The 288,358-nt window shown below is 35.5% G+C and overlaps 6 protein-coding genes across 12 annotated transcripts; 3 read left to right on the forward strand and 3 right to left on the reverse strand.

The window, feature by feature from the left end:
* The first annotated feature begins 6,484 nt into the window (after window positions 1–6,484).
* LOC128984593 (gustatory receptor for sugar taste 64e-like) lies at window positions 6,485–8,357 on the forward strand. The gene is made up of 3 exons (XM_054403933.1): window positions 6,485–6,643; window positions 7,493–7,582; window positions 8,141–8,357. The coding sequence occupies exons 1-3, from the start codon at window positions 6,509–6,511 to the stop codon at window positions 8,276–8,278; spliced, it is 363 nt and encodes a 120-aa protein (XP_054259908.1). The 5' UTR covers window positions 6,485–6,508; the 3' UTR covers window positions 8,279–8,357.
* A 4,435-nt stretch (window positions 8,358–12,792) lies between these two features.
* On the reverse strand, window positions 12,793–68,865 carry LOC128981972 (glycolipid transfer protein). 2 transcript variants are annotated; one of them, XM_054400997.1, is made up of 6 exons: window positions 68,393–68,865; window positions 62,232–62,287; window positions 31,631–31,749; window positions 21,294–21,432; window positions 16,953–17,131; window positions 12,793–14,321 (listed from the first exon to the last, which is right to left on the reverse strand). In XM_054400997.1, exons 1-6 carry the CDS (start codon window positions 68,535–68,537, stop codon window positions 14,282–14,284), a joined length of 678 nt encoding a protein of 225 aa, XP_054256972.1. In that variant the 5' UTR covers window positions 68,538–68,865; the 3' UTR covers window positions 12,793–14,281. The 2 variants fall into 2 exon arrangements, with proteins under 2 accessions (XP_054256972.1, XP_054256974.1); XM_054400999.1 differs by having other exon boundaries at window positions 68,397–68,512.
* Window positions 68,866–80,057: 11,192 nt separating this feature from the next.
* LOC128981980 (pentatricopeptide repeat-containing protein 1, mitochondrial) lies at window positions 80,058–204,601 on the reverse strand. 6 transcript variants are annotated; one of them, XM_054401023.1, is made up of 12 exons: window positions 204,447–204,601; window positions 123,770–124,216; window positions 122,760–122,900; window positions 121,850–122,021; window positions 115,739–115,887; window positions 111,366–111,506; window positions 110,607–110,767; window positions 92,801–92,924; window positions 88,061–88,165; window positions 85,720–85,850; window positions 83,688–83,862; window positions 80,058–80,431 (listed from the first exon to the last, which is right to left on the reverse strand). In XM_054401023.1, the coding sequence occupies exons 2-12, from the start codon at window positions 124,184–124,186 to the stop codon at window positions 80,234–80,236; spliced, it is 1,914 nt and encodes a 637-aa protein (XP_054256998.1). In that variant the 5' UTR covers window positions 124,187–124,216; window positions 204,447–204,601; the 3' UTR covers window positions 80,058–80,233. The 6 variants fall into 6 exon arrangements, with proteins under 6 accessions (XP_054256998.1, XP_054257003.1, XP_054256991.1 ...); XM_054401028.1 differs by lacking the exon at window positions 204,447–204,601 and adding an exon at window positions 204,398–204,412; XM_054401016.1 differs by lacking the exon at window positions 204,447–204,601 and adding an exon at window positions 156,667–156,926 and having other exon boundaries at window positions 123,770–124,212.
* Window positions 124,194–129,406, reverse strand: LOC128995678 (uncharacterized). Its single transcript, XM_054420698.1, has 3 exons — window positions 128,959–129,406; window positions 125,999–127,237; window positions 124,194–124,216 (listed from the first exon to the last, which is right to left on the reverse strand). Exons 1-3 carry the CDS (start codon window positions 129,404–129,406, stop codon window positions 124,194–124,196), a joined length of 1,710 nt encoding a protein of 569 aa, XP_054276673.1.
* Window positions 129,581–193,682, forward strand: LOC128995686 (uncharacterized). The gene is made up of 2 exons (XM_054420706.1): window positions 129,581–130,252; window positions 193,350–193,682. The coding sequence occupies exons 1-2, from the start codon at window positions 129,581–129,583 to the stop codon at window positions 193,680–193,682; spliced, it is 1,005 nt and encodes a 334-aa protein (XP_054276681.1).
* A 94-nt stretch (window positions 204,602–204,695) lies between the features above and the next one.
* Window positions 204,696–209,049, forward strand: LOC128982931 (protein fork head). The gene has a single exon (XM_054402009.1). It carries the CDS (start codon window positions 205,087–205,089, stop codon window positions 206,314–206,316), a length of 1,230 nt encoding a protein of 409 aa, XP_054257984.1. The 5' UTR covers window positions 204,696–205,086; the 3' UTR covers window positions 206,317–209,049.
* The last annotated feature ends 79,309 nt before the right edge of the window (window positions 209,050–288,358 follow it).

Consider the following 288,358-nt stretch of genomic DNA (forward strand, 5'->3'; position numbering starts at 1 on the left):
TAAGGTTTAGTGGTCCTCTAGGGAGTGAAGATTTTAGTTTTGCCATTTTCCCTCCACTTAATAAGTTAATGGTCATTAAATAATTTAATAAGAAAAGACGAAAACAAATATATGACATATCATTTACTTATTCCCTAGTACTCTATGTTATAACTATATAGATCTAATTATAAATTTTCAAAACTATATCTTTTAGGATGAAATTACTAAAATATGGTTGATTTTATGAAAAAAATTCAAATACACATTTAGCTATTTTGCAATTTTACTTTCCTATCAAACGATAGAAAATTAAAAAATATGGATTAAAAACTATTTTAGCTAAAATATCATGTTTTAGTTGTAAAATGAGGCAAACCCTAGCTTAGCCTTTCTACCCCTTTTGACAAATAAACTAAAAATCATGAAATTTCAGTTACTTTTAATTTGATCTTTTCAGCGAATTTCCCATATAGGGAATAAGCTGTTACCGTAGGTCTCATGGTAAGACCTAGACCCGGGACCGATTTCCTTTTTCGTTTTGAGGTCCCCATAGGCCAAAAATTTCTCCGTTCCAATTCATATATACATATTTATATTTATCATATCATACTCATATTATAGATGTGAAAGTTTGTGTGTTTGTTTGTTTAAAGTTCAATCACACATTAACTACTGGTCGGATTGGGTTGAAATTTCGTATGATAGCTTATATTATTCCCGATTAACATATTATAGACATATTCTTATCTCAAAAATCCTTCCAGGCTTCACCCCAGTGGCTCCAGAATTTCCCATGTTAACCTTATGAGTATTCATATTTAAAAGGAATTGAAGGAATTGAAGTTTACCAACAGGGTGCAGCATTAATTCTTTTTGCATTTATGACAACAGCTAATTTGAAGCAAGCAGCAACAAAAAGCTGCGAAAACTTTTACTTTTAGCGAATTTCCCATATGGGGAATAAGCTATTACCGTAGTACTCATGGTAAGACCTGGACCCGGGACCGATTTACTTTTTCGTTTTGAGGTCCCTAGAGACCAAAACACTTATAAATGCAATTAAAACACGTCTCCGAAGATCGCGCGATCGGAAACCGCTATTGCCGCGATCGGGCGTGACGACGATGACGTTTCCGTAATCGAGGGAAACGATGATAACGTGTACGGCCACGAAAGATGATCATGCTTATTCCACGATCGTTCATGACGACGATGACGTGTGACCGCGGGAGACGATGATAACGTCTACACGTCCGCGGGAGATGTTCGTGATTTTGACGCGATCGCGCATGACGACGATGACGTTTCCGTGACCGTGGGAGATGTTTATGATTTTGCCACGATCACACAAGACGACGATGGCGTTTCCGTGACCGTGGGAGTAGACAATGATGTTTACACGGCCGCGGGAGATGATACAATATTTTGCCACGACCGCGGAAGACGACGATGACGTTTCCGTAACCGCGGGAGGCGATGATAATGTCTATATGTCCGCGGGAGATGTTCATGATATTGCCGCGATCACGCAAGACGACGATGACGTTTTCATGAGCGCGGGAGAGAATGATATCTACACGACCGCGGGAGATAATCAGAATTTTGCCGCGACCGCGGAAGACCTCCCGCCAAAAGACGCCGGATTACTGGAGTGCCGGAGTGGTACAGTGCCGATTATATAGGGTCTTCTGTACAATGTTTTATAATAAAAAAAATTACGGCAGCTGGTACATATAGTGTCTACTTCAGTATCCAATAGTCATTGCGTGTACATTACATATTTTTGGTCGAGTTTTCGATCACTGGACGACCACTAGTATGCTTTATTCTATAAGTTGAGTGTAGTTTTATCAGCTTGATTTATTTTATTAAAATTACGTCACGCAGATTAATAGTAGTTTAGGCAACTTGTTTAGATTTCAGAACAGTAAAAAACTAATTTTTAGTAGTAATACACCAATATTATTCTCTACTTTAGAGCCTCCAGAGGTGTTGTAAACTGCAATTTAGCACCATAAAATACCAACATTTTTCTGTCCTGGGGGGTATTTCATGCCCCCCAGACCCCCCGGATCGGCCCCCCCCCCACCAAAGCAGAATCCTGGCTACGCCACTGCATCCGTTCAAATTCATATATATATATTTCGATATGTGTCCGTAAGCGCGATAACTCGAGCAAAAATCATCCGATTTTGATGACATTTGGTACAAACGTGTAAACCTACGTTTATTCGAACGAGTTCGCGAACCAGCATGTTCGGACTATGGGGACAGGGGTTTTGGGGGGATTTTATGGGGTAAAAATTTGGTTTTCCCATTTTTGACCCTAAAAATTTAAGATTTAGCAATTTCTTTCCAAACCATTTTGAAGAGCTTAAAAAAAAACAAATAATTTAGTATTTTAAAGCGTTATTAAGCGCATATAATGGTTACTGAGAAAATTCCAAAAATCTGTAAATTTAAAATTCCCATGTTATTCTTATGGAGAATAAGTAAACTCTTGTGTAGTTTGCTTGTTTATGAACATATTTTGATCAAATTTGGAAAATGCATTTATTTCATACTAAACTATTACATTTTACAAAAAAATACCTTTTTACCCTCCCTGTTGCAACAAACCTAAGTACTCGTTAAACTAATGTTATTCATTCAATAGGGAATAAATGTGATATTTTTAAGGAGACATTTTAGTGTAAATCTAGTCAGGAAAATGGAAATTCGCTTAGTCTGCAGGTTTGCTGCGGCGGGGGTATTTTTTCTATTGTTTAGGTAGAGTAGTAGAACATTATGATGGTTATTGTAGATGTCCTATATGACATCTACCCGTCAAAAATCCAACTCTATATATAATGTTAATGTAAAGTTAGGATATATTATTTGCTAGTATACAGTAAATTATAGTAAACCAAATTATTTTATAACAACGTACGTATCCTCTTCCATTGCAAACGCAAAGCACGAGAATGGCTGCAATTATCATTTTATACTAATACGCCAACCCCATACAAAGGACGGATACTCCTAGTATAGATATATATATCCGTTAGCGCGATAACTCGAGCAAAAATGATCCGATTTTGATTAAATTTGGTAGAAACGTTTAAACCTACTTTTTTTCAAAGAAGTTCGCGAACCAGTATGATCGGGCTATGGTAACGGGGGTTTATGGGGGGTTTCATGGGGTAAAAATTAGTTTTTCCCATTTTTGACATAAAATTCCACAATTTCTTTCCAGATTATTTCGTAGAGCCTAAAAAAGGAAATAATTTTGTATATTGAAGCGTTGTTGTATGCCTAGCGGTTAAGGAGATAATTAGAAAAACGTTAAATTTAAAATTCACATGTTATTCTTATGGAGAATAATTCAACTGTTGTAGTTTGCTTGTTTATGAATATATTTTGACTAAATTTGGCAATTTTGTTTATTTCATACTAAGCTATCAACATTTCAATAAAAATACACCTCAATACCTTCCCTGTAGCAGCATACCTAGGTACTCATTAAAATTAATGTTATTTAAATAGGAAATAAATCTGATAATTTTCGGGGTATATTTCAGTAGAAATCCAGCCAGGTAAATGGAAATTTGTTTAGTCTGCAGGTTTGCTGCGGCGGGGGTATTTAAACTTGTTATAGTTTGATACGGAATTGAAAATACTAAATAAAAGTGTTCTTCACCCATTTAATAATATCAGCCATAATTTTGTAATTTAAGTTTAAACATTTTAAATGGCCGCCATTTTGTAATTTTAAAAGAAAATTACATAATATATTTTTTTATTGCCTTTTGACACAATAAATGAATGTGAAAAGTTTTGTTTAGCCTGAATATTTCTTGAGATATAAATTGTTTTGTAAAAAATACAAAATGGTGGTTAGCGGCGCTAAACAACATTTTTTTGACCTAAGTTTATACAAATTTTTGGTTTAGATTGATTACTATACTATCATTCCCTGAAGTTTGTGACACCCCTTTATGAACACATTGTATTAATAAACGTGTTTTGTTACCTTACACGATCCTTGTTTTTCCTTGGTTGAAATATATGTTACGTGGCAACTGTAACATCAGGTTCAGGTTCATATTCTTCTACAATGAATCATAAACCTAAAATTTAAAATACAAAACACACACAAATTTAACAAAAGACATTACATAAATTTAATGGGTTGTTTTGGACAAGGCGATACATGCACACATTTGGTCAGGCTGGCGGCGACCTAAGAAATGTATACCTGCATTTTAAAAGCCTGCTAATGGTTGTTAAACTCTTTGAATCGAGGCGTCATACAGCAGACAGATCTGTGATGATTAGATTGAAAGAGGCCCTGCCAGCCGGACCAAATGCATATGACGATTGATCAAATTAATGTAGGCTACGTTAATGTCTTTTGTACAAATACGCATGTGTTTTGTATTTCCAAGTTTATGGACTAATTGTAGAAGAGGATGGACCTCATGTGGCAGTTGCCACGATACTTGTAGTTCAACCAAGGACAAACAAGGATCTTGTAAGGTAACAAAACACTTTTATTGATAGTTTAATGGTAACAGAACTATTCTTTCTAGCTGTTTAATTTAATCGCTTTTAATTTTTTCAGGATATATCTTTGTCACTATGGTAATATTTATTGTTATGATAATGTTTTGTCTACAATTACCATCCTTCTGGGACCAGCTGGGAAGATACTTCCTGGTTTATTACCAAAACATATTCAAGGTCATATCCCCAGCTCCATGGAAGTATTTTGCCTTGTTTGTGATGGAAATCATCACTGCTCTACAATGGGCCTCTTGCAATCTACTCATCACAGTTCTGTCTGTTGTTATGACGGCTCGATTCAAAGAGTTTAACAACCATTTGGAGGCTTTTAAAATGCAGGTATACATTTCTTTGATAAATTAAACAAATGCAATTGGATGAGTATTTGGCCACATCAACCGTTGCATAAATAAAAGTATTCGGCTTGTGTTTTCTGGGATAGTGGGGGGAATATATAGGTATCGGTTAAAATGAATATATGGTTCCACTTTATAAATTTTGTTAAAACACATTATTAAGTCCTTTTGATTAATAATAATGTAGCCTACAAAGCTTAGTAGGCCTACTGTTATGCAAGTGTTACATGTTTGTAATATGTTATTTAACACGATGGGATCCAAAAAAAGTTCTCACTTCACTTTTTATAGAAGATATTTAGTAACTATTTTATTTATAAGAATATTTTTTTAAATTAGAATAACTACTGGTATTACAAACCAGTGATTTGAAAATGTTGAAAACATGAGGAAACTTAATCCGTCAACAGTATAGTTTTCTTTAATCCTTAAAGCCACGTTTACACAAAGCCATTTGGCGGACGGTTTACCTCAGGTAACTTCACACAACACGGCTTTATGGTTAAGTACGTATGATTGCCCAAAGTTATGAAATATAAGGTACAAATGGCATATTTCTTTCAGCTGATGCCCTCAACTTATTGGCAAGATATGAGGGATTCATATGCAAAGCTATCCCAACTAACCATGCTGTTGGATGACCTATTGAGCCCTTTGGTCCTGGTGACTTTTATCATGGAAACATTAAACATCATTATCTACATTTACTGGGCAATCAGGTGTGAAATGCCAGTATCCTATTTACTGTGTTAAGTTGCGGTTTTTAAGGTCACAAGTTAATTAAAAGACTACCTGCATCAGGTGTTTTTTTAACATTGTACATAAATAACACTCTTTATGAACATGTAAATTTTTGTCATCTCAATAATGACACAGACAGATTTCTGTCCAGCTATTTTTGTCAATTGTTAGATAGGTATTTAAAATAGTTTTTAAAATAGTATTTTTGTCAATTGTCAGATAGGTATTTAAAATAGTCCAATGTAAGCTTATGGACCATAAGCTCCTATCTAACAATTGACAAAAATAGCTGGACAGAAATCTTTCTCAGAAGTAGGACAGGAATCAACTTAAACACATGACAACAAGTTGTTTTATATTTAGGCCTAGTTAGTATCACATTTAAATGCAGAGGATTATGGAATAAGTGTCTCAAAACGAAATAGGTAATGCACTAGCATATACAAAACTAGTTATGATTTAATATACGAAGTATTATATTTTTCAAAAGATGGTAGGCCTAGGTCTCTAAAAGATTGTGTCGGTTTGAATAAATACTACATTTTGCAAATTTTTAAAAGTTTATCACATATTTTTAAAGTTTAAAAGACTTAATTGGAAAAAAGAATGAAATTTGATCGTCTAAAATATAATACTATACTTAAACATTTAATCTTTATTGAAGGCAATCCAATGAAAAGTACATGAAAACCTTTGCTTTTGATCCAACAGGCATAGTTTAGCATAAGCTTAGGGTTACTATCTCAGTCCTTGGCAATAAATTAATTGTTATGTAGTGTATTTGACACATGCCTATGCTCAAAGGCTTACATTATGTTCGTGCATTAGTAGAACCTGTGAGATATTTATTTTCTAGCAATGTAAAGGATGTTATTACATACACTATGGCTTTTTTCCGCTGTCTCAAAGTAGTTTTGGTGAACTTCATCACACAATTCGCAGTATCTGCCATATATGAGGAAAGTAAACGTCCTTTGGAAGTTTTCAACTTGGTGCCTTCTGTAAGCTACAGTCGGGAAGTAAGTACGGTAATTTATTTAAAAAATATTGTAAAGCTCAAAAGATTTTTGAATTATTATTGTTACTAATTTTACAATGAATTTACTTGTTGTAATTGAACAATTGGGTCTCTAAAATATTTGCTAATTAAAGTATTTTTCGATGATAGATGATAAGTTAGGTTAACGTATGACACTAAGAATCTATTGTAATATTTAACAAAAGTGGTGGACGAGATTTAGAAAAACTTCAGTACGTTATAAAATGCTTGTATAATTCAAATGATAAATTAGACAAAATTATTTATTGGTGATAAACATTAAATTTGTTAATCCTATACTATAATACGAGGTAAGTCTGTTTGTAATATAATTGCTTTTAATATTTTAGTTGCAAGGAAACACATGCTACAAAGAATATTTAACATATTTCTAGATTTAATGATACCAAGATATATGTACATCATGAAAACAAAAGAAATTATTCTATAGCCACTTATTGTACATAGTATACGCCGGGTTTTGCTGATAGTTTAGTGAAAAATTAAAACACAATTTAGGCATTATTGGCAAATCAATAATATTTTGCACTATTTTTTATGATTTTGAGTAATTTAATTAAAATATAGGGCTAACTGAAATATGGCTTTTTAATTATAACCATTCAGAAAGACCGTGTGCATCTCCTCATGTTGTTAATTTAGTGCGACCTTGCCTGTGTAAGCAATACCAATGATAGGGCAAAGAACTGTCGGATAGTTGATTTATGAGAGTACAAACAAAAAACCATTAATATTGGTAGGTAGTGATATTTTATTTACAATTAATGGTTAAACATTTCTCTTTTTAAATTAGTCTGTGTATTTTCAGGTTAAGCGATTGTACGAGCAAGTTTCCACTGACACTTTAGCTCTTTCTGGTTGCCAGTTCTTTTTTGTTACTCGTTCTGTTATTTTAACAGTAAGTATTTAGGTGTGATTTAATTCTTTGTTTGATAAAGTTTAATATTTAGAGGAGCCTGTTTTACAGTAGGCCCTACCAGAAAACGTGTGTACCAGCATAAAGAATAGAATGAGGTTTGTTTCACACCAGCGGCTCATCCTGAACCAAATTGGCTTGCCAATCAACAAAATGGACAGGAATCTACCAGACACGTTTAAACCATAAGCGGAATGGCCCTCTCTCTGGGAAAGGGCTACACAAGCTCTCTTTAATTAATTAACAACAATAATTTAAAACCACAAATAAATCACTGGTCACATTATTTTTATAGAAACTATGTTTTAGCTGATGATTTAGAGCAACAATCAAACAATAATTATTGCTTGCCTGATTGTAAATTGTTACCACACAACACAGGTCCATCATCTTGTACTTTTTTGTTTTCAACACAGTGGCAGAGCTTAAAAATGCAACAAAATAGGGTAGTATTAAGTATCATAATGTTAGTTAAGCCTTAGCTAATTATTTTACTCATGTGTTTAACAGTTTTTGTAGGCTACTGATATTTTCCTGCAGATGGTGAGTACCATAGTTACCTACGAGGTGGTCCTGATACAGTTCGGAAGCTACGAGCCACACTCTAAACAACCCAACAGCAGCATTCCACTTTACTGCATGGAGTATATTTTGCCCAACCATACAAAACACCTTTAAATTCCTACATCAAACTACAATTTCAGAAGTACAAGCACCTCTAGTTATCTGGATAAATTAAATAAGTGATGTGCGTTCCGGCACTGGTTTTGGGCAGAAGTGGATATTTAATCAAAACTGTTGTATGATAAATTGTAAATACAGAAATAATTTTCCAAGCAGAAAAAACAATGTTTGAAAAAATAACTAAAAATAATTTTATTTAGACCTATCTAATAAAATGTTGTTACTGTAGGCCTAAGAATGAATATAGCATAAATGTTGCCAAAATAGTCTGGCAAACTACCAATTCCACATTGTCCCCATTAAAAACACATTTAAGAAAACACAGGACAGCTGATGACACAAGAACACATCAGGCAAATCCCAAACAATCTGACTGAAGAAGAAAAAATCCATTAGTTCATTTATTTAGGAAAGGTTTAAAGACAAGTATGGTTTAAGAATCATCAATGATTTTATGTAGAACGCTGTTTTATATACAAAAAGTATTTGAAAAGCGATGGTTTATTGTTTAACAGCATTATAAAGTGCTTATCATATTTATCTTTGGTTAATTTTTATCCTAACCTAAAATGCACTATAAAGCAAACAATATTTTTGTTGGTAGAGAATAATATTCTGGTGATTATGTCTGTATTATTTCAATTTGCTAAATATGTAAATTTTGACACAAGTTAACATTTAGCATACAAAATTACCTCAAAAAGCTTGTCAAAAAGTAAAAACGCTAACTTGGGGGGCATATATCTCAGTTCTGGGCCAGGTGCACCGGTCCGCCACTGCAAGAATTGCATTTTGATGTAAAGGTTCGGTGCAGAGAACCGTTGTTAAAATATCAGTACCGTTACTTTCATACCAAGAAAGCATGGGTCTTTTGGCGGTCTGGCGATACCCACGACTACAAGCCGCAATATCAAGAATAATTGCAGACACAGCAACAATAATTAATTCCTTCTATGGGTGCCAAACTACTTGTGATGTCCTTAAGCCAAAACTCAAAATCGCCAAAAATTGAAAAAGTGATCGCGGCAACATAATAATTATATCCCGTGATTGGGGCAACATCAATGATCATCCCCACAAACACGGCAACAAACAACGTCATTATTTACTACTAATTTTTTATATAAAAAAACAAGGGAACCTTGGTATTGAATGCCATATGATGTTGGTATTGTTTATTCAAAAATATTAAAATTTACCAGTTTTATTTAAAAAATTATTTAGGATTCACAGATTTTCCCCAGTTATCAAAATTCTTATACATTTTTCTTTCTTTAGTATTAAAACTGTACTACGTGTAAACAATTTTATTAATTTACTATTTTATCCATAAAGTTCTCAATTTAAATTGCTTATGGATTTGCTTATAAAACAGGAACAATTCTAATTTCCTGAGAGTTAAACTAGTTTCCGCTGAAAACTTTGTACAAACTGTTTAATTTTTATTTTGGCTGCCCCCAATTTTTGGTACTATGGTCCTGGTACCGAGCACTGATTTTTGTCAGGAACCGTTACCAGTACTGACTTTGAAAAGAGGTACAAACGTGTCACTAGTACTAACAAATACTTATAAAGGGTTCACAATTTTTACTTTATTTCATAATTGTCTGGTCTGTTAGTTTGCACCAAGGAAGACACAACATTTTTGTTGTAAAATGGTTATTAATGCCTAATGCCTTTTATAACGTAGAGAAACTTTTGATGGTAAAATGTTTATAATGTATAACCAGGCAAGTTGTGCCAATTGATTTTTAAGTATTGTATAACCAAGCAAATTGTGTCAGATGATTTGATCTTTAAATTAAATACCACAGAAAACATCTTAAGTGACTGGGATCTTAAGTGAACGAACACCCCTGTTGCAGTAAATATGAATAATGAGAAAATTTTCATCTTCTTTTTTAATTTTGATGCAAACAGGTGTAAAGATTGAAAACTGCCACTCAATATAAACACCCACCTCGTTGTTAAATACATTTTACAAATAGTTAGGTAAGATAGGATGAAATGAATCACACTTGATACCTAAATAAGGCCAAACTAGGTGAAATGTTTGCATGATTTAATAGTAAGAAAAGCAAAACAAAACACTTAGGGCCTTTGGCCTAGCTTAATAATACTATTGTAGTCACAGGTGCGGGAATGATTGCTAAAACATCAAATACTTGATCCCTTACTTGGAATATTAAGGAACAAACTTACTAATTTAACATAGAACACCTATCTCCTTTTAAACTTAATCAGTGATAAACAATTCTTTGCACACTTGATTTTTCCATAATCCAAACTAAAAAATAATCTTGGTAAGACCTTATCATATACCACTCTTTTTTATCACAATTCAAACGTTATTCTAAGAGATTAAAAAAACCACAAACACAAACATGTTATTTGAAAAGCAAGTGTTATGTGCTTAGTTATAATTATTTTTCATAACTTACAGAGAGAAGCTACTTTCGATAACAGCTGATATAAATGAAAGTCATTTAGCTCTATAGAGCAAGGGAAGACGATCAGCTGATTTTCCCTTGCTCTAAATTTACTTTCCTTTGTTCCCAATCAGTTTTTCATAATGTCCTGTCCCTGTCTCCACGCCCGGACTAGTGTTTATTTACAATTTATTTATATTATTGAAATCAGCTGTTTTATTGTTCAACCAATACAAAATATGTAAACAGAAATATGCATAAGATAGTTTTTTCTATGTTTTGGCTTGTAGTGTGTGTTAACTGCACAATAAACATAGGTACAGTAGACTCCCTCTTATCCGGACTCCTCGGAACCGAGGTTTTTTTCCAAATTGGTTAAAACGGACTGGGTAAATGCATACTGTATACAGTATTTGACTAAAATTTAGGAGAGCATTGTATTTAGACACGTGATCACTGGTCTCAAATCTTTCCCACGAGAACAGTCGTTTCAGTACCGCCCCCTTTCTGCTGATCTAGTCCAGGTAAACCGATGTGCTGATAAAAGTGTCTGGTTAATGAGATCTAATTTCCGCCGAGTGCAGTCCGGTTAAAAGGTGTATGGATAAGAGGGAGTCTACTGTATAATCATTTGACAACTACATTGCTAAACTGTTGACATGAAGAGATGTACCTAGTCTAAAGCTGGGTTTTCCTAGGCGCGAAAGCGAAGCGCGGAGAGCAGAAAAGTGATTAACATAGCGTTCCGCTCCGCTTCTAGGAAAACAGTAACATTAAATTGCCTAACACAAGAGGAGTCTGCTCTCCGCTTTCCCCTCTCCGCGTTCCCCTCTCCACGCTCCGCTTCCGCTTCTAGGAAAACCCAGCTTAATAAGCATAACATTGAACTTATAGTTTAAATTGTTAAGTAGGTTTGCTATAACCCTCTTATTTTTAAACACCAAATTTCATCAAAATCAAATCTGATCATTTTTTCTCGAGTTATAGTGCTAACGGACACATATGTATACGAATTGGAACGGATTTTTTTTTGCCTCTAGGGACCTCAAAACGAAAAAGTTAATTCGATCCAAGGTCCAGGTCTTACCATGAGTACTACGGTTTAATAGCTTATTCCCTATATGGAAAATTTGATAAAATAAATTATATGAAATAAGAAACAGACTGACAGATGTATCAGTGAAGATGGATAAATCACTATTAATAAAATACTGCCCTTATAAATCATATAGCTTTTGGATTCTTGCATGGTTATACACAAAAATGCCTTATTAATAAGTGCAAAAAATCAATGGTAAAAATAATAATTTCTCGTACAATATCAAACAGTATCACATTACAGTAATTACATGTTACATTCACAATTAATTGTATTTAGAGGCACAATAAAACTAGTCTAAAAATGATTAAATGTTTTTTTCTTGTTGATACAGTGGAGGCTCAATGTAATAAACTTCTGGTAAAACTCTGGTATGTCCAAGGTATTTTACTATGTAATCAGTGAAGATGGATGATCTACTACAAAAGCTTGTTAACTTAGGGAAATTGAATAAAATATGCAATATTACACTAAGCCTAAATTTGATCTATAAAAACATTATACACATTTTCCCAAACAATTTTGTTTGATATTACAAAAAAAGTCAATCACTTAGCAAAAACTATAAAAAGCGGTTTAAATATATATATTATAAAATATGACTAGATTGTAAAACTTCTTTTATATATACCACCAACTAGTCTAATATATAAAATTCTCATGTCACAGTGTTTGTCTGCAAACTCCTCCGGAACGACTTCACCGATCGTTATGAAATTTAGTGTGTAAATTCTGTAGGTATGCGAATCGGACGTAAACTATTTCCCGTTTCGAAATTCTTAAAAGGGCTCCGCCCCAGTGGCTCTGGAGTTTCCCATGTTAACCTTATGAGAAATGGAATTAATGAATCTTAACAGCTGTTTCAATTAAACAAGTTGGTTCTGTTCTATGATGTTCAATAGCATTAAAGTTACAAGGATTACCAACAGGGTGCAGCACTATTATTTCTTTTACATTTATGACAACAGCTAATTTGCAACCAAAAGGTGAGTGAGCATAGCAAACGAACTTCAACCTGGAGGCGAGTGAGCGTAGCGAACGAGCTAACCTGAAGGCAAGTGAGCGCAGCGAACGAGCTCCAACCCAAAGGTGAGTGAGCGTAGCGAACGAGCTCCAACCCAAAGGTGAGTGAGCGTAGCGAACGAACTTCAACCAGGACGTGATTGAGCGATGCGAACGAGATCATCTTGAAAATTAAACGTAACGGTACTTTCTTTCCATCGGTCTGTCTTAGGGGAAACCTATAACTTAGGCGATACGAAGTTCGCCGGGTCAGCTAGTATTTCAATAAAAAAAGTAAAAACTATACTACTCATAATCATATGATAATAACAGGTCCATATATCTCATAAATATCAACTCAATCTTAACCCCATCACTGCTAAATGTACATTAAATTATATGAATTCATATATAGATTGTAATGGAAACAAGTACCACTTCCATGTTAAGATTTAATCTATATATTAATACTCAAGCAGTTTTCTTTCCACAGTCATAAGTCGATAACGGCTAGACGGATTAACGCTTGTGGTGTCAAATTAAAGGTATTTTTACATAGATGTGCAAACGTCTCAGAATATTGAGAATGGGCATCACTTAAGTACAGTTAAGGGTTAAAGTTTGGGAACAGCGGCGCTATCTGTTGACATTAGATCAAACTCAATTCCCTTTGTTTCCAACTAAACATATAAACGTAGTTTGAAATAGTTTTTAAGGTTAACCACAGACAGCAGGACTTATTACTTCCATAGCAAAGTCGGGAATTTATTTTTTTATTTTAACATTTGTTAACCAAGTCTGGCTCATAAATAAAGAGTTTCCTAAGACTGGCCGAAACAGTTCAATTTTACTCTTTGTTGCTGTAAATGAAAGGATCGTTTACCTCATTTGCGGAATTCACCATACTTTCAGGAAATTATTTGGATAAAATTTGTCAATTTAATTCCGCCTTTGCCATGTTCAGCTCTAAAGCTTATTTAGATGAGAGGATCACACAGGGGATCTACAATTTCAAAATCCAAGACAAGTTTTATCACCCAGTAGGTCATCTAATTCCTCTAAGTCATGATGATCAACTGAATACGCACAGATGTATTGTATAAGTACGACGTTGGCACTGGAACCGAACAGTGCATGAAACACAATTCAAACAAGACATGCATTGAAAAAATAAGTGGGAAATAGGGTCACAATGCCAACCCATTTGCCCAATCTTTAAGACTGTGTCAGAAATTTGTAGGGACGAGAGCTCCTAAGAGTCAAGTGACTTGTGTACATAATAAAGAGACAAAAATTCCATTCGCTGCAATGATGATACCTGTATAGATGTCGCAGATATTTTTAAAGCTGAAAACAGAGCACCACCTGGCCAAAAAATATTATAGTTTTTTTTTTACTAATAATGTTAAACAAGCTTATCCGTTCTAGATCCCTCGTTCGTTAGATCCACTTGCTTACCCTCTTATGTTACCAACCGGAGACTTTGTTTGGGGCCACTAATTGGGGCCTAAAACAGAACATATCGTAGAAATAATATAACAATGCTAATGCTATAGTACGTGTCGTACTGGTTGGCGCCAAGAGAGGAATTTAGCTTGCTACATTAGGTCTGAAAAGCTCACTTTACTGTGTATGGTTGACATCTACGTGCTCATAGAGGGTACTCGCCTACAGTACGTAAGAGATAACCAAAGCAGTATGAGAGCGGATCTTCATTTTAATATTGTAGATTACTTTTAAAATTTTTTACAACATCATATTTTTCATATTACTAAATCAGTCATAGAAATCACTTTGTAGTGACTCTTGGATTGAGGTCTTGCTGTTTATGTTTTTGTTCTTTATTCTTTTATTACAAGTTGCAGTTTTGCTCGATTTCGAGCAACGGGTTATCTAGTTTGTTAAAATACATATAAATTATATCAATGAAAACTTCATATAGATAAATAACAAACTACGGTGTTATAATATTTGATGATGATATATGTTAAAGTTTTTAGTGCAACGAATTTGCAGTTTTAAGGGTGTGTTTTCATGTAAACAATGCCCAAAATGTACCTTAAAGTTTGAATAGCTAGTTTCTTTTTATGGATTTTAATAGTATGATAACAGCTGACATTTGAAAGGTAAAAAGTTAAAATTCACAGGAATGTCTTCACAGGCCCGTCACACGGGGCTTGTTTCATCAGCTAGTTCTGGCAGTAGATCCAGCAGCTTTAGTAGCTGGTTCTCCAGCGTGCTAGAACTCCTGTCAGATGGAGCTGGGGAACTAGCACTTCAAAACGTTTTGTAATGTATTATAACAATTTAATTCCTTTTTACTGGGTCTGGACTTAGAAAATTCACTGATACTGAAGTCGGTTAGCGAAAAGTCGTACTTAAAAAATTAAATAGGGACAGAGAGAATCTCGTTAAACCATTAACGCGGTTCACTAACTTAAAGAATATGCATTTGTGAACCATAAGAGACTCATAGTTACTCCCGCCATTTACCCGCGCTATGTGAAATATTGCTTTTTTATGTGAATGAACAAAAATTTATACGTAAATTTTAAGTCTGGTGTTGTGATTGGCACTGTTTGTGTAGTTAAAACAAAAATAATGTTGTCTGTTGGCATTAAACGTGATGTTTTGTCTATGATCAGTCATTATAGTGGTTAAAATAGTGCAAGGTAAAAAATGGAATGTAAAAATAGACACACTATACAATATTATTTTGTATCTACTATGAGTAAAAATTAACAAGTTAGGCCTATCGCACACGAGAGACTATTAGTCGGCCGACTATTTCGTCATACTCAGGAATCAAAGTCTGCTCCATAGTGGTAAATCTGAGCGTGCACACAGGATGACCGCAGCCAGACAGTCGGGGCATTTTGGGGCTGACCAATTTTCCCACCGACTGCTCCCCGACTCAACTGTCGTGTCGTATTGATAAAGGCATAGAGACAAGTTTTTACGCGCACACTGACGACTAAAAAGTAGAGTTTTGTTGTGTGCCTACGCAGACAGGCAAGTTTGTTATAGCTGCGACAAGTGCAAGTGTTTTGCAAGACGAAAAAGTTGATAAACTTGTTGATGAAGTGGAGGCACGGCCCCCTCTTTCTAAAAAGTTTTTGAAGGAGTATTCAGACATAATACTCATTACAATAATAATTCATTCTTGAGTACATGACAAATTTGTCCAGATATTTCCTCAAATCCGAAGAGGTAAAACTGGCCTTTCAATGTTCTTGGACAATAAATTGGATTCACCCAGTATTTTCTTGTACGTTTTCTTGCACAAAATCTTATCAGTAACACACAAAGGTTTCTGTCATATCCATCCTTTGACACTCGAAAGACGACTAAACAGACGAGGCGTGTGCTCACCCACAGTCAACGACAAAACAGTCTAGACGACATTTCGATTGTCCACCCGACTCCAGCCAGACAGTCGGCTGACAAAAAGTCTCTCGAGTGTGGTAGGCCTTAAAAAGTTTGTGGTAGACCTACTACAAAAGTTCTTTGTCCTTTACAAGTACATTCATTTAGTTTAATATAGGTGAGTTGTAGGAAATAATTAAAAGGATAAAATTATGAAAATACATAAAAATCAATTTTCTTCTGTAAATTTTAAATATGAAGTTTTATATTAATTTGTTTTTTTTTATTAATGCACAAACTATTCTTTTTTTTATGCGAGAACTAGCACGATACTGTTGGCTCCAGCCAGACGGAGCTGGAAAGGCGCAAGGGACCACAGCTGGGTCATCACGTGACCTGCTAATGACTCTTCAAGGGCTTGCAATGTTAAAGTGTTTAAACGCTTCAGCAGCTAGAGGCTCATGGGAGTGTTTCTACTCACTGGAAAATCAGTCACAATATGCTGGACCAAAAATCAAGCTGCTGGTTCTAGCTACTAGTTACTAGCGGTGAAAAACCAAAACCAGCTCCGTGTGACAGGGGCTTTTGGTAGGTTACATTACATAATTGAAATCCTACAATTTTGTGATTTGCTTTCACAATTTAAATGTTAAGCTATATGATTGGCATTGGTTTTTTACTACCCACTATATAAAAATATATAATCTAAATTTATATGTTATCAGGATACATATTTCAGTTATTTTATGTGAGCCAACATTGATTGACTTACACTTTGTTTTCACACTCTAGCTGATGTTCACTGTAGAACGCAGCCAATGAGTCAACGTTGAGACGTAGAGCCGCGGTGAATACTGCCAAATCTCTGTACACTGATGCTTCTGTGTGGCTGCGGTTCAATGACATCACTTGGATCAGGCGAGATCGGTTAGGGCACATTCGACAAAGCATCTGAGCGCCAACAGTAAAAATTAAAACATTAACTTTTTACCCCAAATTAAAACTATAATTTTTAAACCCACTGAGTCCATGAATTATTCATTAATTTAATTGTAACTAAATTTATCATGCTTCCTTTATCTTGTGAAAATGAATTTAAAGAGATTTTTCTGTGAACACACACACTGGGAATAAGTTCAGAGAAGCAAAAAGCTTGGTTTGAGGTACAACTAAAAGAAGATTCACCTATCCCAACACACAACTTTAAGCTTGTGGTTAGGTTTTTTTAACTAGTTTTTTTACTGAAATATATTAAGTTGTTGCTTCAAGTTTCATCGCGTGGTAACAAAAAGTTCTAGGAAAATTCAAACCCATTTATAAAGGTTTATAGATGTGAAAAATAGAAAACTTCGGACCTTAGCCATGTTTAATAAGAAGGAAGCAAAACAATTCTTGAGATACCTAAAAGAAACTATTGAGATAGGTATGTCTACCATAAATCAGGGACTCTTGAGATGTAAGCATTCTTTGATGAGAACTGGGCTAACGACAAAGAAGATTCTTATACGAGGTATATTTTTAAATTAGCAAAATGGACCTTTATCCTGGGTAAGCAGGCAACAACGCACGGTGATATTGTCGAATATAAAAGCAGATAATACGGCATGTAAGCTATGTTTACACGAAGCTAGTTGACCTGCCTCCAAGGTAACTTGTACACTAGAGGCAGGTAACTTGCCTGGTCTACTGGCCTTGTATGAACACAGCTTTAGTGATAGAGCAAAAGAAGCTAAATTTCTGCAAAGTGTGTTGAGAGAACTCTTAGGGAAGATGGTTGCAAGTGTAATTTACAATTAATTACAACCAATCCGCCTAAAAATCAGTAAACCAGGTGGTATGTTGAATTGCAGAACAAAATTCGAGAATTCGAGCAACAGGTACACTAGTTGTTCTGAAGTATAAACTAACAGCAGAAATGCCAGCGGATACTTTGACAAAAGGTATTCCTGACCCACAACATCAAGAGTTGATGCAGTTGATCGGACTGGATAAAGTTGATAAATATTAAGTGGTGGTTTAAGAGAAGTAACACTTCTCAACTGGACTTTATATCATCGCCTGATTAATTTGTATGTTTTGTTGTATGTAATTGTCAAAAGATGTATTAAATATTTTTCCTTGTTAAATATGATACACTCCTATATTTTCTGGGATATTACATTCACTATTTGTTGGCACGTACACATCAATCTTGTTTTATTGTGTTTTTAGTTCTGTAATTTGAAGCACTGCATTGTTTTTAGTTCTGTAATTTGTAGCACTGCATTTCCAGATTAAAGTTCATTATTATTGTTTTTTTTTATGTTTTAATTTGCTTATCCATACCGATTGTAATTCCAAGATATCCGAAGCCAAATAAACGTTCAAAACACTTTTTAGCTGCAAGTAGGTATTTATTTAGACAACACGAAAAGTGCCGCCGCTACAAGGAAAATATGTTAATTCATTGATTGTTTTGTTATTTACTAGCTTTTAACCCCAAGGAACTCATTGGACAGAAGACTGTACTATGTAGCAGTAGTGATTTAAAATGCTTTGGTATCTAGAACTGTGAAATATGACAGAGTCGCATATGAAATGAATACATTAATATAATCTGTTTCATATACATCACTATCAAGATTTACAGTACACAAGCATTGTTTATCATGTAGCCTACTGTTTATTTCAGAAGGTCCTCTTCCAAAAACTTCTACACAGACAGTGGGGTACAGGGGGGGGCGGGCTGAAGAGTGTAGAATGTTAACAAAAAGTATCTGTGGATATAGTAATTACCTTGCATTTCAGATAAAGGACACTAAGGAGTTTTACCTGTGACCACACCACAGCTTGACCAGGAAACGGAGCGAGTGCCGTTCTATTCTTTGCCATGGGGGTTATAAACTGTCAAAACTGTCAGAAAGGCCTGAGTGCCATTTGACTCCCCAGAGCGTAAGAGTGATCAAGTTTGGTTAGGTTATGTTAGAACAGTTTCATTTCATCCCTAAAATAAATTTTGCTCTTCTCCCCTGATCGATCTTTCCACCGCAATACCCGCCGCACCGTGGAACCGGTCACTGATACCTGGCCGGCACTCGCTCCGCCAAGCCTCAGGCTGTAAAATTACCCTCGTCTACTACTTCTACTACATACTTCCTGTTTTAAAACTTTAAGAAACCCCCAACCGCCACTACCCCTAAGGGCAAAATCTTCAAAATTACCCATAATTTTTGTAGCCCCTCATTTCTAAGAATGTTGCCGCAAACCGATTTCAAATATTTTAAAAGGTTCAAAGGCTAAGGGGGTACAAGTTACTTTTCAGCCACCCTGTATAGTAAAAGAATTATATAAGTAGGTAAGATTTTCTGGCAAATTACAGTCAAAAGACTTACCAGTTGTTACTTACAGTCAAAATAAGCAATTGGGTTGATGTGATATTTAGTTTAGCTTCTTTAAACTTTGGAGCATAAGAAAAAGGAGCTTTCTAAAATAGCTATTTACACTGTTAACATTTAAAAATCTCCTGGAGAAGGGCCTCGGATACCCCTCTTTTCAGGAACACCCACCAGACCCCCGGAATCTCCCACCCCTATCTTATCCTGGCTACACTACTGACATGTGAACTAAGAGGCCTGGCTTATTTTTATATTAAACTAGCAGAGCACCTGTCCTTCGTACGGGGTTGGCATATAAGTATATAATGCTTATTGCAGTTATACTCAAGTTTTGCATTTGCAGTTGGGGAGGACACAGTTGGATAAAATTTGTTTCTATAAATTTACGGTATGATATAGTATAAAACATCTACCATAGCCATAATGTTCTACCACTGCACCTAAACAATAGAAAAAAATAATTATCAAACAGTTACACAATATCACAAATTATTCATTAATTTAAAAACATAAGCATAACTGTAAACAATCCTACTTTGACAGTTCTCATTGTGTATCACAGCTTTTTGTTGCTGCTTATTTCAAATTAGCTGTTGTCATATATGCAAAAACAGAATAATAATAGTGCTTCAACCTGTCAGGAAACCTTATAACTTTTTAATGCTATTGCATATAAAGTTGAAACAGCTGACTAAATTCTTTAATTCTTTTGAAATATGAATACTCATATCGTTAACATGGAGAACTGCAGAGCCACTGGGGTGGAGTCCGGAAGGAATTTTGAGATAAAAATAGGACTTTATGTTAATCGGTTATGTTAGCTATCATCATGCCAAATTTTAGCCCAATCTGTCCTGTAGTTATTGCGTGATTGAGCAACACATAAACACACAAACTCACAAACTTTCAGATTTAAAATATAAGTAATCTTACTACTGTAATATTATAAATGTGAATGTTTGTTTGTTTGTTTGAAGTTCAATCACGCTTTAACTACTGGTCGGATTGGGCTGAAATTTTGTATGATGATAGCTCACATTCCCGATTAACATATAGGCGTATCCGTATCTCAAAAATCCTTTCGGGCTCCGCCCCAGTGGCTCTGGAGTTTTCCATGTTAACCTTATGAGTATTCATATTTAAAAGGGATTTTTGTCAGCTGTTTAAATTACTCAAGTTGTTTTATGATATTCAATGTTATTAAAAGTTATAAGGTTCACCAACAGGGTGTAGCACTTATACATTTTTTCATTTATGACAACATAGCTAATTTGAAACTGTGATGCTCAATGAGAACTATTAAAGTTGGACTATTAAAGTTGGAACTATTTAAGTTGGTGTTAAAGTTGGATTACAGTTAAGCTTATGTTTTTAATTTATAAATGATGTTTTGATATTGTGCAAATATTCGATGATTTACTTTTTCATTGTTTAGGTGTAGTGGTAGAACATTATGGCTATCGTAAATGTGCTATACTATAGCTTCCGTAAATTAAAAGAACAAAATTTTCTCAAACCGTGTCCTCTTCCATTGCAAACACAAAGCATTTTAACTGCAATAAGCATTTTATACTTTTAAGCCAACCCCGTACGAAGGACGGGTATTCAGCTAGTATAATATAAGATAAGATCGTTGTCTAATGGTGTACTGTAAATTATTCACTGTATTGACATATTAAAAAGGAAAAGTTACAAATGTACCGTAACTATAAAATAATTCAAATTCAGATATGACTCACAGAAAAAAGAAGCTGAAGAGGCCACTTGTGATACGTAATGAGTGTTTCTCTATAAGCTGTCTTAAGCAAACCTACGAGCTCTTCACTGGATCCATCTTCAAGAACTAACTCAAAAAACCTCAGAATCATATGAAGAGCTCTGCAGACACGATAAAAGGGCATATGAGTTAAAAGATATACTCTTTGATAAATATTTAATAAATTCACATAACTTTTCAGCAATTCATTCATTGTATTAAGGAATATCTAATAATAATCCATAGTTTCTAGTCCCTGAGCTGATCCATGACTAAATCAATGAATTACCTTCAACAACTAGCCCCTGCAGAGTAACAAATGTTACAACAGTTTCAGCATCACTGTGCCATCATCAAAATAACTCAGAATTTGCAATAGTATTGTAAATCAGATTAAGGAACCAAGACCAAGAGAGCAAAGTACAGTTGATATCGCCGCCGCCAACACGTCAAAGCAAGGCTGACTCCAGTCAGCTACTTGCTTGAGTGCGAGAATGTTTACGTTACTCAAAAGGCCTGTGTTTTTAAAACCCATTTTTACCATGCATGTGTTCTGAGTGACATTTTTATATTTTTGTGTGTTAAAGCCTTATGTCTTAACGTCTTAAGATGGCATAGTCATGCTGAAATGTCCGTAACATTTGTTACACTGCAGGGGCTGATTGACAAAGGTATTCATTGATTTAATCTAATAATACTCTTCAAATTACATTTATAAACCCATAAACAATAAGGTAAATACAATTAGAGATGTAGAATACTCGGGTATTTATAACCCGGGTATTTTTTTAAATGAATAAATTATTTAGCTACATGCCACACATAAGAGTTGATTTGGTATTTTTCCTTTAAATAGCATAGGAATTTTTAGATTTTGTAAATTTAATTTTAGTTGATCAAATAAAATTAGGAAATAAAAACGTATAATGCAAATCATGTAAATAGGTACAACTAGACGTAGGTTCAACTGGTCGCATCCGTACAAGCTAGGTGATACTACTTGTCAGTGGCATACACGTCTAGTTGTACAGTCAATGGTTGACCTACGTCTAGTTGTACCTATGTCTAGTTGTACCTCTTAAAAATCTGCAGGTACAACTTGTCGGGTGTGCCACCGTCTACTTGTACCTACGTCTAGTTGTACCTACGACTAGTTATCCCTAGGTCTATGAGGTACAACTAGACGTAGGTTCAACTAGACAGCGGTACAACGAGACACGGTCCCAGTTTAACCCTGGAGCGGTGTCTTTGGTCTGTGAGTCCGATGACGTAATATTTCCAAGTTCCTGCTCCCCTCGCTAGGGTGCAGGACTTGTGTCTCCTGCTACCTTCCTACCTCGACCCAGTCTACCACAAGATGCAAGGGCGTAATTTTGAGGTTACAGATTCGTCTGCAATTGTGTACTTTGGTCCCCTACACCGAAGACACCTAAGGTGTGATTGGTCCAACAGACCGAAGACATCTAAAATGAATAATAGTAGGCTACTATAATAATAATACTATGTATAATACTATAATGTTATACTTTTAATGTAAAATTATATAATACTAATAATTTAACATGGTTTATTAATTGTATTTCCATAGTTATATACATAGAATATTCATAAATACAAAGACAGTCTCACAGTCCGAAGACACCAAAGGTGTAGACTAATCAAAGTCGCCATTACTCTATGGGTAAAAAGGCATTATTTGAAGTCTCGGTCAAACATTAAAAATAGACGGATTATGATGGTTATGTTTTTTTACATTATATAAAATTACAGTCTATAAATATATTATATTTTATACAGTCTATAAGATTTCATAATATGTCAGTAAAGGCTTTAGTAATTTAAAAACAGTATTTAAAAATGTTTTACTTGATCAACTTTTGATAAATGTATTAATTTATTCAAAAATAGTTTACCAACACTCAGAGGGGTTTAATTTCACGATAAATTATACGATAAACCCCATAAAAATATAAACATTATTACAACAATTACAATAACGTTATTAAATAAAATTTTTACTATAGTAGGCTAATAATAATTTACAAAGTTTTATCTCTTAATGATTATAGCTATACAAAAATAAAAAATAAAATCTAAAACGGTCTCACAGACCGAAGACACTTAATGTGTGATAAAAATCAAGACACCAGTCTAGGGTTAACTAACAGCTGGTTGCAAACTGTCACTGAAATGTTTATGTTACAACTAATTTGTTTACAAAAATATCAATCGTCGGTGTTTGCGCCTACATATTATTTCACTTTGAAATTTAGTTTTTTTTTTCTTACTGTTAAGGATTTGCGTTATCAGAATATGCTAATTTTTAACTTTGCATCTCAAACACTTGTGTATACGCTAGTTAAGTTTTGTCATAAATGCAGTCTGTATAAGTATATGCCATGAAAATGTTAATTGATCCTTGGGAAATATTTGTTCAGCAAACTATCGTTCACCATCGTTACGAGTTAATACTTTTACTTGATGTTCAAATGTGTGTATGTCGGCAGACCAAAGTTTTGCTATGGTTAGAAATGAAAATGTCAACCCGTGTAGACAGTCTCTATAACATTGTCCAATAAGCTGCAGGGTGTCAGTAGGAACCAAAATGGATTCACGCCAAAACTATCCCAGCAGTACTGTATGGTTTAGAAACTTGGGCACAGACCAAAGAACGAAAAAAACATAATTTCTGGGTTCGAAAATAGAGTGCGAAGAAAATATACGGACCAGTTCAAGATAACGGAGGTTGAGATACGAAAGAACAGAGAGCTAAGAGAAATGTATAAACACCAGGTAAATGGGTGCTTTACGAAAGTAAACGGTTTAGATGGGCAGGCTATGCATGGTGGAGAAAAGATACATTTAACTTTCAAAAGAACATAAGAAGAGGCAGGGGATTGAAGAGAATGGGACGCCAGAATCCTCTTAAGGTTTCAGTGGCCACAGAGGTAAGATAAGGTTCGGTAAGTAAAATATTCAATGGAATGTGGTATGTAGCTACAGTACTCAATAACTATGAGTGTGAATCGGCCGCCAATCTCACTTCAAGGCTTTTCAAATCGACACAATTGGTGTTTGATTGTAGCATTTAAAAATGCATATCGTATAGGCCTATAATAGAACGAAAGAAATTGGTGGTTACGTGATATTTGTTTACAAGATGATTTTCCCCATTAAAACTGCCAGTATTTGTTTTTATGCCTGTAAACTAGCTGTTATGAATCATATTCAGTTTTAATTGACTACTTTATTTCCGTACCTAGAACGGGCCAACAAATCGTATATATTAAAACATGAGAGGGTTTTTCTTATTTCAAGATTCTGACTCATCCACTTGACAGATTTTCATGATTTTTGTGTTGAAAGAAAGATGATTTTAAAAGAGGGAATGTCAAAGCCATAACTTTAGTTTGTGTTTGATTTTTTTTAGAAATTTAGTTTTAACTTATTAAAAAGGTTTAGCAGCTGACACTACCGTTTTAAGTTTGTTTTAATGTAATTTAGTTTTATTAACAGCTGGTTTCAAACTGTCACTAAAATGTTTACGTTACTACAAGATGTTTACAAAAATATTGATTGGTATTACATTTTTACAATTTTACTAAATGTAGTTTTTTTTTTACCAAAAAAGATTTGCGTTTTCAGGAAATGTGTAATTGAACTAGATATATATCCTAAATAATTATAACAATTATAATTGTAACAATTATTATGGTAATTGTATTTATTTATACAATTTGTAATAATTGTGAAGTTTTCGTTATAAGTATAATCTTTGTTAATATTAGTTTATGCTGGGTAAATTTGAACTCATGTTCGGGAAGTATTTTTACCTACGGCCGTTTTTTAAACTAGCTGTTTTAGTTCAGTTCTTAGCATTGAAAAGATTCACTTAACAGCATTGTTTACTTACTTATCGGCATTGTTTTTTTACTTGACAACACGGGTAACGGACCAATGAGGTTCAAGGATTGAGAGAAAAGAAGTAAAAGTGTAATGCTTCAAACTTCAACTAATCATCTGGTCAGGCCAATTTAATTATTGAGTGGTGCCATTAGTTTTTGGTACAATGATGCGTTGCATCACTGTCAGTGGCAATGAGAGGTTATAAACGAAAACATAACCTGTCTTATAAGTTAAGATTAGGGAGGGATTGTTAGTAGTTAAAAAAACTGTCATAGTTAAAGTAGTGTACAACTCTCGTAAATAGTCTTAACAAAACTTGTTAAATTTCTACTCGTGTCGCTAACACTATCTTTACACGATCGTTGCACAAACTACTATTTCAGCAAACTATCTGTATACTACTGTATATTAAGCTTAAGTTAAAGTAGTTTGTGTGTTGATAGTTCTTTTTATGTTAATGGTGAGTACTGATTTGATTCCACTAATTTTACTATGATAAAAGTTCACATTTTGTATAAGAAAATAGAAAGTAGGCTTTTATTAAATCACAATCTGTAGGCCTAAGTAAAAATAAACAATTCAACAAGTAAACAAAAGAATAAAATTTGAGCACATGTTAGAAATAAAATTTAAATAAAACATATGTTATCACCTCCTCCTCTATCTACTGTGCTGCGGCACTTTACGAAGAATCAGTTGATCAACATGTCTTCTAATTACTCGCCCATCTTCCAGCTATAGCTTATAGGGAATAAGCTATTACTGTAGTACTCATGGTAAGACCTGGACCCGGGACCGATTTACTTTTTTGTTTTGAGGTCCCTAGAGGCCAAAAACACCATCCGGTCAAACTCATCTATATGGTATACAGGGTGCGGCAAAAGTCAGTATACCGAAAAAGCAGTTAAACTGTAGCTAGCATTAAACATAACTATAAAAGTATAATTTTAATATACCTGTTAGAGAAGCTGCTCAAAGTGACCACCATCATTGTCTATACACTTGTAGCACCTTTTCAACACTGACTTACAGATTTTGTTGCATAGTTGTGGTGTGGATAAAACATCAAAATGTTTTGTTATTAATTCTTTTAATTTTCTAAACATTGAGGTTTCTCCGAAAACACATGTTCTTTTAACAAACCCCACATACTGAAATCGCACGGAGTTAGGTCTGGGGACCTAGCAGGCCACTCAATAGTTCCTCTACGTCCTATTCATCATCAAAGTTATCATTTAAAAATGCTCGAACATTTATTCCATAGTGTGGAGGTGCTCCGTCTTGCTGGCAAATAATCTAACGACGACGCAACTGTTCAAAAGTGGGACTGTTTTCCAACTCTAAGAACACATCTAACATCCGTATAATCACGATCGAATTTCCACCAATTTTTAAAAGAAAAACTCGTTGCTCTAAAGTTAGTTTACGATTCATGATTAAAAACACCAATAATAGAAGTTAATAATACAAGCACTACACTCACCAACTTAACTTCACTGTCACTAGTGACATACTAACAAAACAAACATTCATCGATAAGATAAAGAATAAACAAAGACAAAATCAACCCCACGACTAGACGTCAGATTAGATAAGGAATAACACTGAGATAATAATAGCGCGAGAGATAAACAGTGACGCTCACCGGCCTGCAGCGGTATACTGACTTTTGCCGCACCCGGTATATATGTGACCGTCCATTAGTACGATAACTCGAGCAAAAATTATCCGATTTTGATTCAATTTTGTACAAACGTATAAACCTACATTTATTTGAACGAGTTTGTGAACCAGCATGATTGGACTATGGGAACGGGGGTTTATGGGGGGTTTTATGGGGGTAAAAATAAGTTGTTCCCATTTTTGACCCTAAAAACACAAATTTTTACAATTTCTTTCCAAACCATTTTGTAGAGCTTAAAAAAACAAATAATTTAGTATATTGAACCATTATTATGCGCCTAATGGTTACAAAGAAAATTCCTAAAAATTGTAAATTTAAAATTCCCATATTATTCTTATGGAGAATAAGTCATATGTTGTAGTTTGCGTATTTATGAACATATTTTGATCAAATTTAGAAAAATACATTCATTTCTTACTAAACTACAGTATTAACATTTTACAACAAAAAACACTTTTGTACCCTCCCTGTTGCAGCAAACCTAAGTACTCGTTAAACTAATTTTATTTAAATAGGGTATAATGTGATATTTTTAAGGAGACATTTTAGTGTAGATCCAATATGGGAATTTGCTAAGTCTGCAGGTTTGCTGCGGCGGGGGTATTTAGTTATATAGCCCAAGTACCACTTGGACGATCTAATGATATTCCCGCACTTGCACTTTATCTCCAACTTTGAAATTCCTTTTTATACCAACTTGGAGTCCCTTTTTCTGATATTTGTTCGGTTCTATTGGAACAATTATTCCGAGGTTTGTTTCTACACAACTTCCAAACATTAGGTGATATGCTGATGTATCAGTTGAATTCGGGGACTGCCTGAGTTGCATTAGAAGTCTTTGGATTTTATTTTGCAGTGAACCCTTTTCTCCCTCCATGGATTTTAACGCCTTCTTGACAGTCTGCGCGTATCTTTCAGCCAGGCCGTTTGAGTTTGGGTGGTATTGTGCAGTTGTTCTGTGAATAATCCCACATTCATTCATGAAGTTTTTGAACTCTGCTGAAACAAACTGTCTTCTATTATCTGAAACTAAGATGTGAGTTAACCCAAAAGTTTAAAAGATTTTCTGTAATTCTTGGACTGTCCATGTACTTGTAGTTGATCATGTCTGTATCACCTCCATCCACTTACTAAAAGCATCCACTAATATCAGGTACTGTTGGCCATCTGTTGGTCCTAAGAAATCAAGGTGCACCCTCTCCTATGGATTAGAAGGTTGTTCCCATGGATGGATAGTTTCTTCTCGGGTTGTTGCATTTTTTAATGCATTGTCGACATTCAGCTACCAACCCTTTAGTCAATCACAATCATCTTAAATGGACAGCTCGTTATTGTTAAATCCATATTGCTCGACAAATTGTCCTGATTTTAAGACCTGTAGGACTGGACCCAACACAGAATCGTTGAGAGTTTCCTTAGCCACCACGGTACTGTTGATATTGAGTGTTTCCAATTGGTTTATGTGGTATTTAGAGAGATCATCTATACAGAATGTTCTTGTACAACTTCGATAGGGAAACGTGTGAGATAATCTGCATTGCAAATGATGAGCGGTTTGCCTGTACTCTATGTCATAGTCGAACCCGGAGAGAAAGTGAGCATAGTTGAATATCCGTGTTGCCGAGATTGTTGGTAAGGCCTTTGCTGGATTAAAATTGATACTTGTGGTTTGTGATCCGTAATCAAAGTAAATTTGGGCCATAATAAAATGGGAAAAACTTTTTTAGGCTCCCGTATAATCCCAGGGCTTCCTTATCGAGTTGAGAGTATTTTTGTTCTGATTTTGTCAAAGATTGGGAGGCCAAGGCAATTGGTCTGTCTGTTCAATCCCTATAGCAGTGGGACAGAACGGCTACCACGCCTACCGGCGAAGCATCAGAAGCTAAGACCAGAGGCAAGCTAGGATCAAAGTAAACCAAAACGTCGTCACTTGTGATAATTTCCTTATAATCTTCTGAAAACTCTTTTCACAAGATGAATTTCAATTGAAAGTGTTTCCTTTTCGTAGCAGGAGGTTCAACGGATGTATTAGTGTTCCCAGATTCTTTATTAATTTGTCGTAATAATTTGCTAGGCCTAGGAAAGTTTGGAGTTCAGACACGTTTTCTGGCCTTTTACATTTCAGAATGCTCTGTATCTTAGTATCTGACTTGTGTAGGCCTTTGCTATCGATCACATGACCTAAATACTCAATTTTGGTTTGGAAAAACTTGCATTTGTCTCTATTTAGCCTCAAATCATTTATTTTCAGTCGTTCGAACACCTGTTCCAGTCGTTGAAGAAGCAGTTTCCGGTTAGATCCTTGGATAATTGCGTCGTCGAAGTAACATTGTACACCTTCTATGTTATGTAATGTTTTGTCCATGAATCTCTGCTATAAAAAACGTGCCACTTTTCTCCAAACATTAATCTGTTCACCTTAAACAGTCCTTTCTGAGTACTGATTGTTTGCATTATGGCACTGTCTTCGTCCATCTCCAGGTACAAGTATGCATTACTGATCATGTCATTAGATTAATTATTAAATAATTGTACTGAACTCAAGAAAGGTTGTTTATTTCTAATTTAACAAAAACTCAATCAAAATATAAAAACAATAACACAAAACATATGTAGAAAAATTACCATATGTTATAAACATATTAACTACTATCAAGAGTACAAAATATCTTTACGCCACACTACACTATTTTGACGAACTTCCCATGCAAGGATTTAGTTCAGAAAACAGCTGTTTGCAGCCGGCTTAATCAAATGGGGTTTCATTTGGTACTACTGTATTGTAATGAGTTTTACCGGACACCAACCAGCTGATTATACTGTATTTGAGTGGCAATGAGTGGTTATAACAAAAACATAACCACTCTTAAGAGGTTATGACTAGTGATTTTTAGTCCTTTAGTTGGTGGTAATATATAAGGATTTGAACGGATTTAGTAGTATGGCGTAAACTATCGTACGTCACTCGTCCAAAATGTGTTTACCGGACTCGTATGGTAATCCCGTACTCGACTTCGTCTCGCACGGGAACGACCACACTCGACCGGTAAACACTTATTTTCAGGACTATTAATGTAATATACTATTTCACAATGCATCTGTGACGTGATGTGATCGATCCGAGGTATAGGGTAGTGTTCGTCTTTGACTTTGTTCAAAGATTGTTTTACTTCTTTGTTCGGTTTCATTAAGCATCTTGCTAAGTGACCAAAACGTTTACAAAAGTTGTATTCTGCATTTTTGAGCTGACATTGATGTGCTCTATGTGAATCATCACCACATCTATAGCATTTGTTCCTCAGTTCCTCAAAACGAGATTGATACTCAGAGAGTTGTGTATTGTTAGATTTACTTGACTTATTTTCCTGCTGTTACTTGGTGTACTTCCTTTTTAATTTTCATTTATCTTTACTATTCTGCTCTCACTTTTCGCTAGTTCCAATGTAGCTGCCTTTTCGATTACTTCTTTAAATGGTTGCAATAGTTTATCTTCTTCAAGTTGAAGACGTACATCAGAGTCTTTTAGTCCCCTGAGAAACTGCATGCGAAGTAGAATTTCAGATACCGATTCATTACAATTTGTAGAAGTAAACTGGCATTCGACACTGAGCTTTTCAAGAGCATTTGCGTAAGCTTGTACAGATTCATTACATAGTTGAGTACGTGTTGTAAATTTATGATGACAAGCCCAAATACCGGGTTTTGGTTCTAGTTGAGCCATCAACAGATGAATCAATTCCTCATATGACTTGTTATATGGATCATCTGGTATGCAAAGATCGTAGAGCTGTTCATGTATTTGTGGGGTGATTGCTTGTAAAAATAAATCTACTTTGACCTTTGGACTTAAGTTTCCCTGTAGTTTTGTGTATTTTTCAAAGCGCCGAGTGAAATTTTGAAAACTGTCCTCTTGTGTATGTGGCTGGAGAGGAATATTAGATACATTTTGAGATATTGTAGAAGCAGCCATTGCAGTTTGTGTTTATTCTTTTCTGCTTCAAAGGAATGTTTGTATCTCTCCATATAGTTCTTCTAACTGCCATCGAATTTCTAATTCACTTTCTACTGAATTTGTGTGAAGTTCAATATTTTATTGTGTTGTTTCAATTTCGTTCCATATTGGTGAAAGTTTATCTGTGTAGTAAGTGCATTTATATTGAGAATATTCACATGTAGGTAAATGATCCTTGAGTTCGCTCAATTGTAGTTCTAGTAATTTACTTTTCTTTGAATACAAGTCAAATTCTTTTCTACTTACCATTTTACTCGTCGCCATTGTTGATTCCACTAATTTTTCTAATAAAAGTTCACATTTTGTATAAGAAAATAGAAAGTAGGTTTTTATTAAATCACAATCTGTAAGTAAACATAAACAATTCAACAGGTAAACAAAACAATAAAATTTGAACACATGTTAGGAATAAAATGTAAATAAAGCATATGTTAACAGTGAGTTTATGTCATTTATTTCATATTCAAAATTATTTCAAACATTTTCCATCACAATTAGTAAAAAACTAAGTTTTCACTTAAGGTACTTGTTTTTCACTAATCGTGATGGAAAACGCCTGCAGTAATTTCTTAATAACAAGTAAGTTTTATTGTTCCACCATGCTATTAAAATAATTTATCATGGTATTAAAATAGACAAATAAGAGCATTCTGAAGGCATTTGATCAAGCTATTTCTATATATTACCACTTAATCGATTGTCTGACTATACTAAGGACCTTCTTAACCACAGTAATGCATCAGTGGCTAGTATTCCTCCAGCAGACTTCTCAGTGAGAATTAAATCGTTGAGATTACTATGACGCTCTAGGTCTGTGTTGTACACCTGGTTGATCTTCTGAAAATAAAACATTGAATTCAGTAAGGCCTCGGCAATTACAACGTGGTGGCTATAAAAAGGAGGCCTAATGATGTGTCATGTGACTCTAATGTCATCTCTTTAGTTTTGAACATGGTGCTGAATAAAAATCTGTGAAAAATGTTTATCCATATATAAAACCCAAAGTACCCATGCACTTTTGAGAAAACTACAAGTCACACCCCCATAAACCATATAGCTACTTAAAATGTTCGTCATGACGAGAAACCTTGCGCAAAACTATCCATTATTTCATAAATTACCCATTAAGGTCGTAATTGCTTTCCAAAGGGAACTTTCCATATACTTAATGTTAAAAATACCTCAGCTGTACTTTATTTGTATGTTATTCTTTCAATTTACTACCTTATTAAAATCAGGTGTGATTATTTGTTTGTGTATTACTGTATTCTGTTTTGTTTATTTTTCAGCTTAACTTAACCAATCAATAGTTTTATTAATACTTATGAAGTCAAACATGATGAAGCCCGTGGGTAACAGCTAGTCTAGTATAATGATTACGTGCCGGGTGCGACCGTGCCAGATGCGATCCAGCAAATATCGTGCCAGTAGCAACCCTGCTAGTAGCTTGAATGCCCCTAGCGACCCATTGTTTCATAGAGGATTTTCACAATATTTTGCTCAAACCGATATTAATATATTACTAGCTTATAAACAACCCCTATACACATTTCGGTAATATGTACCACCTGCCAGCTACCCTATATCGGCCTAAGGAGTTATTCATTATATATCTAGTTTCCAGCTGCTACCACAAGAAGTTTGGGGGGTTGGACTAAAAGCAATTTATTTATTTATTTATTTATTTTCCAATAATCACATAACATCATATTCAGACAGGTGATTCGTCATTGTTACAATATTTTATAGTCTCTATTATACTAAAATTATTACTAAAATAAATTTCATTGCTGAGCCTTAACATCTACATAGCTTCCATATATTCCTCCAATGAGAAGAAGGCCTTCTCCAAAAGAAAGTTTTTTAACTTCTTTTTGAATTTAGGGAATGAATCAGTGTCCCTAATTGAAGAAGGTAATTTGTTATATATTTTTGGGCCCATGTACTGAGGAGATAAATGGAATACTTTAAGTCTGTGTTGAACTGGTTTTATTTTGTTTTTAAATCTAGTGTTGTGAGGATGGGCATGTTGATCTTCCATGAATGTGTCAAAATCTTTTTTAACCATTAAAGCTAGTTTAAAGATATAAGAACTATACAAAGTAAGAATTTTAAACTGAATGAAAAACTCTTTACTGTGAGTAATTCGAGACACTTTCGCTAAGACTCTAACTGCTCTTTTTTGGAGGATAAAAATTTGTTCGGCATGACTAGAAGAACCCCATACCGTTAAACCGTAATTCATAATGGAGGAAAAATAAGCGTGGTATACTGCTAATTGTGTGTCTAAATTTGTAGTATGTCGAATTACCCGAAGAACAAGTATAGCTGATCTGAGTCTCTTTGATAGATTCTTAATGTTTGTTTGCCAATTAAGTTGCCAATCTATATCAATTCCAAGGTAATTAACTGAGTTTTGAGAATATATTGATGTTTGGTTTGAATTTACAACAATGTCTCTATTCTCATTAGCAACTGAAAAGTGAATTAGTTGTGTCTTTGACACATTCATAGATAGACCATTTACTGTGAACCAGTCCCCGAGGAGTTGAAACTCATTAGTAATTAAGTCTTGCTTAAAATCCAATGTTTTTTGTTCGGTGCAGATTAAAGCAGTATCATCTGCATATTGAAAAGTATGCATTTTTGTAACATTACATAAATCATTTACATAAATTAAAAATAAACAAGGTCCAAGAATGGAACCTTGAGGAACTCCGTAGGGTGTGTAACCCCACTCTGACTTATATTTGGTTTGGCATTTCTGTAATATAATTCTTTGTTTACGGCTTTTTAAATATGAAATGAACCATTTTAATTCCACATTTTTTATTCCATGTCTACTTAATTTTTCTAGCAATATATCATGATCAACACAGTCAAAAGCCTTGGACAGGTCACACAGCACACCTATTGTGCGCTGCGACCCGTCCAAGGCCTCTGCAATGCAGTTAATCATCCTGGTAATAGCCTTTTCAGTACTGGATTTTGAGCGGAAACCAAACTGAGATGGATTTAGTAAATTATTTTGTTCCAAATAATCTGTAAGTTGAGTTTTCACAATTTTTTCAAAAACTTTGGAAAAACAGGGCAAAAGAGCAACTGGTCGGTAGTCAGAAGGATTGTTAACATCACCCTTTTTAAAAAGAGGTTTTATCTCTGCATATTTAAGTTTTTCAGGGAAAATTCCTTCCTCAAGGGACTGATTCACTAGTGTGCAGAGAGGTTGTTCAATAAGTTTAAAAACTCTACTAATAACAAAGAGGGGAATTTCGTCCCAACCTGAAGATTTAGTATTGCTAAGACTGGTAAAAACTTTTCTTAGATCCTGAACTGAAATTTTCCTAAATTTAAATTGTAAAGCAGAATTTTGAAGTCTAATTAAATGTTGACTATTGTTTAGTAGCTGAATGGATTTATCTTTATCTGTCATTTGGTTAGCAATTTGTGAAACATTTATAAAAAAATTGTTAAATTTATTTGCTATTGCCAATGCACTACCATATTGGTCGTTTCCATCATTCAATTGGATCTCAACCGGTGTGTCAGAGTTTTTTCTATTTAATCCAATTTCTTGTTTTACGACTGACCAAGATGCTTTACTTTTATTTTTGGACCTTTTAATAAAATCATCATTTGCCTTTAATTTAGCTAATGCAACGACTTTTTTGAAAGTTTTCCTGTAATTGTTGTAGTAAGTTAAAAATTGTGGGTTTCTATTCCATTTAGATTCCTGGTGCAATTTTCTTTTATTTTCTGCTGAAATTTTGATTCCTAAAGTAATCCAATTTTTCCTTTTTTGTGTTTTATTTGATCTTGTATTAACTGTTTTTGGAAAAACCTCATTAAATAAATTTAGAAATGTATTAAGAAAGTTGTTGTAGTTTGTATTTACATTTGGTGTGTTAATATCATAATGTGCATTCTTTAAAGCCATTTCGAAAGTTTTTAAATTTTGTTCTGTAAATTTACGAGTTAGTTCTTTGTTTTTACATCTAAGTATTGGAGAAGACCTTTTCTCAAATGACAATATCAATACTTTATGGTCTGATGCACCGATGTCTACAACTAAGCTACTAGTATTCTTAGCTCCGAGGTTAGAAAATATATTGTCAATGCAAGTACTAGAATTTTTAGTTACTCTTGTAGGTATAAATACATTTGGTACAAATCCAAAACAATCACAGATTTCAAAAACTTTACAGGTACTAGCTTTGTCAGATAACAGATTAATATTTAAGTCAGAAGATATAAAAACATTTTTAGATTTTGCCTCCAATGCCAATTTGTCGAGTAATAACTCAAATTTTTCTAAAAATATTTTATCAAAATTATCTCCAGGAATTCTATATATTGATACAAAGACCGAATTCCACTCCTTAACTTCTATAAATGACCCTTCAAAACAATATGGTTCATTCAGAAATTTCAAGTCATTTCTAATTTTGAAACTTAAATTTTTATCTATCATTAAACATGAGCCTCCTCTAGATTGATCAACTCTAGCATAAAAATCAGCAATTTTAAAATCATCTAAACTGTTTAATAAATTTATACATGTTGAATTTAGCCAATGTTCATTTAAAGAAATTACCTGAACCTTTCTTTGTTGACTTTCCAGGAAGAAAACTAAATCTAAATAATTATTTAAGAAGCCCTGGATATTAAAATGTAACAAAACAAAACTGTCATCAAGATTCTTTCCTAACTCATATTTTTTCTTGGACTCCTCAACCTGAACTACTTCTCTAAAAAACATTCTGTATTATTCCTAAGACTACTATTTACAATTTCACTCTCAAATACCATGGAATTAATATGTACAGGGGACTCATCTTCATCTTCACTCTCTATATCTACACTCACTTCACCAGACTGACTTTTTGCACTGCACAATACACTTTCTAGTGGTTTGTTGGGCTGCATCGATGCTTCAGGCTGCATCATCGTTTTCGCTGCTGCAACATTCAAGACGTTAGCTGCATTGTGTTCCTCCGTTGGTCTTTGACATTCTTCAAGTTGATTTGAGATTTCATTATGTAATGCTGTGACAAACGCTTCATGTGACCGCCCCCTCCAAAGAGTTCTTTGTGCTTTTTGGTCATAAGAAACTATGCAGACCTCAGCACCAGTAGCAAAATGAAATCTTACTAGGTTTTTAATGAAGTGACGAGGCTCAATCATATCCCTAACGCAACCCATTGCGGAGCAAAATAACTTTTTTAAACCTTTTCTTTTGAAATCTAGTTTCAGGTCACTGAAGGCAGCATCATAGTCCTGATTTCTTGGTTTTCCACAGTAGGAGTCTTTAGTTACCAAACTGTACACTAACGGGCCATTTTCCACCTTCTGGAGAGCTAGATTTTTTGTGACACAGTCAGAGATCTGAGGTCTGCCGAATCGTTCCCTGAAAGCCACTGCCACTCCCGCTGACATGTGTCGGGGGTTGTTAAAATCAGCAGAAATTGTATGAGCCAGTGCTACAGAGGTGTCATTTTGTATTTGATCAAACACAAGTCTCATATCTTTCTGAAGAACTGAGATTTTAGCATTTGGTGGTTTAGCATTTGGGTTGACTGTCTTTAATGAAGTTGAAGAAGAAGGCAGCAAAGGGAAGGCATTTGTGTCTTGTATATTGCCATTAAATTGCAATGTGGCTGGCTCAATACCAGGAGAGTCTGATGTACCTGGGCAGGTGAAGGACGGAACAAAGTTCACCTGTTTGGAGCATGAACTGCGCTCTCTATTGTGCCTAAGTATGGAACTGGTTAGGGCATTACTAAGTTTACGCTTCCCGTTGTAATTAAAGTGAAGTCCATGCTGAGTATGATCCCTTCTATAAAACCTAGTCTTCTCCATGATAACGATTCCAGGGCATCTATTGTGGGGTGCAAAAAAAGTGTTAATGAGATTGTTATTAAACTCAGAAATGCTTTTGTTTTGTGATGTTGTGTCATATCTCAGAGGAATTCCTGGGAACAGAACATTTGTTCTTTTGACGGTATCCAATAGTTTAGTTAGGTCAATTCTCTCTTTAGTACATGGTTCACTGAAATTGTTAGTGCCGCCCAACACTATTATGTAGTCTTTTACAGAAAAATGTTAACTGATCTTTTCCAAATCTTCAATTACTTCTTCAAATTTAGCATTTGGTTTTATGATTGACGATATTGAGAATCTCTTGCCAATTTTGTTGCTCATTAAGTCTGAAAGTTTTCTCCCATGACTATCTGAAAGAATTAATATTTTTGATTTTTTAGTTGTAGGTCCACAATTTATTTTGGTTTGACTATTCTTAATCTTCTTGCTATGTGAGGTGTATTCATTTTTTTCATTATAAGTACTGCATTGAGTTACATTTTGCAAGTCAATTAACTTTGTAAATCTATTTTTTAATGGTATGTCTGATGTACCTTTTTGTACAGTGAATGGAGTTGCTGGATTCCATGTAGAGATGTCTTTAAAAAAATCAAGTTCTTCGTGAGCCTTTTTTAGTTTTGATTCTACTGTCCTGAGCTCTTCTATCAAGCTTCGATTGTCGATTTCAAGGACTTGTAGACATGTGTTGAGGTCCTTATTTGATTCACCAATTCCATAGTCCGTTTTTTGTGCTTCAAGACATCTGATAGATTCTAGCATCTTAGCTGACTCTTCCTTTAATATCTTGCACTGTTCACATGGACTCTTGCGCAAATTTAATTCATTGATTAAACTGTCTTTTTCTGCTTCAGCTTGATCAATCAACGAAACCTTATGAGCCATCTCTGTTTTGATTTTATGTTCTAAGGCTTTGATTTTCAGACCAAGTTCGTACTTTTCCTTGTTGAAAAGGGAATTGCATTGTTCAAGTTGACTTTCTAATTGGGTAATCTTGTCATCAAGTTCCAATTTGGATTGAGAGTAATTTTGTCTTGCGTTATGCAACTCCTGTTTCAGCTTTTCATTTTCCTTTAGCAAAATATTACCTGCCTCAGCAGCCAGAATGAGTGAACTTTCTAAGTCTTCGTTTTCATCAGAATTCACACTTGTAACCTTTTTCTCTAAATCAACTATGCTGGAACTTTTTTCATGACTATTATGATTTGATGTTGAGTTACAATCAAGACACCTCCAGTCCAAATTTTCTCCTTTATAAATTTCATTATAATCACTATAAGGCATATTCAAACATTTTGTATGAAACCATTTGTGGCATATTCCTTTGCATTGTACAGCTGAAGACCTTACATTTCTTTTACACACACCACATTGGCTCATTTTAAAAACTTTATTATTATTTATATATATATATATATTTTTTTTAAATAATAATACTAAAGTCTTATTTTTATAATAAATTATCCAGTTAAATAAAGGATAACAGTGTCAATTTTATTTCATTAAAAAACCATGTAGCAAATAGTCATAACAAAATAGGTGCTGTAATTGTTTTAAGTCCATAAATAAAGATGATAACAAATCTTGATTAGGTCTCGGCTATGGGTACACTGGAACAAGTTAGTAGTGCCTTAAGCATGTATAGCATGTAATTATAAGCATGTATTAATAAGCATGTAAAGCAATGATAGCTTTACATGCTTATTTGACTAAAAAAATCTAAAATATTAGCTGTATAGATAGCTCCCTCATTAACTACAATATGAGCAGTATATACAATCAATTTGTACCCTTTCCATGCCTTGTTTGCTTATTTTTGCCTTGCCTTATATCCTTAGGCTATATTTTGTCGTGCCTTGTATGCTTATTCTAACTTACTGTATGCGTTCAAACTTCTTCTAAAATCCTACCCTGTAGCATCAAACCTAAGTAGTCGTTAAATATTAATCTTATTTCAACCGGAAATACATCTGATGTTTAAAGAAATATTTCAGCAAGGGTCCAATCAGACAATTGGGAATTTGTTTAGTCTGCAGGTTTGCAGAGGCGGGAGTGTTTATCGTACACTTAATTTTACGGCACATTGCTTTAAATGTTTTAGAGTGAAATTAAGTTGAGTTTTTGGAATAGAAGTTAATACTGTATAAAAAAATATATTTATTAATTGACTAACTGACTAATTACTGTGACTAGGGTGTCGCTAGAGGCACGTTAGAAAATTAACGGGTCGCATCCAGCACTGGTTGTATCTGTCACGGTCACACATCCGGCACGACACCAGTATAACAATCATTTGTTGATAATATTGGATCTTCTACAAACCAAATAAACACTGGCGTAATAGTAAATTTATTTTAAACCTATACACAATAAGACGAATAGAAAGAACCGCCAATTACTTTCTTGCCTAATTAAGAAAGAGGTTAAATTTTATATCAAATTTATAACAACATTGGTTGAGGCAACTGAACTAGGTTCTGGAAGCTGGAAGGTCTATAAGTAGGTATGACAACCTATACCAATTCTGGGAACCTATACCAACCTGGCACTTGTGGGAAGGTTATTACTATATTGCCGAGAGTACGTATCCCATCGCTTCTAAGAATTCTACTTCTTTGTACTGTGTAACTAGTATTGATGGGCTAGTTGCTGATTTCATCACTTGGTATCAGTTAGATCTTTTTTAATCGGTTGTCGGTTTTAGCGAATTTCCCTATAGGGAAGTAGCTATTACCGTAGGTGGCACGGTAAGACCTAGACCCGGGACCGATTTCCTTTTTCATTTTGATGTCCCCAGAGGCCAAAAACACCATCCGTTGAAGTGGCTTTGCCCCACAGGCCATCAAAGTTGGAGTTTCTCCCATAAGATTAACATGGGGGAATCAAAATTTTTTATAGGAAACTTTGTTCCCACTAATTTGAGAGAAAGGCTGGGCATAGAAACTTGGTAGAAGTGTCCAAAGAAAGGTCTTGGTCTGTAGATAAGTTATCAAAAGAAAAACTAAGCAAAATCCCTTAAGACTCTGCCCCAGAAGCCTTTAAAGATCCCTCCACAGATTTGTTTACATTTTTGCCATGTGAATAATACTTTTTAATGAAACAGCGGTTCATTTTTAAATTGTATTTCAAACAACACACATTTATTGGGAGTTACTAAATTCTACCAAATAAGTATTTGCAATAAGTATTTTCTGATTTTAAAATTGATTTTCTTCTTTATCATGTCATGTTTTGCAATATAACGTTCCATTACAAAATCAGTGGAAAATCCTTTCATCACAGCAATTCTTAAATTATTTCTTATTGAACTACTGTATCTTCTTGTATGTGTGTGTCTGCCTTTTTCACCACTTTTGCCTATATTATATTACTCTACACATATCAAAGTAGAAATGTCTGCTTTTATCGTGTCTAATAAAATCCAAACATAGAAACCTTGCCTAAAATGGTACCCATCTTGACAAATTATTTGCACCTGCCTATATAACGGACTTTGGCGCACTGGATTGGTAACGTTATTGAAAATAACACGACATTTCGGTTGTAAAATATGGTACAAAGAGAAAATACTATTTAAGCAGCCACTGTCATGACAGAAAGGTCATATTCCTTTTAAACTAGATCACATAATCCTTTATAAGATAGGGTTGATTAACAATACGTAAACGTCAATATATACGTAACAGCCAAGTATTTTTGCTTTTTAGAAATGTCCCATTGCTATGTCATTTGCATTATTTGTTGCCAATGAAGCCGCAAGGCCGTATAAACTAGGAGGCCCCTAACAGTTCAAAAATAAAAGCCAACTTCACTTCATGTATTCCACTACACCTAACATTTCGTAGAGAGATTATATTGACAACTTTATGTTATTGATAAGGCTGAGACAACTAACTGACATCCCCCATGTCAAGGAATTCCAGCTGTAACAGTAACCCACAATCAATTTCTCAAAAAACTATGATAGAGGGTTTATTCATTGGCACAGAAGTACGGTATGAACTTACGCGACGTGACGAAGGAAAAATCAAACTTACACTGTAACGGATATACCTCCCTTTGAAATTAGAATATGTCTTTCCAAAAAATATTTTCTTTTCAAATAAAATCATATTACACTGATGAAATCACGGAAGTTTTTAGTTACAAAAGATCCACCAATACGATTTTAATACTATTTAAAGGTTCTTCCAAAGGAAGATATATCATATAACGTACTAATAATAACTCCGATGACGTACGGTATGGGGAATATTTTATTCATTGAATGATCAACCAAATTTGGCAACTAACGCAATTAATATCATTATTGTTTTTACACTTATTACTCTTTAAACAATGCTAAATGCTCAAAATATGTATATTTCACCCAATTTATCGCAGTTAGATGAATTAACGTAAGCCTTAAAAGTAACCGTCGATTTCGACGGGTTTCACCTAGTTATAATACAATACAAGAAGGCGATTTCTATGAAACACCACTCCTCTGTTAATAATGGACGGATTATTTCAAACGACGTGTCAAAATAAAGTATTTTTTGGCTAGACTCCCCCTTTCACCAATTCCTGTAATAATATTCCTCGGGCTTTGCCCCACAGACCATCAAAATCCCAATGTATTTCTTATGAAGTAAATATTTTGTTTACTTAAACAGATGAAGAAATTTTATTAATTACAACTGTTCATAGTAAACACAGAACACAAACACAGAAAAGCGTTCAATTTCAGTTTCGATAACTGGAGTGGAGTGATTGATTACATTATCTTTTAGTTGATTCTTTCAAGTCATAGGAAATTATGACTGTTAGTCGTTTTGAAATAACGCCTGTAATACTATACAATTGCTCGAATTCAAGCAACAGGTGCACTAGTATTACGGAAAGTAGATAAAGATACGTCTTATAACACTTAAAACATATATTTACGCTTATACTGTTACTCACAAGATGGTAAATATACAGAAGATGGTAAGTAGTGGTGATCGATTTCGATTGGACACTCCAATCATCATCAGACCCAATAGGCGAATGGGGCGAACAGAATTATTTATAAAGTTAAACAAAAAGTAAATTGTCTTAAAAGCCGATGTAAGAACCATCAGAATGGCTTTGAGAAAAAGGTATTTCAATTGAGAAAAACATGTATACACCCATTAATAAATGTTTTATTTGTATTTTCTTAACAATTGAAGACAAAATCAGTCAGAGTGAAATAATTTTGAAAAAAGTCATGAATTGGCGGAAGGTTGTAGAATTTTAATCTGAAACATATGGTGACTGTATTAGATTTTCAGCAGCCGTGGGGCCGATGAGCAACAGCCACTCTCCAACCCTTCTCCCGAAAACGGCTGCACTGCTACTCTCTTAATACGCAAGCAGTTTTCTTTTCACAGTCATAACTCGATAAGTGCTCGGTGGATTTTAACGTTTGAGGTGTCACCCTAGTGGCTTGTAGGGACCTAAGTCCCTAAAAAGCTCAATAATATAAAACAAATTATTCTAATATTTAAACAAACTAAGAAATATATTTTTCCTACAGTTACCTAACAATGTACATGTTCTCTCACTGATTTGAGAAAGCAAAGTGGCCAATTCGCTCATCAGTGAGACAATGTTAACATTGTCTCACTCTAATTACTTTGTCTCACTCCAGATTTTCAACGTGAACGCACGAAATAGTAAGCGCGTAACATGCAGACAAGGTTGTATGCGCGCGAAATACGTTGGCAGCACTGGCTGTAAATCAGCTGGTCAGCTGTTGTACTGTTGTATTTGTCACTTCACATTAAATGTTATATTAAAAGTTCACTTCTGTGTAAAAATAGGTTATGTTTCTTCACAAATTTATTTGTTTTATGGTAACTGTAGGAAAAGTATAATGTGCAACTCGAGTTCAAAGTACAATTGCCTCACTCGAGAAACCATTTCTCTCTCGCCTACGGCTCATGAGTAAGGATTTCTCTCGAGTGAGTCAATTGCTCACTTTTCTCACTAGTTGCACAAATAACTAATCTATTTGTCAGAATATAGCATATTCTGTCAGAATATTAGCATCCCTACCCAGTTAATATTTCTAAGTGTATACTCCTTTTGTTAAGGTTTAACAACATAAGTGTAAAGTAAAGGCATCCTATTGATCAAATTTAACCCTAGATTTTTTCTGATCGACATAAAAAAACGACAATTAGTGTAAGTTTGTGCGGTGGTATTCCTCTTAAATGTGCGATTGACGTTACATATTCTATCAAATTAGTCCTAATCATCGGCTGATTCTTAACTCTTTTGCGAGCAACAGACAGTACCTGTTTAAAATCGACAAACAATATAGTTTCTTCTCCCACTGGAACTTGTCATAGTACTTACTTAACTAACAAATATATATTTCCTGTACGAACCTATTCCATCTTTATTCCCAGGTTATTTTCTAAGAGTTGTGGTTGAGGTTATCCCACTTCATACAAAATACTGATTAAACACTACAATAAATCTCAAATTTAAAATAAAGAAAGTGTAGAATAAATCTAGAACGTTTTGAAATAAAAACAAAGCAGTAGTTTTCCATTTAATCTTGAATCGTTAATTATTTAGTCAATGTGGCTATTTAATGAAAACCGTTAAAAATACAGTACACAAATTTGAAAAATCACATTCAAATAAAAAAAAACTTCCCCTGGTTTTATATAGCATACAGTACATTGCAGAACTGGCAAATAAATAATCCAAATGTTAACATTGCGTACATGTACTGACTTGATGATAAATCAAGATCAGCTGTATTGAAGTAAACAAAAATCAACAGTAAATGGCTTCTTATGCTATTCTTACGGAGAACATTTTACGTTATATCTCGTTTTCTGGTAAATTTATGGGAATTCTGCTATTTTTCCCCGAGTCCCTTGGATCAAGACCTTCAATTTAAGACCTCTCCCACTTTTCTGCGACTTACCAGACGTCCACAATTTTCTGGTAAAAATTTTGTCTTACAGAATATTATATATATAGATTTCACGTAGATGTGCAAATACGTCTCAGAATATTAAGAAAGGGTATCACTTAATTACAGTTAAGGGCTAAAGTTTTGGAACGGTGGCGCTATCTGTTGGCATTAGATCAAACTCAATTACCTTTGTTTACAACTAAACATATGGACGTAGTTTGAAATAGTTTTTAAGGTTAACCACAGACTGCAGGACTTAAAACAAATTGTTTGTAATAGTTGAATTTATTTACCTTACCGGTACATCATATTTTACTGAATTTTCGTGTTGTTTTGTTTACAGTTCGGTGTGATGAAATGAATGTTTGAAAGTGATTATTTACAGTCCAATTACCCGTTACATTACCATATCATGTAATTTAGAATGTGTATCAAAATTCTGTTGTAGTGTTTTCTGTTGTTTGGTTAACTTTCGTATTTTATCCGAATTTAAAATTAAATGCCACCAGTAAGAGAAATAACCGCGATCAACCTCCTAATGGAACATTTGAAGGTTACAGAGTGGCAATACCACCGTGGTGATACATCCAACCTCGGACAAATGAACGTTAAATGTTTGCATTGTGGTGGCTTACATTTTAAGCAACATAAGAAAAACTGGCCGTGAGAGTTCAAATGTTACTCTTTGTTGCCATAAATAAGATAACCGTTTACCTCATCTGCGGAATTCACCATACTCTCAGGAACTTATTGGAAACACCCAAACTGAAAACAGGGCTGTGAGGCTTCGATCTAGAAATTATTTGGAAAAAATTTGTCAATTCAATTCCGCCTTTGCCATGGTCAGCTCTGAAGCTCATTTAGATGAGAGGACCACACAGGGGATCTACAATTTCAAGATCCATGACACGTTTCACCTCCGAGTAGGTAATCTTTAGAAGGTCATCCTGAATACGCACAGATGTATAAGTACGATGTTGGCACTGGAACCTAACAGCGCATGAAACACAATTCAAAGAAAGAATGCAATGAAAAAATATGTGGGAAATAGGGTCACATTGCCAACCCATTTGCCCAATCTTTTTAAACTGTGGCAGAAATGGGTAGGGACGAGAGCTCTGAGAAATGAGATTCTTATGTACATAATAAGAGACAAAAGAAATGACTTTCCTCGCTACAATGATGCTACCTGTATTATAGATGTCAGTGTCACAGCTATTTTTAAAGCTAAAAACAGAGCACCACCTGGCCAAATAAATCTTAGTTTATTTTTTCAAAAACTAATGTTAAACGCATCCGTTAAAGATCCGTCGTTAGATCCGCTTGCTTACCCTTTAATGTTCCCAACCGGAGACTTTGGTTGGGGCCCCTACTTTATACACGCCTAAAACAGAACCTATCATAGAAATAATTTAACAATGCTATAGTATGTGTTGTACTGGTTGGCGTTAAGAGAGGGAATTAGCTTGCTACATTAGGTCTGAAAAACTCAGTCTACAGTGTGTAGTTGACATCTACGTTCTCATAAAGGGCACCCGCCTACTGTACATAAGAAATAACCAAAGCAGTATGAGGGCGGATCTATATTTAAATATTGTAGGTTACTTTTATAATTGTTTTCACATAATAATATTATAAATATTATAAAATCACATAATATTTTTCATATTTCTAAAATCAGTCATAGACTTTGAATGACTCTTTGATTGGGGACTTGCTGTTTATTTTTTGTTGTTTATTTTTTGTTTACATATATAGCGAATTTTCCATAGGGAATATTAGCGAATTTTCCATAGGGAATAAGCTATTACCGTAGTACTCATGGTAAGACCTGGACATGGGATCGATTTTTTTTTCGTTTTGAGGTCCCTAGAGGCCAAAAACACCATCCGTTCAAATTCATATATTTATATATATACATATGTGTCCGTTAGCACGATAACTTGAGCAAAAATGATCCGATTTTGATGAAATTTGGTATAAACATGTACCTAAACCTACATTTATTCGAACAAGTTCGCGAACCAACATGATCGGACTATGGGAACGGGGGTTTAAGGGGGGTTTTATGGGGTAAAAATAGGTTTTTCCCATTTTTGACCCAAAAAACATAAAATTTAGCAATTTCTTAACAAACCATTTTGTAGAGCTTAAAAAAAACAAATAATTTAGTATATAGGAGCGTTATTATGCGCCTAATGGTTAAGGAGAAAATTCCAAAAAAATATAAATTAAAAATTCCCATGTTATTCTTATGGAGGACAAGTAAACTCAGGGTGTCTAGTTTATTTCCATTATAAAATTCAAGACTAATTCCAGACTTTTCAAGACTAATTCCAGATTTTCCAAGACTAGTTTTTTCAACAATTAGTGGTTGTTGATACCAAAATGCATCGATTCTCGATTCTTGATACCGATACCAATTTTTATTGCTTAACAAAATTTTCTGAATAATACTACACCAACCACTGTCTTTGTCATAAAGTAGTATTATGATAATGTGGTGTTTTAAGGTAAAGAAATAATGCAGCAATAAAAAATTCTAACTAGCAAATATGTTTTTTTTTTATCATGAAATCTTCCGCGTACCGTACGTTTAGACATGCGGTTACAGAAACGTGATCGTCATCGTCCGCTATCGCGGCAAAATCATGAACATTTCCCGCGGCCTTGTAGCCATCAATGACATTATCGTCGTCTTCCGCGGTCTCAGAAACGTCATCGTCATCGTCCGCGATCGCGGCAAAATCATGAACATTTCCCGCGGCTGTTTGGACATCACCGTCATCTCCCGCGGTCACGGAAACGTTATCGTTGACGTCCGCAATCACGGCAAAATCATGAACATTTCCCGCGGCCGTGTAGACATCATCGTCGTCTCCAGCGGTCACGGAAACGTCATCGTCATCTCCCGCGATCGCGACAAAGTCATGAACATTTCCCGCGGCCGAGCAGATATCATCGTCGTCTCCCGCGGTCACGTAAACGTCATCGTCATCTCCCGCGGTCACGGAAACGTTATCGTTGATGTCCGCAATCACGGCAAAATCATGAACATTTCCCGCGGCCGTGTAGACATCATCGTCGTCTCCCGCGGTCACGGAAACGTCATCGTCATCTCCCGCGGTCACGGAAATGTCATCGTCGTCGTCCACGATCGCGACAAAATCATGAACATTTCCCGCGGCCGAGCAAATATCATCGTCGTCTCCCGCGGTCACGGAAACGTCATCGTCGTCTCCCGCGGTCACGGAAATGTCATCGTCGTCTTCCGCGGTCACGGAAAAGTCATCGTCGTCTCCCGCGGTCACGGAAACGTCATCGTCATTTTCCGCGGTCACGGAGACGTCATCGTACTCTCCCGCGATCGCGACAAAGTCATGAACATTTCCCGCGGCCGAGCAGATATCATCGTCGTCTCCCGCGGTCACGGAAACGTCATCGTCATCTCCCGCGGTCACGGAAACGTTATCGTTGATGTCCGCAATCACGGCAAAATCATGAACATTTCCCGCGGCCGTGTAGACATCATCGTCGTCTCCCGCGGTCACGGAAACGTCATCGTCATCTCCCGCGGTCACGGAAATGTCATCGTCGTCGTCCACGATCGCGACAAAATCATGAACATTTCCCGCGGCCGAGCAAATATCATCGTCGTCTCCCGCGGTCACGGAAACGTCATCGTCGTCTCCCGCGGTCACGGAAATGTCATCGTCGTCTTCCGCGGTCACGGAAAAGTCATCGTCGTCTCCCGCGGTCACGGAAACGTCATCGTCATTTTCCGCGGTCACGGAGACGTCATCGTACTCTCCCGCGATCGCGACAAAGTCATGAACATTTCCCGCGGCCGAGCAGATATCATCGTCGTCTCCCGCGGTCACGGAAACGTCATCGTCGTCGTCCGCGATCGCGGCAAAATCGTGAAAATTTCCCGCGGCTGTTTAGACATCACCGTCATCTCCCGCGGTCAAGGAAACGTTATCGTCGTCGTCCGCGATCGCGGCAAAATCGTGAACATTTCCCGCGGCTGTTTAGACATCACCGTCATCTCCCGCGGTCACGGAAACGTTATCGTCGTCGTCCGCGATCACGGCAAAATCATGAACATTTCCCGCGGCCGTGTAGACATCATCGTCGTATCCCGCGGTCACGGAAACGTCATCGTCATCTACCGCGGTCACGGAAACGTTATCGTCGTCGTCCGCGATCACGGCAAAATCATGAACATTTCCCGCGGCCGTGTAGACATCATCGTCGTCTCCCGCGGTCACGGAAACGTCATCGTCGTCGTCTACTATCGCGGCAAAATCGTGAACATTTCCCGATGCCGTGTAGACATCATCATCACTGGCTTTCGCGGTTACGTAAACGCAAGACGACGATCGCGGCAAAATTATGAAAATTCCCGACTTTGAAATCAAATTCAAGACTAAATCCCGACTTTTCAAGACCATTTTGAAATTCAATACTAATTCCCGACTTTCCCGATTTTCCCGACTACTAGACACCCTGTGAGTATTCTTGTGGGTGGCAGACGGATATATCCGTCAACCTTAGGCTATTCCTTCCCTTGTTTTTATTTTTTATCCATAAAAATGTATTTATCATTCTGAAGTAAATCTAAACCACTCAGTTTCGCTCCCATGTCCTCAATCCCATTCCCTGCCAAGACTTCTACCCCGTAAAGACTGTTCTTCAGCTTCATCATATCCATCACATACCCTACTATTATTTTCACTGCCAAGTATAAAACCCCTCTCAGACATACTTTTATTAAGCACCTCAATAACATCTTCAAATTTCAGATCGTTTGAATTAGTAACTTTAGCTCAATAACATAAAAATAAAGTACAAAACACAAAATGTAAACATCACTCACTAACAACCATGTGTGAAGTGGCAGAAATATTTACTTACGCACACTCTATGGTGCAAAAATAATAGCCGAAACAGCTGTGGCAATTATTATTGCCAACCACAAAAACAAAATAACCCATTTATAATACAGTGCAATGTTTATTACCGTATTATAAACATTGTATATCAATTCGTTTTTGGACGGATATATCCGTCTTTATCCCAGAAAAGAAATTTCTCGGGACGGATATATCCGTTTTCAGCCCAGAAAGTAAACAAAGATTGACGGATATATCCGTCCATAGCCCTGGAAGGGTTAAGTTATTATAACACAACTTTTTTAAATGTGTATTTACAGATAGTAATACACATAATATTATTTAGATAGTAGACTGTAATTATATTTCCGTTTTAGGTGAGTAGAAAATATTTTTCTGTATCAATTTTTATTGTTCAAATTGGTTTACATGTAAGTGTGCCTTATGTAAACATGTAAAAGGCCAATTATTACAGTAATGTGGTAGGCTAAAGAGATATTCAAATGGAGTATAAAATATAATTTGTATTTTTTCATTTACAATACAATCAACATAATGTAATTTTCACTCTGTGAGGAGGTCGTTTATAACACTAATTTACAATATTCAAGTGACGCTTGTATAATGCAGTTTACAGCGGCAGGAAGCAGTTGTCACTATAAGCAAAACATACTACCACCCTGTGACTGTCCCTCGGCGTCCGACGTTGGGAAAATCAATTTAAGTTGCAATAACTTTTAAATCAAAATCGTTTGAGCTGTTTTTGTGAAAAATCCATACAGTTTTTGCTGTTTGTTCTGTTATTTTATGGGTTTTCATAGGAAAGTCACACTTTAAAAATCAAAATTCCCCAAAAAATTTAAAAACCCTGGTGTTGCCATGTATTGGTGCTCCACATAATGACAAGGTGACCCAACTCATGACCATTGACGGCCTTGACATGAAGGTAGAACTGATATACAGGTCAATGCTAAACGCCTACGAGGAAAACTGTCCTCTCAAAACCAAAAGGACAACAAGAAACGAGCCCTGGTGGAATGAGAAGCTAAGCAAGATGAGATGTAAACTCCGTAAACTCTTTAACACCGCCAAAAGAACTAAAGATTGGGCTAACTACTCAAGAGCCCTAACGGAGTACAACTCAGAGATAAGGAAAAGTAAAAGGAAGACCTGGAGGCAGTTCTGTGAGGGGATTCAAAACCTACCAGAATCAGCTAGACTGCAAAAAGCCCTTCAGAGAGATGTGCCTAACCCGCTTGGCACATTAAAACGGGAGGATGAGAGTCACACAATAGGAATGGAGGAGACTCTTGAAGTCCTTATGAACACCCACTTCCCAGGGAACACCCCACTAGGCAACTCAACAGGAAAACACACGATACCCTGGAATAGGAAATCACCTAGGGACATTGCTTTGGCTAGAAGATTTTCGAGCAAGCTGTTCAAGCCGGAGGTCGTGAAGTGGGCTGTCGAATCATTCAGCCCTTTCAAGTCCCCAGGCGGGGACGGAATATTCCCAGCTCTCATCCAAGAAGGACTAGAGGTCCTTTTAAATCACATGATTGCTTTGTTCAGGGGCAGCTTTGCCCTAGGTTACATCCCAATATGTTGGAGGAAATCAAGGGTGGTGTTTCTACTGAAAAAAGGTAGAGACCAGGCCCAGCCTAAATCCTACAGGCCAATCAGCCTGTCGTCTTTTATGTTAAAGACCATGGAAAAAGTGATTAACCGCCACATTAGGGACGAATATTTAGATATCAACCCCCTTAGTGCGAGCCAACATGCGTTCATGAAGGGCAAATCAACAACGACGGCAAGATCGAGAAAACCCTAGAACACCAGGAACTTCTGGCAGGGGTCTTCATGGACATACAGGGTGCTTTTGACAACGTGAGTTACAACTCTATAGAGGCTGCAGTCAGAAGCAGGGGCATCTCCCCCGACGTAGCAGCTTGGATTAACGCCCTGCTGAAGAGCAGGGTGGTGACGGCAGAAATGGGAGGCTACTCGGCAGCTATCATAGCTCGACAGGGATGCCCTCAAGGAGGAGTTATCTCACCCTTGCTGTGGGCTCTTGTGGTGGACGATCTACTGAGAGAGGCTGATAGGAGAGACATGGACCTCCAAGCCTTTGCAGACGACCTAGTGCTGACTGTCAGAGGAAAACACGCAGCCACAGTGAACAACCTCACCCAGACAGCCGTTAGCTTCATTGAGGGGTGGTGCTCCAAAGCGGGGCTCACAATTAACCCTGACAAAACAGAGATAATCTCCTTTACGAGAAGGAGAACAAACCTAACAGCCCCGAAAATTCAGGGGAAAAGTGTAAAACTTGTGAAGGAAACAAAATGCCTTGGAGTTTACCTGGACCAGAAACTGACCTGGAGCAGGCACTTTAACTATGTACTTGCAAAAGGAACAGGAGCTTTTGGTGCCTGCAGAAGAACCTTTGGCAAGAAATGGGGACTTAGTCCCAAACTTACACATTGGACTTATGAAGCCATAGTCAAACCAATGGTTACATATGCAGCCTTAGTATGGTGGCCTAAGGCAGAGCAGACAGTAGCTGGCAGGAAACTGCAGCAGCTGCAAAAGCTAGCGTGTTTGGGGATCTGTGGGACCATGAAATCCTGTCCCACAGCTGCAATGGAAGCAATACTCCACATGCACATTTAAAAGTATTTTCTCTCAAAGTCCTGATATGAGGCAGAATAAAATCAATAATTGCGACCACTTTCAATTTCCATAGCTTTACTAGGGCTGGAAGTCAAGAAATGTGCAGCTATATCTGCCCTAAAAATGGGAAGCAGAGGCGAGCTGAATCTACAGAGGCAGTCTGGTCACCTGTCCATCCTAAGGGGATTCCCAGGCATGGACATGGAACTAGGCACACCAGACCTCATGACAAAGGAATACGAAGCTGCTGGCATCCACCCGCTATTCAAATTACAGTGATTTCTATATTTGAGTAAGTTATACGTCATTTCCAACTGCCAATTTTGTCTTCAACACCAACATTGACATTGATAAACGAGCGGACCTACAGAGAATTTGAGAAAGCCGGAAAATTCCACGCTGGGAGGGTTTCGAATATTTTTTCAAGCACCTTTTATAAGATAATCCTTTTTGGAAATAGGACAAGGCCATAAAACAAAACTAGCGTCAGTGCTGTAACCCTTGAGGCATTTGGGAGTCGTTTGTTATTAATGACAGTTCAGTTAACTACACCACACCATCTGTTTCTCATTCATAATATTTGTAAAGTACTGTTAGGACAAAGCCTAGCTTATAGTATTATTTTAATTTCGATTAGTTTTTGTTATTCCTGTTGATCAGGATTCCTTAAATAAAACTGTTGTAGTTTGCTTGTTTATGAACATATTTTGATCAAATTTGGAAAATGTTTTTATTTCTTACTAACTATTACCATTTTACAAAAAAAAAAAAACAGTTTTACCCTCCCTAATACAGCAAACCTAAGTACTTGTTAAACGAATTCTGTTTAAATAGGAAATAAATGTCATATTTTTAAGTAGACATTTTAGTGTAAATCCAATCAGGCAAATGGAAATTCGCTTAGTCTGCAGGTTTGTTGCGGCGGGGGTATTTATTACAAGTTAAAGTTTTGCTCGATTTCGAGCAACAGGTTATCTAGTTTTTCTTAATTTTTGTTTTAAGTATTGTTTATGTGGCACCCATGATAATTTTTTATATGTGACTACACCTAAATATTTGTAATTTAAAACATTTTCAATTGCTTCACATAAACAGTTATAACAGATTCCTGATCGCCACAGGAGTGCATTTTTAAGACCCTCTGTCCTGATCATAGATATCTCTAAGGATTATTGGCAAAAATTTAATTTCTGTACATTGACGGAAAGTAGATTGTTGTCGAACCAGTTTTTTATTTTGATGAGGTCAGACGATGCCTTGTAGTAGGCCTCATCCCAAGTGCTCCCCGCTCCCGTATGAGACCAAAGCCGTGTCATCAGCAAATAAAAATAAGCTTCCATTTATATTTAATTTGGAAATGTCATTGATGTACACAATAAAAAGCAGAGGTCCAAGTGTACTTCCTTGAATCACCCCATAGTCAACATTCGTTGGGTCACTATCTATGCCATTGTTGCAAACAAATTGTTTTCGATTGTTAAAATATGAAGAAAACCAATTTAGAGTGTTATTTTCAACCCCAACTAATTCTAGTTTTTGTATTAATTTGGATCTATTTACAGAATCAAATGCTTTTGCTAAATCAAGAAAAGTAAAAATGATTTTGTTTTTCCCATTCCTTTTCTTGGTTACTAATTTGGTTAAGTCAAATTAAACATCGGAAGTGTTTTTCCCTTTTCTAAATCCATATTGTGTGTCTGAAAGACTGTCATTTGTGTCGAGATATTCAGTTAATTGGATCTTCACACATTTTTCCATATTTTTATTTATGGTCGTTAATACATTGGTCTAAAATTACACATTTCAGCTTTTGCACCAGATTTGTAGATAGGGATGACTTAAACAATTTTGGATGGTTCAGGAAACTCTCCTGTACGAATACTTAGGTTTATTAGATGTAAGTACCTGGGGACCGAACTTTGCTCGGGGAAAATCATTAGTTTACTCTGAAAACAGTTTCAGTATTGCAGATACATAAATCCATTCCCAAAACTCCACACTGCTCGCCTTTACTTACTCCTTCAGCACTCCCTACGTCGTGGACCTGTTTCTCTCTCTACCCATTGATTGTTAGGATTGCAGATACTAATGTTACCACACAGACAGTTCCCACACTCTGCACTGCTAGCCTTACTACTTCCTTCACCACTTCCTACAAAGCGGAGCTGTTTTCCTCCCTTCCCATAGCATTTAAAGATTGCAGATACCTTAATCTAATCATCATAAACAGTTCCCCACTCCGGACAGCTCGGCTTGACTACTTCCTTTAACACTTCCTACGTCACAGACCTGTTTCCCTCCCTTCTCATAGCATTTTAGGATTTGAAATACCTAAATCTAATCGTCATAAACAGTTCCCACACTCCGGACAGCTTGCCTTTACTACTTCCATCATCACTTCCTACGTCACGGACCTGTTTCCCTCCCTTCCCATAGCATTTTATGATTGCAAAAACCTTAATCTAATCATCATAAACAGTTCCCACACTCCAGACAGCTTGCCTTGACTACTTCCTTCACCACTTCCTACGTCGCGGACCTGTTTCCCTCCCTTCTCATAGCATTTTAGGTTTGCAGATACCCTAATCTTATCGTCATAAACAGTTCCCACACTCTGGACTGCTCGCCTTTACCACTTCCTTCATCACTTCCTACGTCACGGACCTGTTTCCCTCCCTTCCCATAGCATTTTATGATTGCAAGTACCTTAATCTAATTGTCATAAACAGTTCCCACATTCCAGACAGCTCGCCTTGACTACTTCATTTACCACTTCCTACGTCACGGAACTGTTTCCCTCCCTTCCCATAGCATTTTAGGATTGCAAATACCCTTATCTAATCGTCACAAACGGTTCCCACACTCCGGACTACTCGCCTTGACTACTTCCTTCACCACTTCCTACGTCGCGGACCTGTTTCCCTCCCTCCCATAGAATATTAGGATTGCAGATACCCTAATGTTATCGTAAAAACAGTTCCCACACTCCGGACAGCTTGCCTTTACTACTTCCATCATCACTTCCTACGTCACGGACCTGTTTCCCTCCTTTCCCATAGCATTTTATGATTGCAAATACCTTAATCCAATCATCACAAACAGTTCCCACACTCCAGACAGCTCGCCTTGACTACTTCCTTCACCACTTCCTACGTCGCGGACCTGTTTCCCTCCCTTCCATAGCATTTTAGGTTTGCATATACCCTAATCTAATCGTCATAAACAAACAGTTTCCACACTCTGGACTGCTCGCCTTTACTACTTCCTTCATCACTTCCTACGTCACGGACCTGTTTCCCTCCCTTTCTTTAGCATTTTATGATTGCAAGTACATTAATCTAATTGTCATAAACAGATCCAACACTCCAGACAACTTTCCTTTACTACTTCCTTCACCACTTCCTACGTCGCAGACCTGTTTTCTTCCCTTCCTATAGCATTTTATGATTGCAGATAACCTTAATCTAATCGTCATAAACAGATCCCGCATTTCGTACTGCTTGCCTTTACTAGGCCTACATTGTATCGAGCTATCTTCAGTATAATCTTTGCTCAATAGTAACAAGTGATGATTTCCCTTTTGTACTTTGCTAGTATACTGTGGGTAGTTGGCTTATAATGAACACATGCTTTTACCATTTACCATTTACCATCGAAGTCTTCGCCGCAGTCCTTGGAGACCGGGGAATTGTCAATTCTTTTTCATCTTTCTTCTTGCTAGCTTCTTGATTGTGTGTAGTGTTGTAGTGTGGGTGAATGTGTGATTTGTATTATGAGTGTTATTTTGTAGGAAATTTATGTTCTTCTAGATATTCTGTAATTGTGTAATAAGGTCGATTTATGAGGTATTGTTTCAGCTTGTTTTTTGAAGTTAGAGAGCAAGTTTATGTCTTTAAGTTTGTTGGGTAAGATGTTGTATAGTTTTATTCCCATGTAATTTGGTGTTTTGCTGGTTTTCGTTAGTCTGTGTTGGTTTAGATTAAAGTTTGATTTTACTCTGAGGTTGTGTTCGTGACAGTTTATTCTGAGTTGAGGTGGGTTTGATTTGATAAAGAGGATGGTTTCGTAAAGATATAAGTGGATGTTAAGGTGAGGATCTGGTTTTTGACAAAGAGAGGTTTACAGTGTTCTTCCCGATCAACTTGTTCCAGGATTCTGATGGCTTTTTTCTGTTGTACTAGTATTTTTTTCAGGTCGGTTTCATTGGCAGAGCCCCATGCAATTATGCCATATCTAATGTGTGAGGAGAAGAGAGCGTGGTATGCCGTTTTGCAGATCTCTTTGTTTGTGATTTTCCTGATTCTCCTTAGAGCATATACAACTTGGGATAGTTTACTGTCCAGATTTTCAATATGGTCGTGCCATGTTAATCGGTTGTCCAGTGTGATTCCGAGAAATTTAGCGTTTCGTTTATCATTTCCGTATCTGGCTGTTAGAAGTGAAGTTTAAAACTGTTGTTTTTTGTTGATTTATTTTTAGGTCTAATGAGTTGCAGGTGGCTATTGAAGTTTGAAGTGTTTCTTCTATTTTTTCCTTTTGGGTGTTGGAATTTGTTGGTGTAATTATGGTAGTGTCGTCCGCAAACATTATGCAGGAGCTATCACTAGATAGGTCATTCGGAAAAGAATTTATATATATTAGGAAGAGGATCGGGCCAAGTATAGATCCTTGCGGGATTCCTTGATAGGTTTCTCGAAGTTTAGATCTGTATTTGATTTCATAATTTTTTTAGTGTATTCTAGTTCTACAAGTTGTTGTCGGTCTGTCATGTAATTTTGGAGCCAGATTAAAGCATTATGGGTGATATTTAGTTCTTGAAGTTTCTCAACTAGTATTTCTCTATTCAAGCTATCGAAGGCTTTTTCTATGTCTAGAAAAATGCTTGTTGCTTGGAGTTTTTTTTCCCAGATTGATGTTATGTCCTCGCATAGATTTGCAAGAGCTGTATTTGTTGATCTGCCATGTCTAAAGCCGTGCTGTGATTGGGTAAACTTTCCTTTGTCCTCCAGGTATGTGATGAGCTGATTATGTATTGCCTTTTCTATATATTTAGAGAGCGTGGGTAGGATGGATATTGGCCGGTAATTTGAGATGCAGGTTTTCTCACCCTTCTTAAATTTGGGATAAACTAAGGCAATTTTTGCTGATTTGGGGACTTTAGATTGTTCTATAGATGTATTGATGATATGCAAGAGTGGCGTGATTATTTCCCTTTTACAGTGTTTGATCATTTTGTTAGATATTTGATCTAGTCCAGAAGAGTTTTTAGGCGGTAGATTGTCAAATATTTGTTCAAGTTCCTTTTTGGTTATCTTGTTAAAGTTTGCTAGTGAGTCGGCTCTAGGTTGTTGTGGCAGATTGGGATTAGATTTCGGTTTTGGGGTGGTTGAGGTCCTATTGTGCAGAGTTTGGCGTGGCTTTCCGAGGGTTATAAAGTGGTTGTTTAAAAGGTTACAGATGTGGGTTGGGTCGGTAGTCAGTTTTTCATTGCTGATAAGATTTATTTCCTCTTTAATTTTCCTGTCCGCATTTCTTTCTTTATTTATGGTGCTCCAGAGTTCTTTGTTTTTGTTGGGCGCATTTTTTATTTTCTGTACAACAGCATTTGATTTTTGGATTTCGACTTCTAGGTCGTATGCTCTTTTCATTTTAACGTACGTGAGTTTGTCCTCAACCCTGTTTGAGAGTAAGTATTTATGTTCTGCTAGTTGGAGTAAGTTTTTCAGTCTAGTAAGTTTATCATTCCAGAATATCTTTTTTTTCTTGCTACGGTGAAAAGTTTTGTACTGTTTAGGCATGATTTCTTCGATTTTGTATTGTATAATTCTTATTAAGGCATCATACTTTTCATCCACATTTTGTTTAGAAAACACAGTAGACCAATCTTGATTTTTGAGGGATGCTCTGAGTTCGTCTAGATTTGCTGGAGATGTTATTCTAATTTGTCTTTTTATGGGTGCTATAGGTTTTTTGTGTCCTATCTTTAGTTGGCAGGTAATTGCTTGATGGTCAGATGTTGAGTTACTATGGGTTTTTACTTCAAGGTCCTCCTTGTTTGTTAGTAAAGCAAAGGTCTATACAAGTTTTTGTGGTTGTTATTCTGGTTGGGGGTAGTTCCGATGGTTTCAAGTTATGTTCCGCTAATATATTTAAAAGAGTTTTTGTTTCAGTTTCGTTATCTTTAAATAGGTCTATGTTTAAATCACCCATCACTATTATCTTTCTATTCTTGTGAGATATTGTGGAAAGTAAGTTTGAGAAATTTTCAAAAAAAGTGTTCAGGTTCAGGGATCTATATCCACCAATAATTACAGTCTTGAAGTCGGGTAGTTCAATCCCTACAAGTTCTGAAGATTGTTCTTCACAGAAGGTGAGCGTATTGATTTCTCGGATTTTTAGGATGTCGACATTGTTTTCTTTGCAAAAAATTGCTATTCCTCCCCATCTATGTGTTATTCTTGAGAATTCTGTTATTAAAATGTAATTTGGAATGTTTGTTATTTTTAGGTTTTCTTTTTTTTCACCATGTTCTGAAATTATTAGAATGTCTGGATCGAGGTTTTGAATTTCTAGTTGTAGCCTGTCTATTTTACTCTGTAGCCCTCTCTGGATGTTTAGGTGATAAATTTTTAAGGTAGGCCTATCAGTCATATCTGTCTTTTTATGCGGTTTTGAGTTGGAGTTATTGGTAGTTTTGTTCCTGATGAGTGTAGGTAGTGATTTTAAGTGGGCTATGCTTCTAGGGGTATTTGTAGAGTGGTCTCGTTTGGGTGTTGGGAGTCTTCCTTTGCAGTTTGGTAAGTATTTTTTGGTGTCTCGGTTTGTTGGTTATGTAGTGAGTGGTGTGCTGCTGTTTCAGTAAGAGTCCCATCTTCCTTAGGTGTCATAATTTGATGGATGTCATTAGGCTTAGGGGTTTCTGTTTGTCTGGTCAAGCCTCCCTCCGTAGTGTTGTCCCCTTCTGGAATTTTTTTGTCCTCTTTCCTGGTGCAGTTCTTTTGAGTAGGCCTATTTTCTTTCTGGTTATTCTCTGATAGAGTTGGTAGGCCTAGAATGTTGTTCAGGTGTGCGGTCAGCACTTTGTTTCCTTCGGTATTCGGGTGGATACCGTCGCTTGCATATAGGTTTTGGTTAAAAGTTGTAGTAATATCTATAAAATTAATATTTAGTTAGTCACACATGAATTTTAAAGCTTCATTCATCTCTTCGATGTAGGTTTTTGGTGCGTCCTGTCTATGTAGTAAGCTGTGTACATACCATTGGGTGTTTATTTGGTGTTTTTTTTTGCATAGCTTCGATAGTTAGCCAGTAGGGTCTCATTAGATGGTTCGGTGTAGGGGAGTGCTGTACATTGTTTGAGCCTACGTTGATGATGACCTTTAGTGGCAGCTTACTTCGAGCGCTAAGGTGTCTACTGATGTCAGCTATTTCAATAGCTACTTCAACTAGTACCTGTGACTGCTTCAACTTCAAGTCTTTTGTTTACTTTTTCCTTGTTATTTAATTGAACCAACATGGTTACTTAGCAACCCATAAGACTAATGTTAAAAAAATTTGACTTTCAGTTTTGTTTTTCTACGTAATTAGATTTTTGTTGGCAGTTCTAACTGCATGAAACTCGTTTTTAGGCCAAAAATAAACTATTTACAAGATTTGAAGAAAATCGTCAGAGCCGTTTTCGAGATCTTTCTGCAAGCAAGCAAGCATACGTACAAGCAAACATTGCTCGTATTAGAGTATAGGATATGGATTGAACAAGATAATTGGAGAAGGTCTTAATAAGTTTTGCAGGAATGTTATCCCATCGTCGAGAGGAGCATCCTTTTATACTATTTATGATATTTACTAGTTGATCTTGGTTGATCCGCTTCAGCTCAAACGAGTAGCGGGCATGGCGGGGATCCTCCACCTCGGGCGGACCCACTGGATTAATAGTCGGCCCTTTCTTTCTCATCAGTTTTAAAAATGTTTTTAAGATGGATACACCTCTTGCAAAGCTTTTTCTTAAGATGAAGAAAATTCAATTTGAGAAATATATTTGGTTAGCAGGGAATCCCAGTAAGATTGTCTTTTCAGTTGCTGAGTTCATCATCGCATATCAATCATTAGAGGTTTACCTTAGGCTGAATTAAATATTCTTAGTACAGTATATTTTACAGCTTTTCCAAAGAAACAAAAACCAAGGCCTACCTAATTAGAAAAGTAGGTATTGAAATATCGATGTTTCCCTTACCTAAATTGTATTTAGTTTTGATGAAAATGTAAATGTTGGTCTCAACAAGAAATTGCATTTTTTTATGTCTTTATTCTATTGAAAGGCTGATGAAATATCGCGAACTGAACTAGACTTAGAAAAGTGTAGACTGAGTGAGATAACTATCTACATTTGTGTGGTGCTTGTTCTAAATGCTACCTAAAAACCAATTTATATTTGTAATAAATTTCAGTGGCAGCACTCCTGTTCTCCAGCATAAATTACACATTCATTTAACCCTAGCAGTGGCCGATCGTCGTCTGGTGACGGTCTGACGTTGATGCTTAGAATGGCCAAAGTCGTCTGGTGACGATCTGGGCCGAAATTTTTTTAGCGGTAAAAAAAACACTTACAATCAACTTAAATGAGAATAATATATATACCATTCGAAAGATCACATTCTGAACTTTCATTTTATTACATAAACAAACCCTGTAGCAGGTATATAACAATGACACGACGATTAGAAATCAAATGAATTTTTGGTGCGGCACGACTTTTGCAGCCGACACTTGGGAACTGGCAAAACACGTCTTGTTTGGCATTACCCTGCTCGGAAAATTTTCGTCGTGGGATGTTGCGGGTGGTACCACTGGATAGCCATTGATTTTATCTTCATTGTGGTAGTAATATTTAGAACAAAATATTGATTGCACAACCAGTACGATTTTATGAAAACAGCTGTTTTCGAAATTTTTAACAAATGGCCAATGGTCGTCAGGTGACGATGTAGAAAATACGAATTACATACACTGTAAGTTATTATTACTAGTCATATAATATGTCATTTTGAAGAGGAAGAAATATAGATTGTGAGAGTGGCAGCCCTGCGCTCAGGGTTTTTTACGTCTGCTCACATATGAAGACGACGGAAGTGAGTCATTACTGCTACAGCTGTCTTGTGTATTCGCCATTGTTTGTTGTTGCCGTGAGTGTTCGCTCTGGTGTTATCTGCGATTTATTACTAAATACGTTATTAGTTCGTAGTGTTAGTGTTAGTGAAGTTTGTGTGTGTGTATAACAGTATTCTTCATGCATTTTATTATGCATAAATATTACTGAATTGTGTGAAATAGTGTTCATAAAAGGTTATATTTTGTTAGCATCATGTCCTAAAATGACGATTCTGACATTCAGAGATTGTTGTACGAGACGGACCTTAGTTCGCCATGCTATATATGCTATATAATGATATACCCAAGGTGTTATACATTTTTATAAAGGTAAATGAATACACTACAACATGTTTATAATGGTTTGGGGGTAAACAATTTTGTAAAAAAGTTATAGGCCTAGCCTACTGTATTTTGTTAGCATCATGTCCAAAAATGACGATTCTGACATTCAGAGATTGTTGTACGAGCTATATATGCTACATAATGATTTACCCAAGGTGTTATACATTTTTATAAAGGTAAATTAATACACTACAACATGTTTATATTGGTTTGGGTGTAAAAATTTGGTAAAAAAGCTATACTAAATACTGTACACTCCATTTTCTCGAAATGCGCAAAAAATTCAAAACGTTCTGAAATTGACACATAATCATAGGTGAAAATAACTTTTTACCATCATACTAATGACTTTTTTGGATTCCTTACTTCATTAGCTTTACAAATATGTACATATCATCAGCCTACATAATGTTTTACAACACAAACAAACACTGTATAGTTTACACTTACCTATTTGAGGTTTTGCGGTTATTGTATTATTATGTCCCTATTACGTGACACCTACAAAAAAATATTTCTAACATGTTATAAATTTTTATGTAGGTAATTGAATACACTACAAGATTATTATGTTGGTTTGAAGTAAAAAAATTTGGTACAAAAGTTGTATACTAAATACTGTGAATTTTTTTTCTCGCGAAATCGCTAAAATATAAAAACATTATTTTATATACGTATGTTTATAGGTAAAAAATTATTTTTACCATAAACTTTATGACTTTTTTTTATTCCTTACTTCATTAGCTTTACAAACATGTATATATCATTATTAGTATACACATATATTATATAACTTTTTACAACATAAACTAACACTGTACGGTTTTCAATTTTTTCAGTTCTCCGTTTGTCAATATATTTCGCCCCAAAAACTTATAATAAAAAATAAATATTTTCCTAACATGTTATATATTTCTGTGTAGGGAATTAGATTGTCTACATAATGTATATAATGAATTTCCCATAAAAAAATCCGTTGAAAAAAAATACCGAGGCCGCTTTTGAAATTTCAAAAAAAAAATCAAATACTTGCACGGTTGAATTTTTACGAATTTTCAAAAAAATGTCTGCAAAATCACCAAAATGGGTTGGCCATTCCCCACTTCTAACATTGGCCACTGCTAGGGTTAATACAGATATTTATTTGTTCTTGCCTATGTGAAAGAGAAACTGCTAATCTAGAACATCAAGCTAGCAGCATAGACTAACCAACGCAAGGGAGTGTTTAATCAGTGCTAGTAGAGTGTGCTAATAGGCCTAGGTTAATTAGCTGAGGCAGTACAGAGAGCACACAAAGAAAACTGAAAAAAAAATGTACATCGATGGTTGACCAACCGATGCTCATCCCTAGCTTTTGTGTACTTTCTCTATACCTCCTTGAAAATGCCACTTATGCGTAGACAATGACAAAAAGACTAAAAAGGTGTCGAGAGGATACTTACCTCAATATTTCCTGTCATATCATATTTGACTGGAGCAAAAACATTGCCCAATTGATCTGAAAATAAATGCTACAGTTAAAATGTTGTTCTTCTAATAAAGAATTAGATAGGCCTACTTGGTAGATAGGCCAGTCAAATTGGACAATAAAATCACAAAGCGTGACGTATTGCTGCATTGCTGAGCACAGGGATCTCTAAGCTGTAACTTGGTTTTGAGTTACCCTAACTGGTCCCAACCACATATTAAAAATGCAGTAATACATCACGCTTAGCGATTTTAGCCTCTTTTTATGTAGGCCTACAAGTTGACTGGCCTAAGAAAGCTCTAAAGTAATATAGTTTTTAGTTATTAGTCAAAAGGAATTAAGAATAGCCATAACTTCATTTGAATTTTTACAAATGTAGAACAATAATCAAATCAAATCAAATCAAAACATCTTTATTTTCCTTACATGTACATGGGTACAAAAATAGTGTCAAGTATAAAGTACTAAACTAGCTTAAAGATATAAATACATTTTAAGTATGAATAGGTATTTATTCAATGAGTTCCTCCATTGTATAAGGCGCCTTTTCTATTAAATGTTTTTTTAATTTAGATTTAAATAATTTATAATTTGATTCCTCCTTTATAGAGGCAGGCAATTTCCTTAGAATTAGTGATCCAGTAAAAGTTGGTTTTTTTTTGAGAATTCCAGCTTATAGGTTGAAGTTACAATATCCTTTTTATGTCTTGTATTGTAACTATGTGGCACAACTGGCTCATATTTTAGGCTGTCTCTTTTAGCTATACATGCTATTTCAAAAGTATAACGCTGCAAAAACTGTTAAAATATTTAGATTTTTAAAGTGAGATTTAACTGATTCATCTTTTTTAAGGTGTAACATAGTTCTAATGGCTTTTTCTTGCATGATTAGAATTTTATTTAAATTTTTAATCGTAGTTGCCCCATATAGTCCAATGCCATAGTTTATGTGAGAATGAATATGGGCAAAATATATTTTTTTAAGTGCATCTAAATTGTACAAATAAGACATTCTTTTCAATGCGTACCCTCCAGAATTAAGCTTTTTTAATAATTTTTCAACGTGTTTATTCCAACTTAGATGTTCATCTACATAGAGACCTAAAAGTTTGGCTTCAGAAAGTTGTTCTATTGATTCTGAATCAATGATCAAATTGGGTTCAAGTTTCTGTTTACTTTGTTTAGTCGAAAAGGACATAAAGTTTGTTTTTGTTGCATTAAGATTCAAATTATTATTTTTTAGAAATTGTTGTATATTATACAATTCTACAAAGGCCGAAATTTCCAACTCCTCTTTACTTTTCCCCGCCACTGTTAAATTTGAATCATCTGCATATAAACAAATCTTACTCTTTTGAGGATTAACAATACTTTTAGGCAATTCTTTTATATAACATAAAAACAAAATTGGTCCCAAAATTGAACCCTGTGGCACCCCCCACTTAATTCTACGTTTATGAGAGTTAAATGTAGTTAAATAATTGTTTTTGTTTGATTTTATTTCAACAAATTGCATCCGACCATCCAAATAAGATTGAAACCATTTTAAGGGGACTCCCATTATTCCAAGACTTTCCAGTTTCTCTAGCAAAATTGAATGACAAACACTATCAAATGCTTTAGAGAGATCCATGTATATCCCTAGAACATTTTCACCGTTTTCAATTGATTCTACGATGGACTCAATGAAGTCAGTAGCTGCTGTTATTACTGATCTTCCATTTCTGAAACCATGTTGAGAATTATCAAATAACTTATTTGATTCAAGATAATCTACCAATCTAATGTACATTGCTTTCTCGTATACCTTTGATACAGCAGGGAGCAATGAAACAGGTCTATAGTTAGATATTTCAGTAACTTCGTTTTTTTTATGTAAAGGAATTACCTTTGCAATTTTTAGTTGATGCGGAAATAAGCCAGACACAAAAGAGGAATTCACCAAATGTACAAGTGGCTTTACTAATAGGTTCCCTACATATTTTAATAATTTAGTTGGTATATCATCATAACCACTAGACATTTTATTCTTAAGTGAACCAACAATTCTTTCCATTTCCTTATCATCTACAGGAGTGCACTTAAATATCCTACTTTCAAAAAGCCCTTTTAGCGAATTTCCCTATAGGGAAGTAGCTATTACCGTAGGTGGCACGGTAAGACCTAGACCCGGGGACCGATTTACTTTTTCATTTTGATGTCCCCAGAGGCCAAAAACACCATTCGTTCAAATTTTTATATATGTATATATATATATATTTATAGACTTATATATATATATATATATACGTCCGTGAACGCGATAACTTGAGTAATTTTTGTCCGATTTTGATGAAATTTGGTTTAATGGTGTAAAGCGGGATAAACTTGAATGAGTTCGCGAACCAGCACGATCGGACCATGGGAACGGGGCTTTACGGGGGGTTTTATGGGGTAAAAATTGGTTTTTCTCACTTTTGACCCTCAAAACACAAAATTTCCCGATTTCTCTTTAGACCTTTTTAAAGAGCTTAAAAAAACTAATAATTTAGTATATAAAAGTATTTTTGTTCGATTATTAGTAACGGAGAAAATTAAAAAAATTGTAAATTTAAAATTCCCATGTTATTCTTATGGAGAATATTGTCAAATGTTGTGCTTGTTTATGGATATATTTTGATCAAACCTGGCAAATTTATTTATTTTGTACTAAGCTATCAATATTTTACTCAAAAACACACTTTATTAGTTTCCTTGTAGCAGCAAACCTAGGTACTCGTTAAACCTAATGTTATTAAAATATATTTAACTGAAAATCAATTCAGACAAATGGAAATTCGCTTAGTCGGCAGGTTTGCTGTGGCGGGGGTATTGTTTTAATTACATCGCTAACTTGATTAGTTGTTCCTCTATTTTTATCTAAAGGTTGCCTAACACTAAAGCTATCTACAACATCTATAAAGTAATTATTAAACATGTTTGCAACATAAGTAGGATTTTCAATTAGTTCATCATTCAGTCGAAGACTAATATTCTCTGAGTAAGTGTTTTTTTTGTTTGAAACTTCATTATTAATTATTCTCCATGTGGTTTTGTTAATGTTACTTGAATTATGAATTTGGAAATCAAAAAACTTCTTTTTACTCTCAGTAATTTTTTTTATTTAATATTTTTTTTTCTTTTATTTAGTTTAGAGAAAGTACATTTATTTTGTACTTTTCTAGCTATTCTACTCATTTTTATAATTTCCTGTTTTTCTTGTTTAATTTCTGGATTTATCCAGGATTTCTTTGTGTTGTAAATTTTGACAAGTTTATTTTCAAAACATAAATTGAAATAGTAAATTAACGTTTTGTGAAAAATATTGTACTTTTCTGTTACCGGTGCTAAATAAACATCATTCCAGTTTTCCTTTTCCAGCATTTGATAAAATTGGAGCTTATTTTCTTCTGAGAATTGTCGGGATTTTTTAAAAATGTAATTGTTTTTTATACATGTATCTAAAATATTTATTTCTAAGATTTGTCCATCGTGATCTGAAAGCTCAGTTATGACTCCTGTGGTCTTTAATTCATGGGTTGGAATGTTTGTTAGAATGTTATCAATAGCCGTTACTGAGTTAGCTGTGACCCTTGTTGGAAAATTTACTAAAAATTTCAAACCGTGAGATTTTAACAAATTATCAAAATCCTTGCTTTGTTTGCTGTTTACTAAAACATTTATATTAAAATCTCCTACTATTACCACCTTTTTGTTTTTTGATAACACATAGTCACATAGAATACCTAATCGACTTAAAAATTCATTAACACTACTTGCAGGTGATCTATATATACCAACCAAAAGAATTTCATCCCCTACAAAAAAATATTTTGAACAACAGAACTCAAACACTTTTTCTTCCCTTAACACTTCAATATTAGCATAGTTCACCTGCTTCCACTTTAAACCAAGCTTAGATAATATCAAAACACCTCCACTTTTAAATTTTTCCCGAGTGTAATCTGAATTTATCATAAAACCGTTTAAATTAAATCTGCTCAGCTCATCAGATTTCATGTTATGCTCTGATAAGACTAAAATGTCAGGTTTAATCTCATCTAGAACTATCTCTAACCCCTCTACTCTTGATACCAAATTCTGAATGTTTTGGTGAAAAATTGTAATTTTTTTATTTTTTACCATGACCGAATTATGTTAATTGGTCTCATTGCTGTAAATAAAGCCTACACTTAAGGAACAGAAATAGTGATACAAGTTGAATATTCATCCTACTTAAATAAAATGTGCTTTATTACTTCTTCAACTCAGTAGGCCTACTCGTGAAATCCGCAACCATGCAGATTACAATAGACAGACAAGCGGAAACGCGTAGTAGTCGAATGCCCAGGAGAGGGGATGAGATTAGTAGGATCAGTCATGGGCGAGTCGAGGAACATGGAAGACACACCGTCAAGGGATAGCACTAAAACGATATGTTCTGGTTGTAGAATACATTTGATATGTGTTATAATTCTTTTATAGGAGGGAGGGGCTAAGGGGTTAGGGATCTATTACCGTAAAATAATAATTATAAAATATTATATCTTAGGTTGTTTGGCTCTTCTACAAGACCGATTTTCAGGATTGAGGTCTCAAATTGAAGGTGTACAGGCACAGAAAAACATAAATTTGATTTATTTTCAAATTCTGACTTCAATTTAAGATGTATTTCACCAGTTATAGGCCATGTAATTATATAATCCTATATATTTTTGTCTAAGAACCTTCAGTTACATACTGGCTTTCATTTAAGCTAATTAGGCCTAGTTATTCAAATCGGACGAGTTTCTAGCAAATGCAAGGTGAACAAACATAAAAATTATTTTTTTAAATGTTTTTCTATAAAAAATCAAAAGCTAAGTTATGATTTTTTAGCCTATGTATTTTAGACTCAAAATAATCAGTAGGCCTAGCCTAAGTTTTAGGCTTTAATTTGAGCTACCGGTATTGATTGTTTGAATCAGTTAAGTTTAAGATACTATATTACTCAATCAAAAATCATAAATTTTATTATTTCTTGGATATGATATTATTTTAACGCTGCGTAGCAGCATGGGTCCTCTACTGTAAATTGAAATAAGTAACTTAGCACCACTTGTGCCCATCTGACATGAGTGGCGAGGTATCACTTCAATCTTATTTTTTTATATAATTCGTAGCATGTATTAAATTAATTAAATCATCGAAACGGCTCTGATATAGATGTGGCTTGGCTCATTGTGTTAAAAATATTAAATAGGCCTAATATAAATTAAATCTCAGAGATGTAGCCCGAGTTCTCTTTAGGAATTGATTGAGCCATAAAACGATCCTCATGAGCCCATTAACGCTACACAAACAAATATTTAGCGTCTGCTATGAAATCCTGAATATCACTAATGTAAGATAGGTCAGTTTCCCAGACTATGGTAAGCGTTTCTACTCCGAACAATTTACAACTTGAAGTTTACACCACTGCTGATAACTAAAATAACTTTGATGATATCTGTCTTGATAGGTAGGTATTCTACTGGAGTAAGTTAGTAACTTAAGTTAAATAAACAAAAGAAGAAGTTTAAATAATCGTTGCACTTGTAATGAAATATTAAGGAAGACCAAGGTATAGGGAAAAGAAAAAACTTAGTAAAAATACCAAAGCACCAGAAAAAGTGCTCGGTGAATTCCCCCAGGGAAAAGTAGGCTAGGCCTAACTTACTCAGGGAAAGTGCTGAGAGAAAAGTGCTAAGGGCTTTGCCTGAGGACCGGTACTAGGTACCTTCCCCCACCCTCAAAGCTCTTCCCGACCCTATTTAAGGAGTGAGTTTGGTGCAGTTGAGAGGCGTGTTGAGCCCCGGCACCCCATACTATGTGCGTGGTGAGCCCCGGCACGCCCTAACTTACTAGAGGCGTGCTGATCTCCATTTTTCATTCGGTTGTTTGTGCCAACTGACACGGAAGTCTACCCTTCCGTATCTGTTGTCAAAAACAACCGAATGAAAATAAGTTATCGATCGTTATAGGCCTATTGAATAATTTTTCATTCGGTTGTTTTTCACAACAGAACGGAAGTGTAAAACTTACACCAGATTGTTTATAGGAAAAAATAATACAATTCAATACAAGTACTAAACCTACCAACCAAACACACAACTCCTCTTGATGCTTCTAAAAATTGAAGAGTATCGATTTTTCCATCAATTGGCTCAGGAAATGGAGTCTGCACAGAATTGAAATAGTTCTTGAACTCCTCAGATGGTATCCCTCCATTTGAAGCTGTCATTTTAACTCACAATTTAAATAAAATACTAGCCGCTATCAGCATTCAACAAGAATGGTGACAGAATGAATACACAAAACAGTTTTGATTATGTAATCGGTAAGTAGTTATGTTTGGTTGGTGACACAAAATGTTTAGAGTAACGTTCTCTGTGTTAAATTAAAAACATAGTGTTAAATGAATGATCGATACTAGGCCTATTTCAATAAAAAATATATTTGTATAAATTAACTTAAACGAAATTGTAATTTTGATAAAGAACAACAATAACAATGGTTATGTTATCTTTAAAAAGAGGTTTTAGGTTAGATTTTGTGTGAACACACTGACCTGACACTACACTAAACAAAAACAAACCATTAAACCAACCTTATGATTTGACAATAAAGAAAAACAAAACATATGCTCACCTTTTTTTGAGCTAGGTAATCATGGCTTTGAAACTTTCCATGAGGCTAAAGAAAGGCAAAAGTTTAACATCATAATCCCACTCCATTTTCATAGATTTAACTAATAGTCAAAGATTAAACTGAACATTATCCACTTCATTAGGATACCCCCTTGTATTATCGAACACATAAGCTTCGACTAATATAAAGTATATACATACATAGTAACTAATATATTTGTGCCAAAAGGAAAAGTAAGATAACCTTATCTTGATCATGTACTTATCTTGATATATACTTATCTATCTCTATACTATTATAAAATTGAGGTGGTGCACGGCCCCCTAAAAGGTGGCCGTGGGTGGTGTCAGTCCGGCTGCCACGACTAAAATATACTAAACCGACACGACACAGCCCAAATTAAGCAAAAAGATTGTCCAGTCCACATACCAAGGAATGCCATAGGACTAATCACTTCACTCGTTCCCTGAGTTCCTCTACTAGGGCTACGCCTTTTGAGTGTAAAGGCGGCCGTGCTTAAATGTCCATAGTTTTGAGGTGAGGTTTTCAAAAATAAAAATATTAATTCGTCTCCATGGAAGCATTAGAAAATTCACAAACTTTGTTTACCTTTTGAGTTGACATTTCAATGCAAACAGTCAGAACTGCTAAATGCTCGGTGGGGCACACGGGAGGGACGATGGCTAACATATCTTGTAGTGTCAGCGTTCGCCTCTAGAACCGCTAAGTTGAAAAAATTGAAATTAATTTTATAATTTCTAGTTATGAAATTAACTTTTTAATTATAAAATTAATTTTACAATTTTTAATTGTAAAAATAAACCGTCATAACCTAACCTAACCAACCAAACTTGCTGATAATATAACAAATATATAAGATAAAAATCTAATGAATGTTCACTTATAATTTATAATAAAAAATTAATTTTAAAATTTAGTATTATAAAATTAATTTTAAAATTTAGTATTATAAAATTTAATTGTCATAACCTAACCTAACCAACAAACTTGCTGATAATAAAAAAAAACAGATAAAAATCGAATAAAGGTTTACTATTAAAAAAATCTGTTCAAAAATAAAATTATAAATGCATCAAATTCTAACAAAAGATGTACAGTTAAGAAGTAGTCGCATTCAAAGCAATATCTTTGGCAAAAAGATAGTGTCCCCAACTGGTTTCGAACCGGGGACCTCCTGAACAACAGTCCGAATCGCTATCAACAATGCCACGAACGCCGCTGGAAACACGTCGTCTCGTTTACGGTAATCGTGTTATTCGTGTTGCCTCAAGGGAAGACATTAGCCACTATAGATATGACGTCACCACACCTTTAGCCATCGTCCCTCCCGTATGCCCATTCGGCTAAATGCTTATTCCACATTTTCAGACAGCTGACCCAAACAAATTATAAAATAAAATACTAGTTGATCCATACTGCTCCACAGCGTTGAAATAAATATTACTAGTGTACATGTTGCTCGAAATCGAGCAATCGCAAAGAAGTAAAGGAGTTATTCAAAAACAAATAACTTATTTATAAACAAATATAAGTCATAAATTCCGATGAGTTTAAATAAAAGAGTCAACTCAGAGATTACGTAACTAATGATAATCCCACTCACAATGTACTTAACAGTTGAATATAATCAACATTTCTTGTAAATATTTTATCATTTTTCAAAAGCTGATCTGGCTTTTAGTGTATTGTACAAATGTTTCCCACTTATAGCCGCAATAGGTTTTACATGTTGGTCTTTGTCAATGATAATGTGTCTGCATGGTATCACCCATTGTCGCCAGTACGTTTAAAAATTTCATTCTTTATTTTAATAGCACCAAATAACCATTAACTAATACCTGATTTTCTGCATAACCTCTCTGTCACAATTTTACAATTAACATATGCTCTTCTTCTCACTTTTAATTTCTGACAACAGCTGGAGTTTCATAACAATGTTTGTTTCCCATGTTAATCTTATTGAGAAATACCATAGACAATAGACTATTTATTTTTGTCTATGGAAATACGAAACTTTAAAGGGCCCCAGGGCCTCACTCTCTAGTTATTTCCCAGTTTCCTGCACAGCACAACTTCACGTTACGCTCTTTCCAATGACACCAAAAACATGTCAATCGGTTCAGTAGTATCGGAGGAGTAATTGTCACAAAAAACCTGCTTGGTATTAAATAAGTACGAGAGGTCGTCCAGTGGTCGAAACTCGACCAAAAATATGTAATGTACTCACTTCTCTATTTTCACCCCACACTGTAAATAAAACATGTGATTGGAGTTTCTTCCATTTGTTTTGATTTTCTGTTTATATTTCGTTGTTATTTCGTCACCAGCATGGCAACGCATAAAATCCATGTTAATTTTTTCAAATTTTCAATCTCATTTTTTTTGCTTATCTTTGAGCCTATTTAAATTTATAAAGGGATTCTGCACACCTACAGGAAAATTGCTTTCTAACGGTATGCGCAGATTTACCCCACGATGCACACAAGCTGAGAAAAAAGGTTTTAAAGAAACATGCTTGCCTATTAATATATAGACGAGAGGTCGTCCAGTGGTCGAAACTCGACCAAAAATATGTAATGTACTCACTTCTCTATTTTCACCCCACACTGTAAATAAAACATGTGATTGGAGTTTCTTCCATTTGTTTTGATTTTCTGTTTATATTTCGTTGTTATTTCGTCACCAGCATGGCAACGCATAAAATCCATGTTAATTTTTTCAAATTTTCAATCTCATTTTTTGTGCTTATCTTTGAGCCTATTTAAATTTATAAAGGGATTCTGCACACCTACAGGAAAATTGCTTTCTAACGGTATGCGCAGATTTACCCCACGATGCACACAAGCTGAGAAAAAAGGTTTTAAAGAAACATGCTTGCCTATTAATATATAGATAGAATAGATATCAGAGAAACAATCAAATTTATGATTTCTGATAACTGTAGGCCTAATAAAGTATCTTGAACCTATAAATAATTCAAGCAATCAATAACTCAAATTACATCCTATAACTTTTACTGATTATTTTGAGTACAAGAATATATAAAAAACTAAACAATAATGGAACTGATTTTTAATCATAGAAAAACCTTATAAAAATGGCTTTTTACGTTGATTGTTCACCTTGCGACGTGTTTGCGTGAAACTCGTCCGATCTGAATAACTAATAAAAGGAGTATGTTTTATCTTTGAAATGAAAATAAATGAAATGAAATAATGTTTATTTCCCAACTGAAAAATACAGTTCATGGTATTTTACATAATAAATTACACAATCCTTGACTTAAAAATAACTTACAAAATAATATTAAAAACTGAATGGCACGAAAAAGAAATACCTTATCAACTTATATGGAAATTGTCTACATAGGCAGGGCCTGTGCGTAGACATGAGTTGCGGGTAATTTGTTTAGTGAGTGGGAAAATTATTTTTGGAAATAATTGTTATCACGTCTGGATATAAATTTTGTCTTGCTTAGAACTGGACTACGATATTTTTTGAATATGCTAATAACTTTGAGACAAAGCGAGAGCACAGAAAACGTACTACTATACCCAGAATGCCAACCGCATGGTAAAAAGCATTAAGCGGTTTGAGAGAGCTTTGCCTGTCAATCCGTAGGCAGCGCCACCAGCGTTGCCATGCAATAGCATAGCAACGCTGGTGGCGCTGCCTACGGATTGACAGGCAAAGCTCTCTCAAACCGCTTAATGCTTTTTACCATGCGGTTGGCATTCTGGGTTATAGTAGTACGTTTTCTGTGGCGAGAGTGAAGAACATGGTTACCTCACATGCGATCTATGCCGATCTCTCGCCCAAATTACTCTCTTAGCGAGAGTGTACTGGTACCATAAAACAATTGAGTGCGGCTCCGCTTGATTCGTAATCCAACGGGGTTTCAAAAACATAAGATGAAGCAGAAAGTGTTTTATTTGAAATATCACATTCATTGCCTGCGTTGAGTGACGAATCAAACGTTCTCTCACATATAATGTCACACCACAATACCAAGAACTGATTTTTTCTTTGTTAACATTTTAGGCGTACTGTCCGGAGTGTGGGAACTGTTTATGACGATTATACAGTATTAAGGAATCTGCAAACCTAAAATGCCGTGGGAAGGGAGGGAAACAGGTCCGCGTCGTAAGAAGTGGTGAGGGAAGTAGTCAAGGCGTACTGTCCGGAGTGTGGGAACTGTTTATGACGATTATATTAAGGAATCTGCAATCCTAAAATGCTATAGGAAGGGAGAAAAACAGGTCCACGACGTAGGAAGTGGTGAAGGAAGTAGTAAATGCGAGCTGTCCGGAGTGTGGGAACTGTTAATTAGGATTAGATTAAGGTATCTACAATCCTAAAATGCTATGGGAAGGGACGGAAACAGGTCCGCGTCGTAAGAAGTGGTGAGGGAAGTAGTCAAGGCGTACTGTCCGTAGTGTGGGAACTGTTTATGACGATTAGAAGGAAGGGAATCAGGTCCGCGACGTAGGAAGTGGTGAAGGAAGTAGTAAAGGCGAGCAGTCTGGAGTGTGGAAACTGTTTATGACGATTAGATTAAGGTATATGCAATCCTAAAATGCTATGGGAAGGGAGGGAAACCGGTCCGCGACGTAGGAAGTGGTGAAGGAAGTAGTAAAGGCAAGCAGTCCGGAGTGTGGGAACTGTTAATGACGATTAGATTAGGGTATCTGAAATCCTAAAATGCCGTTGGAAGAGAGAGAAACAGGTCCGTGACGTAGGAAGTGGTGAAGGAAGTAGTAAAGGTGAGCATACTAGAGTGTGGGAACTGTTAATGGGGATTAGATTAAGGTATCTACAATCCTAAAATGCTATGAGAAGGGAGGAAAACAGGTCCATGACGTAGGAAATGGTGAAGGAAGTAGTAAGGCTAGCAGTGCAGAGTGTGGGAACTGTCTGTGGCATTTATGTATCTGCAATTCTAAAATGGTATAGGGAAGGACGAAGGAGGGCAAACAGGTCCACGACGTATGGAGTGGTGCAGGAAGTAGTGTAGGTGAGCAGTGTGGAGTTTGGTAGTGGATTAATGTATCTGCAATACTTAACTGCTTTCAGAGTAAACTTATTATTTTCCCCGAGCAAAGCTCGGTCCCCAGGTACTCATTATTAATGGAAGTAGTCCATAATTCTTTTTAAGAACTCATTTGCTATAACCAATATAATGTGGAAAATTACTTGTGATTTTATTCGTGTTGACAATAAGTTGTATTATAATGTATGATATATTCACATATTACCATATGTTATATGTATCATATGATAGTTGAAGGTAAACAATATCAGTCATGTTTATGTTTCAGTCTTGAGTGGAATCTATATATTAATTTGAAACTGTTTTTCTTTGTGACAGCTATTTTGAGAGAACGGCTGGGTGTAGAAACTCGGTAGAGGTGTCTAAAGAAAGGTCCTGGTCTGTAGATGAGCCATCAAAAGAGAAACATGGAGAATTCCCTCGGGGCTCTGCCCCAGTGGCCTTTAAATTCCCATCCCATGTTATTCTTATGGAGGAAAACGAGGTTTTTGTCACAGCTAATTTGAGAGAACGGCTGGGCGTAGAAACTTGGTAGGGGTGTCTAAAGAAAGGTATTGGTCTGTAGGTGAGCCCTCAAAAGAGAAACGATGTAAATTTCCTTGGGGCTCTGTCCCAGAGGCCTTTAAAGTTCACTCTGCAATTTTGTTTACATTTCCACCATATGGATAATTTTACACTACTTTTAATGAACCAGCTGTTAATATTAAAATTGTATTCAAAGGTCTACTGAAACTGTCAAAATTAAATGTTTACATTATTATTTATGATTTTAAATGGATTCTCCACTGCATGGCAAGTTTTTTTATAGTTTCGACAAAATGATGAATTTATGATACATTTGAAATGTTTTGTTCAAAAATCTATGCTTTATTGCTCTTAGAAAATTTTAAATTATGAAATAAGTGTGACTTATCAATTTCAAAGGAACATATATAACTATTCCTTATCGGGTTAGCTTATACATATTGTAAGGTTGGCACTTGCCTTTTTTTTCTACTTTCAATCACCATTTATTTTTAAATTCAAGAAAGAACACCTGAGATTAATTTATTGGTATAACTTTTTTTGATAATCGGGTTGAAAATTGTGTCATAGATGAGTACGTTGAGGATGAGAGCTGTGTTCAAGTTTTGGAATAGACTAACTACGGAGTCTATGGTTTTGGTAAAGTAGGTGAACTAATGTAAATTCAGGTATTTAAAAAAAATGTGTACACAGTTTTTACTTTGATGTACACATGTAGCTAGGTTGAACAACGCATATAAAACCTCACTACATACAAAACATTCGGAAACACAACAGTGTCATCACATCTCATCGCATTTGCATAATGTGTTACCAATGCTGGACTAGGTTATGGATTTGGTTCCGCAAATGTTCAAGATTTGTGATAAAATTTCTTACAATTATGGTTCATTCGTATCCACGAAATACATGCACAGCTTTATGTGATCTATATGGCCAAGGCAAAACTACCCCATAAGTTAATGAATTATCAAGTACCTAAGAACAGGATGATTAAATAAATACATGGGTCGATGTGGCAAGAGAAGGATTTAAAATTGCTGAGATCGAAGTAAGAATGTTACTGCTTTCTGGAGAATCAGATATTTTTATAAAAAAAAAGATGAAGATTTACTTATAAATCCGGATACAATCTGAATGATTTTCGTAAAGCAGATGGAATTAGTGGTTAGTAATAAATATTGACTCTTTCCGTAACATGATAGACTAATTATATGAACTCATTCTCTCATATAGTGAAAGTGGCTTTGGTATGAAACAAACTCATGAACAAACAATTATAAGACTCCTAAAAAACCTTTTGGGCAACCTAAAGCCGATAAAAAGAAAGGTAGGAAATATTGTGTTAAACGAATTCATCAATCACGTTTTTTAGGGAACACAATCGTCATACTTATTATTGCTTCCTCCCTTCATATAACTAAGATTTTAATGACTTCACTCTATCCAACGCAGTTAGCTGAATTTACATAAAACCTCAAGATTAACCGTCGATTTCGACGGGGTTCCACTAGTCTATATATTAATTTGAAATTGTTTTTCTTTGTCAATTTGAGAGAATTAATTTGAGAGAGAATTGAGAGAATGTTCTAATTTGAACATGGTGAATTCCGTTGGGGCTCTGCCCCAGTGGCCTTTAAATTCCCATCCCATGTTATTCTTATGGAGGAAAACGGGGTTTTTGTCACAGCTAATTTGAGAGAACGGCTGGGCGTAGAAACTTGGTAGGGGTCTCTAAAGAAAGGTCTTGGTAGATGAGCCATCAAAAGAAAAACGAGGTAAATTTACCTTGGGGTTCTGCCCCAGAATCCTTTAAAGTTGCCTCTTCAGATTTATTTACATTACGACCATATGCATAGTTCTACACTACTTTATAATGCAACAGCTGTTATATTTAAATTGTGATTTATTGAATTTGTCAAAATGAAGTACAGTATTTGCAATGGGTTTTTCTGATTTTAAAATTGATTTCCTTCTCCAAAGAAGAAAGAATCTCTAAGAATCTCATCGTGTCATGTTTTGCAATATAATGTTCTATTACCAAATCAGTGGAAAATCCTAATAAGTTATCACAGTAACTCTTACAATTATTTCTTATAGAGTTAACTTATATCTATTGCCTTGGTTGGTTTCTGCCTTTTTTACCACTTCTTGGAGATTAATGTCTGTATACAATAGGTGATATTCTCTGGCATATTGCATCTGTAGATGAAACTTGGGTTGGTGTAATTATTACAATGGAAAAGAGCGAGAAATCCTGGACAATTTTATATAGGCTAAAAATAAAACTGAATTAACACTGTGCTACATTTCTTGAGCAATCATTGAAATAACCGATTTGCAAACAATGGAAACACAGAAAAAGTAAAAAAAAAAAAACACAACCAAGTAGAAGAAATAGAAATAATGTTTTTTTTCATTTATAATCGTTATTATAGACAACCTAATGCGGCTATGAGAGGGAAAAATTTGTAGAAAAAAAATAGATCAGCTTTTTGAAAAAAGATATTTACAAAAGATTTTGATTATATCTAACGGTTGTATAGATCGTGAGTATTTCCATAATCTTTGAGTCGCCTGTAATGCTTCGCAATTGCTCGAATTCGAGCAACAGGTACACTAGTTGTAAATAAACTTCTAAACGTTGAAGCTTCTAATTTTACTTATATTTTCTAACAAAACATGGTGTCAGGTGTATTTTGAAACCTAGAAGAAATAATGAAAGTATCTGGAGTGTTTAGGTTGCCTGAACCTACGAGTTTTGAAGGAAATGTGAGTGAAAATTGGAAAAGATTTTGTCAGAAGTTTGAACAACTGTATTTAATAGCTATTGGTCATAGTAAGAAACTTAAGGATGAAATTAAGATTGCGCAGCTGCTTAGCCTGCTGTTTTTTTTTTTTTTTTAAGGGGAAAGATGTATTATAATGTCATATTCACATATTACCATATATTATATTGTAAATAAACTTCTAAACTTAAAATGTTGAAGCTTCTAATTTTATTTATAGTTTCTAACTAAAACAATAGTATGCCACAGAGAAGTAATATAATTTATATTACTTCTCTGTGAGTATGCCTAAGTTTTTCTAGAAAATTTTTCCACCCGACTCATTGGTGTTTAGTTTTCTATTGAAACATTGATGATTTTTTACCTGCTCTTGCTTTTATTGTAATCATCAAATCAACTAATTTAAGTTTTCCGTAAAACAATCACAAACATTATATTATATCATAATATTATATGATATAATTGATATATCACATAATATTATATCAGGTTGTCCCATGAAGAGAAGAGAATGCCGTTTTTAAATAATGCACGCAAGACCTATCAAACACCATACAAAGTTGAAATTCTACAGGTCCAAAACTCATTTTAAAGAAAATGTGATCATGCCAATACCAACTGTGAAAAATCACTGCTAGTGAGCCATAGTGTAGGGGCGTTTGTAAATATAGGAAGGTTCTTGGAATTTTGAATGAAGCAATTTTATGATTGGTGGCGATGGGGATAGATAGGTAATGACATGTAGAATCCTGTACTACCGGGTGTTTTGTCTGAAGTGTAGCGTGGTCTAGCTAGTGTTTTCGGCTGCCATCTTGGATCCGCCATATGGGATTTTATTAATACAATTTTGTTAATGTAATGATAGTATCAGTTTTTAAATATCTTTTCCGTTTGGAAGATATATTCATATATCAATACAATATATCTAAACCCCAACATAATATTAAATTTAACTTTATAGAAATCAGTTTTTATTAAAATATTAACATCTAGGTAATCATAAACATTAATTAAAACATAGTGAAAATTGCTTGTAAAACCTTTAAAAGCGTAGTTTTTTTTTCTTATTATAAAAAAAGCAAATATTCCTTTATAAAGTTTTCTATTCAACTCTTTTAATTAATTTGTATGTAAAACTTGTGTAAAATGTTAATTAAAAGCCATCGTCATCTCCCGCAATCACAGAAACGTCATTGTCGTCTCCCACGGTCATGGAAACGTAATTTTCATGCACGATCGCGGCAAATTGAAAATTGCTGCTCAAATACAAAATTCATGCATAATTCCCGGTTTTTACCAGGTTAAAAAAAAATCATGCATAATTCCCGGTTTTCCCGGTCGGTGGACACCCTGTCGGGTTATTAATATGTCATTAAGTTCTTTCTGGTCTAAATTAGTCAGTAAGTGTTTGGTTTTAAATTTAATTAATCACTAAAAGAAATCTGACTATTTTTTAATGAGCATGACTGTGACCCTTATTTAACATTAAATTATTTGTATGTTGAAATTTGTCTTAAGTTAAAGACACAGGGCTGGTCATCAGTGTTAAAAAAAGTTTTTGGTTTAAGTACAAAGTAAATGAAGTGTGATGAACTTGTGAAAGCCAAGTGTACACGAATTACGTGCATAATAAAATCATACTGTTTTGTGATGTTTGGTTGGAATACTGGTGTGCAACAAAGTAAAAACTGTAAAACAAAGTAAAAACTGTGCGGCAAAGTAAGTACAGTAAATGCAGCAATTAGCAGCTTTCTGTACTATAACTAGTGCAAGGAAGCTCACTTTGTCGGGTGACTGTAGGGAATAGTTATTTGTGTAACTAGTGGTGAAAGTGGCACTTTGCTGCACACGAGAGCAATGTTTACGCACGAGCCGCAGGCGAGTGTGGAATGATCTCGAGTGCAGCAAAGGCCTTTTTCACTCGTGTTACACATTATATTTTTCCTACAGTCACTATAAAGCATATAAATAATTAGTCTTTCAAACACTATGCAACACGTTTTTAGGTTCAGCTGGCATCACAAATGGTGCCCTAGAGAAAGTAGTACCCGCGGTCCATATCACTCCGCTATTTTTCCTCGGCAAGAAATGTGCTCCGCGTTTTGAGAATATAGTTCCGTATGTTTTTGTAATTTGAAGTGGTTTCCGCGCCTAAAAAAAATGCTCAAAAGGTATTTTCTCGTTTATTAAGATCGTAGGAAGGTTTTAAAAACGTTTAAAAGAAGTCCAGAAAGTTCAGAAATACCCAAACTATAAACACGAAATGACAGGTTAAATCCTAGTTATAATAGTCAATCAGCTGCTCATAGTATAATTTATCTTTAAGTGTTGCCAACCTATTTCCAAGCATACACGGATTACGTGCATAATGGAACCACGCTGTTTTGTGTTGTTTCGTTGGAATCCTGATGTGCGGCAAAGTAAAAACCGTACGGCAAAGTATAAACCGTACGGCAAAGTATAAACCGTACGGCAAAGTATAAATATGCAGCAATTAGCAGCTTTCTGTACTATAAACAGTACAAGGAAGTCAACTTTGTCGGGTGACTGTAGGAAAAAATATAGCCAATACAAAGTCATTAAAAAGAACTTTTTAAAAAGAATGTTTGATAAAAAGCTACTACCACATTAGTACTATTTATTGTGAACTACTTTTTAAATCAAAGTCAGAATTTTATTTTTAATTAAAGAATGTAAGATTGACCAACAATGTACATAGAATATTAGTCTATGTTTTCATTAAAAAATACTCTTCAATAAGGTTTTTATTTATTCAGCCTGTATTTATAATGCAAATTATTTACAAAGCTATACAGAAGAAGCTATACAAGGTGAGAAGTCTTGTGCATCCAGATTACAATTTAATACAAATTAAAAAATTATGTTCAGTGTTCACAGAGAAGCCTATTCTTTTGCGTTTCTGCCTCTGTAAATGCTTTTGTATTTCATGAGCTCAAGGTCTTCAGATTCAAAGGGTCTGTTCTTGAACTGTTCCCAAGGGTCGGGGTGATCGTCTGGTTTCATTTCACGTCTCCATACTTGGTAGAGCTTAACAAACTGATCAAACTTTTCCCCGTTCAACACTCCTGTGTCGTCTGTGAGCTGTAATGAGAAAGTTCAATATAAATTTCAAAGGTATTTATGAAATTTATGTATAAGTTTAGTTTAAGCATTGACTTTTTATCAATAAATCAACGGTATAAGCAGCATAGATGAACCAACACAAGTAGACTTCTCATCCCATTGTAAATTTTCAAGCTGGTTCTTCGTGTCTAGTTCATGTCTGGTGACACTGCTTGCTAGTATCGACGACATTTTGTATCTATTATTATAGGCTTAATTTAATGATTTGTGCTTTATTGTTTGGTTTTATAACTAGGGATCAAATTATTGTTTATGATTGGATTGTTTTATTTGGTTAAACGAGGTTGTAAATGACTGAAATAACAAGAAACAAATTTTAAACAAAACATGACCTCTACAGTGCGCCGGACAGATCTAAAAATAAAATTGGCTTCAGCGGATCCATAAGGATGAGAAACCAACTAAGGGAGTATGTTTTATCTATGGCATAAGCATAGCTTAAGCATACTCCATAATTTTATCATCATCATTTTTTATTTATACAAAAAGACAGTTTGTTGTCAATTGTGTCCATCAATGCTCAATCAATTTGAAATAAAAGGAAGCTCATTATTAGGGTCTTCTGATACAGGAAATAAGGGTCTGTTGTTAATTAGTATTTTATCAACATGCTTAGCAATGTAGACTGACTTCTGCTTTTGAGCTGCTTGAATCCATCCAACACCACACAATTCTTGAGTCCGTCGAAAAGTATGTTTGGTCTATTTCCATTTTGTGATACTGATAGATCAAAGATGCAATTTGACTGCCTAATACAGCTGCTTGCAGGTCAAGTCTAAGGATCGTAGACGACTTTAGGGGAGCAACACGTGATCTTGATAATTTGTCTCTGTTTAATATACTGTATTTTATTTTATAATCACAGTTTGTAGCCAATGTTTTTTGGAATGAACTATATATTCATTCATTCATTCATTCCTCAAGTTGAATCCTCCTTTCTGGCAGATATTTACTACATCTTTTATTAAAGTTTCTGAAACTTGTCATTTTATTGTTTTTGGGCCATAACTTTGTAAAAATAAATGGTAATTGGAATCTTTTTACATTTCCATGTAGGGAAATAAATTCCAAACAATTTGTATATCTTGAAGTTTATATGAAACGTTTTTGGATCATGCAGCAATTTTTCTACCTACTGTCATTATTTTCTACAATATTCTAAATATTTATTTTGTTATGAATACTTCAAGTATACGGCTCAATAGGTTTGGTCTGTTGGTTTAGTTTATGTGAACTTTTGAAAATATGACTGCATAATTGCCAAACATGCCTTTCCACTACAGAGTTTGTCCATTGCAAGTTGGAGGGTTAACGAAACACGCTTTAAAAATCCCAGTATAAAACTACATTATTATAAGTACAATTATTAATATGTGCGTGGATGCCGGGCGACATATGCACTGCCGTGCTGGTGCAAGGCTACCATCGCGCCACGCACCGATGTATCTGCGCTACATCACTAAGGAGGGGTGGGGGAGGGGAAGTAGGTTCAGGCGGTGGCCGCTAACATCAAAGGAGTGAGCCAGCCCTTGTATATCTGTAGCCCTGGTAGGCTACATATTAAACTTTAAACAAAAATTTATTAACAAATGCCAAAAATAAAATTACACTGCTAAAGCAACCAAATTATAAACAGGGAGATCGACTACCTATGTTTATAAAAAAAGACAGACAGAAATTTCTTGGTTTTAAAAATAAATGACAGGCCACCCCTAAGTGCAGATCAGTTAGCAAGGTTCAGGGTTAAAATCCTGCCAACCACCAATGGATTAGTGGCAACACCACAACAGCCGTAGCACTAATTAATATGGAGTGTCTGTAAAATGTTCATCTGTTATTGACATGTTAATTTGCCGACGAGTGTGGTATTGCCACACACCAACGCCACAGCCTTGTATTACAAGAGGCTATGCTTTTAGCGGTGTTATAATGTCCGACCACTCACTGGTTCGAATCATTTGTATTGTTCTCAGTGTTCTACTTGATGAGAATTTTATTCTTAAACATACCATTCAACTTTATATAATTTCTAACTTGTGTGTTGATTTAGGTTATTATCAAGTCTTTATATCAAAACTCTGAATTTCAAAAATATACAGGGTGTACAAAAAGTCCTGGGGCGGTTATGGTAGTTTACGCAACAATTACGTAAAGATGGTGTTAACGAAGCACATCGACACAAGTAGAAAATTTAAGGTATGAACCTTGGCGAGTGCCTTAAAAACTTCTACGAGTGTCATTAACCCTACTTTACCTACGCAGTGTTTTAATTACTAAAAATCACTAGTCATAACTTCTAAGAGAGGTTATGTTTTCGTTTATTATAACCTCTCATTGCCACTGACAGTGATGCAACAAAACATTGTACCAAACACTAATTGCACCACTCGACAATTAAATTGGCCTGAACAGCTCATTAGTTTAAGTTTGAATCATTACAATTTTACTTCTTCTCTCTCAATACTTGAACCTCATTGGTCCCTTCCGTGTTGTTAAGTAAACCTATGAACTGAACTGAAACGGCTACTTTAAATAAAGGTCGTAGGTAAAATATTTTTCAAATGATTTAAAATAGACCTACAAAACTTTGCACAAAGTTACTGGACATAAAAATCTATTTTATCACATATTCAGTGATCCGCTACTTCCTCAGGGGGACAAACACAAATTTGAACACAAACGGACTACTGAGTCAAAGTATGCACCTGTACAAGATTTCTTGAATCTGCCATTTTTAATCTTTGAACGCCTGCCATTATTTACTCAGTTGTTGTATTGAGCTAAAATTTTTGGCATTGTATTCTACTAATAAAGCCCTTTAATTTGATGTACATATCAACCTATGCATATGGTTTTCATTATCTTCCCACTTCCAGTGTTACCCCCTGAGGAAGTAGCGTATAACATCATTGAAAATTCAATGTACATCTTTGAATAGTTGTCATTTTGGACTCCGTTGTCCGTTTGAGTTTGGGTTTGTGGCATTGTATTCTACTGAGGTCTTTACTTTGATTTAATATGCATATCAAATCAATATATGCTGACATTTAAGATTTTCTTCTGACTCCCAGCCCCCCTGAGGAGTAGTGGATCACTGAATATGTGATCAAATAGATTTTTTTGTCCAGTAACTTTGTACAAAGCTTTGTAGTTCTATTTTAAATATTTAACCGACCAGGGACTTTTTTGACACCCTGTAAAATAAAATACCAACCTTTTCCTTTAAAACTCTTGTAGCAAATTTGTAGAATTTATCAAGGTGTTTAAGAAACTGTGTATTAGGCTTCAAGTTTACTTTTTCTACTTCTTTCATTATTTCTATGATGAAGTCACAGTCTCTTCCATAGCATGCATTTTTCACTAAAGTTCCAAGAGTCTCAATGTTTGGGCTGAAACAAGTTAAATCTTTCTAAATCACAAGACATATTCCCTGTAAGATTACCAAGTAGTATATATAGCTAGTACAATCTAGTGCAAACTGAGTGGGTTGATGCAATCCAACAAGATTGTATAATTTTAAATACCACCAAATTAATTCCAATAAGGGTGAATTGAGATGAGTAAATCTGCATAGCAATTGAAATAAGACTTTTTGTAAAGAATCAAATTTGTTTTCACCCCTACGTAAAGTAGATTCATAATTCACAAGAATCTGAACTGATTGGAACCGGACACTTTTCTGATTTCAGATTTGTACCAAATTATTTGGATTAGAAAAAAATCAAGCAAAATAAAACAAACAAAATAATGTTTTTTATGACTGTAAAAGTCCTTATATTGCTCACACAATCACATCAACAACATGATTGTCTCAGCGATCACACAACAACGTGATTGTTCTCCGAGATCACAGCAATATCACGAAAGTCTCCTGGGATCACGGCTAAATCCTGATCATTTCCCACCATCACAGTGAAACCATGATCATCTTTTACAATTCCATTCTTCATACAACATGAGAAACATAAGATAGGACTAACAGAACTCTATTAATGAATGGACACTACTTGGCCATATTCTCTTAGTAATTATTCAACATTTTTTGGATTCACTCAAAATTCTCTTACTTTTGTATTATTCACACGGCTCTCCCGGTCTGCTGGGCACATAGCAAGTATATTTCAAATAGCTTTGTTTGTAATTTAAATATAGTAACTAGTTACCTCTTAGCCAAAAAGATAGTTTAAATTAATAGAGTTCCAATCAGTTAAGACTCTGGTATAATTTAAATTTTTTGATAATCACTTCTTATCAAACAAAGTATCACTTCAAACCTGCTACTTGCCGAACAGTGTGTCTCTCGTCTAAAAAGCTTATGGAACCTTTATGTTTATGTTTGATTATTTCTATAATCTTGTTCAGAAATACAAATAAAGAAAAAAATAATGTTTTCTTTTACAACTTATATAAAACTTAAAACTGTTATTACTATACACTAAGGTGTATTATATCATATAACTATATTATTACATTTACTAATATAAGACTGTTAGGCTTATTACAGTTATAATTTAAATTTTTTCTGCGTTTCAAATAGTTAGTGTACATTTATTTAGTGATTCCAATTTTACATTTACTTCTTTAGATGGGGTAAACAAGTTCTTTTCAAAGAATCAAACATATTTCCACGTAGGGAAATAACATGTCTACATTTACTTTAGCTTGGATTTTTGTTCATATTTTTTTTAGGAAAATGCCAGGGCTCTACTTAAGAAATTAGTGTTAAAAATGTAACACAAATTTCAGTTTTTAAACTGTAGCAAACAATTTACCCCAGGGACCCCAGGATCTTTCTAATTTGAAAAGCATAAAATTACATTTTGTTTGAGCTGAGCTATAACCTGGCACAATCATGTCTTCATTAAAACATCGTAATGACAAAGACTGACACTACCAATAACTGCTATTGTTTACGTTCTGCGTGGTTGTGCAGACGGCTCGTCCATTTTATCAAGGTACTTTTTTTTACTCAATGTCCCATTCACTTTTAAAATGTTTCTATTATTACATTCAAACATTATTTGCTCAAAAATGCTGGTTACTAGTTACTACATGATCATGATCAGTTCATATAGTGTCTTTGAATCGTAAGATTTAGTACTGATTGTATTAGAAGTCAATGGATACTATTTCACTAAATTCATCAATTAGCTGAATGAACATTTAAAAACAATGCAAAATGTTTTCTCAGAAGTATATGTTTATAAATTAAAGACCTACACCTTAACATGTCTTTGAAGACTCACCGAAAGCCGAACTTGTCGATATCATTTAGCAGTTGACGAGCAGAGGTGAGGTCCTGACAAGCCATTGCTAATACTCCAAAGGTCAACATATTTGGTTTCAGTTTCTCCTCATAAATCAGCCTTAGAGTGCACTGCAAGTGAACTTTATTGGTTTGAAATGCCAAAGCAATTTTGGGTAAAAGATCATGTTTGTTTTTTTATGTTCTTTATCACAGAAAACAAACTACTGTAACCCAGAATTCTGTGTCTTTACTGAGCTTCTAATCTGACCAAGCAAAAACACAAGTGGATACAACAGGTGTACATATGTACTCTGGATTCAATTCAGAAACCCTTGCTTATTAAAATTTACTCGTTCTCCATGTACTTACTTTGTATGTTCTCATACATACTTTTAATGTAGCCTACTTCACTACCACAACTGAAAGAGTGGACAGACAAGGCATAGCAAACAAATGTAACAGATATCGAGATGGCGGTGACTCATGGGAAGGTTGACTGTGCTTGTGGTGTGTGCAATAAAACTGTTAAAGAGAACAATTTGGCCCTTGGTTGTGAAGGTTTTTGTGAAAAATGGTACCATACAAAGTGCATCGGAATGGTTAAAAAGGATAATGACAAATTTATTGCTTTTGGTGATAAACCTGTGTGGTAACTTACTGTGAGCCCTTCCGGTGTGAGGTTAGGAAGTTTCACAACCAGCAGAAGTGGAAAAGTGGTCTAAAGTGGCTGCTAGGAAACGTGGCAGAAAATAAAATGTAAATTCTGCTAATGACATTGTCTCTGTAAATAGGCATAACGGAAAAAACAGATCTAGGCCTACTAGTCAAGTCATTGTTGACTCACTGAGTTCACATTGTACTGTATCCAAGGTAGCAGCTGTGGACAAATCTTCCTCGATTTTTGTATCTCGTTTGGCTTTAACAGTCACCAAAGAAGACGTAGACGAACACATTAAATCAATCTGTGGCGAAATACCTTTGGAAAATGTAGAACTTAAAACCAAGTTTCCAGGCTACCGGTCCTTCAAGATCAAAGAGCCCTTAACAAGATTATATATAACGCAGACGACACCACACTGATTAGGGGAGGAGCGAGCTTGGACGGAATCAGAGAGGCGGCAGCTGCTGACCTTGCTTTAGAGGAGATATCGTTTAGAAACAACAAATTTCAAGTCAATGCCGATGAAACACAACAGATTGTCTGCAGTTTAAGTCAAGATTTGGCCGTATCACAACACCACCAACCCCAATAAGTTAAACTTCTGGGCTTCACAATAGACAGGAAATTAATTTGGCAACCTCAAATTGATGAAACGTGCAAAAAGTTATCTAGAGTTGTCTTTCTGCTGCGTAGGCTAAAGAGTAGCTTAAGTGAAGCTTTTCTTATAAACATCTACCACGGACTGTTTCATAGTCACATTACTTACGGCATACTTCTCTGGGGCCATGCTTCAGGGTGTGATGAAGTGCTCAGGCTACAAACATCTGCCTTGAGAGCCATAACATCTAGCGCTCCTTTGGAACACTGTAAGCCAATCTTTAGAAGGCCAAAGGTACATACTGTTATTGGGCAGTATATATACTCCTCCCTTGTACATGTCAGGTCGAACATTGAGCTACTAAAGACCAGAGGAGATGTTCATAGCTATAATACATGTAGCAGAAGCAAAATTGACATTCCTAGATTCTACCTCATAGGAACACAGCGCCGTTTCCCTGCTTTTTCTTGGAATTGTTCAACAAGCTCTCCCCAGAGATCAGCAGTCTTCCGAAAAAAAAAGAAAAAAAAACGTTTACCAGGGTTGTACGAGATAGGCTTCTTCAAAGAGCCTACTACTCCGTGAGAGAGTATTTTGATGACAAAAAATGGTATAGTGCACATCACCTCCGTAGTCACCCGCAAAGATTTTGTTTTTACTTTTGAAACTTTCAAACATATTTCCTTGAAAGATAAAAGTTTTATTTTGTTGTTGTAAATATTTATATTTACAAATTGACACAGTTTATCCAGCTATGCTGGTCAACAACACAGCTTTGTTAATAAGGTAATAACTTTATTATTAAACATTCTTATATTTAAAACTGTTACTTTTTAAGTAATTGGTCGTCAGCTTTTTTGAACAAAAAGTTGAATTTAAAATCGTTTGATGAGAGAGACTCTAAGGAAATTCATATATATTATTGATGCAACTACTAATAGTTTGGTCATTATTTGGTGTATTACTATTTCACAAGATATCCTATTTTATTTGATGTTTCAACTCTCGTTAATGAGATAATATTGAAATTTATCTTTTATATATTTCTGTTGAGTGTATATCAGTGTAAATCATCTATACCTTTGCATTTTCATAGTCGCCACGCAATGCTCTCTTGCGTATCAGCATGTTGCAGAAATCACAGTCAATTGGAACGTTTGCCTGTTTTATTCTACAAAGAAGATCCTGCAAAAAAAGTTTCTAATTTAAGATTCAATTATTTTTTAAAGCCTCAAATGCACTATTGGACCATCAGTGTAACTATATTACTTCCTGCCAGGAGGCCACAGGAGAACTTTAAGAGGCGGTTCATGGGTACGGGGTTTCGTGGCCCGCGGTTATCGTTGATCTCGACCAATTTTAACTGACGGTCAAAAAATGGGTTCACGACATAGAGCGTTAGCCAAGATCAAGCTTAGCCGAGACCAACGCAGGCCGTCGCTCAAGAGCAGGGATTAACTGGGAATTTTTTGTTGGGAGGTTGGCAGCAGCCACCTGCCGGGTCGCTGCTCGCGGTCGACGAGCCCCAAAACAATAGGATGACGTTGCGTTATAATGATTTGTTCATAAATTATTATAATTAAACAGGGTATTTACTGATATTGTATAAAAGGTTGTGGGCTTGCACTTGAATTCATTTTATACTAAAGTTTAAGGTTACTCAATTTATCATTGAATTATGAATAATACACTTTTACTATACACTTTTAATACACTTTTACAACATTGGTGAGTCTGTGGCTCAGTCGGTAGCGTCACGGACTTTGGGCCCAAGGCAGCGATGTCGTGGGTTCGGATCCTGGTCACTGCCGATAATATTTATCAGTACAGTTCACCTTTGTACTGTACCGGCTCACCCCTTGCTTTGCTGGATACGTTCCACGCACGGGCAGTTAGTCTATGTGGACGGGCAAATGCAAGGTTAAAAGAGGCCGCCAACCTCTTAAATTAAAAAAAAAAAAAAACTGAATACATTGAATCGGGAAAATGTAATTAGGTTTTTAAAAAAGTTTAAACAAATCTTGGTAATGTTTGCAATAAAATTTGATTACCAATTATGTTCAAAAATAAGACATACTTTATCAGGTTTGCAGTTTTATCCAAACGGTCAAATTATTTAATAAAATTACTGCTCTTTTCAAAGATTTATGAATATCTTTTATGTGTCTGTAATTTGTATAAAAAATAAATTTGGAGTAACAACTGGCTATTATAGGAGCCGATACCTTAGGATACCTTCATACGTAAACAGTAATAAACGTAAATATAAAATGGCAAACATGCAATAACATTTTATGACACAAAGATCTTTTAAATCGGTTCACAATTGGGGCAACAAACAGCAGGCCTAAGAACTAAACCCCTATAAAAAATAAGATTATATGAAGGATAATAACATTTGCGAGATAACGTTTTGTATATTTAACTATAGAATTTATCTTTTACTTCAGCAAATTGAAGCAATTTATTGTAAATCCCGATATGACAAATATTAAGACATTATCAGATGAAAAGGTCTTTCTTTAACAAAATGTGAAATCATAAACATAATAATATAAACATATAATTTAAAAAATACAAAATAAAATTTGGATACTTATATCAAATGACCTTTGTTTTATATGCATTTTATGGAGGAACGAAAATTGTACTAATTTTATACAATAAAAATTCTTAGACAAACCTAACAGTGTTTGATGGAACCATTTTTATTTTGATATTATTCAGCTGAAATAAAAGGATTCAAAATTGCTCAAATAAAACATTTACACAATAAGATTCGATTGCAATTTAAATTTATATGAATATGTTAAGCTATTAGTTATATTTTTACTTATAATAATTAATTAAAATGTCTCAACAGTTACTTTTACTTTTTCGGCAATCAGTAGTAAAAAAACAAAAACAAATAAATATCATGTTGAGGGTAATGAAATTGTTCGGAATTTAATGGCGAAACCGAATATAACATTCTTTTTTCTAACAAAAAAACAATAAACGAGCAAATGAGATAATCCCGACATGATGTCACCTTAACCCTGCCCCCTAGCAGGGTTAAGTTGAAGTCCAAAACCATTGTTATTTACGCCCGAGATTATCCAGTTTGCGCTAGACCATGACTCGTGAACCCGACATATGGCCCGGGGTTTTCTCTAATTGAACCCGTGAAGCCGACTGTTTGGGCTCGGGTTTATCCCTGTCATAATTGGGTGAAGTTTATCTGTCTGCGCCCGAGCGCGGGTAAGCTCGTACTCGTGAAGCCGATTTCTAAGCCGTGGCTATAACTGGATTTTGCGCTCAAACTAAGGATAACCCGTGACTCGTGAACCGCCTCTAAAAATAAGATCCTTGATCACGAGGTTTAAATTGTAATTTGAAAAGACATTCTGTGCTTTGATACCACAGACTTTTATAGGGAATGCTATTGACATTATTTAATGATTTTGAATTTTGATTCAACAACCAAATATACTGTACCACTTCCTTAATGAAAATGGAATTTAGCCTGTCATAGTAGAAGGAGGGGCCTCTTGTAATTTGTCACATAAATGATTTATAACACTATTTGGTTACACTATTTTGATTTTTTAAATAATTTTCTATAGAAATGTAAATGAGTTGCATGAAATACAAATTTTATTTTGAAAAACATATTACAATTAATTGTTATTTATTTTTATTTGACCAAGTACTAATCTCAATCTACATGACAACTAATCTATTATTACCAAAAAAATTTTTGGAGTTAAAAAATTTCCTTACACAACCAAAGATGTGGTACCTACATATATCTTTTACAGTAATGTGTCTTTGAAAAAAAAAAAAACTGAAATTTTAATACAAAAGTTATTACTTTAGCTGGCAATTACATTTCAAAAGAAAATCATTTAATTTTTATAAATTGATAAAGGTACCACAGACACAAGTTGAACCATCCCAGAGGAGCAGACTGATTAAATCTATTGAATGAGAACACACCAGCCGACATCTTTTGCTACCACCCCATAACTTCCTGATTTATTTATGAATTGCATGTTTTGGTCACTCTGAATTAAATATAATTCTAGACTCATGAAAACATGACTGTTTAAACAGCGTAAACATGGTTTGTGGTCACGCCAAACCCGTCTTTCATGGTTAAGGCAAAATCGGTAACACCTTCCAATGTCAAAGCCAAACCGAGAATATCTTCAACAGTCACAGCTAAATCGAGAATATTTTCCTCAGTCACGGTGAAATCGAGAATATTTTCACAGTCACAGCCTAATCGAGAATAACTACTGCAATCCTTGAAACAAAGAAGTTCTATGGCCGCCCTGGGATGTACAAAAACGTGGCCATCTGATTCGGACTCGCATACAAAGTTATGGCTATTTTGAGTATCCTTTGTGCCAGAAAAGACGTTTCAGTGTGTTTGGGCACACCCACTATAGTGTAAATGACCCCATAAGATTTATCAGCCAAACAAATTTTGTATGATCTAGTACAGGTCTATGATTTTTAACAAAGTTCTGAATATTGTCAATTTATTTAAAAATCCGGTAAATACTGTAATCACTTACAATTACATTTTTTTACCATTAGTGTCAGCAAAATAACTTAGGCTAGTAACATTTATACCTGAATTACAATAATTATATTTTGGCGAATATAAGACATTTTTAGGTATAATGTTCACAATAATTTAATTGATCTTTAAATTCTTTAGAATCTAAAGTTTCTTTAATGTCCAGAGAGAGATTTTAAACTCCCTAACTTCCTAAAAGTAGCGTAATACCTAACATACATTGATTACTGTAACTACTTATACAAATCCCTAAAAACACTCTATTAGGTTTCATTAACCCTCCAATTGTCTCTAGTTTTGGTCTTAATGTTCGCCCATTTATTGCGCAATCGCAGGGTTTTATTAAAATGTATCTTAGAAACTTAAAAACAATGTAAAGTATACTGTTTTATATATCATTTTGTTTGGAAAATTATGGGCTTCAATGTAACATATAAAACATTACAAAAAAAATGTTCAACAATTTTTGTGGGGTTAACATTTCTCAAAAATTATAAAATAAATGAAAAAAAAATTATGTTTGCGCTCAATAAATTGTTATAATTTATAGGTCTACAAATATTTTAAAATAGCCACTTTGTTCAGAACTTTATGAGGATTCCAAAAATATAATAATATAAGGAAGTAGGTTTGCAAATAAATAAGTTATGGGCAGAAAACAGATTTCGGTACATAGCGTTTAGCTAAGAATCCATAGCCTAACCATAGCTAGGAATCTGGCTGATAATTTACATCAATATGTACTACCTACTTCTTCAGGATCATCGACCAGCCCTTCAAAATCACTTAAATCTTCTTATAATGCACCACGTATATCACTACTTTTGATTTTTAACACTAAAACAATGATAAACGTAATAAAACACATCAGTCATCGGTGCGAGGTTAACCAAGCTGTTTACAAATACGCACATCAGCTGTCTGCTACAATATTTTCGGAACTAAAATGAAAAGCGTATAGAAACAGACATCAGGAGAAAGCTCTGAATCTGCTGAAAAAAACTATACCTAACTCGATCCAGTTCAACCCGATTCAGTCAGTCCCAGAGCCGTCGCCGTAAACAGTGTTTGTGAGTCGCAAAAGCGACACATAACACTACAGCAGATGTGTTATGAGTCGCTTTTACGACACATAACACTCGGAGGGTTAAAATGATCATAAGGGGAATATGTTACAAATATATATTTTTTTATGAGAAAGAAGAAAAAGAAAGAAACAAAAGAACTTGTCCTACAAAGTTACAATACCTTACATTTTCAGCAGAGAGTGTAGATGGAATCTGGTCCAGGAGTTGAGTGAAAGTCTTAATGTCTGGTTTCACATTAAATTTCTCCATAAGGTCTAGGACACCTGAACTGCCACCCATCAACAGCAACCTGTTGAATTGAAAACTATTAGAAAACAATATTGATAATAAACTGACCTTTTTGGCATGTTGTAATAGTATATTTCATAACAATAGTATAAATAAGTCATTACATATTAGAGACCGTATGAGGTCTGTTCAAAAAGTATCCGGCCTTGTTCAGGAAAAGCATAATTTATTATGATCAATTTGTTTTAACATGATATCTCCTTCAAAATAGCCCCCTTTGACTTCAAATCCTTATTCAATTTTACTATTCCCAGCATTAAAATAAAGTAGTGAGATCCATTATGAGTAAACTTCAAGGTACACAATCCTTGATTGAAATGTAGTATACATTAACAGTCATAATACACAGCAATTATTATGCAGTAGACTTTGACTATTTTCAAGTAACAAACATATATTTCTGTAAATAAAAATGATCTCCCATGTTATCCTTATGGAGAAATACGAAACTTTAAAGGGCCCCAGGGCCTCACTCTCTAACTATTTCCTTAAAAAGAAGGTTTCCTGCACAACTTCATGTTACGCTCATTCCAATGACACCAAAAACATGTCAATCGGTTAAGTAGTTTCGGAGGCGTAATTGTCACAAAAAACCTGTTGCTCGAATTCGAGCAATTGCTAAGTATTAGAGGCGTTATTTTAAAAGGATTAACGGTCATAATTTCTGATGACTTTAAAAGATTCGACCAAAAGATTATGGAAATACTCAAGATGTACATAACAGTATTATATCAATTTATCCAGGCTCTCTCGCTTTTTTCTATTGTAATATTTACACTAACCTAAATTCAAATAGTAAATATTTCATTTCAACCAAGTCAGTAAATGTTTGTAGCAAACTGTATTAGCAAACTTATTGAATGTTTAGAATTAACATATGTTCTTCTTCTTAATTTTAACTTCTGACAACAGCTGGAGTTTCATAACAATTTTTGTTTCCCATGTTAATCTTATGTAGAAATACGAAACTTTAAAGGGCCCCAGGGCCTCACTCTCTAATTATTTCCCTAAAAAGTTTCCTGCACAACTTCACATTACGCTCTTTCCAATGACACCGAAAACATGTCAATCGGTTCAGTAGTTTCGGAGGAGTAATTGTCACAAAAAATATGCTTGCGTATTAAATAAACTAGTGTCCCTGTTGCTCGGATTCGAGCAATTGCTAAGTAGGCCTATAACAGGCGTTATTTTAAAAACGAATAACAGTCATAATTTCTGATGACTTTAAAATATTATACTCGATGATTATAGAAATACTCAAGATGTACATAACAGATCGATATAATCAACATTTCTTGTGAATATCATATAATTTTTCAAAAGCTGGTCTTGTTTTTTTAGTGTTTTCTACAAATAGCCTTACTCATAGCCACATTAAGTTGTCCGTAATAACGATTATAAATTCTAAAAAACCCATTATTTCTATTTCTTCTCCTTGGTGGTGTTCTATGACTTTCCTATGTTTCCATAGTTTGCAAATCGGCTCTTTCAATGATTACTAAGAAATGCAGCACAGTGTTCATTCAGTTTTCTTTTTAGTATATCAATTTATCCAGGCTCTCTCACTTTTTTCCATTGTAATATTTACGTCAACCCAAATTCAAATAGTACTTACTTAATTTTTGGATACTTGGAGAATTCCCACTGGTATCGCATCAGCGACGTGGTCGTCAGGTTTTTTTACTTTTCTTGCTTTTAATTTATATAAAATTGATTCATTTCCTCTTCAGGGATGCACATGGCCTAGACATATATTTCATCAACACTGTAGTAGGCCGCTTGACTTAAAAATGTTTTTAGCAGGTTCTTGAATTTGTTGATAGAAGGCTCTTGCGTGATGTACTGAGGCAATTTATTGTAAATCTTTATACTATTGAAGTAAGGGCTCTTGCTTGCAAGGGTGGAATTTACTTGTGGTACATGAGGATTTGTTGCTCTTCTTGTATTGTAATTGTGGACCATGCTGTTAGTTACAAAAATATTAGGATTCTTCTTAACGAGCAATACAGATTCCAATATAAAGAGAGACGGAAGTGTGAGAATGTTCAGTTCTTGGAATAGAGGTTTACAGTGTTCCGTCTATGGACTCCACATATTCTTCTAATTGCACGTTTTTGAAGGATGAAGATGCGTTTTGCCTCACTACAACTACCCCAAAATACCAAACCATATGAAACTATGCTATGAAAGCAGCCATAGTAAACCTTAAGGAGAATCTTGATGTCAACCAGCTTTTGTGGTCTAAACAGCAGGTAGGTGACAGATGACAGTCTGGGCGCTATTGCATCGACATGTGTTCCCCAATTTAGGTTCTCCGTAATGTGTAGACCCAAGTATTTGGTTTCACTACAGGTTTCAAGAGGCACCCCGTCCAAGGTCAATATCGGAGGTGGTTCAGGCTTCTTCCTGTTATAAAACTCCATTAATTTGGTTTTACTAGAATTTAGGAACAGATGATTTTTGCTACACCAAGTTGACACTTCAAGTAAGCCAGTTTGGGTGTTTTCAATTGTGATGTTTCGATTTGGGCTTGGGACTAGGTTACAGGCGTCTTCAGCAAAAAGCCATAAATTTCCAGAAGATATGGAGCCAGGCAAGTCATTCACGTATAACAGGAATAGGATGGGCCCAAGGTTTGATCCCTGGGGGACACCGATGTTCAGAGCTGGTGATGGAGACGATTTATATGTCCGGAGGATGTTGTCAGGGCCTCTGTGCTTCAAGGATACAATCATGTGTCGATCTTTAAGATAGGATGAAATCCATCGCAGTGGGTTTCCAGAAATGCCAAGTATTCACAGCTTATCCAGAAGGATCCCATGGTCAAGAAGATCAAAAGCCTTTGTCATTTCGTAAAAGAGACATAGTAAACGGTCAGATATGTCAAGGTGGTTATATACTTCCTTTAAAAGGGCGAAAATGGCATCACAGGTAGACATGTTTTTTCTAAACCCAAATTGGTTTTTTGACAAGATGTTATTTGTTTCAATAAAACTTAGCAGTCTTTTAAGAAAAATAATCTTAAAGATTTTACCAAAACAAGGCTGGACAGAAATAGGCCGGTAGTTACTTGCGTTAAGAGGATCATTCTTCTTAAATACAGGTACAACTTTTAAAGTTTTCAATGAATCAGGAAAGCAACCAGTTTCAAATGACTTGTTAATAGCGCAGGCCAATGCTTCAAAGATTTTTTCATTGCAAAGTTTGAGAAGGCTGTATGGGACTTCATCAATGCCAGAACTTTTTTTAGATCCTATTAATAAGACAACTTCACGAACCTCAGAGGCAGAAGTAAGAGACAGTACAAAGCGACTCGCTTTGAGATCAGTGGGCAACACAGGGGCTACATTATCTTAAGCCAATGTACATATTTCCTGGTGAAAAGATTTACAGAAATAGTCTACTATTGTCTGAGGATTTTTGACTTCCACGTCATCGATCATGAGAATCAGGTTTGATTGGGTCTGATACTTTTCATCGCATAGTGTACGGACCACTGCCCAAGATTCTTTGCTTGTGTTCATATATAAGTAGTGTTCATATATAAGTGTTCAAATAATAAGTAAATATTTCATTTCAACCAAGTAGGTAAATTTTAGTGCAAACTGTTAAATTAGCAAACTTATTGACTGTTTACAATTTTATGTTCCTCTTCTTACTTTAAATTTCTAACAACAGCTGGAGTTTCATAACAATGTTTGTCTCCCATGTTAATCTTATGGTGAAATACGAAACTTTAAAGGGCCCCAGGGCCTTATCTCTAATTATTTTCCTAAAACAAAAGTTTCCTGCACAACTTCACGTTACGCTCTTTCCAATGACACCGAAAACATGTCAATCGGTTCAGTAGTTTCGGAGGAGTAATTGTCACAAAAAACCTGCTTGCGTATTAAATAAGTATAGATAGATAGATGTATTTATTTTATCTAACTTTATGTAATGTATTTATTTTATCTAAAAACTGCTATTATAAAATTCTTTTAACTTTATGTAATACTAGTGTACCTGTTGCTCGAATTCCAGCAATTGCGAAGCATTACAGGCGACTCAAAGATTATGGAAATACTCACGATCTACACAACAGTTAGATATAATCAAAATCTTTTGTAAATATCTTATCTTTTTTCAAAAAGCTGATCTAGTTTTTTTAGCGTTTTTAGGGTAAAAAAAACATTATTTCTATTTCTTCTACTTGGTTGTGTTCTATGACTTTTTCTATGTTTCCATTGTTTGCAAATCGGTTATTTCAATGATTGCTCAAGAAATGTAGCACAGTGTTCAGTTCAGTTTTATTCAGTTTTATTTTTAGCCTATATCAAATTGTCCCGGATTTCTCGCTCTTTTCCATTGAAATAATTACACCAACCCAAGTTTCGTCTACAGATGCAATATGCCAAAGAATATCACCTACGTACAATCTCCAAGAAGTGGTAAAAAAGGCAGAAACCAACCCATACAATAGATATAAGTTAACTCGATAAGAAATAATTTTAAAAGTTACTGTGATATTAGGATTTTATACTGATTTGGTAATAGAACATTATATTGCAGAACATGACACGATGCAGAAGAAAATATGGTCGTAATGTAAACAAATCTGAAGAGGCAACTTTAAAGGCTTCTGGGGCAGAGCTCCAAGGGAATTTACCTCTTTCGTCTTTTGATGGCTCATCTACAGACCAAGACCTTTCTTTAGAGACCCCTACCAAGTTTCTACGCCCAGCCGTTCTCTCAAATTAGCTGTGACAAAAACCCCGTTTTCCTCCATAAGAATAACATGGCATGGGAATTTAAAGGCCACGGGGGCAGAGCCCCAAGGGAATTCACCATGTTCCTCTTTTGATGGCTCATCTACAGACCAAGACCTCTCTTTAGACACCTCTACCGAGTTTCTACGCCCAGCCGTTCTCTCAAAATAGCTGTGACAAAGAAAAACAGTTTCAAATTAATATATAGATATTCCTTTATGTTATTTAAAAATAACATAATGACGCATTCATGTACGATGTATCTCTAGGTTCTGAATAAAGATTTTTTTTGATTGATTGACATGGCCTTGCCATAATAGTTATTTGCATCAAATGACAAACACTGAGACATGGCCTTGCCATAAAAGTTATTTGCATCAAGAGACAAACACTGAGACATGGCCTTGCCATATAAGTTATTTGCATCAAGAGGCAAACACTGAGACATGGCCTTGCCATATAAGTTATTTGCATCAAGAGACTGAGATAAAAATTGAATGTATTCAAATGTGAATTTTAACTAAAATACTTTCAATATTTATTAATTACTGTATTAAAAAAAATTAAATTCAATTAAATATAAATTAGTGAAGGAGAAAAACTGTATTCAAAAAATAATATTCTAAAATGAAATAGTGTCTAGGTAGGAAATATTTCTTTTGTACTGTCCAGTATCCAGGTGTGAAGTAGCATTGTTGGAAGAAAAGCAAAAACAAAGGAAGAAAATGTGCTTGTGGTGGAAGATATAGAGAGAGATGGATGTGGGAGCCAAGTCTCCAGTGATTTAAATATTCAAAAGTAAAATTAACATTCAGAATATATATAAATATTGAATATAAAGAGACATTAAGAAAGAAGATAATAACTATTCCAAAAAAATTGGTAATATCAACTTCAATAAACATTTTAAAACTCATCATCAATTTCCAACCACCATCACACCATTGTGAATTGACTAAATTCAAGTGACTGTTTTCAAACTAAGAACTTATATCCTAAATTTTTGACTCTCATTATTATCTCATATTAGTTAGCCTACATTAGTACCTATAAATTAAGTTAATTAGCCTATCAGAATTTCATACCCGGCACGAACCAACCCCTAGATTAAGATCGTTGCTATCAAAACTGTTATTTAAAACCTAGCCCATCTATAAATACCCCCGTCGCAGCAAACCTGCATACTAAGCGAATTTCCATTTACCCGGCTTGATTTCTACTAAAATATTCCCTATAAATTTTCAGATTTATTTCCTATTTAAATAACATTATTTTAGTGAGTAGTTAGGTTTGCTGCTACGGGGAAGATGTTGAGGTGTGTTTTTTCAATTGAAATATTGATAGCTTAGTATGAAATAAACCAAATTGCCAAATTTGATTAAAATATATCCATAAACAAGCAAACTAGAACAGTTTATTTATTCTCCATAAGAATAACATGGGAATTTTAAATTTACAATTTTTTTAATTTTCTCCGTAGTCAATGAACATTCAAAAACACTTCAATATACTAAATTATTTGTTTTTTTAAGCTCTTCAAAATGGTCTAGAGAGAAATTTAGAAATTTAAAGTTTTTAGGGTCAAAAAAGAGAAAAACCCATTTTTACCCCATAAAACCCCCCATAAACCCCTGATCCCATGGTCCGATTATGCTGGTTCGCGAACTCGTTCGAATAAATGTAGGTTTACACGTTTGTACCAAATTTCATCAAAATCGGATCAATTTTGCTCGAGTTATCGCGCTAACGGACATATATATATATATATATATATATATATAAATATATATATATATATATATATATATATATATATATATATATAAATATATATATATATATATATATATATATGAATTTGAACGGATGGTGTTTTTGGCCTCTGGGGACCTCAAAACAAAAAAGTAAATCGGTCCCGGGTCTAGGTCTTACCATGAGACCTACGGTAATAGCTTATTCCCTATATGGGAAATTCGCTAAAACCTAGACCAAAATATAATTTCACTGTCATAGCCCAATGAGATTGTTGTAATAGCTATAGAACCTAAATACATCTTATTGTAACTTTATTGGAATTTTTTATTATCTATTTTGGATAAGTTTATATTTATGAAATCCGTTAATAAAGAGGAGTAGGTTGCAAAATGGCGTCCCAACGAGTGGGCTATTGAAAATTCTGATCTAGGCCTAACCTACGATTAAACTACAAAATTTAAGATAGGCCCTAGTAACCAAATTAACACACAACTAACAAACCTGCAAATACACAAATACAAAATATATACAACAACACAGGGAATAATAATTTATTTAAATCAATATGGAAGACGATAAAAGGTACAATTTACGACCAAAGCCGAAGTTATCGTGGAAGGCAGCCGAAAATAATTCGCGTTACAATACAGACAGTGAATCAGACCCAGACGATAATTGTTGCGAATTAGCAAATGCTAATAAGCAAGATAATTTTGTGAACACCGTAAACAACATACAATCAAACGACATGAACACACAGCACAACGAAGGACACGTAGTGATGGGAGAATCGAATACAGAATCGAATAGTATTCGAATACAGCCCGAGTATTCGTAGATTCGAATACTTCAGATTCGTACGAATACTTTTTTGTGAATACTCTTGACCTCAGATTTTGCAGGATTTCTTGAATCTAGAAAGCGAATTCGGGGGATTCAAAAATGTATTCAACACTTTTTCAACTACTGAATTCCCTTTTGAATATCTTACGAATCCGTAGCATTCGTAAGTGTATTTAATGTTTTTACTGCAGCATTTGTTTTCATTTATTCGTTATAATTTTACCATTAGCCCTATAATTTACAAAAGATTATTATTAATCGTTAACATTTAGAATATATTGGATTCCAATATATTCTAAATGTTAATTGGATACCTATTTAAAATATTAGGTTACTACTGGTAGAGGGCAATTGAATAGAATTTATTATAACTACAACCGATTTATATAGTTACATGGCAAAATAACATGCATATCTGATGTAAATTATCCATACAAATGAATAAGACATATTATTAAAGATATTAATTAGTTAATATAATAGAAAATAATACATTAATAAGACTGTAACTGACCATGAAATAATTATAAGTCAAAATAAATGTACCTTTTAAAAATCATATAATTAATTTAAAATTACATTGAATAAATTATATTAATGAATTAATTACTGTAAAACGAAATAACAGTGGCCAAAAGAACCGTTGAATTAATATCTAAAGAATTACACACTCATTTTCCATGCTTTGCATACTCAAAGGTGTTTGAATACAAGTATTCGTAAAAGTATTCGAATACAGGGGAGGCTACGAATTCACTGTATTCGATTCTTTAAAGTATTCGATTCTCCCATCACTAAGACACGATCTACAAGAACACATTCAGACACAAAGCGTCACTACTAGATCTAGAACAGACAACACAGCAGACGCTCAAGACAACGCCGCCATGACATCCGCATCGATTTCATACCAGCCAATGCGAACACAGGGAATGGTGGAACGAGAACTGGACACAGCAGAAGGACTTGACATAGAGGAGAAGAAGAACGGCGGAGATGAATCGTCACAACAACAGACAGACAAATCAGCTGATGTGAGTGACGTCACTATGAAAGCCACCACACTGACATCGAATGAACATACGACTGGAGTCACAGACATCGCATCACTGCCTCTAACAGCTGCGAGTGAAATAAATATGAATGATTCTATTCTTCAATTAATGCGAATGGTTCAACAGAATAATGCATTAATAATTTCACAACACGATACATTAAAATTAGATAGAAATACAATCTGAAATGTCGGAAATAAAATTACAAAATGATAATTTAAAATCAGAAATTCAGCGTGAAATTAAACAGTGCCAGATTTCCCTTGAAGAAAAAATCACCTCTGTTAAAAAAAACCAAGAAAACGTGCGTAAGGAAATGGATCAGATACAAATAACTCAAATTCAACTTTCCAAAGAGTTCCTTACAATGAAAGAAACATTTAAATCAGAAATATATGAACGTGACAACCTAAAATACTTTTAATATTTATTAATTACTGTATTTAAAAAAAAATATATTTAAATTCAATTAAATATAAATTAGTGAAGAAGAAAAACTGTATTCAAAAAATAATATTCTAAAATGAAATAGTGTCTAGGTAGGAAATATTTCTTTTGTACTGTCCAGTATCCACGTGTGAAGTAGCATTGTTGGAAGAAAAGCAAAAACAACGGAAGAAAATGTGCTTGTGGTGGAAGATATAGAGAGAGATGGATGTGGGAGCCAAGTCTCCAGTGATTTAAATATTCAAAAGTAAAATTAACATTCAGAATATATATAAATATTGAATATAAAGAGACATTAAGAAAGAAGATAATAACTATTCCAAAAAAATTGGTAATATCAACTTCAATAAACATTTTAAAACTCATCATCAATTTCCAACCACCATCACACCATTGTGAATTGACTAAATTCAAGTGACTGTTTTCAAACTAAGAACTTACATCCTAAATTTTTGACTCTCATTATTATCTCATATTAGTTAGCCTACATTAGTACCTGAGTGAAAATTTAAAAACGTAGGTTTTCAGGAAAAGCACTTTGCAAATTCTTTTCCCCTTTTTTCAAAACTTTTATTTCATTAATTTTTCATTATTTTTTTATTTCATTAACATTTGAAGTTTCATAAAATGTCCATGGTATCTTTGGTAGTTTCTTTTTAAAAGAGCATCTTTAGTTGAGAAACACAAAATCCTGTCACGACCATAACGGACGTTTAAATGAATATTAAAAATAGTTATTATTTTTATAACTATGTTTTGCTATAAACTAATTTACTTTTATGACCATTATACAATAAAAAGGTCACTGAGCTTTTGGTATATTTGGTCTTTCTAGAAAAAAATAAAAAAAGCCAATAAAATCTTTTTAAGTTTGTATAACTCCGAAGAAACTTACCTGAGACCCGAAAAATCTTTATGTTTGTATAGAGGTGTGCTTCTTTTGTGTATAAAACATTGAAATATGACGATATTTTAATTTTTGAAATTTTTATGATAGAAATCATAAACGTGATGGTCAGGGACAAGCGGTACGGTCATGAATTGTCTGGAATAATATAAATCTTTCTAAACAATCCTTCAATTATCCTGTTAGTTATAATAAAAATATGTGTTTCAATTGAACTAAACTGTTCAATTTACAATTATATTAAAGTTATTGTCACGACCAAACACACTATAATCCATAATACTGGATTGGTCGTGAAAAAACCCGCGATGGTCGTGAAACTTTGGTCGTGAAATTACGTGTTATTTGGCTCTGTCCTGGCGGTAGCCCTGCACCTCATGCTCGAGGATACAAAGTGGACTTCTACGTTAATCTAGCAATTGAAATATCTTATAAACAAAAATTAACACCATGTCTACTTCATCGAATGACTACGTACGGTCATGGACACACCAAAATTACAAAAAACACAATCTTTCCTTTATTAATCTTGTAATTCCTCCTTTCAACTCGAAACGACCGGCACTACAATCCTGACGTACACCCCGAACTAGTCTCTAAAACCAACTGACTCCATCGACGCCAGGCTTGCCACTGTCGTGCTCCAAAGTTGAAAATTTTTCCCAAATGGTCGTGACGCCAAATCGAGGGACAGACTTATTTTGTCATGGTAGTCAGTTTGTAATGACAATAAAATTATAATATGCTCCTTTTTTGTAAGTTTAATAACCATTGATGATATAAAAATATGGCTTTATATATTTCGGCATGAATAATTAGTCTAAAAACAGTGTGAAAGTTGGAAAATGTACCCTAGGGACACGTCATGGTCGTGAATTTCGAGACTTAAAAAATACGAAAAAAATACCTAGAACCTATTTAAAACCAAATAAATGTGTGTAACATGTTGCCCCCGTCCCAAAAAATATTAAAACACATAATAATAAACTAAATATCCAGTATCTACGAAGTAAAAGGCCAGGGACATGAAAACGTACGTTTTTAATTTTCACACACCTATAAATTAAGTTAATTAGCCTATCAGAATTTCATACCCGGCACGAACCAACCCCTAGATCAGAGGTGCCCATCCCCCCCAAACCCAGAGGCGCAATCCCCCCCCCAAGCCAAAGGAGTAGTTCCCCCCCAATTTATGCTGCCGTCTATTTAAACCCAAACCTACCCTCCCACCACCAATTTATATGACAACTTTCCCTTTACCTCATAAAACGAGCATTTCAAGTATTTAGTAAACTTGAGGTACAAAAAACAAACTTGCTGATAATCAAAATTAAATGTTTAATAGGAAACTTCATTTAACAATACATCATTATATCTAACTAATGGACGAGAAGTTTTTCAATTTACAATTCAGAATCTGTATTGTCAGCCAACATGTGCTCAGTATTGCAATAGACAATGTCTTCAAAATGTACAAAAATATACTCTGTGAATTACTCTACTCCAACACAGTACTGTAATACAGTAGAACCTCGGTTAACCAAGCCTCGCTTAACCGAGACTCCGGGTTAACCGAGGCCGTCTTCGGACGATTTTTTTTATTTAAAAAGCAAAAGAAACACGCACAAACTACGTACAGTAATGAGCGTTTGGGTGCTCCTTTTATCGCAATACGCACGCTAGCCTGCAATGCGTTAAAACTACTGTACAGTAAAATGTTGGCAACTGTTGTGTTTCCTCGGCCAAATATTTGCATAGCTTAGCGCTTATCTTTGCCGAATGCATACGGCACTGTCACCCGACACCGCTCGCCAGAGCAGCTGCAGGTGTTGTAACCCGACACCGCTCGCCGCCGGACCAATGCGAACTGTTTCAATGCCGAGACGCGACTGAGCCACTCGCTCTCCCCACCACCCCGATTCGACTCCGTAGCTTATTGCGCATCTAGTGGGCTGTCCTGGTGTACAGCTTCAGCTCGGATGTGTTCGTGCATCATCGGTCTGCCCGAAGACGCCATTTCGTCTCAGTGGCAGTCCTTTGTTTACTTTTACAAGTCAAGTGTCTATCACTGTTTTTTTATTGTGTGTTTAAGTGCAGTTACAGTAGGTGTAAATGAGTGCTAAACGCAAACGTGTCGTTGTGTCCTTAGAGACTAAACTAAATGCGATTCGTCGTCTGGACAATGGTGAGTCAATAAGAACAGTCGCTAAAGACTTGGGTGTTGGTGAGGTTACCGTCGGAGATTGGAGGAGGAAGAGGGCTGAGTTAGAAAAATGGGGTGCTCAGAGCTTAAATTCCAATTGCAATTCAGAGAGAAAAACGTTTAAAAAGTGTGAGTATGAAAAAAATTCCGAGGCTTTATTCTTATGGTTTTCGGAAATGAGAGCAAGGGGAAGTCCAATAAGTGGGCCTATTTTGCAGGCAAAAGCGCTAGATTTCCATAAATCTTTTGGCGATGGTGATGAACCTTTTACCGCTAGTTCCGGGTGGTTAATGCGATGGAAGAACCGTTATGGAGTGCGGCAACTTAATATATCTGGGGAAAAACTTTCAGGTAATGAAACTGATGTGACAGTTTTTGAAGAAAAAATAAGAAAATTGATTTTGAGTGAGGGTCTTACATCCGATCAAATATTCAACTGTGATGAGACAGGCCTTAACTTCAGAATGTTGCCCTCAAAAACTTTAGCTAGTCAGCAGGAAACATCAGCTCCTGGGTATAAGAAATCTAAAGATCGAGTTACAGTTTTAGGATGTGCCAATGCTGCAGGAAGTTTGAAACTCAAACCAGTTGTAATAGGCAAGTATAAAAAGCCACGTGCTTTTAAAAATACTAATGTGGACACATTTCCCAGCACATACACAAACCAGAAAAACGCATGGATGGACTCGCAGTCGTTGAAGCTTTCTTGGAGAACAAAAAACTCCCTCGCAAGGCCCTTCTAATTCTTGACAACGCTTCGTCCCATCCAGATGCTGATGAGCTAGTCAGCGATGGCATTAGAGCCTTATTTTTGCCTCCAAACGTTACTGCCCTCATCCAGCCTCTAGACCAGGGAGTTCTAGAAACTTTTAAGCGAAACTACAAAAAGAGGCTGCTTAGAAATCTACTGGAGAAGCTAGAGGACGGGCTGGGTGTCACTGATGCTCTCAAGTTAATCACAATGAAAGATGTTGTCTACTGGGTGTCAGAAGCTTGGGATAACGTTAGGGAGGACACTATAAGAAGGTCATGGCGCAAACTTTTCGGAATTGAAAAGGCAAGCCGCCAAGAGACAGCTGCTCCTGAAAACCAGCCAAGAGCATGTCCTCCTGAAAATGAAGAGCTTGTGAATCTTTGTAACCACCTTCCAGTGGCTGAGCCCATCAGTGCAGAGGACATCAGTGAATGGATCAATGGAGATGAGGATCAGGCCCTAACTGATGACGTGATTATCCAGATGCTCAACCAACCAGAAGATGATGACAAGTAAGTTTTTGATTTTTTATTTATGCAAAATTTTAACATAAAAACATAATCCAACATAAATTTTTTAACACAACTATATTTGTTACACTTTAGTTAAATGTTGCCCATTCATCAATCCAAAACTAATTTCATACCAATTCCAACTGCTGCCTTTTGATTGCGTTACGGTTACGTAAAACAAAAGTTTTTTTTACAGCGATGAACCTGATGGGGCGACTGAGAAAATATCACATACAGAAGGTCTAAGAATGATCGAGGGAGCACTGGCATACATTGAACAACAAGAAACCGCAACAACAAACGATTTAGTTTGGCTGCGACGCTGGCGCAACAGGGCGGCTAGCCTAAGATCCTCTAATCCAAGTCAAAAAACAATAACTGATTTCTTTTGGGAAAAAAGATTAGCTTACTTTGTTTATTTTTGTACAATGTACAGTAAATTAATTTTCATTTCTTTGATTTAATTTTGTAAACAGGAATACTGTAGTGTAACTAAACTTCTGTACATTGTGTAGCCTATATCATACGTATTCAGTTGTGCAATAAATTGAGTGTTATATTAAAACAGTGTTTAGTATTGTGAGTGTTACCGTTTCCTCTCACGTTTTATTGCGTACTAATAACATTTCTTGTACTAATAAACTAAACAACAGTTCAGTTAATAACTTTTGTTCATGTTTTAGTATATCTTGAGCTATTTTTAGCCCCGGTAACGATTTTTAGGTTACGTTCCGTGTTATCCGAGGTTCGCCGTATCCGAGGTACCCTCGGTCCCAATTACCTCGGTTAACCGAGGTTCTACTGTAGTACAATATATTAGGTGGCGTTAATGCAAAATTCAAACCGCTTTAAGTGCATTAAGACTTTTGGAAAAAGTATCTTGTTTCAAAATTATAGGCAGAGTCACGAAATAAGACAGACTTGTTGCTCGCCACTCCCAGGCTGCCTTCTAGAAAAATCGCCGGGCAAAATACCCACATTACCTTAATTGCCACCAGTACAAAAGGTTTTTGTGACGAAGTAATCTTATAATTTATTTTGATAGCACCAGGATTGCCTTTTATGACTAATAATGGAAGAAAAACATCTTGTCAGACAATCCGTTTGTGCAAAAAACACGAAACTATAACAGATAGGCCTATCAATTCACGCATGTATATTGCCGCGGGCAGGACTGGAAGTAAACTGAATCAGGTTATGACAGGACGTGGTCTCTATAGTCGTCTGTGTTATCAAAAGCTGATATTGGACTAATTGTAGTGACGGAGGAGAGTGTTGAAAATATAATGGGATTCATAGTTGAGTTTTCCATTCAAAATTATTGACAACAATAACCAATTTATTTTCTGGATATATGATGGTCTCGAAATTCTACAGTACTGCGCGAAAGGAAATTTATTAAATACTTATTTTTGAGTGAAAGCACTCAATTTATTATGAATCCCATTATATTTTCAACATTCTTCTCAGTCACTACAATAGTCAATACGTAGCCCAATATCAGCTGTCCAAAACGCAGACGACAATCCAGAGACCACGTCGGTCCGTCACATCCTGAACCTGATTCAGTTTACTTCCATACAAAATTATACATTCATTATGACATCTAGCAAAAAAATATCCCCCCCAAAATCTCCTAAAAAAATTCTCCCCCCCCCCCCAAAAATTCCTGTGGCGCAAACGCGCCACCGTATCTCCCCTCTGGGCACCCCTGCCCTAGATTAAGATTGTTGCTATCAAAACTGTTATTTAAAACCTAGCCCATCTATAAAAACCTAGACCAAAATATAATTTCACTGTCATAGCCCAATGAGATTGTTGTAATAGCTATAGAACCTAAATACTTCTTATTGTAACTTTATTGGAATTTTGTATTATCTATTTTGGATAAGTTTATATTTATGAAATCCGTTAATAAAGAGGAGTAGGTTGCAAGACAAACACTGAGACATGGCCTTGCCATATATGCTATTTGCATCAAAAGACAAACACTGAGACATGGCCTTGCCTTATAAGTTATTTGCATCCAGAGACAAACACTGAGACATGGCCTTGCCATATAAGTTATTTGCATCAAGAGACAAACTCTGCGACATGGCCTTGCCATATAAGTTATTTGCATCAAGAGACAAACACTGAGACATGGCCTTGCCATATAAGTTATTTGCATCAAAAGTCAAACACTGAGACATGGCCTGGCCATATATGTTATTTGCATCAAAAGACAAACACTGAGACATGGCCTTGCCATAAAAGTTATTTGCATCAAGAGACAAACACTGAGACATGGCCTTGCCATATAAGTTATTTGCATCAAGAGACAAACACTGAGATATGGCCTTGCCATATAAGTTATTTGCATCAAGAGACAAACACTCGGGGAAAAAAACGGTCTTGTACATGGATACATACAGCTTTGTGTTAGTAAAAAAATCCGGAAAAAATTGTATCCATAAAAACCGGATCCAGCCCAAGATCCGGAATTTTTTGAATCCAATCAGGTGCCGGTTCTAGCTCGGATCCGGCGGATCCGGTAGTCCGATATCCGGATCCGACCATCACTATTCAAAACTAACTGCATCTGTTAAGGTTAGACCGTCTACTTGAAAATCAACTTTACATTGATTGTACAGTTTTTTTTTTGCAAATATTTCAAACAGTTGATGGAACCGGTGATTTCTAATACAGTATTAATTTTCTCTACACTAGTGTGAAATCACCGGTTTTTTATTACATGTTTATCAACTGCAAAAAATCATCATTACCTACATTGTTTACTATGCAAAAATAAGGTTAGTAATGTTTACTATCTTATTTGGATTTTACGGAAATTCCATCATTGCGGACGGTTCCATCAACTGTTTGAAATATTTGCAACAAAATAAAACCAGTGTAGAGAAATAGTATATTTCGTACCTAGGGCCGAAAATGAGGTTTTGCCGGCTCGAGATAAGTTTTAAGTTCGAGACGAAGTCGAGAACTTAAATCGATCGAGAGCTGCAAAACCATTTCGGTCCGTGGTACGAACGCTATTTTTCACCACACTATACCCTATTCCCACTATTAAGGTACTAGGCACTAACTACAACTTTAAGGTTATGTGAAGAAATAATTTGAGGAATCAGCAAAAATAAAAATAAATAGTTGCTAGGCAACGGTGACAATAACACAATTCTATTGCAATGCTATGGATTTTGATTGTGTATTTAAAATGCATTCATGTTTTAAGTAAGTAAGCGGACAGCTGATTTTGCGGCCCCGGCCTGTAAAAACCTGCTCGGTCCCCAAATTACGATGACAGCTGGCATGACCAGCAAAACGTAACTTTCAGCCACCAATTAACGTATATAATACAGCCAAAAACATCATAGTGTGGTGAAAATTAATATTACTGACCTAAAAATGGTACTACTGCTTTGATTGCATGCAGGTCAGATAGAGTGCAAAATAAAAATTGATCATCTGTTCCTATCAAACAAGGCTTTTTTAAGCCACAAACATTCAGCATTTGGTATATAACAGCAGAAAGCAGGCATGAATTGTTACTTGTTAGCATTATTATTGACATTATTTGTAAACTGTCTAAAATAAAATGTAGGAATATGGATTCCCCTATTTTACAATTAGTAATTAAATACATTACGTTGACACAAAGTATTCCTCTAGTATTATCTCCTTAACTAAGACTGTAATCTACTGATGACTGATAAGAAATAATAAAATAAACTGTAACCTTGTTCAATATCCTTTCATTCTACTTACGATGACCGGTTTCGTGACGACAGTCACATCATCAGGTCAATCCTCGTAGAACGATTTGTTATATATACATAAAGTTTTTACTGAACACAAAATAAAAATACATTATATTTACAAAGTATTTATAGACAGAAACCATCGCAATGCGTACACGATAACGTCGAGCCGGCCGCGACTCCGAAGTGCACGCATCGCAATGTAAAGTGCACTCTCAACGTAAGCAAGCACGCATGGTTTCTGTCTGTAAATACTTTGTAAATATAATGTGTTTTTGTTTTGTGTTCAGTAAAAGCTTTATGTATATATAACGAATCGTTCTACGAGGATTGACCTGATGATGTGACTGTCGTCACAAAACCGGTTGTCGTAAGTAGAATAAGCTGCAGACAAACCATATTGGCTTTTGTGGCTGAGTTGTATGTGTTTTGTAAATTTGTATTTTTTGGAAATAAATATATAAAAGGATATTGAAAAAGGTAACAGTTTATTTTATTATTTAAATCTTCAATTTCCAGTAGTAGGAAAATGAACTCTGATAAGAAATGCGTGTAGTGTGCAACAAGGTATAGATAAAGCTGAGGCCTACTAATCATACATTCCACAGTGCAGTTGGCATGGGATATTTTATGTTTGGTTCATGGGCTCACGGACGCAAACACCAAAACATAAACACAAACTACACGGCAGACTACTCACTAACCTGTGTTCAGGTGAAGCAATTCTCTTCATAACCACAACATCTCCCATGGTCGGCTTTGGAGAGATTAGGTTGGGCACATTCTGTCCTGAGTCTTCAGTTACTGTCATCTGGCTTTCTAGCTGTTCTGAGGGAGCCGTCAACTTTAACCTATTGGAATTCTTCTAAAAATAAAAATACATCCATAGGTGAATTCTGTTGTGTGTCTTTATACTGGACACTTATCATAGGTGATATATTAAAACACAAATTTTAAATGTACTAGCTTATTCAAGCACAGTTTTACTTACACAACGTGACTGTTAACCTCACTATATAAAAAAACACGCTATATTCCATTGTTTCATCTCTGAAGCGGAACACTCCTTCTTTAGTTGTTGGTGCAACATCAGAGTGTTGCCATCTGGGCAAAACATAATTATAATGAAACATAATGAGATAATATATTGGCCTATACAACAAATTCTATTAATATACTATGTTTTTAAAATCAAATAAATCAAATAGACCAATTAATTAACCCTTCCAAGACAGCCAGGTCCTGTGGCCTAACATGAGTGAATCTGCTACCCTCTGAATCTGCCATGCTAAAAAGGTAAGAAATAGACTTTGTTCACACTTTGCAAATAGAAAAAAAAATTTAGTAATACAGCTTAGTAAGCCTTATTATAACTTAAAACTCGATATCTAAACCTGGTCAATATGATACTTTACTAAGATTGAGGGAAAATATAATTGGGAACTAAAGCGAATCATTCATACCTGGCCAGCCTGTAGCAAGACCTGTACTACTAACTCCGTTGAGGTATCATCTCCCATGCCACAATCTCTGCTACAACGTAGCAGGAGGTTGAAAGAGAACAAGCTCGGCCTCACTCGCTTGTCCAACATCTTGCGCCAGACCTGCCCACCAACATGCATACACAAAGTAGACCTCATACAAACAGTGAGATTTGATGCAATTTAGTGATGTTGCAGCATTGCCTCCAATTATACAAGGCCCTAGTATTGGTTTGGGGCAACATTGCACCAGCCGGCCTAATGCGTATGGTAACAACATTAATAAAATACCCCCGCCGCAACAAACCTGCTGACTAAGCTAATTTCCATTTGTCAGAATTGATTTTCAATTAAATTTAAATAGCATTAGGTTTAACCTAAGTTTGCTGCTACAAGGAAACTAATAAAGTGTGTTTTTTAGCAAAATATTAATAGTTTATTATAAGATAAATATATTTGGGAAGATTGATTAAAATATATCTATAAACAAGCAAACTATAACATTTTACAATATTCTCCGTAAGAATAACGTGGAAATTTAAAATTTATATTTTTTTTTATTCTCTACGTTATTAATAACCGTACAAAAATACTTTGATATACTAAATTATTTGTTTTTTTATCTCTTTTAAATGGTCTAAAAAAAAATTGTTAAATTTTGTATTTAGAGGGTCAAAAATGAGAAAAACCCATTTTTAGCCCATAAAACCGGAATTGCCACTATCTTTGCCGAGGCATTGTTTTGGAGGAGGCCATGATAGTTGCTGGCAACTTGTATTGGACCATGGACCATCACCATATCGATCCACCACATTAAGTGAAGGTGTTCTTTAATGATGCGCGATTGCGAGAGGTTTGAACAATCGAAAAGTTCCTTCTCAAGATGTTCCGCTTATCGATTGTTTCGATTGCTTAGCAAGAGCTTTGTACAATCGAGATGATTCTCTCGATTTTTGCATTCGTTAAGCCTAAACATCTGTTCGCATCTGTCTACATTTCATGGGAGTTGTTACGAGGATGTTAGATCTTTTTCAAGATTCTTATAGAATAGTAGACTATTATGCACAACAAAGGTATATACTGCTGACATATGAATAAGCATTTAGCCTACGTCACTCCGTCATGGCAACAGATATAGAAAATTATTTTAAAGTAATGGGTTATGGTAAATAATACTGTTAACATAACATTTATGAAAACCTTCTGTATCGTTATAAACATTTAGATTTAAATACAAACATTTTGTTTGTAAAATATATCGCCTTGTCAGTAGTTTTTATTGAGTGGTATTGAGTCACTATTCTGCAGATAAAGTAAGTAATATTATATCCATAAACTTTCCTTGGTTTTGAAGTAAGATATATCTCTTATTTGGGGTTAATCCCCGGCAGATACAATAGAAATTAAATGATAGTAAATGACAATGCCGCACTAAACAAAACAGTCCCCATGAACATCTCGTTAAAAAGACTCGGTAAGAACCTCTCGCCTCTCGGTTCTCTAGACAAATGCGAGATACGAGAAATCGTGCTGAAACGAAACAATAGTCACCAACATCTCGATAAAACCTCTTGGTAAGAACCTCTCGCTAAGCAAAAATACAATCGAAACGTTTTGATTGTAACATCTCGCAATCGCGCATCACTAGTAAATTTTACATGACTTATTTTTAAACTTACAGATGAATTTTGTTGTGCAGCTAGTCCATGACCTTAAATTTTTTTAGATTACTGTATTACTATTGTAAAGTAAAGAAAGAAAGTATGAAAGTATTGGATTGGACCTATGCCAATTCGCAGATGAAAGATTTTACGTAACATTCATAGTTCCTTATACAGATTTCTTATGATCTTAGTCAGTTGCAAAGCTACACAGATCCTCTCACAACATTCTACGCTCTTTCTTCACTCATATTTAGGTTTAAATACCCAGATGGCGCCCCTATCTCATAATGTAAAGAAATTTGTAACTAATTTAAATTTATAATTTATACTAGCGGCTATTCCCTGCCCAACAAATCTATTCGGAAGCGAAAAGCTGATGAACTGGAAGAGCCAGGATTGAATCTCACCCGTGGCACTATTTTTTTTTGTCTCGGATTTTTTCATTATCAGCAAGTTTGGTTGGTTTGGTTAGGTTGTGACGGTTTAATTTTTTAATTAAAACATTATACAATTGAATTTGAGCCATTTATAGTTTTATTTTATGAACAGAACTATTTTTTCGATTAAACCTTCATTCGATTTTTCATTATCAGCAAGTCTGGTTAGTTTGGTTAGGTTATGACAGTTTAATTTCATAATACAAAATTATAAAATTGAATTTGAGGCATTTATATTTTTTTTTTTATGAACAAAACTAATTTTTCAATAATTAGTAAACCTTCATTATAGTCAATCAGAAGCCTCCAAATGACACTGTTGGCAAAACTAACCCTGGAATAAAAATTCAGCTGGAGAGAGGGTAGAAGTTTCTCTCTTGAACAGATTTGGTGGGCAGGGACTAGCTGCTAGTCATCTATATGGACCAGCTGTAGCCAATTTTTTGTTAAAAAAGAACATAGTTGTGTGAGCCAGTCACAGAATGCGCTACTAGCGCTAGTGACTAAAACTCTATTTTCCACCTTATTACTTTCTCCCCCTATACCATAGTATATGGAGAAAGTATTGTTTTCGTCAAAATTTTCGAGTTTGAGTTTTGAGTGGATATATTCGTTTTGGGTCCCCCTGGACCCAAAAAAGTGGTTTTCGAAGTGATGTCTGTGTGTGTGTGTGTGTGTGTGTGTGTGTGTGTGTGTCTGTGTGTCTGGATGTGTACAGAGCTAGAGACTACACCTGTGGTCCGATTTCGATGAAATTTGGTATGTAGGTTCTAATCCATGGTATCTCCAGGCGTTTTTTTCATTTTTTTGAAATTTTGATTTTTAATGGGGATTTTCCCATAAAAACCCATAAAAAACCGGAAAAATCTGATTTTCTCAAAAATGGCCCGAACGATTTTGATAAACATTTAGTATGTTGTAGCCCTTTAAATTCTGAACAAAATGGTACAAATCCCATTTCTGTAAAAATTACCGTTCAAAAGTTATGGTAAATGATGTTATTTCCCCATAAAAACCCCATAAAATAACGAAAAATTGGATTTTGGACAAAAATCCGGTTTTGATTTAACATAGTGTGTTTTGGTCCTTACAATTTTCATAGTTTTTTTTTCATTTTTTCGAAATTTTTATTTTTAATGGGGATTTTCCCATAAAACCCCATAAAATAACGGAAAAATAGGATTTTCCAAAAAATGGCCCGAACGATTTTGATAAAAATTTAGTATGTTATATTCCTTTATATTCTGAACAAAATGGTACAAATCCCATTTCTGTAAAATTACGGTTCAAAAGTTATTGTAAATTATGTTCTTTTCCCATTAAAAAAAAACTACATAAAATAACGAAAAATCAGATTTTCCTAAAATTGGCTCGAACGATTTTGATAAAAATGTTGTATGTTATAGTCCTTTAAATTCTGAAGAAAATTGTACAAATCCCATTTCCGTATATTCACTCTCACCGCTTACACATGATAAAGGTTGTTGACAAACTTATGGGAGAAAGTATGTGTCAGAATGCTGATACCGTTTATTTTTTATTGCTGGCCAGGTTGATGGGTCTTAACAGTTGCTATAGCTCACAATAAGTCATTCCATTAGTTTGGATTGGTAAAAAAGATAGTGTATTCGACAGAATTGAGTGATTTAGATCAGCATTATCTGCCGGTGGCTCTCATCAACTATGACACTTTTGATTAAAAAACTGGCTACAAATTTAACATGGGGATGGAATGTCTAGTTGTATTAATAGTCAAAGATTAAACATACTCCCTTAGTAGATTTGTCATCCTTATGGAACAGCTGAAACCAATTTTATTGATAGTTCTGTACATCGCACGGTAGAGGTCGTGTTTTGTTTATAAATTGTTTCTTGTTATTTCAGTCTTTAAAACTTTTTTTAACCTAATGAAACGATCTAATCATAAACAATAACTGATCTCCTAGTTATATAACCAAACATTAAAGCAGAAATATTAAAAATAACCAATAACCAAATAAAATAATATAAACAAAATTTTGTTTACACTAGCGATCAGTGTTGACGTACATGAACTAGACACGAAAAACAAGCTTCAAAATGTACAATGGGATGAGAAGTCTACTTGTGTTGCTTTTACTTACTTCCACCATGGTTAAGTCTATGTTATCGCTGAGAAACAAGTTATTGGGAAGAGATTTTTACCTCTTGCCAGGTAGTGGTCAATGAACCACTATTATTTAGTTTTAATTTTGTTTATGAAATATAAAATTACCAGTAGTGCTTGTCTAAATCCTGCTGACTTGTCAGTGATACAAGCCTGCAACAAGAAGTTAAACGTTTCACCTGTCACCATTATCTTCTTTTCGATCATTTCATCTACCAGTTCAAAGGCTGTTTGTATGTCCCCACAACGCCCAAAAGCTGAAAACCCCATACATATTCAAATTATTTTAAGCTGTTAATAGGGAGTGTTTAATTTTTTTTAAGATAAACACATTTTCGATGTATTTTGTATATCTATCTATATCTAAAAAAGAGGAAGTATGTATGTATATTGTATAGGCTACTAGCTGGCCCGACAGACGTCGTCCTGTCCTAATGTGGTCTTATGACAAATGCTCGTTCATTTTCAAGATGAGCTCGTTCGCATGGCTCAAATCACGTCCTGGTTGAAGTTCGTTCGCTACGCTCACTCACCTTTTGGTTGCAAATTAGCTGTTGTCATAAATTTAAAAAAATAATAGTGCTGCACCTTGTTGGTAAACCTATTAACTATTAATACTATTGAACATCACAGAATCAAATTGTTTAGTTGAACCAGCTGTTAAGATTCTTTAATTCCATTGAAATATTAGTACTCATAAGGTTAACATGGGAAACCCCAGAGCCACTGGGGCGGAGCCCTTTTGATGGATCTGCACCAAACTTCACACAAACCACCCTTGGATAATGCTTAATAATGCCTGAAAGTTTCATTACAATCTGTCGAGTGGTTTGGAGTCCGTAAAGGACAAACAAACAAACATACATACATTGGATTTTATATATATAGATAGGTACCCTATGGACTCCGAAACCGCTCGACAGATTTTAATGGAATTTTCAGGCATTATTCAAGGCTAGTTTGTGTGAAGTTTGGTGTAGATCCAACAAAAGGGCTCCGCCCCAGAGGGTTTTAAGGAATCCAATGTCAGACTTTTGGAACTACAATGTTTACAAATAAATCCTTATATATAATACGTGAAGGCAATTACAGAATGCAGCACAGAAAACTATTTTACTTTATGTTACGTCAAAATATATTAAACCCCAATCACAGCACACCTGTCAGGGTGTCTACTACATTCTGGATAAAAAATTCATGGACAATTCCCGTACATTTAAGGACACTTTGTGGTAGCCTTTGTCGGTGTGATTACCGAATAATTTTCCTGATTTTTTAAACTGTATTAATCTTTTTTTTCACTGTAGTTGTACCAGAGAGAAAAGTAAATAATAATAGACAAGAGTTAGCCTAAATTTCAAAATAGAAATTTATTGAAAGTAAACAAACGTATACTTTAGGTAAAGCTTAAAAAATAGAGTGACAGGGAAACGCAATCATTGTCTCCTGCGATAGCGACAAAATACTGAATATCTCCATCGGTCACGGAAACATCATAACATAGCTTATCCGATCCAGGCGGATTAATTTGGCATGATTCGCCCTGACACAACGTTAGGTTCTCGACTACTTTTGAAAAAAAAAGAATCTTTAATGCATATATTGTAACTCAGTTCTTGGTACAAAATCGGTATGGTAAGAGGCTACCAGTAAGCACAGAGTGATTATTGTCTTTCCATTTGCAAAGTTAATATCGACACATAGCAATCATTAGTTTATCTTAGGCTCAATTACATTTTCTTAGTATATTTTACAGCTCTTTCAAAGAATCAAAATACCCAGTCATAGACCTAATTATTTAGGAGGGCCTATATCAACTGAGTAACAAACAATGAGGTTATAGCAGTCACTTTCATCATTCTAGTTCATAAGCTTTAGATTGCTTAAAGCATACAACACAATAAATAAATATGGGAAACAAAAAACATTGTAACCTGAACAGCCAACAATATAAGACAAAGATACAGAAAATGCAATGACATAATTTGAAACCAAGTAGGCCTACGTATTGATAAAAAATTTATGCAAACAACAATGCTTGTGGTTTTGTCAATTGAGAGATAAAATACCCATAAAAAAGGGTTTAACTTACAAAATAAGACTGTAGATTAGTTACATGTTTAATATGAAACCATAAACAGTTTAATGGCACTAGTGTTTAATGGCCATTGCCTAGGCCGGCGGCAAATTGAATCTTCAAAGACTGAAGTACAAGTAAAAAGTGAAATTTAACAGCCATTATAAAACTATTATTTTCATGATAAAATAGGTTTGGGATCTAATAATAATTACCCTAGTTATAAATAAAGAAGTTGTAAAGGAATAAAAGTGATACAACTTTTATGAGCTAGCTACTGAGTCAACAGTTCTTGGAAGTACTTGACTTGACACTTGATTGTCGTGATAAAATATTAATGGGTTTGAGACTGCTAATGGGGTTTTTATTGCATAATTACTCTAGTAATAAATTATGAAAATGTAAACAAACATCTGATAAAACTTTTATGTGCTACTAACCAACTAGCGATCGATAAAATTATGGCCCATTAAAAATTTAAGGACATAGTTTGGCATTTAAGGACAATTCCCGTACATTTCATGGCCAGTAAAAAATTAAGTACAATTCCCGGTTTTCCCGGATTTCCCGGTTGGTAGACACCCTGACCTGTGCACTCAACAATGTTTAAATTCTCCACTATTAAATATGTAAACAAACATATAAAGTAAAAATATAAATCAATAAAAGGGAAGGCAATTCTATACCCACACAATGTAGCATAAATTATTAAGTGAATAATAATCATGCATGCTATCACAGGTATTCAAATGCCTCCCAATTTGTCATTAAACTACCACATTACTGCCATTAAAATGATTAAGTTCGTATTTTGCATTCTAGGCTTGTAACCTTGAATGCTTGTCCTTGATAGGTTATAATATTTGATTCTTTAAAGGTCTATTATATCTGTAATGCAAGTGTTAACAATAGTTCTTCTTAATATTTCTGTATTATTACCGAAATAATTCTGAATCATAGTATTAGTAAACAAATTCAAATTACATAGTTTTCAATATTTTTTTATAGCAGGCACATGATTTACCTAGCATCTAAAACGTTAACAATGTATTACAATATTGCGTCTTTACATTAGCCAAGAAAATAAATTTAAATGTTCTTACGTTAGGTTAATAGGAAACATATAATCTATTGACAAAAATTGAAGCAGTTATTTCGATTGTAAAAGCAATATAAAGGAAACTCAACACTAAAATCAGGAATATCCGTCAAGTCGTTGATTAAAAATCGTGGAATAAAATATCCCTGTCACGTTTTAATATAAGAATATTATATCTTTTCCTATTATTTACTATAGTGGGGTTTACAATCTAAAAACTGTTATTAAAACATGTAACATTATTACTCTAAAATTCAGATAGACGTCTTAAGCCTGACGCTTACAAGGTGGCTAGGAAGTCTCTTCGCCGGGCCATCAACCGGAGCAAACGCAGTTGCTGGGAGAAATTAAGGGACAATGTCGATTCCGATCCGTGGGGCCTGGGCTACAAGATAGTAATAAAGAAGCTTGGCACCCACTCTCCACCTTCCGTTATGGACGGGGCCTCTATGGAGAGGATTGTAAAGTCCCTTTTCCCGACTCACACACTGCACCCATTGCGGGAGTTCGGAAGGGTGGACGACGTACCGCTATTCAGTCTCGAGGAGTTGGAGGCGGCCATTCTATCCCTGAAGAACAACAAGGCTCCTGGACCGGATGGGGTACATGGTGAGGCCCTGAAGAAAGTCTTTTCAATAAATCCACAAATCCTTTTGAGCACGTACAAATAATGCCTGTCTGGCCGAGGGGAAGTTTCCCTTCTGCTGGAAAACAGCTAGCCTTGTGCTCGTGGGAAAGGGAAAAGGAAACCCAGACCTACCATCCTCTTACAGACCTCTCTGTATGTTGGACACTGCTGGGAAAGTCTTGGAAAAGTTGATCCGTTCCCGACTGAATTCAGCCGTGGTTGCTGCAGGAAATCTATCCTCTCGTCAGTACGGCTTCAGGAAGGGACGGTCAACGGTTGACGCTATTAAGGAGGTAAAGCGAGCCGTAATGAGAGCTGAGGAGTTTAACAACTATTCTCGTCGGGTTGTGCTGCTTGTAACACTTGAGGTGCGAAACGCATTTAACTCCGCGAGGTGATGCGATATGCTGGACGCTCTGGAGAACACTTTCCACGTCCCGGCATACCTCATGTGCATCATAGAGGACTACCTCCGGTACCGCCTCCTCATTTATGACACTACAGAAGGCTCCAGGACGATGGATGTAACTTCTGGTGCTGCTCAAGGATCCATACTGGGCCCGGACCTCTGGAACGTCGCCTACGACAGCCTCTTGAGATCCGAGATGCCTGAGGAAACTGTCTTAGTTGGGTATGCAGATGACGTTGCGGCTTTAATAGCTACACGTAGCATTGAGCTTGCCCAGCTGAAACTAAATCGAGTCATGCGCACCATTAACGCATGGATGGCAGAACATGGTCTCTAGCTCACTCCAGCTGCAGAAGGCTGTTGATGTCTGCGGTTCAGTCCGTGCTCCTGTATGGTGCGGAAGTGTGGGCAGACGCTCTCAATAAGGAGATATATAGGATGCGGCTCGCCCGAGTGCAGCGTCAGGCAGCACTAAGGGTAGCATCTGCCTATCGAACAGTGTCCGAACCCGCCGTCCTGGTGGTTGCTGGAGTCATCCCCGTCAAACTTTTGGCGGCGGAGAGGAATGCAATTTATCAGCGCCGTGGGGAGGACCAGGCAAGAATTGAGGAACGCACCCGAACCTTCCAGCTGTGGCAGGAGAGCTGGGAACAGGAGACAAGGGGGCTCTGGACCAGGCGACTGATACAGCAAGTCCAACCTTGGGTTAATCGGCGGTGCGGAGAGGTGAACTTCTACCTCACCCAATTTCTGACGGGTCACGGCTTTTTCCGGTCGTACTTGTTCAGGATGGGCAAAGCCGTGTCACCCGATTGCATATACTGCCCAGGCATTCCCGATGACGTGGAACACACTTTCTTCCACTGCCAGCGTTGAGAAAGGCCCCACCTGGAGGCTCAACAGTTTGTAGGTCTGCTGTCGGTGGACACGGTCATACCGATGATGATGGAGGGTGAGGACAATTGGACCTGTGTGTCACTTTACATCCAGGGTGTTCTCCGTGCCAAGAAGCTCGACCTTGACCGGGATGCGGTGTAGGTCATAGAAAAAAAATAATGCCAGAAACGGTGCGAGCCCTGTGGGCTTAGGTCACATGTTGGCCTGACTTGAAGTAATGTGACAAACAATTCCAGGTCTGTGTCCAACAGAGCAGAGGGGGGGTTTTTTAGTAAGTAGTCTGATAAATTCAGGAGTCTCAGACTACAGGCTGGCTACCTGTGTGCGTAAAAGCATTTACCCTCCTCACCCTAAAAAAAAAAAAAAAACTCTAAAATTCAACAAAATTTAGAATTAGACAACTAGCTTTTACTTGTATGCCTACAATGCTTTGGTTTTTAACTATTAGGCCTAGATTTACAGCTATTCTATAATTGTTATGAAACGTAATATACTGTATCTTTATTGACACTGACATTTTGAAATACGGCAGTGTACGATTATTTAGTCGTACAAGGTTGGCAACGCTCCGTGCAGTGGGCGCGGGCGGGTTAGCGACTTCCAGAGTTAGCGAATTCCGCCGCGGGACAAAATCGAGTCAGCGGATTCCAAAGTTAGCCAATTCCTGACTGAGATGGTTAGCCAGTTCCAGAGTTAGCCAGTTCCGACACACGACCGAGTTCCTAAGTTAGCCAATTTCTACATCTCGTAGAAAAGTTTAAAGGAGAAATAGTCTTAACTTAAGAATATCAGATGATTTCATCCGAATTACCCTTACACAAAATAAATTGATCGAGAATTATTTTCTGGCCTTTGTGTTCACAGCGGATGCCGTAACAATGACGCACATTGATTATATGCTGGGCCAAACCACAGGCACCACAAAGGACGATTGCCTAGCAAATTTTACAACAGATTAGAATTTTTCATTATGGTTCTGGTGAACCTAGGTTTTGGTGTAACCAGGTGATGATAAAAGAGAGGTTATACTTTTCATGTCTTATGTAATATTAAAGAATTGAATGGGTGGCTAAACCAAGTTTATACTTCCCATTATACTACATATTCACCTTTGATCATGGCGTGGTATAGAGTCTGATTCATTAGGAAAGCTCTTTCTACTAACGTAACTCTGAGATGCTGCGCTCGGAGGAGAGCATCTTCAGGGTATGGACTGTTGGCACAGGCATTGAACAAACCTGTGTATGTGTGACCTGTCACTTTCAAGCCACGACCCCTCATCTACAACAAGTCAGATTGAATTAGTTACCGGTAATCTATAAACAATTACACAAGCTATATTGATTCACTTAGTAGCCCTGCATATTACATGAGTATTTTCAAATATGCACAATAGAAGCATAAAAATGAACAATCAGTTAGGAATAGATATATTTCCAGTAATATAAATAAATGCATAGCTTTTTACATAAAGATAAATAGCTTAGAGTTGTTATATCCTTACATATAATACGTGAAGGCGATTTCTACAAAACACTACTCCTCCATTAATTATGGACGGGTTTTTACAAACTATTTGTCAAAATTAAGTATTTTTTTGTGTAGACCCCCCTTTCACCAATTCCTGTAGTAAAAGTCCTCGGGCTTTGCCACGCAGGCCATCAAAATCCTAATGTATTTCTTATTAAGAAAAGATTTTGTTTACTTGAAGAGACATATTTGTATTGATTGCATACTTAAACAGCTGATCATGGTAAACAGGATATACACCAGAGCGTTCGTTTTCAGAGTGAGTTGGTTTGCAGTTTCGATAACTGGACTGGAGTGATTGATTACATTATCTTTGAGTTGACTCTTTTAATTCATCGGAAATTATGACTGTTATTCGTTTTGAAATGAAGCCTGTAATACTTTGCAATTGCTCAAATAATTTGAGCAACAGGTGCACTAGTTTATATATATTTAAGGAGATTTAACTACTAAATTAATCATATCAACCTCTAAAGGATTTAACTTTACCATTTTATAGAGACTAAATGCTTTCCTTGTGTAACCAACATTTCCACAAGCTCCTATCAGTAAATTGTAAATATAGTTGTCAGGATTAACAAGATCCTCTTTTAACATTCGAGTTTCAAGAACATCAATTGCTTGGCTGACCTGTAAGCAAAACAAAATTAGGGAAGTAATGTTTTGTATAATAAAGTAAACAGAGAATTTATTTACTACTCCGACTTCCATTGGAAGATAACTCTATATTTGACCATATAAATACACCCTGGGTTTTATAATTTAATTTGTTCTGATTAAATTCACAACCATGAAAAGATGCATTTAATTCCATCTTTAATTTTTTTCAACTCAGGTTGTGCAACTTAAAAGTTTGCGATCGGAATTTTACCTCCCTAGGCTGTGACATCAGTTTTACTCAGGGATCAAATTCCGCTACCCCTGTTTATTCAAGCAACACCACTATATTAAATCGAGACTTGTATGGTATTGAGGATGTTAATCTTGCATTTGAATACTTTATAAATAAACTGTAAACAGTGTATAAAACTAGTTACCAAAAAGGAGTAAAAAAGTTCAATAAAGAAAACAAAGTAGACATTATTTTATGATTTAACGATAATTTAAGAAGCACGAGAAGCACCACAGCTGTTCATAGCTGTTTTCATCTCGTTGTAAGATCTGTATAGTTACAGATACCAAATTATAAAAATTACACGACACTGAAGAACTACAACAGAGATACAAAAAAATTGAAGAGGTCTAAAATCAAGGAAGCCAAAATCATGCACAATGAAAACACAATAAAAAGTTGTATGAATAATGTTCATGGTTGTTTTTTTTTTGTTGTTTTTTTTATTAAATCAAAACTTATAGCCTAATAGGGACTCTAAATTGCAAACTTAATTTAGCCACAGTGTTGTCAAATAACTCACTGAAGGTAATCATTACAATAGCTGTAAATTTTTATTTCGGAATTTAATTTTTATAGTTGTCATTGAAGGATAAGGATTAAATACCTTTTTTTGTTCTAAAAACTTCTTAATGATCCTGCCATATTGATTGATGGTAAGTCTAGTTTTATTTTCATCACCATACACATATTCTTTGACGACAATATCATCCTCTTCTTCAGGTAGATTTTGAAGTTGCTGATAGGTTTTCCAATCCTTACTTAAGGTACCAAAGCTATCAGGATTATGCTTGTCAGAAGATAAATAACTTTTCAATTTATCATCAGTACCATCTCCAACAGTCCTTTCTTTTTCAACTTTTTCTTTAACTTTTTTTAATGATTCTGTCTTAGCAGAATTTACGACATTTCTACTAAAGTTTTGATGGTGGTTTTCAAATGCTGTCCGTTTACAGAATGTAAGGTAATTTCTTCTGACAAGTCTTAGTAAAAATAAACTTGTATTAGTACAGTGTGAATTCATTTTTGGTTTAAGTTTTTGCTGAATGTCTACCTGTAAAAATAAATATCTTAACGCTCTTTTCACACTATGTGGGTTTTTTCGTACGGTTAAAAATCATATGTGTAAATATTTGTTACTGGTATAAGTGTAAATAAGATCCTGACGTAACAAAATCGCCTTGGCTCTAATACACTGTAAGACGAGTTTGCAATCTACTAGGCCTTTTTTTACTCAGGTTGTGAGCCATCCTTAGTAGTGCACTTGCTTGATAGGTCCAAATAATAAAAGCTCTGGAAACTTTTGACGCTGGTGACGTAACACGTCATTCACCAGATTTTAAGTAAAACCATAACTTAAAGAAGTAGGCCTAAGGTACAGAGGAAACTTGCTTATGGGATGACCGAATGCTTTCAGCTCTAGTATGTTGTGCCGGAAATATACTTGTAACAAGCAAGGAAGAGCCCAAGCTGCGAGCATTGTAGTGCCATGGCTGTGGGCCAGTGGCGTATGTAGTAAATGCAAACTTTTACACTGCACGATTGTTTGGCGAATGGGAGCCCACCAGCAAGTGCAAATAGATCAGCTGTTGTTCTGTTAATTGAGCGAAGCTCTTATACGTCGACTCTTATGCATTTTGTAATACGCAAACTCCTCCTAGACGGCTGAATCAATCGTTTTCAAATTTTGCATGGTGATGAAGACCATATCGGTGAGTGCCAACATCTATATGGCTTATTGCGGACATTTTCCATCACGAATGTAAAAAAAAACAATACACAACGTTTCGGGATCTGGAATCTGATCCCGTCTTCAGGTGAAAAAACTTAACTAACACATTACAACTAACAATACACAAACGCCCAACCTAAGTTGGAATACACTACCGAGGGTAGTAGTCAAAAAATATGCACTGTATAGCAGTCAAGTCATGATACAACATGCAATTAATAACAAATCACAAAACACTATAATCTATAAAAGGTTTACGTACAAAAAACTCACACAATGGAACACTAACAACACCGTACGCTATGACTCCACCAATGAGACTGAACCAACATGGCTGACCAATCGGAAACACGGAGACAACAGAAATGGCTTCCGGTCCCTGGAAAAGTAAAACCAACAAAATGGCGGAGCGATGTACGATGCCGCAAGATGGGTGTTAATTATGTTTATTCATATCACGAGTTTTACTACGAGTTAACATAACGTGCGAATTTTGAGGAGAACTCGTTATTTCCCTATTTATTGAACAATTAAGTTCCCTATCCTTTAGTTCCTTGTTCAAAATGGGTAGCCAAAGTGGCCTTATTTCAACCGATGACTGACTGATTGGTTGGTCTGCTAATTTAATGTATGAGGCTTCAATGAGTTTACGTTTGAAAAAATGAGGTTCCTTATGGACAATTTTTGCCTCTTCAAAATTCATACGATGATTTTCGGACCAGCAATGATGAGCGATCTTAGATTTTTCCACTAAACCTTTTTTGGTGTTTTCTCTGTGTTCTTTGATTCTAATGTTCAACGGTCTTTTTGTCTCGCCATAGTAAGGCCTGGAACAATCATTGCAATTTATTCTGTAAACACAGTTTTTAGTATCCTGAGTGTCATTTTTGGGTTTTGTTTTGACGAGACTCTGCCTAAGTGTGTTTTGTGTCCTAAATGCTGTTTGCACATTAAATTTCCTAGCAACCCTTCTGATTTTTTCCGACAGTCCTGACACATACGGGATTGACATGTGGACGAGTTTTTCCTTGCGATTTTGTAAAGGTTCACGCGTAGCCCTATCTTTCTTGCATTTGTTTATAATGGATCGAGGGTATCCGTTACTAGCCAAATCCTGTTCTACTTTCTTAATTTCATCCTTTAACTCATCCTGATTGGAGCAAATGCTCTTAGCCCTGTCAAACAGAGAGTAAGCAACCCCCTCCTTGACAGAAATTTGGTGGTTTGATTGAAAGTTTAGATACTGCCCTGTGTGTGTCTTTTTTCTGTAAACAGATGTTCTAAGACTGTTCAAATGCTTTTCTACGCACACGTCCAAAAAGGGGAGTTTGTTTTGTGATTCCACCTCCATGGTTAGTTTTATGGAGGATGAAACGCTATTAAGATGCTCTAAAAACTCATTCAATTTATCATCTCCATGAGGGAAAACCACGAAAGTGTCATCGACATATCTCCACCATATCCTCGGTTTGAGCCGAGCTGAAGCCAAAGCTTTTTGCTCAAACTCCTCCATAAAGATGTTGGCAAAGATAGGTGACAATGGTGACCCCATGGCCATACCCTCATCTTGACGGTATAATTTACCCTCTAATTGGAAATAGTTACATTGAGTACACAACTCCAAAAGTTCCATTATGACGTTAACAGGGAGTTTAGTTCTGTTTGCTAAAGTATCGTCGTTTGTGAGACGGGTCTCAATTATTTTTAGGGTTTCCGAAACGGGGACATTCGTAAACAGACTTTCAACATCGAAGCTGACCAGCTTGTCAGTATCAGCCAGTACGATAGATTTAGACTTTTCTACAAAATCTTTGGAGTTTTTGATAAACGAATCAGTGTTTCCTACTAAAGGCTTTAAAATGTCCAGAAGGACTTTAGACAATTCCCTACAAGCAGAATCACGGGAGCTAACTATTGGTCTCAGAGGAACGTTAGGTTTGTGGATCTTAGGTAACCCGTACATGTGTGGAATTTTGGAATGGTGTGGTGTCAACCGAGTCCTTTGTTTGTCGCTAAAAAACTTTTTGTGTTTTCTTAGAGTACTAGCGATTTTACGCTCGAAAGTTTCTGTGGGGTCTTTTTTCAATTGGGTGTATTGGCCAGATTGCAAAGTTTCTAACATTTTTTCTTCGTATGTCACAGTATCAAGAACTACCGTGGCATTCCCTTTATCCGCGGGCAAAATCTTTACAGTACCGTCTTTCCCAAGGACTGATACTGCTTTGGTTTCCTCTTTACTAAGATTAGGTTTAGGAGTAGGAATTTTCTTTAGTAAAATACTAGCTTCACAACGGAACTGATCCCCCTGAGACTCAGGTAACTGAGAAACAGCAGACTCAATCCCTGTCACAAAATCCAGCGTTTTAACTGATTTAGGCAAAACGGAAAAATTTAGCCCTCTGCTCAAAACAGAAATCTCAACTGGGTTTAGAACTTTAGAAGACAGATTCACAACTTGGTTTTTTGCATCATCACACTGTGAAATTTGAGTATTCCTATCAATGTTATCGGGAGGTCTGAGATGTTGTAGTTTAGCCTTTTGCCTAGCCTTCACATTTTCCGATTCTTTGTTGAACCTATTTTGTATGCTTTGAAAAATGTTTTGAAAATCAGAACCTATTATTAGTGCCAATTCAGCTTTTTTGTTCTCAATAGAGCTTTTCAGAAGTCTTTTTTCTAAACGGTGGTGTTCAATTCTTTCATTGATTAGAGATTTAGAAGCTAAAGACATTATTTTGCTGGCTTTGAAACTTTTGTAAGGAGGTTTTAGGTAAAAACCTTTAGGTATCAAATTTTCACGTTTGCATTTCACAAGAAAGGTCAAATGGTTTGTGTGATTAGCCAATTTTAAATGCATTTGTTCCAATTCACTTATTTGATTACTTACTCCGGGTCCGTACCGAGAATCAATTCTTTGTTTGAAGTTCATTGTTGGTGATGGTGAGTTAATGTTGTTCAAAGGTTTATTGCGGACATTTTCCATCACGAATGTAAAAAAAAACAATACACAACGTTTCGGGATCTGGAATCTGATCCCGTCTTCAGGTGAAAAAACTTAACTAACACATTACAACTAACAATACACAAACGCCCAACCTAAGTTGGAATACACTACCGAGGGTAGTAGTCAAAAAATATGCACTGTATAGCAGTCAAGTCATGATACAACATGCAATTAATAACAAATCACAAAACACTATAATCTATAAAAGGTTTACGTACAAAAAACTCACACAATGGAACACTAACAACACCGTACGCTATGACTCCACCAATGAGACTGAACCAACATGGCTGACCAATCGGAAACACGGAGACAACAGAAATGGCTTCCGGTCCCTGGAAAAGTAAAACCAACAAAATGGCGGAGCGATGTACGATGCCGCAAGATGGGTGTTAATTATGTTTATTCATATCACGAGTTTTACTACGAGTTAACATAACGTGCGAATTTTGAGGAGAACTCGTTATTTCCCTATTTATTGAACAATTAAGTTCCCTATCCTTTAGTTCCTTGTTCAAAATGGGTAGCCAAAGTGGCCTTATTTCAACCGATGACTGACTGATTGGTTGGTCTGCTAATTTAATGTATGAGGCTTCAATGAGTTTACGTTTGAAAAAATGAGGTTCCTTATGGACAATTTTTGCCTCTTCAAAATTCATACGATGATTTTCGGACCAGCAATGATGAGCGATCTTAGATTTTTCCACTAAACCTTTTTTGGTGTTTTCTCTGTGTTCTTTGATTCTAATGTTCAACGGTCTTTTTGTCTCGCCATAGTAAGGCCTGGAACAATCATTGCAATTTATTCTGTAAACACAGTTTTTAGTATCCTGAGTGTCATTTTTGGGTTTTGTTTTGACGAGACTCTGCCTAAGTGTGTTTTGTGTCCTAAATGCTGTTTGCACATTAAATTTCCTAGCAACCCTTCTGATTTTTTCCGACAGTCCTGACACATACGGGATTGACATGTGGACGAGTTTTTCCTTGCGATTTTGTAAAGGTTCACGCGTAGCCCTATCTTTCTTGCATTTGTTTATAATGGATCGAGGGTATCCGTTACTAGCCAAATCCTGTTCTACTTTCTTAATTTCATCCTTTAACTCATCCTGATTGGAGCAAATGCTCTTAGCCCTGTCAAACAGAGAGTAAGCAACCCCCTCCTTGACAGAAATTTGGTGGTTTGATTGAAAGTTTAGATACTGCCCTGTGTGTGTCTTTTTTCTGTAAACAGATGTTCTAAGACTGTTCAAATGCTTTTCTACGCACACGTCCAAAAAGGGGAGTTTGTTTTGTGATTCCACCTCCATGGTTAGTTTTATGGAGGATGAAACGCTATTAAGATGCTCTAAAAACTCATTCAATTTATCATCTCCATGAGGGAAAACCACGAAAGTGTCATCGACATATCTCCACCATATCCTCGGTTTGAGCCGAGCTGAAGCCAAAGCTTTTTGCTCAAACTCCTCCATAAAGATGTTGGCAAAGATAGGTGACAATGGTGACCCCATGGCCATACCCTCATCTTGACGGTATAATTTACCCTCTAATTGGAAATAGTTACATTGAGTACACAACTCCAAAAGTTCCATTATGACGTTAACAGGGAGTTTAGTTCTGTTTGCTAAAGTATCGTCGTTTGTGAGACAGGTCTCAATTATTTTTAGGGTTTCCGAAACGGGGACATGGCTGATACTGACAAGCTGGTCAGCTTCGATGTTGAAAGTCTGTTTACGAATGTCCCCGTTTCGGAAACCCTAAAAATAATTGAGACCCGTCTCACAAACGACGATACTTTAGCAAACAGAACTAAACTCCCTGTTAACGTCATAATGGAACTTTTGGAGTTGTGTACTCAATGTAACTATTTCCAATTAGAGGGTAAATTATACCGTCAAGATGAGGGTATGGCCATGGGGTCACCATTGTCACCTATCTTTGCCAACATCTTTATGGAGGAGTTTGAGCAAAAAGCTTTGGCTTCAGCTCGGCTCAAACCGAGGATATGGTGGAGATATGTCGATGACACTTTCGTGGTTTTCCCTCATGGAGATGATAAATTGAATGAGTTTTTAGAGCATCTTAATAGCGTTTCATCCTCCATAAAACTAACCATGGAGGTGGAATCACAAAACAAACTCCCCTTTTTGGACGTGTGCGTAGAAAAGCATTTGAACAGTCTTAGAACATCTGTTTACAGAAAAAAGACACACACAGGGCAGTATCTAAACTTTCAATCAAACCAACAAATTTCTGTCAAGGAGGGGGTTGCTTACTCTCTGTTTGACAGGGCTAAGAGCATTTGCTCCAATCAGGATGAGTTAAAGGATGAAATTAAGAAAGTAGAACAGGATTTGGCTAGTAACGGATACCCTCGATCCATTATAAACAAATGCAAGAAAGATAGGGCTACGCGTGAACCTTTACAAAATCGCAAGGAAAAACTCGTCCACATGTCAATCCCGTATGTGTCAGGACTGTCGGAAAAAATCAGAAGGGTTGCTAGGAAATTTAATGTGCAAACAGCATTTAGGACACAAAACACACTTAGGCAGAGTCTCGTCAAAACAAAACCCAAAAATGACACTCAGGATACTAAAAACTGTGTTTACAGAATAAATTGCAATGATTGTTCCAGGCCTTACTATGGCGAGACAAAAAGACCGTTGAACATTAGAATCAAAGAACACAGAGAAAACACCAAAAAAGGTTTAGTGGAAAAATCTAAGATCGCTCATCATTGCTGGTCCGAAAATCATCGTATGAATTTTGAAGAGGCAAAAATTGTCCATAAGGAACCTCATTTTTTCAAACGTAAACTCATTGAAGCCTCATACATTAAATTAGCAGACCAACCAATCAGTCAGTCATCGGTTGAAATAAGGCCACTTTGGCTACCCATTTTGAACAAGGAACTAAAGGATAGGGAACTTAATTGTTCAATAAATAGGGAAATAACGAGTTCTCCTCAAAATTCGCACGTTATGTTAACTCGTAGTAAAACTCGTGATATGAATAAACATAATTAACACCCATCTTGCGGCATCGTACATCGCTCCGCCATTTTGTTGGTTTTACTTTTCCAGGGACCGGAAGCCATTTCTGTTGTCTCCGTGTTTCCGATTGGTCAGCCATGTTGGTTCAGTCTCATTGGTGGAGTCATAGCGTACGGTGTTGTTAGTGTTCCATTGTGTGAGTTTTTTGTACGTAAACCTTTTATAGATTATAGTGTTTTGTGATTTGTTATTAATTGCATGTTGTATCATGACTTGACTGCTATACAGTGCATATTTTTTGACTACTACCCTCGGTAGTGTATTCCAACTTAGGTTGGGCGTTTGTGTATTGTTAGTTGTAATGTGTTAGTTAAGTTTTTTCACCTGAAGACGGGATCAGATTCCAGATCCCGAAACGTTGTGTATTGTTTTTTTTTTTTTTTTTTACATTCGTGATGGAAAATGTCCGCAATAAACCTTTGAACAACATTAACTCACCATCACCAACAATGAACTTCAAACAAAGAATCTATATGGCGTTAAAAAAGTCTCTCAGGAATCCGCCCCACTGGGTCTCAAAGTTTCAATGTAATCCTTATGGAAGCAGTATTTGACACATAAACAAAGACATATGATCAGCTGTTGACTTTTGAATGCAGTAGATAAAGAAATAGCTGATAGCACAATTCCACAGATATTAGAACAGAAACTATATGGATCATAAATATAATCAAATGACGACACTAGCTTCAGGTCGAGGTGATCCGTGACGAATCAAGTGGTGAAGGAAGTAGTGAAGGAAGTAGTAAAGGTGAGCAGTCTGGAGTGTGGAAACTGTTTATGACGATTAGATTAAGGTACTGTATTTGCATTCCTAAATTTCTATGGGAAGGGAGGAAAACAGGTCCGTGACGTAGGAAGTGGTGAAGGAAGTAGTCAAGGCGAACTGTCCGGAGTGTGGGAACTGTTTATGACGATTAGATTAAGGTATGTGCAATCATATTATGCTATTGGAAGAGAAGGAAACAGGTCCGCGACGTAGGAAGTGGTGAAGGAAGTAGTAAAGGCGAGCTGTTCGGGGTGTGGGATCTGTTTTTGACCATTAGATTAAGGTATTTGCAAACCTATGATGCTATGGAAAGGGAGGGAAACAGGTCCGTGACGTAGGAAGTGGCGAAGGAAGTAGTAAAGGCAAGCAGTCCGGACTGTGGGAACTGTTTGTGACGATTAGATTAAGGTATCTGCAATCCTAAAATGCTATGGGACGAAAACAGGTCCGCGACGTTGGAAGTGGTGAAGGAAGTAGTCAAGGCGAGCTGTCCGGAGTGTGGAAACTGTTTGTGACGATTAGATTAAAATGTCTACAATCCTAAAATGCTATGGGAAGGGAGGAAAACAGGCCTGCGATGTAGGAAGTGGTGGAGGAAGTAGTCAAGGCAAGCTGTCTGGAGTGTGGGGACTGTTTATGGCGATTAGATTAAGGTATCTGCAATCTTAAAATGCAATGGGAAGGGAGGGAAACAGGTCCACGACATAGGAAGTGGCGAAGGAAGTAGTCAAGGCGAGCTGTCCGGAGTGTGTAAACTGTTTATGACGATTAGATTAAGGTATCTACAATCCTAAAATGCTATGGAGGAATTGAGGGCGTAGGAGGAAAACAGGTCCGCGATGTAGGAAGTGTTGGAGGAAGTAGTCAAGGCGACCTGTCTGGAGGGTGGGAACTGTTCATGACGATTATATTAAGGTATCTACAATCTTATAATGCTATGGGAAGATGTATGTGGGGTGATGCAGGTCCGCGACGTAGGAAGTGGTGAAGGAAGTAGTCAAGGCAAGCTGATGTCCAGAATGGAAACTGTGGAAACTGTTTATGACGATTAGATTAAGGTATCTGCAATCATATTATGCTATTGGAAGAGAAGGAAACAGGTCTGCGACGTAGGAAGTGGTGAAGGAAGTAGTAAAGGCGAGCTGTTCGGGGTGTGGGATCTGTTTTTGACCATTAGATTAAGGTATTTGCAAACCTATGATGCTATGGAAAGGGAGGGAAACAGGTCCGTGACGTAGGAAGTGGCGAAGGAAGTAGTAAAGGCAAGCAGTCCGGACTGTGGGAACTGTTTGTGACGATTAGATTAAGGTATCTGCAATCCTATAATGCTATGGGAAGGGTATATTCAAACCTACAAAACAGTTAGTTAAAGTAAACATCTGCTTTTAGCGAATTTCCCTATAGGGAAGTAGCTATTACCGTTGGTGGCACGGTAAGACCTAGGCCCGGGACCAATTTACTTTTTCATTTTGATGTTCCCAGAGGCCAAAAACACCATTCGTTCAAGTTTTTATATATGTATATATATATATATAGGCCTATATATACATCCGTGAAAGCGATAACTTGAGTAATTTTTGTTCGATTTTGATAATTTGGTTTAAAGGTGTAAGGCGGGATAAACTTGAATGAGTTTGTGAACCAGCATGATCGGACCATGGGAACGGGATTTTACGGGGGTTTTTGGGGTAAACATTGGTTTTTCTAATTTTTTACCCTCAAAACACAAAATTTCCCAATTTCTCTCTAGACCTTTTAAAAAAGCTTAAAAAAACAAATAATTTAGTATATCGGAGAAAATTCAAAGAAGAATTCTTATGTTATTCTAATGGAGAATATTGTAAAATGTTGTAGTTTGCTTGTTTATCGACATATTTTGATAAATCTTGGAATTATATTTATTTTATACTAAGCTATTAAAATTTTCCTAAAAAATACACTTTATTAGTTTCCTTACAGCAGCAAACCTAGGTACTCGTTAGACCTAATGTTATTTGGTACGGTATATCAGCTGAAAGGTGGGCTATTCCATGTCAAGTCATCCAGGGGTTGTCACCCACTAGTCACAGATTTTCATGAAAATTTGTACACATAATTTAGACATTTAGATATGATAAAATCCAAAATTTCAGTTCATTATGTCAAACTGTTTCAGAGATATGGCTATTTGAAGTTTTGAGCGAATACAGTTTCCGAGGTCCAATTTGACGCTAAGGGAGCGTGCATGTATTCTCGTCTTTCTATATATCCAAAATTTAATGCAGAATCATATAATACAATTAAAATGATAACTATTACCTATTATCACCCAAAACCGCTGTTTAGAGACAAAGCAAGCTCATAAGTTGGCAGCCCTGCTTCCTTAACTTTATTACCTGGGTCATTCCACGCCAAATCATCCAGCCAAAAGTAGACTTGTCACCCAAGGTTTTCTGATTTCAATAAAACTTTGCATAGATAATATATACATATAGAGCCATTTTAAGTTTCCCACAAATACAGTTTCCGAGGCTTATTTTTGCGCTAAACTGAAATGCATATATTCTCGTCTTTCTATGTAAAAAGGACAATATTGAAGATATGGGCTTCAAATTTTACTTATATATCCAAAACTTAATGCAGAATCATATTACACAAGTGAAATGATAACTATTGCCTATTATCACAACAACAAAAAATCCTAAATACAAATAATTTGATTTTTCCAAAATCGGAACATTCCAGTTACAGTACAAAAGGTTTGATAACAAAAATCTCTCTCCAGATAAACACCTATAAAACTATATATCACTGGAAAGAGGATAAAATTATCTTTCAAATGGTATAATAACATGAGTGGGGTTTTGAGTATTAACATTGTTATCACACGTGAAAGTCAAAAATTAAATTTGATTAAGCTAAAAATTTCATTTGATGCCGAATATGTATGATGAACTTAAAAAATACAAAAGGTCAGGGCCGTGCTGGCCAGGCGGGCAACCGGGCAATTGCCCGGTGCGCCCTCCCAAGGAATACCCAATTGACGCCCTAGCTCTAAAGGCAAAAAATAAATAAATAAATAAATAAATAAAAATAAAAAAATATGGTTTTGGTTTCCTCACATAACAATCTTGAGAAAAAATCTTTAATAGAAGAAGTTTTACATCAGTGTATTTCATAACTGAATGCTATGTCTGAGACAGAATAAAAACGAATTTGACGTTGAACGGTTGGCAGTACGGAAAACTAAAGTCCGTCCGTTCGGCTGTGATACCCAGCGGATTAGGACGCTTCTCGGAACTCGACCTACCCTCCCCGACCGCTCGCCGGGCTGGCCAGCGACAAACAATGACTCATCAACTTTACCAGTCCCACAGATTTGTAATTTTTTTTATTTTAATTTGAAATAAATTGTTATTTATATATTTAATTTCTACATGAAATTCTGAAAATAATGAGCCCAGACACGATGTAATTACTTAATGTATACGATCTGGAAGTCGGACAACTCTGATGACGGTATACTGTAGTTTGTTTATAGTGTATAAAGGATAGTTAATTTTTTGTGGCTCATCATAACTTCCTTAAGAAATCACAACTAATTGGCATTATCATTAAACTCTTTATGTTTTGATTCTCTAAGAAGACAATAATATAAAGCACTATTAGAAGGGAAGGTACAATGTTTTACATGATAAAAATAACAAAAATATAACAAGCTACATTGCCTACAATATAATTTACATACTTAAATAAATAATAATACTATACAATTTACCCTCAAGATTCCGTTTTAAAAATTGACATAACTTATCTCTTATCCCGAAAGAACTTTGAATATTAGTCACAAATATATATGAATCATCACTTCAAAGGCATAGTTTGAAGAAAACGATGATTCATTTCATATTGTCATCCTTACTCTGTATCGTTACCCAGCGTTGTCTGACTTCCAGATCTTAGATATTAAGTAATTACATCGTGTTTGGGCTCATTATTTTCAGAATTTCGTGTAGAAATCAAATATTTAAATAACAATTTATTTCAATTTGAAATAACAAAATTGCAAATCTGTGAGACTGGTGCAGTAGAGCGTTATCCGACTTCCAGATCTTAGATATTAAGTAATTACATCGTGTTTGGGCTCATTATTTTCAGAATTTCGTGTAGAAATCAAATATTTAAATAACAATTTATTTCAATTTGAAATAACAAAATTGCAAATCTGTGAGACTGGTGCAGTAGAGCGTTATCCGACTTCCAGATCTTAGATATTAAGTAATTACATCGTGTTTGGGCTCATTATTTTCAGAATTTCGTGTAGAAATCAAATATTTAAATAACAATTTATTTCAATTTGAAATAAAAAAATTGCAAATCTGTGTGACTGGTGCAGTAGGTGAGTCATTGTTTTATCGCTGGCCAGCCCGGCGAGCGGTCGGGGAGGGTCGGCCGAGTTCCGAGAAGCGTCCTAATCCGCTGGGTATCACAGCCGAACGGACGGACTATAGGACCGGAGTCAAGTAGAGGTAGAATCTATTTTAGTCTTGAGTCGTCTGGTCTGCGCGGAGCCACCACAACAGAAGCAAACCGGTTTGTTTACATCCCTTTCATAGGTTAGGCCTGCAGATAATTGTTGTTGTATTATTATATTGCTATTATTATTATTTTAGTTTAGTACTACCAAATGTAAAGAATGTTACCATAATTATTAAGCTACCGGTACCATCGAATTTCATTGTCGCAAGTCGCATTATCTTTAACACTACAGTCGGCCTACATTTTCCTGTAGTTAATAAATTGTGAAATAATTAGTGTATTTTAACGCTTAACGTAGGCCTATGTATAATTTTTCACTTAGAGCTTCCATTCTACAACAAAACCGTTCCAATAAAACGCCCATAAAGCCGTTTTTTTTTTATTATATTAACTGTATTTTATTTATTTTATGAAGGGAATAATGTATAGGCCTGGCCTACATATGTTTTTATTTCTCCCTGAAATATTCAGTGTTTAAGTTTTGAGTTTCCCTAGTTAGCTACTGACAACATTTAGACAGTTATTAATTTTTTTCTTTAATAAAAATAACTTTACATTAAAACTTAACCTTAAAGTTCGGCACTTGACTTGTCAGACAATTTTTTTTTTAAGTGAGTGGTGTTTTAATATAGTTTGTTCGTTACATGATCATTTAAGGGTCTGGTTGATAGTTTGCAGCTATTTTACGAGTTTTATATAATTTTATTTAGGCTTATTATTTTATTTCATTTCTTATTCACTCTGTGGAATTTAACTTCAATTTACTAGGCTTAGCTTAGATTGTAAGATTTTAAGCATATTAGTCAACTCCCAATTAACCGGGGGAATTGAATGACTGGTTGAAGTGTCATGGATAACCCAAAATCACGGTGAAAGCAAAGGCATAAAGGCATTCAATAAATAAACAAAGCACGTCATACTCGTCATAGAACGATATCAGTTACCATTTATCGTTACAAATTATTACTAAACAACACGTAAGAGAATTTTATCCACTAAAAATTGCATCTCATATACGTACTATGCGACAATGAACGGCAGTGATCACTGATCATTAGCAAAAGGCATAAAACCACAGCGTGGGATGATCTATTGTTGTGACTGATCGCTTACGAGTGGTGCGAGGCGCAGGGCTGTTGCAAGGACGTCCATGTCACTGGCCCGGCCATGACGGAATTAGTACAAGAGAATTATACTAATATTTAGTACCTATTTCGTACTATTTAGTACCAACAAACAAAAAATTAGTACCCCACTCGGTACCGGATAACTAATTAATTTAGGATTCCGGGCCAGTGACATGCTGGCCCGGCCATTTTCGAATTTGATCCTAATATGTATACCATCATTTAGTACCTATTTCGTACTATTTTGTACCTCCATTAATATAATTTGTACCTCAAAGAAAACCAAGCTACGGGCCCGTTACCTGTACAGGTCAATGACCCCTCAGCCCGGCCATATCGGAACCTATGGTTATAAGCTATACTACTATTTAGTACCTATTTCGTACTATTTTGTACCCCCATTAAAATAATTTGTACCTCAAAGAAAACCAAGCTACGGGCCCGTTAACTGTACAGATCCATGGCCCCTCAGCCCGGCCATATCGGAACCTATGGTTATAAGCTATACTACTATTTAGTACTTATTTCGTACTATTCTGTACCTCCATTAATATAATTTGTACTTCTAAAAAAACTACTAAAAAAAAAGACAAATACTTTTGAAAACTAGGGAATGTTGAAGCCATAATTTTAGTTTAGGGTTTGAGTTTTTTAGAAGATAAGTTTAAAATTGTAAAAAGTCTAGCAGCCGACGCTAACATTCTACATTCTAGAAATATTGATATTACCTCAGTTTTAGTTGACTACTAAATTCCCGTACGTAGGACGGGCCAACAGCTCGTTAAGTTTTACAACATAAATTAATTAAGAAAAAAGAAAGAAAAAATTAACAAAGTTGTGAACTTAATGTTGAATGAAATAAAAAAATCACCACAGTACCCTCGCACCAAAATAGCCTAAACCTCGACACATTGATTACTTGGGTTGTATGAGTAGTAGGCCTACATATTGTTTAATATGAAGAACTAAATAGTTGGAGATAACCACCAAATAACTGCATCACTTGTTAATTATTGAGTACTAAATAATAGCATACCTTATAACTAGAAACTGTGACATGGCCGGGCTGAGGGGTAATTAACCACTAACAATAACATGATTACACATACAATATGTAACATAAGTAGTTTGTTTATCTTTGAGGTATTTTTTTTACCTCGAAAGGTACAAAAAAGTACGAACAAGGTACTAAATAGTAGCATAGCTTATAACTACAGGTTCCGATATGGCCGGGCTGAGGGGTCATTGACCTGTACAGTTAACGGGCCCATAGCTTGGTTATCTTTGAAGTACAAATTATATTAATGGAGGTACAAAATAGTACGAAATAAGTACTAAATAGTAGTATAGCTTATAACCATAGGTTCCGATATGGCCGGGCTGAGGGGTCATTGACCTGTACAGTTAACGGGCCCGTAGCTTGGTTTTCTTTGAGGTACAAATTATATTAATGGAGGTACAAAATAGTACGAAATAAGTACTAAATAGTAGTATAGCTTATAACCATAGGTTCCGATATGGCCGGGCTGAGGGGTCATTGACCTGTACAGTTAACGGGCCCGTAGCATGGTTTTCTTTGAGGTACAAATTATATTAATGGAGGTACAAAATAGTACGAAATAGGTACTAAATGATGGTATACATATTAGGATCAAATTCGAAAATGGCCGGGCCAGCATGTCACTGGCCCGGAATCCTAAATTAATTAGTTATCCGGTACCGAGTGGGGTACTAATTTTTTGTTTGTTGGTACTAAATAGTACGAAATAGGTACTAAATATTAGCATAATTCTTATGTACTAATTCCGTCATGGCCGGTCCAGTGACATGGACGTGTTGCAAGGTTCAATGAAGGTCATTCCACCCTCCACCCCCGCCCCCGCCGCGCCGCGCCCCTGACACAGCGCACATCAATTCCTCTCTACACGCGTTAACTGAATCGTCATAACATCGTCGTGACTCGTGGGAAAACAATGCTCCGATTGCAATGTACGGTATAATACATTACTTTGTTAAATATGCAATTAAAATTTACAAAAATATAAAATTTCAAAATGTTTGTGCCTTTTAAAGACTTTTCTATTTTTTTATTTTTTTTATATTTAAATGATTAATCCGTAATTTAAAAAAATATATTTAAAACCTTCAGCCACAAAGGTTAATCCGCAACCTGGTTAACCCGTGCCCGGTTAATCGGTAGTTGACTAATGTATATTGTATTGACAATAGTTTATAATCAGTAGGTCTATTTATCGGCAATTTACTAAGGCTTGTTATTATAGTCAGTACAATTAATTATTACAATACCCAATTGTTATTTATATACTAAATGAGGTATTTTGAGTTAAGTTTTGAATCTTAACTAATTCTATGATAGTGTGATCTACTTTAATATTTTTTCTCATGTAGCCGTATTACATGTATGTTTAATAAACTTTAAGCAAATTAAATGTTTTTAACACAATACTAATGACTGCAATATTTTTAAACCCTGAAAAATTATGGTAATTTTCTGGCTGAAATAATATTTTTTTAAATAAATAGTTTATAAATATAAATATAATTTCTTGTCAAAATAGCATAAAAGAGGTTAAAAACTACTAATTTTAGACCTAAAATTTCAAAATTTTTCCCGGACCCCCCGTACCCCCCGGTTTTTGGTTGACGCCCTCATAAGTTTACCACTCTCAATAACAAATAAAAAAAATGTATTATTAATTTTTATAGATCAAACTTCAATATTAAATTATGCTTTAAAAAAATAAAAATAAAATTTTATGACATATTAATGGTCAAAAACAGATCCCACACCCCAAACAGCTCGCTTTTACTACTTCCTTCACCACCCCCTACGTCGTGGACCTATTTCCCTCTCTTCCCATGGAATTTTAGGATTGCAGATACTTTAATGTAATTGCCAAAGACAGTTCCCACACTCTGCACTGCTAGCCTTACTACTTCCTTCACCATTTCATACGTCATAGACCCGTTTCCTTCCTTTCTCATGGCATTTAAGTATTACAGATACATTTATCTAACTGCCTAAACGGTTCCCCCACTCTGCACTGCCAACCTTACTTCCTTCACCACTTCCTACGTCGTGGGACCTGTTTCCTTCCCTTCTCAAAGGTTTTAGGATTGAAGATACATTAATCTAACTGCCACAGACGGATCTCACACTATGCTCATACTTAAATACTTCCTAAGCCACTTCCTACGTCGTTGACCTGTATTCATCACGTTCCATAGCATTTTAGTATTTTAGATACCTTAATCTAATTGCTACAAACATTCCCACACTCCGTACGGCTAGCCTTTACTACTTCTTTCACCATTTCCTATGTAGTGGGCATGCTTCCATCCCTTCTCATAGAATTTCAGCATTGCAGATACATTAAAACTGCTACAAACGGTTTCCAGTTCCCAAACTCCTCACTGCTCACCTTACTACTTCGTTCACCTCTTCCTACGTCGCGGACCTGTATCCCTCTGTTCCCATGGCATTTTAAGACTGTATATACCTTAATCTAATCGTCATAACTAGTTCCCACACTCCAGACAGCTCGCCTTGACTACTCCTCCACCACTTCCTACATCGCAGACCTGTTTTCCTCCCTTCCCATAGCATTTTCGGATTGTAGATATCTTAATCTAATCGTCATAACCAGTTTCCACATTCTGGACATCAGCTTGCCTTGACTACTTCCTTCACCACTTCCTACGTCGCGGACCTGTTTCCCTCCCTTCCCATAGCATTATAAGATTGTAGATACCTTAATATAATCGTCATAAACAGTTCCCACCCTCCAGACAGGTCGCCTTGACTACTTCCTCCAACACTTCCTACATCGCGGACCTGTTTTCCTCCTACGCCCTCAATTCCTCCATAGCATTTTAGGATTGTAGATACCTTAATCTAATCGTCATAAACAGTTTACACACTCCGGACAGCTCGCCTTGACTACTTCCTTCGCCACTTCCTACGTCGTGGACCTGTTTCCCTCCCTTCCCATTGCATTTTAAGATTGCAGATACCTTAATCTAATCGCCATAAACAGTCCCCACACTCCAGACAGCTTGCCTTGACTACTTCCTCCACCACTTCCTACATCGCAGGCCTGTTTTCCTCCCTTCCCATAGCATTTTAGGATTGTAGACATTTTAATCTAATCGTCATAAACAGTTTCAACACTCCGGACAGCTCGCCTTGACTACTTCCTTCACCAATTCCTACGTCCCGGACCTGTTTTCCTCCCTTCCCATAGCATTTTAGGATTGCAGATACCTTAATCTAATCGTCACAAACAGTTTCCACACTCCGGACAGCTGGCCTTGACTACTTCCTTCACCACTTCCAACGTCGCGGACCTGTTTTCGTCCCATAGCATTTTAGGATTGCAGATACCTTAATCTAATCGCCATAAACAGTCCCCACACTCCAGACAGCTTGCCTTTACTACTTCCTTCGCCACTTCCTACGTCACGGACCTGTTTCCCTCCCTTTCCATAGCATCATAGGTTTGCAAATACCTTAATCTAATGGTCAAAAACAGATCCCACACCCCGAACAGCTCGCCTTTACTACTTAAACTCACCACTTCCTACGTCGCGGACCTGTTTCCTTCTCTTCCAATAGCATAATATGATTGCAGATACCTTAATCTAATCGTCATAAACAGTTCCCACACTCCAGACAGCTCGCCTTGACTACTCCTCCACCACTTCCTACATCGCAGACCTGTTTTCCTCCCTTCCCATAGCATTTTCGGATTGTAGATATCTTAATCTAATCGTCATTAACAGTTTCCACATTCTGGACATCAGCTTGCCTTGACTACTTCCTTCACCACTTCCTACGTCGCGGACCTGTTTCCCTCCCTTTCCATAGCATCATAGGTTTGCAAATACCTTAATCTAATCGTCATAAACAGTTCCCACACTCCAGACAGCTCGCCTTGGGGTCATTCCACGCCAAATCATCCAGCCAAAAGTAGACTTGTCACCCAAGGTTTTCTGATTTCAATAAAATTTTGCATAGATAATATATACATATAGATAAGAAGAAATCCAAAATTTTATCTCATTCTGACCAAGGGCTTCAAAGATACGGCCATTTTAAGTTTCACACAAATTCAGTTTCCGAGACTTATTTTTGCTCTAAACTGAAATGCATATATTCTCGTCTTTCTATGTAAAAAGGACAATTTTGAAGATATGGGCTTCAAATTTTACTTATATATCCAAAACTTAATGCAGAATCATATTACACAAGTTAAATGATAACTATTACCTATTATCACCCAAAGAAAAATTCCTAAATACAAATAATTCGATTTTTCCGAAATCGGAACATTCAGTTACAAAAGGTTTGATAGCAAAAATCTCTCTCCAGATAAACCTATAAAACTATATATCAATGGAAAGAGGATAAAATTATCTTTCAAATGGTATAATAACATAAGTGGGGTTTTGAGTATTAACATTGTTATCACACGTGAAAGTCAAAAATTAAATTTGATTAAGCTAAAAATTTTGTTTGATGCCGAATATGTATGATGAACTGAAATAAATACAAAAGGTTCATCAATTTAATATATGTTTGTACAAATGACTAGAAATCTAAAAATATGAAACAAAATATTGGGTCCTTAAGTTGTTATTTTTGTATGAATTAAATTTTTATTTATAAAAAGCCCTAACTAAATCGTCTTATATCCTACATTACTTTTACCTAAATAAAGGCCAATTTTTACTTTACAAGCAATTACAATTACATTTTATGCAAAATTTATAAGTTAACCACTGCCAATAACAAATAAAAAAATATGCATTATTCATTTTTATAGATCAAACTTCAATATTAAATTATGTGTAAAAAAAATAAAAATAAAATTTTATGACATATTTAATACACAATCAATTTTTGTAACCAGAGTTTATACCAGTGAATGTGACCAGTGTCTGTGTATGTTGGTGTGTTTGTCACTCCTGTGATGACATGAAACATGAAACATTCAAGTCTGAACATGAAAGGCTTGTTTCACATCTATCCGGCATACCGTTAAACCGACTTCTAACCGGCACTGGCATGGGTACACCTTTCACGTTACGCCGACACCGGAACTCTGGCAGTTGTACTCCAGCTTGTGAAACTTGTGTGTCGTAGGGATAGAAATGGAACGTAACAGAGCAATTGCAAATATACTTCGAAATTGCTTTTATTGAAACTGTATTTGTATTTTATTTTTTTTATTTAATTCAATTTGAATTTGAGTAAAATTTAATTCAATGTTGTGTAATAAAAAAAATAAAGAAATAAAATAAAATTGAGTAAAATTTCAATTTAGGTAATTCAATTCTGCTCTTGAACTAAATTAACAAGTAGTTCAATGTCTATTTCCGACATGACCAAAAGGCGACATTTTCTTTGCGAACAAATAGGCCTAACCAAAAGTAATACTCAAATAACTAGCCCTACAAACAACTGAACTAAAAGTACACTTGGTGCACCCGACAGACGGCAGGTGCCGGTTATCGTTATCTGTGAACAGTCACATTGGGCCGCTACACCCACTACTCATGCCGGCTTGTTTACCCGACACCGGCAGCCGGCCTTCGCCGAGGGGGTACCCGGTATCCCTCAACTTTTACACGGCAGCCGGGCAAGTGATTAACTGACCACGACACATGCCGTGCATATGTGAACAGTCCCATATACTTCTTCACCCCATTGCCGGTTAAACGTTAAAAAATGTTTATCATGGAAGGTATTGCTGCACCAAGTCAAGTGAGAACTAATTTGATTTGTACAGTAGGTAAACTGTCAGACTCTCCATGTGAAAATGTTATACTTTAACACAAGAAAAAAATGTTTATTTTATTTTTGAAAATCTTTCAAATGAATAACTAGAAACATTAAGGTGGCACACAAATAATGAATATAATAAAAATAATTCAATTTGTTCTCATCATTTTTGTTACTTTTTGAAAAATAAAAAAAATCATGCTGTGACCCATTTAAAAAACATGTGGTATCCTTGACAAAGATTTAAGAGTAATTTCTTTAAAGAAGGTAAAAGAAGTTAAAGAACTTAAAGACATAACTTTAGTGCCAGGAAAGCTTTTGTGCAGCAATTGTAGAAAGTTATTGAATGTTGTAAACACCGGTTCAAAAAATTAAGAAAATTCTGCATTGACAAATAGTTTACAAAAAAATTATTCAAATTTATTACAAAAATGGGATGTATTTAGTTTTGTTTTACGTTTAAATCAAATTGTTTTCTTTTGACTTTGACGTGTAATAAAAATGTTAATACTCCAAACCCCACTCTTATTTTTATAACATTTGAAAGATAATTTTAAACACAAACACACCAATACACACAGACACTGGTCACATTCACTGTTATAAACTCTGGTTACAAACATCGATAGTGTATTAAATATGTCATAACATTTTATTTTTATTTTTTTAACACATAATTTAATATTGAAGTTTGATCTATAAAATTAATAATACATATTTTTTTATTTGTTATTGAGAGTGGTAAACTTATAAATTTTGCATTAAATGTAATTTTGTAATTTCTTGTAAAGCTATAATAAGTCTTTATTTAGGTAAAAGTAATGTAGAATAATATAGGACGATTTAGTTAGGGCTTTTTAAGTAAAAATTTAATTCATACAAAAATAACAACTTAAGGGCCCAATATTTTGTTTCATATTTTTAGATTTCTAGTCATTTGTACAAACATATATTAAATTGATGAAACTTTTGTATTTATTTCAGTTCATCATACATATTCGGCATCAAACAACATTTTTAGCTTAATCAAATTTAATTTTTGACTTTCACGTGTGATAACAATGTTAATACTCAAAACCCCACTCATGTTATTATACCATTTGAAAGATAATTTTATCCTCTTTCCATTGATATATAGTTTTATAGGTTTATCTGGAGAGAGATTTTTGCTATCAAACCTTTTGTAACTGAATGTTCCGATTTCGGAAAAATCGAATTATTTGTATTTAGGAATTTTTTTTTTAGGTGATAATAGGTAATAGTTATCATTTTAGTTGTATTACATGATTTTGCATTAAATTTTGGATATATGAGTCAAATTTGAGGCCTCTAGCTTAATAAATGCCCATTCTACATAGAAAGACGAGAATACATGCACGCTCCCTTAGCGTCGAATTGGACCTCGGAAACTAAATTCGCTCAAAACTTCAAATAGCCATATCTCTGAAACCGTTTGACATAATGAACTGAAATTTTGGATTTTATCCTATCTAAATGTCTAAATTATGTGTACAAATTTTCATCAAAATCTTTGACTACTGGGTGACAACCCCTGGATGACTTGACATGGAATGGCCCCTTGACTACTTCCTTCACCACTTCCTACATCGCAGACCTGTTTTCCTCCCTTCCCATAGCATTTTCGGATTGTAGATATCTTAATCTAATCATCATAAACAGTTTCCACATTCTGGACATCAGCTTGCCTTGACTACTTCCTTCACCACTTCCTACATCGCGGACCTGTTTCCCTCCCTTCCCATAGCATTATAAGATTGTAGATACCTTAATATAATCGTCATAAACAGTTCCCATCCTCCAGACAGGTCGCCTTGACTACTTCCTCCAACACTTCCTACATCGCGGACCTGTTTTCCTCCTACGCCCTCAATTCCTCCATAGCATTTTAGGATTGTAGATACCTTAATCTAATCGTCATAAACAGTTTACACACTCCGGACAGCTCGCCTTGACTACTTCCTTCGCCACTTCCTACGTCGTGGACCTGTTTCCCTCCCTTCCCATTGCATTTTAAGATTGCAGATACCTTAATCTAATCGCCATAAACAGTCCCCGCACTCCAGACAGCTTGCCTTGACTACTTCCTCCACCACTTCCTACATCGCAGGCCTGTTTTCCTCCCTTCCCATAGCATTTTAGGATTGTAGACATTTTAATCTAATCGTCATAAACAGTTTCAACACTCCGGACAGCTCGCCTTGACTACTTCCTTCACCACTTCCAACGTCGCGGACCTGTTTTCGTCCCATAGCATTTTAGGATTGCAGATACCTTAATCTAATCGTCACAAACAGTTCCCACAGTCCGGACTGCTTGCCTTTACTACTTCCTTCGCCACTTCCTACGTCACGGACCTGTTTCCCTCCCTTTCCATAGCATTTTAGGATTGCAGATACCTTAATCTAATCGTCACAAACAATTTCCACACTCCGGACAGCTCGCCTTGACTACTTCCTTCACCACTTCCAACGTCGCGGACCTGTTTTCGTCCCATAGCATTTTAGGATTGCAGATACCTTAATCTAATCGTCACAAACAGTTCCCACAGTCCGGACTGCTTGCCTTTACTACTTCCTTCACCAATTCCTACGTCCCGGACCTGTTTTCCTCCCTTCCCATAGCATTTTAGGATTGCAGATACCTTAATCTAATCGTCACAAACAGTTCCCACAGTCCGGACTGCTTGCCTTTACTACTTCCTTCGCCACTTCCTACGTCACGGACCTGTTTCCCTCCCTTTCCATAGCATCATAGGTTTGCAAATACCTTAATTTAATGGTCAAAAACAGATCCCACACCCCGAACAGCTCGCCTTTACTACTTCTTTCACCACTAATATGATTGCAGATACCTTAATCTAATCGTCACAAACAGTTCCCACAGTCCGGACTGCTTGCCTTTACTACTTCCTTCGCCACTTCCTACGTCACGGACCTGTTTCCCTCCCTTTCCATAGCATCATAGGTTTGCAAATACCTTAATTTAATGGTCAAAAACAGATCCCACCCCCTCAAACAGCTTGCCTTTACTACTTCCTTCACCACTAATATGATTGCAGATACCTTAATCTAATCGTCACAAACAGTTCCCACAGTCCGGACTGCTTGCCTTTACTACTTCCTTCGCCACTTCCTAAGTCACGGACCTGATTCCCTCCCTTTCCATAGCATCATACGTTTGCAAATACCTTAATCTAATGGTCAAAAACAGATCCCACACCCCGAACAGCTCGCCTTTACTACTTCGTTCACCACTTCCTACGTCGCGGACCTGTTTCCTTCTCTTCCAATAGCATAATATGATTGCAGATACCTTAATCTAATCGTCATAAACAGTTCCCACACTCCGGACAGTTCGCCTTGACTACTTCCTTCACCACTTCCTACGTCGCGGACCTGTTTTCCTCCCTTCCCATAGAAATTTAGGAGTGCAAATACAGTACCTTAATCTAATCGTCATAAACAGTTTCCACACTCCAGACTGCTCACCTTTACTACTTCCTTCACCACTTGATTCGTCACGGATCACCTCGACCTGAAGCAGGGCCGGTTTAACCCATACGCGAACTACGCGGCCGCATATGGCGCCACGATAAAGTGGCGCCGTGGCGCCAACGGAACATTTTCTTTTATGTGAACAACGTAATTTTGTTTATTTTTGCTCAGAGTTCAAGTATTCAAAGCACCACAATACAGGCATTTATTCTGTTTGTACCAACAGCACTTGAGAAATTTGTATATTTGTACAGCACTACAACTCAAGGACTCAATGCCATTTGCAGTTTCGATTTGATTGAAGTGAGCTGACGCTCGGCAGTCGGCAGCGTCAGCGCCAGCGCGGCACCTATGGGTTTCATTTCACAACTCACTCATACTCGAGGATGGGACCGCGTCTCGTTGTCCCTCCGTCTAGTTGTACCTACGTCTACTTGTACCTCGAGGCCTAGGGACAACTAGTCGTAGGTACAACTAGACGTAGGTACAAGTAGACGGTGGCACACCTGACTAGTTGTACCTGCAGATTTTTAGGAGGTACAACTAGACGCAGGTACAAGTAGACGTAGGTACAACTAGACGTGTATCCCACCGACAAGTAGTATCACCTAGCTTGTACGGATGCGACCAGTTGTCCCTACGACTAGTGGTCCCTACGTCTAGTTGTACCTACGACTAGTTGTACCTACAAGTATTTTGCGTTCTTATAGTCTAGTTGTATCTATCCTTCAATTCGTTACCCTGTTTAATTGATTACTGCACGAGTACATTTTAATAATACCCTTAATTCAATCAGAAACTGCTGTGTTCCGAGTCAATTGAGTATGATTGGCAAATATTTTTCACCGCACTACGATGTTTTAGTAGTTTTACAGACGTTAATTGGAGGCTGAAAGCTACGCATTGCTGTCCAGGGTCGAAATGGCAGCTATAGTTGTAATTAAAATTTTCTAGCCCTAGTACCGAAAATCGGTTATTTAATTAAAACATTTATATATATTATTAAATATACAAGCAGTATATCCTTAATGAATTTCAATAGACCGCTGCCTAGCAATTATGTATTACTATTTTTGCTGATTACTTTAAATATTTTTTCACATAACCTTAAAGTATTTGCATTGATTAGAGTGAATTTCTTATAGTTTACAATGGATTTCCCAGTGAACAATGAACAATGAAGTGTACAATGAAGTTGAGGTCCAGTGGTTGAAAACTCGACCAAAAATATGCAATGTACAGACTTCTCTATTTAACATACACAGTAAATAACACATCTGATTGGAATGTTTCCCATTTCAAACAAACTGGAGAAGCTAGTTAAACTATACAAACTAAATTTGATACTGAGCTAGGTATGTGTACACTGGCTATGTAGTCTGCAACTAAACCAAGAATAGTTTTACTAAGAACTAAGCGCGCGCAAAAAAGTCATATCTGGGTTATTTTTTCAATGGTATTTCAATAGTGAGCTTTCAATACGTTTGCGTAGAAGGTAATTAAGATGTGTTTTTGAGAAAAGTTAGTAGTTAGGCCTAAAATTGAAATAAACTTATTTGTCAAAGTATATGAATCAACAACCAAACTACGCCAGTTTACGTAATATCCATTAGAATAACATATAGATTTTTAATTTGAACTTGTTGTAATATTGTTCGTGACTAATACCATACAAAAACACTTCATTAAACTCAATTACTTGTGTTTGTATACTCTGAATTTATTTATTTAAGATAATTGTTTTAAGTTGTTGTTAAAGCTAGTTAATGTTAGTTTTCTATAAAAAGGTAGAGTTTAAGTGGAAAAAAAACAATGATAGCAGATCTTGACGAGAAATAAGGAAAACCAAAGTGTAATATGGATAATGACCAAGTGTGACCAAGGGACACAGTACATTGTTCAAGAACAGGGTTTTCTCAATGAGCTGAAAACAAGCCAAATTTTCCTGGCTTTTGTAGCAAGTTGTTTATAACGTTTTTTAAGATTGTATGATTTTTAAAGAAATTAAATAAATCCCTTAAACTGGTGACAAGTTGAAGGGGAGATACAACTAGCCGTAGGTACAAGTAGGCGTAGGTACAAGTAGGCGTAGGTACAACTAGGCGTAGGTACAAGTAGTCGTAGGTACAAGTAGTCGTAGGTACAAGTAGTCGTAGGTACAACTAGTCGTAGGTACAACTAGTCGTAGGTACAAATAGACGCAGACGTATGAGGTACAAGTAGACGGGGGCGTACCCGACTAGTTGTACCTGCAGATTTTTAAGAGGTACAACTAGACGTAGAGACAACTAGACGTAGGTACAACTAGACGTCCGCACCATCGTCAAGTTGTACCTACAGCTTTGGACGAGGTACAACTAGACGCCTGTCACCAAAATCACAGAATATATACTATTTTCTGTGCCAAAATGCAGCAGGTACAACTAGACGCCGGTACAAGTAGACATCGCCCCCTTGAGATAAGCAAGCGCGCAGCGCCACTTGTCACAACAAGAAACTTCCCCTTTCTTTCACTCCTTTCTGCCTCTGATCCTAGAGCAGAGCATTCGTTGTATTGCACTCTTTTAGTTGTATACGTACGCCTATACCGTATCGGTATCGTATTGGCATTGGTTTGATGATTCATGATTGTTGATAAGCGAATTATTACGAGTGTTTTAAGTTTAATTTATAATTAGTGCATTAAATAAGAAGAAAGTATAAACTGGATGAATGAGTAAAACATCTTGCGAGCTGATACTATGAAAACAATGGCAAAAAAGAAACCGTCTGGCACTTTTATTATAGAAAGCGTAGGGCGAATTTTGAAGAGGAACAAAAAAAGCCAAATCTATGAGTAGATTTTTGTAGAAATCATCTGGTGGCGAGTCTAGTCAGCCCAAAGAAGCAGAAGTCACGATAGAAGACGGCAATGACGTAGGTATTTATTTATTTATTTTCCAAGGAAAGACAAGCAGCTGATCACAAACGGCAAACATTACGTCATTACCGTCTTCTATCGTGCTTGACGAGCATTGCGGCCTGTTTTTTTTGTGTGTCCTTGGATTTGCTATAGTTTATATGATGAGTAAAAGTGTATAAATGTCACATTTCTGCGAATAATAAACAGTCTTTTATTGCAAGTTAGTATTCTTCTACCAAAACTTATAAAAAAAGTTCTTCCAAAAATTATTGGAAAAAAATTCACAAATACGGTTAAGTTATGTTTATGGGTTTAAGGGGGGGGGGGGATTCTAAGTGGCGCTGATTCGGGTGTTCGCTTAACTCTGAAAAATTCCTAGAACCGGCCCTGACCTGAAGCTAGTGTCGTCATTTGATTATATTTATGATCCATATAGTTTCTGTTCTAATATCTGTGGAATTGTGCTATCAGCTATTTCTTTATCTACTGCATTCAAAAGTCAACAGCTGATCATATGTCTTTGTTTATGTGTCAAATACTGCTTCCATAAGGATTACATTGAAACTTTGAGACCCAGTGGGGCGGATTCCTGAGAGACTTTTTTAACGCCATATAGATGTTGGCACTCACCGATATGGTCTTTATCACCATGCAAAATTTGAAAACGATTGATTCAGTTGTCTAGGAGGAGTTTGAGTATTACGAAATGCATAAGAGTCGACGTATAAGAGCTTCGCTCAATTAACAGAACAACAGCTGATCTATTTGCACTTGCTGGTGGGCTCCCATTCGCCAAACAATCGTGCAGTGTAAAAGTTTGCATTTACTACATACGCCACTGGCCCACAGCCATGGCACTACAATGCTCGCAGCTTGGGCTCTTCCTTGCTTGTTACAAGTATATTTCCGGCACAACATACTAGAGCTGAAAGCATACGGTCATCCCATAAGCAAGTTTCCTCTGTACCTTAGGCCTACTTCTTTAAGTTATGGTTTTACTTAAAATCTGGTGAATGACGTGTTACGTCACCAGCGTCAAAAGTTTCCAGAGCTTTTATTATTTGGACCTATCAAGCAAGTGCACTACTAAGGATGGCTCACAACCTGAGTAAAAAAAGGCCTAGTAGATTGCAAACTCGTCTTACAGTGTATTAGAGCCAAGGCGATTTTGTTACGTCAGGATCTTCACAATCAACTATAACACGCTAACTTAAACCTTTATAGGCATAACTCAAGCTTAAGCTTACTGAAAAGGAACTGTAAAATCATGATAAACAATCTATTGCCAATACACAGAATACAGCATTTTATGTGCAGCGATTAACCTAAGTCGGTCAATAAGCTTTTACACCAAGTTGACAAAAAAACACAGGTTCTGAACATAAAAAAAAAACTACCTTAAGTTACAAGAACATAGGAAAAGTTACTTGTTTAACGGTAACGGTCCACCTTCAGCCCCATACTTTTTCTAATTTGTCCACATTCCCAAATGATTTTGACTTGTTTCTTTAATATGTTGCATCAACCTTCTCAATTACTCCTTTTTTGTTATGTTTCAACATTTTACGCTCAAAGGTAACTGATGACAAGCCACGCACAAAATAATCTCTTTACGACTAACATAACAGAACTAGCCAAACAAACAAATAAGGGTGGATTTTAATGTTTCAACAAGGATCAAAAATAGCTGTCTTGCATAGTACGGCAACCCAGATTACAAGTACCGTACCGCTGTTTAGAGACAAAGCAAGCTCATAAGTTGGCAGCCCTGCTTCCTTAACTTTATTACCTGGGTCATTCCACGCCAAATCATCCAGCCAACAGTAGACTTGTCACCCAAGGTTTTCTGATTTCAATAAAAGGATACCACATGTTTTTTAAATGGGCCACAGCATGATTTTTTATATATATCAAAAAGTAACAAATTGAATCGTTTTTATTACATTCATTATTTGTTTGCCACCTTCATGTTTCTAGTTCTTCATTTGAAAGATTTTCAAAAATAAAATGAAAATTTTTTTCTTGTGTTAAAGTAAATTTTCACATGGAGAGTCTGACAGTTTACCTACTGTACAAATCAAATTAGTTCTCACTTGACTTGGTGCAGCAATACCTTCCATGATAAACATGTTTTAACGTTTAACCGGCAATGGGGTGAAGAAGTATATAGGACTGTTCACATATGCACGGCATGTGTCGTGGTCAGTTAATCACTTGCCCGGCTGCCGTGTACAAGTCGAGGGATGCCGGGCACCCCCTCGGCGAAGGCCGGCTGCCGGTCTCGGGTAAACAAGCCGGCTGGAGTAGTGGGTGTAGCGGCCCAATGTGACTGTTCACATAAAACCGGCACCTGCCGTCTGTCGGGTGCACCAAGTGTACTTTTAGTTCAGTTGTTTGTAGTTATTTGAGTTTTACTTTTGGTTAGGCCTATTTGTTTGCAAAGTCTTGGTCATGTCGGAAATAGACATTGAACTACTTGTTAATTTAGTTCAAGAGCAGAATTGAATTAAATTGAATTTTTACTCAATTTTATTTTATTTTTTATATTTTTTTTATTACACAACATTGAATAAAATTTTACTCAAATTCAAATTGAATGAAATAAAAAAATAATCCAAATATAAATACAGTTTCAATAAAAGTAATTTCGAAGTATCATTGCAATTGCTCTGTTACGTTCCATTTCTATCCCTACGACACACAAGCTCTGGAGTACAACTACCAGAGTGCCGGTGTCGGCATAACGTGAAAGGTGCACCCTATGCCGGATAGATGTAAAACAAGCCTTTCATGTTTAGACTTGAATGTTTCATGTTTCATGTCATCACAGGAGTGACAAACGCACCAACACACACAGACACTGGTCACATTCACTGGTATAAACTCTGGTTACAAACATTGATTGTGTATTAAATAGGCCTGTCATAAAATTTTATTTTTATTTTTTTAACACAAAATTTAATATTGAAGTTTGATCTATAAAAATTAATAATGCATATTTTTTTATTTGTTATTGAGAGTGGTAAACTTATAAATTTTGCATAAAATGTAATTGTAATTGCTTGTAAAGCAATAATTAGCCTTTATTTAGGTAAAAGTAATGTAGGATATAGGACGATTTAGTTAGGGCTTTTTATAAGTAAAAATTTAATTCATACAAAAATAACAACTTAAGGACCCAATATTTTGTTTCATATTTTTAGATTTTTAGTGATTTGTACCAACATATTAAATTGATGAACCTTTTGTATTATTTAAGTTCATCATACATATTCGGCATCAAATGAAATTTTTAGCTTAATCAAATTTAATTTTTGACTTTCACGTGTGATAACAATGTTAATACTCAAAACCCCACTCATGTTATTATACCATTTGAAAGATAATTTTATCCTCTTTCCAGTGATATATAGTTTTATAGGTGTTTATCTGGAGAGAGATTTTTGTTATCAAACCTTTTGTACTGTAACTGGAATGTTCCGATTTTGGAAAAATCAAATTATTTGTATTTAGGATTTTTTGTTGTTGTGATAATAGGCAATAGTTATCATTTCACTTGTGTAATATGATTCTGCATTAAGTTTTGGATATATAAGTAAAATTTGAAGCCCATATCTTCAATATTGTCCTTTTTACATAGAAAGACGAGAAATATATGCATTTCAGTTTAGCGCAAAAATAAGCCTCGGAAACTGAATTTGTGGGAAACTTAAAATGGCTCTATATGTATATATTATCTATGCAAAATTTTATTGAAATCAGAAAACCTTGGGTGACAAGTCTATTGTTGGCTGGATGATTTGGCGTGGAATGACCCAGGTAATAAAGTTAAGGAAGCAGGGCTGCCAACTTATGAGCTTGCTTTGTCTCTAAACAGCGGTATGGTACTTGTAATCTGGGTTGCCGTACTATGCAAGACAGCTATTTTTGATCCTTGTTGAAACATTAAAATCCACCCTTATTTCTTTGTTTGGCTAGTTCTGTTATGTTAGTCGTAAAGAGATTATTTTGTGCGTGTCTTGTCATCAGTTACCTTTGAGCGTAAAATGTTGAAACATAACAAAAAAGGAGTAATTGAGAAGGTTGATGCAACATATTAAAGAAACAAGTCAAAATCATTTGGGAATGTGGACAAATTAGAAAAAGTATGGGGCTGAAGGTGGACCGTTACCGTTAAACAAGTAACTTTTCCTATGTTCTTGTAACTTAAGGTAGTTTTTTTTTATGTTCAGAACCTGTGTTTTTTTGTCAACTTGGTGTAAAAGCTTATTGACCGACTTAGGTTAATCGCTGCACATAAAATGCTGTATTCTGTGTATTGGCAATAGATTGTTTATCATGATTTTACAGTTCCTTTTCAGTAAGCTTAAGCTTGAGTTATGCCTATAAAGGTTTAAGTTAGCGTGTTATAGTTGATTGTGAAGATCCTGACGTAACAAAATCGCCTTGGCTCTAATACACTGTAAGACGAGTTTGCAATCTACTAGGCCTTTTTTTACTCAGGTTGTGAGCCATCCTTAGTAGTGCACTTGCTTGATAGGTCCAAATAATAAAAGCTCTGGAAACTTTTGACGCTGGTGACGTAACACGTCATTCACCAGATTTTAAGTAAAACCATAACTTAAAGAAGTAGGCCTAAGGTACAGAGGAAACTTGCTTATGGGATGACCGTATGCTTTCAGCTCTAGTATGTTGTGCCGGAAATATACTTGTAACAAGCAAGGAAGAGCCCAAGCTGCGAGCATTAAGCAGAAATTCCTGCCACACAGGGCACAGCGTCTTTCTCAACTGTGAGTACCGTAAGTAGTACATGATTGCAAGGGGTGTGGTGTTGGACTATGCCCTAGACAACACCTAAGTGTACCATTGAATATTTCCTCTGTACCTTACTTCTCTGTGGTAAAACTCTCCTAGTGTACTAAGTTATCCCTACTCACAATTGCTTGTGCACAAGTGACAAATAGAATTAGTGTTAATGAGGTCGGAAAAATTGGTTAATAGCAGAAGCTGTAATAGGCTAGGCTTGCTTTAATAGGCTACTCTTGTAAATTCGCTCTGCTTAACCCTCCGAGTGTCATGCGTCGCTGCAGCGACTCACGAACACTGTTTACGGCGAAGGCTCTATGACTGACAAAATCGGATTGAACTGGATCGAGTTAGGTATCGTTCTTTTCGTTATATTCTAAGCTGTCTCCAGAGGTCTGTCTCTAAGCGCTTTATGTTCTCCGAGCCGATCGTAATTGTAGCAGACAGCTGACGTGCGTATTTGTAAACAGGTTAGTTTACCTCGGACCGATGACTGATGTGTTTTATTATGTTTATCATTGTTTTAGTGTTAAAAATCAAAAGTAGTGATATACGTGGTGCATTATAAGAAGATTTAAGTGATTTTGAAGGGCTGGTTGATGATCCTGAAGAAGTAGGTAGTGATATTGATGTAAATTATCAGCCAGATTCCTAGCTATGGTTAGGCTATGCATTCTTAGCTAAATGCTAGGCCTATGTACTGAAATCGGTTTTTTGATTTTCCAAACAAAATGGTATATAGAACAGTAGAATTAACATTGTTTTAAGCTTTTCAGATCCGTTTTAATAAAACCTTGTAAATGCGCCAAAAATAGGCGGACATTAAGGCCTAAACTATGGACACTCGGAGGGTTAACCAAGGCTTAAAAAGAGAACGGGTAGGCCTACACTTCCATGATCTGTTGGTACAAACCGAATGAAAATATCGATCGTTTGGTGAGTTAGGTAAGGTTAACCTAACCTAACTAACCAACCCATATATCGAATTAAACAATCGAATAGGTAATCAATATTAGGCCATTCGGTTGTTTGTGCCAACAGATATCTTATGGAAGTGTACCCAAGAGAACTGCAATGTAGGCCTAACTTAACGCCTGACTCACATTTAGCAGCAGCATAGTAACAATATGAATTCAATGAATATAGCTAGGCCCATGGATTTATAATAACAGTGTTGATATTATAACTTAACTCTATGGCTAGGCCTAGACCTATATTGACCCTACATCTGACAAACGACTATTTAAATTGGTTGAACATATTGTAAACTTACGTATTAACGTAAATACCAACCAACCCTTTGAATTGGTTTAAACTTTAAACAAAATCTAAAATTCTAAATACACAAACATAACCTCTTCTTCCGTTATGTTTTGTTAGGTTGAGTTGACTAGTTGAGTATGTTTTATGTTGACTTTGATTTGATTTGACTAGTTACTGTTAGTGGTGACACAGTTATGGGTTTTTTTCTTGCTTTTCTTATTCTGAGCAGGCTCAAGGCTTGGATAAATTGTTCCACGCAGCCTGTTCTCGTGTTCGATTACTAACTAATGGTTTTTTTTGTCCTAGGACGCTAGGCACAAGATGGCACAAGCCTGGGATTGTTTTTCATACTTCAGGCTAGACCTAGGGGTTGCGGCATTATCACTTAAGCACGGGTCACACTAGGCTGGCATCAGCGGCGAATTGAAAGAAGCCGCGACTGTCAGCTTAATGTGACCACAAAATTCGCTGGATTGGTGAGCCGGTGATGCTGGTGCCAGCTGCTGATCACCAGCGGCTGGCAAACAGCCTAGTGTGACCCGTGCTTTAAACAAGAATAAAAGTAAGTTTTTTCAAGAGTCTGTGAACTACTTAGGAGCTTCTATCTTATCATGGCTCTTATGCAATCCTTTTCCATCAATTTTGTATCCTAAGTAGTTCACAGACTCTTGAAAAAACTTACTTTTATTCTTGTTTAAAGCACGGTCACACTAGGCTGTTCGCCAGCCGCTGGTGATCAGCAGCTGGCACCAGCATCACCGGCTCACCAATCCAGGCTGAGTCAGCTCAGTGTCAGCTGCGAATTTTGTGGTCACATTAAGCTGACAGTCACGGCTTCTTTCAATTCGCCGCTGATGCCAGCCTACTGTGATCCGTGCTTTAAAATCCATCGGTGACTTGGCGGGAATTGAACCCGGACCTCACGGACTGAAGTCCCGCGCTTTAACCACTACGCCAGCTCGCTCCCATGTTAACTTTGTTAATGTTAACTATTAATTACCTTTCTATGCTATTACTCACTGAATACTTCGGTTAAGCACGGGTCACACTAGGCTGCTCGGCAGCCGCTGGTGACCAGCGGCTGGCCCCAGCACCACCAAGCAGCGGCTTTTCCACGGGTCACACTAGGCTGCTTGTCAGCAGCTGGTGATCACGATAACCTCCAATGATGTGTGAGAAGGAAAAGAACAGCTTTGAGGTTTTGTAACAAATCACTGTAAGCTGCTTATTTGATGTTCTTACTTCTATAAAGAAACGTCCCACAAGCACGTTTAGTTTTGGAATAAATTTATAAGAAATCAATAACCTGCTTCCCCGACCACCTAAGCTCAGTAATGTCTAGTATGCTACAATACTACTTTAAAGTTTAAAGCTAAGTTCTTGTTGCCATTGTGTCCTTTTTTGGGTCCTCATCCAGCACTTAAAATTGAGGATGTGTGTGAAAGAGATAATTTCATTAAAATAAAAGATGCTTAACCGCAAGAAGAGATGTTAGTGGATCAGGTCTTGGTTACAAATAATTTACAAATAAAAATACTTTTTAAAAATACCACGTTTTTAAACGCGCTAAAAAAAGAATCAGAAACATACCAAAATGTTTTACGAATGTCACCAGTCACCACATACATTCCATTACTAGAATTAAAGTTAAGCCTCTAATTTTAAAAAATGAGACAGTTGCTTTTGTCCTTTTGTGTTGAACCAAGCCGGATATTACCATATTACCATTGACTTTATATCTACACATATTACCTTTGGTCGCCGCTGGCACGCTTCTAGAGGTGGTCCGACTACGCTGCTCGCTGGTGTCAGCGAGTGCGAGTGGTCACGTGACCTCTAGTCGCCGCTGCCTCGCTACCAAAAGTTGAACATGTCCAACTTCGCCAGCCGCTGACAAATACTCGCCGGCTAGCGATGCCAGCTGCGAATTTTGTGGTCACATCAAGCTGACAGTAGCGGCTTCTTTCAATTCGCCGCTGATACCAGCCTAGTGTGACCCGTGCTTTAGGGTTCACTTACACTTACAATCATAGACACTATGAGCCTCAAAATATGTAATTCTTTAAACACATATGGCTCACTTACTCTACTATATATTCCTATAGCCAATGATAATACTAAAGGTTCACTTGCACTACAGGCTCGTATACTATATGAGCCTATCGAAAATATCAAATAAATGAAGATGGTTAATTTACAGATCATAGTGCCTATGAGCCAAGCGTACGAATTATCTATTACTTATTTAATACGCAAGCAGGTTTTTTGTGACAATTACTCCTCCAAAACTACTGAACCGATTGACATGTTTTTGGTGTCGTTGGAAAGAGCGTAACGTGAAGTTGTGCAGGAAACTTTCTTTTTAGGGAAATAATTAGAGAGTGAGGCCCTGGGGCCCTTTAAAGTTTCGTATTTCTCCATAAGATTAACATGGGAAACAAAAATTATTATAAAACTCCAGCTGTTGTCAGAAATTAAAAGTGAGAAGAAGGACATTAATTGTAAAAAGTCAATAAGCTTGCTAATTTAACAGTTTGCTACAAACATTTACTGACTTGGTAGAAATGAAATATTTACTATTTGAATTTGGGTTGGCGTAAATATTACAATGGGAAAAACTAGATAGCCTGGATTAATTGATATACTAAAAAGAAAACTCAATTAACACTGTGCTGCATTTCTCAGTAATCATTTATAGTGCCGATTTGCAAACTATGGTAACATAGGAAAGTCATAGAACACCGCCAAGGAAAAGAAATAGAAATCATGTTTTTTAGAATATTTATAATCATTATTATGGACAACCTAATGCGGCTATGAGTAAGGCTATTTGTAGAAAACATTAAAAACAAGATCAGCTTTTGAAAAATGATAAGATATTTACAAGAAATGTTGATTATATCAATCTGTTAGGTACATCTTGAGTATTTCCATAATCTTTGAGTCGAATATTTTAAAGTCATCAGAAATTATGACTGTTTGTTTTAAAATAACGCCTGTAAGACTTAACAATTGCTCGAATTCGAGCAACAGGAACACTAGTTCTTTTAATTCAGGAATAAGCTCGTACAGTATCACGGCCGCCTTTAACTACAGGCCGCGGCCTGGTAGAATTGGCAACGTCGCAAGTGGTGTTGTTCAGCGACAGACGTCCCATAAGATAACATGGCAGACAGGTGACGCGTCTGCTTGGATTGCTATAAGATGACCATGTTACCATAAGATAACATGGCAGACAGGTGACATCAGCTCATTAATTTGCACTTTATTGATTTAAATTTAAATTTATGAACATAAATTTATTAAAATATTGAAAATAAAACCCACAGAATTGAAAACCGAAACAATATGAATTAAAATCTATATCTGTAAATTTTTAAGCTGAGTAAATATTGTCATAGTTCAGTAACCAATACAGTCATAATCTATCTATCTATAATATTAAAACGAAACAGGGGTTTTTTTATTTCACGATTCTGAATCAACCACTTTGATTTTTGTGTTGAAAGAAAGATAATTTTGAGAACTAGGGAATGTCGAAGCCATAATTTTAATTTAGGGTTTCAGTTTTTTTTAGAAATTAAGTTTCAATTTTTTAAAAGTCTAGCAGCCGACGCTAGCAACCCAAGTAGCACACATCGTTGGCCCAACGTTGGGAAATGGTTGGCAGAAATGTTAACGATTTGCCAACGTTGGCCCAACGGAAACTGCTATTCGTTGGCCCTACAAAGGAAAGAATCGTTGGGCCTTCGTTGGGCATTCGTTGGGTTTAAGTATAAAACATTCTAAAACGAATGTTAACAAATTGATTTATTTAAAAGTACATAAATGTTATGGCAGCAGAATATAAGACAAATATTGTATCAATTATCAATTATTTAAGATGGGGACGCCACTATGTGCGTATTTTAACCCAAATATGAGTGAAGGATGAGTGTAGGATGAGTGGCGCGATCTTGTAGTCTTGTTAGTGACTAAGGCCGACATGTTCCTTAGACACAGCTGTTAATTAATAGCCCATACAGCTAATGGCAACAAAGGGACCTACAGTTTATAGTGGAATCCGAACCACTTTTTTTCCTTGTAATTTACGAATTGGTCTAATTATCAGGATATTACTGCGGATAGTCGTAGTACTCACTAGTGCGGACGTTAATCCACACCATGTATATATCTAAATACTATACAGCCGCATATGTAACTAAGGGATACAAATTTAAATGTAAACATTTGGATCAATAATGAATGTAGTCAGATGATGTTGTGATACTAGATACAGTGGGGAACACCTGCTTAACATATAATAATTATTATAATTCTTTTTTTTAATATTCTTTAACTTATTTAAGCAAGTTTTTAATAGTTATAGAGAAAAGATTATTAATTATATAACAATCAATTATAACAGTAGCCTATACTAATCTAATGGTAATTAAATAATCTATATTCAAATACTAGTATCCTCTCCAACGTTCGGCCGCTTAGAAAACGACCTGCGCGCTAATGCTAAACCAATGCTGGAGGAGGTCGCTTTCTAAGCGGCCGAGCTATACCAGAAAAACAATTCAACTACTTGAGGCCTAAACAGATTAACAGAATCATATTATACTGTAGCATCAAAAATATTTAAAGTATTAATTGTGACCATTGAACCTGTCGGCTACTCTTTCACCACTTGAAAACACTCTATATCAACAAGTACAGTTAGCTCAGAGGTAAGGCGTGAGGCTTATGAGTCGAAAGTACCGGGTTCAAGACCCGTCCCGGCCAAAAGTTTTATCTCGTTTTATTTTCAAAATAAGTTTTTATGAACTATTTAATCAATTTACTCAACTCATAATTATGCTTTTCATGCAAAATCTTTATTATTTTATGTTTTTTTATGTTTATGCCCAATGGGATGGTTGGCCCTTCCGCAAAAATTGGTTGGTTGGCCAACCGTAAGACTGAGTGCCAAAACATACCGTTGGCCAACGATCGACAGAAACGTTGTGCCAACGATTTGCCAACGATTTTTGCTACTTGGGAATTCAAAGTATTTTCAGTGCTGGTTAAATTAACAGCTGGTTATAAACTGGCATTGAAATGTTTATGTTACAAGTTGTTTGTATACAAAAATATTGTTCTTCGGTGTTGGCCTGCATACTATTTCACTTTAAAATTTAGTTTTTTTTCTACCGTGAAGGATCTGCTTTATCAGGAAATGTGTGTGTTATTTTGATCTATACATCTCAAACGGTTTAATCAAGTTTTGTCGTAAATGCAAACTGTGTACGTAAGTTATTTAGTTTATGCCATGAAAATTTCATCTCATATTTGGGAAATCTTTTTTCAGAAAAATGTATTGTTAATCGTTTAAGATATAAGTGGTTTACGTGTTGATACTTCTTTTTCTGTATGTCCGAATGTATGTGAGTCATACTATAATTTTGGTTAGTAATGAAAGCGTCAATTGGTGTAGTAGGTCTCTATAAAACTGTCCAATGAACTGCAAGGTGCAGTAGAAACCAAAGTCGACTCATACCATACCATAACTCTCCCCGTAGTATTGAAAAGTGCAGACAAAATATACAGACCAGTTCAAGATAACGGAGGTCGAGATAAAAACAAACAGAGAGCTAAGAGAAATGTGTAAACACCCAGATAGGGGTGCTTTCCAAAAGTAAAAGGCTTGGATGGGCAGGCTATGTGTGGTGGATAGGAGATAAATCAACTTTTAAAAGTATTTTCCCTTAGTATCACAAGATAAAAGACCACTTGGAAGACAAAGAATTAAGTGGAAAGACCAAGTTATGAAATACATCCTCAGACCGGGATCTAAATTAGAAGAGACAGGGGATGGAAGAGAATGGGTGGCCAGAATCCTCATTGAGCGGAGCGAGCGAAGCGAGCGAAGCTCTTATACGTCGACTTTTATGCATTTCGTAATACGCAAACTCCTCCTAGACGGCTGAATCAATCGTTTTCAAATTTTGCATGGTGATAAAGACCATATCGGTGAGTGCCAACATCTATATAGCGTTAAAAAAGTCTCTCAGGAATCCGTAGAAAAATGAAACTGAAAATCATATTTTCTTAACATTAGTCTTATGGGTTGCTAGGTAACCATGTTGGCTGAATTAAATAACAAGTAAAAAGTAAACAAAAGATTTGAAGTTTTAGCATGTGTTCATAATAAGCCAACTACCCACAGTATACTAGGAAATTACAAATACAGTACAAAAGGAAAAACATCACTTGTTAATATTGAGCAAAGATTATACTTAAGATTACTCGATACATTGTAGTCAAGGGTAGCAGTGCGAAGTCTAGGATCTGTTTATGACGAATACATTAAGGTATCTGCAATCCTAAAATGCTATGGGAAGGGAAGGAAACAGGTCCGTGACGTAGGAAGTAGTGAAGGAAGTAGTAAAGTCAATCATAAAATGTTATGGGAATAGAGGGAAACAGGTCCGTGAGGTAGGAAGTGATATGAAGGAAGTAGTAAATGCGAGCAGTCCGGAGTGTGGGGACTGTTTATGACGATAAGATTAGGGTATCTGCAATCCTAAAATGCTATGGGAAGGGAGGAAAACAGGTCCGCGACGTAGGAAGTGGTGAAGGAAGTAGTCAAGGCGAGTAGTCCGGAGTGCGGGAACTGTTTATGACGATTAGATTAAGGTATCTGCAATCCTTAAGTGCAATGGGAAGGGAGGGAAACAGGTCCGCGACGTAGGAAGTGGTGAAGGAAGTAGTCAAGGCGAGCTGTCCGGAGTGTTGGAACTATTATGACGATAAGATAAGGGTATGGGCAATCCTAAAATGCTATGGGAAGGGAGGGAAACAGGTCCGTGACGTAAGAAGTGGCGAAGGAAGTAGTCAAGGCGAGCTGTCTGGAGCGTGGGAACTGTTTATGATGATTAGATTAAGGTATTTGCAATCCTAAAATGCTATGGAAAGGGAGGAAAATAGGTCCGCGACGTAGGAAGTGGTGAAGGAAGTAGTCTAGGCGAGTTGTCCGGAGTGTTGGAAATGTTTATGACAATTAGATTAAGGTATCAGCAAACCTAAAATGCTACGGGAAGGGAGGAAAACAGGTCCGCGACGTAGGAAGTGATGAAGGAAGTAGTCAAGGTGAGCTGTCCGGAGTGTGGGAACTGTTTATGACGATTAGATAAAGGTATTTGCAATCCTAAAATGCTATGGGAAGGGAGGGAAACAGGTCCGCGACGTAGGAAGTGGTGAAGGAAGTAGTCAAGGCGAGTAGTCCGGAGTGTGGGAACTGTTTATGACGATTAGATTAAGGTATCTGCAATCTTTAAATTCAATGGAATGGAGGGAAACAGGTCCATGACGTAGGAAATTGTGTAGGATGTAGATGTGTGGATTTATGTATCTCCAATACTACGGTGCTTTCAGAGTGAACTAATGATTTTCCCCGAGCAAAGCTCGGTCCCCAGGTACTATAATCAAATGACGACACTAGCTTGAGGTTCGTGACGTATGAAGAGGTCAAGGAAGTAGTAAAGGTGAACAGTCTGGAGTGTGGAAACTGTTTATGACGATTAGATTAGGGTATCTGCAATCCTAAAATGCTATGGGAAGGGAGGAAAACAGGTCCGCGACGTAGGAAGTGGTGAAGGAAGTAGTCAAGGCGAGTAGTCCGGAGTGCGGGAACTGTTTATGACGATTAGATTAAGGTACCTATCTGCAATCTTTAAGTGCAATGGGAAGGGAGGGAAACAGGTCCGCGACGTAGGAAGTGGTGAAGGAAGTAGTCAAGGCGAGCTGTCCGGAGTGTTGGAACTATTATGACGATTAGATAAGGGTATGGGCAATCAAAAATGCTATGGAAAAGGGAGGGAAACAGGCCCGTGACGTAGGAAGTGGTGAAGGAAGTAGTCAAAGCGAGCTGTCCGGAGTGTGGGAACTGTTTATGACGATAAGATAAGGGTATCTGCAATCCTAAAATGCTATGGGAAGGGAGGAAAACAGGTCCGCGATGTGGGAAGTGGCGAAGGAAGTAGTAAAGGCGAGCTGTTCGGAGTGTGGGATCTGTTTATGACGATTAGATTCAGGTATCTGCAATCTTAAAATGCTATGGGAAGAGAGGGAAACAGATCCGCGACGTAGGAACAGGTGAAAGAAGTAGTAAGGTGAGCAGTGTGGAGTGTGGGAACTGGAAACCGTTTGTAGCAGTTTTAATGTATCTGCAATGCTGAAATGCTATGAGAAGGGATGGAAGCATGCCCAAGACATAGGAAATTGTGAAAGAAGTAGTAAAGTCTAGCAGTACGGACAGTGGGGATGTTTGTTGCAATTAGATTAACGTATCTAAAATACTAAAATGCTATGGAAAGCGATGAATACAGGTCCACGACGTAAGTGGTGAAGGAAGTAGTAAAGGCTGGCAGTGCAGAGTGGGGGAACCGTTTGAGCAGATGGATAAGTGAATTTGTAATACTTAAATGCTATGAGAAAGGAAGGAAACAGGCCAATGACGTAGTAAATGGTGAAGGAAGTAGTAAGGTTAACAGCGCAGAGTGTGGGAACTGTCTTTGGCAATTACATTAATGTATCTGCAATCCTAAAATGCTATGGGAAGAGAGGGAAACAGGTCCACGACGTAGGGTGTGGTGAAGGAAGTAGTAAATGTGAGCAGTGTTGAATTTGGGAATGGATTAATGTATCTGCAATGCTAAAATGCTACGGGAAGAGACTGTAGACTGTAATATGTTAAAAATGATTACGAAGCACAAATCGATACATATTTTCGATACATGCAATCGTTTACAATCGAAATTTACAACTGAGTTGACAACAGCTGATTTTTACTCCATAGAGGCTAAAAACGATTTTTACTCCCTAAATATTAAAAATGCTACTTTAGACCCGCAGCGCATGCATGAAAAAATACTGTTTTTACTGCAGTAAGACAAAAACAATATAATATGAAACCTTGATGACTCCGCTCAATTTTGTGGATGCCTCTGCGAACGCCACCTAGTAAGGTTTCAGTCTGTGGTCACGGAGGTAAAGGTGCGGTAAGTACATATAAGTGGTAGATGCAATTGTAGCAACTCTACTCCAATACCAGTGTGTGTGAATCGGTCTCCAATCTCACTTCAAGTCTTTTCAAATCGACGCAACTGATATTTTATGGTAAAATTATCGAATTTAAAATGCATATCGCTATATTTTAGGTCTATAATCGGATGGAAGAAATAGAACGGAAGAGGTAGTCACGTGACATTTGTTAATAAGGTCAACAACTAAAAAATAACAATTAATTGTTAATTAGGTTATTTTGGGGGCAGTTGGCCCCCATTAAAACTACCAGACTTTGTCACTGTGCGTGTAAACTAGATGTTCTGAACTATTCCGTTTTAATTGACTAGGCTACTCGATTACCGTACGTAGGACGGACCAACAGCTCGTTTTCAATTAAATTAAAAGACTCACCTAAAAGCTTAGGCCTACATAACTAATGGAATATCTTACTGTGGTAGGAACGGTTTGGTATAATTAAAGTTTCTCGTAAATATTTTTAAGTTCTGTAGAAGATTGCCTTTTAGCGAATTTCCCTATAGGGAAGTAGCTATTACCGTAGGTCTCATGGTAAGACCTAAGCCCGGGACCGATTTACTTTTTCATTTTGATGTCCCCAGAGGCCAAAAACACCATTCGTTCAAATTTTTATATATCTATATATAGATATATATATGTGTCCATCCGCACGATAACTTGAGTAATTTTTGTCCGATTTTGATAAAATTTGGTTTGAAGGTGTAAGGCAGGATAAACTTGAACGAGTTCGCGAACCAGCATGATCGGACTATGGGAACGGGGGTTTATGGGGGGTTTTATGGGGTAAAAATAGGTTTTTCCCATTTTTGACCGTAAAAACACAAAATTTCACAATTTCTTTTTAAACCATTTTGTAGAGCTTAAAAAAACAAATAATTTAGTATATTGAAGCGTTATTATGCGCCTAATTGTTACGGAGAAAATTCAAAAAAATTGTAATTTTAAAATTCCCATGTTATTCTTATGGAGAATAAGTCAGCTGTTGTAGTTTGCTTGTTTATGAACATATTTTGATTGATTTTGGAAAATACTTTTATTTCTTACTAAAATATTTATAAAAAAAATCTTTTTTACCCTCCCTGTTGCAGCAAACCTAAGTACTCGTTAAACTAATTCTATTTAAATAGGAAATAAATGTGCTATTTTTATGAAGGCATTTTAGTGTAAATCCAATCAGGTTAATGGAAATTCGCTTAGTCTGCAGGTTTGCTGCGGCGGGGGTATTTAGTGTTTCCTACAAACGTTTCCCAACTTATACAATACCCATAGCCGCATAAATGTTAATTTGCATGTGCATTTTCGCCAATGATAATGTAGGTAACATGGTCGCAGCAGTCGAAGCCGGGCATAGCGCCTAGAGTTTTACGAACCCAAACCGCACATCGTGTGGCTAAATGGGCTGTAGTGTAAGTGAGCCATCTAATATTTTCCCGCAGAATGGTATAGTATACGAGCATATTCCTATAATTTATTGATTCTGGATTTTGGCTCGTATACTATACGAGCCGATTCCTGAATTATAAAATAATTCGTACGCTTGGCTCATAGTAACTATGATCGGTAAAGTAACTCTTCTGCGAAGAGTAACGCTATGATCATAGATTAAACATACTCCTATGATCTATTGCGAACCTGTTATATATAGAACAGTATTTTTAAATATAAGACACGAGGCTCATAGGCACTATGATCTGTAGAGTAAGTGAGCCATTCAATATGATAAATAGGTTTACATACCTTATATATCCGACATACAGCTAAATTTTATAGTAGGTCGTTTACATGTGTGAAGGTCGTATACACGAAGGTGAAGGATGCAGACTCTGAGGATGCAGAGGACCCACACAGCAGTGTGCGTCCTGCCCGTATATTTATTGTAATAGGCCTATAAAAACGTATTGTTTGTTTTCGTAATGTCTTCGTCCCGTCCGTGTATGTGTGTATGTGTATGTACTTTTAGTAGCAAACAATGACAAGGATTTCACCATCCAACTGCGATGTTTTGACAGTAGTGGATACAAGCCTAAACATTTAAACGACCTTCTTTAAAATTGAGCTGTATGTCGGATTTATAAGGTATGTAAACCTATTTATCATATTGTATTCATATAGAAGATATAGCCCAAGAATTAGTAACTGGCTGTTTAATTAGATCAGCGATCAGCTTGGTAAGAGAAATTTGACTTTTGAAATGATTGAGTGGCCAGTTGGTTCCAAGAGATACCACAAGATTATCCAATAAATAAAAATGAAGACTTGCCTATCAATCTTTGACCAGCTGATTGATGACGGTGCTGCACTCTTGCGATGACCGAAGCGACTTCCACTGATCAACCTAAAGTTATCGATCACTGGCTCGTGATGGAACTGACAGAGTTTCTTTCTTTCTGGATTAGGCCTGCACCAATTTGTCATCGCAAAATTGTTGGATGAAATTGCTATTTGAAAATATTTTGTTTACAATAAATTAATAGTAAAAATACACTTCAAAATGAAAGAAATGTTAGTTTTTTCGTAGAAAATAAAACAACAAAACTTTATGACATAAAATGTACTAAATTATTAAAAATAAGCTTAGTTGGATATCATTGTATTGCATCATAGTATACTGAACATTGTCATGTTTATAAATATTATTCTTTGTTTACATTTACAACGTTACTTCGTAATCATCATACCAACCCATAAGCCTAATGTTACAATTTTACATGTTAAGTTAGTATTTTCATGTCGTTTGACCCGAGTTATTTTGTAAGCTAATAACTTCTCTAAATGTTAGAAACTCTCAAAAATGGTTATTATTTATCTGTAAACGCTTAATTATATATACTTTTAAATTCGACGTTGTTTGGTAGAAGGATGCCCTGCAAGACATTTTCTCTTTGAGATAATTTTAAAAGTCACACACCTTGTTCCGCCTACTTGTGCACCACTGTTCTGGCAGGAGCTGAGAAGCTGGTCGTCTTGGGTGGTCCAAGGTTCGTTTAGAGAGAGGGTGACAAGTGCCTATCAAAGAGGCTCAGGTGATAATAATACATTAGACCAGTTCCTCAGCCGTCCACTCCACAACACAACTGCCTTGAATACATTACTACCAGTCCCGGTACCAGTCCCGGGGCTGGGTTCTCTCCATGTAATAAAGGTGTTAGTAACATCGGTGATCAGAGTTACCTGTACTTTGTACTCGTGTTTTATTAAATGCAGGATGTTTTATGTGTACCAGAATATATAATCTTCAGTTCATTCTAGCGCTACATAATGTCATTAACTTTTTCTTTTTGATACTGAAGTAGATAATGTAGCTATGTCTTGAGTCAACTACCAAATAGTTGAATGAGCCACTCACAGAGTGCACTGAAGTTAAAGTTCTATTTTCTCATTTATTTTTTTACTTTGAGAATTATTACATAACAGATAGCCTAAACTATTGATAAAATATTATGCTATCGTTTACAATAGGTTTCCAATAAGTTCAATTTGTTTACTACAGGAATCTATATCTATAAAAGAGGAACTATGTATGTGTGTGTGTGTGTGTGTATACATATACAGGGTGGTAAAAAAGTCCCAGTACAGTTAAATATTTTAAAAAATAATGCAGATAGAGCTACAATAATTGGTACAAAGTTACAGGGCATAAAACTCTATTTTAACACATATTCAGTGATACAATAACTCTTCAGGGGGACGGCCCACAAGGAGTCGGAAGAAAATCTTAAATGGAAGCATAGGTCAATATGCACATCCAATTAAAGGTATTTTTTATTAAAATACAATGCCGTAAACCGCACTTCAAAAGGTTGATCCTGCGCAAAATTACAGTTGTTTAAAGATTCATTTAATTTACATTGCTATTATACGCTTACTCCTCAGGGGGCAGAGCCCTAGGAATCGGAAGAAAATTGTTAACGTAATCATAGGTCGATATGCACATCAAATTAAAGGTCTTCACTAGTAGATTACGATGCCGTAAATTCAAGCTCAAAAGAATGTCTGAGTAAAAAATGGCAGTCGTTCAAAGATTCAAAATGGCGGATTCAAGAAATCTTTGAACATATGCCATTTTGCGCAGGATCAACCTTTTGAAGTGCGGTTTACGGCATTGTATTTTACTAAAAAAGACCTTTAATTTGATGTGCATATTGACCTATGCTTCCATTTAAGATTTTCTTCCGACTCCTTGTGGGCCGTCCCCCTGAAGAGTTATTGGATCACTGAATATGTGTTAAAATAGAGTGTTATGCCCTGTAACTTTGTACAAAGTATTGTAGCTCTATCTACATTATTTTTAAAAATATTTAACTGTCCTGGGACTTTTTTACCACCCTGTATATGTATATACGTTATGGACTCCGAAACCGCTCGACAGATTGTAATGAAACTTTCAGGCATTATTAAGCATCTTTCAAGGATGGTTCAAGTGAAGTTTGGTGCAGATCTGTCAAAAGGGCTCTGCCCCAGAGGGTTTTAAGTGGGCCAATGTCAGACTTTTTGATCTACAATGTTTACAAATAAATCCTTATATAATAATACGTGAAGGCGATTTCTACAAAACAATACTCCTCCGTTAATATTGGACGGATTTTTACAAACGACGTGTCAAAATAAAGTATTTTTTGTGTAGACACCCCCTTTCACAAATTCCTGTAATAAAAATCCTCGGGCTTTGCCCCACAGGCTATCAAAGTTGGAGTTTCTCCCATAAGATTAACATGGGGGAATCTAAATATTTAATTGGAAACTTTGTCCCCACTAATTTGAGAGAACGGCTGGGCGTAGAAACTTGGTAGAGGTGTCCAAAGAAAGGTCTTGGTCTGTAGATGAGTCATCAAAAGAAAAACTAAGCAAATACGGTACAAAGATAAAATACTATTTAAGCAGCTACTGTCATGATAGAAAGGTCATGTTCCTTTTAAACTAGATCACATAATCCTTTATAAGATAAGTTGATTAACAATATGTAAACGTCAATATATACGTAACAGCCAATTTAAAGTATTTTTGCTGTTTGGAAATGTCTCATTGCTATGTCATTTGCATTATTTGTTGCCAATGAAGCCGCAAGACCATATGAACTAGGAGGCCCCTAACAGTTAAAGAATAAAAGCCAACTTCACTTTAAGTATTCCACTACACCTAACATTCCGTAGAGAGATTATATTGACAACTTTATGTTATTGATAAGGCTGAGACAACTAACTGACATCTCCCATGTCAAGAAATTCTAGCTTTAACAGTAACCCCACAATCAATTTCTCAAAACTATGCTAGAGGGTTCATTCATTGGCACAGAAGTACGATATGAACTGACGCGACGTGACGAAGGAAAAATCAAACTTACACTGTAACGGATATACCTCCCTTTGAAGTTAGAATATGTCTTCCCAAAAAATATTTTCTTTTAAAATAAAATCATATTACACTGATGAAATCACGGAAGTGTTTAACTACAAAAGATCCACCAATACGATTTTAATACTATTTAAAGGTTCTTCCAAAGGAAGAGATACCATATAACATAACATACTAATAATAACTCCGATGACGCACGGTATGGGGAATATTTTATTCATTGAATGATCAACCAAATTTGGCAACTAATGCAATTAATATCATTATTGTTTTACACTTATTGCTAAATGCTCAAAATATGTATATTTCACCCAATTTATCGCAGTTAGATTAATTAACGTAAGCCTTGGAAGTAACCGTCGATTTCGACGGGTTTCACCTAGTATAATTTAAAAGCAGATGTTTACTTTCACCAACTGTTTTGTAGGTTTGAATAATTACAACATTCTGTATTAGCATTAGTCATGATTTGAAATAGTGCCACAGTGTTTCTACAGAGTGCAGCACAGAAAACTATTTTACTTTTGAATAAGTCCAAATGTATTAAACCCCAATCGCAGCACACCTGTGCACTTAACAACGTTTAAATTCTCCAATGTTAAATATTAAAACATAAAAACCTTTATCAAAGTATTATAAACAATAAAAGGGATGACTTTTTTTTAAATTTATGACAACAGCTAATTTGCAACCAAAAGGTGAGTGAGCGTAGCGAACGAACATCAACCTGGAGGCGAGTTAGCGTAGCGAACGAGCTAACCTGAAAACAAGTGAGCGCAGCGAACGAGCTCCAACCTAAAGGTGAGTGAGCGTAGCGAACGAACTTCAACCGGGACGTGATTGAGCCATACGAATACTTATGAAGTTAAACGGGGCAAAGCCCGTGGGTACAGCTAGTATAACATAAATACACATAAAGATTTACCTACCTCAATCAGATTATAATTGTCAATAAAAGTTGTCTATTTAAAATTAATTTTCATCAACTGTTTTGTCCCATGTTACAAAGCTAACTGTGTTAAAAAAATTAACTGATCAAAATTAGCCGTTAAATTAAAACCCATTTTAACCTATTTAAATAACTATGGTCAGCATATTTGAGTCTTTGAAATTGAATGTTAGCAATAATTAATGAAATGACAGGAGGCGATGTCCTTTAAAAAATTACCTTTTTAGCTATAATTAGTTACATTGCTAGATAATAAGCTTACAAATGACTCCTCACTCGTAAACATAGTTTGAATGTAGGACGTTTAAAAAAGTTATGTAACAGAGAAAACTCTTATTGTATTAAGTTTTGTATATATATATATACAATAGTTCTAGTTATCGTTTTAACTAAAATGGTGTGTAACACATTAAACACAAATGGCTAACTAAATATTTAAGCTGAAACCAATCTTGATAGATTTAGAAACTGAACCCGGTGATAAAATAAGTGTGGTTCAGTAAAATTGTATTTATAAAACCAATGGCGGACGTGTAACTATTTTATACAACATTTTTAAAGAACGAGAACGTCTCATCCGCGTACTTCAACGTTGCAAAGCACGGGTACGACTGTTAGTTAATTGAGCGAAGCAATGCAAACTTTCTTAAATCACGTGATAACAGCTAAACATATTTTAGTTAAACTTGCCAAGCTTAATTCGATAAACAATAGGGTGGCTTCTGAAGAAAAAATGTCTTGCTTATAAACATGTTGTTATCAAATTTGATAAATTTATTCATTTCATGCTAAATTATGAAAATTTCACAAAAAACACTTCACTAGGTTCTCTGTAGCAGCAAACTTAAGTACATGTTAAATCAATGTTATTTAATTAGGGAATAAATATGACATTTTTAAGGAGTTGTTTGAGGGAAAATCGTATCAGGCAAATGGAAATTCGATTAGTCTGCAGGATTGCGGTGGCAGGGTAATTTCTTATGGTTTGATTTTTTAGCATGTAAAAGTAGTTGACAATATATGACATATATTAATTATCACATTATTTCTAGTGATTGTTGATAAATAAACTAGTGTAAAAAGGTATTCTAGGACTGACGATAACGCTCCGGTGTGGAAACCTAGGTCTCCACATTAAATCAATTGAATCGTAAGGTAAGCCTTTGATTATAACAATATTTAATAACGATCCAGAGGCTATTTATCCCAAAAAAATAGCTCTATAGGGATTTTGAAATATATATATAATATATATATTTAGGAAGAAGACCTAAAAATGGTGTCAACCGTTGGAATGATTAATTTTGTACACAGAGGGTCGTGTGAGTCAGCTTCAACCCCTATTATGACGGAGACGGTCGGCAATAGTGGAGCTGCGGCCAAAGTCCATCTGATACTGCATGACTCAGGCAGATATGGCAATTGTCAACAACACTTATATAAACAGCTGACTTCTCTTATGGATAGACCAGCTGACTGTCTCCTGGAAACTACGAACATGTTGAGATGGGAAATTTGTAAGTTATTTACCACGAACATTTGTTTGATGACTAACTGGAAGTAGTTGAGCGAGATCGGACCTTATGCAAACTGTGTAATTGAATCACTCAATAACGGATAAACATATAGAAGCCAAACTTTCCAGGGTTATTTCGACAAACAGTGTTCATGTTATTAAAGAAACAAATTTCAATTTTTGATAATGCCTGTACAATGCAAAACTAACATAACATGTTTAGCATTAGCCTTATGGGTTGATATGATAGTTACGAGTTAACAACATAGATGTAAACAAAGAACCATGTCATATGTTTATTAGCAAACTACAATCTAAATACGGTACAAATTAAAGTACTCACTCAGGTGAAAACCATTGAGCAAAGAATACACATAAAGTATTACAGGGCAATTAAAAACTGCAACTGGTTAGATAGGTACACTAACTTGCGGATTTTATTTATTTGATCTAAATTGGAACTAAACAGATAGTTTAAAAAATCTGTTTTGAATGACTAGCCAACTATCAAGCCAATGTTTATCCTTTACTTTTACTAGAGGTTGTCCAGTGGTCGAAAACTCGACCAAAACAAGTATTGTGCAAACTTCTCTAATTTCACACCACGCTGTATTTAAAACATGTGATTGGAATTTCATCCATATGTTTTAATTTTCTGTTTATGTTACATTGTTATTTTGTCACCAGCATGGCAACCCATAAGGCCAAAATTAATTTTTAAAATTTTAAATTCATTTTTGGCGCTATTTTTTTTACCGATTTTAATGTATAAAGGGATTCTGCACATCTACAGGCAAATATCTTTCTAATAGTATTCGTAGATTTTCCCTGCAATGCACACGTAGCCTACTGAGAAAAAAAGTTTTAAAGGAACGTGCTTGCCTATTAATATATAGATTATATAAAAATAGTTTTTGGTTTTAAATCATGTTTCATGCTGTAAATGTGCGTTTATGTCGATTAAAGGTTTCTATTAGCCTGGCAAATTATATTGTAAATAAAAAAAGAATGGGTATTATAACAAGCGTTTTGAATCAGCTGTTTAAACTCGTAAAAAAATAGCAATACTATATAAGTAAACAAAATGGGATAGTGATGGCTATTATTATTAACACGAGGTTTTATTATTGACTTTAGACAGTGCAAGTAGACTTCTTGTTCCTGTTGTAAAATTAAATCTAGACCCCTTGTAGATGCATGGGTTCACAATTGGGGCTACAATCAGGAAGAACTAAAACCCTTACATTTGCGCGAGCCAGACGGGTAGAGCGCACCCTTAATGTGGGAACGGTACAGTGCACCGATGTTGACTAAATTATATAAATATTTCGTTAACAAAAATAGTATTGATCTATGTATGAGTTAAATATGCAATTCAAATAAACAGTTGTTTAACTAATTAGCGCATTGTCAAATCAATGTTCATCTTAATAGGCTATTAGAAACAAATTTACAATTGAATTCAAACAGTGCAATACACTTCTCATCCTGTTGATGAGTGAATGTGTTGGTGACATTTTAGTGTGTTGATTTTAACTAAAATGTTTTACGCTTATATTAGGCCATCATATAATTTAAGATTTGTACTCTAAATTAAAAAAATATATATATATCACCAGCAGACATGCAATAGTTTGGCTGATCCATAAGCATTACTAAAATATTTACATATTCTATGGTGTAAGTAAGAAGTATGTCTAAACATATTTCATGAATTTTTCATACATTTTGGCTTCACGATTTATGAACAACATTTTTAAATACCCCCGCCGCAGCAAACCTGCAGACTAAGTGAATTTCTTTGTCTGAAACTTGTCTGATATCATTTTTATAAAATCTGATTACGTCCCATGAATAAACCGTATTTATTCCCAATTTAAATAACATTAGATTTAACGAGTGCTTAGGTTTGCTGCTATGGTGAAGGTAAAAAGTGTTTTTGGACCAAACTTTAATAGCAAAGGATGAAATAAATCAATTTCCTACATTATGTCAATATATATATCCATAAACAAGTAAACTTCAACAGTTGTTAATTTTTCCATAAGACCATGGAAATTTTAAACTTACAATTTTTTTAATTTTCTCTGTAACCTTTATAGTGCAGTAAAAATAAGAGAAAAATTCCATAAACCCAAAAAAAAATTAGCACAACCGGGGAATTTGGTACAGATGTTGGGTGTACCTTCCTTTTGAACATACTAAAAGTCCCCTAAAATTGAAGCTGTGCTACGGTCGCCATATTGGAAAATGGCGGCATATTTCTGTATTTTTCGCTATAGTGACTTTATTGTTAGAGATACAGGAAAAAACCAAATATACAAAATGTAGGTCATCTAAAAATACACATTTTTTGTATTTACCGTCTTTCTCTAAACCCAACGGTTTTTGAGTTATTTGTTATTAAGTATATTTAGTTTTTTCTATTTATCAAAAATAGGTGAAACACATGGAAATTGACCGTTACTTTAAAGGATTACGATTTCTTATCCCATTTAGTTAAATAGTGTGATACTATAAGATCTTAAAATTTTAGCTTATTATATGAGTAAAACAACTCTGCCACAGCAAACCTGCAGACTCAGCAAATTTCCATTTGATTGGATGTTTTATTAATTGTATTTAAATAAAATTAGATTCAACAGGTACCAGGTTTGCTGCTACAGGTAAGTTAATATAGTGTGTTTTTTTTTTAGTAAAATATCAATAACTTAGTATAAAATAATTAATTTTTCAAGTTTGATCATAATAAATCTATAAACAAACAAACTGCAACAGTTAACTAATACATAATAATAGCATGGTAGCTTAAGATTTACAATTATTTACAAATTTAAATATACAAATTTTGGTTGTGTTTACTAAAAATATGGTGATTATTCGTCACGATTCGAATACTAACCAAAAGGGTTTTCAAAAGGAGATGAAGCAAATAATTTAAGTACTGTAATATTAACTCATACCAAGTATCGGAAATATTGTATGCAGTTAGGAAATCAACCATATTTTGTAAACTACGCAATAGTCATATTAATTTTTTATACTCATTTTTACCCATTTAATAAATTAACATTTTAATATTTTTATGGCACTACCACTATCACTCTTATATCAACTAAGTGGGATGAATAATTGTCGTAAACCTTGAAAGTAACCGTCGATTGCGATGGGTTTCACCGATTTTTTATAAATAAAACTAACTATACTATACCATACTTAATTAGTCACCAACATGAACTAGACACGAAGAACACCCTTCCAAATTTACAATGGGATGTCAAGTATAGTTAGTTAGTGTGGTGGTGCCATCAAAATACTAAAATGTTAACTATTAAATGGGTAAAAAATGAAGATAAAATATTAATATGACTATTGCGTACTTTACAAAATATGGTAGATTACCTTACTGCATACAATATTTTCGGTGCTTGGTACGAATTAATATTATTTAAATAACAGGCTTCATCTCCTTTTGAAAACCCATTTGGTTAATATTCTAATGGTGACGAATAATCGCCATCTTTTTAGTAAACACAACAAAAATTTGTATATTCAAATTTGTTTATTGTAAATTTAAAACTCCCATGCTATTCTTATGAATTAGTTAACTGTTGCAGTTTGCTTTTTTATAGATATATTTTGATCAAACTTGCAAAATTAGTTATTTTATAGTAAGGTATATTTTACTTAAAAAAAACACCATAATAACCTACCTGTAGCAGCAAACCTAGGTACCTGTTGAACCTAATTTTATTTAAATACATTTTTTAATAAAACATCTAATCAAATTGAAATTTGCTGAGTCTGCAGGTTTGCTGTGGCGGAGTTGTTTTACTCATAAAATAAGCTTAAATTTTTAGATTTTATAGTATGACACTATTTAACTAAATAGGATAAATTATCATAATCCTTGAAAGTAACGGTCAATTTCCATGTGTTTCACCTATTTTTGATAAATAGAAAAAACTAAATATAATTAATAATAAATAACTCAAAAACCGTTGGGTTTAGAGAAATACGGTAAATACAAAAAATGTGTATTTTTAGATGACCTACATTTTGTACGTTTAGTTTTTTCCTGTATCTCTAATAATAAAGTCACTATAGCGAAAAATACAGAAATATGCCGCCATTTTCCAATATGGCTGCCGTAGCACAGCTTCAATTTTAGGGGACTTTTAGTATGTTCAAAAGGAAGGTACACCCAACATCTGTACCAAATTCCCCGGTTGTGCTAATTTTTTTTGGGGTTAAAACACATTTTTACTGTACTATTAGGCATACAACAGAGCTTCAATATACTAAATTATTGCTTTTTTACTCTCTACAAACGGTTGAAAAAGAAACTGCAAAATTTTATATAAACTGCATAAAACAGCCCCCACTAAAACTGCATAAACCCATAAACCCCTGTTCCTAAATAATAAATAAATAAATTTTCGGAATAAAGAACTTATGACATGACTTAAGGGTGCACTATAGACCAGGTTGTGGTTGACCTGGAAAATCCAATTTTCCCCTCAGATTACCTATCTAGCGTTGTCGAGAGCAGGAGCAAGAACTTTCGAGGGCTTGCTAATTAAGCGATTTTTGATAAGAAGAATTACAAGCATAAAAAACACTAAACGGATGTTAGGTACTCGTGTGATGAGGTATTGTATTGATCATGAAAAGTTTTCTTAAGTCGTTATGTTATAGTCTATTTTTAAATTCGAATTTTTAGAATAAAATATTATTTGTTAACCATTTTGCTCACTCCGCTCAATTGGCACACTTGAAACCGCACACCTAATTTATATCAAGGTTTTCAATCGAACTATGACAACATTTTCCATGTGTTTGAGATGAAACGGTAACATTTATATATTTAAGTTTAGTGTTACAAAAAAGTCAACCAGATTTCACTAATTTCGGTACTGTATATCACTCTGACGTTTTATATATATGACAGGACATAATATAAATTTTTAGAACATGTAGTCTATTTACCATTAATTTTACCTGAATAGAAGTTTATATGCGCATGGAATCATCATTGCGCATTTTGCAATGAACACGTGTATTAAGATCATTTAAATTTATATATTTTTTTTTCTTCAAATAAACAAGGATACTTTTACCAAACATAAGAACATTATAGTTAAATCGAAATGCTTGGAGAGTTTGAAGAGAGTTTTCAACATCTTACAGGACTAAGCAAATAAATTACCTGTTAATTATTGTATACAATTGATATACTCACGATTTAAAAGTGTACAAATCTAGTAGTACAAATATATATTAAATATATATGAATTAATCTATTTAAAATGAATTGTATATATCGAAAGCGTGTATTAGTGACCCTTTTATATAATTATTAAAATATATTAAATATATAACAAATATGTTTATAAGTTTATTAAATAATAAAAAATATGGTCCAATAATATGTTTTAGTTAATAATATTTAAATAAAAAAATGTATTTAATATCACTTCCAAACATCCCATGGGCCCTAAACATAATAACACAAAATAATAAAGATTTAGTATGAAAAGCACAATTATCAGTTGAGTAAATTGATTAAATAGTTCATAAAAACAAATAAAAAAATACAGATAAAATTGTATAGGCCCAGATGGGTATCGAGCCCGGGTCCGTTGACTTATGAACCTCTGACACCTTACTTCTGAGCTATCTGTGACTGCTGTTAGTCTTAGTTTTCAAATGGTGAAAGAGTAGCCTACAGTTGCAATAGTTTCAATACTAAAAATATTTTTGATACTACAGTAAAATATGATTCTTTTAATCTGTTTAGGCATCAAGTAGTTGAGTTGAATAGTGCTGTAGTGAATAGTGAGTAGTCCCCACGAATACAAATACAGTAAACTACAAAAATTAATTTAAATACTATAACAAATATTATGTAATTTATGACATAAGTAAATCAAATAATTATTTTTAATAATTAATTTATTAGTTTCTTAAAAAGTTGCCAGTCACTAGCACCCTTTTCTAGCCAATCATTCGAGATTTCTATGATCACATTCATTGTCACATATTGCAATTAAAAATAAAACCCATCATCACTTTCTTCGTTTGACCCACATGTAGCTGTCGAACATGTTTACTGCCTCTTAACTATATGAGGATTTCTTTCTTTACGTGCATGATAGAGTGCCACCATTCCAGAGTATATATTATTATTTACTTAATTTTAACGTTTTTACAATAGCAATTATCATTAAATAATGCATGTATGAATTGATAGACCCTATAAAAAACAAAAAGATGCTAATTATTTATTTGCCCAATTATAATAGATATAATATTAGTAAGATTTTATATATTCTACAAATATATATTATTATTTTATTAATTAAATAGGTATGTGACTTGTTAAAAAAAAAATATATATATATATGTATATATATCTGAAATATATTTATAAATACTTTAAATATATAATATAGTTTCAAATATATTACATATTTATATGTATATTTTTTAAATATTCTCAGCACATATTTTTTTAAATATTCAATAGGAAAAATATACATTTAAAATATGTATATTATAGATTCTATACTTATTTTATCAATATATAATATGAATCTATTTTATACATTCAAAACTTATTACAATTGATACTTTGCATTGTTTTTTGGTAAAATTTTAAATATATATTTGAATATATCAAATTATTATTTTAGATATATTATTTATATATTTTTTCAAGGTTCTATCAAATAAAACTTTGAATGTATAAAATATTTATAAAATATATATTTGTGCTACTAGGGAATCAAAAAACGATAAGGCAAAATAAGTACAGAGTTTGCACCAGATAAGTGGTGGGGTTTCAAAGTTCAAAAAATTATGAGAAAAATGAAGCTAATTTTTTATCTGGAACTCTTCATTCGGTTGCACACAAAATTGTGTTTTATATTGTTAATGCGCTGTGTTGATTGTTGTAAGCCCACTGACAAAAAGGGGTATCTCAATAGTTGCAAAAAATATATAACACCTTAAACATAGGACAATATTTTTATATACAATATTTGCATAGTGCATAGACAATATTAATGGATAGCGTATATGTTACAATACCTTTTTTAAACAATACCTATAGACTTTTTATATTTATCTGGGTTTATGTACTTGAAAACCATTTACATATTTATGGTTCCAAAATAATACCTGCTAAATTATAAATCACTAAACTGATTTTAAAGGAGTGAGTAGGCCTTAGCAAATGAAATAATATGTAAATTTGATGACATTTTTAACACCTAATAGTAAAATATATGTACATGTATATAGATGTGAGCAGTACACAGGTTTAAATACAATCGTGCCCAGTCGATAAGATATATTTGTTCATCTGATGGCGAGTTCCAATATTTTATTATAACCAATTAACACAACCCCACTAACACCAGATAATAAAGAGTATACCTTATTCTGTGGCAATACAAAGAAATGAGCGTGGGGTGGGATTCCTTTTGTAGTTTTGTTAGTGACCTACATCTCCCACTGTTACTCGACTTCTTAGCTAAGACTATTTATTTACAGTAATAAAAAGCATCAATGATGAATAGGTTAAAACTATCAAAATGCTCCGGACTTGACCTGGACTAGACTGGCGAGCTCTAAAACCATTCAACAAGCCAATCTTAACAAATGTTATGGAAATGCGTCGGTCAAAACAATCTTACAATGTACAGTATTTAATGGCTGTTTTCGTGAGGAGGCTACTTTGTAACAAGAAATGTCCAAACACAATAAATAAAAACACTAGGGGTCAAGCAGTGACACTAATTGTTATTCATATCCTCTAAGCCCCACGAACAGTCTCTTGCGGGCCTGGGGTAAGCTGCATTTAGACTGGAGTGGTTGAGTGGTAGCCCGCGGCGCCACGGCTAAGCGTTTATTAATTTGAGCACCCCCCCCCCCCCCCCAGTACGGGGTGCGACGATATTGGGCTTCCCGCCGAGAAATTCTCTTTTAACGAGAACTCAGTGGTTTTGTTCGTCCGGCATTTGTTTCGTGAACACGATAAATTCCACCCTCAGGAAAATACGAATTGTTTCTACAATAGTTGTTTGAGCCGACTTAGTTTTTGAGTTGTTATGATTTAGTATTGATTCGTGAATCATGTTTGTATCCTGGAGTCTAGAGCCTGAAGCCTACGTAAAAACATACAAACTGTGGTAAATAAACCGGGGTTTTTAATCACCATTAAAGTAATACTTACTCATTATTTATAGGAGGAGGAAGTGAACAATAATACTATAACTATTCGTGTGACTTTTTAGGTTTAATGTGCTATGTAAAGTGGCTTAAACTTTAAAAAAATTGAAATATAATTAAATACTATTTAGGCTTATAAAGACAGGTAGAAACAGTTAAATAAAACGAAAACTGTTACCATGATCATAGCTGCTAACTTATATAATTACTGTTTAAATATTAGCTCCTGTTACACAATAACAATGAAAAGTTTACTAGTCTTGCATAATAGTCAAATGTTGATATTGAATAAGTAAATAGATCCCACCTTTATAAGCATAGACCTTCCTGTGGAAACATGTAAATTTGTTCACATTTTTGGTATTTGATGAGCAAATATCAAATATTTGATCACATAATAAGCCTCATAACCTCCTCAACTGTTTCAATATTTGAGTGATCTCATCCCCGGAGTGATTCACTCCGTCGTCGGTGTCAGTAGGTCTGTTGTTTATTGACTGTCTGTGGTATATTTAGGATACAAATGCTAAATGTAGGGGTTTAAATACTTCAAGTATATTTTTGATATAGACTCGTTCATTGAACTATCATGTTTATTAAGGTGGTTCAAAATATTGTTGTACGATTCTTCATGGATATGCTTCTACGGCCATACTTGCTACGATAATTGAGCGTAAATCAAATCCCTGAAGATGGCATCTGCACCGAGGCCGAAACGTCGATGAATTGAAATGTTTATTGTCTTGACCGGACGATCTCCGTAGAACACGAATTGTTAAAAATTTTGTTTTACTGTTCCTCTGCTATTTCATGGCAATTTAAAACAATATGTGTACTGTTGAGTCATAGTTCGTGTGTTGTGTCTGTACAACACCAACACATGTTTGATACAGTACAGTGTAGCCTACAGTAGTACTTGAAGTTCCGAGCCTGATGTTCGCCTCAACAGCTGCGAGTGACATAGCACCTGTGTCAATACATTGCTGGAAAGTAGTGTTATGCCTGACTGTACAAAGCTACTGGGGTAGTGAAAGTCAAAATACTAAGTTTCTTTCCTGACTTCAAATGAAGGCCATTCGCATTGTATTTCCCCTTCCTAAATGTCAATCCTACAAAGATATTTTCAAGTAATTCCAAATCCTAACCTTTCCATCCATATACATTTTTTAAACATTATAACTCACGAGAAAAAATATATCTCCTTTTTGTTCACAACTCAACAACAGATATCCATTCCGTAATACTTCCGACCTTGCGCTTCCTAATCACTCAACATAATTCTTCCAAAAGAGTTTTCAATATATTGCCATCAAGCTTGTTAATAAACTTTCTCCTTCAATACAGACTAAACAGAATTGAAATCAATATCAGAAAAGCCGAAAGAAATCTTTGCTAGATACTTAATGAATTTTGCAGTGTTTGTGAATTGCTTTGCCCTTAGAACTGATAGTGTAAATACAGTAGCATAGTTGATAGTTCCAATCTAAATAATATATGGGTTAGTTCATGTAAATATTTCATAATGTTTTTTACTTAGCTAATTTGTTTTTCGTTAATTTGGCTGAATAAAGGAATTATGAATCTTCCTTATTACTGTAATAACCAATAGCACATTGTTGTATATTTATTGTTTTTATGCAAAATTTATGAGTTTAAGGGCAATCAAGACCCAATCAAGTTGAAACTCCAGACACCTCAGTTTCACCTACCTGATTAACTGAAGTTTAAGACCCAATCAAGTTTAAACCCCGGACACCTCAGTTTCACCTACCTGATTAACTGAAGTTTAAGACCCGATCAAGTTGAAACTCCGGACACCTCAGTTTCAACTACCTGATTAACTGAAGTTTAAGACCCAATCAAGTTGAAACTCCAGACACCTCAGTTTCACCTACCTGATTAACTGAAGTTCAAGACCCAGTCAACCAGGGTAGATTCCAACACGTGGTTCATATATTTCCATGAACCTCGTGGAATAGATAGTTTTCATGTAAAAGCTACAATATCAATAAAAAAACCTCAGATCTTATGAAACGTATTAAATAGGTATTTTGCGATTTCCTGCTGACACCTTACGGGACGTCCCTATGATGTTACAGAAAACTGATTTTTCATTCAAAATATAGATTTGTAGGTGTCGTGTTGATGTACCAAGTCTTATGGATTTATCTGTTCTAGTTTTGAACATATTAAACCCGTACGGGACTTCATGTACCCCCTGTATATATTAAGTTTACATTTAGGAGTAAATTTTAGTACTCACTTTCCAGGGAAATACTTGATCTGTTTCTCTCTTTGTATTTGTAATTTATTGTTATACAATTAGTGTTTTCACTTATTAAGAAGTAAATCTTAGATTTTCACAGCCCACAACTCTGTAAACGTATTGTTTGTGTATTTGATGTTCCTGTCCTGGGGGAAGAGTGGACCTTAAGTCTAACTCAGGGCAGGTTACATAAAGAATTTGTCATTTATCATTTGCCATTATGTATGCCTACACTTTGATTTGGTTGTTTAAGGCTTGATTCCTCGTTTAGGAAATTTTCACATATTGATTAACCGTAAAACCGGTCTCAATGGAATATAATACCTGTGCAAGAATTAATTGTATAGATACAAATCCCTGTACAGTTCAGCAATCACAGTCATATAACTATTTTCTTGGTTTTAAGTGTTTCTGTGACATGCGACAAGCAAGCAGACGATTCGCAAATCATTAAACGAATTACAGTAGTTGATTTTATCTTTCTCACTTCCTGATTACTAAATGACTCATTACAATAATGAGTAATTCATTCTTATTTAAGATACAATTTTAAACGTACGGCCTACGAATATAAACAGGGTTTCCCACTTTAAGTGAACCAATAGCTAACCTTTTTGTTATGAGACATAGAGTTAACTCCTTAAGGGACACTCCCCTTTGTATTCTTAAGACGTTTTTGGTGTGGTTTCAAATTTTGAAAATGTGTCCGTGAGTTTCCAATATGGCCGACAACTTTGATATTTCTTATGAAACACCCTGTATTTTATGATTGTTTTAGGATGTAAATATGATTTTGGGGGAGCGAGCTGGTCTAGTGGTTAGAGCGCGGGACAGTCCCTGAAGTCCCGGGTTCAAATCCCGCCAAATCACCAATGGATTTTATCCAAGTGATATTGCCACAACTCCGTGGTCTAGCCTGAAGTAATGTGAAAAACAATTAAAAAAATAATATGATTTTAAAACGTTTTTATTCTTTGCATTTCCTCTCTAAACCCTCTCATTTAAGAGCTACAGGATGCAGAATGTATACGACAAGCCATTTTTTTCCAACCGGTTTAACACACTGTAACTCCTAAACAAAATAGCTTTAGACGAAGAATGTCAATAATACAAACGTTTATAATCCCATTTACATTCAAAAACAATTATAAAATACAGGATGTTCCATAAGAAATAGCAATGTTGTAGTCCGTATTGGAAAATGCCAGATATATTTTTAAAATTTGAAACCATACCAAAAAACATCTTAAAATATGATGGGAATTGTCACATAAGAAGTTTAATCTATATCTCGTCTAAAAATTTTAACTATGGTGAGACATCCTGTACTATATTGAGTATACTAGTATATTGAGTTATCGTTTGACCTTTGCAGATATAATAGTCGGTAACACGTTACGCTAAAATTAGTTTAGATTAGTGAAAAATATTTGGTTTTGTTTTAGAGTTGTACAGCTCAGTTGTAGACCATGACATCGCAATGCTGTACAGAGAGGGACGAAGAGAGACCACTAGTAGAGAGACTGGTCGATACATTGTGTCAACATTGTACTGCCCCTTACTGGGACTGAACTGATGAAACTGAAAGTAGACTTCTGGAAATCTATGTTTGCTTCTTAAGCTACTGAACCGAAAATTTAAATTAAGTAACTGAACAATCAAATCTCATCAAAAGAGCCAGGTGCAGTTCTCACAATGAATGTTCGTTCCATTATCATCACTGAGCATAAGATTAAATATACAATAACTAGCTGTACCCGCGGGCTTTGCCCCGTTTTACTTTATAAGTGAGCTCGTTCGCATGGCTCAATCACGTCCTGGTTGAAGTTCGTTCGCTACGCTCACTCACCTTTAGGTTGGAGCTCGTTCGCTGCGCTCACTTGCCTTCAGGTTAGCTCGTTCGCTACGCTAACTCACCTCCAGGTTGAAGTTCGTTCGCTACGCTCACTCACCTTTTGAATGCAAATTAGGTCTTGTCATAAATACAAAAAAAAAAAATAATAGTGCTGTAGCCTGTTGGTAATCCTTGTAACTTTGATGCTATTACACATCATAGAACAGAACCAAATTGTTTAATTGAAACAGCTGTTAAGATTCATTAATTCCATTTAAATATGAGTACTCATAAGGTTAACATGGGAAACTCCAGAGCCACTGGGGCGGAGCCCGAGAGTCCGATCAGAATAAAAACAACTTCGTTTTCCTATTTAATGCCTAAAGAATCAGTGTACCAAATTTCAGCCTCCTAGGCAAATGGGAAGTGGGAGAATTAGTGATGAGTGAGTGAGTGAGTGTGTCAGTGAGGGCTTTGCCTTTTATATATATAGATAGACACCAAGCTGCCACGCTTCGCAGCATAGAATATCCTTCAATCTATCTGATTATTGCATTCATTTTGTCATGCATGATAACATATTATAAAATTTAACACCCTATGTTGTGCAATACATTTTGTTTCAATGCACAATTCCTTCAGATAAAAGACCTTAGATCTTAAAAGTTTACTCATCCCCTAAACACAGTTTTGTATACTAAACTCTCAAAAGCTGCACCGATTGAGTAACGATAAATATGAAGGGTTCACGTTTTTAAACACGAATAACTCGCCTTTTAACTAAAGCATAAATGTGCAAAAAGGTACTAATTTCCTGTTATTCCTCATAACAGTGGTATGCCCCGGTATAAATACTGTAGATAGAAACCCACTGAGCGTAAAGAGTAGTTCCAATTGTGTGTGGCCCGTGTTTGACACCAAACACTAACAATCTAGGAGGAAGATTTTAATTCGTTTTCTCACATTACCATTTTCTTCTTTGAATGAACTGCGCATCTCATGAAGACTTGAATATTTTTTACTTTGAATTTGCTGATTAACCTTTGAACGCTTATTTATCAGTTTTATCATTCAATTTACAATGAGTGGAATATAATAAATGATACGAGGGAACCCATGTGAACCAATTGCTCACTTTAATAGGGTTCAAAACTTGATTCCGAGGACAAATCATTTCAAAGCAATACCAAATTAACTTTCAAAGATTATGTTTATTAAAACAGTTATTAAGTAAAAACTACTATACTAACTAATCTATTATATTATTAAAGTGATACAATCAAATTTTATGTAAACGATTAAGGCAATTTATAAAATAAAAATATAGGCATATGTCACATCAAATTGAAGCTTAGAGTGTGTAGATTTGCCGAAAAGTATTGATATGGACGAATATCCTAAGGGCTCTGCCCCACAGGCTGATTTCCAAAGGGCTACGCCTGGCATGCTTCCAAAGTTTACATGATTTAATTTAATTTAGTTAATGAAACAGCTGGTCAGTACAATGAAGTGGTGTTTGTGTATTTACTCGAAAAAGATGTTTGTGATGCTTTATGTAGATTTAGGAGGGTTATGTTTGGTTTTAAAGAAAGGTTGTATAGGTTTTGTAAACTATTGCTCAATGTTTCATTATGTAATTTATATAGTAAGCTACGTGTAAAGAGGCTTGACTAAAGTTGAAGAATTATGGTAAAACATGTCATTCGTGAAGCATAAATATGAAAAAATTGATGCTGTTGCTACACTTAGGTATATTGTCATATACTTTTGAATCTATGAACATAAAAAGTAGGAGTTTGAAAGTAAGTAGGTTTACACTTTTAAATCAGTTTATATTTTCAAACTAAATCATAGACTTGCCGTATTTTAAAACACACATCATAATTACTTTAATAGCTCTCTGGGTCACATTTTCTTCCCGTTGCAAAGCACGGGTATAGCAGCTTGTAATAAATTAAAGATGTTAATTTTATATGTACGCCATAAAGAGCTTTTTACCCATCTCGATCAGATTAAAATTACCAAACAGTAGCCTAACCAATTTCATTTTGAAAAACATTTTCGTCTTTTTTTTACAATGATACTGGGATTAAACATTCAACTGGAATATAAACTGTTAAACTACAATCCACATTCAAAACCGTATAACAATAAATGGTTAGCATTACTGGATCTTTGAAAGTGAACTTAGAAATAAATGAAACGCAAGAGGGTCAAATCCTTAAAGGAAATCACCTTTTTCTTTGCCTTTCACCACTCCGCTAATTAATAAGCTTTAAAAAGACACGTCAATCGTAAAAATCTGTTAAGAAGGACAACTGAAAAAGAAATGTTGCAGAGAAAACTCATCCTGCATTAATTAAAACGATAAAAGATAGATGTGGCGGAATTAAGTATGTTTATAGTGCATAAGATAATAATGCCGCTAATACATTGTCACTGAACTAGAATGAACAGCTTGAAATACCTACACCCTCACAACATGACACATCACTATGCAAGTTGTTTGTTTATCTTACGGCTGAGGAGGGGACATACTACTGTTGTTACTGAGAGAAAAACAAGCCATAACAAGTGTCAGGATGGGGTGACTAATAGGAAGGATAACACGGACGGGCCTTATAAGTGACTCATCCACGGGGACTGAGTGCCGAGAACCCAAGTAACTAACTAGCGAGATGCGACAACTGAATAGGATTACAACTTATTCATTTTAATCGTTTCAACATTATTTATAAAAATTTGAACTTTAGAGTTGGGTGTCAGCGAACCTGGAGATAGTAAACATATCGTATCGATAAGATAATACCAGCACCTTCTTTCAAAAACGTCTCTCTGTGTCTGATAATTTCTCGACAAATTTGTGTTTTAGTTTTTACATTTGACATTTAAGCCTAGTCAATAATTAGCGTAGTATGTTGAAGGGAAGGGAATGCAATTATAAACTAATTTAGTTATTGAATACGATTGTATTTTTTTCATAAATACTTGATTGACTTATTTGTTTGACTAAAACTTGTTAGTTAAATGTGTTTCACATAAAATATAGTTACATTATCGTTTGAAGCCCTTAAGTGGAGGTAACGTTGAGATTAAAATGGTAAGTGCAGTACATATCCTCCACGCTATAAAGTGGTAAAGTGGGCTATAATTAAAAGGAGTTTCTCAAATGGTTCCATGAACCATTGGATATAGAACTCAAACATGTCCATTACGTACACTTGATGGCAAGATGTTTGAGATTCTAATAGCTAAACAAGTATATTTAGGGAGTGCTATTGCAGTAGCTACACAAGAACCATATCCTGAATGTTGTGATTAATCTCTTAATTTTTATGACTTAAAAAAAGTATTAAGCAGTTTCCGAATCAAAATATTTTTTTTACCAGCACATGTTGATTTAGTGATATAAAAAGCACTACTTTGTAATTTCGCATTATAGTCCAGGAGCAAACTACACATATCTAGCTTCCGTGGGATTTTTTGTGAAGGGAATGTGTGACTATGTTGGATCTCTTTATTATATGTCATATAATGGTGTAGTACCGGGTGTTTACCCTCAAATTGTGGGGTTTGGTTTTATGACGTCGTAAATCCAAGATGGCCACCATGTGTGACATCTATTCGTTAAATTAATAATAACTCTTTCCAGAGAAAAATAATCAGATTTTAGTTTACACCATTGAATTCAGCTTGAAAAAGCAAACAATTTGGTATCTTGAATCATTGCTCTATGTCCATTGGTTACCGAGATATTGCACGTGGTAAACACAGAACATTGTCCCCATGTTATCCTTATGGGAAAAAATAAAATTGTATATCTCGCTTATTTCTTAACATATCTTAATAAAAATTTGTATGTGGCTTCATATTTTAGAGATCACCTTGAATATGACCTAAAATCCCCCATTTTGACATTTCCGTTGCAGCATTGGCAGGAAGCCTGCATACTCACTTCCCATGTTATTCTTATGGTCTATATTTTTGCATGCTTGTTCATGAACATACTTTGAGATGTGACCTTTGAGATGATGTGTGGCTCCATTTTAATTATTTAATGAAGCATTTGCAATTCGTTTAGTATACAGGACTGCTGCTACGGTGGAATTGTAGCTATAAACAAACCTCACAAATTATAGGTATAAAATAAAATAGACTATAGTTCTGGGTCATATGTAATTTCGTGTGATTTTGAATTAGGCAATTGTATGATTGGTGGTGATAGATAGGTAATGACATATAGAATCGTGTACTACCGGGTGTTTTGTCTGAAAGTGTGGCCTAGCTGTTGTTTTTGTCCCGCAGTCTTGGATCCACCATATTGGATATTAATAAAATTTTTTAAATGTAATGTTGGTGTTGTGACTCATCATTATAAACTAGATGTTTACGCTAATTTCAATTCCGAAAACCGTTTGTAAATATTGTTTTTCGTTTCGAAAATATATTGAAATGAAACCCCCCTCCATACATTTCTTATGGACGTTTCGTACTTTGATTATTTTCAGATTATTTTTCTCATATATCGCTTTCTTATTGATTGCAATTCGATCTAGTCATAAAGTATTCAGTGATGTACGGGATTTTATTTAATCTATCAATCATTAAAATCAGACGAGTTAGAGTTGAGCTATGAACCACAACACAATATTAAATTTATCTTTTTCCAAATCAGTTTTTATTAAAAGATTTATATCTCGGGTTGTTAATACGTCAAAAGGTTCATTCTGGTCTCAAATTACTCAGTAAATGTTTGGTTTAAAGTTTTATTAATCACGAAATGAAATCTGACTAATTTAAAATTAGTCATGGACCTTTATTTAACATTAATAATTATTTTTATTATAAAATCTGTCATTGGTTAAAGCAGTTAAAGACATACAGGTCTGGTCATCAGGGTTACAACATTTGTTTGGTGTAAGTACAAAGTAAATGATGTGTGATGAGGCATATAAGACTAGGTTCCACGTCTAAATATTGTAACACTGATGACCAGCCCTGTATGTCTTTAACCAAAGAAAGTTTTGGACATAAAAATAATTTAATGTTAAATGATGGTTCCTGACTCATTTTAAAATAACTTAGTCAGCTTTCATTTAGTGATCAATAAAATTTAAAACCAAACAATGACCAAGTAATTTGAGACCAGGAAGAACTTAGTGACGTATTAACAACCCGAGATATACATCTTTCAATTACAAAAGATTTGTAATAAGTTAAATTTAATATTGTGTTAGGGTTCGTAGCTCAACTCTAACTCGACCGGATTTAAAGATCAGTAGCTCAAATGAAAGCTCATACATCACTGAATATTTTAAGACTAGAACAAACTGCAAGCGTTAATAGGAACTGGAGATATAAGAAAAATAATCTTTAAAATGTTCAAAGTACGAAACGTCCGTTAGAAATGTATGAGGGAGAGTTTTTATTTAAATATATATTCCAAACGAAAAAAGATATTTAAAAACATATTTCAGCATTGAAATCAGCGTGAAAATCTAGTTCACAATGATGTGTCACAACACTAGCATTGCATAAAAAAAGTTATTAATATCCAATATGGCGGATCCAAGATGGCGGCCGAAAACACCAGCTTGGCCACACTTTCAGACAAAATACTCGGTAGTACACGATTCTACATACCATTACCTATCTATCGCCAACAATCATACAATTGCTTAATTCAAAACCCTACAAAATTACATATGCCTCACAACTATAGTCTAATTTATTTGATTTTCTAATACCTGTAATTTGTTTATAGCTACAATACCCCCGTAGCAGCAGACCTGTATACTCAACGAATTGCAAATGCTTCAATAAATAATTAAAATGGGGCCACACATTAACATTGCACAACACGTATTTTCATAAACAAGCATGCAAAAAATTTTCCATAAGAATAACATTGGAAGTTAGTATGCAGGTTTGCTGCCACGGAAATTTAAAAATGGGGGATTTTAGGCCATAATCAAGTAGATCTCTACTAAATGAAGCCACATACCAATTTTTATTAAGATATGCTGAGTAATAAGCTAGATATACAAATTTATTTTTTCCCCATAAGGATAACATGGGGACAATGTTCTGTGTTTTCCGCCTTCAATATCTTGGTAACCAATTGTCATAGAGCAATGATTAAAAACACCAAATTGTTTGATCTTTTGAGCTGAATTCAATGGTGTAAATTAAAATTCGAAAATTCTACTCTGAAAATAGTTATTATTAATTTAATGAATAGATGTCACACATGGCGGCCATCTTGGATTTACGACGTCATAAAAACCAAACCCCACAATTTGAGGGTAAACACCCGGTACTACACCATTATTTGACATATAATAAAGAGATTTCACATAGTCACACATTCCCTTCACAAAAAATCCCACGGAATACAGAATACAGTTTGCCCCCCGACTATTACGCAAATGACAGTGCTCTACCCTCATTTACCTATAGGCCTAACTGAATTAGCCCCACTACAAAAGCAGTCGACAATAAAAACATCATGGAGTGTACACAAGCCAGGATAATTTCCACCACTAAATATTTGCCGTCCAGTTGGCCTCATGTATTTATCTACAGCCACAGTGGGGGGGGGGGGGGGGTGTTACCGCTTCAGGTCCAATGTTAGATCTATTTATCCAATAACAACATCAACTATTGTAAGCAAGCACACGAGACGACTCTTCAAACTTGAGCTTTTACAAACACTTTCTCGAGTATTTGATATTAGCTGGAGGTCTGTTGACTATATTGTTTCTCTACACAGGAAATACGTTTGTGAGTGTTTATCAACATGAAGCTTTTGTTCTGTGACGAACAATTACTTTATCGGCATTATTATACTTGATATACCGTAGATATTGCACTTGAGGATAGTAAGTACATGGTGTATTGATATAGTGTAATATGATATCACAAGAGCAGGGAATGGGTAGCTAAGTGACCAAGTGGGCGATAGCATAGACTATAGTCACTTACTGTATATTCAGTGGTAATAGTGCACTCCTACAAATCAGAAGGTCCACGTTATGATCCTGAGAGAGAAAAGCTATTCGCTTTTATATGAGTCGAAACTTTCCAATTTCTTTGCGTTTTTATAACGATCGTATTAGTTTACTTTACAAACTGGAAATAAATTAAAATGTCGGTTCATTAAACCCCGAAATCAGTAGGCAAGACCACTATACTTGTTTAGTACTGTACTGCAATGCTGAAAGGGTGTCTTAATTGAACCTCAAAAAAATTAAGGTCTTTGACATTTTATTCATTCAATAAAAACAAATAATTCATTTTATCACTTGTAAGTGAATAAAGACAGCCAGTTGATTAATGAAGGTAAAATCGTACAATAGTGTAATATTGTGAACACTTAACTTACAACTACTATTAGACCACCTCTTGAAGGTGATTTTCAGCAGCACTTCGTGAGTTGCTCTACCCTGATCATCCACTGACTGTGGTTGAAGTTTCCTTCATCTCCGCCGCTGGCCGCTGCCGACTCTCGAGATTCCTACCTCCCGCGTCTCTCGTCTCTCGTCAATGAAGCGTCAGCGGCCACAAAGACACACGTGCTGCTACAAAAGTCAACCTCTCGGCAGCCACAGCATCCGCCCGAAGGTAAAATAATATTAGCGAGTCAGTTTTTGCCCTACAACCCCTACAAGGGCGCCGACTCTAAATGTTTTCAAAGCAGGTTGAATAAACAAAAACATAGGTGTGAGCGGACCTCCCAAGGCGCGGCGGTGTTGCCGTCTGTGACAGAGACGCGGCAACGTCGCAAGTCTGCAATGCACCTGTGACATGTGTATGTGTTAATGCTATGGTGACTTTGACAATCCACGAGATACAGCCACATCACCTGAGTCAATAGCGAGCTGAAATATGTTAAAATATCACACACGTGGGATAACATGCTGAAAGTGGCAAACAAAATAGATTTTCGATTTCATTTCGATATCAATTACTATTAATATTTAGTACACCTTTATGAATAATAAACGGTTGGAATAAACTGACACCTACTTTCTCGCGATTAGCCTAACGTTAAAGTTGAATACCCTACTAGTTGTATAAGAATACTGTTGAATAACCAGCGGGAGTAGCTAAGCAAGGGTTTTATGGAAAATATTACGGAAAGTTCAATAACTTTTTTACGGTAAATTTCACAGTATTGCGGGATATGTCATTTTGTTAAGAGTTAAAATGACTGTAATATATTAAATTAAATCATTAAATCTTAATAATTTAATCATATCTTTAAACAAAATTCTTGGAGAATCTAAGAATACACTCTAAAATGTAAAATGTAATATTATGTCCAGAATGAGAGAGTATAAAATGCGGAACACACCACTTAAAAAGTCAATAGTAGTCTAATGGCAGTGAAATAGTCATACATTTGGAAACCTATTCAAACTATGAAATATAACAAACAATATCGCAGCTTAATAAATGCTTATTGTAGAGGTTGAACACGAACATTGAACTAAATTCCCAAACAATTGCATTACACCCTGTTGCATTACCCGGTTTCTTATTTCAAATCTAACAATTACCATGCCGTTAAAGACAGAGGCGCACATAGTAATCACACCGGTTGCTAGGATTATGCCTTGGTCTATTAGCGGCCGCTATAATGGCGGGTAATGATGCTGTTTAGGCGGGAACGGAGATGGCGGCGACGGTTCCGTATCCGGTATCAGGTTACATGGCTTTGTAATTGGCTGAAGGTACACCTCCCCTAGCTGGGCTTAACGCGCGCAGCTGCTAGGGTTCCCACCCTTATCTTAGTTAGACCTTGCAGTTTGAAGGAACTACTTTGTCTTTTATATGTGGAATGGAATTTTTGGAACCATTGAAAGCCGTTCTAAACATGCCCATAAAACGTAATTCAGGTGTTAAACATACATGTTCTCAATTATAATGGATCCTCCATTTGCCTATTTATGAAACAGTCACTTCTTTAGCAAACCATATTTCTATGTAGTATAGATTACAATAGTTTATAATATTGTACCCAGGATTGTTAAACTTAGACATGCCAATTACCGAATTACCGTGAGCATTTGGTAGGATTAAATCGTTTAAAGAAAAAGGCGCGTATCAATCAATGTTCAAAACATTTTAAAAATGTATCTGTAAATCTCTATTCAGAGAAATATTTCTAAAATTTATAACCAACAGATCACTAAGAATTGAATTGTTTAATAGTGGTGTATTTACTTAAGTTAAACGTGCATGCTACGATCGGGTTTCCAAAGATAGAAATAGTTTATAGAAACGATTGTTATTTCTCATACTAAAAGAAAAATACACCCTCCGCAACAAACCTGTTGACAATAAGTGAATTCCCATTTGCCTGATCGGATTTTTACTTTTTATTATTTAAATGACAACAAATTGCTGATTTTATAAAAATACTCCAGGAACACTTTTAATTAGCATTTAAAATTCCTTATCACATGACACTTAAGTTCAAAATACTGAATAAAAAATAGCTGACATGTATAAAAGTAATTGGTAATAGCGTATTACCCTATATGGGAAATATGTTAAAAACGGAAATCTATACGCTGGAAATAGATTTTGAAAGGGCACATTGAAAATTATTATAATTGTTGAGCCTGAATCTCGTACAGACATTTCTGTTAAATTAGAGTTTTTATCGCCCAGTGTTATTCACAAACCCGGGTGTTCGGTATACGAGTATTAACTATGAAGGTACAAATATTCGAGTTTAATAACGTTTATAATATTAAAATTTTAAACTACAGTACATTTTCCTTTGTCCGTGTTCTTGAACATAATAAATGAATTAGGTGTGCCGGGGAAAACGAATTAAACCAAGACTAAAATACAATCGTTGATTTGGAATAAAATACAAAAAAATTAAAATTATAATCAATAGTCTTCACATACAACCAACCACCGATCAGTAATTCAAAACAAAGCTTTAGTGGCTATAACCACGACCAAATACCGAGATTTTGTGCATACTGTACCTTCATAAATAATTAGTTTTAAAAGTTAATTTATCTTAAAATTTAAATAAAAACTAAAAATCTAAATTTAAAAATCCTTTGCAAATAATCGAATAGCAAGCATATTTTAAAAAGAATATCCAGTTTAAAAATCTCTAAAATAAATATAAATTAAAATAAAAGGAATTGTAAATTGTTTACAACAGCTTGCTAGTCCTACACATTACACTATCATCAGAATAGCGGTCTTGTAGACTTTTTAATCATGTTTGATTGACTTGAGACTACCGTAAGCATTGTTCAGCCTATTTGTTTGTATCGGTTTATATAGCCTACACTTACAATGATTTATGTTTTCAGCACACAATGTATGGGCTGTTTATTTGCCGTTGCAGTGTAGTAAATAATTGAAACGTTAACGGAAGTGATACTTATACTTATTATAAGCAATAAAGTAACAGACAAATATAACAGGTTATAGAGTAACAGTAACAGTATGCCTAATTAGTAGCACGTGGCAACGCGGATCAACAGTGGAGTGTTCAGCACTGTAGTTTACCGACTTGTGGCATATGCGTGCTAAAATGTAATGGCTATATCATCCTTATTGAACGTGTTGTAGAAAAAAAGACACAAGTTTCCACAGGCCACTTGTCGGCCTTATAGTTAGTTATCTCTGCATTTAATTCGTATTTTGAAGTTTGAGGGAATCTTGTCTCTTCAGGGGACATGCATTTTTAGTTATGTGCTAAGCGTTCAAAATTTGTGCCTGAGATTTTTTTGGACATCATTTTGTGTATGACAATGTATCGAGAGCTCAACGTGGACGGGATTGTTGTAATGTTGATAATACAGTAGCTAGTTAAGTATAATGTGTGTGTCTAAGTAGAGAATTTTTGTAATTCAACAAATCTCTTTCAAACACACTCCAAATAAGTACCTTATTATTTATTAGATTATTAATTGATTGTTCAGACATAGTGGAACTTGTAACCATATTAGATCTAATTGTTTGATTAACTTGTAGTAATTTGAATAAATACTCTCCACTGAGCATACAGAGCATGTTTTTACTGACGTATGGTCTGATTTCTCATTCGTCACCACGGTAAGCCAAGTCGGAGTTTAGGGTGCGTTCACAAAGAAAGCTGGTTACAAGTAACTTACTTTCAGCGCTTGTTCCAAGCGCTTGAGAATGGTGTTGTGTGTTCACAACAAACGCTTGCATTTCAAGCTCAACGTCTCAGCTCTGGTTGAGACAATATCTTTTTTAAGTGATGAAGAGTTACTTTTGATTTAAAATGTAGAATTAAAGATTCGCAGAAGGAAAGTAGGTGTTCATGTAATTAGCCGTGGAAGAGGTAGGTTCGGGGAAAACCATCTATTTCCTCAATTGAACTTGGACAAAGTGAGGTTTTTTTCTTATATGAGAATGGAGTTAACTACGTTTAATTACATCCTCAAAAAAATTTAAAGTGTTTTAGTGAAGTTTTGGGGGGGAATTGGCATAAGCAACCTATCCATGCACTAGAACGAATTTTGTACCAATAATAAAAACCTAAAAAATACTTTAAGGGAGTTTTAAACACCCTATGTAGCTGTTTAATTACAAATATGTTGTTAATATTCAAATGTTTTAATTTTCTAGGTAAATAAAGTAAAAGTATACAAGTTTCATCTATAAAGAATCCAACACTGAATTAATATTGAATTCAATGTGTTAGTCTTTCATCTTAATACATAATTATATGTTATATTTGTCCTATTGGTTACGTTATTGAACATTCTAGGGACAACCACAATGCGTGGATAATGTATTTTTTTGTAAATTGGAAGCTCTAAATACTTGAGCTATCAACTCATCGACATCCAAACTGCACTGTTAGTAGGGTGCGTTCACAAAGAAAGCTGGTTACAAGTAACTTACTTTCAGCACTTGTTCCAAGCGCTTGAGAATGCTGTTGTGTGTTCACAACAAACGCTTGCATTTCAAGCTCAGCGTAGTCTCAGCTCTGGTTGAGACAATATCTTCCTCAAGTGATGAAGAGTTATTTTTGATTGAAAATGTAGAATGAAAAATTCATAGAAGGAAAGTAGGCCAGGCGTCCATGTAATTAACCGCGGAAGAGGTAGGTTCGGGGAATACCACTATCTATTTCGTCAATTGAATTTGGACAAAGTGAGGTTTTTTTGTTATATGAGAATGGAGTTAACTACGTTTAATTACATCCTCAAGAGAATTGAAAGTTTTTTAGTGAAGTTTTTGGGGGAATTGGCATAAGCAACCTATCCATGCACCAGAACGAATTTTGTACCAATAATAAAACCTAAAAAATACTCGAAGGGAGTTTTAAACATCTTATGTAGCTGATTAAATATGATGCAAAAAATACTATGACTAATATTCAAATGTTTTTTTATATCTAGGTAAATAAAGTAAAATTATACAAGTTTCATCCATTAAAAATCCAACACTTAATTAATATTGAATTAAATGTGTTTGTCTATAATCTTAATACATGTATGTTATATTTGTCCTATTGGTTACGTTATTGAATATTCTAGGGAAAACCACAATACGTGGGTAATATATTTTTTTGGAAATTGGAAGCTCTAAATACTTGAGCTATCAACTCATCGACATCCATCCTGCACTGTGTAGCCTAGTTTGTAACTGACTGGTTCGGTCAACAAGCGCCGGAAAACAAGTACGAAACGTTCTTGCGTGCTTGTCAGTACTTGTAACAAGCGCTTGCTAGCCGGCACAAGCTTTGTCTGTGAACGCACACGCTTGATACTATGTTGACTTTTTTCATGCCGGTTCGAGCTTGCAAGCGCTTGCCAACAAGCGCTTGTAACCAGCTTTCTTTGTGAACGCACCCTTACGGGGGAGGAAGGTCAACACAGTGAATCATCATCATTCCAAAGTTCAAAGTCGAACATTTGATTAGACCTACTGTATGCTTGTCTGTGGTTATACCCTCTCTGTCCTGTTTATTTTATCGTTGCTTACCTATCATATAACCTGGCACAAAAAAGAGCTATGTATAAAAATTATTTATTATAGTCTACGTTTAATTGAATCATACCTTTAATCGCAAAACATATTGAAATAAAACATCTTTCGATGATTGATTTTTTTTGTTCTAATCGATACAATAACCTAAGATCCAAACGTTTAGGACTAGGTAATGGGATTTGAGGACATCGGAACTTGTATAAAATCTGAAATGAATGACTACAATTAACCGTCCATCAACTGGCACTAATGAGCAAGAGCGATGTCTCCAATGACTCATCTGTTCCAAATTCATCTTCGGACTTTGGAACCTTTAGATGCAGTGATTCAGTTGTTTTGGGCTTCCTACTCCAGTTACTCATCGTGGCGTCGCAGTTACGGCAGGGTCAATGTCGATGGAACACAAAACAATGTGGTTTGGAAGGCAATGTGGATATTTTGTAGTAAAGTTAGCAGGTAGCAGGGACGCGGACTAAGTACAATGTTTTATGACTACATGAAACGCCTTTAACCATCTTCAAATTGCCACTTTTGTATAGCTTATTAAAACAAAACTCTATTTATGGCCATTTAATCGACAATCAATCGTCGATGTATAATAACTGTTGTATATATCAATACAAACAAATAAGCTGCAAAAAGTATCATCAATAAAATACGCAATTTCTGCTTCAACTAAACAAACTTCAATGATTGTGTATTTATTTTGTCATGCTGGTACTCGTTACGTAATAATGCTACTTGTTCGTAAACTATCCATCGATACTAATAACAGACTACTTAAAACTTGTATTTGTAAGCGTTAGTAACTTAAGCGTTTAGGTTAGCTAATTAATATAGTAACGGATAATTTCATTAAATTCATTTATATCCACGGTAATACCATTATACTAAAAAGTGCAACATGGACCATATTGAACTGTAAGTTAACAAAACAATGGCATGAGTGTGATGTAATATTAAAACTTTGAATTATGTGAATAAAAAACAGTTTATTTTAAAGCATCAATAATTAACTTCATACACACAAACTGAATCTATAGACTCAGTACACTACTGTAATGTGGTATGTTCTATAAAAAGCTATTAATATAATTGACTATTGACTAATATTTAAACTTTCGATTTTTATACACTTTAACACAAAAACATTCGAACTGAAAGGATGTAGGCTACAAAAAAATGATTTAAAAAGGAATTAGTATTTTGAACATAATTTTAAGTAATTATTTATTTTATCAAATTTAAATAATTCATGAGATAGAGAAGCTGACTCTCAATGATTCTGGATTCTGCGGTTTGATTATAGTAAACTAGCTGTACCCGCGGGCTTTGCCCCGTTATACTTCATAAGTGAGCTCGTTCGCATGGCTCAATCAAGTCCTGGTTGAAGTTCGTTCGCTACGCTCACTTACCTTTAGGTTGGAGCTCGTTCGCTGCGCTCACCTGGCTTCAGGTTAGCTCGTTCGCTACGCTAACTCGCCTCCAGGTTGAAGTTCGTTCGCTACGCTCACTCACCTTTTGGTTGCAAATTAGCTGTTGTCATTAATTTAAAATAATAATAGTGCTTCACCCTGTTGGTAATCCTTGTAACTTTAAGGCTATTGCACATCATAGAACAGAACCAACTTGTTTAATTGAAACAGCTGTTAAGATTCATTAATTCCATTTAAATATGAGTACTCATAAGGTTAACATGGGAAACTCCAGAGCCACTGGGGCGGAGCCCGAGAGTCCGATCAGAATAAAAACAACTTAGTTTTCTTATGTAATGCCTAAAGAATCAGTGTACCAAATTTCAGCCTCATTGGTAAATGGGAAGTGGGAGAATTAGTGAATTAGAATGAGTGAGTCAGTCAGTGAGGGCTTTGCCTTTTATATATATAGATAATCCTTGCAGACCATGGCCTACATTACAGTTTTAAAGATTCAGAAAGTTGTTTTACATCTGCAATGGACAATATTATTTGTTTGTAATATCGCTAAACTGTTGTCATCTTTAGGCTACTGCTGTAGTCTACTCGTCCACTGCAATCAACTGGGGCACGCTGCGAGGGGAGGCAAAGTTTGTACAATATTAACATCGAGTTTTTCACAGAAGAGTTTCTCTCTCACTCTTCATGTTTAACATCCTCCCTCTCTATCGTACACAAAGGAACTTGTTTAGGTTCATTCCGGGCTAGGACTTAATAAGCTTCCCAGTTTCTTTCATGTGGTCCCTTGTACAGCATATCCACCCGCCATTGCTGAGATTTCCACCACGATTTAGGACCAAACGATGTAGGATATTGTAGTTGTTTAAAGTAGTAAATAAAGCACAACTGAGCACCCTAGAATAATAATTATATTTGTAGAAGTGACATGTTTCGGATATGAGTTAATTTTGAAACTTCAAATAATAGTAGGCCTAAATACTTAACCTTCGTTTAAACACTGTTTTTTTTTGTGTAAATATATATAGATTGTGCAGATGATATATACAACTAGCCAGGATTTGTAAAATTTGATTATTTAATTGGAAAATTTGGTCAAAGATTGGGTTTCTTGGAGGAATTTGGCTATTTAAAATATAATTTGTATTTTTTTAAGTTTCCCTCATAAATGAAATATGCTTCATTTGAATACATTCGGTTTCCTTTGCTTGTATTCGGTTAAGAGCTTGAATGTGCTCTTTGAATGTACAATTAATTAAAAGAACTTTCTGTCTGACCAATGTAGAATTGTTCGCAATCAGTGCAGTTAATTTTGTGTATGCCAGATTTGACGGAGATATCTTGATGTTTGTTATTTGTGGTTATTTTATTTGTTATCATTGAAAGCGTTATTTTTTAAACCAACTTTGTATTCTGAATCTTGAAAAGTTTTTCTAGTTGTCTTGTTAAGAGTTGTATTGAATGGGATACTCATGCATTTTTCTTTCTTTGTTGTGATCTTGATTAAGCTTTTTTGGTACTTTCCTGGGAACATTCATTATTATCGATGGTTTTTTCTCGATATATCGATATTAACAAATTGAAACATATCAGCTGACAACTACGATAAATATTGTTTAGTATCAACAAACAATAATAAAATGAAACCGTTCTAAAAAAATAACCTAACATAACTAACCAAACATGCTGTAACATTTAAAAATTCCGTGTTTAACTTGCCTTTTCTGTTATCAAACGGTTAGCTTAGAACAGTTAATTTCATTTCTTAATCCATATAATAGACTGTTTTAGCCTAAACAAGATCAGTTAGTTAGTTGTTATCAATTTGTAATGGATCGGAAAACTAAAATATCGATATAACGAAATAAATCATCGATAATAATGAATGTTCCCTTTAACAGGAAAGTACCGATTTTTTAAAGATTGTAGATGATTGTGTTCTTTATACCCATTGTTCAATTATATTTTGTAACTTTCCTTTTACATTCGAATGTTCAAAAGAAGATTTAGCATAGATCTGAGAGCAGATAGATTGTTAGAATTTGATGGAATCATTTTGCTGATTGTGTTTGTTTCCTGTAAATTTTGAAATCATTGTTATATTGTTTAGTTATGTCAAGATAGTGTTTTTGATTGTCGTTAATTTCTTGGGTAAATTTAATTTCCTTGGAAAATGTGTTCAAATATTCTTAAAAAAATTTTCTTTCCTCTTTATTTCACTCAAAAAAGGCAAATGACATCATCAACATATCTGAATCAATATTTTATTTTGGAATGAAATGGATTTGAATCATTGAAAACTTTTGGTTTATCATGTACCTATTTGTTTAGTCTAGTTAATTAGAATAACGGCCACTGAACCAGAATGTTATGTTTATTATTGACAATTTGTTGTCTCTTGTAGAATTTCGATGCAAAAATTATTTGATGTCTTCCACTTTCTGCATCACGATTGTAACACCCAAACGTAATCAACGTTCTCTGCGAATGTGTACCAGTAACATTGTAAATGCCCCATGCATTGTGGGGCATATCGTTGGCTCATACGCGATGTTGCATTGTGTGGCTAATTCTGTTTTGGATATAACAACAGTTGGTAGTGAAATACCACTCGGATGTAGCTTTGGATGAAGATAATGTTCCTAGGTAATGAAGGCCGTGGACATAGACAGATCTGTTGATAAAGTTTTAACACGCCTCAACATCTGGTGTAACAGTTTTGTGTATTGTGTCAGGCAACTGTTAAAAGTTATACTTGTTAGGCCTACCTGGCTGAATATATATGAATATTCAGTTATAACCTCCAAACAATTTATTGCATGTTTAAAATTTAAATGTGGGTTTTAAAGTTGACATTAGCTATTGTGTTTGTGCTTAGTGGTAAACAAATCTTTATTCTTGCGGTCTTTTTAGACTGTGACCCCCCTTTTTAATGAATTCCCTATTTTATAATAACTAACCTTAAAGCGGATACAGAAAGGTTTTGGAATTAGGAATATAAACTATAGCCTATGTAGGCATATAATATCGTTGTTTGGTTTTCAAGTGTTTTGTTTGGCTTTTTAAGGAGTGCTTGGAGATTTAACTAATTCTGAGCATGGATAAGTTTGTATTAAAATCATATTTTATTGATTTCAATATTTTAGAGTTATTAAACTTTATATTTAATATGTAACTAGTTTTAAGGACATGAGCTCCTTTACCATCAGGAGTGATTCTCATAATTTTCACACTATATAGAAACAGCTAGCCATCAGTTTCACATACCACAGGTCAGCAGATTGACTAAAACCAAGACTAAAAATAAAATCTTGGGCCTAATGAATAAAATGCCCAACGTGCACATATTAATATGTTTGATGTCCATTACATAAATAAATCGCTATCTCGTGTAGTTTTGACAACCTACTCCTCGATCTGATTACGGAAATCAAACATCAGTCTACAATATTCATTTAGTTACCAACAATGTTGATATCGGCGTTAGTTCCAGACTATTGAGAACTACATGCCTATTTTATCAAACGGTAATCTGAAATTGAACATTGATGGCATTTCCCCAGTTTAAGCATCCAAAAGTTTTTAAGACTTCGGTATTGTGCAGAAGCAGAAAACAGAGAAACCCTATATTCAGTAGGACTAAGTCATGTACAATCAACAAGGCATAATATTTGTGTTGAGTTGGGCTGCCAAGAAGCATTAGCTTTTTATACATACCTTTATTTGAGGATTTTAATTAAGTAATTTGTGTGATCTTTTTTTGTCTAATTTTAAACTGACTTAATTTACAATTTTATTTGATGGTTTGGAACTGATGTAATGTTAATGGACCAATCAACTTACAGTAGTAAGGGAACTAACAGGTTTTGTAAAGCTGAAACTATTACTATATTCAATTGGAATAAAATTATGTGCTACACTAGTATTTTATAGATAGACTATGCTTCATTCAATTTGCAACTTTCAAGCTAGCTAGATAAATCATTACTCAACAAATTCGTTTATGGAATGCTTTCTATAGCTAGTTAGGTATAGTAAAATATTGTATGGTTATAAGGTTTTCTGTACAAAATTTACTTTACGTTAAGTGTGTTGTGTTAGAGACAGTGAGTTACTGAGTTGGCGACATACATGATGGGTGGCGGGTGGCGTAGTGGGGTTATGCTTCTTTGATTGACAGGTGGTCAGTAATCATCGGCTGTTTGAGCAGAACCGAACCGGACTCTAAACACTACACGAACCCTGATGTACAGTCAATCACTGCCGGAAACAGCGATAAAGAGTGCCGGAATTGATCATATCGTAGCACACAAAGTTCCTGGAAGAATATAGATTGTAGTTCGGGAGAAGGCCGCGCGGGTCGCTGTCGCGGGAGATGAGTGTAGAACTGAAACTCGAGCCGGTAGTAGGGGGCGTGGTCGTGACGGTCCCGCCCCCCGGCCATCACGTCGCCATAGCAACGGACTCACCATTGGTCCTGCGCGCGCATGCCCGTTACCCCCACTCCGTTACCGGTCCACTCGCTATTCCGTGTTCTCAAAGTTTGGAAGGCACTTCAGTTAGTCGATGAAAGCTAAATAGTGCGTCCCCCACTCTCGGTCAACACGACGCGAGCTTAGGCTACGCTGTTTGTTTTTTCAATCGGGCCGAGACCCCCCGAACCTGTTGCTAAAACTGACCAGTCCTGTGTACACAGTCGGAGTGAGTGTTTGGACAGCGAATTTCGGACACGTAAACGGATATGCGGTTACAGTGAGTGTATGTTTGTGCTATGACTATGTTATCGTCGCAGAAGCTATACGCGGACTCGGTGTCTAGCGCCATGAGCACGGCCGCCGCGGTCAACACCATGAGTCCGTCCATGACTCCGACATACTCCATGAACTCTATGAGCTGCGTCAGCATGAACTCGTGTTCACCTCAAGCTGGTGGCTTCAGCTCCAACATGCTCGCGGGCTCGGGCATGAGCGGTATGAGCATGAACGCCAACTGCATGTCTTCAGGAGGCATGGGCTACGCACCCAACATGAACGGCGTGGGTTCCTGTATGGGATCGATCAACTCCGGGTACAACGGCGCTCTGGGACCTGTGGGTATGCCAGGAGGAAGAGACCTAGTGCCGGGCGACGGAGGTTCGCCAACTCCAGGGTCGGGCGTACACCGGGGACGCATGGAGAAGTCTTACCGTCGCAGCTACACACACGCCAAGCCTCCGTACTCCTACATCTCCCTCATCACCATGGCCATCCAGAACTCTCCCATCAAGATGTTAACGCTCTCGGAAATCTACCAGTTTATCATGGACTTATTTCCCTTCTACCGCCAAAATCAGCAGAGGTGGCAGAATTCGATTCGTCACTCGTTATCGTTCAACGATTGTTTTGTCAAAGTGCCGCGAACTCCCGATAAACCGGGGAAAGGATCTTTTTGGACTCTGCACCCCGATTCGGGAAACATGTTCGAAAACGGATGCTACCTAAGAAGACAGAAGAGATTCAAAGATGAGAAGAAAGAAGCGATCAGACAGTCACACAAGAGCTCCGTTTCTCCGCACCATCATCACCACCACCATCACGGCGGACCGGACGATAAGAAACCTCTGGACAAATTGGATAAAGTGTCATCGGAACTCGGTCTGCAGGGGTCGATGTTGGGGCTGCACTCGTCCGGCAAGATAGACGATCCGATGTCGACGTTACTGCACGGCAACGGCGAGTTGTGTCTTCAGCCGCAGCACGGCGGTCAGCAGGGGCTGCAACAGGACGACCTGGCGGCGATGGTGAACCGCTGTCACCCGCACCTCGTCCCCGACCACTACAACACCCACCTCAAACAAGAGTACGCGGCGGCCAACCATCCCTTCAGCATCACCAGGCTGCTACCCGCGGAGTCCAAGGCGGACATCAAGATGTACGACATGGCCGCACAGTACGCCGGGTACAACGAGAGCTACTACCAGAGCTCCCTGTACCACGGACCTGCGGGCACGACGGCGTTGTGACAGTACCCTCTGGCATAGGCCTCCGCCCCGCCGTCGCCACCATCGTCGCTCAACCATAGGTATCCTCACTACAACCATCACTACCCTTCACATCACAGGTAGATACAGTGTTGCTAAACTGGACTGCTAGAACATTAGTCGAACTCAATTTTAGGGGTTTATGATTTTTTTATTGGATGCATAAAAGTTAAGTGTAGGCCTATATAGGCTCTGAAATGAGAATAATTTATCCTCTCATAATTTCTCGTTTGTTCACTAAAATATTAAATATGCATTACGTATCATAATGATAATTTTTAATTTGAACGATTTACGAGAGGTCAAGTAGTACATATTTGTTTAAGGAAAATTAAATTATTCTCTAGTTTATTACAACATTATAATTTATCATGATTCAAATCTCCGTATAATTAAGTCCAATAGCCTGTTATAACAACACTGTGTCACCAGGAGGTCCGAAATATTGTAAAATAATTTCCTTACAAATCTGTAAATCTCTCAATGTGGTGACGTGTAAAAAGCTAGTGTTAAGAAGTTATTGTTTGTACATATTTACCTAATTGTTACAATTTTCGTCCAATCGGCAAGTTTTTCTTGCCCGTAGCACTCTCGCCGTGTTGACGGTTTTTTGCAATCTCATTTTTGTCTCGTCAAATCGACTTTGTAGATAATTGTAAAAATGTCCGATTGTTAGAGTAATGTTTAGTTGATAATTTTGTAACTTGTAAATGACACTTAGGAATCTCTAACTCATTATAAAGATCCGCGATCGACTGATGTAGAAAACAACTAATTTAGATATTTAATAGTTATACGTTCAGTTAGGTGAAATGAATATTTAGCAATCCATCAAAATTAACGTTGGATAACATTTAGTCCTAACATTTTAATTTCAGTTGTTTTTGATTTTGTTTAACTCTGTCATAATTGCTTTTTTTAATATTATTACACTGTATCTTTTAAAAATACCATTTCATCAATTCATTTGTAAATTATTTTCTGTTTCGGTATAAACGAAATGATAAAAATGTTTTTTAATGTACGTGCGCTAAATATAAAGAGTTTTACGCTATAAAACACAGGACAAATTCAAAATTGATAATCGACCTAAGTAATTTTGAAACATAAAGCTATCTCTTACGGAAAGTTACTATGACGTATACTCAGTATTTCTTGGCATCTTTTACTCTGTTGTAAGTACTGTAATGGACTCGGATGATTCAGACAGGAAGAGCGGAGTTATCAGGGAATGCTCAGGTTATCAGTTATCAGTCCCACCTCAAATCTTTCAATTGCCTTAGATAAGGCGAGCCATGATAAGAGACGCGGGCTACCTGCAAAGGTATCTTTCAAATGTTGGGTTACATTCATTATCATTATCGGCAGATACAGTGAATCATCGTGTATATTTTCGGTAACATATGCAGCGTTTTTAAATACAGGTTAAACGTCCTAAAGGGTTGTAGACCGTATCTAGGGCACGCATAAATAAATAAACAAACAAGTTGTAATATTGATTTAGGTCCCTTATGTAAGTTTTTTCATTGATTGAAAAAGTAGGGAATTTAATTATTGTGTTGTTATTTATTAACAAAACGGTAAAGAAGTTTATATTTAGCATAATGCAATAAGTTCTCGAATCCGTGAGTCATTCAGTAGGTTTCATATATTATAATTTAATTTTGTATAGGATGTAGTGAAACGCTTTTTTTTACATAACATAGGTCACAATAAAGACACTATTTGAATATATAATCAGATTTATATCGCTAAGGAATCTACGCATACACGATTAAAAAGTATGAAGGGTACCTTCGAATTTTCATGTCCAAAAAACAAATAGTTATAAAGTATGTTCGTTCCCGACGCTTATTCACCTGGCCCACAACGTAGGTCTGTGCTGCACGAACGTTGCTACAACTGCATTTAAGGTTGATCTGAGATGTTTTATTATCATCGAAATGTTACTGTTTTCAGTTATTTTATGTTATGTATGTAAGTTACCAGTCCACTGTATTTTTTATTTTTGTAGCCTCATAAATATGTATACTATTCTATGGTTCTATCTAAAGACCTCGCATGCCCATTGCCCATTTTAAAATCAGAACAGTGAAAATGTAAAAACTCGACACTGTCGTATGTGAATTTCAAAAACATATGACGACAGATGATTTCGACAATTTATTGTATTAATGCATGAACAATATTGAAAATGAGTGTTTACTAAACAGTGAATAGTTTTTACGGATTGTTTATAAAAAGCAAAAGATGTCTGTGATGTCCAAACTTTTGATATTATTTCACGATAAATTCATTGCTGTTCTTATGTATCACAATATTTTCAAAGATTTGTGTTAACTTTAACGTGTTACTCAATAATTGCCCTTGAAGTGTTAAAATTGTATTATAGCAAGGTAGCTTAAATTGAATCTTATTGGCCACTTCGCCAACATAACTTATTAATTTTTGTTGTATATTATTTTGTATTATACAGTAAATCAATGCTAGTATGTTTTTTACACGCTAGTTTAACTCATATATTTGAATTACACTAGTTTTAATATCTGTACAGCGCGGCACAAGTGTACGTCCACACTGTAAATATAGAATGTACAATTATTTTTTATTCGAAATAGATTTTCTTTATTCACTCATCCAGTATATACATATTGCATATATTGTGTTTTTATAAATATATATTTGTCTGTAAATATAAATGAATGTGAGGATGAAAGTTACCTATAAATATTGAAAATAAAAAGATTGAATATGTATAAACTATTTTCTTATTTGACTCCTGTTAGTATTAAAACAAGTTATTTATTTTGCCAGAAATAACATGTAAATGGATTGGTCAGTATATTCAGATATTTAACAATAATTGACTTTATGGTAGGTTTTATGCAACGGTTCCCAAATTCTAACCAGAGAATGGACATTTTAAAACGAAAAATATAAAGTATCACAAAAGGAAATATCAAAGGAAGTGTATCCTTTACGTGGACAATTATATGATGTTTTACCCCAAGGTAATGCTTTTTGATATTATGTTACGAGGCAATGAATTTGTCTTGTAATAGGCCACTAAGCGATTTGATCGCTCATCATTCTTAAGGAATAACTGTGTTTGTAAATTTATATTCACATTTATAGACCAGTTCACCTAAGCCAGGTGGTGTTTTAGTACATGCCATATGTTTCTCAATTAATCCTTGGACTCAGATGCATTAAAGCGGTCTAAGGCAAAGCATTTCTGTATTATGTTAGTAACTTTTCTTTGGAACTAGTGTCATGTTGGGCTTTGCAATGGGTTGTGGCCACAGAATACAAAAGCTAGTATTTTCCAGCTACTGAAGAAAACACTTGACTTGCAATTGGTATTAGAACAGAGAATAGTTTTGATAATTAGAAGTATTTTTAGAGCAGCAATTTTTAGACCGATTTTGATGGTTTAAGTGTCAAAAAATTGACTTGATCTATAGCTATGCAAAGTGGTTTTCGTTTTTTGAAATCATTATTAGCTTGGGCAGGATCTTCCATCAATGTTGGATTTCTCCAAAAGGTTAGCATGGAGGAATCTATTTATTTAATTGGAAACATTGTCTCCACTAATATGGGGGAACGGCTGGGCGTAGAAGCTTGGTAGATGTGTCTAAAGAAAGGTCTTGGTCTGTAGATGAGTCATAAAAAGAAAAACGAAGTAAATTAATTCCCTTGGGGCTCTGCCCCAGTGACCTTTAAAGTTCCAGCCCCAGATTTGTTTACATTATGGCCATATGGATAATTTTCACAACTATTTTAAATATACATTATAGCCCAGTCAATAAAGGTAAAAATAATGCTTTGTCGGAAGTAATTAGTGAAAGGCAGATTTTTCTTGGATGTTAGTTGATCACATTACCCTACACCCTTTTAAGTTTATTTGTGTAGGCTTTTATTATTTTATCAATATATCGGAAACAAACAGCAATAGGGTTAGTTTTATTTCAACATTTCAATCCTTAGAATATCCTCTACAACAACATTTCTTATTGAACTATCTTATATCTATATCTATTGTACGGGTTGGTGTCTGCCTTTTTGACCCCTTTTGCCAATATTTTATCATATTATTCGAGACAGATAATCATAAGTTCATGAGATTATTGTCATACATGTTTTCAATCATTGGAAAAATGTTAAATTGTGTAATACAATACAAAACAATACAAGTGCAGAAGGGCCTGTTGGCCTTATGAGCCGTGACCATATTATGTTACATTAATAGTGGTTTTCAGGAACTGAATTAAACTTTTAATAAGTTTTATGTAGAAATAATGTGTGCATGATTTAGAAAGTAATTAAGCTGGAAAATTTCAATTTACTGCAGAGTTTTCAGAAAGGTTACTTCGATGTATTCATTCAGCTTAGTGAAAACGTAATATAGATATATACAAATAAGAACTTGAAGTCATAGAGAGCCGTAGAATGTTATTAGACTAACGAAAGGGTTGTGCATGTTTAATAGCGTTACTCTGTAACAAAAATAATTTAATTTATCTCTAAAAGAATATTCTCAAAGTGCACATAGCAGCAGCCTAAAAATACTATGTAACTTACCCAGATAGTTTTATAAGAAATGCTCAAACTCAATACTCAGACCAGAGCCATTTATTGCGCTTGGATTGTGACATTTACAATTCGGCTTAACTGCATTTCTTTTAACAAACAGATTATTCATCTGCAGAAGAAGTTCATTGTGCTCATGTCGTGTCTACTAACATCCAAACTCAAAAGACCTTGCCTAAAATAGTACCTAGATCTTGACAGATGATTTGCAGGGGCCTATTACGGACAGTGACCCACTTACGCGAGAGATTTTTTCAAATAACACTACACTTCGACTGTAAAAAAATTTAACAAAGAGTAGTTACCATTTGAGCAGCTACTGTCATGACAGAAACGTCATGTTCCTTTTAAAATAGATCTCATCATACTTTTTAAGATACGTTGATTAACAACAATGCATGTAAACGTCGCTATTTATGTAACAGCCAATTTACAGTATTTGCTTTTTGAAAATGCAGCATTGCTATGTCATTTACATTTTGTTGCCAACGAAGCCGCACGACCTTATGAACGAGGCCCCTAACAGTTAAAGAATAAAAGCCAGCTTCACTAGAAGTATATAGAAGTATATGAAATTGCAAAGGCTGAGACAACTGACATCCGCAAGTCAAGTAATTTCAGCTTTAACAGTAACCCCACGACCATCTTATCAAAAATATGCTAGAGGGTTATTCATTGCCATAGAAGTACGGTATGATGACCGACGTGACGAAGGAAAAAATAAATGAGGAAGAACGTGCCTTCTCGACAAACATATTTTTTCTGAAATAAAAGCTTGGTTTCAATCTGCATTACTCTGATGAAATCGCGGAAGTGTTTACCACAAAAGATCGACCAATAAGATTTTAATAACATTTAAGGGTTCTTCCAAAAGAAGAGAAACCATTTAACATAGTAATAATAACTCCGATGACGCACGGTATGGGAAATATTTTATTCTTTGAATGATCAACCATATTTGTAACTAACGCAATAGTCATTATTGGTTTTACATATATTACTCATTTAAAAAAAAGGTTAAACGAAAGCGGTTGTGAAATTGCGTTCTTTTAGGTATACAGATGCAGAAGTCGTTATTTAAATTTAGATTTAGGGAGCAACAAAAAGAGGTAATAGTGTAGTCAAAATAGAAATTTAAAATTATAATTAACTATCAACACATTTTATAAGTTTTTTTAAATATTACCATGTGTTTGCAACAGGTTAAAATCCATTCAAACTAAATTTAGCCTAATACTAACAATATTTTCTAAAAAATTTCCCACCTAAAGGCTAAGGGGGTGAAGCATACCTCCTTCATATTAATTGGATTAGTTAGTATTTACTGTAAACTGTCAGAAAACCCTTTCAAATACAGTTTAATATATGTTTATGGTTTTTAACAAAATAAACTTACTATAACTGTAAAATAGTTACGCAGGAAAATATAATAAAAACAACATCGGTTAAAATAATTTACAAGTAATTTATATGTTTTCCTAAATAAAGAAGAGGAAGAAAACTAAAAAAATATATAACCCTTTACGTGCCCTTTATAACGTATATAACCCTTTGTACATCTACATCAAACCAATAGTTTGCGATGATTGTAATTTAATGGATTTGTATTGTTCGTTAACTCAGATTTAAAATGATATTGATGTGTTCGGAAGCGTACTGCACGCTAGACAAATGCTATCCTAATATTCATATTCTAATATATACCATACATGATAATGGATCTCATAACTAACTTATCAGTTTACACGTGTTTTTTTTTATCAGGCCTTAAATATATTATTTAGATCAATATTATAAGGCATTATTTACTCTACGCTTCCACTAGCAGCAATCATTAATTTAGACTGAACCACTGTGCAATGAATGTATCGGAAATCACCACTAGAATTCGGCATTATTTAGTATTTTCTACTTATTCGATTTGCCATGTATTTCAGTGTATTAAACTCGTTTTTGGTATCCTTCAGAGATAGAATTTCAGTCTAGCTATACAATGATTTTTAGTAGTTTAACCTTTTGAAGTAGTCTCAGTATTTAGGGATATGGTTACTCGATTATAATCTATTTCTATGATTATCATGTCAGACTTTTTAGGCCTACATACAAATAAATTAGAAAATCCACCACAGTATTTAGTTCATAATGGGGTTTTATTAGTTTTTATATCGTCAGTTATTTTTTCTTGTTTTTAATATTAACTACGTGCAACTTCGTAATTTAATGTAACAGTTTGAATATATTTATGTTAAACGCATTACTGCATCAGCTCATTCTTGCAGTTCTAAGATTTATATTTAAGCGTTAAATTTCTTTTAGTGTAAGTAGAAATATACTCCAACCAATACTATAATACTTTTTCAATACTTTTCATTTAAATGGCGACCATACAATGTAGGTATTTTAAGCCAAGTATGGGTGGAGATGAGTGTAGTAGGATGAGTGGCGCGATCTTGTAGTCTTGTTAGTGACTATAGGGCTGACATATTTCTTAGACACAGCTGTTAATTAATAGCCCATACAGCTAATGGCAACTAAGTAACCTACAGTTTATAGTGGAATCCGAACTACATTTTTGCCTTGGTATTAACAAATTGGTCTAATTATCAGGATAGTACTGCGGAAAGTCGTAGTACTCACTCGTGTGGACGTTAATCTACATTAGGGAGTATCGCATCTACAGTGCTGCCTATAAATATCCACAATTTGAGACCTTCTAGAAGCTGGATTACAGGACGACGCCACCGTCCCAGTCTTTAAGTATAATTTATTTAATTAATACAGCTTAAACAAAAGATTTTTCTTAATTTAACACAAATTGAATTATTAAGGGGTTTCTTCCTGTGAACACAGTGTTATTATTGGTAGATCCAGTGTTTAGTTATTTTCCAAATAAGGTTGTTTATATACAATTTAAATATCATAAGTAATTGCCCAATATGCGCAGATCATTCCTTGAGTTTAGGAATTATTATAAATTAGGCATACTTAGTTGCAATCCTAAATAATAACATTTGAATACGGCCTTTACACTGGTTGATCACAAAGCCTACTCATTCTAAAATATAGTAGCCTATTATCAACTGAAGGCAGGGCTTTATGTATTTCAAATAATTAATAAATAATATAATTGTAATCATCCCATGGGCATGAGCCTCAAAGGTTATGAGTTGGTTATAATATTCCTTCAGATTCAGTTTTTTTAAATTACCACGTGTAATAAATGGTGTTGGGGAAAGTTTCTATGAGAGTAGTTTTATTCCTTCGGTTGAAAAGGCATTTCTCCATGTTAACATACACGAGATTATTTATAGAATGTGTAATTTTTTTGGCGTGACAAATTTTGACTACCACACATTAAAAGTAAAAAAAAACAAAAAAAACACTCCTATAGAAACCAACATTTAGTCTTTAAATGTAAATAACTTTAAAGCACATTAAACAAAATGAAGGAAAATAAGTTATTTATGGAAATTTCTGCGTATTAACCTTCGAATGTTTATTATGTGTTGAAATAAACCTCTCTTGAATTCGGTAGCGTAGACTTTTTGGGTGAAATATGAGTGGGTGGTATTCACAACAGCCTGATTCTATGTTTAGCCGTCTTATATCTTAATTTTTCTTAACTAGGTGATTTTCGATAGCAATTACTATTTCACTATAATTAATTTTTATAAATAAAAAAATGGTACAGCCAAAATATGTATTTGGTTCAATGTAAATAATAGGTTTGTATAATTGTTTGTGCTTTTTATACCTAAATTGATCTATTTTCACTGTACAACACCTGTATATAACAATTCAGATTTCATGGACCATTTCCACTTTCAGTGTTACCGCAACTTAATGTTCTTGAAAATCCGACGGATTAGTTTAAACAAAGTTACCTAGTGGACTACAGTACATGCAAGGCTTATAGCTAAGAAACCTGCTGATTCTATGATGTCAATTAGATGATAACTGTACTGGGAAAAAGTGACGAAATTGTTGTAATCCTTTCAACTTTTTAATTTTTGTATTTTAATAACAATTTGGTTACTAATTTTAGTTAATTTAAACAAACTAAACACAACTTAAAATAAGTAGGTCTGCTTAATTGGACCATTTCAAAAGTATATTTTTCATTTTTACACAATATATATATTATATTTCTGTGTATAATAAAGACGTGGAGCAAATGATTATTGCAAATTACATTTGCCGTAATTAATTGATTCCCAGTTGAGCTATACTCGCAGACTCGCACCTCCGCCGAATGTAATATATTGCAATGACACATTTGGTCTGTTTTAAGCATGGTTGAAAATAGCCATTTACATCTACCGTAACATTTGTACTTGCCTTGAATTATTAATTTGTGTGTGCTTTCTTTTCCCAAGAATTCCTATAATATTGTTGTCAGTTTTGTAATTTTGACGAGTTGATTATTCCATCGTAAATGCAAATTTCTCACTAATATTAGTAATTATATGTATAATTGCAATAAAGGGCTGCACCTATATTTTGGGAGACAATAAGGGCCTCATTGACGGCTCTCGCTTATAATTACTTCAGATATTGTTTAGATTCAACAGAAGTAGATTATTATTTTCAACACTTGCAGTTTCATGAATCCTGTTTGCCATTTGTCGATATAATAAGGACTAAATTTGATTGAGTTTTCACTGTTTCTAGCGTTCATGCATGTAGTAGTGTTTGCTACAAGTGTAATGTTTCCCATTACATCTAACGACACAAGAAAATAAGAAAGCTATTGCTACATATGCAAAATTTTGAATGTAGCTAGTTTTTCCTTTCGTATAAACATTAGTTGTATAACCTGTCCAATGTAGTATAAGCTTAAGGGGAGTCGCTACTGAAAAACTACCAATTTTGTAAAAAACTTGATTTTTTTTATTATTTTTTTATCTTGTTCTATGGATTGTAAGGTTTCAGAAAAACATAACATTTGGTATAATATATATTTTTTTCACTGTGAAAAAAATATTTGAAGTGAAGCGCGCACACCTCTTTTGGGGCATCAACTAGGCCTAGTATAAACCAACGTATAAATTTCAACCGCTGTTTTCCGCGACTTAAAAATTTTGTTTTTTTTATATATAAGTTCTTATAACTTTTTAACTATTGCAGCTATATGAATGACATTTTTACCACACATTGTTTATACTATAAATCAACTTTCTGTGCATGGATATTGTAATTGGGTAAATAAAAGTACGTGAAAAAAAAATTTATAAAAATTTATAACCTATAAATTTTTCAAAAACTTATTTTTGAAGCCATAACTTATAAACTAATTGAGAAAATAACATGAGTATGCACAGAAAGTATGTGCTTTCCTTGCTCTTTAAAATAAGATATCGAACAATAAAATTGGTTCAGTAGTTAAATAGTTATAAGAGATTTAAAAAAACCCCTTTTTTCCCGAAAAAAAAACTTAAAAAACTCCAAAAAGTATGTAAAAAATTTTTTTTTTACTTTAACGGCAGTAAATCTTTTTCTAAGACTAAATGAACTTAAAAAAGTATATATGATAATTTTTAAAAGGATTTTATTAAAAATCACTAGTTTCAGTAGCGACTCCCCTTAAACACGTGTAATTTTGTAATAATTACTAGATGTTGTACGATACACGAAATATGAACATTTTGATCGTTACATCTTTTGTATAAAATAGTTACACATCCACCAACTCTTTTAGAAACAAAGTTCAACCTTTATGGCCTTTATAGAAACGTTTATGGCTTTTAAATATGGTAAGTAGTGGAAACTGCCATTTTGGTTTTGATTAATTTTAAATCTTGTGTAGGCTGATATGATAAAAAAGTACAACATTTTCGAATAAAATTTCAACATACAGTACATGATTTACCTTCATATCCCTTATTTACATACCTTTTTTCTTTATTTTTGTCATTTTGAATTTCAATATTGAAATTTCTAAAATACGATTTATTCAACTTAAATGATCAATTTTATAGGTAAATCTCAAATTAAACCACAAATACTTACATCTTTACTAACAATAAATTATTAGCAACACTAACATCAGCTGTTATAAACTTTAGAAATATAGTTGTGCCTTATAAATATTCTTTTAAAATATTAAAAAAACGATGTCCAAACTGTGAAAAGTTGCTTGTATAAGTAGTAATGCTAATGAGGATTTATTTTCAATGAAGTAATAAAGAAAACTTTCTTCTTTATATATTTAGTACATATTATATCATTTACAAATAAAATTTAGCAATTTTACTATTTCATAATTAAATATAGTTCCACATATACCACAAGTTTTTTAACACAATAGTCAATGGCGTACAACTTAGTTATTTATGATATTCTCTTTGGTTTAATTTAAGCGTAGGCGTAGCAAAAAACAATCACTAAATTTACCTTAATGTAAAAAAGTCTAAGTTACCTAAATGTGAAGTGCAAGTTATGATAAGTTCATCCAAAACATGTTACACAGATCGAATTTATAAAAAAACACCAAATTAATACAAAACATCTATACATTGTAATTTGAATAGTCTAGTGTTTACATGCAAATATAACAATAACATTGTTTTCATAACTTAATACACTTATAAAATTGAAAGCAGAGCCTTGGTTGATACAGCAACGGTTATAAAATCTTTTGTATTTCTATAATCATTGATACAGTTTTAAGGTGATTTAATAAACCTATCACATAGTTGTGTAAAATATTATATTTAATTTCTTTGGATCAGCTGTCTGAAATTGTGAAATGAAATAAGCAATTTGGCAGTTCTACTTGTTTACATTGAAATGTCAAAACAAATTTAAACATTGTTAGTGTTTTTATTGCAGCAATGAGTATCAATCAATATCTTGTAAAATCCTCACTTCAGAACTTTTAAATCCAAAGGGGCAAAGCCCACGGTCAGTATCAATGTGTGAATATATAGTCCTATGACCATTCTTGGTATGGTAGCTATATTTTTGTAAAGTTTAAGCTCAGTTAGCTCAGTAGTTTTATATTAAATAGTAATAGACATACAGACAGACACCATTTTAGATTTTAATATAATAGTATAGATGATATCTTAATTAAAAATACCCGTAGCCTATCTGAAAATACGAATATTGAATGTCGTAATTTAATTAAGCTGGTGGTATTTATTTACGCACTGACATTTTATTGATTTTTTTGTATTATTAGTAAGATATTTATCTAATTATCTTGGTAATCAGTTTGTGTAGATTATTGAACTCTTTGTTTATTTATACTGTATTATTGTATTACTAGGTGAAACCCGTCGAAATCGACGGTTGCTTTAAAGGCTTATGCTAATTCATCTTACTGTGATAAATAAAGTGAAATTATAAACAAATTAGCATTAAGTGTAAAAACAATAATGTCTATTACGTTAGTTAAAAAATATGGTTGATAATTCAATGAATAGCACATTTCTTATACAGTACGTCATAGGAGTTAGGCCTATTGTTACTATGTTGACTGGTTTCTCTTCTTTTGGAGGAATATATGAAGAATACTTTGGGAGGAACCTTTAAATAGGTAGTATTAAAATCGTATTGGTGGATCTTTTGTGGTAAACACTTCCACGATTTCATTAGTGTTATGCAGATTAAATCTATGTTTTTTTTTTTTTTTAATATCTGTTTGTTGAGAAGGCACGTTTTTAATTGAAACGAAGGCCCACCCTAAAGCTGTGTAAGTTTAATTTTTTCCTGCGTCATGTCGGTCATCATACCGTACTTGCAAATGAATAACCATCTAGCATAGTTTTGATAAATTGGTCGCTGGGTTACTGTTAAATCTGGAATTGCATGACATGCAGATGACAGTTGTCTCAGCCGTATCAATTACATACATTTTTCAATATAATCTCTCTTCGGAATGTTAGGTGTAGTGGAATATACTTGTAGTGAACCTGGCTTTTATTCTTGAACTGTTAGGGGCCTCGTTCATATGTTCGTGCGGCTTCATTGGCAACAAACAAATAATGCAAATGACAAAGCAATGCTACATTTCCATAACACAAATACTGTATGTTATGTGAATAGCGACGTTTACATGTATTGTTGTTAACCAACGAATCTTATAAAGGATGATGAGATTTAGTTTCAAGGAAACATGACCTTCCTGTGACAGCAGCTGCCTAAATCGTAATTACTCTTAGTGCAATTTTTTTACAGTCGAAGAGCAGTGTTATTTTCTAAAATCTCACTTAAGAGCAAGTTAAATGGACCACGGTTCGTAATAGGCCACTGCAAATAATCTGTCAAAATATAGGTACGGTATTATTTTGGGTAAGGTTTCTGTGTTTGAATATTATTAGACTTAAGTGCACAATGAATTTCTTCTGCAGATGAATTGGTTAAGAGAAATATAAGCCAAATTAATAAATGTTGCCATCCAAGTGCATTAAAATGGATATGGCCTGATTTTTTTTTGTAGTATTGAGTTTGAGCATTTTTTATGTTACTATCTAGGTAAGTTACATAGTATTTTTTAGCCTGCTGTTCGGTGCACTTTGAGACATTTTTTTAGATAAATTAAATGGGTTTTGTTGCTGAGTAGCGCTAGTAAACATGCACAACCCTTTTCGTTAGTTTAATAACATTCAAGTTCTCTATACAGTATTATGTTTTCACTGAGCTGAATGAATACATCGAACTAACCTCTCTGAAAAGTTTGCAGTAAATTGCAACTTTCCAGACTTATGACTTTACATACAAATTATAAAACAATTAATCCAGTTGCTGTAAACCATTATTAATTTAACAAAATATGGGCACGGCTGATATGGGCAACGTGTCCTTCTGCATTTTTATTATTTTGTATTGAATAATTAAAAACGTGTGTAAAAAAATATCATGAACCTATTATGATCTGTTTTGAATAATATGACAAAATATAGGCAGAGTAGTCAAAAAGGCAGTCACCAACCCGTACAATAGATAAAAAATAAATATAGGCAAAAGTGGTCAAAAAGGCAGAAACCAACCCGTACAATAGATATTAGTTAACTCGATAAGAAATAGTTTTAAGTGTTTAATATTTCAACAAATGAAAACACATTTGCAAAACTACAGATCAGGGCAATTTTTTTACACTTTAATCATCAAAATCGGTTCAAAAATGAGGAAAGAGTTCTGTTCACGAAAATCAGCTTAGCGTATTAAATATATAGATTTTCTGTTTTGCAGTAACTATATTTTATTATTTTTTCTCTTTTACTTACTTTTAAATTGTTTAGCATTCGGTAATTAGAGGTTGGGGTTTAATTTAGAAATGATTGTTCTCGTCAATGAATATTTTCAATAAATAAATAGCACCAAAGCTAAAGAAAAATGGATCATACAAATGTAAGCAGGCTAGCTCACTTACAATGATCTATAGCTTATAGTTATTCAGTAAATAATACACCACATGGTTATAAAAGAAGCATTTTACCACCAAATTTGACTGTAAATGTTTACCTAATAGATAAAACAAAGAATGAGAGTGATATGGAACGCAGTCAAGGGTACCTTACGAAACCAGGCGAGGAATTATTTATGAATTGTAAAGTTTATCAGGACGGTGATTTAGAACAGTCTACGATAGGGGACCGTTATGTAAATTATGTCGTATGCCATAAACACAGACAGCACAGCGCTCAGCCGCCGCCGCGCTGTATAGTGTATATAGCTCTGTTGTTGTTGTATCGCATTGTTGAAACATAGTGTTATAGAAATGACCAACATCCGTCACAATTAACATAGAACACAGAACGAAATGCATAAAAATGGTACTAGTCACCTTAAAACACTCATTTTAAACAAGACGCCACTATACTACACTGTAATGAAAATAACGCATTCATGAACAACGATTGTCTAGGAAACCTAATACAGAACTTATTGTATCTTAGCTAATACAGAACATTATTCTTACGATAACAATTACTTTTGAAGAACACTACGTAAATTCAACCTCTTTGATGGTTTTTTTATTTTGGTTTATAATATACTACTTATACACTATTTTTACTACGTCCTATGACCTAACACTATAAATTTAATAACTGTTTAAAAACTTCACAGTAACCAATCTACTTAAAACATAGTATAAATAATTAGTCTGCGCTATAAAACATCAACCAGGGGAGAGCAATGGAATTATTGAGTAGGATTGTATGATCCTGAATTTTTTTAATATAAAATAGCCTATTATCTACATCTATATATTAATTTTAAGCAAACTGGTGTTTATACACACAAACATAATATCTTTCGTATAGTTTAAAAAAGTATTTATACAATAAAAAAGATCTACGGTGAACTAAATGTAGTTGTTCAGTATAATTAAACCTGAGGAGAGTAAAGGTTCAGGGAATACAAAAGGGTTTTGCCCATCGATGTATAATAACTCTACCGAGTTATACATCGATGGTTTTGTCTTTTTTCAAAAAAACAAACTCGACATTGCAATTTTTTAATACTTCCATCTAACAGTGTAAGGAGGGCATGTTCATAATCAAATTTCGTAAAACAACGTTATATTTAACATAATCACACGGTACCAGGTAATAACGACTGGAACAAAAGCACAAGAGAAACTCCTCCAGACGCAGAGTAACCGACGCCAGCGCGACATTCACACACTCACACCCACTATCTACATATAAATATTGACTCTTATTTGCCATAACAATATTTGTGCTCACATATTATACTAATATACAAACGCGGGATCACGAGAGTAAAATATTTGACGAAGGAAAACATCTTTGCACGTGTGTCTGTTATTCGAGTCAATATTTGTAATGGTTGTAATAAGTTTGGCAACCGGTAGAGTGGCGGTGGCGGTGTGGCAGTGTGTAGCTATAGTGATACAGTACGTGTGTGTATGTGTGCGAACCTGTTAGCCTGCTATTGTTAACACTGAGACATACAACGACGCCATGCCGCTGTGTGACACTACTGATGTATGCACAGAAGCATACTGTATATCATACCGTTTATATCATCGTCTCAAAAACCAGCATCCTTACTTCGCACGGAACTAGGTTTGAATCGCAACGTTCTACCACGAGTGAATAAAAATGTGAACCGATGGTCGGTTTCAGGCCTGTGCTGTGCATAGTATATGCGTAGAATAAATTGGTGTTTATATATTCTATGGTATAGCTATTGACTGTACAGTATAGTTGTTGCCAGTTTGTATTCATGGGTCTTTCGGTCTTTGGGTTGTTCCTGTTGCTGCAGTAAGTATAGCATAATGCTTTATGTATTTAAAACCTCCCTTTTGTAGAGAAATTCCAATCATTGCTTAAAATCAGCTTAATTGACAAGATTCCCACTTTCTTGTGTTTATTAGTTTATTATTATGCTGGGAAAACGATTCCTATAGTTTTTAAAATAAAACTAGAGGACCAATGCTGCACCGCAGCGTTGAAATAACTATCATATATGAGAAATAATAAAATTTATGATTTTTGATTGAGTAATACAGTATCTTGAACTTAACTGATTCAAACGATCAATAGCTAAAAATTAAAGCCTATAATTTACTGATTATTTTGAGTGTAAAACATATAAATACATAAAAAAATACTGAATTGATTTTTAATCATTAAAAAACCTTTAAAAAAGTGTTGTTGGTTGTTTACCTTGCGTTTGCTTGAAACTCGTCCGATTTGAATAACTAATAGCTCAAATAAAAAGCCGGCATTTCACTTAAGGTTCTTAGACCAAAATGTATAGGATTATACAGTATAATTATAACGGTGAAATACATCTTAAATTGAAGTAAGAATTCGAAAATTAATCAAATGTAAGTTTTTCGGTCGTGTAAGGCCGGGGCCACACGTGGCGGATCGTCCGCGCGGCTTAACAAAAACTGAAAATTTAACATTTCTTAGTAATGTTTATGGTGAATAAGTAAACTGTTGTAGTTTGCTTCTTTATATACATATCTTATCTTACTAATATTATAAATGTGAAAGTGTGTGTGTTTGTTTGTTTGAAGTCCAATCACGCATTAACTACTGGACGGATTCGGCTGAAATTTGGCATGATGATAGGTCACATTCCCGATTAACATATAGGCATATTCTTATCTCAAAAATCCTTTCGGGCTCCACCCCAGTGGCTCTGTAGTTCCCCATGTTAACCTTATGAGTATCTATTATATTATTAAAGTGATACAATCAAGTTTTATGTAAACGGTTAAGGTCATTTACCAAATAAACACATCAAAATTAAGCTTAGAGTGTGTAGATGTAGATTTGCCGAAAAGTATTGATATGGACGAATTTCCTGAGGGCTCTGTCTGCCCCATAGGCTGATTTCAAAAGGGCTACTCCTGGCATGCTTCAAATGTTTAAATGATTTAATTTAATTTAGATAATGAAACAGCTGGTCAGTACAATAAACTGGTGTTTGTTTATTTACTCGAAAAAAAAAGTTTGTGACGCTTTATGTAGATTGAGGAGGGTTATGTTTGGTTTTAAAGTGAGGTTGTATACGTTTTTTAAAGTATTGCTTAAAGTTTTTTTTTTTAATTTTTATACTAAGCTACATGTGAAGAGGCTTGACTATTGAAGAATTATCGTAAAACACGTCATTCATGAATCATCAATATGAAGCAATTGATGCTATTGCTACACTAAGGTAAGTTGTCACATTCTCATGGATCTATTAACATCAAAAGAAGGGTTTTAATTAAGTAGTTTTACGCTTTTAAATCAGTTTATATTTTCAAACTAAATCATAGAGTTGCTGTATTTTAAAACACACATCAGCACCACTTTAATAGCTCTCTGTGTCACATTTTATTCCCGTTGCAAAGCACGGGTATAACAGCTTGTTCATATTTAAAGGGAATTAAAGAATTTAGTCAGCTGTTTCAGCAAAAAAAGTTAATTCTATAATATGCAAAAGCATTAAAAGTTATAAGATTTATCAACAGGTTGCAGCACTATTTTTATTATTTATGTAAACAGCTAATTTGAACAAAGCAGCAACAAAAAACCGTGATACGCAAAGAGAACTGTCAAAAAAGAATTGTTTACAGTTATGTTTATGTTTTTAATATCATGAATAATTTGTGATATTTTGTGAATCTTTAATAAGTTATTTTTCTCTAATTGTTTAGTTGAAGTGGTAGAATATTATGGCTATGGTAGATGTGTAGTACTACAGTATACCGTAAATTTAATGAAGGAAATTTTATCAAACTGTGTTCTCCCCCATTGTAAACGCAAAGCTTTAAGAGTATAAATTCAATAAGCATTTTATACGTATATTTCAATCCCGTACGAAGGACGGGCACTCTGCTAGTATATCATTATATTTTGATCTAATTTGGCATTAAAAAGATAATAGCCTACTAAGCTATTAAAATTTAAAATCACACTTATTCACCTTTCCTGTAGCAGCAAACACGAGTTACCAACCGACGCGACGTTGACATGTACTATCATGATGAGCTATCAGGGCTGAGCTGAGGGCTCCCATAGAACAACAGGACTTGACTTGACCCAGAGCACTCCTTCAAGTTCACATATATACTCAAACATGATAGACTATTAAATAAACGAATACATTTATTCGTAATTTTGCATTGGGTTGGCCTTACAAAGTTTATAAAATTCGATTAGTAGTTTTAGGCGGTTTGTGGTAGACATTTCAAACGTAATATTTGGCAGCAAGACTACTCTAAATTCGTTAACCATATATAGAAAAAAAAATATAACCAATAACATTATAAAGAGTTATAAATAAATAATGGGGAATACTAAACAATTGGTACGTCTGTTTCCGTGATTTCAAACAGCTGGTTGCTACAATGGAAAGAGCGTGTTTATAAGTTTGTTTTGATGATAAGGTTATGTTTCCTCTCAGTTTCTTAGTTGAGTACCACAAAGCCTGCCAACAAATAGGTGCTACAAAACAAAACATTTAGTTTTTATGGTTTGCTCGTACCATTGCTATTGTTATTGTTCCGTGGAGCTTTCGGACCAAATTTAGAAATGAGGCACCAGCCACCTCACCAGAACTGCATAAACCCAATAACGTTAACGACGTATATCGTCAATAACGAATTACGATTACGTAGACAATTCATACTGTAATTTGGACTTTTTTCAACTGTATTATATGAGCGGAGTATTTTTTTTAATTTGATATAAAATATATGTATAATTTGGTTCGATCTATACAAAAACGTCACATCAGCGTGCGTCTTTATAAGGCAACGAGTGAAGATTTAGTGGGAAAAACAAAATGAGGGACTACTATTGTTATATTGCATAACATCATTGTATATTAAGTTTTGAAAATCTTTGTGCAATAGGAAATTATTTTTTCATACAGTCACTTGACAAAGTGGCCTTCCTTGCACTGATTATGGCACAGGAAGTTGCTAATTGCTGCATCTACTTACTTTTGGCACACACTTTTTACTTTTGCCGCACAGTTTTTTTTGTCGCACACCAATATTCCAACCAAACAACACAAAAACGCGTGTTTTATTAGGCACGTAAAACGTGTATACGCTTGAAAATAAGTTGGCAACAGATATTATGACTACGATCAGCTGGTGCACCGTTCGTTCAATGTTTGGATTTAAACTGACCTAGAAACGTGTTGTACAGTGTTTGAAAGACTAATTATTTAATTACTAATTACTAATTATTTATATGTTTTATAGTAACTGTAGGAAAAATATAATGTGTAACGCGAGTGCAAAGTGCCTGTGCTGCACTCCAGAAACTTTCCACACTCCCCTACGGCTCGTGCATAAACATTTCTCTCGTGTGCAGCAAAGTGCCACTGCACCCACTAGCTACACCAATAACTATTAATTGTAGTTTGTCTTTCGTCCAGGAATGATACCTTAAAAGGCCTGTAGAAAGTTCGGGAATACCCTGTAGTAGAAAACAAAATACAATTTTTAACCTGAGTGGACCAAGTGTCTCTCAATCAATACTGACATTTTTCTGGACTTGAAATCTATTTAAATTATTGATGAAAATAAATGCGGAAGCACTTCATTTACTTCAACAGGTTAATTACTATGGTAGTTATAACCACACACTTTCCGGTGTTTATAAGATACAGTAGAATAAAAGGTTCACCTGTGTTCTAAAATGTTTTTCAATTGCCCTAAATATTGGAATGAAAATCATTTATAACTCAATAGCTGGATAATTCATATTTTTTATATCCCCAATTCAAAAGCAAACAGCGCCATTGGACCAGAGGCAGCCTCGCTTATTTGCTCGTAGTCTACAGAAGTCACACTAGGTACATACAGTTACAGTTGTCATACAATAATCGTATGTAGAGCAATTATTTGCAGTCGTAAGTGTTCTGCATCTCGAGTCAATGTTATTATTGTCTTAGTCAATATTTGACACAAAGCAGTAATTGCCTTCGAGAATTGTAAAATGTTCAATTTCTTTACTCTAGGACTCTGCTGTTTGCTCGCCCCACTCCCCGCCCTCGTCAGGATTTGCATCTTTCACTTACTTTTCACACTTTTGCATTAGTCTAGTGTTTGGGAATCTCTCTTACACTCGACGATGCTCTTAAGTCACTTCCTTCGACACTCAAATGAGAAGAGTTTGAAATATTAGGACTGTAATTTGTTTGAATTTCATTTGCTGCATAAACATTTAGTTAGTAGCTAACATAAAAATAATACGCAGTGGGACAATTCCACATATAAACGAGATAAGCTTTTAATTATATTTGATTTGGATTTTAAATTTAATCCTACAAACGAGTGGTAAACTAAATATAACAAAACATTTGTTCTAAAATCTAATAGGCTATAATAGCTATTTGTGTAACTAGTGTGCGAAGTGGCACTTTGCACTCGCGATACACATTAATATTTTTCCTACAGTTAGTATAAAGCATATAAATAATTAGTCCAATATTTAGTGTAATAAAAAACATTTTAGAGCACAGTTGAACCTTTTATTCTACTGTATCTTATAAACACCGGAAAGTGTGTGGTTATAACTATCATAGTAATTAACTTTTTGAAGTAAATGAATTCCGCATTTATTTTTATCAATAATTGAAATAGATTTCAAGTCCACAATAATATCAGTATTTTGATTGAGAGACACTTCTCTCACTCAGGTTGAACACTGTTTTTTGTTTTCTAATATAGGCTGTCCCCGAACCTTCTACAGGTCATTAAAGGTATCATTCCTGGTCCAAAGACAAAGACAAACGACAATAGTTGTATGTGTAACTAATTGGCGAAGCAGCACTTTGTTGCACACGGGAGAAATGTTTACGCACAAGCCATAGGCGAGAGTGGATAATTCATCGGGTGCAGCAAAGGCAGTTTGCACTCATTATATTTTTTCCTACAGTTTCTATAAAGCATATAAATAATTAATCTTTCAAAAACTATTTAACACGTTTTTAGTTTAATTAGTAAAAGCGTTGAACGGTTGAACGAAATGAGAAACGGTGTACCAACTGATCGTAGTCGTTGTATCTTTTAGTGTTGCCAACTAACGCTTATAACATGCCCAATTAAAGCACACTGTTTTGTGTTGTTTAGTTGGAATACTAGAGTGCGGAAAAATTAGTGCGGCAGAAAAAATGAGTTTGGCAACAGAGCAAATGAGTTCTATAACAGAGCAAGGAAGCCCACTTTGTCAGGTAACTGTAGAAAAAATGTTTCAACATATTTTTTATCCAACATACGTGTGTAATGTATCCTAAATAGTTTGCATTGTATTTTATAGGTAATGTGTACCTATATGATGTTGAACATATGTTGTTGTGTATAGTTGACTGTAGCTTGCACCTCAGTAGGGTCTAAAAGACAGTAGGTCTGGGTCAGGGAGAGCCTACACTCCAGAGTTGTGTTGTGTATAGTTGACCATAGCTTACACCTCAGTAGGTTCTAGGAAACAGTAGGTCTGGGTCAGGGAGAGCCTACACTCCAGAGTTGTGTTGTGTATAGTTGACTATAGCTTACACCTCAGTAGGGTCTAGGAGACAGTAGGTCTGGGTCAGGGAGAGCCTACACTCCAGAGTTGTGTTGTGTATAGTTGACTATAGCTTACACCTCAGTAGGGTCTAGGAGACAGTAGGTCTGGGTCAGGGAGAGCCTACACTCCAGAGTTGTGTTGTGTATAGTTGACTATAGCTTACACCTCAGTAGGGTATAGGAGACAGTAGGTCTGGGTCAGGGAGAGCCTACACTCCAGAGTTGTGTTGTGTATAGTTGACTATAGCTTACACCTCAGTAGGGTCTAGGAGACAGTAGGTCTGGGTCAGGGAGAGCCTACACTCCAGAGTTGTGTTGTGTATAGTTGACTATAGCTTACACCTCAGTAGGGTATAGGAGACAGTAGGTCTGGGTCAGGGAGAGCCTACACTCCAGAGTTGTGTTGTGTATAGTTGACTATAGCTTACACCTCAGTAGGGTCTAGGAGACAGTAGGTCTGGGTCAGGGAGAGCCTACACTCCAGAGTTGTGTTGTGTATAGTTGACTATAGCTTACACCTCAGTAGGGTCTAGGAGACAGTAGGTCTGGGTCAGGGAGAGCCTACATTCCAGAGTTGTGTTGTGTATAGTTGACCATGGCTTACACCTCAGTAGGTTCTAGGAAACAGTAGGTCTGGGTCAGGGAGAGCCTACACTCCAGATTTTTGTTGTGTATAGTTGACTATAGCTTACACCTTAGTAGGGTCTAGGAGACAGTAGGTCTGGGTCAGGGAGAGCCTACATTCCAGAGTTGTGTTGTGTATAGTTGACCATAGCTTACACCTCAGTAGGTTCTAGGAGACAGTAGGTTTGGGCTAGGGAGAGCCTACAATCCAGAGTTGTGTTGTGTATAGTTGACTATAGCTTACACTTCAGTAGGGTATAGGAGACAGTAGGTCTGGGTCAGGGAGAGCCTACAGGGTATAGGAGACAGTAGGTCTGGGTCAGGGAGAGCCTACACTCCAGAGTTGTGTTGTGTATAGTTGACTATAGCTTACACCTCAGTAGGGTATAGGAGACAGTAGGTCTGGGTCAGGGAGAGCCTACACTCCAGAGTTGTGTTGTGTATAGTTGACTATAGCTTACACCTCAGTAGGGTCTAGGAGACAGTAGGTCTGGGTCAGGGAGAGCCTACACTCCAGAGTTGTGTTGTGTATAGTTGACTATAGCTTACACCTCAGTAGGGTATAGGAGACAGTAGGTCTGGGTCAGGGAGAGCCTACACTCCAGAGTTGTGTTGTGTATAGTTGACTATAGCTTACACCTCAGTAGGGTCTAGGAGACAGTAGGTCTGGGTCAGGGAGAGCCTACATTCCAGAGTTGTGTTGTGTATAGTTGACCATGGCTTACACCTCAGTAGGTTCTAGGAAACAGTAGGTCTGGGTCAGGGAGAGCCTACACTCCAGATTTTTGTTGTGTATAGTTGACTATAGCTTACACCTTAGTAGGGTCTAGGAGACAGTAGGTCTGGGTCAGGGAGAGCCTACATTCCAGAGTTGTGTTGTGTATAGTTGACCATAGCTTACACCTCAGTAGGTTCTAGGAGACAGTAGGTTTGGGCTAGGGAGAGCCTACAATCCAGAGTTGTGTTGTGTATAGTTGACTATAGCTTACACTTCAGTAGGGTATAGGAGACAGTAGGTCTGGGTCAGGGAGAGCCTACAGGGTATAGGAGACAGTAGGTCTGGGTCAGGGAGAGCCTACACTCCAGAGTTGTGTTGTGTATAGTTGACTATAGCTTACACCTCAGTAGTGTATAGGAGACAGTAGGTCTGGGTCAGGGAGAGCCTACACTCCAGAGTTGTGTTGTGTATAGTTGACTATAGCTTACACCTCAGTAGGGTCTAGGAGACAGTAGGTCTGGGTCAGGGAGAGCCTACATTCCAGAGTTGTGTTGTGTATAGTTGACCATGGCTTACACCTCAGTAGGTTCTAGGAAACAGTAGGTCTGGGTCAGGGAGAGCCTACACTCCAGATTTTTGTTGTGTATAGTTGACTATAGCTTACACCTTAGTAGGGTCTAGGAGACAGTAGGTCTGGGTCAGGGAGAGCCTACATTCCAGAGTTGTGTTGTGTATAGTTGACCATAGCTTACACCTCAGTAGGTTCTAGGAGACAGTAGGTTTGGGCTAGGGAGAGCCTACAATCCAGAGTTGTGTTGTGTATAGTTGACTATAGCTTACACCTCAGTAGTGTATAGGAGACAGTAGGTCTGGGTCAGGGAGAGCCTACACTCCAGAGTTGTGGTGTGTATAGTTGACCATAGCTTACACCTCAGTAGGGTCTAGGAGACAGTAGGTCTGGGTCAGGGAGAGCCTACACTCCAGAGTTGATGAATTCATTTAACACTTGGGTGACAACAAACTTTCCTTCCTTCCTGCTGAGGCCGCCACTCCTACAGCACCAGTCTCCACTGAATCTCACACAGGTTAGGTAACATTTATTAACCCACAACCAAACCGACAATTACATTCTTATAATGTCTTGCAAATACCCATATATTTATCTTACTATCTTACTAATATCTATACTATTATATAAAAATCTAATGGTGTCTGTCTGTATGTGTATTGCTAATAGGTGCAAAAACTACTGAACTAACTGGGCTTAATTTTTACAAAAATATAGTTAAAGTACCATACCAAGGACCATTATAGAACTATTCACATTTCTATACTGACCGTAGGCTTTGCCCCTTTGGTTTTAAAAGTTCTTAGGTGAACATTTTAAAAGTAAATATTGATTGGTCTCCATGGCTGTGATGAGAACACTAACAATGTTTGTTTACATTTGCTTTGACATTTAAATATAAACAAGAAGAACTGCTAAACTGCATATTTCACAATTTCAGACAGCTGATACAAAGAAATAATATTTTCGATAAATATGAGGTAGGTTTATTTTGATCTAACATTTTATCATGGATTATTTATTCTAAAACTATGTCAATGATTATAGAAAAAAAAGATTTTATAACCGTTGCTGTATCAACTCCGGCTCTGCTTTGGATTTTTTAAAGCGTCTTAAGTTAATAATCTTAAGTGAAAATAATGTTATTGATATGTTTTCATGGAAACAGTATGAAAATTACAATGTATAGATGTTTTGTATGAATTTGGAGGCTACTTTAAATAAATTCAAACTGCTTCACATGTGTTAGATTAACTATAATTTGCACATCACATTGTTTTTTATATGTATATTTAGGTAAATTAAGTTATTGTGTTTTGCTAAGCCTATGCTTAAATTAAACTAAAGAATACCATCAATAACTAAATTGTCTTTGATTTTTGTTTTCTAAAATCTGTTGTATATGTGTGGTAATACAAAATACTCTTATTTTATCTTAACATAGCTTTCAGTTCAAATTTTACTTTATTTGATAAATTTATTGTTTGTGTTTTGCCACACCACTGATTAAATTAAACCAAGGAAAATATCATAAAACTAAGCAGTACACGAGTACACAGTGTTCTTTTGTTTCTAAAATCAATGAAATATCTGTTACTATGTTTTCCTAATGGTAAGTGTGAAAATGTAAAGGCAATGGAAAGTGGAACTGATTAAAAGAACTGGTTTGTATATTAAGTTGTTTGTTGATATTTTTGTATAGTAGAATCAGAGATGCAATGAAACATATTCTGTATTTGCTATTACATTTTTTAGTCCTTGATGCTTTGATAATCATATTAGTTTTGTCTGCTGTCTTTAATGCTAAATTATTTGTTTGAAATTTTTTATAGTACCTATGGATATAGTTTCTTTAATATTTCAAAAGACTGTATTGATAAGGAACAGCAATATTTCTAAAGTTTATAACAGCTGACTTAGTTTTGCTAATGATTTATTGTGAGTAAAAAAACTGAAGATGTAAGGATTTGTGATTTAATATAAAGAAGAGTTTAATATAAAGATATTTAAATTTAATAATTAGTATTTTTGCAACTTCAAAATTGAAATTTAAAATGTCAATAATAAATTAAAAGATGTGTAATTAAGGGAGATGAAGGAAAATGTGGTAAATCATGTTCAAGTTTTACTCGAAGATTTGGTCAGTTTTTCTCATATCAGCATCCACAAGATTTTAAATCAATCAAAACCAAAATGGTGGTATCTACTAATTACCAGATTTAAAAGTCATAACTTAAACGTTTCTATTAAGGCTATAAAAGTTGAATTTTGTTTCTAAAAGCGTTGGCGGATCTGTAACTATTATATGCAAGAGATAATGATTAAAATGTTTCTATTTTGTGTCCTCTTCCTGTTGCAAAGCACGGGTACAACAGCTAGTTATAAATAAATGTGAAAGTTTCTGTGTTTGTTTGTTTGAAATTCAATCACGCATTAACTACTGGTCGGATTGGGCTGGAATTTGGCATGATTATAGCTCGATTAACATATAGGCATATTCTTATCTCAAAAATCCTTTCGGGCTCCGCCCTGTGGCTCTGTGGATCCCCACGTTAACCTTATGAATATTCATATTCAAAGAGAATAAAAGCATTTTTCCTACAGTCACCCGACAAAGTTGGCTTCCTTGTACTGTTTATAGTACAAAAAGCTTCTAATTGCTGCATATTTATACTTTGCCGTACGGTCTATACTTTGCCGTACGGTTTATACTTTGCCGCACATCAGGATTCCAACGAAACAACACAAAACAGCGTGGTTCTATTATACACGTAATCCGTGTACGCTTGGAAATAGGTTGGCAACACTTTAAGATAAAAATACTATGAGCAGCTGATTGACTATTATAACTACGATTTAACTGTCATTTCGTGTTTATAGTTTCGGTATTTCTGAACTTTCTGGACTTTTCTTTTAAACGTTTTTAAAACATTCCTACTATCTTAATAAACAAGAAAATACCTTTAAAGCATTTTTTTAGGCACGGAAACCACTTCAAATTACAAAATCATACGGAACTATATTCTCAAAACGCGGAGCACATTTCTTGCCGAGGAAAAATAGCGGAGTGATACGGACCGTGGGTACTACTTTCTCTAGGGCTCCAGGGCACCATTTGTTTTGCCAGCTGAACCTCAAAACGTGTTGTATAGTGTTTGAAAGACTAATTAACTAATTATTTATATGCTTTATAGGGACTGTAGGAAAAATATAATGTGTAACACGAGTGAAAAAGGCCTTTGCTGCACTCGAGATCATTCCACACTCGCCTGCGGCTCGTGCGTAAACATTGCTCTCGTGTGCAGCAAAGTGCCACTTTCACCACTAGTTACACAAATAACTATAGTCAGCTGTTTCAACTTAAAAAAGTTGGTTCTATGATATGCAAAAGCATTAAAAGTTATAAGATTTACCAACAGGGTGCAGCACTCTTGCTTTTTGTATTTATGGAAACAGCTAATTTGAACGAAACAACAACAAAAAACTATGATATGCAATGAGAACTGTCAAAGTAGGATTGTTTACAGTTAATTTTATGTCTTAATTTCATGAATCATTTGTGATTTTTTGCGAATCTTTAATAATTTATTTTTCTCTGTTGTTTAGGTGAAGCGGTAGAATATTATGGCTATGGTAGATCGGTAGATGTGTAATAAAATAGTATACAGCAAATTTAAAGAAGCAAATTTTATCAAATCGTGTCCTCCCCATTGTAAACGCAAATCTTGAGTACATAACTGCAATGCCAATCCCGTACGAAGGACGGGTACTGTGCTAGTTTGTTAATATTTTTTTCTTCATTTTTCCACTTATGGTTCAATTGAATGATTTCGCGAATATTTCCGGTAACTTATTTCCATACACTTAGGGCTTAATTGCTTCACTACTAACGATTACATAATAAGCGATCGTATCTCTTTGATCTGCTTGTTGTATTAAACATTTTTGTATGTTTTGAAACTAATATGAACTGAGGCACCGTAGCGTGGACGTAGTGTTGCCTTATAATAATAACAGTGATGATATGTAAACGTTAAAGCGTATATCCATCACTAGCCTTAGGCTCGGGGATTCTTAAAACCTGTAAGGTACTTTGGGATGAAGACCACCCCCTACAACCCCACAACCTTCAACAACCCTACAACATTTCAAAATTCTAGCTATAATATAAGTGGGTAAGTGAGTATATTCCCAAAGTCCAAGGACACAACTTTCAAAATGGGTTTTTTTCGAGGGGGATGGGAGTTAAGATAGGTAAAAGACGCGATGGTTGAAAATGTGCACTTTAAACATTAATATACAAACATTTCTTTAATGTCATATAATCCTACGTTTGTGTACTTTTAAATAGAAGGAAGATTATCTTCAAATTCGGGATTTTTGATTTTAACTCAAATCAATTGTCAGGGTTAGGTAGGGTGAGTAAAAATACTCAGATTGGATGAGAATGTACTTCAGACATATGTTAAAAGAAGTAAAACGTCAAACTTGCCCAACACGCTTATAACCACTCCGAAGCAGCCAAATCCGCCAAAACCCGGAATAATAAGGCAAAATTTCAATTTTAAGCCTGAATTTGGGGGTGAAGGAGTGAAGATGGGAAAATGTTAAAATACATAGTTGTAGATGGTAGTAGTAGTGACTGTAAGTGCTCTCTGGTTGTTGGTCAGACCCCATCATAAAGCCTAATGATACTTTATTGTAATACTGAACTTTACAAGGTGACCCGGGCGCAAAACGCGCATGTTAATAGGTGTATAAACTTGATTCAGAGGCAAAACGAATCAAAAGAAATACCCTTTTACCTTAGATTATATATATTACAGACATATTTTAGGTGAATAAAACTACTAATTAATAATGAATTGAATTTGTTGATTTTAAACATACTCCATTAGGTTTACCTAACTCAGCCAGGTACAATACAATTGAGCATTAGTATTATAGTATGTACTGTTTCAAGAGCTTAACTTTGTTAAATTAGAAAAATAATTGGCTTATTGGCTTCTTGACAGAAGTTTTTATACTGTAGAAGAGTTTTTAGGATATCAAATATCCAATCTATATAAATAAAATTAGAGTTTTGTCTGTACATTGCTCAGAATCATACATTTTTAGGTTATTTTTACGTTTTATACATTAAAGAAGCCGAAACAAGTCTCATCTAAATTTCTGTCTGTCTGTCTGTCTGTCTGACACACTCAAGATGGCATTTTACGCAATCTTCTACAGGAAAACGAGAGTACCTATCAAGACCCAAGTCATTTTAATGTATTCACTGGATTGGCGAGAGTGTCTTTAGCCATTAAAATATGGTCTCACTACTTTGTAATTAAAATTACGGCCGTTCAAAAATGCAGTTTTGTGCGATTTTTGTCAAGTTTTCTTCCAATTTGTATCACATAATCATCTATGAAACAACGAACAGCTGTTCGGATCAAGATTATTTTTTCTAGCTGTCACTGAAATGTTTACAAATGTTGTTTACAAACACCACAACCATTTCCGATCACGTTTTGAAGGCAAATCCCATCCAAGTGAGATTAAAAACGTTTTTATTACATAAAGGATTTAATTAATCGCAAGTGGAATAATATAGTGTAACCGTAAATTAAATAACTAGGCATCATCCAGGTCAGGAACCAGAAATATGTGTATAAAATTGTTTTGGAGTTTTGATGGTTATCTTTCTTTCTGGTTAGAAAGAAGACATTGAATCAAGATTGAATCAGTGTTGTATACGGCTGGGAAACTTAAATTTACTAATGACCGTCGCCAATAGCTTAGAAACAATGTTCCACTCATTGACGGCTCTTCAATGGCGGTTGTGTAAAGTGTAAAGCAAAAAATTACAACTGCAGTGGGTGATTGTAAAAGAGGTTTACGGATGATGCTGAACTCGATTTTCCAATGTGTCACTTTCTGTTCCTAACATTGACTATATAAAGTCAATAGTTCCTACTCACCGTGTGATGCAATCGCTGGACCATACAGCCAATAGGCCCATAGCCCTTCTCTTGGGTACGTGTGGTACGTAGGCCTATGCTTACCCAATTATTTATAACAACCCTTTCGACAACGATCCTTGATACCGGTACTTTTCCATAGAATACACGGCCTACCTAGGTACTTAAGAAATAAAATTATAAACGTCCAAAAGCCCAACGTTGTGTGATTTTTGTATAAGAAGGTTTTAACTGACTATGATAAGATCCCCGTGCGTAGAACGGGCACACAGCTAGTATATATTAAAGTTTTTTTTTTATTATTTTTTTTTATTTTTTATTTCTGTGTAATTTCGTTTCTATCAATACACTAGACCTAATCCATGGAAAAATGGTATTTGTTTTGAAGTCGTCTATTGTACTGTTGTATGTAACGACAATTCTTCTCTTATTCTTATTACAAAAAGGAGCCTGTTTAACAGTATATTACATCACTAGGGCGGAAAGTGACTCTTTTCGACCCGAGCTCGAAAATGAGAGAGGGTGGAAAAGACACTTTTTGCCCGTGCGATGACTATATTTTTCGTCATATTGCATCATAAACGAACAAAAACAGGTTGGAAAACAAAAATACTTTCCATGTAAAGATTATCACTCCAAAAGACTTTCAAATTGTATTCAATTTTGCTAATGTAATTGAGCAGCTGTATATAAAAAAACATGGCATCTCTGTTATAGTTAGAGATTCAGTCGTTTCGTTTACGTTGGTTTTCATCCTATACACTAACTGCAATATACACTATATAATATCCTATACACTAATATGACAATAATTCAACATTAAGCTACAAAAGATTAAATCAATTGATAAATACTTTCGATACATGGGATTGCTTACAGTCGAATTTTAGACATACAAATGTTTACAACAGCAAACTTTTACTCCCTAGGGGCTAAAATGGATTTTTTAGGGCCCAAAAAGAAATACTTTAGACCCACAACACATGTACAGTAGAACCTCGATAACAAGTCACCCTTGATAACGAGGGTCATTTCAACCTAATCACATGTTATTGCAAACCTCGATAAGAAGTCAACCTTGATAACAAGTCTAATTTTATAATCCCTATGAGAGTCTTGTTTTCAAGGTTCTACTGTATTAAAAACTGCTGTTTTTGCTGCTGTATGACGAAAAATCTATTTTCATAACCTGTTTCGTAAATTTTTATCAAGTGAATGTGTTAAACATTTAACTGTTTAGTTTTACAATTCACACTTACCCGTTGCAAAGGGTGATATTCAGTATCACTTGATCTTAGAAAGTGAACTCTAGAAATAAATTAAACAAATGTGTCATTTCCTTTGTGTAGCATTTTTACCTGCGACAACATGATGAACTAGCATGATTCTTCAGTGGATTTTTGGGAAGGAAAGTTATGAACTGAATTTCATAAACTTACAGAAAAGTGGATTTTAAAAGTATTTCGAGTTTGGCGATACAAGTATAAATTATACAAACTGAACAATTGTAGAATCGTGATCTTCTGGTGTCGGCCGTGTCATAATCGACGAATCTCTCTCACTCACAGACGTTTCGGCCTCGATGTAGAATGCCATCCTCAGGGCGACTCTATACTCTATACTCCGCATGGATGACAAATCAAGACTATAAGGTAAGAAGTTCAAGCAAATGGACAAGATTATGCAGTCATTTAGTATAGGAAAGAACCAACCCCATCACAGTAAGCCCCAAAGTAATTTAGTAATAAGAAAAAAAAATGTAAGTAGAACCTTTTTATATTACAAAGATTAAATTTTAAAATTGAAATACAAAATGATTACCTATTACCACAATGCAAATTCATGCGGAATAGCCTTGCTCTCAGAATCTTGTTTTATTATTTAAAGAGAAGAATAATTATGAATTATTACAGTTCTCTGCCCAAATTAATGGGAAGTAATTTGAATTGTTAAGAGCTTAAGTCATTAGGAAAAACAAACGGAGGGCTATAACGACTCGATCGACCACTTCTCACTTCTTAATTTGTAATTGGATTTGTGGTAATGACCAGAGACAATTACTGTTGCTTTTTATTTGCCGCTCAACATGAATAGTTAACGTCAATCAAAAAATATTTGAACATTACTTCTTGTGCTTAACTTAGTAAGTATTTGTAAGATGTATAACAATTTCAATCGCAAAGAATCTAAAAAACATTAGTTATAACTAACTATTAGCCTCTACTCTTTTTTTCTTAATATGTAAACGTGCTACTAAAGCCGTGCTCCGTCCGAAGTTATCAAGACTTCACCACTAGGTGTATAAAGCTGTGTTCAGTCCGAAGTTATCAAGACTTCACCACTAGGTGTATAAAGCTGTCCTCAGTCCGAAGTTATCAAGACTTCACCACTAGGTGTATAAAGCTGTGCTCAGTCCGAAGTTATCAAGACTTCACCACTAGGTGTATAAAGCTGTGTTCAGTCCGAAGTTATCAAGACTTCACCACTAGGTGTATAAAGCTGTGCTCAGTCCGAAGCTATCAAGACTTCACCACTAGGTGTATAAAGCTGTGTTCAGTCCGAAGTTATCAAGACTTCACCACTAGGTGTATAAAGCTGTGCTCAGTCCGAAGCTATCAAGACTTCACCACTAGGTGTATAAAGCTGTGCTCAGTCCGAAGTTATCAAGACTTCACCACTAGGTGTATAAAGCTGTGCTCAGTCCGAAGTTATCAAGACTTCACCACTAGATGTATAAAGCTGTGCTCCGTCCAAAGCGATCAAGACTTTACCACTAGGTGTATAAAGCTGTGCTCAGTCCGAATTTATCAAGACTTCACCACTAGGTGTATAAAGCTGTGCTCAGTCCGAAGTTATCAAGACTTCACCACTAGGTGTATAAAGCTGTGCTCAGTCCAAAGTTATCAAGACTTCACCACTAGGTGTATAAAGCTGTGCTCAGTCCGAAGCTATCAAGACTTCACCACTAGGTGTATAAAGCTGTGCTCAGTCCGAAGTTATCAAGACTTCACCACTAGGTGTATAAAGCTGTGCTCAGTCCGAAGTTATCAAGACTTCACCACTAGATGTATAAAGCTGTGCTCCGTCCAAAGTTATCAAGACTTCACCACTAGGTGTATGCCGTCGATGATTGGAGGGGGTTTTGACCTGTCTCTCTAGCACGGAGTGACCACCAGTCATACATTGCTGTGTTCCATTTCCCTAGTAGTAGTCATGAATACAGAACCTTATAAAGTTCTGTATTCATTGCTAGTAGAAGGATTCTCGAGAAGCACCATACATACACGAATGTATATCATACACTGAATTATTAAAATTATGAATACTTCTATCGTGATGAATGCTTTTGTTTAGGTGTTATCAATCAGTGTTGACCTTGCAAAAGTTCACAATGTCACAGCTAAATATTAATATTCTTCCGTTCTTGACTTTTGTCGCCGCTGTGCCAGGTAGTCTAGGGTCGCGGACCTGTCAAGAGACCACAACTTGTCACTCCAAACACACTCATTACTAAACGCTCCGTGGGAACCATCACCACTTGACGCATCGTCAGTTTTTATAGTTGTAACGGATGTGTCGTCAAGGGTATTTCCATCGATTGGACGATTAGACCAATGGCACGAGAGAAATCTTGTTGACACTTGATAAGACTAATTGCTGTACAAAGGGCATAAGCCAAACTCCAACTTAGTCATGGAACGATCACGTTTCAGGACTGATACTGGAACGCTATCTCGTGAAAAAAAGAGAAAACTGCCATAGAGTTGACATACTATACTTAAATAAATGTTGTCATTACAGTAATGTTAATTGTTGTTTATAGAACACAGTCTAATCACTTGTTAAGGTGTGGAGGATGTTTCGTGTAGTATTTTCATCCAAGAATCAGGGTGTTTTTTACTTCCAGTTTACAGTTCTCCTATATTATTTCATGTGCACTGTGTGAAATAAGATTGGTATCATGCGATATAAAATGAATCTATAATTTTTTATTAACGCAGCCAATGGTATAGAGTTCGATTTTTAGTTTTGGTATATTTATTAAAACTATAATTTGTTACATGTTGTTGATTATTTGTGTGACTATGACATCGTTCCATTTCTCTTTTGTTAGAGAACGGTTTTGTAACTATCTTACAACAACCTTTTGTTACATAGCATTATTAGATTATACCCAATGACCAATGGCATTCCCAGAATCAGCCCCGCCTGGGAACGAACCAGAAACATTCATATTACAAAGGTTATCCCTTAGGGGAGAATGCTATATACTTATATACTATATACCGATAAGAGACTATGCTTAGTCTATGATTTAAATTCACTTTGTTAGTTAAGTTATCAACATTTTTTTATATTTCCTCTAATTATCACAGGGATGTATTATAGTAAATCATCCCTAATAAAATACGCGCGGTAAATCGCGGTAAATCGCGCTGGACTAAATTAAAAAAACACTTTAGGAGTTCAAGCAGCATTTTTAAGCACAGATGATATGAAAAGTTGTTTGAATTGGCAATGTAAAGTAAAGTTGATACGACTACAAAGAATGTGATGCACGTTTAAATAGACGATAACGCAGTAAGGCTGGTAACGATACGATGCTCGGGTTTCCAATGAATGTACATTAACGATACCTCGCAGTAACAGCTGACAGCTGCTGTCATTCTGTCACTAAGATATTGACAGCTTCTGTGGCTTTCATACACTCCACTCGGCGCTTTCATACACTGGCTGGCGGAGTCTTTAGGAATTTGACATTACAACTACAAAATATTTTATCCTGCAATGGCTTTTAGCATCCAATTTAGTATAATCGGTTCAAATGTTCTCTTCTTTGTAAATTGTATTGGTCATTTTGCGTTCAACGAGCCCAAGTTTACGAGCGCAATTCTCATAACAAGGGAGGGAAAATAATAAACCGTTCAACACTTTTTCTCTCGAAGTTTTTGACAGCATGATTGTTATTATTTAGAGCATATTGCTCTAAATTAAACCTCCAAGTATATACATACAGTAATACGGAGAATATGTTTATTTGGAATACTTTAGCCTCGATTGAATTTCATAAACAAGTCCGATTTCTAAATGACAAATGTAACTCGACGTGTATTTAGTAGTTGAGATTGGTATTTATCATAGTAGTATTGTACATAAACACCACGTAATTTGTTTGGCAAGATTTTACGTTTAAATTCGTTGCATATGTTATCTCAATTACGTAATTACAAACATCTGTACCCACTCTTTATAGATCTAAGGTATTGTACAAGTAATCAAAGTATTCAAATATGTGCTTTTGAAAGGTTAAATTTAACAAGGCTAATTTATTTAAAGTGTGTAATGTCATTCCTAAATCTAAACATAAAACATATAAGGGGGGGCTTGTTCCATGCATGTACATTTTTACATACGATAATAAATACCTGATTGAAATCCGCACAACTTGTACAGTATTTAGCTGCAGTCGATAGACGAATAGGTCAGTCTATATTTAGCAAAAAATTGTCAACTATTCTAAAGTGGCAAAAACTTAAGTGGTTAATGGATGCAGGTTTCGAGAGGAATTAACGAAAGCGAAGAACAAACAGTTGGTTTACAATGAAGTTCTCGAGAGGACGAAAGGGTGTTTTGTTGACGCTCAGGATGTAAAGTGGATTTGTAAAACCAAAACCGATCTCTGCTAAAAGTCATGAAACAGGTAACGATCCTAATCTTGAACACGATCGATTGATGATTGGTCAATCGATTTATGTGGACATTGGACGTGATTGGTGGACAATGCGCTGTTTGTCCACAGATTTGGAGCGTCTAAATCAGCTGACCAAACAAAGATTTCCATACGCCGTGAGTGGAAACAATCACTTTATGGCTTAGGCAAATGTTTTCTCTTCAGCAAGATTGTGGCGAATTAAATCATCGATACCGTGATGCGTTGCACAGAGTAATTAACTACATTTAATCTAGTACGTTTATGTTTTGAAAAAAACTACATCCTTTATAATGTAGTAATGGTTTGATCAGTCAATCATAAAAATTGAGACATGGCAGTTTGTTTAACGCTTTTAACAATACAAGTAGCAGCAGAGTATTATTTCTGTAAGGAAACTGTTATACGTTAATAATGAAATAAATATTTTACAACATGGAATACAGTTGAAGATTTGTGATTTGTTGAGTATTAGTATGAGACTAATGACATATTTTTACACGTGAAAAAATAAATAATTGAAAATTTTAAATATGTGATTGTATAGCCTAAAAACACATCGCCGGGCTATGTCCCTAATATAACAGTTTGAGCACTGGTTCACGGCTACTTTTATTGGGTTTTTTATAATGATAAAGTACCTAAATTAATTTATATGTACAGTACTTATAAAATTCCTGAGTTCTTCAACACTATACTACTATTCGACTTGTGGTCTTAGCTTGGGCGTATTTAAACCCAAAAACGTTTCATAAATAAATTAGTGTGAAATTTACGATTTGCCATTTGCAGCTTTAAAAAAAACAATGCCAGACTTTCTGGGTTGGACCAGCCATCCTGGACGGATTACATTACCGTAGCGAGCTCTATAATGTACTAACAACAACAGACAATTTTAACGAAACGTATTTGGAGAGGTCCAAATCAGCTGTTAAGACTAAACACTCAAGTAGATCAATTAATTGTTAATTTTTTTATTGTTGAATAGCCTATAAAGTTTGATGTCAGTCAAATGATTTAAATAAGTTTGAACATTTATTTTATATAGCTACAATAGTTATTTGTGTAACTAGTGAGAAAAGTGGCACTTCGCTGCACACGACAGCAATATTCACAATTACCTTCACTGAGTTCATTATTTTTAAACATGTTAGGCCCATTTATAATTCATCTTTCAAATACTAGACTTCAGGTTGTGTTCAAACCAAGCGTTGAACGAAAATAGAACATAAACTATAAACACGAAATGACAGGTTAAATCGTAGTTATAACAGTCAATCAGTTGATCACAGTATTATTATCTTTAAGTGTTGCCAACCTATGTCCAAGCGTACACGGATTATGTGCATAATAAAACCACGCTGTTTTGTGTTGTTTCGTTGGAATCTGATGTGCGCCAAAGTATAAACCGTACGACAGTCACCCGACAAAGTTGGCTACCTTGTACTGTTTATAGTACATACAGCCGCTAATAATTGCTGCATATTTATAGTTTGTCGTACGGTTTATACTTTGGCACACATCAGGATTCCAACCAAACAACACAAAACAGCGTGGTTCTATTATGCACGTAATCCGTGTACGCCTGGAAATAGGTTGGCAACACTTAAAGATAATAATACTATGAGCAGCTGATTGACTATTATAACTATGATTTAACCTGTCATTTCGTGTTTATAGTTTCGGCATTTTTGAACTTTCTGGACTTTTCTTTTAAACGTTTTTAAAACATTCCTACAATATTAATAAACAAGAAAATACCTTTAAAGCATTTTTTAGGCGCGGAAACCACTTCAAATTACAAAAACATACGGAACTATATTCTCAAGTCGCGGAGCATATTTCTTGCCGAGGAAAAAATAGCGGAGTGATACGGACCGGGTACTACTTTCTCTAGGGCACCTATTTGTGTTGCCAGCTGAGCTGAACCTAAAAACGTGTTGTATAGTGTTTGAAAGACTAATTATTTATATGCTTTATAGTGACTGTAGGAAAAATATAATGTGTAACACGAGTGAAAAAGGCCTTTGCTGCACTCGAGATCATTCCTTAATTGCTCTCGTGTGCAGCAAAGTGCCACTTTGCCCACTAGTTACACAAATAACTATTGATTGTGATGAAACATATGAACTAAACTGGCAGAATATTTATTTATTTTACCATACAAAATATCTCAGGCAAAATGTTTTTTTATTTTCCATCAATATCAGTATTGTGAATATATGACCATAAGAAAATAGTGAACTTTGAACATAATTTCCACATCCATGTTTTATCGTAATACCTAGAACAGTATAATACAAATGGTGAGCTAAATCCTACGGCTAGGTTTGTATTTTGGCTCTGATCCATTCAAAGGCTCTTCAATCCTTGAACATATTGTTTTAGGACTTGGAGGGTCTGTGAGGTGGAGATCACGTACGTCCATTTATAAATGTCTTCCTGAGATTTCTTACTAAACCATTTCTGTATTACGGTTCTTTCTTTTTGAAAAAAAAAACAAACAAACAAACTGTAATAGGTCTAACGATGTACATCGCTGAAACTTCAAACAAAACAAATAAGTTTAAATTTAGACTTGTAGATAATATACACATATTATATTAATACTTTATACTTTAATACTTTTCAATGAAATGGCGACCTTACAAAGTAGGTATTTTAAGCCAAGTTTGAATGGAGATGAGTGTAGTATGAGTGGCGCGATCTTGTAGTCATGTTAGTGACTAAGGCCGGATTTATTCCTTAGTCACAGCTGTTAATTAATAGCCCATACAGCTATTGGCACCTAAAGGATCTACAGTTTATAGTGGAATCTGAACCACTGACCCATACTGTGTTTGAACAAAAATACATCACAATTAATCATGACAGTACAATATATAAAATGTTGTACATGAAGTATGTGTATCGACGGTAAATATGAAAACCAGATTTTCACAATACTTCCTTCATCTGTATGGTTGATACGCTGATCTTCCACATAAAGTTATAGGCTGGTATTATTTCTAACTCAAATAAAAAGATCAAAATGTTAACCTTTAGGATATGAATTAAAGCCCCCCTAGAATAAAACGAGCACTTTCAAAAGTTCCATAATCAAATGTTAGCCCATATCAAATTTGGTTCAATCAACTACCCGTCTGGGTAAAAAGAATAACAAATATAATAAAAGATCAAGTAAGAGGCAATTTAATCTTTGCAAGTCACTTATTGAACTCATGAAAACAGTGAATAAAATAGTTGTCAAATGCAAAACATGGTTACTGTGTAAGAAGATACGGAGAACATAGCATAGCATCTCTGAACGGGAATTAGACAGAAAATGGCCCAAACATATTCGTATAGAACAACTTTCATATAGTAGTGTGGTAATTAGATAAATAAAACCGGTAAAGAACAAAGGATATTCATATATAAATTGAGTTTATTTGCACAGAAGAATATTAAACGTCACATTCATCGAAATCATAGTTATAGCATATACCTGGTAGTTTTATTTACGGGCGATGCATTAGTTTAAGATATAATCCTCCAACATTGTCGATGTATTATCAGTCTAACTACAGAGTGTGGTGTGTATGATATGATCCATCTCCCCGCTGCAGTAGACCTCCAACGTAGTGCCAAGACAGATCGCCCTGCTAATCCTCGCTCCCAGTGCGGGCACACGCCCCCGGACAACGTCCACCGACCACCACACACCCCGCCAATCCATTATAACTGACCAAATGTAGCACTGTTACATCTCCATAAATATGATCATCCCTTGGTGAGGGATATGATCGTGAGTATACTTTATGAAACGAGATGACAGACTTGGTTTTGTAAGCTGACGACGATGGTGTTCCAACACTGAAACATGTCCTGAACAATCAAATATTACTTGACCTGTCAGACGGAGTGTATGTGAGTAATTTAGTTTTCACTTAAACCAATTAAGTCTATATTACTTGTATATTTTTTCAAAACAACCCCGGCTAATCCTTTACAATTGACCAACTGTAAGTCTCCATAAATAATTTGGTATTACCAAGTGTGAAGGCAATACTTAGGTTCCGTGGTTTTTGATATTCCCTAGAGTTCAATACCTCGTTTTCGCAGTTTTTATCTTCCCTGGATTTGATAGATCTAGGCTTTATAGTTCTAATAAACCAATAAAATAATAAAATATTTAAATGTAATTGGGAAATAAATCTCGGCCAACACATTACAACCGGCCAACACATTACAACCGACCAACTTTTCATAAACATCTGATCACCCATTAAACTTAATGTCATTTAAATAGATTTAATTGAAAATCAATTCAGACAAATGGAAATTCGCTTAGTCGGCAGGTTTGCTGCGGCGGGGTATTTAGGTAAGGTTAAATTCAAGCGTTTAAACGAAATGAGTAACACTGCATCAGTTGATCGTAGTCGTGGTAAGTGCTGCCAACTTATTTTCAAGCGTATACGTATTAAATGCCTATAAGTAAACTGTTTTGTGTTGTTTGCTTAGAACACTGGAGTGCGGCAAAAAAATAAGTGCGGAAAAGTAAGTAAATGCATCAATTAGCTACTTAGCGTACTAATCATTGCAAGAATGCCCACTTTGTCAGGTAACGGTAGGAAAATTTATTTACAATAACTCGTGGTATTAGATGCAGATAAAACGATCAAAATATGAGATAGGTATCGTATTTTTAACAAACATTGTTCTTCGATACAATAGTTATTTGTGGAACTAGTGGGCACTTATGTTACACATTATATTTTTCAAATAGATAAAAATCATATAAATAATTAGTCTTTTAAACAATGAATAACACGTTTTTAGGTAAGGTTAAATCCAAACATTGAACGATAAGGGAAACGGAGCACCAGCTGATCGTAGTCTTGATATCTTTAGGTGTTGCCAACTTATTTTCAAGTGTACACGGATTACGTGCATAATAAAAGCACGCTGTTTTGTATTGTATGGGTGGAATACTGGTGTGCGCCAAAGTAAAGTTTTCTGTACTATAATCTGTGCAAGAAAACTCACTTTGTCGGGTGAATGTAAACAACATTTGGTGCAAGAAAACAATATTTGTTTTCTCTTAAATAGTTTTGTTTGTTTTTAGACCTGAAGAGTTGAGAGAAGGTAATGTTGCCAGCGAAGGCGAACAAAGAATGTCTCCCAGCTTCTTATCTCTTTCTCGGCCATTTTGAATAGCTTTTTATCACTTAAGCGTTGATAAGAAGCGCTCCAGACCAAAGTTCAAGCCGAAGAAGCTCAAAACTCTGGTAAATACCAACAGTTCTCAAGGGAATAGACTTGACACATCATTTTAATTTAAACCCCTTAGATTAAAATAACGCTTTACATTTATTTACGTTGGCGTTGATAATAACTCTAACAACTTAAAAAGAATCATGAAGTTTTTTATATTTTATTTTACAATTCATGTTGTATACGATGTCAAAGAATATAAAATACAGCGTGTTTTATAATTTCCATAGCAATGATAGTAAGTTAGTTTTTGTTAAAAACATAACATTTGTATAAGAATAAACCGGTTCAAGACTGATCGTGCATCTACAGGGGTTTCCAACATTCGTATTTATTAACTTTTTACATAAAACTCCCTAATTTTCGTTGGAAAATCCAGCATAATTTAGCATTTCATCCCACATGTACTATTTACATTTGAAAAAAAAATACAACACACCTTTTTCGTCCCTGTAGCAGAAAAGTACTGGTTAAACCTAATCATCATTTTCTATATCATCATATTAAAACGTGACAGGGATTTTTAATTTCACGATTCTAACCACTTGACAGAGTTTCGTGATTTTTGTGTTTAAAGAAAGATAATTTGAAGAACTAGGGAATGTCGAAGCCATAAATTTAGTTTAGGGTTTTTTAATTAGGTTTCATTTTTTTAAGTCTAGCAGCCGACGCTAACATTCTACATTTTATCTTTTGGTATTTACTTAACGTAACAGCTGTAAAAATTCAGCGTTTGTAACACAAATTTAGCATTTGGATAAAAATGAAATTACATACTAGGGTTGGCTTATTTATACTATGTGTAATGCTACAATCATTGAAACGTTCATTTATTTGATAGGCGGATGGCAGATGACTTAAATATACATATAGTAAAATACTAGAGGTTGTTAATTAATATTTTAGAGCAATCTTTAAGATCTTGGGTTTATTTTAATGCAATATAATTTGTTTGAACTAACAGCTGGGACAGATATAAAAATATTCTATAGAACTATGATGTTATATAGTCTATTATTTTGTCATTGATTATAGGAAGTAAGTAAGATTAGTAGAGATGAGTAGACCACAAAGATAAGTAAGACCTTAAGAATAAATCATTGTACTGCAGGAACAATTGAGCTCGCTACAAATTGAGATTTCCAATGACAAGTTAGTATGAATATGGTGGGTTTCATCATTCGTAGCCTACGAACATTTGAGGACGGATTCGCTCGCACGGTAAGCACTCAAAGCAAGCATAGATTATAGAATAACGGTCCACCAGTACGAGCTTACTGGTATACTCAACCGATAACATGGTAACAATTGTCGAATGGAGAGGAACTGTCGCTGCGACGACTGTGAACACTCAATTCCGTCGTCAGACAAGACTCGCTCGCACGGACGACCGACCGATTGTTGTCGCTCAGCTAGGAAATGCAATACCGAGTCACATCTGGTATTACCTTTTCTATCGAAGCGTTTTATTTGTAAAGTTTCACGACTTAGTGTGTTTAGACTAATTAGCTAGTACTAAAAGTGTACACATAATAAAATTACCATCAGTATTCCTACTCCTTAAATCACTTTCTGGATCTGAATGTATACTATATTAACAGTTTAATCGTGTGTATTTCAGATCAACCGACTGTTGTTATTCAACGCCCTGTAAAGAATTGTTGTATGTGTTTGCTTCAAAGCAGACAAAGAGAAGTCAATATTGGGGCTAGCCTAATAAAGCAGAGCTGGTCGGCAAATATTTGGACTCAGTGATTCCGAGGCCGCTATCTTGTAGCTAACCGCTCTAGTTTTCTGTACTGACCATTCCACATTCCACGACAAACAATACCTAAACCACTGACAGACTACTTTAGTGCCTCGCTAGAATGTGTATCGATACAGAGCCTTGCTCATTTGTCATGTTGTATGATAGGTGTTCAAAATACAGTAGAGATTAAACATACTAAGGCAACAAATAGGTTACAGTTTGTCCTAGAGTTTATATTGTTAGTTTCAATGGTGGTATAATTGAATGTTTTGGGCTATATTAGTGTTTTATATTACCTCTTTGATCTAGTACTTGCAAAGTTTTCTCACTAGAATTTCGGAATGAATGATTTATCGATGCCCTTATCTCTCTCACCCCACTGTACAGAAAATACTCAATCGCTCAATTTGTTAAAAGTGCATACAAAATTAATATGTAAGCCTAATAGCTAGGAAATCAACAATATTACTGTTTGTGAGCTAAAAGTTATAATTTCATATCAAAATAACAGCACAAACAACTTTTCGCAATATTTAAAGAATGGTGAAGCTGCATAACCAATATCACAATGTAGCGTCAGTCAACCCCTGAACAGGCCGCGTGCGGACTGCGGATGTGTGGGGACAATAAGATAAAGCGATGATTTAGTAATGATCTGTTTTATTGATTAATTGCGCCTTGTCACTAGTGGAGGGAGGGGCGGGGGAGGTCGGCTTATTTGGGGTGACGGGGGACCAAATTGGCGGGTAGTTCTGCTAACAGGCGGCAACTAACGGCTCTGTGATTTACAACGGGGTTGAACGCATTGCTCCAGTAAAGGCCCTGTCGCATTGTAAGCCAAGCCCGCCTATCATTTGTGGACTTAGTATTGAGTATAAATAGTTGTATAAGTTAAATGAAATTTAATTTTGTAAACCAAAACTACTTAGTTAAAATGATCAAAACCAATAAATGATCGTAGTTGAGGTTTGTTATTGTAGTCTCTATTTATTACATTTTACTGGACAATAGGGTATCATTTACATATATATTTAAAAAATATTATTTGTCTTTTATACAGATATTACGTTCAACTTTAGATGTTATTGAAATTGAGGTTTATAAAATATTAAGAATGGCGTAGCATGACTTTGAAATTTGATAACTACATAAATGTTTATAAAGGAAAATCACTCGTAACACAACTGTTCTATACTTCCTCTCAGATTGGCTTTGACGAATGATGTACCAAACCAGGGGACATAAAATGTGTGACAGTGTCTACTACAAAGACCCCTGCTGTTGGTGTTTAAATAAATGAAATTATTATTAATGCGTTAAAAATCAAAAAGCTTGCAACATCCTTTACGAGGAATTAGGTAATAAGTAAATAAAAAAACCAAAATAGACGTGGATGTAAATCTATTCGAATATCTCATGATTAAGAATTCGTAACAACTACGACGTTACAAATCTCGTCAACAGCTTGACACATAATGTCGAGACATTGTGTCTTGCGGTTTGGTTTCCAACGTTGTTTTAAGGTATTAAGCAAATCCGCACTTAGCCATGTTGATCCTTGACAAGCTTATCTTCTCTTATCCATATCACAACACACTAAGACAATGTTGATTCTCGTCTAAACACTTCTAGATCATCTCTAACTACTGACTGTGCTACTGACCTGCCTCTCAGAGAGATTACAGTCGCCTTCACAAAAGATCAAAGTCTCGTAATATAGTCAATAACACAGCATACCAAGACAATGTTGATACTCGTCTAAACACTTCCAGATCATCTCTAACTACTGACTGTGCTACTGACCTGCCTCTCAGAGAGATTACAGTCGTCTTCACAAAAGATCAAAGTCTCGTAATATAGTCAATAACACAGCATACCAAGACAATGTTGATACTCGTCTAAACACTTCTAGATCATCTCTAACTACTGACTGTGCTACTGACCTGCCTCTCAGAGAGATTACAGTCGTCTTCAGAACAGATCAAAGTCTCGTAGTATAGTCAATAACACAGCATACCAAGACAATGTTGATACTCGACTAAACACTTCTAGATCATCTCTAACTACTGACTGTGCTACTGACCTGCCTCTCAGAGAGATTACAGTCGTCTTCACAAAAGATCAAAGTCTCGTAATATAGTCAATAACACATCATACCAAGACAATGTAGATACTCGTCTAAACACTTCTAGATCATCTCTAGGCCCCTATTAGACGAGGTAGCCTGGCGACGTCGCCAGCGACCAAACTGGCTACTCAGCTTGTCAAGGGTCATTGATTCTTATGGATGTAATTACACGAGGGTAGCCAGCGACGCAGCCACAATTTGGCGACCAACTGGCTACCGAGCCCCGTCGCCACTGCGGTAGCCACTGGCTACCCATATTGGCGACGCTGCGTTGTAGCATATGGAGCTTATTACACTAGGTCGCCAGAATCACGTCGCCACTCGGTCAATTCATATCACGGGGATACTTACACACTGTTGTGTTGCGTTCTGTTGTGTTGTGAGTGGGTGAATTGTTCACTTCAGTTGATAAAATGTCTACATATGATTCAGTCGAAGGGATACGCGAAGATATGAAGAAAAAAGAAGAACCTCCGAAAGGCGAACAAAAGAAGGAATCAAAGAAAAAGCAAGAAGAGCTCATGAAAAAGTGTCAGAAGTTGGCCGACACAAAGTTGAACACTGAAAACTTTATTAGTGACTTTATAACAAGTATAAGTACAAGACAAGCACTCACAACAAAATGAGTAATGGCGGTAAAATTCTAGCTACTCAACTGGCTACTAGGTTTGGTGGCCAGTGCGTAGCCAGCTACTGTCGCTGGCAACGTCGCCAGGCTACCTCGTCTAATAGGGGCCTAACTACTGACTGTGCTACTGACCTGCCTCTCAGAGAGATTACAGTCGCCTTCACAAAAGATCAAAGTCTCGTAATATAGTCAATAACACAGCATACCAAGACAATGTTGATACTCGTCTAAACACTTCTAGATCATCTCTAACTACTGACTGTGCTACTGACCTGCCTCTCAGAGAGATTACAGTCGCCTTCACAAAAGATCAAAGTCTCGTAATATAGTCAATAACACAGCATACCAAGACAATGTTGATACTCGTCTAAACACTTCTAGATCATCTCTAACTACTGACTGTGCTACTGACCTGCCTCTCAGAGAGATTACAGTCGCCTTCACAAAAGATCAAAGTCTCGTAATATAGTCAATAACACAGCATACCAAGACAATGTTGATACTCGTCTAAACACTTCCAGATCATCTCTAACTACTGACTGTGCTACTGACCTGCCTCTCAGAGAGATTACAGTCGTCTTTACAAAAGATCAAAGTCTCGTAGTATAGTCAATAACAAATCATACCAAGACAATGTTGATACTCGTCTAAACACTTCCAGATTATCTCTAACTACTGACTGTGCTACTGACCTGCCTCTCAGAGAGATTACAGTCGTCTTCACAAAAGATCAAAGTCTCGTAGTATAGTCAATAACACATCATACCAAGACAATGTTGATACTCGTCTAAACACTTCCAGATCATCTCTAACTACTGACTGTGCTACCGACCTGCCTCTCAGAGAGATTACAGTCGTCTTCACAAAAGATCAAAGTTTCGTAGTATATTCACAGCATACCAAGACAATGTTGATACTCGTCTAAACACTTCCAGATCATCTCTAACTACTGACTGTGCTACTGACCTGCCTCTCAGAGAGATTACAGTCGTCTTCACAAAAGATCAAAGTTTCGTAGTATATTCACAGCATACCAAGACAATGTTGATACTCGTCTAAACACTTCCAGATCATCTCTAACTACTGACTGTGCTACTGACCTGCCTCTCAGAGAGATTACAGTCGTCTTCACAAAAGATCAAAGTCTCGTAGTATAGTCAATAACACATCATACCAAGACAATGTTGATACTCGTCTAAACACATCCAGATCATCTCTAACTACTGACTGTGCTACTGACCTGCCTCTCAGAGAGATTACAGTCGTCTTCACAAAAGATCAAAGTCTCGTAGTATAGTCAATAACACATCATACCAAGACAATGTTGATACTCGTCTAAACACTTCCAGATCATCTCTAACTACTGACTGTGCTACTGACCTGCCTCTCAGAGAGATTACAGTCGTCTTCACAAAAGATCAAAGTCTCGTAGTACAGTCAATAACACATCATACCAAGACAATGTTGATACTCGTCTAAACACTTCCAGATCATCTCTAACTACTGACTGTGCTACTGACCTGCCTCTCAGAGAGATTACAGTCGTCTTCACAAAAGATCAAAGTTTCGTAGTACAGTATAGTCAATAACACAGCATATCAAGACAATGTTGATACTCGTCTAAACACATCCAGACCATCTCTAACTACTGACTGTGCTACTGACCTGCCTCTTAGAGAGATTACAGTCGTCTTCACAAAAGATCAAAGTTTCGTAGTTCAGTATAGTTAATAACACAGCATATCAAGACAATGTTGATACTCGTCTAAACACTTCCAGATTATCTCTAACTACTGACTGTGCTACTGACCTGCCTCTCAGAGAGATTACAGTCGTCTTCACAAAAGATCAAAGTTTTGTAGTATATTCACAGCATACCAAGACAATGTTGATACTCGTCTTAAAACTAAGAGATCATCAGCTACTTAGTCAATGTAACTCCTTTTTACTGAACATCACCAAATCCTAGTAGCTTCCTGTGTTTTAGATATTTAGCAGCTGAAAATGTGTCATCATAACATTAGAAAACACCTTGAACTCTATCCTGCAGTTTTATCAGAGAAATTTTAGCCCAAAGGTTTCTTTAACCCAATCCTCTTTTTAACCACCTCCTTCATAATATATAAGCGTTTTTTTTTTTTAACATAAGGTTATAACTTAAACTTTTAATGTACTTACACTGGCAATACTTACAACCAAGGCAATACAATCAATTGTTGACACACATTAAAAGCTTTATATGTTTCCAAGCACATACTACTTGAATGTACACATGTATTAGATTACGTTTGTGTTTGATTGATAATGTTATGTTGGGGTTGACCGGTATACGGGCGCTTTAACATGCCACACGTCGATTGTTGCGTTTGATTTTGTTACAACCTCGATTAATTACAACAGTTATTGGCATATTATTAGAACTCTTTTTTAGGTATAGTGTTGTATTCGTTTTAATGCGCTCGCATTTGTTTATAGTAGCCATATACTCTAGTTGTAAATATAACCAGTATATAACAGAGAAACATTACATTGCCATAACTTCCAAGGATGTTGTGTAAGTTCTGTCAACAGAGATAAAGAAACTTGGTGGTTTCTTGGAATTTAGAGATATAGATAAGAACTGGTTGTTCCACGTCAGATCTCAGTCATCAATCTTCACGCTAATTTGTCATTGTATTTCTAACGACGCGCGACGTAAAGAAATTTACTGTAGCTTTACAGAAAACAAACAAATTTCAGAACACACAGATTTCATGAAATCGTAAGTTTTGTTGAATGCTGCCGGGGTAGTGGAAGCTAAAGAGATAGTTAGGGTAGGGAAAGTATAAGAAGTTTACATAACTAGATTATCCTATTGATCTGAGCAGATGAATGAGAAGATGGAAAGGTCAACAATCTTTAAAAATACTGGAAGTGGGAAGATTGTTTGACAAGTGGAAGCGATTAGTTGCATTTGCTGACCAGCCTTGACAAACTATGAGAGTGTGTGTGTGTGTAAACAATGCAAATAAATGTATCCTGGAAACCTTTTTTCTTAGCTCGTGTGAATCGCGTGAAAAATCTACGCATACTGTTAGAAATTTATTTTCCTGTGGATGTGCAGAGTTCCTTTATGAATTAAAATAGGCACAACAAATCAAGTTAAAATTGAAAAACATTAACATGGGCCTTATGGGTTGCCATCCTGGTGACGAAATAACAACGTAATATAAACAGAAAATCAAAACAAATGAAATAAATTCCAAATACATGTTTTATTTACAGCGTGGGGTGAAAATAGAGAAGTCTGTATATTACATATTTTTTCTTCATGTAGATAACAATGACAAGATTTTTGAAAATCAATTTAATAATTATTTAGCAAAGACCATAGTGATTTAAGTATATAATTGTTTTGGAGAGGATTTACATTTATAGCATAACCTGTTATAGATTACAGCAAGTAAATATTACCGCAGTCGATGTTTTTAATATTATTAGGAGCATGGACTGGAAGATAAATATTCCTGCGGGGTTGATAACATAAAGTATAATGACTATCAAATCCGAAATCCAATATATAGATGTACTAGCAGAGTACCCGTCCTTCGTACGGGGTTGGCATATAAGTTTAAAATTCTTATTGCAGTTATACTCAAACTTTGCTTTTGCAATGGGGGAGGACAAAGTTTGATAAAATTTGCTTCTTTAAATTGACGGTATACTATGGTATTACACATCTACCATAGCGATATTGTTCTACCACTTCACCTAAACATTAAAGAAAAATAAGTTATAAAAAATTCACAAATAAATCACAAATTATTCATGACATTAAAAAACATAAACATAACTGTAAACAATCCTACTTACACAGTTCTCATTGCGTATCACAGTTTTTTGTTGCTGGTTAGTTCAAATTAGCTGTTTACATAAATACAAAAAGATTATAGTGCTGCACCCTGTTGGTAAATCTTATAACTTTTTAATGCTTTTGTATTATCATAGAACCAATTTTTTTAGTTGAAACAGCTGACTAAATTCTTTAATTCCCTTTAAATATGAATACTCATAAGGTTAACATGGGGAACTACAGAGCCACTGGGGCGGAGCCTGAAAGGATTTTTTAGATAAGAATATGCCTATATGTTAATCGGGAATGTGAGCTATCATCATGCCAAATTTCAGCCCAATCCGTCCAGTGGTTTATGCGTGATTGAAATTCAAACAAACAAACAAACAAACACACAAACTTTTACATTATTTATAATATTAGTAAGATTTGTTCCGGTTCTGCACAATTTTTACCATTTTTCCTTAGTGTCAGGCAAATTCCCACTGCTTAAAAGACTGCAGTCCTGTGAACAAACACACAGACAGTTGTTCATGTGTACAAGAATCCGATATCCGTGAAATGTTAAATTATCGTCCAATATCACTTATGAGCATTTCATAAATTGTAAAACCCATGTGAAAAATAAACTCATGGACTGCATGCTTCAACATGACTTATTCTCACAGGATCAGTTTGGTTTCATTCCTTGAAGAGGAACTTATTGAGCGGAGCGAGCGAAGCTCTTATACGTCGACTTTTATGCATTTCGTAATACGCAAACTCCTCCTAGACGGCTGGATCAATCGTTTTCAAATTTTGGATGGTGATAAAGACCATATCGGTGAGTGCCAACATCTATATGGCGTTAAAAATAACTCTCAGGAATCCGCCCCACTGGGTCTCAAAGTTTCAATGTAATCCTTATGGAAGCAGTATTTGACACATAAACAAAGACATATGATCAGCTGTTGACTTTTAAATGCAGTAGATAAATAAATAGCTGATAGCATTGTTCCACAGATATTAGAACATAAACGGTGGTTTGGATCATAAAATAATCAAATGACGACACTATTCCGCGACGTAGGAAGTGTTAAAGGAAGTACTAAAGGTGAACAGTCTGGATTGTGGAAACTGTTTATGACGATTAGATTTAGGTATCTGCATTCCTAAAATTCTATGGGAAGGGAGGAAAACGGATCCGCGACGTAGAAAGTGGTGAAGGAAGTACTAAAGGTGAACAGTCTGGAGTGTGGAAACTGTTTATGACGATTAGATTTAGGTATCTGTATTCCTAAAATTATATGGGAAGGGAGGAAAACGGATCCGCGACGTAGGAAGTGATGAAGGAAGTAGTCAAGGCAAGCTGTCCGGGTTGTGGGAACTGCTTAAGACCATTATAATGGGTGACACAAAGGAACCGGACGTTTTTTAAACAGCTGTTCCATTGTGGTTGCACGTGATAGGAAGATTGAAGTTATGTCATTACCTTCAGTAAGGCTTGCCATTTTTGTTGAAGTGGCTCAGTGGACCATAGACCATCACGTTTTCGCATACGACACTTTGATCCGAAATGGTGAATCCGTCGTCAAATCCAGCGGGAATTTAGTCGACATTTTAATATTGAACGCCATGGAACGGTTCCAAGTTGAAATACGCTATTAAGATGGGTTTCAGGGTTCCGAACAACTGGGAATATAACAAGAAAGAAACCACCAGGCCTTGTCAGAACTTCGAGAACACCCGAAAACATTGCCAGAAAGAGAGCAGTATTGAATGAATGTTTCCTAAGGTGATTTCTCGCTTTGGTGACATGCCGTGGCCGCCAAGATCACCCGGCTTGTCCACTAGTGATTATATCCTTTGGGGGTTTCTTAAGGAGCGTGTTCATGCTCACAAACTACTCTAGGGGATTTGAAGTTTGCAATCATAGAAGATATCAAATGGCATTGAACCTCCTGACCCGAGTTTCAGATGATTTTCAGACCAGAATGAACATTTGTAGATAAGTACATGGCCGCCATTTGCATGACGTCATTTTCAAATAATGACGGTTTTATAACAAATGGCAAATGTTTACCTCACTATGTACAGTATTAAATCCAGTTTATTCCTTTCAACTACTGTGTACTACTTATTTAAAAAACGTCCGGTTCCTTTGTGTCACCCTGTATTAAGGTATTTGCAATCCTATGATAATATAGGAAGGGAGGGAAACATGTCCGTCACGTAGGAAGTGGTGAAGGAAGTAGTAAAGGCGAGCAGTCCGGAGTGTGGGAACTGCTTATGACATTATATTAAGGTATTTGCAATCCTATGATGCTATGGGAAGAGAGGAAAACATGTCCACGATGTAGGAAGTGGTGAAGGAGGTAGTCAAGGCAAGCTGTCTGGAGTGTGGGAACTGTTTATGACGATTAGATTACGGTATATGCAATCCTTTGATGCTTTGGGAAGGGAGGGGAACATGTCCGTCACGTAGGAAGTGGTGAAGGAAGTAGTAAAGGCGAGCAGTCCGGAGTATGGGAACTGTTTATGACGATTAGATGAAGATATCTGCAATCATAAAATGCTATGGGAAGGGAGCAAAACTGGTCCGCGACGTAGGAAGTGAAGAAGGAAGTAGTCAAGGCAAGCTGTCCGGAGTGTGGGAACTGTTTATGACGATTAGATTAAGGTATCTGCAATCATAAAATGCTACGGAATGGGGGGGAAACAGGTCCGTGGCGTAGGAAGTGGCGAAGGAAGTAGTAAAGGCGAGCAGCCTAGAGTGTTGGAACTGTTTATGACGATTACATTAATGTATCTGCAATCATAAAATGCTATGGGAAGGGTTAGGAAAACGGGTCTGCGACGTAGGAAGTGATGAAGGAAGTAGTCAAGGCAAGCTGTCCGGGTTGTGGGAACTGCTTAAGACCATTATATTAAGGTATTTGCAATACTATGATGCTATGGGAAGGGAGGGAAACATGTCCGTCACGTAGGAAGTGGTGAAGGAAGTAGTAAAGGCGAGCAGTCCGGAGTGTTGGAACTGTTTATGACGATTAGATTGGGGTATCTGCAATCATAAAATGCTATGGGAAGGGAGGGAAACAGTTCCGTGGCGTAGGAAGTGGCGAAGGAAGTAGTACAGGCGAGCAGTCCGGAGTGTGGGAACTGTTTATGACGATTAGATGAAGATATCTGCAATCATAAAATGCTATTGGAAGGGAGGGAAACAGTTCCGTGGCGTAGGAAGTGGCGAAGGAAGTAGTAAAGGCGAGCAGTCCGGAGTGTTGGAACTGTTCATGACGATTAGATTGAGGTATCTGCATTCCTAAAATTCTATGGAGAGGGAGGAAAACAGGTCTGTCACGTAGGAAGTGGTGAAGGAAGTAGTAAATGCGAGCGGTCCGGAGTATTAGAACTGTTTATGACGATTAGATGAAGATATCTGCAATCATAAAAGCTATTGGAAGGGAGGATAACTTGTCCGCGACGTAGGAAGTGATGAAGGAAGTAGTCAAGTCAAGCAATCCGGAGTGTGGGAACTGTTTATGACGATTAGATTAAGGTTTCTGCAATCATAAAATGCTATGGGAAGGGAGGAAAACGGGTCCGCGTCGTAGGAAGTTATGGAGGAAGTAGTAAAGGCGAGCAGTCCGGAGTGTTGGAACTGTTTATGACGATTAGATTAAGGATTAAGGTATCTGCAATCATTAAATGCTATGGGAAGGGAGGAAAACGGGTCCGCGACGTAGGAAGTGATGAAGGAAGTAGCCAAGGCAAGCTGTCCGGAGTGTGAGAACTGTTTATGACCATTATATTAAGGTAGTTGCAATCCTATGATGCTATGGTAAGGGAGAGAAACATGTCCGTCACGTAGGAAGTGGTAAAGAGAGTAAAGGCGAGCAGTCCGGAGTATGGGAACTGTTTATGACGATTAGATTAAGATATCTGCAATCATAAAATGCTATGGGAAGGGAGGATAACGGGTCCGCGACGTAGGAAGTGATGAATGAATTAGTCAAGGCAAGCTGTCCGGAGTGTTGGAACTGTTTATGACGATTAGATTAAGGTATCTGCAATCATAAAATGCTATGGGAAGGGAGCAAAACGGGCCCGCGACGTAGGAAGTGATGAAGGAATTAGTCAAGGCAAGCTGACCGGAGTGTGGGAACTGTTTATGACCATTATATTAAGGTATTTGCAATCCTATGATGCTCTGGGAAGGGAGGAAAACAGGTCCGTCACGTAGGAAGTGGTGAAGGAAGTAGTCAAGGCGGGCTGTCCAGAGTGTGGGAACTGTTTATGACGATAAGATTATGGTATCTGCAATCATAAAATGCAATGGAAAGGGTTAGGAAAAGGTCCGTGGCGTAGGAAGTGGCGAATGAAGTAGTAAAGGCGAGCAGTCCGGAGTGTGGGAACTGTTTATGACGATTAGATTAAGGTATCTGCAATCATAAAATGCTGTGGGAAGGGAGGAAAACAGGTCCACGATGTAGGAAGTGGTGAAGGAAGTATTAAAGGCGAGCAGTCCGGAGTGTGGGAGCTGTTTATGACGATTAGATGAAGATATCTGCAATCATAAAATGCTATGGGAACGGAGGATAACGGGTCCGCGACGTAGGAAGTGATGAAGAAAGTAGTAAAGGCAAGCTGTCCGGAGTAAAGGAACTGTTTATGACAATTAGATTAAGGTATCTGCAATCATAAAATGCTATGGGAAGGAAGAGAAAAGGTCGGAGACGTATGAAGTGGTGAAGGAATTTGTAAGGTGAGCAATGTGGAGTGTGGGAACTGGAAACCGTTTGTAGCAGTTAAATTAATGTATCTGCAATGCTGACATGCTATGAGAAGGGTTGGAAGCATCCCCACAACATAGAAAATGGTGAAAGAAGTAGTAAAGGCTAGCAGTGCGGAGTGTGGGGAATGTTTGTGGCAATTAGATTAACGTATCTAAAATACTAAATTGCTATGGAAAGTGATGAAAACAGGTCCACGATGTAGAAAAAGGCTTAGAAAGTAGTAAAGTATGAGCATAGTGTGAAAACCGTCTGTGGCAGTTAGATTGATGTATCTTTAATCCAAAAATGCTATGAGAAGGGAAGGAAACAGGTCTATGACGTAGGAAATGGTGAAGGAAGTAGTAAGGCTTGCAGCGCAGAGTGTGGGAACTGTCTTTGGCAATTACATTAATATATCTGCAATCGTATAATGTTATGGGAAGAGAGGGAAATAGGTCCACGACGTAGGGGGTGGTGAAGGAAGTAGTAAAGGTGAGCGTGTTGAGTGTGGGAATGGATTAATGTATCTGCAAAGCTAAAACGCTATGGGAAGAGACTGTAAACTGTAGGTTAAAATAATTTCGAAGCACGAATCGATACATATACATATACATATACATGCAATCGTTTATAATAGAAATTTACAACTGAGTTGCCAACAGCTGATTTTTACTCCATAGAGGATAAAAACTATTTTTACTCCATAGAGGATAAAAACTATTTTTACTCTATAGAGGATAAAAACTTTTTTACTTCCTATAGACTAAAATTGCTACTTTAGACCCTCAACGCATGCAATAAAAACGACTGGTATTACTGCAGTATGACCAAAACAATATAATATAAACCCTTGACGACTCCGCTCAATTTTGTGGATGCTTCTGCGAACGCCACCTAGTATAGCATTTTTAAATACCAGCATATTAAAGCAAATGACAATGGCCTGGACTGGAGAGTGAAAATTATGTGACAGAGGTGTACATAGTCAATGATTTGTCCTTGTAGATCCATTTATATTAGAAGCATATGATATAAGAGGAGTAATGCATAACTGGTTATGTAGTTTCATTTTGAATCGTTAACAGATTGTTAAAATTTATGGAATATTATCTGATGAGTGTAATTTGAGATTTAGGATAGCACAAGGAGGAATTCTTGAGCCTTTATGACACATCTACTGTAGTACAATAAAAATATGTTTTGACCCCCCCCCCAAAAAAAAAAAAAAAATTACACAAACAAAGGATTTGATACAGATTTTGGGTGTAACTTTCTTTTGAACATACTAAAAGTCCCCTAAAATTGAAGCTTTGCTACGGCCACTATATTGGAAAATGGCGGCATATTTTTGTATTTTTGGCTATAATGGCTTTATTATTAGAGACGCAGGAAAAAGCTTTAAAAATAAGCAAAATGTTGTTTATTTAAAAATACACATTTCTGGTTGTTATCATTTTTCTCTAAACCAAATGGTTTTTGAGTTATTTGCGATTAAGTATAGTTAGAATTTTATTCATCACAAACAGGCGAAACTTATCGAAATCGATGTTTACTTTCAAGGTTTATGACAATTAATCCCACTCACTTAAATAGAGTGATACAATAGATAAAACGAACTCTCTTATAGATTTTGCATCCTTATAGATCGCCGAAGATAATTTTATTGTTGGTTCTGTCAGGTTCACTGTAGATGGTCGTGTTTTGTTTTCATTTTGTTTCTTGTTATTCCAGTAATTTAAAACCCCTTTAAGCCAAATAAAACTATCTAATCGTAAACAATAACTCGTCCACTAGTCATACAACCAAACAGTAAAGCACAAAAATCATGAAATCGCCCCTAAAATAATATAAACAAAATTTCGTCGTCACTAGCGACCAGTGTCACCAACATGAACTAGGCACGAAAAACTAACTTCAGAATTTAAGGGTGATAAGTATACTTCCGTTGGTTAGTCCTTGGTGATACCAACAAAATATTAAAATGTTACTTTAATGAGTACAAAATTAGGATAAAACATTTATATGACTATTACATACTTTATCTCATTGTATAAAATATTTCCGGTACTTGGTCGGGGTTAATATTACTTTTTATTTATTTATTTTATTTTATATACCAACGGACATCTCCAATTTTATAACTAGACATAACAATATTTCTCTTAAGTGACTGTAGAATTAAAATACATTTTTGTACAACATTCAACCCTGTAATAAATATGTACATATGTAACAATAACAATAAATAAATAAATAAATATATATATATATATGTATATATATATGTATAACAACAATAAATATATAGTAGATAACATCAACAACAATAAATATATAGTAGATAACAACAACAACAATATAAATATATAAAAAATAAAGCAAATCTGAACATTCAATGGATGCCTGCAACAAATATAACAAGTTTTTACAGAGAAAAAAAGGAAAACAGTCAATAAATATTCAATTAAATAACAAACAGATTAACAGATGATAGAATATGTAACGGCAAATAACAACGATGAATTAAGATAAATTAAGTCGTTCATGCTTTACATCATTAATAGCTCCTGATTTGTGGATAGGAACGACATAGGTCGATTTAAATGCTTCTGGGAGTATACCAGTTGCCAGTGATGCATTAAATATATCGCATATCGGTTAAATTAGTTGTTCCATCTCCTCTTGAAAACCCCTTCGGTTAGTATTCGAATCTTGACAGTGGATCGCCATCTTTTTAGTAAACACAACCTCAATTTTTGTAAATTATCATTTTGTAAATTGTAAATCTACAATTCCCATGCTATTCTTATGGAATAAGTAAAACGTTGTAGTTTGCTTGTTTATAGAATTATTTTGATCAAACTTGGAAAATTAGTTTGTTTTATACTAAGCTATTGATATTTGACTATAAAAACACACATATTACCCTCACTGTAGCAGAAAACCTAGGTAATTGTTAAACTTAAATTTTATTTATATACTTTTCATTAAACATCCGTTCAGTCAAATAGAAATTTGCAGAGTCTGCAGATTTGCTGCGCCACGAACTTTTTTCTCCTTAGATAAAGTTAAATTTTAAGATGTTATAGTATCACTCTATTAATTCAACTGAGTGGGATGAATTGTTGCAAACCTTGAAAGTAACCATCGTATTAAAAAAAAACTTTACTTAATCGCAAATATCTCAAAGAACGGTTGGGTCAACAGAGAAATTATAGAACCTAAAAATGTGTATTTTTAGATGGACTACATTTTTGTTGACAAACATTGTTTCTGCATCTATACTAATAAAGCAACGATAACGATAGCCAAAAATCCAGAAGTATGCCGCCTTTTTCCAATATTGCGGCCGTAGCACAGCTTCAATTTTAGGGGACTTTGGGTATGTTCAAAAGGAAGGTACACCCAACATATGTACCGAATTCCTTAAATGTACAAATCTTTTTAGGTTTGTGGAATTTTTCCTCTATTTTTACCGCACTATAAAAACCATACTATATTAGACAAATGTTTTCAGGAAGATCTAGAAAAAATAAATAATTGGTGTGCAGTAAACAATAATTATAAATGTTAAACAGACTAAATATATTAAATTCCCTTGTAAATCAAATACATATTCTCTTGTTCTTAAGTGTCATATACGTGGTTGTATTTATGAGTGTAACTGTCATGACATCGATGTGTGTGAACAAATTTAATATTTAAGCTTAATAATTAATTGATAAAAAGTTTAAATGGAAACATTATGTAAATTTTTTAAACATTAAAACTTGGAAACATCAGCTTTTATTATATTTTGTAAGGAGTTAAATTAGTCCTAAGTATCTAAAAACGTTGTATATAGCATGGTTTGAGTCTACGATGCGTAAGGCTTAGTAGTTTTACTGGGGAGGCACTTTTCAAACAACTCTTTTTCTAATATCAATGCCACAAAGATTTGCCTTACGAAACATATCTAAAAAAAAAGAAAATTTAACTTTGCCTATACTAAGTATAACTTACATGTTTAAAGAGCTAGATATATTGACTGTTTCACTATTGTAAATTTTTCTGTTATTAATTTGTAATACAAAACCACAATTTATATGACATTTTTGCATTTTATTTATGTACCACCTTCACATCCTAGGACGCTAGCTTTAGCCCGGAAATGTTTTGCACATCACTTCAGGCTAGTCCTGGAGGATTGCTGCATTATCACATGAAATCCATTGGTGATTGGCGGGATTTGAACCCGGGACCTCGAGCACCGAAGCCCCGCGCTCTATCACTAGACCAGCTATCGCTCCCCTAGTTTATATGATACCACAGATAATAGAACACTAAATATATAAGATAATAGAACAACCAAAGATGTACAAGAGCCTCAAAAATATATACACTTGTGGTTCCATGTTTTAAAAGTAACACGTCAAGCAAGTAACCAGTTGTGCTACGCATCAATTAAAATTCTCTATCAATTTTCCAAAACAATTATTGACCTTTAAATAGTTCCTATAATGTAATTAATGGTAATTAAAAAATATAAATTTGTAAAAATCACCTTTCCTTGTTAAAATCATTAGTATTGTTATTGTTCTTTGTTGTATGTGTTTTTCTTTGTTCATAAGTTATCAAAACAAAAAGATTATCTGTCATTGTTGTAAGCTTTTATTCCATGATTATTATATTGTATTTGAATAAATTATAAACAGTGAATAAACTCTGCTAGTAACAACACTGTAATATGTAACCTAAGGTTTCATCACGTGTGTGTGTGCACAAGAGGATATGTAATATTTAGATGTTGTATTAAAAACAGATTTTTGAATTGAATTGAGTTAATTGAACTATGGTCTATATTAAAACGTGACATGTTTTTTTTTTAATTTCACGAATCAACCACTTGACGTATTTTCATGATTTTTGTGTAGAAAGAAAGATAAATTTGAGAACTAGGGAATGTCGAAGCCATAATTTTAGTTAAGGGTTTCAGTTTTTTAGAAATGAAGTTTTAAAATTTAAAAAGTCTAGCAGCCGATGCTAGCATTCTACTCCAGCTTTTGGTATAATATAATTTGCGTACGTAACAGCTGTAAACATTCAGCGTTTTCGACACAAATTCAGCGTATTTGGATGAAAATGAAATGACATGCTTGATTTATTTATACTATGTGTAATGCTATAATCATTGATACGTTCATTTATTCGGTAAGAGGACGAGAGATGATTTAAATATACATTGTAAAATACTAGATGTTCTAACTTATTTTTTGAACAGTCTTTAAAATCTTTTGTTTGTTTTAGTGCAATATAATTTGTTGTAACTAACTGCTGGTTGAATACAAAAATATTCTATTGAACTATGAGGTTAGTTTACTCTGCGATTTTATCATTGATTATAGGAATTTAGTAAGATTCTATAATCATTTCTGTATACGAATCGAAACTCACGAGTCTTCAAAAGAAAGCTTTTGAAAATGGTTTTACTACTCGACTTTTTGAGGAAAGGTTGTGAAAGTAACAAGATCACATCTTGGCAGCTTTTTCTTTACAATAAATTTTGAACTGCTTAAACTGAGCTTGAATTAGGAATAAACATATTGATATAACCATACAGTTTTAATGGACTGCTCAATTCCCGTACGTAGAACGGGCCAACAGCTTGTTACTAGTGGTAAAGAAAAATAAATTTAAAAGAAAGCAACGTAATTCGGACGTTAAAACAAAATTTTGTTTTTGAAATACTTATTTACTTCTTGCAATAAACATAAACACGCATTTTATAAAAATACTAGCTGGCCCGACAGACGTCGTCCTGTCCTATTGTGGTTTTATGTCACATGCTCGTTCATTTTCAAGATGAGCTCGTTCGCATGGCTCAATCACGTCCTGGTTGAAGTTCGTTCGCTACGCTCACTCACCTTTAGGTTGGAGCTCGTTCGCTGCGCTCACTTGCCTTCAGGTTAGCTCGTTCGCTACGCTAACTCGCCTCCAGGTTGAAGTTCGTTCGCTACGCTCACTCACCTTTTGGTTGCAAATTAGCTGTTCTCATAAATTAAAAATAATGCTATTGAACATCACAGAATCAAATTGTTTAGTTGCACCAGCTGTTAAGATTCTTTAATTCCATTTAAATATGAGTACTCATAAGGTTAACATGGGAAACTCCAGAGCCACTGGGGCGGAGCCCTATTGACGGATCTGCACCAAACTTCACACAAACCATCCTTGAATAATACTTAATAATGCCTGGAAGTTTCATTACAATCTGTCGAGCGGTTTTGGAGTCCATAAAGGACAAACATACAAATATACAAACATACAAATATACAAACATACAAATATACAAATATACAAACATACATTGGATTTTATATAGATAGATTGCCTGAAATGAAAAATAGTCAGAGATACTGAAGCAGATTGACAGATTCCTACATTGAATGAAAGAGATTTTACTGCACTCTGCTTAATAACAAGGAAAATCTCCTTAGAAACGAACGACTCATCCATGGTTTTAGGATAGTTGTTGCCGTCGGCGGGAGTCGCGACGGCCGACTGTTGTTGCTATCAGCCAGGTAGGTCCCTCAGATAACGCGGTGGTGGCGCTGATAAGGGCGCAGACAGCGTTGCCGGATCGTGCCTCCAACATCACAGAAACGTGTCAGTTAGAAATAATGTTTTCAAATTCAAACCAGTAAACTACAAGTGTGCATATTCCTTCATCTTAACGTTACCGGGAGCTTGACTTTTCGCCAGTACGTGAAACATGAAGGAACTGAAATACCACAATCTTCAGTAGATAGGAGATAACTTCCATCGTATTTAGTTAAAATCATATCCTACGCACCGTTCTATTGAAATACCACCAATAAAAGGGGCCTTCTGGATTACAAACATATTTAATTTCGAAGTGAAGAACGTATTAATTTTATTTAGGTACCCAAAAAATAATCTGGTTTGACCTTGATCCTTACAGTTGAAGTTATCCTCGTCAGTAACATTTGCTGATATTGGCGTCGTGCGATAATCTTTCATCAAGTCTTCAGTACAGTTAAACCTTCCGTTTATTGCAGTAACGCACAAAGTAATGACAGATTTATTTATAGTAATGTGAATTCTTCATAAGAGTCTTCTTGTCGAAATAGAATAACTGAACTAACGTCCCGTCAAACACGGTATAAACCCAAGGGCTCCTCCCATGTAAATATGGCGAGGCCTCGAACCGAGGACTTCAAAGACACCGAGCCGCCATCTTGTCTGAGACTCTGGCGAGGGTTCTTGTTTTGTCCGGGTTTCACGTTAGGTTTAAACAAAGCCAAGGATTAAATGGTCAAGTCCAACAAATATTGGGCAACGCGGAGTCAATGTTTGTCTCTCCATTAGAAGCCGCCCTCTTTCTACGAATTCCAGCATTTGTTTTGCCTTTGGGGCAGGTTTGTCATTAGCATGGCGTGGACAAATGGGATGCTCAAGTATTCACTTTCAAAGTGAAAGAACCTGATTCCTTCGTAAACAATAGTGACAAAACCTTAACACTTAGCCTATTTTTATTTCTGGTTCTGAAATATATCGATGAAGTCAGACTGGGGACTGAAGACTTGAAGACGATCCTCCGCCTCAAAGCCCTAGATAAGCACAATACAATTAACCTTTTTGTCTGTACCTACTATACATTCAGTTTGTTATTTTTATGTCCTAGGACGCTGGGCATGAGCCTGGGATTGTTTCTCACATTACTTCATTCTCGACCTAGAGGTTGCGGCAGATAAAATCCATTGATGATATGGCGGGATTTGAATCCGGGACCTCGGGAACCGATGTCCCGCGCTCTAGCCACTAGACAAGCTCACTCCTCCAATTTGTTCATTACAGACGCTATAGTTTAAAATGTAGCTAATCAAAAGATTCCTCACTATTAGAGATGTTGTTAATAATGTTTTATAACCAAACAAAAACTGTGTATGGAATTAAAACGTACCTTTTGTATCCGTGTGAGCAAATAACTGAATTACACTTCTTATATATTTGAAAACTGGTTGTTTACAATCATCTTTGTTTGAATCAATCTATGGATTCAAAATTTATCCTCCATAAAAAACATAACTTCTAGACTTATGCATGTATCGTGGGAGACGTGGATCCAGATAAATATAAATACCCCCGCCGCAGCAAACCTGCAGACTAAGCGAATTTCAACTTGTCTGATTACATTTTTACTCAAATATTTCCATAAATTAGACATATTTATTCCCTATTTAAATAACATTAGAATTAACAAGTGCTTAGGTTTGCTGCTACGGGGAAGGTAAAAAGTGTTTTTTGACCATACGTGAATAGTATGGGATGAAATAAATAAATTTGCCAAATTTTATCAATATATATCCGTAAACAAGTAAACTACAACAATTTTTATTTTCTCCATAAGAATAACATGGTAATTTTAAATTAAACTATTTTTGAATTTTCTCCGTGACCGTTAGGCATACAACAGCGCTTCAAAATACTAAATTATTTCTTTTTTTAAGCTCTACAAAACGGTTTAGAAAGAAATTGCAAAATTGGATGGTGTTTTTGGCCTCTAGGGACCTCAAAATGAAAAAAAATCGGTACCGCGTCCAGGTCTTACCATGAGTACTACGGTAATAGCTTATTCCCTATATGGGAAATTCGCTAAAAACGATATTAGGTTTTCATGTAGCAAAATCTCAAATCAGAAACGGTGTTTGCCGATTTGTCCTAATTAGTTTCCAACAGGTGGGCGATTTTTGCAAATATTTTAAATACACGCGGGAACGGCAATTAACTCATTACAGATTTATTTTGCTTGAATAAAATATTTGAACAACACCTTTATAATTATCGGTAACAAATATGATCAAAGGATAATATTGACATCCGCCGCCATTTCAGCCGTCCCTCATGTTTGCGCTGCTGGAGCTTTAGTGGCGTTTGCAATTATTGTCATAGGAAAGGCTAGCCATATTTATTTACCACATAAAACCGTCGCAAAGGACATATTTTACTCTGTATACTGGCATACAGTCAAACGGACTTGATTGAAGACCGCTTAGGTGGCATAATCGTACACTACTACATAGTTTGCTTCCCTGGCAATCCCTTAAAACTGGTTTAAAGAATGAATAAATACAGTCCCTAAATTTAATACTTGTTTTTAAACGCCTGCACCCCACTTCGCATTAGGATCAACCCAGAACAGAACGAGATTTATGTCAAATTACTTTTTTTTACACTAATAATAAAAAAAATGATACAATAATACATTATTACACGTGTAAGCTCATTTGTTTTCAAATTTATTATGTATATGTAGTTTTTTTTATCTATGAATAACTTTAATTTAGGTCATCTGCCATAGTACAAATCAATAATTATTGAAAAGAAATTTCGCTCTGTTCTGTGTTGACATGCTAATGTGAAGCGGGAGTGCAGGCGTTTAAAAACAAGTATTGTAAGTAATTGGAGTTATTGAAATATTTATACGATTGAATTATACAGTACTAATAATCCACAACAAAGTTTAAAAAAAGTATACATTCGATAAGCATCCAGTCTGAAATACCGAAATAATGATTAGCTTTACATTATGTCTCTCAATCGCATAAAGTAGAATAATTATTTTTCTGCGAGCTTGCCTTCTCTGAACGATTTTTTTATTGTGTTCAAAACCTTATCACTATAAGATTTAGGTTGTATTAAATAAGGAGGAAAGATATGTTACAGTTTGTTAGAATTTAACCATGCTTTTCTGTGGTAATATTTTTGGACCGAGTCCTTTACAAGTCTAATACACAAAATTATGGTTACACCACGTTCTTAAAATGTCGTTTACATTAAAGGTTTATATAAACGTCGTGCATGCGTGCTTCTTGTTTTTAAACCACGATTATATGTTCGAATTAAAATATAAATTGTACACATAGGATACATCTTACCCCCAGTATTAATTTCCAACCACTCTACTCTCCTAACAATTCTCCAATAGCACATTGATAACAAAGATGTAAAGAATCGCAGTCTAGTGAAGGTTTTTCTGGAGCGCCGCTCGACAGCCGCCTTGTGTAAGTTTGCCCAAATATTAGGAGGTAATATATTGACTCGGGTGGGGATCTCGCAAAGCAGCCAAATATTGATCAGTCAATAATACTTGTGTCAATGTTGATGTTTTAATACTGCACTTGTAATTATACCGTATTATCCCAACTCAAATATCGCGCGTTTGTCGAGGCGAGACGAGCAGAAGAGTGTTTGACTGGATCAAATACTTTCTCTCGGATTGAGCTACTACTTCAACACTTACATTCAGCGCTCAGGTGTTGACTGTTCGATCTCAATTATGGATTCAGTGTTTTATTGCACAATTAAAAGCCATACTACAATTTTAATTTTACTTACCTTTTAAACAAGAAAACTAAGCCTAATAAGAGTTTCAATATAGTAGGCATACTCATCGCTTTATGTTTAATATTTTTCAAAACATAACACAATCAGCTATTGAAGATACAAGTGTTGTTGGACGAAAATTATATACCTATATAGCTGATTGGCATTTTACGCTTTTTTAAATAATCTGAATACAGTATTATCGAGTTAAAATCAAAGATACGTCGTTGTATATTGTTGGTTAAAATACACCATAAACCGGAATCTCCAATCAATACTAAACCTATATATTGATTATAAGAATTTTAATTAACGAGTAACGATCAAAACTGAAGAAACAGTTGATCTTAGTTAGTAACAAAGCAGTGCAGGACATCTCAACCATCCAATGTTTTGATCATCATTCTTTTATTTGGTTCAAATACGCCTACGTTGCGTCCGATCTTTAGTTATTACGCGACAATGTATAGTCGTTTCAGTTTTATTTGTCATTCCCAAGTAATTAAGGAGTACAGTCATGGTCATCATGGTAAAAATTAGATTTAATATTTTTGAAGTTAGTTTATATGATCATTGAATAGCTTAGTCCAGTATTAATTAGTATGTAAGTAATTGTAACATTTATAAGATTACCCATTCAAGTGCTAAATTTAATACATACATTACGAGTACCAATATTTTTGCAAATGCAATCTAGAGGTCCAATATTCATTACCACCAAGGAACTAATTATTCATGTTTCATCAATGACTTTTATAGTACGTTGAAATTGGTATATCAACAGCCCCTGACAGCCACTCATGATGACTGAGCGTTTCCATTGAAGGTGAGGTGAGGAGGCGGACGTTTCGGACCGAAGCATCTGCCGTCCTCCGGTAACGTAACCCTACTCGTGTTTGTTTAGGTTGTTTCCCCACACCGGAGGTCTGTGACGTGGCGACTCTCACAATCAATACGCTATTTTGCCTAATGGAAGGTACATAATGCATGTCCTCGGAGAGTGCGGCTTTTACTAAATGACTTTTGATAATTTGGTGACAAACAGTAGCGTTTGGGAGTCCAATTTGAGCAAAAGTCGTATTTGGAAAACGGTTAGGCTTTGATTTGTTGATACAATGCTGATGGTTGAACAGGTGATGAAAAAAGACACAAGTAGGACTTTGTTGTTATACTGCGGTGAAAAACGCATGTTATCAATAAATGTATTGCAGATAAAGTACTTACTTTGATCTTTTTTATCCTTGTAGAGTAAAATATAATCAGTTGGTTTCGAGGTCAATAGCTGTACATTTTTCTAACATTCAACTTCCACTTGCTGTTCTAAAAGAAATAATTTTGATTAGTAACCATACAATCGTTTGGTTCTTAATTTTGTGTTTGTTTATAATTTTATCATGGAATATTTCACTATTTAACCACAGTAAATAACCCACTGTCAAACTTGTATACTAATTTTAAACTGTGAACAAATCAGCAATTCTACGTTAGTTACGATGCTGAGTTATATCACCTGTTATATCTATAGGAAACTAGTAACATAGATAAACTTTTGGAAGTTTGATTATAAAGCGTATTTTCCTTTTTGAGAATTAAAATATAACTTACGCATTAAGATAAAACCTATATTGCATCATAGTTTACAGGTGAGTAACCTCTCGTCCCCCGATCCAACTCTTTCTCGATCCTTGTCAGGTCTACCCAAAAAAGTATTCCTGGAGCCGCCCTTGGCTGAGGATCTTGGAACCCAAGGAGGTACTTGCCTCACCAACACTGCCTCCAGACTTCACAACCTGCTGCTTACTGCTGAGGCTCTTGGTACCAAAGGTGGTACTTTCCTCACCAACACTGCCTCCAGACTTCACAACCTGCTGCTTACTGCTGAGGCTCTTGGTACCAAAGGTGGTACTTGCCTCACCAACACACTGCCTCCAGACTTCACAACCTGCTGCTTACTGCTGAGGCTCTTGGTACCAAAGGTGATACTTGCCTCACCAACACACTGCCTCCAGACTTCACAACCTGCTGTTTACTGCTGAGGCTCTTGATACTAAAGGAGGTACTTGCCTCACCAACACACTGCCTCCAGACTTCACAACCTACTGCATACTGCGGAGGCTCTTGGTACCAAAGGTGGTACTTGCCTCAACAACACACTGCCTCCAGACTTCACAACCTGCTGTTTACTGCTGAGGCTCTTGATACTAAAGGTGGTACTTGCCTCACCAACACTGCCTCCAGACCTCACAACCTGCTGTTTACTGCGGAGGCTCTTGGTACTAAAGGTGGTACTTGCCTCACCAACACTGCCTCCAGACCTCACAACCTGCTGTTTACTGCTGAGGCTCTTGATACTAAAGGTGGTACTTGCCTCACCAACACTGCCTCCAGACTTCACAACCTGCTGTTTACTGCTGAGGCTCTTGGTACCAAAGGTGGTACTTGCCTCACCAACACTGCCTCCAGACTTCACAACCTGCTGTTTACTGCTGAGGCTCTTGATACTAAAGGTGGTACTTGCCTCGCCAACACACTGCCTCCAGACTTCACAACCTGCTGTTTACTGCGGAGGCTCTTGATACTAAAGGTGGTACTTGCCTCGCCAACACACTGCCTCCAGACTTCACAACCTGCTGTTTACTGCTGAGGCTCTTGATACTAAAGGTGGTACTTGCCTCACCAACACTGCCTCCAGACCTCACAACCTGCTGTTTACTGCTGAGGCTCTTGGTACCAAAGGTGGTACTTGCCTCACCAACACTGCCTCCAGACTTCACAACCTGCTGTTTACTGCTGAGGCTCTTGATACTAAAGGTGGTACTTGCCTCACCAACACACTGCCTCCAGACCTCACAACCTGCTGTTTACTGCTGAGGCTCTTGGTACCAAAGGTGGTACTTGCCTCACCAACACTGCCTCCAGACTTCACAACCTGCTGTTTACTGCTGAGGCTCTTGGTACCAAAGGTGGTACTTGCCTCACCAACACTGCCTCCAGACTTCACAACCTGCTGTTTACTGCTGAGGCTCTTGATACTAAAGGTGGTACTTGCCTCACCAACACACTGCCTCCAGACCTCACAACCTGCTGTTTACTGCTGAGGCTCTTGATACTAAAGGTGGTACTTGCCTCACCAACACTGCCTCCAGACTTCACAACCTGCTGTTTACTGCTGAGGCTCTTGATACTAAAGGTGGTACTTGCCTCACCAACACTGCCTCCAGACCTCACAACCTGCTGTTTACTGCGGAGGCTCTTGATACTAAAGGTGGTACTTGCCTCACCAACACTGCCTCCAGACCTCACAACCTGCTGTTTACTGCGGAGGCTCTTGATACTAAAGGTGGTACTTGCCTCACCAACACTGCCTCCAGACCTCACAACCTGCTGTTTACTGCGGAGGCTCTTGATACTAAAGGTGGTACTTGCCTCACCAACACTGCCTCCAGACCTCACAACCTGCTGTTTACTGCGGAGGCTCTTGATACTAAAGGTGGTACTTGCCTCGCCAACACACTGCCTCCAGACTTCACAACCTGCTACTCCCTCTCCCCTTCTTTCTGTCTTCTCAGATGTTTTCTGATCTGGTCCCTTCATCTCAGCTTTGGACTCCCTGTTGGTTTTCTCCACAGGATTAAAGAGCCATCCACCTTTTTTAGTATGCGTCCAACTCATCTGTTTCATGCAAGCCTTCCTCATTTGTTACTCGGTTAAGTTTGAACACGTGCCAAAAAGAGTTACTTCAGTGCCTACTCATAAATTATACTTTTATGCATCAATGTATGTCTATTGGTGGATCTATTTTCAATACCACTCACAACAATCGTACGGGGATGTTAACTATATTATGGCTTTGTGCAAAGAGATGAACGTTTGATGGTTTACGTGTACTAACCAACAGTTAACGTTGTGAACTACAGTCCTGCACAGGCGGTGTAGGATCACAGCTGTGGAACGTCTGTGTTTGCGCGGGTAATGTGTCCTGTTTGCGTGGGTAATTTCTTCTGTTTGTCTTGCACAGACAGACGCTCAGATCATAAACAGGGTTGGCCACCTTTAACTTTAATTAATTTACTATGCATTGTTGTTTTAAAACCAGCTTCTTTTAACATTGATGTAATATAAATTACTCATACCAATTATCTATAATATATAATTAGTTTTAAAATGCAACATATTATGTGCAACACATAAAATTGCAAAACTCTCATCTAAAAACATTTTAAATTCAAACACAATAGTAGTTTGTATGCAATGTAAGCTACAACAGGAATAATCCACCTGTTTTACAAATATCGCAGACTGGTTACCTACAAAAGTCCACGCTGATAAGTGACCACCCCATAACTAAGGTACCTCACTTGTTTATGATAGTTATTTGTAGCAGAATGTCTAGATATGGAATTTACCGAGCTTGCATGTTGACGGGATGTTCATCATTTCTCATAACACATTTATAATAAAACTAGCTGGCCCGACATACCTGATCCTTGTAGTCCTGTCCTAATGTCGATTTATGACCATTAATGATTATGTGATATTATGATTATTATAGTGTGGATTTATGTCCAATATTATGATCCATTTTCCAGGCAGAATGGAAGATCGGATTCGATCCTAGTTCTGTAAGGATTATAAAGTACCCAGCAGGTAAATTTCATCCGACAAATCACCACACAATTTATGGGTGAACTCCGACACTTTGAGTATTTTAAAACACAAATTGATCAATTTATCACCTACAAAACTAAAAATTGTTGGTTACAACTGTAAACAAACTACAGGGATGCGGTCGATGTTAATATCAGTGGTAGTTCCCGCAAGTTCTCCTTTACTTCACTCCTCATTGAGCACAGATCGAGCTGTCGAGATCAAACTGATAGCCTTCGTATTTTAAGGGCTACATAGTTACAATTAGTGTGTATTTAGCCACAATATTCCCCCAATTATTGGCGAAGGTTGGGACATGCACATGATGTACACGTGTACCGGTACTTGGTGAACACAACTGTTGCTCACGGATCACCGATCACCACTCTGTGAACACAAACACAAACACAAACCAACATAGCCGCGCAGGTGGAATAAGACAATGCTTCTTAATAAGCGACACAGCCAGTACGTCACCTGCTGCAGCGGCTAGTGTTACTACACGCTTCATTTGCGTACACGTAACGGCTATCCGATGATGCACGGTTTCCTGGGCAAACTTGACATATGTAGGCCTACAATACAAAATGGTACGTATAGGGGTAAAGGTTGCAGTATATATGTCAAAATCTGGAGGCGAGGAGAATGTTTACAACAAATATTTAGTATTATAGTCTTGTATCAGGCACCGGTAACAATAAACTTTATTTGAACATCATTAACAGATTAGCTGGAAAATATTAATATCTGTATTTCATCATACATGTGAACCAAACGAATTCTCATTTACCTATCCTGTAAATGTTGATACTCTATAAAAAATGCGAAGTTTGTTTTGAGGTAATTTTGAATTCAAACCTAAAGCAAAATAATTAGGTTTTCTCTTTCCCGTATCTAATAGAAAACTTCTATTAAGCTACTTTCTTATTAGAAATACTTTGTAATACAGTAAAAGCAGTAAAAGGTGGTTCCTGTGGGCTATAGGGAAATATACCTTTCAGTCATGAGTCAAGACCAACTAATAAAGATATTTATATTTCCGAAAAAAGCCAATACCACAATGAATCATGCAACTTCTGGAACTAGAGCATTTCTTTTTCTTTTTAGTTTATTGTCATAAGATTATGTAATTTGAAATTGTTTAAATGTTTAAATTCAGATTCAAAGCAAGTTTGAACCATTGTTTTAATAACTATTTTTGGAATGGGTTTAAAACATTAGTACTGTATTCAATGTATTTAATGTGTTTTAGGTCTTAGTTCACAGCCTAAGTCCTCTTCAATACGAATTATCTATAAATATTCAATATGATGCGTTATGTGCGCATAATATCCTATTAAAATATGACGGTGTATAAAACAGAACAAATTATACTATCTGTGATTTTATGGAACTTTTTGCTGGGATAGATTTCCCCTATTCTAAACCAACATGATTAATTAAATTTAATTAAGTACACTTACATTAAATTACATTTAATTAAATACTCCCGCCACAGCAAACCTGCTGCCTAAGCGAATTTCAATTTGTCCGATTGGATTTTTACCAAAATACTTCCATAAAACAAGACATTTTATATTCCCCATTTAAATAACATTAGATTTAACGAGTGCTGGTACGGGAAAGGTAAAAGGGTTTTTGACCAAGCGTGTATAGTATAGGATGTAAACCACAGCATTTATTCCTTCTTCATAAGAATACAGTTGCAGAGGAATTAAAATGTGAAGTTTTTTGGGGATTTCTCCGTTACCTGTATACTTCAATATACAAAATTATTTGTTTTTAAGCTCTACAAGATGGATAATAAAAATTGAGCAATTCCATGTTTTAAGCGATAAAAGAGAAAAAAACAAATTTTGGAAATTTCAAAACCCCATATATTACTCCGTTCCCATGATCCGATCTTGCTGGTTTAGTGGTTTGCGAACTTATTCAAGTTAATCCAGCCTTTCACCTTCAAGCCAAATTGAATCAAAATCGAACAAAATTGACTCAAGTTACGTATTTTATTTGAACTAATAGTGTTTTTAGCCCATGGGGTCATCAAAATGAAAAAGAATAAAGACTACCTCTCTATAGGGAAATTCGCTAAAAGAGAGTAATATCTGTATCTCTTGGGCTTATGTCTCAAATAATTATAGCTTTTAACGGTAAAAAATTGTAAACAGTAACGCTTTTTCAAAATAAAAGAATTTAGGAACCCGAGCGCGCCTTGGGACATAACAACACTGATATTTCCACCGGTTCCTGTGGGCTCAATTACTTGTTTTCGGGATTTTGCATGATCAATTAAACTCGGTCCCCGAGGCCGTCGACAATCAAACAGCTGAATGCGGCCCAATAAATCCGGCGCCCCGGGACAGCCCGTGATTGGCGGGGATTATATTGTGAGCACCTGCCATCTGTTTTGAGTACACCCACCCCATCAGCATCGCCCTTGCATACAGAATACATGGTCATGGTATGGCATAAACATCCATGTGGCATACAGATCAAATGGTCCAGAGTATAGCATGCACATACATGTGGTATACAAAACACATGGTCCAGTGTATGGCATAAACATCCCTGTGGCATATAGAACACATGGTCCAGAGCATGGCATAAACATCCCTGTGGCATATAGAAAACATGGTCCAGAGCATGGCATAAACATCTTGTGGTGGCAAACTGATAAAAATGGTCCAGAGTATAGCATGCACATTCATGTGGTATACAAAACACATGGTTCAGAGTATGGCATAAACATATTGTGACATACAAATCAAATGGTCCAGAGTATAGCATGCACATACATGTGGTATACAAAACACATGGTCCAGTGTATGGCATAAACATCCCTGTGGCATATAGAACACATGGTCCAGAGCATGGCATACACATCTTGTGGTGGCAAACTGATAAAAATGGTCCAGAGTATAGCATGCACATTCATGTGGTATACAAAACACATGGTCCAGAGTATGGCATAAACATCTTGTGACATACAAATCAAATGGTCAAGAGTATAGCATGCACATACATGTGGTATACAAAACACATGGTCCAGTGTATGGCATAAACATCCCTGTGGCATACAGAACACATGGTCCAGAGCATGGCATAAACATCTTGTGACATACAAATCAAATGGTCCAGAGTATAGCATGCACATACATGTGGTATACAAAACACATGGTCCAGTGTATGGCATAAACATCCCTGTGGCATACAGAACACATGGTCCAGAGCATGGCATAAACATTTTGTGGCATACAGATAAAAAATGGTCCAGAGTATAGCATGCAGATCCATGTGGCTTGCAGAACAAATGGTCCAGAGTATGGTATAAACATCCCTGTGGCATACAGAACACATAATAATCTCCGAAAATTGCAGTATATGTCCAGAATATAGAATAAACACAATTGAAACATTTAGAATGCGTAGCCCAGAGCATAGCATAAACATCACTTACACATATTAAATAAAACAGTATACTCGCATATATTGTCCACAGTAGTTAGTTCTTATCAACATAACAAAACTACTAGCGTTTCGGTATTTTGGTAGAGTTGCTGTGTCAGTACTACCACCAGTTGTATTTCTAGCTCAGGGGTTACATCTAGTTGTGTATCGAATAGGATATTTGAAATTTCAGCTGCATGCAGCTAGCTACAAAAAATAATTGCTTGACAATGAAATCATGTGTGAACGATAAACAATAAACAGAATATTCATGAAGTTGTAGTAGAGTACTGTCTGCGAGTAAGACTAAAGCTTATAAACATGATAAAAACGTTCGATGGGACAAGATATTGTTACCACACCAACTTGCGCAGTCTATTTATTGCAAAAGCTTTAACTTTAAGAACTAGGGGGTTTTTTAGAACACAAACCATGTATTGTACAACACCATTGTTGAGTATGGTCATTGTAGGTCGTTCCTCCTAACGCTTGCGTGTTTTCATTGCAATTATTTATTTATTTATAGTTTCAACGGCTGACGCTAATACATAGATGACTAGGTGTACCCGCGGGCTTTGCCCCGTTTTACTTCATAAGTGAGCTCGTTCGCATGGCTCAATCACGTCCTGGTTGAAGTTCGTTCGCTACGCTCACTCAGCTTTAGGTTGGAGCTCGTTCGCTGCGCTCACTTGCCTTCAGGTTAGCTCGTTCGCTACGCTGACTCGCCTCCAGGTTGAAGTTCGTTCGCTACGCTCACTCAGCTGTACCCGCGGGCTTTGCCCCGTTTTACTTCATAAGTGAGCTCGTTCGCATGGCTTAATCACGTCCTGGTTGAAGTTCGTTCGCTACGCTCACTCACCTTTAGGTTGGAGCTCGTTCGCTGCGCTCACTTGCCTTCAGGTTAGCTCGTTCGCTACGCTAACTCGCCTCCAGGTTGAAGTTCGTTCGCTACGCTCACTCACCTTTTGGTTGCAAATTAGCTGTTGTCATAAATTAAAAAAAAAATAATAGTGCTGCACCCTGTTGGTAATCCTTGTAAGTTTTTAATGCTTTTGTATATCATAGAACCAACTTTTTAGTTGAAACAGCTGACTCAATTATTTAATTCCCTTTTAATATGAATACTCATAAGGTTAACATGGGGAACTATAGAGCCACTGGGGCGAAGCCCGAAAGGATTTTTGAGATAAGAATATGCCTATATGTTAATCGGGAATGTGAGCTATCATCATGCCAAATTTCAGCAAAATCCGTCCAGTGGTTAATGCGTTTACTTGTCACAAACATACATCCATACATCCATACATCCTAACTTTCTCACTTATAATATTAGTAGGATTAGATTGAGATACAATTTAAAGGAACTAACAAGATGCAAATGTAATACAATTCAGAACAGTAACAAGCTACGGGATAACAATAAATACAACAATAAAAAATACAAAAAAAAAACAATAAATAGCAACAATAATACAAGTACAATAATAATACAATAATACAATAATACAAACAGGCGAAACTCACAATAATGATCTACTAATTTAAGAAAATTATTTGATAATAACATTTGAGTGCAAAAACAGAAACAATAATTATGCATGAACCAAACCAAGCAAAGCAACAACCCAAACATAACAGAAAATATGCGAACCATACTGCCGTGCAATTAAACAAAACCAGAAAGGGCAGTAGAAAAATTTGCGTACACAGAGAGGCACAGGCACAAAACACAGAAAGATCTTCACTTCACCACTTTGAAATCACCACAAATTTCTTGAAAGTGGCCAGCGACATATTAAAAAGGGATATTATTGATATGATATTATATTGATAGATAATATCAATTATTTCAACAGATTCTAATTTTTCTTCGGCATGTTTCTGATGGTCTCAAAATTGGGAGCTGGTACATTTGGCACAAGGTTTGACTTGGGTGGGGAAAACTTGTGTTGTATCTAAGGTTCTGTTCTGTGTGCCATTTGAAGTTGTACTACATTGTCCAATACACAGCTCCGTCAGTGGAGTAGAGAGCCCGAGCTGCATCTCCTAGGCATGGTCTACACCCTGCATTACATACTGTACTGTACGTCTCCCATATAAGCCCAAGGGAGACTACGCACATGTTCCACCCAGCACAATAGCGGCATTTTGTTGTGGCTCAAATAAAACGGATCACAATCGGACAGCAAGTGTCGATGCAAATGCCCGGCTGAGCTCCAATTAAGCCTCGGCTGAGCCGTAGTAATGGGTTCAGATTTGCCGCGCCCTTTGTAGACGCACCCCGCTTTGTTCTTATTTACAAACATATTTGGCACACTTGCTGCCCTCCGCCCTAGCTACTGTGACAACTCAATAATAGTGTCAACCGTCGGATAAACGGGCTTAGAGAACGTGTCGCCGCCGTGGAAAATGAACAGTTGCATCGGAACAGACAGTAGCGTTGTACTTGTGTATGCAACAGTCGATAGAGGAAATTCACTAAGCATTTTACAGATTTGTAAGTATATTTTTAATATGTATTCGCACAAAAGCATTCATACTATTAAGTAATAATCTAAGTCTCACTAATGAGAGAATTGGCCACTTTGCTTTCTCAAATTAATGAGAGAACATGTACATTGTTAGGTAACTGTAGGATAACTATTTCGTTGTATGAGTTTGCAACTACAGTAACCAATGACCATGGGTGGAGGATAACGGAGTTCCTAGAAGTATTTTAATTTCTCCCACTATACGGTATTATGGACACCCCCTTGAGCAACAAAAAAGTGGTTTTCGAGGTGATGTCTGTCTGTGTGGCTTTGTACAGAGCTACATACCACACCTGTAGTCCGGATTTTATGAAATTTGGTTTGTAGGTACCGTACTAATCCATGGTATCTCCAGACTTTTTTCAATTTGGATTTTTAACGATTATCCCATAAAAACCAAATAACGGAAAATAAAAATTTCATAAAATGGCACCAACGATTTTGATATAAATAAGTATGTTATAGTCCTTTAAATTGTGAACAAAATTGTTCAGCTCCCATGGCTACAAACATTATGGTTTAAAAGATACCTTTTGATATTTTCCCATTAAACCCCATATAATAATGGAAAATCGGATTTATGAAAAACCATTTCTGATTCAAATATACTGTTATGGTTCTTATAATTCCAAACAAAACAGTGCAAACCCCAATTGCTTTACAAATTACGGTTCAAAACTTATTGCAACTTTTGTGATTCATCCCTATAGAACATCCGTTACTCCCACCGCTTGCCCATGATAAAGGCTGTTGACAAGTGAACGGGAGAAAGTTTGTGTCAAATTGCAGATACCGTTTATTGTACTATTGGAATAATAAAAGAATAGTTAGTATTATTTCTGAACTATTTTAGCACAGACAATATAACACTTTATTGTTTTCCGTTAATGTTTTTTAATGGTTTCTGTTGTCTGTGATTTTAGGTAGGAATTATGAAATATTATCATAAAAGGGATATAGCATGTAAACGAGAAACCTTGACGATAAGGTCGAAGATTACCGCATAAAATGTATCCACGTACTTTCTCTGACTTGAATAAAGGGATCAATCAGATTTTAAGCTTTACCCTTCCTCTTGTCAAAACTGAGACAGGTTCAAATATTTGAGATTGAAAGGTTCGAGCACGCCCCGTGTATGCTGATGATGCTATCTTCTGCTGACTTCCACTTTGGTTGAGTTTAAATATGCCTCACGGAAGGACGCTACATTATTCAGAGGCATCGATTGGATTTGCTGCTTGTCGTCGTCGCACAAGCGCTGGCCTTGCACGCCGTGGAAAATGTTCAACTAGTCTACACCTTCAGGGATTGAATGAAAATGATCAAATAGTTTACACTATCAAGGAATAAATGTAAATGTTCAACTAGTCTACACCATCAGGGAATGAATGAAAATGATCAAATAGTTTACACTATCAAGGAATAAATGTAAATGTTCAACTAGTCTACACCATCAGGGAATGAATGAAAATGATCAAATAGTTTACACTATCAAGGAATAAATGTAAATGTTCAACTAGTCTACACCATCAGGGAATGAATGAAAATGATCAAATAGCTTACACTATCAAGGAATAAATGTAAATGTTCAATTACTTTACACCATCAGGGCATGATTGTAATTTTCCTACTAGATTACACAATCAGAGAATGAATGCAAAAAATTTACACCATCAAGGTATGAATGGAAGTATTCAAATAGTTTACACCACCAGAGAATGAACGCAATAAATTTACACCATCAGGGTATGAATGGTAGTATTCAAGTAGTTTACACAACAAGAGAATGAACGCAATAAATTTACACCATCAGGGTATGAATGGTAGTATTCAAGTAGTTTACACCACCAGAGAATGAACGCAATAAATTTACACCGTCAGGGTATGAATGGTAGTATTCAAGTAGTTTACACCACCAGAGAATGAATGCAATAAATTTACACCATCAGGGTATGAATGGTAGTATTCAAGTAGTTTACACCACCAAAGAATGAACGCAATACATTTACACCATCAGGGTATGAATGGTGGTATTCAAATAGTTTACACCACCAGAGAATGAATGCAATAAATTTACACCATCGGGGTATGAATGGTAGTATTCAAGTAGTTTACACCACCAAAGAATGAACGCAATACATTTACACCATCAGGGTATGAATGGTGGTATTCAAATAGTTTACACCACCAGAGAATGAATACAATCATTCAATTAAATTCTACATCAGGGTATGAATGGAAGTGTTCAACTAGTTTACACCATGAGATAACCCCAATGACCATGTGTGTATGATATTATATGGTTCGACATTGACAAATGAAAATGTCCTTACTTCGAACATAAATATCAGGCAGCTTTGTGTTCCATTGTATTTCTTGAGGTTTCGTAACAATGTATACTACTTAGGTGCCGGATCTGTAAAATACTATTAATACAACCATGTAACTATCCTCGTCTTCTTTAAATAAACAACATTCCCTTCAGATTTTGCTTTAATACACAAGTTTCAAAATCGATGGTATGTATGTACCGTTATCTACGTGAAAGTATTTGCCTTTTACTTTCTCTCCCTAGACATGGTATATGGAGAAAGTATTGTGTTCATCAAAAATTTCGAGTTTGAGTTTTTAGTGTGGTCCAATTTTGATGAAATCTAGTATGGAAGTACTAATCGATGGAATCTCCAAGAATGTTTTATATATATGTATATATATTTTTATTGTGATTTTTAATGGTAACTTACTCGTAGAACCCACAAAATAACAAAACAATCGGATTAAAAAATGACTCGTACGATTTTTATTACAATTGAGTATCTTATAGCCCTTATAACTCGTAACGAAATGGAAAAAAATCATTGTTGTAAAAACTACGGTTCGAAAGTTGTTGCACCTTTTCCATAAACATTATAGTTAATCCCTCAAAGAGTTACCCATAAGAGTTGTTGACAAGCTAATGGGAGAAAGTATTTTCAGATCGCTGATACTGTTTATTTTAATACAGCTGATAAAAATCCCGTTTAACCCCGTGGATAAGTGTTAAGTGTGGCATGTTAAGTGTGATCAAGTGTCCGAAATCGTTTGTCGTCTGTGTAATAATCAGGAGTGTTCCAGACGTGGTTTTTTGTAGTGTTGCACCGCTGATTGTTTGCCATTTAGAGGGACATTATATTTAAAAACCCCCTCTCTGTAGGAAATAATCAAATATGTGCCCTAATAATAATATTATTACGCATTATTTAATCTTATACTTACGGTTTTGCATTTGGCTAAGGCTTATTCTATTTAAAATTCATTTTTCAACTGAAACGGCTGACTGAGAAAGCCATGAGACAAACAGTAGACAGGATCTTTGTTTTTACTGAAACTGCACATAGTAGTCTAATTAGTCTAAAAATTATGTACAAATAGTGGGAGAATAAACAGAGTTGTGAAGTCGATTGGGGGAAAAAGAATAGTCCTTCCATTTCAAAAAGTGAGAATAATATTCATTATATTACCCATAAGCGAATGTAAATAGCCTTACAAGCTAAAATAACCCTACGTGTTGCGGATGGTGTAGGTGAACACAAAATTAATGAACGCACTAAAAACCTCCCCTATATTAAAACAACTTAAATTGGGACCAGTATACTAATACAGTAGTAACTGCGCGTAAATGTATTATGAGTACACGCATTTGTTAAATTTCTGTATTCAATTCCTCCAGTAGTACTTAGATGTTTTAACAGTTTATTAACAAAGGTGTGCTAGCTGGGTGGGGTATTGACTGTGAGTGTTATCTCCAGCATGGCGAGGGGGTTGGTTGTGGAGGGGTGCGCAGTGGCGTCTGTCGCCAGGTGATAAGGGTAGACTGTCTCAGATACACCCCTCTACACATACACACACATCCACACACTCACACACAAGCTAAAACTCAGTCATAATCGATCATAGCTTTCTGATCCCCTTACGGTTCTTGGTATCTAGTATAGCTAGATATACAGTAATGGGAATTCTCCAACAGGCACCAGAAGAGTTTTCTGATAATCTGCAGTTGGACATGTATTTGAAATAATCTGTGGTATGACAAACCTGACAAGAATTGTTCCGCTTTTAAAACAAATAAAGTGAAAAGTCGTTGACTCGCATACAAACAATTCACTACAGTTGGCTGCCCGTAGTGTAGGCCTACTTAAGCTTTTTTTTTATAAGGCGGACCCATATAGAATCTTACTGATCCCAATGTAAAAGAAACTTCAAAAAACAAATGTTACCTTTATTTGCACCAACAGTGGAGCTAGTCAATAGGTTATCGTTGTAATATTTACTTCATAACTTAATAATATTGATGTTAGTTTTAAGTTATATACTTACAAATGTGCCTAAATTCAAACTTCTAAGTTACCTAAATTGTTACTGACACGTCCTCCACACACAACAATAATTTACCCCCTAACTAATGATGTTTGGAATATATAGGGTGTCCATAAGAAACGTTTCAGGACTTTGGTAAAAATTAAGGGTTCCCCGACTAACTTTGCCTTATTTTTACACAAAAATTTTATATTTCAGTTATCTTTCGTCAGATCTTTTTGATCTTGGTATCGTTTGATAGGAAATTAAAGATGCTAAAAAAATATTCTTGACATTTTTTTATAGAATTAGCCGTTTTTGAGTTATTTAAGTTATAACAATTCAAACGGCCGCCATTTTGAAATTTACAACCGGAACAACTTTATTATTTTTTCTATTATAGGACTTGTGTATGTTAACATTTTTACCAAATTTCATAATCATTGAATAAAAAACTTCACGGATAATAATATTTTTGTATAAAAAACAAAATGGCGGATATCTGGGTTAATATGCATTTTCGGACATACCTTCCCGTAAACTTTTTCTTCCTTTTAATATGGGGATTCATTTCACAAAGTTATTAACAAGTTAGTTATTTATTAAGTTATTAAGTTACATTAGTTTTATTTATTAAGTTAGTTATTTGCTGAAACGTTTTTTATGGACACCCTGTATATAGCGTGCTCGATAAGTCTTCACTTTGAAAGTTGTAAAACATGAATGTAATGTGCTCTATGGTGACTTTGTTGTTTAAATCAAATTAATCCATCAATATATTTGGTAAATATTAAAGTTGTACGTAAACAATCTATGATTCAATGTACCAATTACGTAAATTACAACTCAGAGACGAGTTTCGTCTATCAAGACCACTAGGTGTGTATAATAGTATGTTATGTTGAGAAATTTATCAACGTATCACACCGTAGACAAAACAATGTGAGAAATATTTAATGCATAACATGTTATTATGACAATAAAACTCCTATACTTCGAAACCCACATTACACAAATAGATCAAAAACGGAAATCCAATACAAAGCGAAAGTTTCAACGCGACGACGTCCAACAGATGAAAACGAAGAAAAAGTCAGTTGTTTTAAAAGGCAAAACTTAAAGTGACTGAATAAAAAGCTAAAGAGACAAAACAGCTGTGTGCAGAGAAGTGAAGACGAGTTCGGCAAACAGTCTAATCCTATCTTTAAACCAAACATTATCATTTGAGCGCGTCTCAGTTCATTATGCTAGTGTCCGAGCTCCGACCCGCGTATGAGCGCTTTTCCCGCCCCGACGTTTTAATATTTCAACTGGAGCCCTCTGCAAACACGGTCGGCCGATATTAGAATATTCCAATCTCCATCCCCGTTCCGCTCCTCTCCGGGTTTCTTCCGGCGTCTAATCGTCCCCCGCCCCTCCACCCACGGCCAGCACGGGACGGGACGCTGTTATTTATTGTTACCGCTGGTGATAAGGCAAGCCCGCCTCCAGCCTCCATGAAATACAGCTTTCAAGGTAAACAGTTGAATTGTACCTCACCCTACCTTTCCAACCCCTCGATTCCCGCTAGTTCCTTGTCTTCTTTTGCCTTCTCTAATTCAATGAACAATCTCTAGTTTTATATTATAGTGTCCTAATCATCTACGGATATAATTTTACCCTTTACTTAGACGATTTATATTGCCAGTGAAATTTACAGAGTCTTATTATGAAATAAAAAAAGTATAATGTATAAATTGGGATAACACATTTATAGCAACATGGTATTACTGTAGTTAAAAATGTGAACACCCATTTTTTTACAATAAAAATATTTGAGACAATAGTAACTTGTGTGTAATATTTTATATCAACGGCTTAAGCCCGCAATAGATTGTTCCATGCCTGATAAAATCGTTCAATATGACACAAAAGTACACTAAAATCGCAGAGCTGAAGTAACTCTCAAGTAACTGCGCTTTGAATTTACCTATATTTAAAGACGGAATCGTGAACTTAAAGTGCATGTAAAAGTTGTGAGCCATACCATCTAATTACTGCTCATTGTTTACGAGTTTGTTTGCCTGTACTTCCAACCTGTAGAGATTTTGAGCGACATCTGTTCAATATTGACCTCGATGCCATGTCCTGAGCGAGCGCACGCTAGGTCACCACTATCTACAGTAGCTCTAGCATATGGTTCTGTTTGGACAATCCGCGGAGCAAGGTACGGATACTGCTTTTCTTTTATAGCAGATGGCCTCTTTAACATTGCAAACTACTCAATCCATTATTGTGTATCACACCGAACCCGAATTATCTTTCTTAAGAGAGTAAAAAGCGAACAAACAAACAAATAAAAGGCAAACGTATGTACTATCAATGGAACAAACTTAATGTTATAAAATCAAATTTGTTTTGATAGTTAAATGGTAACTTTGAACAAGTCCAGTTTAGCGGATAATTTTGCGAGTCTCAAAACGGTTCAGATTCAACAATTGTTGATTAAACGAGTCCGTAAGCTGTGAAATACTAATGTTTTGTTGATATGTTCCAGTATATAATGTTATTACATTCGTTGTACTGCATAATTGTATTGTTTGTAATATGTTAAAGATGTAATTTGTTTTACCGCTACAGTTTGTCGAAAGACAAGCTACAAGGTGATATACTTACTGTTTTATATTAAGAATCAACATAGTATAAACATTAAATTCGCGTGATAATCAGTATACATTATGTAGGTCTTATCTTTTTAGCGCTACCTTCACGATTTCCTACCGCTAAAAAGATTGATGCAGTAGTAAACAATTGAATTTTAAGTGGGTATATTTTTGCATGCGCAAACAAAAAGAGGATGTGACTTGATGGGCTTGCTCAACTACTTTACTCATAAATATTAATGCTAAGTTCGTCCTTAAACGCGTCGAAACTAAAATGCGGAGTCTCGCGGTGCGGAATGCATATGTGACATGTTTATTCCTGGTTGCTCGAAATCGATGATAACCCAACACAAAAATATGTCTTATTTTCCGTGATATTGTCATAGAATTAACTACATTACTTGTTGCAGGCACTAACACAGCATGGATCATGTTTACTCGATGTATCGGGCTAACTCACACATACATATGAATTTGAAATTTAGATTAATTTATGCCTCTGGGCAAAAATTAAATCGG

Source organism: Macrosteles quadrilineatus, unplaced genomic scaffold (assembly GCF_028750875.1).
Source record: "Macrosteles quadrilineatus isolate MER2022 unplaced genomic scaffold, UCM_ALF_1.0 Scaffold_1__1_contigs__length_201487025, whole genome shotgun sequence".
NCBI classification, from domain to species: domain Eukaryota; kingdom Metazoa; phylum Arthropoda; class Insecta; order Hemiptera; family Cicadellidae; genus Macrosteles; species Macrosteles quadrilineatus.

What these genes read in the sequence shown, in the direction of transcription:
- LOC128984593 (XM_054403933.1), top strand. Translation starts at nt 6,509, where the DNA reads ATGGCTTTTTTCCGCTGTCTCAAAGTAGTTTTGGTGAACTTCATCACA. An exon ending in CTGTAAGCTACAGTCGGGAA is followed by an intron (nt 6,644 to 7,492) that starts GTAAGTACGGTA and finishes GTGTATTTTCAG; the next exon opens with GTTAAGCGATTGTACGAGCA. An exon ending in CTCGTTCTGTTATTTTAACA is followed by an intron (nt 7,583 to 8,140) that starts GTAAGTATTTAG and finishes ATTTTCCTGCAG; the next exon opens with ATGGTGAGTACCATAGTTAC.
- LOC128981972 (XM_054400997.1), bottom strand. Translation starts at nt 68,537, where the DNA reads ATGACAGCTTCAAATGGAGGGATACCATCTGAGGAGTTCAAGAACTAT. An exon ending in GCATTACTGTGGTTAAGAAG is followed by an intron (nt 21,433 to 31,630) that starts GTCCTTAGTATA and finishes TCGTGTCTGCAG; the next exon opens with AGCTCTTCATATGATTCTGA. An exon ending in CTCTTCAGCTTCTTTTTTCT is followed by an intron (nt 17,132 to 21,293) that starts GTGAGTCATATC and finishes GTTGGCGCTCAG; the next exon opens with ATGCTTTGTCGAATGTGCCC.
- LOC128981980 (XM_054401023.1), bottom strand. Translation starts at nt 124,186, where the DNA reads ATGAATTCACACTGTACTAATACAAGTTTATTTTTACTAAGACTTGTC. An exon ending in TCTTGCTACAGGCTGGCCAG is followed by an intron (nt 110,768 to 111,365) that starts GTATGAATGATT and finishes TTTTATTTTTAG; the next exon opens with AAGAATTCCAATAGGTTAAA. An exon ending in CTACACTCTCTGCTGAAAAT is followed by an intron (nt 88,166 to 92,800) that starts GTAAGGTATTGT and finishes CTTTTTTTGCAG; the next exon opens with GATCTTCTTTGTAGAATAAA.
- LOC128995678 (XM_054420698.1), bottom strand. Translation starts at nt 129,406, where the DNA reads ATGGGGTCACCATTGTCACCTATCTTTGCCAACATCTTTATGGAGGAG. An exon ending in AGTAGAACAGGATTTGGCTA is followed by an intron (nt 127,238 to 128,958) that starts GTAACGGATACC and finishes ATTTTGTGACAG; the next exon opens with GGATTGAGTCTGCTGTTTCT. An exon ending in AGTAGAACAGGATTTGGCTA is followed by an intron (nt 124,217 to 125,998) that starts GTAACGGATACC and finishes TTATTTTTACAG; the next exon opens with GTAGACATTCAGCAAAAACT.
- LOC128995686 (XM_054420706.1), top strand. Translation starts at nt 129,581, where the DNA reads ATGGCTGATACTGACAAGCTGGTCAGCTTCGATGTTGAAAGTCTGTTT. An exon ending in AGAAAGTAGAACAGGATTTG is followed by an intron (nt 130,253 to 193,349) that starts GCTAGTAACGGA and finishes CTGTGGTTGAAG; the next exon opens with TTTCCTTCATCTCCGCCGCT.
- LOC128982931 (XM_054402009.1), top strand. Translation starts at nt 205,087, where the DNA reads ATGACTATGTTATCGTCGCAGAAGCTATACGCGGACTCGGTGTCTAGC.